This window comes from Copidosoma floridanum, unplaced genomic scaffold, assembly GCF_036245765.1.
Source record: "Copidosoma floridanum isolate Cflo_tuat_1 unplaced genomic scaffold, Cflo_Japanese_pri ptg000006l, whole genome shotgun sequence".
Taxonomy (NCBI): Eukaryota; Metazoa; Arthropoda; class Insecta; order Hymenoptera; family Encyrtidae; genus Copidosoma; species Copidosoma floridanum.
Genome location: NW_028321883.1, coordinates 13221985 through 13510342, shown reverse-complemented (window position 1 = coordinate 13510342; position 288358 = coordinate 13221985). Strand labels below are relative to the sequence as shown.

At 40.1% G+C, this 288358-nt stretch overlaps 2 protein-coding genes across 5 annotated transcripts; both read right to left on the bottom strand.

The window, feature by feature from the left end:
* Positions 1–31102: 31102 nt before the first annotated feature.
* LOC106640519 (uncharacterized) lies at positions 31103–33574 on the bottom strand. The gene is made up of 6 exons (XM_014354590.2): positions 32787–33574; positions 32499–32555; positions 32271–32420; positions 31914–32179; positions 31488–31656; positions 31103–31421 (listed from the first exon to the last, which is right to left on the bottom strand). Exons 1-6 carry the CDS (start codon positions 33379–33381, stop codon positions 31258–31260), a joined length of 1401 nt encoding a protein of 466 aa, XP_014210076.2. The 5' UTR covers positions 33382–33574; the 3' UTR covers positions 31103–31257.
* Positions 33575–49561: 15987 nt separating this feature from the next.
* On the bottom strand, positions 49562–285916 carry ftz-f1 (ftz transcription factor 1). 4 transcript variants are annotated; one of them, XM_089598374.1, is made up of 7 exons: positions 284398–285916; positions 106155–106718; positions 58265–58548; positions 56090–56695; positions 50800–51058; positions 50566–50666; positions 49562–50008 (listed from the first exon to the last, which is right to left on the bottom strand). In XM_089598374.1, exons 1-7 carry the CDS (start codon positions 284624–284626, stop codon positions 49862–49864), a joined length of 2190 nt encoding a protein of 729 aa, XP_089454500.1. In that variant the 5' UTR covers positions 284627–285916; the 3' UTR covers positions 49562–49861. The 4 variants fall into 4 exon arrangements, with proteins under 4 accessions (XP_089454500.1, XP_089454498.1, XP_089454499.1 ...); XM_089598372.1 differs by lacking the exon at positions 284398–285916 and having other exon boundaries at positions 56090–56362; positions 56402–56683; positions 58247–58548; positions 106155–107770; XM_089598373.1 differs by lacking the exon at positions 284398–285916 and having other exon boundaries at positions 56090–56683; positions 58247–58548; positions 106155–106473; positions 106519–107770.
* Positions 285917–288358: the final 2442 nt, after the last annotated feature.

The window sequence follows — 288358 nt, the reverse complement described above, 5'->3', positions numbered from 1 at the left end:
CGCGTTTAATGAATACGAGTCCCTCAACGACGAGCTCGCGACGATTGATGCTGATCATGCTGAATTAGGGCATATGGCGGGCTTAGAGGATAGTTACATGGAACTCGCGGTCCTTATTAGAAGTACGCCTGCGCCCGGGGGTAGTCACAACACAAGCCTCGGCAATCCACTCGGGCATTCAACCATCGTCGAAAAACAACGCTCTCTCAAGCTACCGGTCGCAAATCTCCCGCGATTTAATGGTGATCACGATAGATGGCTTTCGTTTAAAAACACCTTTTTGGCAATGATAGATTCGCGTACCGATATCGACGATTTAAACAAATTCTTGTACTTGAGAGACTGCTTAGAGGGCCCGGCGTTTAACAAACTCTCGCTGTACGACGCTAGCCATGAGAGTTATAAAACGGCGTGGGAAATGCTCGTTAGTGAGTACGAAAAGCCGCGTATACTCATGGGCAAACATTTCGACGGGATCATCGATATTCCAGCGCTCACGCACGCGACCTCCGAGGGCTTGATGAAAATCGTGGACGACGCCCGTCAACATCTTAACATGTTAAAATCGCTGAAGGTGACCTTAGAAAATGGCCTCGTGGTCCGATTACTCGAGAGAAAGCTGCCGGTTGATGTACGGTCTAAATGGGAGGAATCACTCGATTTTAGTACGTACCCGTCATTTGAAAAATTTTGTAAGTTCGTGAGTGACGCCGCGTTTAGATTGAGTACCCTGTCGAATGATGCGTCGCGTCAAGGAGGTGGGTTTAATAAGCGTCCGGCAGACAGAACCTCGGCAGCCTCGAAGGCTCGCAAAACCGAAACCGGCGCGCGCTCTCTTGTCACGGCAACGACAGCTGCTTGCTCCTATTGCAAGGCAAACCATCCGATTTTCAAGTGCGACGACTTTTTGAAATTGACCGTTTCACAGCGGTGGAACGCAGTCAAGGACAAAGGGTTGTGCCGAAACTGCCTTCGCCCGCACACTGGCAATTGTACGCTTTCCCATTGCAAAGAGTGCAAGCGGTATCACAACACGCTTTTGCACTCTAACCCCACCCGTAACACGAATCCCAAGCAAGCTCCTAAGACCGAATCGTCCAACACAAAGTCCGCATGACTACAGAATATGGAGTGCTTTAGTTTAGTTTCCCACGCGCCCCGAGCTCAGCTGATGATGAGCGCAATGATTCTAATGAGAAATTCCGATGGGAAATTTATTCAAGCACGCGCGCTTCTTGACACTTGCGCAACCGCGAATTTCATAACATCTGATTTCGCGCGTCATTTAAATTTGCCAACGCGTCCATGCAACGTACCTGTAGGCGCCATCAATGAGCTGCGCACCGTGTCAAAGGGTCGAGTCGAAATTTATTTTTGCGCAATAGATAAGACTTTCAGTAAAATTTCGAACTTTTTAGTCATACCAAAAATCGCCGAACTGGTTCCAGACGAAGTTTTTCCTCGCGACTTAATTAAAATTCCCGCCAACGTACGCTTAGCCGATCCGCTATTCCATCTGCCGCGATCCGTAGATGTTCTTTTCGGAGCTGGGATGACTTTATCGCTTTTTAGTGTGGGTCAATTAAATTTATCTCGTGGTAACGGCGATTTGATTTTGCAAAAGACACAGCTCGGATGGATAGTTGGAGGTGGTATTGGAGAAATAAGCGGGGACTCAGCGGTTTCTTGTAATTTAATCGAACTCACGCGTCAAATGGAAAAATTTTGGGTTATCGAGGACATTGGATCAAAATCATCGAAATCAATCGAAGAGACACGGTGCGAGGCTCATTACGTCGAACACACTACGCGCGATAACGACGGCCGTTACATTGTCAAATTACCATTCAAACGACAAAATGAGGATTTCGGCGATTCAAGGCCTCAAGCTCTCCGACGCCTCAACGCGTTACAAACTCGTCTTAATTCTACTCCCGAACTTAAAGTAGCTTACGAAAGGGTAATGAACGAATATATTGAGTTAGGTCACATGTCCTTGGTGCGTGACGAGTCTCCGAGCGGCTATTACATGCCTCATCATCCAGTAATTAAAGAGTCAAGCAGCACCACGAAGGTGCGCATCGTCTTCGATGCATCCGCTAAGGCCAGTAAGGGCTTCTCGCTAAATGAAGTTTTAATGGTCGGTCCCACAATCCAGTCTAAACTGTTTGATCATCTTTAACGTTTCCGTACCTATCGATATGTAATCACAGCCGACATCGCGCAGATGTATCGGCAAATACTTATTCACCCCGATCACCGACGGTTTCAACGTATTTTGTGGTATCACCAAGACGAAGTGAGAGCTTTCGAGCTCAATACGGTTACCTTCGGCGTCTCTTCTGCTCCTCATCTCGCTATACGCACGGTTCAGCAACTCGCTGATGACGATGGCGCACACTTTCCGCGGGCTGCCCAAGTACTCAAAAACGATTTGTACGTTGATGACCTTTTGACTGGTGCTGATACGATTGAACAAGTACTCGAAATTCGCGACGAGGTAATTTCTCTTTTACGAAGGGGAGGGTTTGATATCCGTCGTTGGGCTTCAAATCATCACAACGCGTTGAAAAATCTTGAGGAGCAAATAATCAATTTAGATTGCGTGATCGAGACAAATACGGTTCTAAAAACGTTAGGAATCGCTTGGAACTCGCATGATGATAAAATTTTATATTCAGTCCATCTCGGTGATTCGGTCGAAAAACACACAAAGCGCTCAATTTTATCGAAAATCGCTGCTATATTTGATCCGTTGGGGCTTCTTGGGCCCATAATTTTGTATGCTAAAACGATGATTCAGGAATGTTGGAAATTAAAGTTAAATTGGGATGAGTCTTTACCGCAAGAGTTAAATTCACGATGGGGAGTTTTCGCGGAACAGCTTTCTTCAATTTCTAGTTTATGCATACCACGTCGACTTATTATTGACAATCCAACGCGCATGGAAATTCATGGGTTTTGCGACGCCAGTAAAACGGGGTACGGTGCTTGCATCTACATTCGCACGAGCGACAGCCGCGGGCGCGTACTCATTCATCTAGCATGTGCCAAATCTCGAGTTGCTCCTATCAAGGAAGCCACGATTCCTCGGCTTGAGCTGTGCGGGGCGCGAGTCCTTGCCCGTTTGTATAAGGAGATGAGTCCCTCGATAAATCCACCAGTCGACAGAATTGTATTTTGGTCCGATTCTACTATCGTGCTTCATTGGCTTAAAAAATCACCCCAACTTCTCAAACCATTTGAAGGCAATCGCGTCGCTGAAATACAAGCGCTCGGAGATAGGATAGAATGGCGCCACGTTAGAACAGCTGACAATCCAGCCGATGCTTTGTCGCGTGGTCAGCTTCCAGGCGAATTTCTGCGAAACGATCTGTGGTTTGAAGGGCCCCTTTGGCTTCGTTCATCAGAAAATTCATGGCCAACGAACATGGTCCCCGCTGTCTCGCAATTACCCGGCTTAAGAGAATTGACGTGTCTTGTATTAAATCACTCAACTGTAAACGTTTTTTCGCGATTTTCGTCATATTCGACTTTAATTAATTCCATTTCATATTGTTTACGGCTACTAAAATCAAACACTCATACCGGTAAAAATATTAGTCCGATAGAAAGAATCGCGACGGAAAAAATAGTTCTTCGACTCATTCAATCCGAACAATATAAATCCGAAATCAATCTTCTAACAAGCGCTAAGGGAGCCAAGAAAACTCGACTATCGGAGCTCAATCCCTTTGTTGACGGAGACGGATTACTTCGCGTCGGGGGTCGATTAAGTAAAGCGCCAATAGATTCCGACCGCAAATTTCCAATACTTTTACCTTCTCGCCATCACGTGACCAATCTTATAATTCGTGAAATGCATATAAACGCGTACCACGCCGGAGTTCAAAGCACGCTTTCTGCCATTCGGCAACGATATTGGCTGGTAGACGGAAAAAACCAAGTTCGAAAAATCATTCGGCGCTGCATTCCATGCATACGATACAAACCAACCCCTCTTCAAATGAAAATGGGAGATTTACCTAAATCGCGTGTCACCGAAGCTTTTCCATTCGAGCATGTCGGGGTTGATTTTTTCGGTCCATTATTCATCAAAGAGAAGAAACACAGAAATCGCGCGCGAGTCAAAGCATATGGGTGTGTTTTTATTTGTATGGTTACAAAGGCGGTGCATATAGAAATCGTAAGCGATCTGACCACCGACGGGTTTTTGGGTGCTCTGCGACGATTAATCGGTCGACGAGCCCGGCCATCTAATATTTATTCCGACAATGGGTCAAATTTTATCGGCGCAAGCAACCAACTTCGCGAATTATATGCGCTTTTGCAATCCGAACAGTTTCAAGACAGCGTGGAACACTTCGCTTCACATAAGGGCATAACCTGGCACTTCAACCCCCCTCTCGCTCCCCATTTTGGTGGTATTTGGGAAGCAGCCGTAAAATCATTTAAACACCACTTCAAGCGCGTTATCGGGGATCAATTGCTTACATTCGAAGAATTAAACACCTTTACCATTGAAATCGAGGCTCTTCTAAATTCGAGACCCTTATGCGCTCTTTCCACCGATCCAAACGATCCGAGCGCACTGACACCAGCGCATTTTCTAGTCGGTCGCCCTATGACGATGCTGCCGGAATGTAATTTGCTTTCTGTTCCAGACAATCGCCTTTCCATCTGGCGATTTATTTCGAAGGCCCGACAACATTTCTGGAAGAGATGGCAAGTCGAGTATCTCACGGAACTCCAAAAACGGCAAAAATGGCACACGGGAGATGATGAACTCAAACCGGGCACAATCGTCCTCGTCATCGACAAAAACATCCCTTGTGCTCAATGGAAGCTGGGAAAAGTACTCGAGGTGCATCCAGGCGACGACAAGGTCACTCGAGTCGCTACAGTCAAGGCTGGAACCTCCACGGTTCGACGCAGTGTAACACTGTTATGCCCATTGCCGACAGAAGAGAATCTGCTAAAACCCTCATGAAGATTCTTACACACACAACACACATCAATTTTGCTCGGTTACTCGCAACGCGGGGAGAATGTTCCGTCGGTTCGGTATGGAATATACCTCTATAATAGCCGCGTCGGTCCATAATTCAAGGAAGAAAGACTTTGCTTCCGTGCAATCGTGCACACACATTCGCACTTGTACATGTACAGCAAGAAAAGAGGAGGGAAAGAGAAAGAGACAGTTTCACACCAATTAGTCGAGACAGGATCGAGTCTCCTCCTGCCTGAGTGGAGAGAGGGAGGGGGGAGAGTCTTGACCAGCGCCGACGCATCAGAACTAATAACCTTTTGTTTTAAGTAATGAGGTCACTCTACGTCTGGCTCTCTTGAGATACTTACGTCGGCTCTCTTGGGACTCACCGTAGTAATTCTTGCTTATAGTTTTTCTGTGACCTCGTGTTTTTCTCACGTAGATTACGTTTAACGAACGCCGTGCTTTCTTGTGTGCTCTTTCTCAATCCCGCCTTCTGATCGATACGCCGCGGTATATTCACGTGTTCGCGATCGCGACGCACCAGCGTCCTCGTGGACACACCGAAGTGATCCGTGCCGCACGCGATCAGTGGCCCAGCCACCCACGACATCGTCGCTCTCGCATCAGCGCGAACGACCAGGCGCCGACCACCAGGTTAGCGACGCGCCGTCAACGAGCAGCTCTGAGTTGCATTCACACACACACACACACATACACACACGTTGGCTCACATCTTTGTATTGTATTTTATTCTTAGTTTATTCAGTGTATCATTTAACGTTCGTAATATTCAGTTTAATTCAGTTGCATTTAATCCGGATTGTATTTGTTTTTTATTTCATTAATAAATTGGGTTTTTTTATGCCTCCCGGCTTTTTTCCCAAAGTGCAGTATTTTTTCTTTCTTTATCCTCTCCCTATAAACATAACTACGAAGCCTAGTCAAACCGACAAGGTTTCGAGCGTACAAGGACAACTGAAGCATCAAAAATTGACCAATCAAAACATACAGTTTCTTAAAAGTCTTGGCTTAAAAATAAAAGGTGTAAACTAACGTTCAAATTGTTACCTTAAAGATGGATGACATTTTAAGCATTCAGTCCCCCGTTGCGTTTGATGAGTCTATCGCACACTATGAAATTCATGCTCATCAACCATATGCATCATCAACATATAATAATAGTGATGAAATTCGTATATCAATTCAACATCAAGACCTATGCCTGCTACCATCCCGCAGTTCCTTACATATTCATGGAAGGGTAGTCAAAGCAGATGGTACTACGACAGCTGCAAATACTAAATTAGTAAACAATGCTATCCTTCATCTATTTGAAGAAATAAGATATGAGATTAACGCTATAGAGATAGATAAGTGTAAAAATGTAGGTTCGACAACTCTCATTAAAAACTGGCTAACGCTCAATCCTGATCAAGACGTATTAACTGAAAATGCTGGTTGGCTTGGTACTTCAAATGAACTTAATCTAACAAATAATAATGGCTACTTTGATTTTTTGATTCCTCTCAGTATGACTTTTGGTTTTGCTGAAGACTATCGTAAAATAGTTGTTAATGTAGAGCATGAACTTATACTCACAAGATCTAGAAATGATTTGAATGCAGTTTTACAAAGTGAAATTCCTGCTGCAGAACCTAATGGAGTGGCAACTTGGGAAGACTTCAAGATTTTAATATTAAAACTAGAATGGCTTATGCCTTACGTTGTAATGTCGGATGCACATAAAATTCGTCTACTTAATTATTTGCAAAAAGATAAATTTGTATCTATGAGCTATCGAACTTGGGAACTTTATGAATATCCACTTTTACCTACTACATCGAAACATATATGGACGGTCAAGACGTCCAATCAGTTGGAAAAGCCACGCTATGTTATACTAGCCTTTCAGACAAATCGTAAAAATCAGAGAGGTATTAATGCTAGCCAGTTTGATCATTGTAATATAAGAAATGTAAAACTGTATTTAAATTCACAATATTATCCTTATGGGCATCTCAATATCAATATAACAAACAATCATTTTGCATTGTTATATGATATGTATGCAAACTTTCAAAATTCATATTATGGTAAAGATCGTGCACCTTTGTTAAGCAAATATCAATTTCAACATGCTGTACCTTTGATTGTCCTTGACTGTTCTAAACAAAATGAGTCGTTAAAGAATGCTCCCGTAGATGTGCGATTAGAATTCGAATCTCACGACAATTTTCCTAATAATACATCAGCTTACTGCTTAATTTTACATGATCGTATCGTTCAGTACAGTCCCATGAGTGGGGATGTCAAAAAACTTATGTGAGGCTATAAAACCCGATGCATGACACTACAAACTTCATTAATCTGTTAACCGTCATGGAAAAAGGTCAGAGCAGTTGGACTAGAGAAAAAGAAGAGAATAGGCGAAGGCAAGAAGAGTGGAAAAAATTTGAGAAAAGACACGCTGAGGAATGGAAAGAAAAAGAAACTAGGCAAAAATCAAAAGATCTTAAATGTTGTAAAATCCTTTAAAAATAAAAAAATCAACTTGCTCAAAAAGATATTTATTGATCAACATGTCTCATAAGCCAACCATTAGCAAATTCACTACTGATGTCAAATATCAAAAACTTTCAACCAAGGATGATTATGATGACGGAAATAAAAAATCTTGGCTGAAAAATTTAACAGAAAAGTTCTCAACTAATAAATCATCATTTCCTAAACGTGAAAATTATGAACGATTCAAACAATAATTTAAGGTTTTTATGTAGAAAAAAGGATAAAATGGAATACATCGTAGACATGCAAGGCTTTAAGAAGCCTGGCAATGATTACGTGCTTAAAGAATTAGCTATTCTACCGCTCCATCCAAACGATGCTGAAGTACAACTGTATCTTTTCAAAGCACCCTTTGCTTGGCGTAAATTATCACAGAAATATAAAGATCAAAATTCATATCTTAAACATAACTATCATGGACTAGCCTGGAATTTAGGCAATATAAAGTACACTGAGATTGGGAATATTCTACGAGAGAATCTTAAAGATGCCACCAAAATTTTTGTGAATGCAGAACTAAAACAAAAGTGGCTTGAAAGATTTGGATTTAAAGTCACTGATATGACAGATTATCCTTTGTTTGAGCTCCCAAAACAGGTTACCAGTTGCCCTCATCATAATGGAGCTTACAAAACCATGTGTGCTCTTCACAATGTCAAACGCATGAAAAAGTTCTACTTATATACAGAATGGGAAGATGAAAGTGATGATAATAAAGAGCTGTATACTTAAATATTTAAGAATTATGTAATTCGTACTTTGTAAATTGTAATTCAAAATAAATTTTCTAAAAAATAAGAATAAATGTTTTAAGATTTACTACTATTTTCCTAAAAAATAAAAATCCACTCCTTGTCCTACCCACTCTCATTATACATTTTAAATTAAAAATCTTTATAAAAATATATACATACACGCATCGTACGTAAGTATTTATCTATGTATGTAGATAAACATGTATATGTGTACACGTATTACCTTGGAAAGGTAACACTTATTTGTCACACCTCACACCTCACAGATATAAGCGTGTGGTTGGGGCTCTCATCCATATACATACAAAACAACACGCTCTCCTACAGGCAAACCAGAGAGAAGGAAGCTGTGCACAACCCCTAGCGCTTCGTGCAGAGTCGTAGCTGTCCGCGCACAGTCGTGCACGTGGGCAGGGAGGGGGACGTGTGCTGGATTCGGCGTGTGCTCGTATCGGCCTAGTTTATCTACTAACCGCGCTACCCCCATGCGCCGTCCTGGCGGCCCCAGCTTGGCCAGCAACAACCGCGCCTTCGCCGCCCGTGAGCCCGCCCGCGCTGGCCGGACCCAGCTTGTGCACGGACGCACGGCCCTAGGCTCGTTTCCCATACAGCAATTTGAAAGAGCGTCACCTGCAGGGGAAAAGATATCGATACTAACTATCAAGAATACACAGCCTCTTATGGACAATGATCTAACATAAGTGTTGATTTCAACAACAATTATCTCTAACAACTAAAATATATTTTTTCTATGATTTCATGAAAAAAAAGTAAAGGGCATCTTCAGTTTTGGGGGGTAAAATGCCCTCAATTTTTTTTTTTTTTTTTTTTTTATATAGCATAAAAGTATGTCTTGGGGCTTATTAAAATGGAGGGTCACATCGAAAAAAAAATTTTTTATTTTAAAACGCTATTTTTGCCAGATTTCATCATACCTGCACGAAATTTTATTCTCTTATCTTGAAGAGCGTCAAATAATAAGTCGAAAACGTATTTTTTGAGATTTCTTTCAGTGGTGCGACATGTTCAAAAATGCAAAAAACCGTTATTTTTACTCCAAGGGGCCTTAAACATAACACTTTTTCACGTCTTATTTTTTTTCTCGCGTTATAATTATAAAATAAATCTAAAAAAGTTTATGAGTATACAGTTTTACATTACTTTTAAATGAGTTCTACTAGTAGAATAAAAATATGAATAAATTTATGATTCAGGAAGTTCCGTATAAGTTCGTTTTACCCCTTTCACAATACCGTTAGTATCGTGTATTTTATTTAACATCTAATATTTTGCAGGTTCTTAAAACACAATAAATAGATCACGTAGAAAAAAATATTTATTGTCAGATTTTGTGTTCTATTGACTAAATTGTAATTTAATTAAATTTGTACTTCCAAAAAAAAAAGACCAAGTAGAATAAATTAATAAATTTTGCACACTTACATTTATTAATATAAATTACATCGTTGGTTCCGTATTGATTCCACGTTGAATTAATGCTGATTCAGCATTAGACAAACATTAATTTATTATCAACTGGACAACATTGAATCCTAAGCTTTAAAACAATTTATTTAATAATTTATGTGCAACTGCAATACTAACATTAAAAAGCATAATTTTTAAGTTAATTTGCACTGTTATTTTCAATCAACAATGATTAAACGGTGAATCACCATTTATTTAACATGGAATCAACGCAGAATCAACGATGTAATTTAAAATTCATTTTGGTATTGATATTTTTGATAGTATGTGTAAAGATTGTTCAATTTTCGATGTAAAAAATTGTTAACACGGACTTGAGGCGCTAATAAAATCCAGGAACGAGACTGCAATGTCACAAATGATAACGGCCATTCACCAATTGCCAGATGTATATTTTGAATTGAAATTGATTGTTGCTGACGAAAAACTGGATTAAAAAATCTTTAAATAAATAAAAGAAACGTTTTCGAACTAATTATAATTCAACTGTCTCAATCTATAAGTATACCTTCTATTGTCCTATTATTTCAAATTTTTATAAAACGTCGTCTTTATGTTTAATATAAAACTTTAAAGAAAATAAAATTTTTGATAGTATACTCAGAAGTACGAACACAGCTGCCTAATGGTGCAACGTAAATTAACGCACTAGAACAAAGAGAACATTACATGTTCGGGAGATCATAGTTACAAGGTGGTGAGCAGAGTTACAAAATGTAAAGGGTAAAAGCTGACCTATTTATCACACACCTAATAAAAGAACAATAAAGAAACATTTTTAAAGAACTATAAAATCGCATTCATTGAAGATACACCGAGAATAAAATATGATTTCTTGATTCATAATCGTAACAATATAACTTTGATAATGGCTACAAATTGTTGGCAAATTACGGTATAAGCTGTTTTTGTTATGAACTAAATACTTGAGATAATTACATTCTTTGTTCACGGTATAATTGCTTAACATTGTGGATAGTCCCTTATTGTAACTAGTAAAAAAGTAATCAGAAAAGTGACAACAATTTTTTTTAATCATTTGTTAATCTTTTAATAAACTTAATAAATAATAGGACATTACATCTCTAGGGCGCTAATTAAAAACTTGAAAGCCTAAAAAGCGCAGTTATAGGTTTGTACTCAAGTCGTGTACATTGTTTTTCTTTCTTGGACCAAAATACAATTTCACACTCGTGAGCATCCGTTTCGCCTTAGGGTAGGAAAATACTTTAGGCCCGAAGGGCCGAAATAGTATTTTTTTTACCTGCGAAGCAGGGCCCAAGGAACGTAAGGTAGCCAAGGAGCGATGACACTTATGTGGCGAAACTTATTTTTCCTACCAAGGGCACACCAGCCTTTCAAAAACGCCCGAGGTAGGAATAGTAGTTTTCCTACGAGTTTGAAAAGTCTTTGTTTGCGAACCGAGAGGTTTGCAGCCCGAGCCGAAGGCGAGGTTCGTAACGAGGTTCGTAAAGAAGACTTTTCGAACGAGTATCGGAAATGGTAGTTTTCCTACAAGTTTGAAAAGTCTCTGTTTGCGAACCGAGAGGTTTGCGGCCCGAGCCGAAGGCGAGGGACGTAACGAGGTTCGTAAAGGAGACTTTTCGAACGAGTTCCGGAAAACTGCTTTTTCGCCCGAGGAATTACTAGCCTCCCAAAACTACCCGAGGGCGGAAAACTGCTTTTAACTTGAAAATATTTTTCCGCCCTCGGGTGGTTTTGGGAGGCTAGTATTTCCTCGGGCGAAAAAGCAGTTTTCCTACGAGTTTGAAAAGTCTCTGTTTGCGAACCGAGAGGTTTGCGGCCCGAGCCGAAGGCGAGGGACGTAACGAGGTTCGTAAAGGAGACTTTTCGAACGAGTTCCGGAAAATTTTATTTCTCCCTGTGGGCATTAAGTGATTGCAAGGGCTTAAAGTGTGTCTTAAGGGCGAAAGCGGTAATTTCGCTTTACGCCCTAGGTACCAAAACATTTTTTAACATCACGGTACTTTTATGAATTATTTCTTAGAAACCTACTTACTTCTTATTTATACCCTTACACTTGTAATAATATAAGTACAGAATCGCGCATGAATGTAAAGTTTGATATTTTCCTACAGGTAACGATAAGAGTATTTGTTATGAGGCTATTTTACGGTATTAAACGATCTAAAGTACTGCAGAGTGATGCGTAAAGATACTAAATTCACTGTAGAAGATCCGAGGTTTTTTTTTCACTTATTAATTATATCTTTGAAATACCGAAAACCAGCATGTCATCAAAAGCTAGAAACATCTTAATGGTTGCTGCAAACGTCAATTAAAACGTACCCTTCTCCTTTTACGTTACAATTCCTAATTTTGCCCCATAGAGTGATCATTCAAAATCTATATATGGAGCAAAAGTCTGCGTAGCATCTCTGAGTATCATTTAACTCAGTGACCATCATTTCAGCTGCCTGAAACGCACGAGATTTTCTATGGCTATTAATCCTTTAATATCTGACAAACCATATGTTATTAGTTTGTACTTACTTATAGCACGTCTGCAATAAAAAGCTCAATTTATGCAAGCCCTCGTGACAAAAGAACGTTGTAATGTATGTGTCGCATCAGAGTATTATCCTTCTTAAAATACTGATGCATCTCGTGATAAAAAACTGTTTATTCAAGATTTGATTGGTCTAGACTAATCCCATGGTATGTTCCTGGCAGAAAAATTCAAAAATATGAGAGTGAGTAAAGATAAAAAAATTTGAATTTTGATAAAATAAAAACTAAAGTTATTTGTTTTAAAATAACTAAAATAACTAACTATCCAGATCACAGTTAAAAAAATATGAGAAAATATAATTTTGGTGAAACTTCAAGGGTCGGTCAGGAAGCGTGCAGGAGGCAAAGCCCTTAAGTATCTCAAAATATAAATAAGTTAACCATTTTAAAAATCAATTTTAAAACTATTATCCAAAATATCTATTTACCTATAACCAAATGTTTGATGTTTTGATGGAGAAGCTTGGTAAATAAGTCGACGAAATTATGTTAATCATCCTGGCATAATTTATTGACTGATAGCTTGACTCTTTCAAACATAGCTTAGACCACAATTGTCTGAGATAAAGATCATTAGATAATCTGAAAAGTAAATAATAAAGTGAAATAAATTTTAAAACTGTTAATGTAATCTATTAAACATAATATATTTGAATCGTAGAAAGAGTAACTTTGTTGCTAACATATAATTTAATTACAAAAATGAAAAAAAAGTTATTCAACGTTTTTATGCTTTTTGAAAAAAATTGGCTTCTTACAAATATTTTTTTAACGTATGCAACTCGTTGATCATACATAATATCTGTCAGTATACTTATTTCTACTCGTAAGATCGATTTCTTCTTATGGGTCTAATAATACAAGAACAATTTGTACTGTTTATATTAATCACAGCTAATGGCAGAAAGGATATTAAGTTTGAAAAACCAGTGGACAGTGGGTACTTGGATACCCAAGTATGAAGTTTTACTTCTGTAAAATTATATGGCAGATAATATAATTATAAATATAAATGTACATTCCATGAAACGATATTGTGTACAAAGGTGGTGCAATTATCGTTGGAATGAGTATACCTACGTTAGTTGGATGTGGTTTCAATAAATATTCTAATGTTTAATAACTGAAACATTATAAACAATATATCATGGCACAATACAATACAAGCAATGTCCCTTCAGGAAGTTTATCACACATAGGTTTTTTTGACAGATATTACTCAAGCATCAAAAGTATACTAAAAATACCATAAGAAATACCCCCAAAAAAATTGCAGATTATTCAACTGTACCCTCTTTCACATGTTTAATTTTAAAAATTTGCAAACCTTATAGAAAAATCACTTAAAATTACATTTATAAGATGTGTATAAACCCCCAATTTTTGTTGTATGAAAGATTACTTTTAGATAAACCTGTTTCATTGTCAAATAGATCTGTATTTTTTTTTTTTTTTTTTTAATAATACAAGAAAGAAGGGGTCAAGTATGCGTGAAAGCAAGTATGTAAGCTGTTCCATATAAGAAAAATAATTTCCAACGTTGTTGCATATATTTGCGCTCCTTCCACCTCTCTAAATTTTGTTCTCAATCACAAAGGAAATTTTGTGAAAAAAGAAAACGCAATAAAAATCAAATATTGTATTTATACAGTACCGAAATTTTTTTTTTTTTTTTCAAATATGAAAATTATGAAAAAATGTGAAAAATTGTATAAACAATTATTTACTTATTTTAAAAGAAACAAATTAATGATAAGTGAATAAATGTTTATTAATAAATATGAAAGCTGCTATGCTAATATATACTGATTTCGAAATTTTCGGGTACCAAAATATATATTTTATTAAATAAATTATTTATTTATTTAATGTATAATTGAACCAAAAGTAAATAAAAATGTGTATTAGAAATATGTTACGAACTGTACCACAAAGTGAAGCAATCGGTTTTCATTGTCGGGCCTGCTCGTAGCAGAGTGGGTAAAGGGCTTGCCCAGCGTGAAAGAGGATGGGAGTTCGAATCTCTTTCAAAACTAATTTTTTTTTTTAGAAATTGGTTAAAAGAAAAAATAAGAAAAATTCAAAATGTGTGGTCTGGTATGGTGGGATAATGTTGTGTGGTGTGGTGCTATAACGTTGTGTGGTGTAGTACTGCAGGGGACCAGAAGTACGTCAAAATCGTTGATTTACACCGTAGGGCAGAACACGCCTATAGAACTATAACTTAAAAAATAGTTATGATTTGAACAATGTTTTAAAGAAGTTAGGGTAAATATGCAGAAACGGTGCTCCACCCCAATTTGGGTCTTAAAATTTTTTTATGGTTTCGAGACATTTTCTATGATTATATCTAATAATCGTAAGGTGGGGGAAGACGTTTTTTACTTTTTTTGCCATTTTTTACTATTTTTACCATTAAAAAAAAAAAAAAATTTTCGATTTCTACTATTTTAATACTTTAATTATGGCATTAAAATGTAAGGTAGGAGACAATATAGGTGGAGCAGCACTTCTGCATAATTACCGAAGTTAGTTTTTCCAAAAGTTTTTGTACACAAAACCCGACTGTAATAGTAAAAACATGACGTTGTAAAATCGATTTCATAACTTTGCAAGCCAGGAGTTGTATCTTATAAATCTGTTTCCGATTTTTCTTGTGTCATATTAATAACTTATACGAAAAGCTGTCGTAGGAGATATAAAAAAGGCATCGTGATGATGTATCCGAATCGTGTAAATGATTTGCAGTTTAATAATTAATGTGAATGTTATATTACGATACGTGTTAACACATAAGTGTGCGTCATACAAGTTATTAAGACGTATTTTCCTAGCATTTATGTATCCCATATCTTTCTTGTGAGTTAATAAATGTGTTGTTTACTTATACTTACTTATTATTACTTATTATTCAGAATAGTCTGAACTTTGATTTCTCTAATTTTTATCAAGTTTTATTACTATTTTTAATAACTAAGCAACGTTTTCGGATTACACACGCGACATATATCTCATTATTTGTATTTTTGATCATTTAGGGAATGATTTTACTCTGAGAGAGTCATATCCACCACCTCCCTCTTCTGAGGCATCGTTGCGTCTTCCTATAAATTGCATATCTGCATGCCACGGTGAAATGCTATATACCAGTAGCCTATCTATATGATATCCTACTGATTAGTTCATATTAAAAACACCACCTAGTTACCCGGGAGGAAGTGACGGAACGGAGTCTCAAAACCGAGCTCTCCAGGCGGGAAGCAAGCGCTCTACCATCTTAGCCACTGAGAACTCCAAACACCACATGCTATCATCTACTGTGAATTTGTGAAATTAGGAAGTACTTGTAGCTAATATCACACTGTTGGCAGCTCTGCTTGATTTTAAGAATACGCCTATTCCAACTATACACAGGAAAAATTTGGCTTGCAGCTAACTTAACGATAAGACCATTTCTCGGACACTGAGCCTGAAAAAAATCTTGTTTTGACCATTCCGAGATACACATGTCTCGCTTTCGTTGTTCTAACGACTTTTTGACCTTCATTGTTTGGTAAAGTTGTGGACTAGGATTAAAGAGACTTAATTAAACCAAAATACATCAGGCATACCGGCAAAAATACTTATTTTTCAGTATTTGAAAATTCGAGTATGCAAATCTGAAGTAAATAGTAGCGCGATCGCTGAAGCTTCGTCTGCTTTCTCAAACTTACCTCGTCGCGTTCCCGCGCGACTTGATAATGAAACCCGTAAATCACGATAAAAATTGTGACATATGTAAAAATTGTGACAAACTCAATTAAAATAGCTTTTCAAGACTATTTGAGAGTAAATATAAATATATCAGCAAGTAGAGCGACAAATTCCTTATTAATATAGTCTTTCACGTTTGTCCCATTACAGATTTGGAGATAAAAAATATTTAATGTTCTTTTCTCCAATACCATGAGAGTCACCCTACTAAAATTTCATGCTTCGATTTTTTCACGTTATCAACATACTTAATCAATTTTCGACAACTTTTGAAAAATTTGGACTTAAGGTTTTTTTTTTTTTTTGAAATTTCCAAAAAAAATTTAAGTCCGAAATTGAACAAATTTTTTAAGTCCAAATTTGTCAAAAGTTGTCGGAAATTGATTAAGTATGTTGATAACGTGAAAAAATCGAAGCATGAAATTTTATTTCTCAGGTGAGATTTTGAGATGAGAAATCACCTGATAAATTTTAGTAGGGCAGTGAAACGGACACTGCGTGGACAAGCAGCAGTGTGCTCCACCAACTATATCATAGTTTGCTGCCGAATGTGTGAGTATGATTTGTGTGATATTGTATGCGGCACAGGTACATATTGTCCATGCGACACCTGTCTCATATCAATCATTTTTATGGCATTGCATAAAATTGAATATTAAATAGTATATTACGTCACGAGGCAGGGACGTAATACATTCCCTACAACAACAAGAGAATTTGCTCAGGAAAATTTAAAAATCTTTAAAAATAAAGTTTGGCAAAATTTAAAGTAAAAAATTTAATTCATTTTGTATTCAATCGCCAAATTTAACTCATGTCAAAGTGATTTACATCCTTAGAAATAAAATAGAAACTTTTTGGTTGTTAATTTAAAAATTGCGCTAATTATTAAAATCAATATAAGTGAAAAGCCTAGTGATTGAAAATATAATTTCTTTATTAAAATTAAAGTGAATAAATTTAAGAAAGAGAATAATTAATTGTACTTATTTATTTAAACCTATCCCTCCATAGGTGATTGCAAGTCCTAATATTACTTAAAGTTTATTTGGGAATTTAATTATAAGTGATTTTGTTATTTAGTTTATAATTGAATTAATTGGAAATTTTCATTGTCTTATCTATTGCTGAGTTAACGAGTACATAAGAAATTGAGTTACATAAAATAAAAGTAAGTTTAAACGTATAAGAATTTTGTCTTTGCCTTAAGAGATATAAATAAATTTACTTAGAATAAGAAATAATTATTAAAAGAAAAATCGAATGAATCAATAATCAAAAATAATCGCTGTATATATTGTAGGGATATATAGATTATCTTATTTATATAGATATAGATAATTTATACACTGGGCAACGAACCCGCCCTCCAACATGTAATTACTGATATTGATTGTGTATTGGTTCCTAATCTTAGAGTTTCCTCAGCACATATGTAATTCTCAGCCGTCTTTTTACCACTACCAACTAGTTGGGGTTGTACTCAAAGAAAGGGAGGACGTAATATACATGCTAGAATGTTAGATGAACTAGCTAATTGGAGATGTGACAATCCTGCCTAGATTCCCAATCCGTTTTTATGACATTGTGACTCTTACCATTCTTAATCTTAATTTTAATTTATAACTTTGCATTCGACTTATCATTGTTTTGCGTTATATATTTTATTGGGTTTTTATTACATATTTTACTTTAGATTTATACATCTATTCATTTATTTATTTAATTATTTTATGTATAAGCACTCCAACTGGAGCTTAGTTTTTGCTGTTGATTAATTGCGTTGTTTTTATTATATCTGTCCAAATTGCGTGAACAACGTTTACTATTATTATTACATGATTTTTATTTTAAAACTGTTACTATCCGGGGCATTATTTTATTAATTATTGTACATTAAAATAATCATTTTTCTTAAATTAGATCGTTTCTACATAAATTTGAATTTTGAAATTTCGCGCGCAGCCCCGACTTCCAACTTAGTACTTGATAGTACTACCTATCGCTCGCCAGGTGGCGACCACTAGTCTTTAGCGAAAATCGCAAGTAAGAAAGCGACGTAAAGTATATAAGACGGACTGTCTGACACTGATTGGGATCGATCCGATATATGCAAATAAGTGAAATGCATACTTCTTAAGCCACTCAATTGACTTAAAATAGTGGTAGTTAAGTACATATTCAATAAATATCACTGTACTAATACAAGACTCTTGTCTATACCTTATTTTCCTAAGTCCTATCTTTGGATCTGGGTGCTCATGACCTCGCCCCCTTTAACTCAAGAGTGGAGACGGTTGACCCCAGACCAACAGATAGACGATTGTATCACCCAAAGATATGCGGTAGTCACCTCCATAGAATTCCAACCAAGGAAGGCTACTCGGGACGTGGCTATCCAATTCCCTGAAGATTTTTTTCGAAGGTATAACGCATAACCCAACCCTCCACTGGTCACACTAGAAGTGATCCTACTCAGAGGGTACGGACCATCCCTTTAAAACCAAGTACCTTTGTTCCCCGACGGCCGCCTCCACCTATTACACCCTCTCCTGCTACGAGCCCAGAGGTGTTGGAGGCTCCCAACCCGCTCATCCGGAGTGTAGTCCAGGTTTTACCCCCACTTCAAGATCCCGAGGCCTCTCGACATAGAGAAGATCACCGAGGCGAGTCCAAGAGACCTCGGTGAGGGTAGAAGAGATGGTGTCTTGTAATATTGTACTAATATAAAAAAAAAAAAAAAAAAAACTAGACACACACTAGTCAACCTGGTGACCAACTCGTCGAGGCCTCTACGAATTACCGCTCAATCGCCGCACCTCTCCGATGAGTTGGATTCCGATGAATCAAACGGAGCCACAACGCCAACAACATCCAGCTGCCACCATCGTTGTTCGACTTAAAGGGACTGCTCGAGTCACTCGAGAGTGACTCTGATCTTTTCCAACCGTACTTCCCCACTCAAAGTCGCCCAACCCCAACAGCTACTTTTAACAAAACTTTTAACTACCGTCTGCGTCATACTTACTTACTTATTCATTTATTTTTTATATTATTATAATTGTATTACTTACTTAATGTATTTCTGTCTACTACGTTAAGCTAGGGTATATATATTGATCATCTTTCTACTCGTTATGTTTTGTGTTTTTATATTATTTGAGTCAATGGAGTTTGTCAAATGCTACATTGTTATTTTTATTTTTATTATTATCGTTTTATATGTATTCATCTTGGAGAGCCAGACGTGGTTTACCACAAGGCTTAAATAAAGTTAATTCTAATTCTAATTCTTATTCTAGAGAAAATGGTCCGACCTAACGATCAAAAAAAAAAAAACGTATGTATACGTAGTGGTCAGCAATCTTTCTACTTATCACTGTTAACGACCATCTTGTTAAGTCACGAAGATACGTCTGTCATTTTTACTACAATTTTTTCGGTCACAGAATTTTAAATGCACGCTTTGACTAAAAAGTTACATCTTGGACATTTATGATCTGACTTTGACAACTTTCCTTTCTAATCTCAGAGTTTCCCCGGCATAGATAAAATTCTTAGCCGTTTCTTAACCATCGCCAACGGTGCCAACAAGTCGGGGTTACACTGAAAGAAAGGGAGGTCGTGGTATGGATATACACGTACATATAGATTTGGCTTAGAAAAGGAGCCAACTCAGGTTGGGGTTGAAGAAGTGGCCAACTCGGGAGTAATTTTTTTTCAAGTTTTGTCGTGGTAGCATTGACATTCACAATATAGGTAAACCTATATGAACGAAACAGATTTTTCAATAATCCAATGTTTCAAAAAAATTATATGTTATTGCAACAGAACGTACTATACTTATTAAATTATGTGCTTAACAAGTCTGCTGCGATCACACGTAATTCTACGATCAGACTGTGGACGTAATTCATTTTAAATGTTATTTAAAAATTTTTAACTAATTTTTTTTGTTTTGAAACATGGTCTTGAAAAACCAACTTATTTCAACTACAAATGATATTTTTTTTTAAAGTTTAGTATAAATAGTTGTTATATTTTTTTAAATTACTAAATACATTAATTCTATATCAACGCGGCGTACTATTTTATACTATTTTTATCAAGACTGTGATATTCTTGTACAAACGTGATAAGGTATCATGCACAATTCCGTATTTTTGAAAGTATATTTTTGTAGATGTGCGTTCGCATACAACAGTATAGTCATATTTATTTAACGTTTTCTCTCCCTCCCATAATCACAGCAGAATAGTAGAGCACACAATTAAATAAAAATATAGTACGCTCCGTTATAACATAAATTATTTTTCTGAAAAATCTTTGTTCGTTTTATAGGTATGCCTTTATTGTGAATGCCAGTGCTGCCACGACAAAACTTGATGAAAAAAATGGCTGCTTCTTTAACCCGAACCTGGGTTGACTCCTTTTTCAAGCAAAATCTGAGTTGACTGCTTTTTCAACCCAAAGTATGAGTTGGCTCCCTTTCCCCAACTATCTGAGTTGGCTCTGTCTTTTACCAAACCATCGAAATGCATTAGATTGCGATTTCACGTTTACCACTCTCGGCATCACCTCGGGCGTTTATTCACGTAAAATCTAAGACATTCTTAACCTCGCTCTTTAGGTGCGTAATATACAACTCCTCACCTCAAGACTTGTAGGTTGTAAGGAATGCTGATACAATCTCTCTCCCTCTCTTCCTACAACCCTTTTTTTAGTGAAAAATCGTGTGGCCCGATAGTAAACTATAATCCTTATGATATTACAAACAAGTTTTAACTAGAAAAAATTTGTGAAAGTTATTATTACTTACAAATTTATTTTTATCCTCATCATGATTTATAAGAAAAAAAACTGACAATTATGACTTCATGAAATTTATTATGAGCGTCAAATCGGGACTTTAATAATTCTTACTATTAGCTATTATTAATTATTCAATAAAATTATTTCCGCGTGGCTTACTTTTCTTTAAGTACTAAAATTGGAAGTTCTTTGAGAGATACTGAATTGAAACAATACTTTCTAAACAAATATAGGATTTTTGTAAATTTGTAAGAAGTTATTGTCAGTTAAAGGAATATATATTTTTAAGCAAACTATTCAAGTGCTATGGAGTTACGCCTAATATATTTCACAGAAATGTATGGTGTACACATTTATTTTTAGTTGGGTTGCAATTCACTTAACGATGAAAATGTTTTTAAAAAAATATATGTTGTTAAGAAACATTGCGTGGATGTAGTCACCAAATTTGAACACAATCGCGTCTACATACTTCAAGGAACAAATTCATGAAGTTTCTATTTTTCGTCGTTTTTAACATGGGCTCAAATGTAAGTTACCAAAAAAGTTGTAAGAAAATACCTATTACACTTGACACAGCGATGAGAATCTTTTGAAAAACTGATACGTTATTTATAACAACTTCATTCGTATACGTGCAAAGTTTCAACAAAATCGCGTCTACAGTTATGGAGATATTTGCACAAACGTAAACAAATTGGTTTCCAGCTTGTATGTTACATTCATGTGACAGACAAAGAAGCACTGAGTACACTGTCTGCTGTCAGCTTGACTTTTTACGTGGCACGATGTCTTTTCACAAAATCACTTCTAGAAGCCGTTCTACTTAAAATTATGATCTCAAACTTGGTATAGACCTTGATGAGACCTTATACTTTAATGCTAGACCATTAAAATCTCTAATTTCAAAAATGTATAGCATACTTTTATCAAAAGAAGATCAGATTGACTATACCGTTTTCTCCTTATATGTTACCTTCCATACAAAAAGAATTTATGCTGTTTGATTTATACTATAAGAAACTTGGTACTTTGAAGAAAATTCAGAAATTTTTTTGAAGCACATTATTCATACATTATCGAGTCCTAGCGAGTTTAATACTAATGCATTTTCCGTAATCGAGAAAGCGGACATTTTTAGGCTAGGTTAGTCTAGCAGACTTTATCACGGTGTCTTATGCACATACACGTGCTCCCCTTCACATCCCGCGGGAGCAACCCAAGTCCTTTAAGGAGCCTCAATACTCAAATGAAGTTACCGCTTTTTTCCAAAAAATTTGACTTGACGTTAAATTATAATTTTATTAATCCAACTGCAAAGTTTCAAGTACGGTTGCCAGTAAAAATGTTGATAAAAAGCTGTTGAAAGTTTAATTTTTTTGTAGGTTATGACCAGTCTCATACGAAAGGTACTGAACTTTTCATCGGAAATTACAATATTTAGGCTATAAAACACCGTTTTCCTGCACAAAAAAATAATTGAAGATAGATTTAACTCTACCCTATCGATTGCTCACGAAAACAGTACAGGTTGCCTATTATTTTAAAAAGATTTTAATATTTGAAGTTTAAGGGTGAGATTACATGGAGTCTGGCAGTCTGCAGACTGGCAGAATCGCGCTAAGTTTAAATTATGTTTAAATTATAACATCTCAGAATAATTTAGTAAAATAAAGAAAAAATTGTAATTATTGTCATAACAGAATAAAGACTTAGTTACAATCAATTTCATTTACAATAAAACGTGTCAAATATTATTTTATAACTTTTTTTATAAATTTATGTTAACATCGCACAGTCGGTCAGTAGAGTCACTGATGTAACCTGGTATGTATAACAATATGTAACTGTGACAAAACGTTTTTCGTCGCCTTTTTTTTCATAAATATTAGTTAATACAGAAATGCAAATGTATTACGATAATTATTTCTTTGCTTACGTAACAGGTCTTAAATATTAATATAAAGGGGGCTCCAGCGGGAGGAGTTAGGAGGTCACAGGTAGCTTAATTGATAGATAAAAACACGCTGATTCCAACGGTGTCCTGATTTACCCCTCTAACCCTGGAAAATTTTGAGATATTTGCTCTCAAAGTTCGTACATTATACATAGCCTCTCATAGAGCAACGTGAAAACATCGGTATTTTCTAACAATAATTGAGAAGTTACATGTCAGGACTGTAACTGTTTTATAGAAAAACATCTCAGCTTTCAGATGGTACCTTCAAAAATATAGGTAACCCTGGAAATATTTGAGATATTTTGTAAAGTATTGATCAAGTCATTGAATTAGCAGGGTCATGACGGGATGCCATCTTGTTGTTTGTAAGGCGCGCGCTTTTGAATATTTCAGAATTACACTGCAAGTACTTACATAAGTTTCATGTCATTTGTAACTCTTTTTTAATCGTGTTCTCCTATGGATTACTTACACATTTTTTTTTTTAAATAAAATAGAATATTGAAAAATTTTAACTGCAATTATTTTTTATTTTATCAAAAATTGCGTCAATAATTTTTTTATTTGAAATAACTCTTACTTTATTATTTACACTCATAGATAATAATGAGGTGATGCCATTTGTAGGATCTTTTTTATATGCATCTACTAATACTTCTATTGATATCGATTCTTTGGCCATTTTATAAATTATCTTATCATTAATAATACATTTTAATACAATTAATTTTTGTTTGTTATCATCAATTACTTTTTTATTTCTTTTTTGCTGTTGCAGAATCATTTCAGCATCCTGAAAGTCTTGATGACTCTTACAGTGATGTGTGATTTCTTTCATTTTTTATAACACAAAAAAACTAATTCTAAATAAAACGCTCTGTACGTGACAGAAGCTGCTGTTTGTTTACCATAGGTACGGACACATCATATATATAGATGATGGTTCTCGCTTATATATACACGTATATATAGATATATACTCACAGAAGTGATACCAACTAACCGAATAGTTTTCGGGTTGGTACCAGTGCTCGCTGGAGCCCCCTTAAAACATATTTTAAACTTAGCGCGATTCTGTCAGTCTGCAGACTGCCAGACTCCATGTAATCTCACCCTAACGTTATTCATTGCACTGGCTCTGTTCGGAAATGATACGTTGGTTAAGTATTAAGTTGGTACCTACCCCCACCCTGGCTTAACTAACTGACCGTGCGTTCGCACATGTAAACAAGAGGACTTGAAAGCGCTTAAAGTGCGCCAAAATGTGATCAGCTGATTAACTATTGTTTACATGTGCGAACGCACGGTCAGTTAGTTAAGCCAGGGTGGGGGTAGGTACCAACCAAAAACTTAACCAACGTATCATTTCCGAACAGAGCCACTATCAGTATGTAAAAACGCGCCACATTTAAAATGGATTACGAAATCTGCGTAAAATAGTGACATTTTTAATTAAATACTAATAAGACAGAATTACATATATTTTAGTACATTTTTTCAAGAAGAACAATACATATTTAGGTAAAAGTGTAGTTGACGACTCCCTCTGAGAAGTTAGCCGCGATTGTAACAGTGCTGCCAACTAAGCGTAGCGCGCTAAATTTAAAAAGTAAGTGGCGGGATATTTGAATTTGTAGAACCTGTAGTATTACGTTTGAATTATTTGATTAGTCCTGAAAAGGACTGATTGAAAAAACTCGCACACTAGGCGTAAAAGGACTCAGGAATGAGTGGAGTAGATCGTAGCAACATCATTTAAAAAGGCATCAAAGATACACGAAGCCTCCGCTCGCAATCGAAGGTACATGAACACTGCCAAGTACGAATCAAAATGATTTTTACTTCTATTTGCCGCTGGAAAAGTACGTTTAACAGCAGTCCACATACCCTCGATGGTGTTCGTGCAAGCTTCAGTTTCGGGATCTTTGAATGTTACAGAGTGATTTACAGTCAAGTGTTTGTAGCCCTCTTCGTCCAAACAATCGTAAGCTTTCCAGCAATCGCTTATAATTGTTGTACCAGGCTTGACAAACTTTTTAATAAGAGGCACGAGAGTAGCTGACGATCTATCGTCCACGGAAAATAAAAAACACCTGTTACTATCACGTTCTACTCCACCAAAAACCCATTGCCCTTCCACTCGTTTTCCGCGATTATACTTTCGCTTGCCAAACTTAGACTCGTCAATTTCGACAATTTTACCAGCACCTCCGGTTTGTTGATCAGCCGTGAGAGAAGCAACAATTTCTATACAGATTTCTCTGCAGAAATTGCACCAATTCACACATGTTTTGTTGGAAATCTCTAATTCCCTCATTATATGCTGTTGAGAGAACTGATAAGACCACATGTACGTCAACTGAAGTATTTTATGCATAGATAAGTGTGAACCATCAAACCAGGACCCTTTACGGACTGATCTCAAGGTCTTACACTTTCTGCACCTCCATGTATACTTGTCTGTCAGTCAGATCAGTTTTCTCACCCAAGTGCATTTCAACTTGACACTTGGAACAAATCGCAGTTTCTCTAAGTAATCCGCGACTCTGAAAATCTGTTATAGTTTGCAGAGGTGACATCGAACCCTCAAGTGCAAACAAATCACGTAATCTCACCATTTTATTTAAAAAAACAAGAATTTTGGCACACGAAGTAGTCTCGACACAAACGTTAGCACAACGAACAAACAACGAATGACAAGTTGAAACTTGAAAGCTCAACAGCGGTGAATAGCAAATAGAACACATGATCGCGACAGTATTTCGCGGGATATTCAAAATTAAAAAAAAAAAAGAACTTGAAATTTTCCACAGTAATGGCTCGCTCGCTCCCTCGCGCTGAAAATAATAACCATCCCTATACAGTACCCACAGTATAATTACTGACCGCATAAGTGTAAAATTTAAAAGTAAATAATAAATAAAATTATCCACAGTAATGGCTCGCTCGCTCGCTCGCTCCCTCACGCTGAAAAAAATAACCATCCCTATACAGTACCCACAGTATAATTACTGACCACATATGTATCGGAAACATTGAACAAAATTTATAATTTTGAATTACCCGCCATCCATACATAGTATGATTGTAAATATTTTTTCTAAATGTAAGGTTGGTACTATAGTTATAGTGGTTCACTCGGAGCCAACTTCTCGGAGGGAGTCGTAAACTACACATCCGCCCATATTTAAATTTATTCGATACTTTAAAATAGTATGTTGGCACTTGCAAGTAATGTAAATGAGATAATCGAGACAACGTAAAGGAAATATGTTTTGTTTTTGTAGTGAGTTTGTAGTTTTTACTTGTATTGTTTTTAAATTCAATCATAACATTATTTATTAATATTAACTAAACAAGCATTAGGTGCTTTTTTTCAATTTCTGTAGTTTACATTTTCAATTTAAATCATAGTAAATATAATTTAAAGTACATGGAATTAAAGAAAGTGGTGAGCGTTGTAAATTTACGATGGTATTTTTTACAGTGTATGATAAACAAACCGAGAACAGGGTCATGAGTACGTCTGTTGAAATAGAGATCTTTCAAAAAGAAATGTGCACAGTGCATATAACCAGTTAGACTAAAATGGCGGTTACTGTTACATCTTTTTCTTGAAGATCTATGGTATTGAGCCTCCTTAATGCGACTCTCATTGATGAAGCCATCTTTGAAATCGGTTGATTTTACTTAACCTATAGAAACAAAATTCATACCTTTTTCCAAACTTTTAATTGTGTTGCTATCAATAACTGTTGTCTCACAATAACTTTTCTATGGTTAAATGATATACATAATTAGTTTTTAAACAATCAACTTAATAAATTTAATGTAATTTAACTGCCATTCGAATTTAAGCAATGGCAAGGCACAGTGGAACACAACCACTATTTTAACAAACTAACGCGTGAGATTATAATATATTTCACTTAAAACTTCAAATATTAAATGAATAATAAAAATTTCTTCAAATTTAAAACTGCATGTTAGGCGCGCAAGGCATTAACGCAATAACATTATAACACAAAAACAGGTTCAGACAATAGACATATATGAAATAGACTGCTCGTTCTGATGCACAGCGCTGAAGCACGAGTAGAAAGAGACACAACATCGAACGTGTAAATCTGTTTCTACTTGTGCTTCAGCGCCGCACATAAGAACAAGCAGTTTATTTTTTATATATCTATGCTACTTACTAATTCAAGCGTTTTAGTAATGCGACACAGTTCACAGTTGCGAACTTGCGACCGTTAACGCACATAGAGATATAAGCATAGAGTGAACAAGAGGATGTCACGATAGAGCCAACAAGAGAGATTGCTGCCCGATAGTTTCCTCTGTCTCTTTCTAGCCGACCACTGACCAGTTGACCACTATTAAATTAAGAGAGCTGTGCAGTGCTCACAAAACCGGTACCCAACCCAGCACGAAAATTCAAGTCTTTTAAGCTTACAACACAAACGCCAATAACCCAATAATAACAAAGGGTGTAAAATTTATAACAAAGGGTGCTAACTCGCCACTCTATTGAAAAATAAATTTTCAATTAATAACACAAGCACCTATCACCCAATGACCCGGGGCGCTTACTGGCCACTTTATTAAGTAATAAAATGTTGAACAATAACACAAATGCTTGTCACCAGACGAACCAAGGTTTAATTTTATTAAGTGGCCAGTAAGCGCCTCGATTTGCCTAGTGATTAGCACTTGTGTTATTATTCAATGCTTCACTAATTAATAAAGCAAATATAGTAAATGCCCTAGGTTGTTTGGTGATAGGCGCTTGTGTTATTGTTTACCATTTGATTAATTAATGTAGAGACCAGGAAGTGCCCTGGATTCTCTAATGATTCGCAGTTGTGTTATTGTTTAATATTTTATTAATTATTATAGTGGCCAGTAAGTACCCTGGGTCATCTGGTGTTAGGCGCTTGTGTTATTTATTAATGATTCATTATTTAATATAGTGGCCAGTCAGAACCCTGGGTTATTGGATGATAGGCGCTTGTGTTATAAACTGAAAAGTTTTGAATTTTCACACTGGGCTGGGTCTCTGTTTTGGGAGCACTGGAGCAGTGTAAGCTTGCCCTTGCCAAGCATCGGCTACTTAAGTGTCGTAAATACACTTGTATCGGAAATTGAGGTTTGTCGTAGTGTATTTTATTACAATTTTAGACGCGTCGTAAATTAAACTTATGACGCGTAATAAATGACACATCCATCCCTGGCTGCAATTAATCTTCTTTTTGTTTATTCTTATTGATTCGTTTCTTTATCTATACATTAAACGAATTAGGACTGAGAAAGTTGAAAGGAATATTCTAAGAGTGAGCAAATTTTGATAAAAAAATTAAGCTTGATATAGTACGGCTACTACGATTTCAAGTATACCAAATAAGCCAACAGTAGACTGATTTTCAAGCGCAACTTTGGTTTAATGCATAAATTATTATAAATAAAAAATTTTAAAAAACGTCTACCAAAGTTGCGTCAGTAATTTTTTTTTGCAGTAGGGGATGGATTTTTAGCGGGTCATTTTTGAGTAGTAAAGAAGTTCCTATCCTGCTGCAATCAGCACGTAGAGTCGACAACTCTTTATTTATTATCCATTGAACTAGGTTGCGGCTGGTACATATTATGGACTAAATTGTACTTTTGATATTCCAATATAACTCTTGATCAAAAAAAAAAAATCATAGAATTACTTCGGATCTCCACGAATCGTCGACGTTGGTCAACTTTCATTAATGTTACGGCAGGTATTTTTTTTTTTTTTTTCAGGCACCGGACTCAGCTCTTACTGCTCTTAGCTTATGCTGTGTCTATTCGCACCTTATATATATCTATATCCACGTACACGCATGTGCCTCGCTCGCTTCGCTGCTTCGCATATATATATGTATATATATCTTCGCAGAGTTACCCACTGCGCATGCGTATCCACTATATCCATTATCCAATTATCCACGTAATTACACAATATACGGTGCGTTTTGGTGCGAATAGACACTACGCTTAGTTTATTGGGTACCAATTTTTTGTAGTCGGTCGGTCAGTCGGTCCCATATTGTAAGAAAGTACATTTTTATTCACTCTGTGTATATATATAAATATAGTATAGTCGGGGTACTCAGATTTTTTTCTGATGGTTCTTGCCGGGTTGCCGGGTATCGAATTAATGAAACCGACTTAGGATTAAGATTTAGTTTTCAAGATGAAAAGAAAAATAATAAAGCGATTGAAAAATAATTAAATGTGACGAGCTCTCGATAACCGGTCCTGCGTGACCGGGGAGATAAAAAAGATATATGCGAATAATAAAGAACGAAAATGTAATTACAAGCGAAAGTAAGAGAAATGTATAATGATACGATGAAAAAACGACATGTTAAAAGACAATGTAAAAATGTTAAATAAATAAAGAAAGTATACATACCCATAGTAATCAGTACACTATAATATAAAAAGAATAAATATATATATATACATATATATAGGGGAGTCAGACGGTCTGACTCAGACCGACCAGCCGACCAACTGATCACAAAAAAAAATACCCAACCCAAAACGACGTCTAATTTTCGTCCTGTTCTGAGCACATCCCAAATGATGCCATAGTGTAATCAATATAGATATACAAGACAGGGTATATCATATATACATGTTTACTTTTGGAATAGCATAAAATACCTTGATATGCTTTTTGTGTTTTGTTAAAAGAACAAGAACATACACTTCTAAACGTAGAATATAAAGAAACCTCATGGAGTCTTATTCAAAAAGAATTGCTGCTAGGTCAGCACAAAATTTAAAATTATATACTTACATGATTTAATAATTGATAATGTGGTTTTTAGTATCCTCAACAAAATCCATTTTGAAAATTTTATCTAGCCATACTGCGATATTAAAACAGCCAAATGAATTTTAAAATTAGTAATCGTTTTGTGATGTCATATTTAATGTAAGATAAAAATGGTGGAACGTGGTTAAAGTTTCCGTAACTTATCAAATTCTAAATTTTGAGAAATTTTTATTTAAAAAATGTAAGTCACTTATGTTGCAAAATTGAAAATTTAAATGGCAAGTTTTTCACTTTTTTGCCATATATCTTCGTGGAAAATAGATTTCAGATAACTTAGCCAGCTCTTATCTATAGATTTTTTTTTTCTTTCATTCATCATCGCCCGTAGGCTCAGACATGGCATTTTTTTACACAAGCATAGTGTTAATTAGCCACCGGTGCACCTGAGTTATGACCAGATGTTTATATACATGTACATACATAAACATCTGGACCAACTCAGTCACACCTATGATCACGTAGACACGAAGCGTCAGAGAAACAGTTAATCGACCCTCGAGAATCAAGAGCACAGGCGAAACGGCGAGACCCGAATGGTGACCAAGCGGTCACCCATCCTAGTACTAACCGCGCCGAATGCAGCTTAACCTCTGAGATCGACGGAACTGCAAAACTCTACCGTAGCGGTAGCGCCACCGCGACCAACCTTTATCTATAGATAATTAAATAACGAAAAAATTATCTACAGCTATTTTTGCAATACGATGCCCCAAAAAAAGTTATAAGCGAAATTCGAAGGAAAAAGTTGATTTTTACAATTTTTTTAATAACTAAAAAAGGCTAGTAGTATGGTAAAATTAGCTAAAAATCATATCGATATCCTGAAAATTTAGACTAGCTTAAAAAAAATAGAGTAGTAGTTTTAATGCATGGTAACAAATTGACACAGAATTTAACAAGTAGAAACGTCAGTAACATTCCCCAAGAATGGCCCAAACACGTTTTTCGCATCTAGAAGAAATCGTTGTTATTCTAACATAACATACAAAATTCTCCTGTCAAAATTTGCAATAAACCTTTTCAGTTTTTCTGTTTGGATATATTTTCAAATGTAACAATATATTTCCTACATTATTCCACCTATTATTATATTATTTTACTATTATCGTATGTAATTAAAAAATATTTCAAGTATCACAAAAATTGACAAGAATAAGATGCTAGGCTTTAGTATTTATTTAATTGATTTATAAATACGTAACTTTTTTCCACTCCTAGTCAAATAATAAAATTTTCCTTACACAAGACTACAATGCAGAGCATGATAAAAACTAACTAGTCATTACTGAAAGGATGCAATAATAAGCTTCGTTTAAAATCACTTAATTAACTTAATAATATTGTAACTGATAATACAAATTATAAAAGTCAACGAATTTTGTTTATTTACTTTGTACTCAAAATATGATTGTGTGTATAAAATGCTTAGATATAAAAATAATATAATCATGACGCTATTTTTCTTGTTAAAAGTTTAAGAATGATGTAATAAATAATCTGTTAGTATTGAACTTTACCGAAACGAAATTTACTGTTTCTCATCTTTTGTATCTTCTTTCTTAAATCTAGCTGCTCGTCCTCCTTGCCAATCTTTGGCATTGTTGAATACAACACCAAGTGCACTTAGTATTAATTTTTCATCAATTCTTTTGTCTTTGGGCAAATTTGTGTTGTAAATTTCAAGAAGTGAATCTACAAAAAATTGTAAATTTAATGCTCAGTCGCATGGAAATGATTATTGATAACACAACACTTTACCTTCAAGTACAGAGTATAATTTAGTTTCCTTGAAAACCAATTTTCCAGGCTTAAGTCTTTGTGGAGTGTAGTCTTTAAGAATATCTTTTGAAATTAATTTTTTTACAACTTTAGTTAAATTTTCGCTTAACTCGATACTAAAATTAATTGTTGAATAAAGACATTTTTTCTAAAATGGAAATATCGTGGTAAATATATTAATTATCATAGTACATTACGCACCAAGTAAGCGAGGTTTAAAATGTCCCGAATTTTACATGAATAAATGGTCAATGTGAAATGTAGAGCATTTCTTAACCTCCGAACGTGGTGCGTCTACAATTTTACGTCTCCCAGTACTCGGTTAGAAAAAAATTCCGCTTTCACTCATGGAGCACCAGTCACGTAAAATTATAAATAACTTTATCATGAAAAAATTCTGCTTACTAAATCCACTTTTAACGTGCTGCTATCACTGCCAACTTCTGTCAAGAATAGATCAAACTCTTCTCTAGTCCTTATAGGAAACTCATAATGGTTATACTTATTAATAAAGTGATTTAATGTTACAAGATTTTCTATTGTACAAAATGGATTTTTTTCAGTCGTCAATAATTTTACTTCTCCCACTTTGTTTTCCATCAATTCAATTTCTGATGTCATTTTATCATTTACGCATCGTTTTATTTCTGAAAAATATTTTTTCAAGGCATCTGAAACGTTAGTAACACAAATCAAACATAAATCAATCATTGAAGCATTTTAAAAAAATTTAGTTTTATTATGCGGTTAATTAATTCTTACTTTCTAAATCATTTTTTGTCAAAGGAGCAGTAGATGGCTTGATGTCTGTAAAATCAGTCTGCGTAGAAGTATTTCTGGAAATTTCATGTTTCCTTTGATTAATTTCATCATCATCCGGTTGAATTTCAGACTGAGAATCAAACTGCATTCCTAAAATTAAACAGATAACAATTTTTTAATTTGATGACAAGCTTTCTTATTTTTAAAAAATGTTAATGTATAGAATACCGAATATAGAACGAGAATTTGCTGCGTCATTACTTGTATCTTCGTTCATTTGAGAATCTGAAAACAGAAACAATCATAAGAGTAAATAATTAAGTACACAGCACACTACTACTCTTTAGTACGTTACAACTATATTAAGGCATTTAAATAAAGAATAATTTAAACAATTTTAGCAAAAAAAATAACAGGCTGAGATGCCAAGCTTATATAAGTATTTGTGAAAAATTTTAAAAGTTCAAAATAGTTGTAATTTAATAATAAAAAAAAAAATAAAAAAAAAAAACAGACCATCCACTTGAGATTGCAAGTATATAACATTTTCAGGATGCAAATTTAATTTAACAACTTTTTGTGACTGTGACCCAAGTCCAACATAAACACACTCCGATGGGTTGTGTTCATCCTCTGAATTTGACTTTTTTGTTATGATTTTCACATCATATCTTCTATTTAATAAATTTTTTGTTGATTCTGGCAGCTCTGGATGAAACTTTTTTAAACGCTTCAGCAGCAGATCAACTTTGGAGTGCTGAATCTTACATTCTACAACCCACTGCCTCAGTTCTTCTGCTACAGGAGGTGAAACAATATTTTCCTCTTCATCATGAGCATTGTACTCACAAAAATGTTCATTCCTAATATCACGCACATTACGCTGATCAATGATTGATTCCGTTTGTTCATCCAAAGTGTTGTGCACTTCTACAGAAACTTCTCCAGGGGAAATTTCATACATACAATCGATGTGTTGTGTACAATTTTCTTCCGATTCCGACAAAACTATTTCTCCGTCCGCATCAAGTCTCGCGCGTTTCACTACTCGATACTTTCTGCCTCTTTGTCTGTTTAGTAACAAAGATCGATTTGCTTTATCACACATCATTAAAACAGCCAACAAAATAACATCTAACGCAACTCAAACTCTGCAGATGTTACGATATTTCATCCAACGGTGCACTACACATGGTTAAGCTGCCGTCACACGACACGATACACGAAGCACGATAGAGCTCGCACCACAATTCTACGGGGCAGTTCAAGATAGGCGCTACAGTTTTACACAGTCCTATATTTAAGGGTGCGTTCCGTAAGCTTCAGCAGTTAGTCTTCAAGTATCACGGTATCCTAGATGACGTTTAAGTGCAGCACAAGGGGAAAAGTATGACATGTTATCTCTCTCACACTAATAAGTTATCTACAAATTATTTAAATACTTAGATTAAACAGCAAGTGCTTACGGAACGCATCCTAAAACTTATAATGGGTGTAATCCGCAATCGCCGCCAGCAGTTACATATGTACGACGTGACAACGTTGCGTGGTTGGGGGCGCTACTGTCGATTTACTGGTGATGTGATCCAGCGTTGGGTTAGGCGGATTCAATATCGGAACTTTATCCCTAGATCGTATATATAGCTATTCGATCTAGGGAGAATGTTCCGTCGAGCAGACAACTCAGCAGTGAAGGGGCATTGCCAAAGACACGCGAAAATTCAAAATTGTAATATTAATAACAGAAGTGCCTATCACCCAATGACCCAGGGTGCTAACTAGCAACTCAGTTTAATAAATAATTATTAATAAATAAGACAAGCGCCTATCACCCAATGACCCAGGGCACTTACTGGCCACACTGTTAAATAAATACTTATTAATAACATAAGCACCTATCACCGTATAACCTGGGGCGCTAATTGCAAATCTAGTAAATAAATAGTTATTAATAAATATGTCAAGCGCCTTTTTCCTGATGATCCAGGACACTTATTTGCAACACTATTAAAAAATAAAAAGTTAATCGATAACATATGTAAACATATCACAATTTTGATTGCCTATCTAGTACGACAAAGATCTTTTTAAATGGCGCTCTTGTAATTCCTTGATAATTTATTATTTAATAGTAGCCAGTAAGCGCCCCGGGTCATGAGGTAATAGACGCTTGTGCTATTTTAATAATTATTTATTCAGCAGAGTGGCCAGTAAGCGCCCTGAGTCATTAGGTGATAGGCGCTTGTGTTATATTAATAATTATTTATTTAAAAGAGTAGCCAGTAAGCGCCCCGGGTCATGAGGTGATATGCGCTTGTGATATTTATTAATAATTATTTATTTAAAAGAGTGGCCAGTAAGCGCCCCGGGTTATTAGGTGACAGGCGCTTGTATTATTTATTAATAATTATTCATTTATTGAGTTGCTAGTTAGCGCCCCGGGTCATTGGGTGATAGGCGCTTGTGTTATTAATAATTATTTATTTAACAGTGTGGCCAGTTAGCACCCCGGGTCATGAGGTGATAGGCGCTTGTCTTATTTATTAATAATTATTCATTTAACTGAGTTGCTAGTTAGCACCCTGGGTCATTGGGTGATAGGCGCTTGTGTTATATTAATAATTATTTATTTAAAAGAGTAGCCAGTAAGCGCCCCGGGTCATGAGGTGATATGCGCTTGTGATATTTATTAATAATTATTTATTTAAAAGAGTGGCCAGTAAGCGCCCCGGGTTATTAGGTGTTAGGTGCTTATGTTATTAATAAGTATTTATTTAACAGTGTGGCCAGTAAGTGCCCTGGGTCATTGGGTGATAGGCGCTTGTCTTATTTATTAATAATTATTTATTAAACTGAGTTGCTAGTTAGCACCCTGGGTCATTGGGTGATAGGCGCTTGTGTTATATTAATAATTATTTATTTAAAAGAGTAGCCAGTAAGCGCCCCGGGTCATGAGGTGATATGCGCTTGTGATATTTATTAATAATTATTTATTTAAAAGAGTGGCCAGTAAGCGCCCCGGGTTATTAGGTGTTAGGTGCTTATGTTATTAATAAGTATTTATTTAACAGTGTGGCCAGTAAGTGCCCTGGGTCATTGGGTGATAGGCGCTTATGTTATTAATAATTATTTATTTAGAAGAGTGGCCAGTAAGTGCCCCGGGTCATGAGGTGACAGGCGCTTGTATTATTTATTAATAATTCATTTATTGAGTTGCTAGTTAGCGCCCCGGGTCATTGGGTGATAGGCGCTTGTGTTATATTAATAATTATTTATTTAAAAGAGTAGCCAGTAAGCGCCCCGGGTCATGAGGTGATATGCGCTTGTGATATTTATTAATAATTATTTATTTAAAAGAGTGGCCAGTAAGCGCCCCGGGTTATTAGGTGTTAGGTGCTTATGTTATTAATAAGTATTTATTTAACAGTGTGGCCAGTAAGTGCCCTGGGTCATTAGGTGATAGGCGCTTATGTTATTAATAATTATTTATTTAGAAGAGTGGCCAGTAAGTGCCCCGGGTCATGAGGTGACAGGCGCTTGTATTATTTATTAATAATTATTCATTTATTGAGTTGCTAGTTAGCGCCCCGGGTCATTGGGTGATAGGCGCTTGGGTTATTAATAATTATTTATTTAACAGAGTAGCCAGTTAGCGCCCCAGGTCATTGGGTGATCGGCGCTTGTGTTATTTTAATAATTAATTATTTAAAAGAGTGGCCAGTAAGCGCCTCGGGTTATTAGGTGATAGGCGCTTGTGTTATTTTAATAATTATTTATTTAAAAGAGTCATCAGTAAGCGCCCTGGGTCATTAGGTGATAGGCGCTTGTGATATTAATAATTATTTATTTAACAGTGTGGCCAGTTAGCGCCCCGGGTCATGAGGTGATAGGCGCTTGTCTTATTTATCAATAATTATTCATTTAACTGAGTTGCTAGTTAGCACCCTGGGTCATTGGGTGATAGGCACTTCTGTTATTAATATTACAATTTCTAATTTCCGCGTGTCTTTGGCAATGCCTCTTTACTGCTGTGCTGTCAGCTCGACGGAACATTCTCCCTAGATCGTATAGCTATATATACGATCTAGGGAAAAAGTTCCGATATTGAATCCGCCTAACCCAACGCTGATGTGATCCGCAATCTCACCAGCAGTAAAGCAGACGACGTCGGTCTACTTGCTCTTTTTCGTGACATTTTCCGACATTCTATCGTCTGCTTTGCTTTGTTTACAATCAGAAAATGTCACGAAAAAGAGCTAGTAGACCGACGTCGTCTGCTTTACTGCTGGTGAGATTGCGGATCACATCACCAGTAAATCGACAGTAGCGCCCCCAACCACGCAACGTTGTCACGTCGTACATATGTAACTGCTGGCGGCGATTGCGGATTACACCCAATGGTAATGTGTCGTCGGATCCATAGAAAAAAAAAAAAAAACAAATAAAGACACGGTAGACGGTACACGGCACACGGTTAGTGGCCCCTATACACTGCCATAAGAAATGCAAAGACTGCTCGTTCCTGTGTACGCCGATAAAGCACAAGTAGAAAGAGACACAACATTGAGAGTAAGTATCTGTCTTTCTCGCACATTAAGGACGATCTCTGGGACCAGCGGTTCTCAATCAAAATTGATATAAGTTGAGAATCTCTTTTCCGTTGCATGAGCAGACGATGCGCAGACGCAGACACATAAAAAACTTGGCGACACTGCAACATTCCAATTAAAACTAGTCTCCTGGGTCCGTACCATATAACTATTTTTCTGTATACTGGCCTATGTTATAACATAGGCCCGTGAAGCAAAAAAAAATTAATGGTACGGCCCCCGGCACGTATATCAGGCCCATGTACGCTGCCTTAAGCTGCATGTACAGACCCCTAAGGCACCATGTACGGGCAGTATAATAACTGTTACCAGGTGCGTGTACTGACCTTAGAGAATATATTCATGGAGGAAGCATTGTATGCTCCGACCGCGAGACGAGAATGACAAGATGAGAGAGACAAAGACCTTAGAGAATACACACACACACACACACACACACACACACACATATATATATATATATATATTTAACGAAACATAAATAAAAGAAATGAAGACAAAATAATAATTAAAAAAAAAAAAAAAAAAAAAAAAAAAAAAAAAAAAAAAAAAAAAAAAAAAAAAGAAAAATATCTACCATGAAGTGGATTTGAACCCTTAAGTACAAAACAATATATTTTGAAGGGGCATAAGCCTTGACCATCTTAGCTATCGGGACGTACCTTTTTTGAAGTCACATATTTTCATGGATATCCTCCGGAGCTTTTCCTACAGTTTACAACAATTAGGATGTGTAAAATTAATAAATTAATGGTTAAAGCTGTACTAAAAACCTTAAAAAATAGTTGAAGCTACGTATTTTTTCAAAACATAAATGGATTTAGGAATGTTAAGAGTACGGGAGAGTTGAAAAATTTTGACAAGAAATAGAAGTCTGTCTGTGAATGCGGACGCATATACATGTTATCAAGTTTTAAGATTAACTTAAGTAGTTATGATCTAAATAGGCCGCAATTTTGTTGTTAGATTTGGGCTGAATGTCTGAGTTGAGGGTTTACAATCAGACAAGTTTGACCAAAGCGTAAAATTTTGAGAGCATTTTTAGTGCGGTGCTCATGGACAAAAAAAAACCCAGTTTTCCCGCAATACGTTTTTTTACATACATTTTATGACATGTATACACCATGAGACATACTCAGACTACCCTTTTATTATATTAAAAATTTTTTAAACAAAATATAGACGATCAATAAGTGGTCACAATTATGGCTCTGAAAAAATTATAAGGTACTACAAATTTAATTTTTTTGGTAAATGCCGTATGGATTTAAAAACAATTTTTTGATCTGAATCATCAAAATTAGTCTTAGAACTTGTACAACATAAGTTATATCTATATAATAGGCAAAATTTAGTTCTAAAATAGGAAAAAAAATTTTAAGTCCTCAATATTTAATACCTTGCCTTTTATTTTACTAATGTTTTCATGGTTTCCTTTATGTTAAGCGATGCCATACTTTGCTCTCCAGTTAACTGAGCGTTTTATCAATAAACTCGTGTTTAACTTGGAATAGCAATGAAAAATCATTCGATAAAAAGTGTTTTCAAAAATTTTCCTGGTTTCTAATAGTTTAATTAATTGTTTGAATAAATTTTACACAATTATAAATTAGGTTGTAAAAGGTGTGATCCTCATCGAAGTGAGATCATAACTATTTTGTTAGAATAGTGTAAAATAACTTAGTACTATTGTTCCGTCAAGGGACGGAATTGGAGCGGAATCGCATGCTATTTAGAGTCGTACACACTCTAATTTCCCCTGGAGCCTTGCGCGCGCCTGCACCCGCCGCTGATTGGCTCGTGTCCCGTCAGTACGGTGGTGGTAGGGGCGGGGCTTCAGGATTTGACAGTTTTACTTTTTCCGTTGCACGCTCTCTCTTGTCTGACACGCCGAATTGGAAGCATCGTTAATAGGTACCTCGCTTAGTGCTTGTTTTACCGCTTACAGTTTGTACCGTCTGAAGGAGATTTCGCCGCTGTCATCGAGCCCCAGGACTCAGGACATTGTCATTGAAACTTAAGTCTATCTTATTTTTTTTTTCCTTCTATCTTCATCTTCACTCATAGAATCGACATTCTCTTACACCTCTCTTCACCTAATTAGTCCATCACTCCATCACCCACGCTTTATCAGCTTCCGCATTCGCCACTAACTGCATTTGCGTACTCGTGCTACATCTCAACATCCTCTGCAACAAACCGTCAATTCATTCGCTCATCCGTCAATCTCTTATTCATACTCACATACATCATAACCCTTTCATCTCTTATTCATGCTGTCTCCCTTTTCTTAAAATCAATCCTTCCTTCCTCGAAACCGCTTTTGTCATCATCATACTAGCTCGTCAGTTGTTCCTTCCCTGTACGCCCCCCCCCCTGTCACCTCGACACCGTTCGCTTGCTCTACATTATCTCTCTCTCTCCCCATCGTCCAACCTTCCATCAACCTCAACTTCATTGACCACCACCCACCGTCACGATCTTTCTCGAGCACGCCACTAACCATCTTATCAGTCATCCCATCTGTTATACGAGTCATCATCGTTGGTCTCGCATCTCTGTATGCACGTGGCATCATCTTAACCTCGTCTTCGCTCCATCCATCCGCATTTAACCTTGTCACTACATATCGTACATATCATACATCTATTACACCTTATTCAGTGCACCTTGTCATCCCGTCATCATCACTCCGTATCTCGTCCGCTTCATTCCGATTCTCGTTCTGGAATCAGGGTCCCCACCTGAACACACCACTCATAACAACCGTCATCGCAAACTACCGCAAGTGCCACTGAGAAATGTTTGGAGGGGACTCGCCTTTGGGAGTAAGAGAGTCGCCCCACCATAGCCCTAGTACAGCAAACTTGCTACTTTAGCGCAGCGGCTGCTCAAGAAAACCAAAGAAGATCTCTCCTAGTTGACTGGAGGGAAATAGCCCCCAGTAGTGGAAGCCTCGCGCCTCGATTCTGTAGTCCAAATGATAGGTAAACAAACCAACTGAACTGTACGTAAAAGTGTACGTATTACTATAGTATGGTTTGTCCATATGTGAACGGACTATATATTTGTGCAATATTATATCACCACGTAACTTACTTATAGTTAATAGCATCTTCATTCATGTAGTGCATAAGTACTACATCTTTCAATCGTGATCTATCTAATATTTTAGTATTTTTATATTTGTCTAATACAAGTGATCCACTATTCTTATCGTTCTTTAGTATAAAATACAACTCATTTTCAACAAACATGAAATCTGCAATTTTTTATAACAATGAAACTAACGAAAATTAATCAAAATATTTTGAGTTTTGCTTGAAACTTATAAAAATAATGAAAAAAAATATGATCAGTATAGATGCACAACTGCATGTTTTTCATCAGAATAGTAAATAAACCTGCACTTTCTTCTCCAATGACTTCATTAATTTCACTTATTTCACTTATTTCCATGCTGGATTCTAACAATGGAGTGGAATTATTGACTGTTATTTGCAATGGAATTGCATCATGTGGAATTGATTGAAGGTGGGCATAAAAGGGATTTTCTGGATTCTCATTCATACTCTTGTATTGTTAGAAAACTTTTCATAAAAAATCGATTTTTTTCATGAACTCAAATTTTGAGAGAAACTCAAACAGATGGTTACTATTAAATGAAAGAGTTTTTATCAACTTCAGATCCTAATTAAAAAATATTAATTGATAAAAACATGAAATACTAAGTTCTCCAATAATGTCAACAAACATACCTAACCTGTACTAAGTGTGAATGGGAAAAGGATATCACGCGCATGCATACACAAGTGGAATGTTCAAAAGCATGTTACTTTTACTTTTTATACCAAGGCGATGTCATTAATGAGTGGCTTAGTCAGATGACAAATGCATCAGCCAATAATGTAATCAACATTTATACATAAACGTTTTTTTCTTTTTCAAACGATACCCTTTTTTCATACACATGCATACTCAAAACCATAAATTATTACCTTTTAGCTGTGAACAATAACTTTGATAAGTAATCAGTACGCAGTTAAGTAGAAAAACTGATCCGACAATCTTTCTTCAAACAATAAACTATCATGCACGATGAAATAGCAACTAAAAGTGGCAGAGTGGCCCTCCCAGTCCTCTGGAGATTCCTTTCTTTGGAAGCAGTAGCTCAGCGCTCCTGACTGGAGGAAAATAGCTTCCAGTCCGGCAGAGAAGCAGTCCTGCTACACAGACAGTAGTGCCACCTGTAACAGTGGCATGGCATCTCCAGACAGTAGAGAGGCTCCCCCAAACATTTCTGGTAGTCAACTTCGACTTCCGGGCGTCGGCCCGCTTTCATCAGCTTCGCGCTGACTCGTGCGACCGTGCAGGGCCCGCCGGTTCGCAGAGGAGATCACTCCTCACTCACTCGTCTCGCATTCGCACACTGGGAGTCGTTACCACCAGGTCCTCCCGCACACACTTAAACATTCACGCATCAACACCATAGAGGTATAAGAATATTCTTATACCTCTATGATCAACACAACACACGCTTACCACCGTTCCAGTTGTCAGTGTTATTATTAGTTTAATCTGTTCTTCAATTGTATACACTCCAAGTTGTTTTAATAAATCTGGGTTTTTCATGCCACCGGCTTTTTCCCATTAATTAGTTGTTATTAATTGTGTCAATCCCTTCCCCCTTTTATTTGTTCATTTCAGACATTTCATTATAGTAAATTTTAGCATTATAATTTATCAATTTTCTTTATTTAATTAGGCCATTTTTTATTATTTTTTTCTTTATTCATTGGGAACCTTTGTCGTTAATTTGATTCAATCCCTTCCACTCTATTTAGTGTACTTATTTTTGTTGGGCTTATTTTTTTTATTTTTTTATTTCATTTGGACTAACACTCTTTTACAGTAGTAAGCCCCTATATTTCTATTGATCGTACTTTGAATTTGGACCAGGCAATCCATGTTGGATCGACTGTGTCTCCACGCAACAACTATTAAATTACTTTTGGAAGATTTTTAACTTCATCAATAATAGTTTTATAGCCATCTCAAAAAGGATGAAATGGTAATTAGCATTCTCCCCACTATTGATATTACATTTTTATTAAAAAATTTAAATATCTAACAAAATCACCCAACTTTACAAGGAATCAATTTACCAAGCGTAGTCGTTACGCAACTACATAAAAATTAAATACTATTATCGAAAAAAAGTTTTGTACTACTATCAAAAAAAAAAAAAAAAAAAAAAAAAAGAAATCGTAAAAAAAAAAAAAATCCTGCTGCGGGCGAGATTTGAACCCCAGAATGCTTAAAGCAAAAGTATACGATGTAGTATTTAGCTACCTCGACTACCAACACACTGATTCCCTAAGCACTTAAAGTGACACATATTTATAGTGAAGCTCCAGGGTTTAAGTTTAAGTATTAGTTTATTTTTTCTTTATATTGATAATTGTGTGAAAGTTTGACCTACAAGTAGAATTATTATTTTTCTAAATATTTTCACAATTACTTATTCTTATTAGAAAATTTACATGTGTTGAAGAATGACATTTGAATTACAGAAAGTCATTCTCTATTGAATAAACTTAAAAATCAAAGTGAAGCGTGTGTATATTATTCTGATATTTGTAATGTGCTAAATTTTTATAAATCTATAAAAACATAAATTATTCAAGTTGTAAAAATGATTATTTTATAGAGATCAAGTTTCAAGAAGTTACATTAATTATTACTCAACTTTTCATTTTATACGAGGAAAACTCAGTATTTAGCTGTATAAGTATTTAATACACATTTAATGAGTAATATATATGACCGGACATATAATAACTGTCCAACATTCAAAACCGCTTTTGAGGGAACATCACATCAGGAATAGATATAGGTATACGCATGCATGCGAGAGCCAAAGCCGAGAGCCGAGGCAGCTAGAATACAAAACATATATAGCCATACCCGTGTATTGGGATTATGCCTCTACCACGTGACCTCAGTATATATATGACTAATATAGATGCGAAATAACACAGGTCTTATGGGAGGAATCTTGTTTTTATTTTTTTTCGCACTTAAAAAGATATTGAGCTTAAAAAGGTTGTTAATTCCATGTTACTGACATAATGAGAGTTACGTAGTTATTTTTTTCCTTTGGTGAATTCGTTCATGAAGGTTGAAACAGCGTTTTGAACGTATACGGAGTGCCGTTTAACCCTACTTTGAGCTGTTTGTTTATCTCTGAGCATCAGCGCAGCAGTAGCGCAGCAGCAGCAACAGCTGAAACAAACAGCTCAAAGTAGGGTTAAACGGCACTCCGTATACGTTCAAAACGCTGTTTCAACCTTCATGAACGAATTCACCAAAGGAAAAAAATAACTACGTAACTCTCATTTTGTCAGTAACATGGAATTAACAACCTTTTTAAGCTCAATATCTTTTTAAGTGCGAAAAAAAATAAAAACAAGATTCCTCCCATAAGACCTGTGTTATTTCGCATCTATATTAGTCATATATATACTGAGGTCACGTGGTAGAGGCAAAATCCCAATACGCACATATTCCTTCCCCCTCTACTAGGTACCTATCGTACGCACAATTTGGTCTTCTCCGCTGCTGAAACGTGCGTATAGTTTGGCTGATTTGCCGCGACGGGGCGCTCAAAACAGTGGAAAAAAAGCGGCACACTCTCTACCATAGGCGCTGGCAATCTCCCTTCTCCCTTCTAATCTCTGCTCTCGAGTCTATCCTCTCCGTATAGGCACATATTCAGGATACCCCTTCCACGCGTCTCCAAAGTATGTGCAAGATCGTCCTTAACAACGGTGGGGCCGGTGGGGCTTAGTAAACTAAGTCCGGTAGTCCGGGTAATGCCCACCATTTGCGAAGTGCGAGAGAGACAGACAGCCACGTTCGACGTTATGTCTCTTTCTACTTGTGCTATAGTGCCATGAATAAAACGAGCAGTCTATAATTCTGATATGTCTATGGTTGCGTCTATGCCCGAGTAGAAATTAAAACTATTAAAAGTAGGCGACAACTGGGCCCAAGCTTGGCTGCCATGCCGGCCCACCTTGGCCACAGCTTGGCACCTGACTTGGCCTCCTGTGAGGCTCTTTTACCGTCAAGCTTGAATCAGATGGCGCCAGGGCACGTCGCGGCTGTCATGGCCGTCTCACTCACACAACATTACTTTTCAGTATTGTATGTACATAGGAAATTAAAGTGTAGTGGTGAAGCGCAATATTTGAAATTTTGAAATGAATAAGGAAGACAAGAAAAAATATTATGGGAGCTTAAAAGTTTCAGAATTGAAAGAGCTTTTAAAAGGGAAAGGAGCAAGAGTCAGTGAAAGAAAAGCAGAACTCGTGGACAGGTAAGCCATGACTTGGGAGCGGCAAAAATGTTGGTCTCCCAATTGCTTCGAGCCACTTTTTTTATCACACAATCAGAAGAAAATTTAAATTTCACTTTCTTATCGCAGAATATTACACTGCACTTCATTTTTCCTACTATCTTTAAACGTAAATGCAAACAAAAATTGTCTGCAAACAACAGCAATCATTTACAAAGGTTATGTCTTCTGCTTTGCTCATCACACAGATAGGCTCACGGACACAATACACAACTGTAAATTTGACGGTGTGTAAGTATGACAGCCGCGACGTGCCCTGGCGCCATCTGATTCAAGCTTGACGGTAAAAGAGCCTCGTAGGCTTGTAATACGGCGCTGACTTGGGAGCAGTTTGGCCTGACTTGGTGTGATTTTCGCTTAATAATAGCCTTAGAGAATGTATATATATATATATATATATATATATATATATATATATATATATATATGCACATATTTGCGACAAAATATTATAATTCGATCCATCTAATATATCCTTGACATAATTGTTTTTATTTCCGTTTTGCTCTTTTTCACAATTCTGACATCGCTTATTTAATGACATATATAGTCGCGGACTCGTGCACTCATTGCACTGCTAAAAAGTGTAGAATCAACACGGCCACATTGAAATTATTGAAAGCAACGTCGACGTTTATTAATAAGATTCGAAACCCCGTAATCTCTTTTTTGTAATTAATTAATGTTGCGCAATAAATCGTTACCAATTTTTCAAATACAACCAATGATTTTTCTTTTGGTTTGTTACTTTAATTATATTTGATTTTTATTCACTTGGACATTTAAATAAAAGTCGAACGGAACATAACACTGCCCTGAGAACAGTGAATTTTTTTTTTTTTTTTTTTTTACACACGTATGCATTAAAGTATTAAATTAAAAAATGTGCTAGTCGGAGCTTTCACTGAATTATTGCAGCTTTCGTATTTTCATACCGTTGTCGTTGCCAAGTTTCTGCCCTCTCCCTCTTGCTTACAATGCAGAATTTTTTTTGTTCTTCACCACGAGAGTTCACAAACATCTCGTTCGATAATAAACATCTCGTGAAAAAAATTGCTTGACCAAAGGTAAAAACATCAGAGACACCTAGACTTGTCATTAAAATACGTGTGATCATCGATAAGGCGCGACCTGACATCGCGCAATAAAACACATGGCGACGTCAAATTTGAAAAGGAACGATATTTATGTTAATAATAAAGATATATTTACATTCATTAAGTTTCTCTTTCTACATAATTTACAGTTGCCAGCGTCTGAATGGCAGTGTCAACAACGACAACGCTTGAGTTTCCTCAGCGTTGTGCTTCTCTCTCATCGTTCACTTGGATTATTCTCAAAATCCCTCTCTTACTCTTTTGCATCACTTTTTGTTTCATCGCGCGCAATCACCAGAGCTTTTTTTGCCTTTCTTCTTGAACAACGAATCATCACTATCATCATCGTCATCATTATTCTTATTATTCTGGTTGTGTAAAAATTAAGGTGACTATATAATTATTATATTTGTATCTTTTTTTTTTTTTTTTTTTAAATGAAATTATTAGCCAATTATAATTGGTAACTGTACATTAATATTCAACACAATGTTCATAACGTCGTAATTATATTACTTACTAATTACAATTATTGTTAACAAACACATGATATTTATTAACGTAATTCATTGGGCGATTAAATAGGATGAACATATACAAAGACAATGAATTTTTTTTTTTTAATTTTCATTTAAGGCTAGACATCGAAGCGATAAAAATACTTAATATACTTTTTAAATCTTTCGTTTTCGTTCTTCTTTTTTTGCTTTTTTTTTCTTTGTTTACAAACGATGGCGTTTCGCAGATAAGTGTGTGTACAAATACTGTTTCCAAATATTCAAATCGACAAGTATAATTGATGAGAATTGACGAGCAGCGGTGAGTTGCGACAAATAAAAAAATACCACAATAAATAACACTATCCGATTCGTTCCTCGATGCACGAAACACAAATTTAATCAGAGAATGAAAAGTGAGAGTATACGCAGTTAGACGGTAGCTGCAAAGTAGAAAACAGATCCATTGCAGTTACGAAGTAATTATAATAATTAGAGAAACTAATCACGGTAAGGGTAACATTATTGGCGGTGTGTATGTACATTTACAATTAACAACAGAAATATGATGGGATATCGTCTACGCTCTCGCAGGAACAAAGAACTCCCAGTGTTTTCTCGCTTTTCTTTATTCTCAATAAAAATATAAAACTGCTTTCATCTGGGGACTTCCTTATCCAGAGCTGTGCGATTACTAAAATTGTAAAAATACGAAAAATAAACTTATACATTCATAACGAGGTAATCATACGTTTCCATGTATAATTAAAATGGTAAAAATGTACTTATGGTATCGTGTGTATATAGTGAAGCTAATGAGAATATTTCCATGTTAACAAAATGAAATAAAGTAAAACGTAAGAAATTCTGCTTCGTGGCAGTAAAGTTGTGTGATCTGGATGTAAAAAATTTGAAACTTTTACGTAACATGCTTGTTAAAATATTTTCTCACAAAAGTTATGCCATCATTAACTGTACATTAAAAAAATTAACAAGAAAACCCTCACTCGCTAATTGTAACAACATTCGTTAAAAATCTAGTTTGATCTATTTATTTACTATTATTAAACTTTTACTTCTTTGATACACTCACAAACATTACATTAGGTACATTATTTGTAAAATGTGCTGGTAAAGTGATAGTATTAAAATAGTGTTTTCTTTATTTTTTTTATACATAATGTATATGTATGTATTTATTTATATATGTATGTATATATTTAAATTACAGTTCAGGTACTTTCACTTAGTAAGTGGAAACAAATTGGTACGCGCATTAAAGATTAAAATCTGTACATGTATATTTAGCATAACGAGTGAAGGCTTCTTTTTTTTACACATTTCAATATTTTTGTGTCACTTGTTCTGATTTTAAATTTGATTAGTTTTTTAGTACACGCATCTCTTTGTCACGTTTGATCCTCAAAATCTAGAGTTTGTGTGTAATAAAAACCGATGGCTTAGTATTAGGTACCACAGGTACATCGTGAAACGACGACCTTCACAGCACTGAAAAGTTTCCTGACTATTGCCTGAATAATAATATAATCTATAACTGAAAATAATTACGATCGATGCAATAATAATAATAATAATAATAATAATAACCACCCCTTAACGCTTAGTAAATATTTTTCATTCATGTTTAACAACTATAAGACAATATCGTTCTTATTCGTATATTTTAATATTCATGTTTATATAGATCTTTCATAATTATAATTATCTTTTAAACACTAGGTAATATATAGGACCACATAAACCTTGCTCCAATTATTCGATTCTTATTATTTTGTAAACAAAATCTTCGTTTTTCAGGTAGTAAACTCGGTAATAAAATAACGTATTCTCTGGGTTGTTTCGCACATTTCTTATCTTTCCGTCACCTAAGTTTGAGAAGAAAAAAAAAAAAAAAATACACGTAGTGAGAAACGTGAATTACAAAAAAAAAAATAAAAAAAAAATTATACCAAAAATTAGTAAAGAGCATAAGAAATTAGTCAAAGACACATGTTAAGTAGCTAATTGATTTCATCCACTTTAGTGTTTAAGCAACAGAAATATATTTTATTTTTCTCAAGTAAAACTATACACAAAAATATTTGTAATTACATATTTAACATAGTTTTATACTATACAACATAAAATTGGAATGTGTTAACTAATATTTACAAATGTATATAATAAAAATATAACCATACTTATAATAATTATAATAATAATTATAATAATAATATAGCCCTGCTAAGTGCAAGCGTGACAAAAAATGCAGATTACTTGTCTATTTTGCAATTGTTAATTATCTTTTAGAAAAAAAATTTTGAAACCATGTCCAGGTGGTCACTACCGACATGTTTAACAATAGTGAATGCACACGTATACATTTTGCTTGACATGCTAATCGTTTATTTATCTATTTATTTATTTATTCCTTAATAAGCAATATGTGTACACATCTATATCACATGAATTTTTTTTGTTGATTCTGTCACTCTCAAGTATGCCCATTGAATCCCTTGCAGAAGCACGATTGGCCGCGGTGTGTATAAGTGTATCGATTTTTTGTGTGTATGTAAATGTAGATTATTATCATCATCATCATCATCATCATCATCATCATCATCATCATCATCATCTCTATCATCATCATCATCATCACGTGAGCGAATCAAAAGCTTTGTTTTAAAAATTCTATCTATTTAATTGGATGATTACATGTCATCTCTTAAACATGCAGTAGGATAGTAGTTCATTTAAGTGAGAGCAAGGCTTCAGTGGTATCACGCTTAAAATTAAATCATCGTTTTTTACTAAGTTATTAGAAAAATAGCTTTACTTGTATGTTTTAGACAAAAAAGATTTTTCCTGTCCATAAACCAATAGTTTATTTCTTTTTGTTTGTTTTTCGCCACCCTTTGTACTGTTTTCAAGGCATCTTGCTTACTATTTTTTTTTCGTACGCTTTTGAAGGTATTTTTGTCACAATCGAGTCGCAATCTCGCAAAACACACATCGTAATCGTACTTTTTTGTTTTTAGCTAGTTGATTTTTTATTTCTTTTTTTTCTCGTTTGCTTAATATTTTCAAAAAACACAGACAGTTTTATTTTTGTATTACTTCTTTTCTCCAAACTTTCCTAATCTTTTACTCGTCAACATCACCATCGTTACAGTTTTTGTCTCATTTCCACTGATACATATCTAAAACTTCAACATCAAATATAGAAAATATATGTCGTTATGCTTTCACATATTTAGATACACTTTACAATACATATACACTATTTATACACGTAAATGATATTTGATTTTGCATTTTTCGTTATCATGTATATTTATAATTTTTAAAAATTTACTTTACTTTAGATTATTTTTTTTCGCTTCAGCGTTAGATTCGTTCAACGAACGCCATGCAGACCAGACTAGCTGGTTCGACAACTCCATTCTTCCCCAAGCAAATGAAAACCCAGCTCTCCCTGTACCTCTTTAACGCGACGGTGACGGGGCACACATTTCACATAAATATATATATATATATATATATATATATTTTTTGCATATATATATATATATATATATATATATATATATATATATATATATATATATATATATATATATATATATATATATATATATATATATATATGTATATAGGTAGACGTCATCGGCTCCCTCGAGTTTAACATAAGCTTCTTTCGACTTTTACAACCTTAATTAATACCCTCCCGATTGGGCGAAGCTCGACGACGCGAGCTCCCATCACATCGAAGGATTATCATCCAAAGGCGTTGTCGAGGGCGGACGGACGTAGGCTCGGCTCGACGCGAGGCTTATCCAGCAGCCGCGACGGCGACGGCGACGGCGGTACGGTCGTCTCGTCCGCCGATAAAAGAAACATCACCAGCGCCACAAGCTGCAACAACAGAGTCATCATCGTCGTGGTGCTGTCTGGGTGGTCGCAATCTTCATTTTCGCTTGGCGTGCAGCATCTCCATCAGGAGGGTCTGCGTGGGGGCGCTTCCGCTGCAGTGTTTCGCGTAAAGGTGCTCCTCACCCTTTGACGCCACCAGGTGGATCTCCCTGAATACGTCGAGCAACCTGCTGAATTTGTTCTACACAGGGAAACAAAAAATAACGATTTTTTTATAAATTCCTTGCAATTTTACGTTCGAGTATGTATCGTTGTTTTTTTTCATCAATAATTATATCCCTGTTGCCCTTTTTTCGTACTCAGTTTTGCAATCATTTTAAACACGTTCGTTTATTGCACGCAGACAGTAGTCAGCCGTTCATAAAAAAGTCACGAAATAATTTTAACACTATTTACAACAGATTACAATAAAAAAAAGTACAGGCCTTGTGACCGTTGTTCTTGAAACTAATTCTTTAAAAAAAACAACTAAACGTTCAAACGCAGCTTTAAAATTATATCTTCACAGATTACTAATCGGTGTAAAATATTTTTCACCCACTCGTTCAACAAGTATAACTCAATTCTCAATATTTTGGTATCAATCATTGTAATCTTTTGCACTGTCAAGTGACGCGGTAGCGCCACGCCGACAAGTACAGGAGCACTACGACAGCGTGGAGCCCACAACAATTCATGAAGTATACAATTACAAGGCATGATGTGCGTGATTCATCAAGAGTCTCTTGTAGAACTCACCGGTATGTGCGGATAGCACGTTAGCGTGTAGTCCAGAAGCGTTTGCTTGACTTGCTCGTGACCCTCTTGTACATGTTTTCGATTCACCAAGCCGCGAACATCTGTAAACAATAAGATGCATCGAATCATCACCAACAGTTCCTTGATTATCGCGGTACCGTGTAGGTTTTAAAAATGTGTTATAGTGAGTTTGAAGTATACATGCAAGGGTTGTAATTGACAAATGGAACGAACCGTGATTGAGCAGCAGCAAAAACTTCATGCAGATGTAGTCGCCGAGGTCGAACTTGAGGTGGGACAGGTTGACGCAGATGTTGCGTATGACGTCCCGGGTGGAGGGTACCCCGAGGAGACCCAGACAGAGGAGATCGAACTTTTGGCCGTTGGGCAGGGCCATCTCGTCGGGCAGCCGGTTGTGCACCCTCTGGTGCACGTGGTCCAGCACCAGCATGTCCGACCACGAGTGCTGCAGCAGCTTCATTTGATCGTCCACCTGTGACGGGTTATAGTCATCAGTTAATTACATTTTTATCGGCTACAAGTTGAGATTAGACTTAACATTTCATCACGCAATTGTACATGATTGTTCATCACTCTTTTCCATACTTTTTGTAAGTTAAATGTCGCGGGAGAATCAAATGCGAGGAATCAAGTCCAGGTGATTCGTTTTGTTGAATTTCTTAGTCCAACTTTCATTGGGCCCTCTTCGGTTCGCTCGATATCGAGAATAGGTTTCCACAATAAGTATAGGCATAGGTACAAAGACAAAACAACGCCTGTAGCCGTGTATAGGTGTGTATACTGGTAATGAATGAAAAGGGTAGATACGAGGGGGAAGGGGAACGACAAAGGAGCTAGTAGGTAGAGCTATTAAATTATCACGCAACGAGCGCCCGTTACAATTATATATAGGCACTACAGCATCGCGCAATAACTTAATTAAAGCCGTCCGAGTCGAATAACGTTGTACGAACTATACGTGTATGTAATTATGGCATATAAACAAAGGCAAGCCAAATAGAAGAACTGGGCTGGGTTGGTTGGCTATGTGATGGGGTGCGGGTAGGGGGGGAGGAGAGGGTTGATATAACTATACTGTTGCTATTCACGTATGTCATTCCAATAAAAAATCAAAACGGTGCACGAGAGAAGGGTGGAAAAAAGTGGAAAAAGGAGGGGTCATCCAAATGGAAGGAAAACCATTGTACCTACTCCTCCCGCTCCTCCGTGTGTGTCTGCTGGAGAAGTAGGAGGTGGATGGTGGGGGGGATAGAAACTTTGGGGTAACTGCCGTAACCTAGAAACGTAAGTATCTCGTTATGACCTAGATATGAGGCGATGCTTGAAATCATTCAGCGATTGTGCAATGCCGCCGCTGCCACGCGCGCGCTTACCTCACATCTCTCTCCCCTCTCCGAGCCTCCTCTCTCTCTCTCTCTCTCTCTCTCTCTCTCTCGCTCCATCTGCAGCCGCAGCTACCGAGCGTTTTATACTGTACAAGTATTATTCTCTGCCGTTTACCGCTCGCTCATTATTCTACTCGCGCGCCTGCACGTACATGTATTATGTTATACACGTATATATATATATATATATATATATATACTACATACACCTAAATAAGTAGTTACGCTCTTGCACCGTACATATATATATATATATACTTGCAAAATAAGTAATGCGCGCAAGCACATGGAAGGTTCCACGTCAATGGAGTGTACAAAAAAAAACTTTTTTTATTTTTGTATTTCACGTCGGTGTACAGAAATGATTTCAAATTCCTATACATACCAGTTTGGTGGCGTTTACAAAATATAGGTTGCACTATTGGATCGATTTTGGGTTTAACTAGTTTTTTTTTTTTTTTTTTTTTTTTTTTTTTTTTTTTTTTTTTTTTTTTTTTTTTTTTTTTCATTCAAGACGATTCAAATTTTGTTTTCGAGGTTTGAAAACTTCAATAAAAAAACTTTTAGGCAAATTATACGTTGATCTTGTATAAATTAGCTCATTTTTCATCGAGTGATTTTTTTTCCATTACTTTATTTGTCAAAAACCTTCATGATTATATGGATCATTCTACAAAAACTGCAACATTTTCACGCCCCAATTGAGATTTTTTTAATTGAATGTTTAGAATTTTTTAATCATTTTTTCCAAGTTTTATAAGGACCAAACTAGTTGGAAACTTTTGGGCACGACTCTAAGATTATTTATTAAAAACCTGTGTTAATTTAAATGCATTTTTTAAAGAAATTCAAAAAGAGCGTGACACCTGTCATTACCGTAATGGTACTTTTTTGTGACTGTGAAGCCTCAAGGTGAAATTTTTCGACGAAATTCCGTTTGTCACATCTGCATTTTATACACTTTTGTACGCTACAGGCATCTAATCGATGATGTAAATACCCTCGGAGATTAGGGGCATTACCGTGTAATAATCGCTTATTTTACCGGGAAAAACGATATATGTATTTGCGACGATACTACAATTAGCCAAATGAAAATTTGGCGCTGCAAAAAAATTGACAGTGTTCTTGTACACTCCGAAATACAAAACGATTAACTCCAAATGCCTGAAAATTAATCACTTGGCCCAATTAAATCATTTGTGGTGCGCAATTCAAAGGTGTCAAAAGTAGGCTTCACAAACAAAACATCCCTAACTTGCAAACAAAACTGATACATATTATTTATGTGTGGTACATAGATAGGTAGGATGATGACTTGTTCTTGACAATGAAGTATTGTACGCCAAAAGTACTCAGTTTAAACAAAAACGGGGTCCCCGAGAGAGAACCCGCACATAGGCCAAAAATTGGTACACTTTTTTACGACTCACTGAAGCTAAATATCACAAAAGCTCGTTCCTCTGCATTATATGTATAAACTCTGTAACGGCAGCTCCAATGTATATATACATGTTCTTATAATTACGTACTGGGTGTTGCCTACATTATAGATACGCAATCTCGTTTTTGTTTCCTTGTAGTACCTATACACGTACAGTTGTCTTTTTTTTTTCCCCCTCTAGCTCGGTTTACTTATTCTGCTTTTGTTTCCGACATCTCTGCACTTACTGTACTTACATTTCTTCCCTTCCACTTCGGCCAAAGTGGGTCGTTTTCGTAAACTCCTTTTCTTTTATTCAACGATGCGCGCAGTATACCTACCCAAATATTAAACCCCGACTTTATATACTTTTCAGTGTGTACACGTAAACCGGGGATGACCAGGCAGAGCGAGACAGAGAGACGTTAGCCCCGCAAGTACCACCTACATGGCCAACTACCCTAGTGAAATATATCTGATCTCCTTACTTAGGGACACCGACGACAACAAAAATGATCCGAGGAGCGCGGTGAATTGCCGTTCAGGCAGAACTCGCTTAACAATCGGCAGCACTGTTTACCAGCTGATGCACTGGAAGACAAGTATAATAAAAATTACTGTGTTTGAATGGTAATCTGGTGTCATTCCGGCGTCTAGGGACTTTTTACTTTGGCCAACCTCATTTTTATCATATTCTGGACAGTAAATTCTATTGTACAAACAGTAAAAATCACTACACTCACAACAAAAATTACTGTTCTAAGCACTAAAAATTATTGTTCCAGTAGTAAAAAGTCTCTATACGACCGAACAGTACCAGATTACCATTCCAGCACAGTAATTTTTATTGTATTTTTCTCTCAGTGTGCTACACTTGATAAATTTCATAACTACATCATCCCAAACTCTCGCACGTACTTACAAGGCAATTATAATTACGTACACATGATATTACATGTAAGAACGTGGTCTCTATATACTTTTTCGCGCCGTTTGACGCAGACTTTGGAAATCCTCGCCAAAACTTCTCCGCGCTTCTTCTGTTCGCGCGCGCGTTTCTCACTCTCTCGGGTTGCTCTAAACTATATATTTATATTCTCTCTACGCATGTTACATACACATACGCACCATTGGTTTTGTAACAATTGCAACACGTGGTATTGCGTACCTTGGAAATTTACGACCAAAGTGTATTATATTATATACCTGTACCCGATGCTCGCGATCTCCAAACGCGCGAACACTTTTCATGTATACATATATATATATATATATATTTATCACGTATATAGGCATAAGTGGAGCGCGCCCGTGTATTATTAACAATGAAAGGCGCACGTGTAATTATTAGTTTATGATGGGAGTGATTTCATTAATTTTTTTTCCTCTCACTCCTTGTACTTTCGTCGTTGGATCGTTAGGGAAGTAAGTATACGATCGGGAACTCGTGGCAAATTCAGTGTATGGGCGCAATCGATACCGAATGATAAAATATTCTTCCCCAGACCAAAATTTCCTGCACACGCCGACCAGACGAAATGTAGAAAAAAAAAAAAAAAAAAAAAAAAAAAAAAAAAAAAAAGAAAAAAAAAAAAAGTCGAAACGAGTCGACTTGTAAGAGTATACGGTATACAGTTTTCGCGAGCGAGAAATAACACGCAAGTGGGTATAGGTATATATAAATGTAACAAGAGCAAAGCAGCGGCTCCGCACTCGAATCGACGTTTATACTCCACCCCAGCCCACCTCTCTGACGCATGTATATAGGCGCTGGAGCGACAGTAGGTCAGTTGTGCGGTCGAAGCTCGCATTATTGCCTCCGCCTCGATTCCGAGTACAATCGAGCCTCTGTGTGTGTGCGCACGTTGGACGCCACCCACCCCGCCACGAGCGCGCGGGGATCGAGCTTTTACGCGTCGGTACAATTACCGCCTTGTGTACGAGGAGTACCTATATACGCGTTGTGTGTGCCTCGTATACGTAAATGTTTGATGGAGAATTTCGCGGAACGACTCATTGGCCGTGGATGGCGCGCGTGCTTTCTTTTCCCTCGGACTCTTTTGGATATTTCCAAACGCGAACTTTCGTTGCCTTTTATCACCCGAGTGTCATCAAAAATATGTCGAGTTGATTCAACAAACGTTATGTTTTTTTTATTTTATTTTTATGATAATTGTGAGGTGTACATTGTTAGATAAGGTGCAATACGTCATTATAGAGCACTCGTAGGGCTTAAAGTACAAAAATAAGTGCCCGAGTCGCGTATGTTGTTTTTTTTACCCAATGGACAAAAGCTCCCTTGTAATCACTTTGGGCCCTATAGGACAAAAAAGTCTTTGGTACCATCCGGACTCAAAGTACTTATCGGCTCTAGGGTCCAAAGTGATTTACTGGGCGCAAAATTGCACTCTGCGCCCTCGGGAAGAAAAAAACAATGTACGAGACTCGGGCACTCGTGTTTGTGCTTTGTGCCCTAGTGACGTAATGTACCAAAAGTCGTATTGTCCATTCGGGTTCCTTCCAGGGGGTAAATAACATCGCAACCGGGGGTATAGGTACACCCAACCGAACCACACTCAAGACCAGGGATGTTTGAAACTCAAAAGATCATGTTGTGTTGGCGAACCAATAAAAAAGTTTTGGTGGTCGTAGATGTATGGTTTTGTCGGTTGTATAGAAATGATGAGGCGCGTACCTTGAGATCCTTGAAGAAGACGGAATTCCGTGCCCAGTCGACCTGCGAGAAGAGATTCTGGTCGAGGACCTTACACATGAGCTCGAAGAGGTCGACCTCGCACTGGTTGTACGTCTGGCTCTGCAGGAGGTTGTACAGCGAGGCCTGCCACTCGCGGTCGTCTATCGTCTGGACAAAGTCCTGGATAATCGGACTAGCTTTCGAGTGGACCTGGAGGAGCGACTGGTCGTCGCGCTGGCCATCGGCGGCCCCGCCACCCGCTGCCCCCGCGTCCTGGCCGTGGTGGCCCGAGGAGAGCTCGGCCGGGTGCGCGTGGGCGCCGTTCCCAGGTCCAGAGCCGTTACCACCGCTGCCAGGACCCCCGTGGTGGTGGTGGTGGTGGTGATGGTCGGTGTGGCCAAAGCCACCCGAGGAGGCCCCGAAGCCGGTCTTGGGACTCGGCGTCGTCGAGTTGGCCGGCCAGAGCTTGCCCGCCCCGTCCAAGGGGTTCGAGCAGTTGCCACCGGCACCCGCGCTCCCCAGCCCTCCGTGCAGGTGGTTGCCGTTGTTGCTCGTCGCCGAGGACAGCGAGACTTGCGTCGACGGCGCTATCAGCTGGTGCGCGCTCTGGAAATGTTTTTTCTTCGTTATATTCCGCTGTATTTTATGTTATTCAAGGGCTCGGAGAGTTTGAGTGCTTGGTTTTGGTGGGTCAATGGCTCGAGGGAGAAAATAAAGAATTACGATTTCTTCCGCTCGTGTATGAAAAGCTAAACAGTTCGTCCCACGTGATTTTTACGTCGTACAAACAATAGAGATGACTATGGGTTCGATTTAAGTAATCTAACACTTGTCTAACTACTTAGTGGCTGAATAACTTTACGAAAAAGTTTAAGCTGCTCTCATATTGGATTGAAAAAATTAAACTCAAACTGTCTTTTGGAACTAGTATTTGTACATTCAAGTATGGCCGAAAGCGCTACGAGGCAAGTTTGGGAACAAAAATTTGGAATTTACCAAGCAAGTTTACCTTCATCGCGAATAAAATAGTTTCCACTTGTAATTAACTTTTTCTACATCCCATTTTTTCCATAATTTTCATCAAACATACAACTGTGTACTTACCTCAGCATAATCATCAGCCAAAATAAATTTCGTGGTTCTAATATTTCATTGTGTCTCAAACTATTTTGTAAAAAAAATGTGTATCATCACGGGCAGAGTGAGTAATTAAAATATGAAAGTCATGCATCTTCACCTATATGAGATTTATTATGAACTAGATACTACGTATGAATTTTTTTTTTTTTTTAACCAATTGTGTAGTTTAAATTTACGTTTTGCTGAATATTTTTCACGTGATTTCAGCCGCGTACACGGAAGGAAAAAGTTACAGGAATTTTTACTGTAAAGACAACGGTAACTTGAGGACCAAAGATTTTCAACTATAATTTTAACAGAGCTTCGCGGTAATTTATTAGGTATACATCAAAGTTGTTACCACAGGGAAAAGTATGGGTGGATTTTGCCCTAAAATTTTTCTTCAGTGTGATTTCGGGTTATCCTTTGCGCCCAGATATTACAAACTTGAATGGAATTGCATAAACGTATCAGGTAAGGTGGTAACTTTAGTAAAATTAAGTAGGAACTATTAGGGTAAGAAAAACGTTTAAACCAGTCCCGAAGATGTTCGTACGATGCGCTTTGAAGGGCGTCAAAGTATGGGTTTAAAGATCTTAATAAAGGATGCACACTTACCAGTGGAAATGTTACGTAAGGGGACAGTAGCAATAATGTAGGATCATATTTTCTTAATCAGGGAAAAATCAGCGTAACTTGAAGGTACAAAGGAGGGTTAGGCAAAAATCTTTTGGTCCCAACTTTACTGGGACTATTAAAGTAAAAATTCCTGTCACTTGTTTCTTCGGTGCCGTTCGATTATCCAAACCAGTAGAGGCGGACAATATTGGCACATGAAGCGATTACACAGAAATGAAGAAAAAAAAAGTACGATAAAGGGGGCAAACTGGTTATAAGCTGTACAATTAAAGCATTTAAAGCTTGAAAACGAAGAAATTGTGAAAACGGGTTTCCCAGCCAGGGGACCCGTTGCTGTTGGTGTTCTCAAAGGAAAAAGAGCACCTGATGTACTCGGGTGAGGTGAAAAGTATAAAAGACTTGACGTTTTGTACTCACAGACACGCTGCCGGCTTGGGTGGTGACGAGGCCAGCGGCCACGGCCGCGGGCGAGGGCGACGAGTCCGGCGAGGAGGTGAGCGACGATACCTGGGGTATCTGGATCTCCTGTTTGATGAAGGGCGCCACAATGGCCGGGTAGCTGGACGGGTCGGCGAGACTGCCGCGCAAGCTTTGCAGGGCTATTTGGCGCTGCCTCATCATTTGCAGCTTCCGCGCCCGGTCTCGCTTGTACATCGGGCCGAACTTGTTCCTGCCGCCCCGCATCCTGTCCGCTCGTACCGCTGCAACACCACAAAACCAAACGATTATTCGCCGTTCTTGATTCCTTCTTTCTCCTTATACGCTATTTCAACATTGTTATTATTTTTTCTTTTTAATCTTACTTATAAAATAGAATCAATTGAATTTCGGAGGGATGGAGTACGTGGATGACGGTGCATTGGCTACATTTTTAATTATGTCTCTTTTATTCTAATCAGTACTTTTTTACGTATAATACTGTGCGTAATAGATACGACGTTGTAAGAAAATTTATATACTCATTATCCTTTTTCCCCTCATCTGTTTGGAGTACATTTGGATGCATGTCAACCGTCTCTTAAACCCTTACACGAGTACACAGCGTATCGAAAGTGAAAATAAAATCGTACACCCGGACAACAAGTCACGTCGCAAGTTAGATGCCGGAACTTGAAACTACAGGTATCCGTGTGAGAAAAACAATCGTTTTGCATCAAATCACGGTTGTTGAGTGCCCGAAGCAACACATTACAGAGGCATCATAAATATAGGTACAGGTATACCTATACCTACAATGAACTGCACGCGCACAGTGCACATTAAATAAAAAGTATATTGCATACAACACCTGTGTGACATTGTTTAACATGCTAAACGCCGGTGAGTCTATGATCTAAAAAAGCCTCGGCGATGACGACGCAACCTAGTGTATATTTTCAAAACTATAACCGCCATGAATATTCCGAGCAGCCGTGATTCCGTGACTCATCGGGACTATTGAGCGATCCTTCGGAGCGCAACGACATACGTATATACATGGGATTAGACAGCACGGCTGGAATATCGGGGCCTCGATACATTCTACATTCGCATATAGAGGAAGGGAAACAGTCCACGAGAGGCGCGCCCGCGGGCTCTCGCCGCAACAGTTTCTGCGTGTGCGCACAATACTTACGTGGCTCTATCGGCAGCCTTGGCTCCCAGCGAGGTCGAGGCGCGATGTATATCGTTAAGCCATGCCGAGGATAGCGTATTGCATGAAAAATCGCTCGCGTCTGGTTATATTGCAATGTACAGCTGTACGTATAGGGACGTGGAAATCGGAGCACCCGCGGCCACGGACGCTCACGCTAATGGAGTCGGGTGTACATCCCCACGGAAATAAACATCGCTTGTACCCGAGTATCTATACATGCATCACCAGAAAAAGACGCGAACGACTTGCCGGTAGTGTAGCTATCATTTCCCCCTCGATCTTCAAAAGACTTGCCCAACGCAGATTTAGAGCTACACCCCGCAATGTATACGGAAACTACAATGCAATTTTTATCTGCGGGGCCCGTTCCGATAAGCCACTGCTGTCGGGGTTGCGAAAAACTTGTAGAATGTTACGATACATAAACGCGTGTGCCCGCGCGGATTTTCGGATTTAATTATCGATACATGCGTTCCGGAGTTGGCGGGCGATCGAAATCGGTGGTGGTGGGTTGTTTTTTTTTTTTTTTTTTTTTTTTTTTTTTTCATAAAAGTATAGTAAATTCCAATCCACCACTGCAATATATACCCATAGAGTCGCGGTGTTCATTGTTCACCGCAGTTTCGAGTCGAAATTCCTGTGCACGGATGGGGGGGGGGGGAAAAGAGGAAAAGGTCCCCCCCCCACAACGTAATTGAGAGCGAGCATTGTCGTCGCAAAAAACTTGCCCGAATGGCGATAAGTGTTTCAGATGAGGACAAATCACGGGGTAAAGAAAAAAGAAAACAAACAGCGTAATCGACGGGCCGCGTTATCTCGCTCTCCACCTCTCCCTCGTCGTGCATATGGTTATGCAATAATGAGATAACGCGAGTTATTTCTGGAAAGCCAATACTCCGAACGGAAAAAGCCCGCGAATGACAAAAAAAAAAAAAAAAAAAAAAAAAAAACTCTTGCCACGTTGATGCCCACCGCGCCATGTCACCGAGGGTGGTGGGCTTCGATGGTACTATTGTGCTCGTATATCGCGCGATCCGCGGAAAAAAAAAACCCTCTATCGTTCTTGGCGTGCACCCGACGCGTACTGTGCACGGGATACCTGATACCTGTTGTACTACAGGTACAGCAGTAGAAACAATGACAATAGGTACACTTTCCGCGATCACTGCAGGAGCCGTTGCATTATAATTAGGCAGGCCATTCATCGGCACCCGGCGACCTCATGGACCACGTATTATATTGTACGTGCGTTATACGTATTCAGTACCGGCGCGGCTATATACCTATACATGTATGATGATACACAGTAGGTACACTCGGGGTGAATCGAAATCGGCAAACAAAGCGGGTACAGCTGCTACTGTTGCGCAAGGCTCGGCTGAGTTCCGGCAGTATATGTGAAAAATCACGACAGTGTCGTGCACAATAGTTATGTACATATTATATTCATGCACACGTGTTTAATATAAACGAGTTCGGTCCGCTTTTTTTGTACTTAAATTTTATACGCTCGAACTGTACACCTTATGCCTGTTATGCCTGAAGTCAATTTTTCATCAACTTGTGCTCTCGTGGACGTATAGGTGTACAAGGTATAAGTTTTCGAGCGCAGTGCATAACATAATGTAGCGTTTAATTTCTTGTCACTTATTTTTTAAGGGCAGCACGGATAATATAATATTTTCTCTCTGCTTTTTGCGCATCGTAATCGACGATAAAGACGACCATACATATATTATTGTACCCACCAATCGAGATATATACTATTCGACTACCTACTTATAACGAGCATACAATTATACAGTATGTGCGATCACCACGGACATTATATTTATATTATACAAGTAAAATCCGAGTTGTTCTGCTGGTGGTAGGAGTATCCGATGCCTGTATTACTTCGTTACCGTAGAGTCGCGCGTTTTTGTCTGCAATGGGGAAGGGGAGAGACAATAATTGTGCGCTCGGAGTGGCTCATAAGTATACAACAACCCAATAGTGCGGGAGGGGGAGGGGCAAATAATGGCACGCCGAGGAGTGTACAAGGGAGATCGATAATTACAATACAGCTGCCCTCACAAACACCCCGATGGAGAAGAAAAAATAGCTTCCTTCATACGTTCACAAGTCTTTGACTCTACTGGCAAATGTTGCTCCTGTGCCTACGTCAAGTACTTGTGTAGCTTCTATATACTATATAAATATAATACACATGTTTATATTCTTATGTCGCAGGTACACCATTCAAATATAATATGATACTCGGTTATATAAATCAGCTACGTGTGGCGAGTAAGACTGTAACCGCAGTGAGACTTTTTTTTTTGCGGGTACAGTATACAAGTAATGGCCGATGATTTTCACATACTCCTGTATCCCTCGTTGGCACTATATGGGCTAAGTTATAAGAATTAGTTTTCAATTAGTCTGTACTACTACAGATTCATGAACATCATTTTCAAGGAGTACAGTGTGTGCACAGAGTATACAATAATTATACCATCGAACGAATCGATGCAAATCAGACTGGTTGATTTTACAGAGAGATACTCTTGTCGACTCTGCTACATGGTCACACCAAGAAAAGGACATACGAACGAAATAGCATTGCATTGATAAGTGATACAGAAAGTCGGTGCACAAGTTCTCCCACACGTGCCTTTCTGGGCGATGGTGTTGGCAGACAGGATGTAATGGCAAAACAAGGGTAAAACACGTATCCAACGGGGCGCGTGCGCGTGCTTTCTTATATAAGTATCCATGTGTGTGTGTGTGTGTGTGTGTGTTAATGTGTGTCCTTTTGCAATTTGCAAATCCATCGTACATACGTGCGTACACGCGTTCGCGGGCAAGTGGAGATCTCAGAAAAAAATCAACGTGCGACAGAAGAATTACATAAACGTATTCACGATCCCGAGTATTTTGTCATGGTACAACGTGCGCCCTCTTGTTATTACTTTTATTTGGAAAAGAGTGCTGAGACAAAGTATAATCAAGTATAACGATTGGTGTTGTGCCAACGCACTGTTAACTGGTGAGGTTTAAGGACTTGTTGTTATTGTTGATTTTCATTGTATATGATATATTATGCGGTAGAAATTGTTGTTCGGAAAAATAATGGAAACTATAGATTGTCGAACGTCACTTTACGGACGGCAGAATGTCGCCAAGGTCACCGTAGGTGCTGGCACTGTTATTCGCGTGATTTGTTTTCAGAGAGGGGTCGGGGATATTGTATTATAACTATTGTGTATACCAGGTACGTCTAATGAGGAACTGTAGCTCGACTCTTTTGGTCGTGATTCGGCTCCGGAAAATGTTAGAGCTGCGCCTGAAAAACCATGAGAGAATTTCGAGTCGATCAATTTGCCCCCCACCCCCTTCCTTCTTCACAAAAATTTTTTTTTTTTTTCTCAAACTTTGGTGGTACCGATGTTTCATTTGTGAGCGCAGTAGGAGGAACCAGATATCTTTGTTGCTCGAACGATTACATGAAATTGCCACTGCAAAATTTAAGGAGAAATATTAAAATTTCTCAAATCAGCTGGGTCTTCGACCTAAACAAGAATTTTTTTTTTTTTTTTTTCATCGAGTCAACCAATAGTGAAAAGAGCATCTTAACAAAAAAAAAAAAAAAAACCTACGAACGGGTTTGCCATTTCGTGATTTTTCGGAGACTCCGACGCGTACAGTTGAAATATACACATATTATATGTGCACACAGTCGCAAAGAGGACACGAGCGCAAAGGAGAGGGATGGAGCTGCATGTACGTACGTATATACACACAATACGCGCAGAGCCACATTGCGGCAGTGCAAGCTCGTGTCGATCGTTGGTTGAAAGTGAAAGGAGGTTGGCTCGCTCGCAATGCAACGCGCGAGCTCGCGAGTTGTTTTCTGCCGGGTGCACGTGTACAATACATTATACACCTATAGTCCTCCACTGGCGCGCTCGACTTGGGCAAATGGACCTCCTCCCCTGTCCTTATTACTCACAGGTACCTACGAATAATGACACTGTCGCGTATAAAATATGCCATAGTTTTTTAATCCATCCAATGTTAAAGATCAATTGTAAAGTGGTGCATATTCTATAGGTATACCAAACAACAACCTGCAATGTACTTATCACGCATTACCGCGCGATGGACGTACCCCAGTGAGGTATCTGTTTTTATTTCTTCTTTCGCACACACGGGCGCACAATATTATATACTCGATACTTTGCGCGGCAAGCAATCAATCAGTGAAACGATAATCTGCATTCTCGGCTTTCTATCCTCGTGAGTATTAATTTTAATGCACGAGCTCTCGGACAACGTGTGCACGGCATTAAATGTACTTATAAACTCGCGCTTATCTCGTTTTTCATCCAACGTTAGCCTACTTCGGGAGCGCTCAATCGATTTGTTTCATTTGTATTTTTTACCGTTTACATTAATGTCCCTCTGTGCATGATTTTTCTTTTTTTTCTTTTTTTTTTCTTTTTTTTTTTTTTTTTTTTTTCCACACCTTGGTATTCACGCAATGTTCGAGGTATGTTAATGACCCACTTGTACGTGTTTTCCAAGATAAATCAAGGGAGCTGTGCTGTTTACGTGAAAATCCAATCGGAGTAGCATAATGCTCCGTTTGACGTCCAAAAGAAACAACGATAACGATGGCATGGATTATAATATACCAGAGGAGGATGAGTATACCAACCTGTGCACGTGATATTCGGAAGGATTGCGGCACTTTTACGCGCACGCCACCCACCCTAAAGCCTGCAGAGTGTTGTTATGTATGCCAAAACTAAATAGTAGGTATACAAGTGATGTAGGTGTTTACAGTCATCAGCGTCCCTTTCTCCACCACCAGTTGTGTCGTTATGTTGTACAGCGCCGGTTCCCAATGAGTATGGAAGTGTGCACCTTTCGTACGGTAAGTATACCTATCATGTTTTGTGCGAGTAGGTTTTATGATTGTATAGTTGAAGTGTGCATAACCTTTGGGTCAGTACACTCTAATATAAAAAAAAAAAAAAAGATTGTATAGTTGCATGTGCACGGCAGGCGCAGGGCCCGACACGTGCAGCGCGTCGTGATTGTGGCCGGTCGTATATTATATCTTTTGGTATTTTTTATATACATATATATGAATGGCTTATACCCACGGTTTAATTTTAATCCACGCTTATCGCGATCCAATACACATTTATATAAACGGGCGAACCGGTGACGTGAGCTCTTCTTTCCTCTACAACCCCCCATCACCCCCCACCCTCCTAATCCTTTTATTGCGTTGATCTCGCGGATGAGACAGCTATAATTTTACTTGCATACTGTGTACACAGGTATCGTTTAAACATCCAACTTCAACGTCTTGCCGATAAACGCGATTTGAATCGTCAAGTAGGTATAATATACCTATTGCAATCAATGCGATGAACAACAGTCATGCAAAACATGATAACGAATGGCCATGAGTCAAACTGCATCGCAACATCATGACTCTCGAAAGCGACACCCCCGAGCGTGTATTCACATTCAACGCAAAAGTATAACGGGGAGATACACCGCGAGGTCATAGTACCTACACACCATGTACCTATACAATAATCACGGGCAGCACTGCTTCGGGATGAAGTCGGGTGGGGGGGGGGGAAATTTCGAGAGTAATTTTTCGCGCCGGTCTCGCTCGTCGATCAGTCGAGTAAAAACACACTCGCAAGCACAAAATAAAGCCATGGACGTAATTATGTACCCGCACTGGCTGCAAAAAGCATCACTGCAACGACGATCGAGACGAATAATGGAAAGGATGGGGGGGGGAGGTTATAGAGTACTTCGTAATCGACCAAAAGAGATATAGTAGTCGAACTGCTGTTATAACTACACTACTTGTATAGGTACATTATGGGCTCCTATGGATGCAGGAAAATGCTGTATATTTTTTTTGTTTTGTTTTTTTTTTCATTCATTATCACCCGTAGGCTCAGACATGGCATTCTTTTACACAAGCATAGCGTTAATTAGCCATCGGTGCACCTGAGTTATGACCAGATGTTTATATATGTATATAAACACCCTGACCAACTTAGACACACCTATATGATCACGTAGACGAAGCGTCAGAGAAACAGTTAATCGACCCTCGAGAATCAAGAGCACAGGCGAAACGGCGAGACCCGAATGGTGACCAAGCGGTCACCCATCCAAGTACTGACCGCGCCATATGCAGCTTGACCTCGGAGATCGACGGAACTGCAACTCTACCGTTGCGCCACCGCGACCATCCATGTATATTTGTGCAGGGTACAAGCAAACCGAAGGTAACAAAAAAGACGAGAGGGAGAGCGTAGTTGTCGATCCATGTGTACAATACCCGTTGGCCCAACGCGTAGGGTGAGTTTTACAATTTGTATCAAGTCAATCGACAAAGGGTCGAGCAAAGGGTCGTGCATTGCCTTGACCATCTTCGGCAATTCGCAGTGCAAAAGTGTCTCGAAGCTCGTCGGAAAAAAGAAAGATCAACGATTAAAACATCAAACGCTTTTTTTCGCGGGCGACTGGCGCGCTAAATATGTAGACAGGTGCAGGTGGGACAACACGACGCATATACACTCGAGATTCCGATTTTTCTTCGCTCCTGTTTTTTTATTATTATTAATTATTATTGTGATTATTTTTCTCCGTACAACGTGTAACCGATCCAATGAATAAAAATGCCACGTGTTTCACGCATGATTTATACATTTAGTTGCGGGCGAGCCAGCGGTAGGTTGCTAAGTGTGTATACATTACGTAGGTATACTAATTTCTTGCTTCATCGAGAGATTCCAGTGGTCTTGGAGCAACGCTATTTCATACGCACTCAGATATGTATATATATATTCATACCCCGTGCCAATATCATTTGTACGTATTTATTATTATGTGTTACTTTTATACGTATAAATGTACGTCTGCTCGAGCTAAGCACGTGTTTTTGTTTAAAAATTTCGAAAACCACGCAAACGACGATGCTGACCAATTAAGTTTGTCACACTGCCTTTGTACCTGGAAATAAAAAGGGGGGGGGGGTACGCAGGAAGTGGATTGCCTCGTCTCGTACGTCCTCCGGGTCCCTCGTCTTCTTGGATTCTGCTCCTGAAAAGGGGAGTTTGTACGGGATTTCTCCTCTCGTTCTACCGAGAGGAAATAATTTTGGGAAATGCTACCGTGTCAAGTAAGGAAATTGTTTATTGCACTCTCCACACGACTCTACACAACTCCTCGACGGCGCTACAGCGGTTCCGCCTCGCCGCGCGAACTGCGAGCGCACGTTCGGGGTCCTGAGACCAGGAGGGGCCGCTGCCCTAACGCTCCTAGCCACGTCACGCACGCCTACACACGCGCACCCTCACACGTAACCTATCGTCCCTGTCCTTTTTCCCGCCCGCTACACACCTGCTCTCTACTATCGCGCCCGTTTCTTCTCGTCCCTTGGCAACCTTTCTCACCCTGTCTTTCCCTCTCTCTCTCACACTATCACTGTCCCTCGTTAACCTGCTTCTTATCCCCCTCAGTCACTAGTCCCGGTCCTCTCTCTCTCTCTCTCTCTCTCTCGTTCTTTCTGCACACCTAGAGCGGAAAACGCGCGAACACCCCCAAGATTCGGCACTCCCGAGCATGCACCCGCGACTTCCCGTAACCTGGCTCTCTCTCTCTCTCTCTCTCTCTCTCTCTCTCTCTCTCTCTCTGTCCTCTGTATACTCCGAGACTTAGTCCCGGAGGTCTACCGGCGCTCGCGAGCCCTAGCACGACGCACAAAAGGAATGCAGGAAACACACGCTACCTCTCGGCTCTCTGACTCGCGACAACGGCGTATGGCGTCCGGCTGGGCCTCGGGCTGCCGGTGAGTCTGTGAAGCTGATGGTGGCGGTCCTACTCCCTCTATCTCGTCCGGTAGCCGCTCTGCTTCTCGTCTTCTCTCTCTCTCTCTCGTCCTGCAGTCGCTCTGCTTCTTGTCCTGGGTCTTCTCCTCGCGGTGATGATCTCCGACGACGGGGACACAGCAGCTTCCTCTTCTCTCTCTCTCTATCCCTTGATCTGCCACAACTTTCTCTCGCACTCTCTCTCTCTCTCGCTCTCTCTCTCTCTCTCTCTCTCTCTCACAATCTGGCTAATCCGCGCGCGAAGGCTCTCGACTCGAGACTAACTCTCCGTTCCCTTGCAACTACCGCCCGTACCTCTCGACTCTTACTTTCCTTCTTTCTCTCTCTCATACCCGAGGGCCGCCGCCGCGACCCGAACAGTCGTGCGCGCGCTCACGTGTACTCTTCTCGCCGCTGTTGCTACTGTGTCCCGTCGTCGCATCGTCCTCTTCTTCTTCTTTTCCGGGAGCCAAAACAAAAGAAGAATTCCGGGAAGGTAAGTCTTTGCCGGTGATGTCATACGCGTTGCGGCAGCGAGAGCGACATGAGCCGGGAGGCTCAATTTGCCTCGTTACAAACCCTCCCCCCCTAGGCTAGAGCACTCCTAGCTGCTCGAAAGCCGATCTGATTCGCTCTGTCTCTCTCTCTGACGCAGTACTATAAAAATGGAAAGAAGATGGAAAAATACTTACGTTGGCCTCGCGGCCCAGAGTCCAGATGCTCCGTAGCGGTGGCCTCTCCCTGGGTGGTCCCTCTCTGGTCCATAATGTCCTCTCCCCCCCCGCTGGATGATCTTCAATGGTAGTTGTCCGCTAGTCCTTGGTCCTTGAGTGAGTCCCGGGGGGGTTTAACCCCAATTCGCGTCCGGTGGTCCTACTCCTATCCTACCATCTACTCCCTTAGTCCTTTGTCCTCTCCCCCCCTGGTCCAGGTCTTGGGGACACTCCTCTAGGGGGAATGTATCGCTTCAACTCAGAGACATGAGCCTTGTTAACTTTTCTAGTGGATCCTTGATCATCGCCTAATATGTACACCGTCGGAGACTTGATCTCGACAATGGTATATGGTCCCTCATACTTGGGCGCGAGTTTTGCGGAGAACCTTTTAGCCGCATCCGAAAGGGGATGGGTGCGTCGCAGAACTAGCGTTCCTAAAGGAAAATGTATGTCCTTTTTGTCCTTATTGTACTGTCTCTCCTGTTTTTCCCGGGCCCGATCGATATGTCTCGACACCAAGTCGCGCAACGCGTCAAGTCGTTTCATGCGGTCCTCCCAGTCCTTTGGATCGGCCCTTTTCACCAGCCTCGGTCCCTCGGCCTGGTTGCGCAGACTGTTTACAGGCTTAGGGTGTCGTCCGTAGTTCAGAAAGGCCGGCGAAACCTTGGTGGTTGCTTGCACGGCTGTGTTCATGGCGTGTCTGAATTCGGGTAAGTGGGTGTCCCAATTACGATGGTCCTTGCCGACAAAAGCGGAGATAATCGATTTGAACGTCCGGATGCTTCGTTCGGCGGGGTCTGCTTGGGGATGATACGGGGGGGTGGTAACATGTTTTACCCCATAGTCCGCCAGAGTCTTATTTAGCAAGTCATTTTCAAATTCACGTCCATTGTCCGTTAATAGATAGTCCGGGGTTTCCCAGCGAAAGAGGACTAGCTCTTCGAACGCACGGGCGATTGACTTCCCATCAATCTTCCGCAGGGGTTTGACCTCTATCCACCTAGTGAAGAGGTCGTGAAACAGCACTACGTACTTGAATCCCTGCTTGCTTGGAGGGAACTCCATGCAGTCGGCTGCCACTACAGCCCATGGACGCTCCACTATACGGGTTCCCATTAGTCCCTGGGGTCCGGATTGCAGCACCTTATTTCGCTGGCACGTATCACAACGGCGTACAAAGGTGTGCACGTCGTGATACATCCCCTTCCAGTAGTACTCGCGGGCGACTCGATCGTAAGTCTTTTCAATCCCGAGATGTCCGGTGGAGGGCGTGCAATGGGATTCTTCCATCACTTGCTCCTGATAGTCCTTCGGCACGACTAGTCGCCAACTTTCTTCCCGGAAGATTATTGGGTCCAGTAAGGGGTCCTTCCGGAACCGGTAGAGCCGTCCGTCCTCAACTCGCCAGTCCGGGAACTTCTCCGGGGTTTGGGCCACATCCCCCAACATCCGAGTATACCACGGATCCTCGAGAGTGGTGAAGCTTATGGCTCCCACCACCTCTTCTGGGTCCTCATATAGTCTGGAAAGGGCGTCCGGCACGTGGTTCAGCGCTCCCTTCCGATGGATCACCCTGAATGTCCATTGTTGTAGCTCCATCACCCAGCGAGCCACTCGTCCTGAGGGCTCAGCCAAGCTGAATAGCCATCTTAACGAGCTATGGTCCGTTATAACGGTGAACTCATAACCTTCCAGGTAGGGCCTTAGTTTCTTAATGGCCCATACCACTGCCAGACACTCCTTCTCCGTGGTGGAGTAATTCTTCTCTGGCGGAGTCAGGGCGCGACTCGCGTACACCACGGGATGTTCGCCGTCTTCCCCTTCCTGGGTTAAGACGGCTCCGAGAGCATAGTCACTAGCGTCCGTTTGTAGAGTGAAGGGTTTGTTAAAGTCCGGGCGAGCCAACACGGGCGCTGTGGTCAAGGCCACTCTCAGTCCCTCAAAGGCCTCTTGCTGTTCGTCCCCCCATGTCCATTCTTGTCCTTTGCGCAGTAGGCGAGATAGCGGGACCTTCAAGTCCGAGTCCTTATCTATGAATCTCGAGTACCAGCCCACCATTCCTAAGAATCGCCGTAACTGTTTCACGTTGACAGGCGGAGGGTACTCGAGAATGGGCGCTACCTTGTCCGGGTCTGGCCTTAGTCCGTTTTTGTCCAGTAAAAACCCCAAATAGGTTATTTCCGACACACAGAATTCACACTTGCTAGGTTTTACCTCTAGTCCGGCCTGTCGTAATTTAGTAAGCACTAGCTCCAAGTAATGGAGATGCTCGTCAAAGGAGTCAGTACCAATAATAATATCGTCCAGGTACCCAAAAATGTGGGGTTGCAACTCTGGGCCAAAGAGTGCATCAATAAGACGTTGAAACGTCATCGGGGCATTTGTAAGTCCGAAGGGCATCCTAGTAAAGTGCCAGAGTCCCGAACCAGGCATGGCAAAGGCCGTATACCGTTGGCTCGACTTAGCCACGGGAACCTGGTAGTAAGCTTGCTTCAGATCGATCTTCGACAAGTATTTGGCCTTCCGCAGCCTGTCCAGTATTGAGTCCATGCTTGGGAGTGGATAGGCGTCCCGTTTAGTCACCTCATTCAGGTCCCGGTAGTCTATGCAGAATCTGTACGTGCCGTCCGGTTTCCTTATCATCACCGGGGCACTAGAGTAATCGCTTGAGGATCTCTCGATTATTCCTTCCCGGGCCAAGCGATCAACCTCGAGAGTCGCTATCTCCAGCATTTTTGGGGACATGCGGCGAAGTCGGTGTCTTATGGGTGTTGGATCCTCTACGTCTATGACGTGCTCCGTCAAGGAAGTCCGTCCCACCTCGTCCGGGAATTTTGCCAATGTGTGCGAGACAAGCTGGTCTACCCTTTCTCGTTCCTCGAGATTCAGCTCGTGGATGCCAGCACATTCAGCTACGACTTCGGGTAGCCTTGTCCGTGATTCTCCCTCAAATTCATACCATACCCCGTCCATTAGTCTCCAATGTCCTTGGGCCAGTCGAGTTTCAAGTTCAAACGCCCGTATAAAGTCCATTCCTAGGATCATGTCCTCTTTGATGTTGTCCACTACACGCAGGATAAGGGGTTTGGACACCCCGGCTAACTCCACGTTGAGTTCTAGCAGTCCGCATATGGGGGTAATACCACCATTCACATTTTCGGTCGCCAAATTAGTTGCAACTAACCGTGACTGGAATAACTTCGCTAGGCGGCTTCCGCCAATAGAAGATTGCGCGCCACTGTCAAACAGCGCTCGAAATGTTTGTCCTCCGAGCACGACGATCATATAGTTCCTGGCCTCGGCTCTTATGTCCTCTACGCGGATTACACGTACCGCCTCTTCCCGGTATTCGTCCGATAAGCCCTCCAGCTCGCTGCCTGATGAAGAGCCGGAGCTCTCGGCATCGGATGTATCTCCAGACTGAGTTAGCCCTCCGATGTGCTGGATATAGTGGTCCTTGTCCTCGTCCGTCCCGATCAAGTCCCCTAACAACTTCTTCAACAGTACTGCGGGGGACGTGGATGCGTCTATCGAATCGAGTCCCCCGCCTTCCCGTTTCCCAATTTCTTCCTGGCCTCCTCGCAATTCGGGCACGTCTTGAACGTGTACCCGGGGGTGTCGCAGTTCTGACAGCTGTCCGAGGTCCCGATAATCCTTGTTGGGCATTGGCGGGCCAAATGACCCTTCTCGCCGCATATAAAACACTGCACCAGAGGGCACTGGGCAGAGCGGTGTCCTACTCCACGACATAAGAAGCATGCTCCAAGAAATGAGCTATCGGATTCCTTGGCGCCGGATTGCGCGGCCGTTCCCGTCGCGGGGCTTGTCGCTGGCCTCCACGCAGGCTTGTTACTCCCATCCGGCTTGGTCGTTCTAGGGAATAGTCCTGGGGATTGTCGTTGGCGGTTGGCATGGGCTTGGGCCCTTAGAGCAGCCAATTGTGCATAGGCGTCTTCCTCAACCGGGTTGAGTAATACGGTGGCCAAAAGCGCGTCCTGTTCTGAAATCAGGGGAATACTCCCCTGATAGTCCTCGTTCTCAATGTTACCGCTAGGTGGAGTTCGATTCAACCCCTCCAGTCGTTCAGTCACTTCAGTTATTTCCGATATCCTGGTCCGTGGCGTTGGGTTCAGATAAGCCGCCCCCTGGACGTGCATGGTTTCCATGCCCGGGGGTGGGCGGTATCGTCCATCCAAGTCCTTCTGACTTTCCCAACGCCGTCCGTAGTTTTCTATGTCCTCCAGGTGGCAGATCACTTTGTCTGCCATGGCTCTTCGGTACTCCGGTAAGAGGTTCCGATAGGCCCTGTCGGCCAGAGTCCGTTCCGACAGGGGGATTTTTAGCTTGGAGGCAATGTATCGGAAATTGGTCAAGAATACAGAGATCCTCTCCGTCTTTCCTTGGGTCCGGGCGTACAAATCCTGGAGTAAATCCTCCTCCTGGTATTCTCCACCAAACTGCCTCTTAAACGACTCGCAGAATACCTCCCAGGTCGCAAAGTCTCGTCGGTTCGTCCTGAACCAGCGCGCTGCTCGCTTAAGCAGAACGCACGGTAGCGCTCCTAAGAGAGCGCGGTCGCTTATTCCCACACTTGCCCGACAGTCCTCTAAACGGTCCAGAAATTCCTCGGGGTCCTCCGCGCGTTCTTCGCCCGTATAACGCAGTCCCCAATTCTGCAGGGCTTTGACGGCCTTGGCTTGGGTGGCTTCCTCTCTGCAGTCACCATGCCGCATTTGGTCCTCACGATTACCAGCCTGGGGTAAGGGTCTTTCCGGATCCATGCCTAGGTCAGCTGGATGTTTCGGAAAGATACTGGCGTACCTTGGTCCTTGATTTTGCTGTTGTCGCGGAGGGGATCGGCTCCGGCGTTCCCCACCCGGAGTGGGCCAAAGGGGTTCGGGGTACCGTTCCTCCCTTGCTACTTCGGGACCCCTGCGGTTGTCGTGGTAACTGAGATTAGGGTTCCGCCCCATATGGCTACCCCGCAAGCGATCCACTGGGGGTAGACTTATTCGGCTGGAAGTGTCGCTCTCCTCACCATAATTTTCCTCCTTGGGGTTACGTGGGTCCGCTGGTAGACTGTCCTCCATAGCCCGCGTCCTTTCGGCCTGGAAGTCCTGCCAGGTCACCTTGGACTTCGTGGGTGGCCTCGGGTCCTCTCTAGATCGTGAGTCCCGGTTAAACTTACTCCAGTTCCTAGCTGTCCGGAAGTCCTCTTGTTCTGACTCCTCCCCAGACAAATCCCTGGGATGTTGCTCCCTGAGTTTGGGGCGCGAGTCCCTCAGTCCGGTGTCCATCTTCCGGCGTGGCATAGGAGTAGGTCTATTTGGTTCGTCCTTAGAGATCCGCGCACTTGTCCCTCCCACGGGTACGTCCGGAACTCCTTTTGGCGGGGCACGCGGATCCAACAGAAAGGCCGCGCTTCCAGCATATACCGATGTCTGGGCCTTGAACTGGGAGCCCACCAATCCCGGGATCCCAGTGTTCTGCATCACGGTGTTTAGGTGCTGCATTGAATAATATTCCATCCGGGGAGGGACCAGGAACTGGTCTCCGATCACCCGAGGTTTGGGGTACGGTGTAGAGTGAGTGTCCGGGGGTTTGAGAAGGTCTCCAAACGAGCCTATCTGCTGTCCTCCTTGAGACGGAGTTGTGACTGGCCTGGTCATAGTGTATGTCGTCGTCGTGGCGGTAGACGTCGCGCACGAGGTTATGGTCCCTGTCGGGGGGTACTCCCCTCGGACGTGGTGTTGGCCCTGCAGCTCCCTCACGCTTGTTTCTTCGCGTAGGCCCTGTTCCCGGGGGGGCTCTTCCCATCTCGGTAAGCCTAGGCTTGGTGGAAGGCGTCTTGTCCTGGATCCTGAGGGATCCCTTAAACTTCTAGGGGTGCCTCCACCCAGAGGTACATTCCCCCTTTCGTCCTCCGAACCTATGTCCTCGATCCCTGGGGGAGAGTGTCCGGTATGCTGACTTCTGTTCCTCCGAACCGGACTTTGTAGGCTGGTGTGGCTGGAGTCTTCCTCACGAGATAGGGACTCATGTTCCTCCTCGGTGTTGCCATCTAGCTGTTGCGACATCATGAGGTCCCCGAAGTAGATCGGGATTTCCTCGCTGTGTGGGTACAACTCGAATAGCCGGTGCCTCAGTAGGCGATCTCGCACGGCGTCCTCGTCCCCACGGCCCGTGAGTCTTCGTGCACGCAGTTCGCGTTGAACCTCCAGAATAGACATATTCTGGATCGTGCGCCTTATAAACCGGCCCTCCCTAGATCTTCTCACAAATTCGTCCATGCCTTGACCTTGTGTCGCCATCTAGCGTCCTTCCGTCTAATAATTACCGGCCTTACGGAGACTCGGTGGACCAGCTGCGATAGCACAGTCGCACGGCTCACGTAAGTCCGTGTACGGAGAACTCGGGGATCCGCGATTCCTCCGCGAGATCAACCCGGCTCACGTACGTCCTGTTCCCTTCTCACTAGTCCGGGGATGTCACAACACTAAGGATAGTTTGGGTGTCCGCAATAGTGTCCACTATCAGCTTCTCACTTGGGAGCTACAAGGTCGTTCGCGACTCTATCGCGTTATCGACCGAACTCACCGTCCCGATTGTGCAGCTGCCCACACTAATGCGCAACTACGCGATTATTACTACTAGTCCGTATATTATTATTATTATATATATGTATAAATATAAATATAGTTACTACTTACTAGGGTCGCACTGTCGCTTAATTATTTTTATTGAAAATTGTAGGGCTCGCTCACCGTCGCCTGTGACACCTAGTCCACTAGCACACTTTCCTATCTACGTCCTGCACTACGCTCCCACTATATCACTCACTCGCGCCACCTGCCGCACGCTTGGGGGAAGCACTTCCTATAGGGAAAAATCACCAAGTCCCGCACCGGTTCCCACACTGGGATGCCATTTTGTCACACTGCCTTTGTACCTGGAAATAAAAAGGGGGGGGGGGTACGCAGGAAGTGGATTGCCTCGTCTCGTACGTCCTCCGGGTCCCTCGTCTTCTTGGATTCTGCTCCTGAAAAGGGGAGTTTGTACGGGATTTCTCCTCTCGTTCTACCGAGAGGAAATAATTTTGGGAAATGCTACCGTGTCAAGTAAGGAAATTGTTTATTGCACTCTCCACACGACTCTACACAACTCCTCGACGGCGCTACAGCGGTTCCGCCTCGCCGCGCGAACTGCGAGCGCACGTTCGGGGTCCTGAGACCAGGAGGGGCCGCTGCCCTAACGCTCCTAGCCACGTCACGCACGCCTACACACGCGCACCCTCACACGTAACCTATCGTCCCTGTCCTTTTTCCCGCCCGCTACACACCTGCTCTCTACTATCGCGCCCGTTTCTTCTCGTCCCTTGGCAACCTTTCTCACCCTGTCTTTCCCTCTCTCTCTCACACTATCACTGTCCCTCGTTAACCTGCTTCTTATCCCCCTCAGTCACTAGTCCCGGTCCTCTCTCTCTCTCTCTCTCTCTCTCGTTCTTTCTGCACACCTAGAGCGGAAAACGCGCGAACACCCCCAAGATTCGGCACTCCCGAGCATGCACCCGCGACTTCCCGTAACCTGGCTCTCTCTCTCTCTCTCTCTCTCTCTCTCTCTCTCTCTCTCTCTGTCCTCTGTATACTCCGAGACTTAGTCCCGGAGGTCTACCGGCGCTCGCGAGCCCTAGCACGACGCACAAAAGGAATGCAGGAAACACACGCTACCTCTCGGCTCTCTGACTCGCGACAACGGCGTATGGCGTCCGGCTGGGCCTCGGGCTGCCGGTGAGTCTGTGAAGCTGATGGTGGCGGTCCTACTCCCTCTATCTCGTCCGGTAGCCGCTCTGCTTCTCGTCTTCTCTCTCTCTCTCTCGTCCTGCAGTCGCTCTGCTTCTTGTCCTGGGTCTTCTCCTCGCGGTGATGATCTCCGACGACGGGGACACAGCAGCTTCCTCTTCTCTCTCTCTCTATCCCTTGATCTGCCACAACTTTCTCTCGCACTCTCTCTCTCTCTCGCTCTCTCTCTCTCTCTCTCTCTCTCTCACAATCTGGCTAATCCGCGCGCGAAGGCTCTCGACTCGAGACTAACTCTCCGTTCCCTTGCAACTACCGCCCGTACCTCTCGACTCTTACTTTCCTTCTTTCTCTCTCTCATACCCGAGGGCCGCCGCCGCGACCCGAACAGTCGTGCGCGCGCTCACGTGTACTCTTCTCGCCGCTGTTGCTACTGTGTCCCGTCGTCGCATCGTCCTCTTCTTCTTCTTTTCCGGGAGCCAAAACAAAAGAAGAATTCCGGGAAGGTAAGTCTTTGCCGGTGATGTCATACGCGTTGCGGCAGCGAGAGCGACATGAGCCGGGAGGCTCAATTTGCCTCGTTACAAGTTTATGTTATCCATTAATATGCATATTATAGAGACGCGTTTAAAATGGACGTCCGTGTGGTTGACTGCGTTAACCAGGACAAAGTGGTGCTATGCCCCCGAATGAAAAGCACCGAGATAAGTAGGCACGGGAAAATAATATCTCGAGCGCCGAGGCAAGAGCGAACGACGAAACTACAGACAGAAGCTGCTCTGTATAATGATGTAACAATAATAGAAATAACAAACATGCTGATGCTCGAGCTCCGAAAAATAAGTTGGCGACAAAAGTGATACCATGTCGCAATTTGGGTGCTCGAGATAAATCATGTTACATGTTATACGTATGGGTATATAATAATATAGAGCACGAATTCGTATACATCGGTGTAGGTTTACCGATAAGAGCGGCCTTAATTGCGACAGGGGACTGGATTTACTTGTGCAAGTGTATGCGACTGCTGACATCGGATAGAGACTAAGGCTTGATTTGCAAAGGAAAAAAAAAAAAAATTCCCCGGATAATGAAAAGGCAGCAAAGAGTGCAATAACATCAGCACAGGTGTTTCAATCATAAAATCAAATAGTTAATTTGAAGGAGTAAATAGGGCCAAGTAAGTGTACGGGAAATCTTTTTGCTTTATTTCAACAATGCCAGATCTGATGTGATAGTACTTTGTAGCACCACTTCGCTACGTCGTCTGACTTGATTGGCGCTGTGGGCCGTTCACGCCTATATACGTGTCATAACATAATGTGTATAAACTACAACTTCAAGTGGTATACTAATCATTTTTTAACACTTTTTTTTCCATCATAGATTTCAATTCCCTTGCATTATTTCATTATCGCCCCTTAAGGGCTGAGACATGGTTATTTTGACACTATAAAGTGTATTTAGCCATACGTTGGTTAATTAACGGTAGGGAAATCGGTAGGTTTCAATGAAGCTCAAATTCCCTCCAGAAAAAAATCTCAATTATTAATGAGAATTTTTGTCCAAAGTGGGATTTGAACCCCGGCCATCAAGATATGTAGGCAGACACGCTACCAACAGAGCTATATCATGTGGCATTTCTTTTGACAAAAACGTCTCGGTTGCTACTAAACCTCTTCCAATTTGCTGCAAAAAAACGCGCCACTTTAAATTTGTTACGGAAGTATATCTTCTGTTACTTGCCGTAAAAGTATAGCGCTAATTTCAAAAACGGCATCCACGTCCACGACGAAATTGTCGTGATCATCGAAACAAAATACCAAACAACTCGAAAAGTCATATACATATGTGTCAAAGTTGCCGGTGTCTATATGTATCTGCAGACCGATACCATCAGTTTGCTCAGAGATGATCTTGACTTCCGTTCGATGTCACGCTCGTGACACAATTACCGATACATGTTAGATCATTTATATGTATGGTAGGGTCCCCGCAACCAAACGACACTCGTCAGGTAAGTACTCCCGTGGGAAAATTTATTTTTGAAGCGAAAAAACTTCCAATCCCTGGCCAAGGTCTCACCGGAGGTCGGATTAACTAATGTAACGTATATGGCATATACATGATACACTTTTCGCTCCAATTGAATTATGACAATTAAGGCACTTCTACGAAACAGTCGCACATATACGCATATACATGTGATGTGTAAAAACACAGCAACAACCAGATAGAATCAGCAGCGTCGGTGTAGAAGTCATTAGCATTTATTATTACTCGCAGATGTATAAATAAGATAGACCGAATGGATAGCGATACCACACCTTTTATCTGCATCGCGAGATGCATAATGTACGACGCCCTTATCTCTCTCGGAGCACTCGATATTTTTTTCCACCGGTAAATTTAGCAACTCACTCGGATCATTTATACCCATAAAAAACATGGGGACGAAAAATCGATCAATGGCCATCGCGTATACAAAAAAAAATAAACATTGTTTGATAATAACGAGAGTTACTGTGACATAACGAGAGCGCGGATAAATATAAAGCGTATACTACTCGAGGCTAGACCTATACTTGTTAGCTACCGTATTATTTCACTTGTATGATGGAGAGCGTATCGTATAAATATATACCTAGTTTCGAAGGACCTCGAGTGGCGGAAAGTAAGCAAGTAAGTATATATAGACGTAATATATACATATCATCGCAGGTACCTGGATAATGTACATATAAGTGTGTACACCTACATGATGTATATATATACACACACGTGTATTGTATAAACATGAGCGTCCACGTAATAAATATTGTGTTGTGTGTGGCGGTGGTGTTGTATATTAGGGGCATGGTTGGACCTGTTGCACAGCAACGCCCGCGCCTCGAGGCACGTAACGAACTTGTAACGTGACAGTGACGACGTTACGCGCTGCCTCGCGCTATTGCTCCCATATTTTTGCGTTACATTCCAACGCGATGTGTATCTAAGTGGGTCAGGGCTCTTCTGGGGCGGGAAAATAATTTTTTTTTTTTTTTTTAGGAAAAACTCCGACTTGGCTCCTTTTTCAACCTACTTTTTTTCTGTTTTGTTCGAGTTTATGCACCACATGAAACGAGGCGAGCGGGGATCGGTTCAATGAAAATGAACGATGACTGCAGATCTGCTTGGATTATTATTCTCAGTGACGGCAGGGAATTCATTGCTCATGAATTTTCAAATACATTGCCTACTCCTCGCCCGAACACACGCGAAACGACACTGTTTTTTATCGCATCTCGAAACAAAAAAACAAAAAAAATGTACTTGGTCATAGTCGATGAAACCATCAGGTTGTGGTTTTGTAAAAACTAAGCCATGCCCGCACCCAATTTAGGTGTACAGCCTTTTGGAGATGATGGTATATATATTATACTTTCGTGGTTTTTAGTGTACACACGCATATAGGTAAAATTGATTTTTCAGCCCAAATGAGCAGACGATTTGAGTGATGCTATAGCTTTTACTTTTCACTCTTGTAACCGTGAAAGGGCTGTCATGCTCAAGCACTAGTTGGATGACAAAAAAAAAAAGAATCGATAAGCACATTCATTGGTAAAGTAAAAAAACAAAACTCACGTAAGTGGGACATGCGCCCCATCCGCTGGTTAATCATCGCGTACCAGTGTATATAGTTGTATGAGCGCAAAAAGAGAGAGAGAGTATAAGTTATCTCACAAGCGTATATAGGTGTATGCGTGCGTAGTCGTCGTTTTCACGAACTCGAGATAAGGCGAGAGAGATAGAGGCCACGAGTTCACGGAAGCAGGAAGAAGAACAAGACTCACACGCGGGCGTATATGATTTCGTTACTATATATATTTTATTGTGTGTAATGGTGCCGTCGTATTCGGTAATCGGATGCGTGTGTATAGGTATGTAATGTTACACGCATGTCATGTACAAACGTGAAAAAACAATAAATAAAATAAAATAAAATAATGCATTGGGTAAGCCAAAGTGGGGCAGTACAGTTCCGTCAGGGACTTTCATCGCCATGCACACCTGCAGAGCGCGTTATTGTCCGTGACAAAAGATACTTCCCGTTCCGTAACCTCGAGGTAATTTTTTGTTGTAGCATTTGTTGAAAAACGTTTTTTCTTCATTCATTATAAACATGTAAAATGCGGCATAAGCCCAAGTAATTGATTGATCTGATTGTTCATCGACAGTCGCAAACTATTAGTACCGATTGTCCCGGTTTTCAGTCAGGGTGGATGGGATAATCACTCTCAAATGAACACACAAGTATCATCGTTCACGATAAAAATATTTATAAGCCGTCCAATAAGAGGTATACTATATAGGTATACGTGTTTTAGCGACAAACGTGAGTATATTATACCTACAGCGTGTGCGCGCTTTAGCTATATGGTATATGGGTAACAATGAGAGGGGCGCGCTTCGGAGCAGAATCGACAATGAAGCTCATTGTGCGCAATAAGTACACAAGTTCGCTGTCCCAAAATTGATTTCGCAATGGCGCACGCAACCATCGGCTGCCAGCTTATAGCTGCTCATGGGCGTTTAGATGTAATATTTTCACGCGGCTCCACTAACGAACCTGATGCTGCGGAATGGGTAGACATGCACACGTGCGCGCGTATGTATACAACCCTGCAGTCTAATGTAGGTGTACACCTATACACATACATTCAACTGAGCTTGCGCTCCAAGTAGGTAAAGGTTGACGGACTTTTGCTGTCGCGTATACCTACACCAAGCTCGAGTGTTCAAAGAGCTATATATAATACGTAGTGGCGCCGCGGATCTATCTGATGCACAACAAAATACAACCCTCTGTTTGAGGGTACGTTGCACAAAGAGCAAGGAGAACATTATTATTTGGTTCTACTCGAGCTTGAGTCAAGTATATATACGTGAGCGCGAGTCCGCCGACCCTGCACCATTGGCACGCGCAGGACGGGATGATAATCGATTTGCCGGTGTTTGTATATTTGATGAATGTATGCTCGATAGGAAAAACAGCAGACAAGTGCCACCCACCCGGGGCTACTCTACGGTGCCGAAATCTTCACGAAAAACCACTGCCAAGTGATAGCTGTTTTAAACGGTTTTAAATGCACCTGATGCGCGTAATTTACTTTAACATCAAGTTATTTCAAATGCTTATTTATATTTCACGATCGTGTTATTATACACGTTATATCCATATACGCATATATTTTCGGGATAACGTTTTCATTGTGATATATATATATATATATATATATATATATATATATATATATATATAGTGAGAATGCGCAAGTACATACACATTTGTATGTGTGATGTGTCGTGTTATCGCGACATCCGACACTTCGTGTTCATTACAAAATGCTTTCTTTGCGTGGGAAAGCAAAACTATAAAACGATAACGAGCTTGTAAGTTAATGATTAAAAAAATTGTAGCGATGAGTCACTTAAGGGATAATTACTATACATTGGCATCGAGCGTTTGCATCATTGATTGGATTATAGAGCAAGTGCGGATGATTTTTTTGTTCATACCTTGTACCAAATTATTGTTTTCAAGTTTGACCAATTGGTGTTACGAATCTGTCAAGTACCCCAGTAACCTACGTTTGATCGCGCGGCTTGTTTGCTTTTGATAATCGATGAAATAAACTAAGTGATGTGTCTCTTTGTAGATAAAAAAAAAAAAAAAAAAGAAATAAATGAAATCAAATAAAAACATACGCCGAAAGTAGTCGATTATTTGTCAAGTTAATTAAGCAAGAAGGACCAGATCGTTGCACTGAAGGTTTAAATACAGTTAACTATCAATATCCCATAAACGTGTGAACAACACTGTGGTTGGTGATAAATATATTGGTAAAATGCAAAACGAAAAATAGACGAAACTAATCTAAAAGAAATAACAGAAGGGAGGGTATAATATAGAGAGGTACGGGCAGTGAAGCTCCTCATCGTGTATATACAAACGCATCGCGTGTATGAATGAGCAAACCACGTGGACCCGCATATCCAATGGGTTGTATAGACGAACTGTGCGAGCATCAGAACGGAAGAGGAAAAAAAATATAGGCGCTACAGAAGAGGAGGAGAGGGCCGAAAACAGCGAGAGATAGAACGTTTGCTCGCGTTTGTAGGTATAAGTATAGGCCTATGAGCTTCGAAGAAACAGACGAGGAGAGAAAAGGGCAAAATGTGTGTGTGTGTGTGTGTGTGTGTGTGCAGTTTACACGTCTGCACCATGTGCTCTCGGTGCGTGATTGTGTGGGCGTGAGAGATACAAGATGATTAAAAAAAAAAAAAAAAACGCGCGATTCGTGTACATTGACGGTGGCGTGTACCCATGCACTATACTATCATCTTCCCACGCGAGGGTTCTCTCGTGTAGTGCAAAGCACATATCCCACATGTTTCAGTCGTCATGTACTTTCGGGACTCGAAAACACGCGGGTACGAATATATAAATATACATATGATACATGGGTTATTATTTTATGTTTGACTTTGTGCCCACGCGCATGGGAGCCTGTACACCTGTGTATATGTATCTCTTCGCTGCAGTGGCCCCGTAAAATCACACAGCCTCGGTTGATAAAATTAATTTTTATTAGATTATTAGCACAAAACACCATGTGGGACACGAACGATTTTAATTACGGGTTCACGCGTCGGGTTAAGTGTGTGCGTACGTGTATATAACGTGTTACAAGTACCAAGTGTCGTATCTTGGGTTAATATGTATGTATGTAAAAAAGTAAAAATGACACCTTTTCTTTTGAAACGTTTTTGAAGATTAAAAAAAAAGCCTTTTATCGTAAGAAAGTCACATTTTTCTTAGTCCAACACAAAGGCTAGGGAGAAGTTGAACTTTTATAATCAGGATTTACAACTACTTTTGCTGTTACATGTAATAGTAAATTTAAAAAACAACACGTGAAAAACCGATGAACGCCAAATCAACTGCTGAGGTGCATGTTGACGTTGGCGCACACTGTGCAACATGTATGCACCTCGTCGTAGATACACGCAAGTTTTTATTGGGGGAAAAAAAGGGGGGATCAGCCTTAAAAACGGCGCTCAACAGGATCAGAGCCATTTGTTGCGCAACGGCGCACAATGGCCCTCGGGACGCATCATGTGTTTTCCAAAAATCAATTGCAATTCCAGAAAACCATCTCAGATTCCCATCGCGACCTCGAACAATACTTCATTACGGGAGTGTCGAAACGAGGGACCGTAGACAAAGCAAAGCGAGCGCGATTCTCGTCGAAGGCATTGCTAGGACTTTTCCGAGCCACGCAGAACCACAGGGAAGGAGGAGTTGGAAAAAAAAAAAAAAGAAGAAGAAGCCATTAAAAATACATGTATACTCTTTAGCCTTTCCGTCCAATGATTTCATGCGTTATCTTGACCCGTCATCTTCCAGCGTGCAGGTGTATGTGTATATATATATGACACACATGGGTTTACGCTCCGCGGCACGAGTAGGGTTTCGTCATGTAATTTTTCGAGTGAAAAAAGAAAAGGGAAAAAAAAATCATAAACATCCTTTTCACTTTCGGTTTTCCAATCTCCCGCGGCGGGGCAGCGCTTGCGCAACTATACGGGCTTTCATTATCGCTACAATGTACAAGGTATGTATACCCACTCGCGTGAGCTCTCCCGTCGTCCAAGACAAACGTCTGTTTGCTGATTGAACACTGCACGCTTCGATTGTCCTTATACATACACCACATGTGGGGCGCTACTGTTCTCTGCCATTGTTGCATGCGCTCCGTCGCGATTCGATTTGTCCGGATCGATCATCATCGATCTAATTCAATTTCACTCGAGGGATACGTCGAGCGGTTCAGTCGTTTGATGTTACGCTCAAGCCGAGTACACGATCCGACTTGAGATGGCTTTCATTGGATATCTCCGTAGGTACTTGCGCTTTTTTTTTTTTTTTTTTTTTTTTTTTTTTCAAAACTACGACTGTTGTGAATAATATCGGCGTCGAAACGATTGTTCGATAATGATCGACTGCAATTGACGGACATCGATAGCGTCATGCGTCGATAGCTACGCAAGGGAAGTAATAGAAGGAAATTAATAAAAACAACTAGAAGCCTGACGCGCACACATCAATGCAGTTACGTGATGCGCAAATTGGGAGTGATGACGAAATCGAGGCCCCCTTTCGCAAGCGATATCTCGATGTTTCGATTACTTTGGGACGAAAGAACGCAATTTGCACTTTTGCGCACGAAATTTAATTAAATGAGCCCGGAGCTTTACTTTTTTCGATCAATTAAACCAATTAGGCGAGCGAGATTGAAAAAAATAAAATAAAATAAAAAAACAAGCTACCTCATGAAAATTCATGCGAGAGCCCGCATAATAATAATATATGCAATAAACAATCGATTTTAAGACTTTCACGTTGTTCGTAAAGAAATGGGCATTACATAAACGTACATGTTAAAGACACACGCGTGTGTCCGCGGGCCCGATTTCGTTAGACGAATTTCTCTTGGACGCAGTTTACGCAAGCCCATCCGGCGGCGCTTTGGGTCCCGAGCGGGCACGCTGTGTATCTCCGACTTCCCGGGACGGGAGAAAGGAAGAAGGGAGCGACGGTAATTCCATCACTATATCACAAACATGTGCTCGATCGACGCGGGTCGCCTCTCGGCGTTGCAGCGCCGTTCGCACGATGTGTTGATAAATAACACGCGCGGGCCCGTGGGTGACTCGGTCCCGGACCCGAAAAGTGAAAACGTCGAAACTCTTACGAAACTACCCTCTCGATGGCGCGTGAGAAATCACTTGGTTGGACGTGTCGATTATATACGTATACGTCCACTCCGGTGTTGCTGTTACATATATTATTACATGTCCTTCGGGATAAACGATCGGTCCGTTTCAGTGTTGCGCCCAGCACGCAAGTATTATGTTGCTTTTCTTTCGTCACCAACGACGAGTGTACCCCTTCTCTTCTCCAGCGGAGCCAAAAGTTGGACAGGATTATCAACGACCCCACGAAAAGATGTTGGGAACCCGCTCATCCCTGCGTATATGGCTCCCCAAAACCTTACAGCGTGGGTTTTATGCTCAAAACTTGAAATGGGAAAAACATGCCATGGTTTGAAGTACAAGCATTTACTTCGCATTTACTTGGTAAAGGGCCCCATTGATTGAAATTTGAAGTATCCGCGGCGAGGAAGTGTCGCGATGGGGGGTACGGGTAGCGGAGCGGGGGATGAATCCGCGACGGGGGGAGCTTGGAAAAAGAAAAAAAGGGGACGGCTTCGCACGACACACGTATGACATACAATAACACAAGGTGTACGTAATTATACGACTGTGGCGTGGCACCCATATGTAAGCGGAGCGGTAAACGTCGGGAGTTGATGAAACAGCGCCAGTTTTGTTTGCGGATGAGAAAGTCCGGGCGCTGAAACGAAGTGAAATCAAAAATATGGAGAAAATAAAAAAAAGTAAAAGAGACAGGCCGGTACGTAATGGTGCAGGTGATGTGCGCGCGATGAGGATGACGGGGGGAAAGGGCGAGTTGTGCGCGGGCATTCATGCAGAGGAGTTGAAAAACCCGCGGCGCGCGATGGTGCAATCCCACCGCGCTCTCTCGGTGATGGCGCGGGGACACGTGGGTCGCTAATTCGCCAGCGAAACAATTGTATACGTACGAGAGTTTCTCTCCTTCTCTATATCTTTCAGCTTACCGTTTCGCGAAGTATGTGGGTAACCACTTTTCTGAAGAACAAGCCAACTAAAGAAATTTACTCGGCACCGCACCCCATTGGTGGTAATAGGATACACCAAGTTGATAAAACGACACAGTAGCCGTGAAGGCGATGGCACTTTTGTGCCAAACACTGTTTTTTCTGCGAAGGGCGCACCTGACCCTCAAAAAGGCCCAATGTATGGGAAATAGACATTTTTCTCGTTCAGTCACATGACGATAAATTTTTTGTATAAAACGACTGTTGCACCGGTGGAGACGTTAATTCTGTTACTTGGCGGATGGTAGGCGAGTGGTAAGTAAAGAAGTACATGGGGCCGAGGATCGAAAGACACCGTTACCGAAAACCGACTTTCTTGGACCGCTACAATTTTTCCTCTCCCTTTTTTGACGTTGCGCAAGTGCGTAACGCAACGAAAAAATGGTTTTTTTTTTTTTTTTTTTTCTCATAAATGTAATTAACCCCGGTTAATTATCCCGCTATAAGTGGGGTGCAATAAATATATAGCCAGCGGTAACGCAGCGGTGACGATAAAAAAGAAGACAGCTGTTAATTTTGACGTTCGAGCAAGCTTTTGCCATCGGTAATTGCGCGCCCAATTAAGATCAATTTCCCCGAAAATAAAGTAATCATACCATATACACATACACACCTACCTACCCATACATATGTCCTTACGAACGCCTATACGGACGCATTAGCTGTATTAATTACGCGTCTCGTGTAATACACACGCGTGCACGTATAAATTCGTGGCGTGGATGAGGCGAGCGAGCACTTTTAATCACAAAAAAAGCCTTACATAACTGGTGGCTCTCGAACGAATGCGTGTGTAGGTGTACTCGTATACAAGAAGAGAGAGAGAGAGAAAAAGTAGGCGAGCGCACAAATACCTGCACGTGTAATGCATGTGTGCCGCTATGCGGTGACCCAATTTTTCGGAGGACAAGGAGGGGGGGGGGGGCATAGACACGAGAGGGCGATCGGTGCGCGATACATAATACAACTCTGAGCAATTTACCCTTGATACTACATGCAAGTACTTAGGTAGGGGTACATGATCCAACTACTGCGCACTCGACGGCAACTGAAAATAAGAAAAACAGACTGAAAAATTTGGGTGCTTGGATATTGTAACACGTACGGACATTAATAACGTTCAATCCAGAATCATACTTTACATCATGACATTTATAATTGTTTAACTGAGTGACTCTAAACGAATCTAACCTACAAAACTTTGTAGTCGTGCGTAGTGATTGGTGCGCAGCAATTGGGTCTAGGGCTTCAGCATGAAAACCTTATGGGAGATAGCCGCGCAGTAATTGGGGCCGCAGCGACTGGTGCTAATTTTATAACCGTGCGCATTAATACAAGTAAGTGATGTCAGCACTAAAACAATTATTTAAAAAAAAAAAAAAAGTTACTTAACAGAAAAATGTTTGTCGTTTTAATCGCACGATATGCTGCAGATAAAGATTAAGTAAAACTGATTCAATTAACATCGAAAAACATTGAGAAATGAGAAATTTAGTACAATCAAAAATTTCAGTGGTCATTTACCCCTATACCTACACTGTGCCTTGGCACTTCAAACGAACATAAAACACGACGTTCGTATGTGCCATCTCCCTCTGTGTGTAGATGCTTGCTGCAATGTATAGTAGAGTGAGTCAATACACGTTGTGTATATGGTTGTCAATGATGATAAAATAATATGTGAGGTAGGCCTTTACAGCCACGCATTGGGTACAGGGTGGGTGTGCAGTGCGTTTGAAAACCCATCAAATGCTCCATAATTTTTTTTTTTTTTTTTCCCCATTGAAGAATCAGGTAGCCTGGAAAATGGTTAGTTGATGGCGGTATCTCTGAAAGAGCTTACCCACGATCTAGGTGAAAAAAATTATATATTCATAGACGTGAAAAAAAAAAAGAGTAATTGCACGGTTTTAGGGGAAAACATCCATTTTTGATGCTCTGAAAGACAAGAAAAAAGGAAAAAAAATGAGGTAGACAATAAGGAAATACAACGAAAACAGGAGTGAATGAAACTCTTACATCGACTACGAAGAATCGGCACGTCACGCGAAAATTACTTATTTAGCCATTGCGTTTGACGCGTTTAGTCGTGGTGCCTTGTAAGCGACAAAAGGAAAAAAAAAACAAAAACAAAAAAAAAAACGTGGTCATTCACGTCAATTCCATCGCGTTAGGCGCGTATAATCATGCCGGTGAGGGGAAAAACAAAAATTTGTTATGATAATTTATTCGCCCATCCACAGACAGAGAGTATCCATGGAGACGAGCCTGACGCCGTGCCTATACTTCTCGTCGTCCTGTTTATATATACACCCATATCGAAACGCTTTTTTTTTTTTTTTTTTTTTTTTTCTTTCGACCGCGGCACCGAGACGGAGAGCTATACAAACTCGAAACGAAGCAGACGCACGGAATGTATATAAGTATATAGCAAAGATGTACAAAGTAGAGAGATGAGGAGCGAGCGAGATGGGGAAAACGAGGTATTACACAATATTCCCCGCCTCTGCCTAACCTTTCTCCCTCCCCTCGCGCTCCCACCGCCTCCTCCTCCTCCTGGTCTGCGGGCGGCCTCTCTCTGTTAGTGTGTCATGCCATACATGTGTTTATATACCTATAACGTATACGTGTAACCGTGCCACGAGCTGCGAGTGCTATATAGGTACGACGAACACTATCGGATACTGTGTACTCCCATGAGCAGGACACCTCCATGTATATAAACGTGGGTCTCTCGGCGCAGAGAGTCGTATACTTACGCGGGTACATTGTAAAAAACGAGAAAAAAAAGGAGGGAAGCGCGGAGCCAAAAGAGGCGAACAGAGCTGGCTGGCCCAGATGTACAATGCATAGGTACTCGTATATTATATAGGTACAGACGGGACAGAGAGAGAGAGAGACGCGAGCCAAGGGGGACGGGGGCTGTTGCGACATGATACAATAATTATGAAATTCGTGGGTTTCCAAGCGGGCACGCCAAGATGGATCCTGCCCGACTGCCAACAGCTTGTAAACTCGATTTCTAAGTCCCTGTTATCTTACCGGGAGGGCTGTATCCGGCACACGTTTTTTTTCTTTTTGATCGAATTTTTTTTTTATCCCTCCGGGCCATTGTTGCGTGCTCGCGGGATCACGAAAGTTCATACTCCAACGCGACACCCGAGATATTTCATGGAAATTACGTGTGTCTGCCTCAAAAGTTAATCACGAGATGGGATGCGACCGCATCCTCCTCAACGAGTCAATCGAGTAGAAGGAAAAAAGTCGCCCGCCAAATCTTCCCTGCTTCGCTTGAACAGCTGTTTGTCGTTTTTTTATGTTTTTGTCCTTTTCTTGCCATATTCATTATTATCTTCGAAGGTGAGGAAACTCGTGCACTCTTACTTGCAATACAGTTTAAAGTTGTTCTGTTTCTCAAAGGTACTCTCGGAATTAAGCACGAAAATGCCTTTTTCGTATCGATCATCACAGAAAATTCATGATAAATGACAAATGTGTTTGATAATGAGTCGAACGGCACAGGTAAAACTTGAGATCGATTCTCGCGATCGGAGCTAATGGTTGTTGTTTTTAATACTCTTTTCAAATGCGGTCAAGGTTACGACGACCGCATTTTGTGAGCTCATAACAATGTGTACACGGCGCGTCAGGTCTTGGAAATTCCTTTCGTATAAATCATTTGTCCAAGTAATAGTATTTACCTCCTGTTTCTCTACACTATTTCGCAAACATTACGTAACGATTTGGAGAACGCATATCATTGAAAGAAGAAGAAAAAAAAAAAAACAAGCGCGTGTTGGAACTCGTACGAAAAATCTTTCATAATTTCGAGTGGATGACGAGTTTTGCTAGCCATGGCTGCTAGACTGAAACATAATTGCGAGTGACAGTAGGTAAATCAGGCGAGACTCAAAATAATGGTTTGATCGGGTGGAGGAGAAAAAAAAATTAAAAGTTAGGGAATCGACGGAAGCACCATACTTTGGACTTGATGATTAGCTAGAGGCTCTTTTGTGCGTTTTCCGAGTGTTTCCATTATCAGCGGATATGCGAATTAGCAATTCGCTTATCGTTTGCACAAGTTTCGACTAACCGGTTACAGTGACGTGCAGGCGATAAGGAAGACTAAAATATACTTATGCGCTCCTTACTCGTTTCCCGATCGGTTTCAACTGTGTACCTATAACGCACACTGTCACGGTAATTTTCATTTCATAAATATTTCATCCAAGAGTGTACCGTTTTTCCCACAAGAGCTATAGAATAAGCCATGCATATGGTCCTATAACAAAAAAAAAAAAAAAAATGATTGTCCAAATGACTGAAATTTTTTCACTCGTTGCGTCCTTGGTTAAGACCTGTGACGTTAGTCTGGCGATCATGAATTTCAAAAAAGTAATATTTTAAATGAAATATATCGAATACTACTGTTCCACTTGTTTTTCCATTTAAAAGAAACTGGTAAACAAAAAAGTAATTTTCAAATCATTGTTTATTTCTATACCCTTACGTAACGTCGTTTTAATTTAACATTGTATTACGAAAGATAATTGATATAATTGACGTCAATGGATTAGCTGTAATTTGTATCTAACGTGACATAGCTCGATGACCAGTGGGATGAAAAAAAAACACCGATGCCATATTTTTCTTAATTCATTGCATCACATAGGTTCATTCATTTGCAGTTTCTAAATTTTTGTCGGAGGGCATAGATGAGCTTTGAGATTCTGAAGATACAAATGGCTTCGTTCGTTACGACATTGTTGGTAAGTCAAAATTATTTAGAAATCACGAGCACATGTAGAAAACTACTTAAAAACACGTGGAACTTTGATTTATCAGCACAGCTCTTTTTTTTTTCATCGAAAAATAAAATGAAATAAAACGTAAAAAAGAATATACTTCAGAGAAACGCAAAAGAAATACAAATGAAGATAATGTTTTACTACGATGATAAATGGGTGAGATGGAGTGTTTGTTGCTTAACGCAAACATTCGGAGTTTGATTTAAATGGGAAAAATATATAAGCAGACTCCAAGACACGCTCGGCCAATTCGAGGCAGCAAATAACTGATTTTCATTTTTACGGTGCATTATGAAACGAAACTATCAGGTCAGACAGACAGCAGCAGCAGCAGCAGACGGTCCAATATGCATGTATTTCTCGGGAGAGAAAAAAGATTTATTACTCGAGGGGGAATCTCTCATTAAATAAACACCCCAGCGCGGATCCATAAACATTTATCCAACTTGAACGACCCTCATAAATCACACCTGTGCGGCCCTAAGTGCACGACCTACGCCTCCCGGTTGGGATGATTTCGATTCGTCGTTGAGCAGTCCCCCAGCCCGTCCCGCGTACGGTAAGAGGGCGAGAGGAGGAGGCAGATGGGAGAAGAGACTGATGCGCCAGGCAAGCAAATTTCACCGCTGAAGTTTCTCGATGTGAGTGCACAAACGTCGCGTGTTCGGCAACGGCATGTCAGTCGGCACTACAATACTGAAAACACTCACTCAAACGTGCTTTATGAGAAATACTAGTTGTTTTTGTTTTGGGTAGCAACAGTTTTTGAACTTCGAGATATTGGTTTCAAAAAATGTTTCCTCAGCCTTTTGAGAACTTGTAACAAAACTGGAAACATCGAAAACAAATGCCAACCAGGTTTTACACCTACATGGACTACAAAACAATCTTATCGCGTGTACTATTGTGGGTGCAAACGTTTTCCAAGGGGTTTAGTCAATCTGGACGTGCACTTTTACTGTGGAGGAGCATTACCTTTGCAAGTTCAAGAACTGCCCAAAGTAGGTCCTTCGACCGAGGAACTCGATATGCCTTGTTGTAGATCAGCTTTAATCCTCCCAGTAACAAACTATGCGCCATTTAATTGCATCGGGTGATAATTGAACAATCCAAGTTCTACTAGGTTTGTTCGATTAAAGTGTTCCCCAGAACCATCGAGGCATACATCACAGTCTTGGCTATGCATACAGATATACATCTCAACGACTCTTGGGTCGCTCGGAGTGCTCCAAACACCACAAAGATCCCTATGGCCCCTACGTACCATTTCCAGGATAACACGATGTAACCAAGTAAATAAACTCCATCTGTCCAATCATTGTTCTTATCATCAGCTCACCATCAACATTCATACTCCTTCCCCGAGTGTTTAGTAGTCATCGATGCTCATATAGAATATCTGGAGCCAATCGAGATGCCAAAAACACATGTGTTACGTACACTTATGAACATCTCGCGTTAGGAGAGTGCCGACCACATCGTTCGATGGTTTGGTGGCACGCGATTACAAAACTGGCATTTTTAAATAACGTGTCTGTGGTAGAGCCTCCTCGCGACTAGTTTTGCATCACAGGCCAACTCAGGGGTAGGCCCCTTGGGTGCTCTAAGTAGATGTGGAGTCGACGTTAAAAAGGAGGGGTCGTTATGGTCTTATTATTTTAAGAAACGATAAAATACAAACACGTAAAAGGAACGAGCAGGATATGAAAAAATAAACCTGAAGAACTAGCTGGGTGGCTCTGCCCACATGGTGACAACCGGCAGTCAAGTGTATAATACCCACCGAGGGATAATCTCTATCCGTATGTACACACGCAAACGGACGCTACGAAACTCGATCGATGAATTATCGCGTCTCCTTTTGATTGCGCTATGCATAAGTTAAAAGGAAGCGAGTCGCGCGTGTGCGTATGCCAATATAGCCCCACCAATCCACCCCAACTTTATGGTTCGCCTTTCCGGACATCACTGTATTATACACTGTACGCGTACGTGTAACAACTATAGGTACACCTCTTTGATATTCATCAAATCCCTGATACGATATGCTCGCACCGGAGGTGCCGAATCTACGTGCAACCTATACCACTACAGGCACTACATATGGGTTTATTTATTTAACAATTTCCATGTTTCTCTACTCATTTATAGCAAAGTTATACATAACGCGAGGTTATTTACAAGATTGTTTCGTTATTACAATCATCATACAAACTTTCAAATTTAATTTAAATATTACTTATTAAACAAAAGCTCTCAAAGGTGGTTGTGAGTGAAACACAATGTTTTTTTCGTCCAAGTACAGAGAGACGATGCTAATCTTCTTACGAAGCAACGACATTATGCCCCAATAAAATATATTACAAGTCGCTCCTTTGTTATATCACTGAAACGTATGGTTCGCGCGAAGAGGGGAGCCATAGGTACAATATTGCGCAAGTAGCGTTTTGCGTTAAAACGTGACGAAATTGTATGTGCATCGCACCGCGAGTGTGTGTGTGTGTAGGTTACTTGGTGGTGCATAATATACACCTATTTGCGTTTCAACAGGTTTGAGCAACGACGACGCGGCGTTAATTGTACGTACACAGGGAAAGCACACACATCTCCCGCTCATTCTTGTTGCAACGATGTTAAAAGTATAAATTGACGCTAACTTCATTCGCGTCGTTATACCCGAAATTAGCCGGCACGCGAGCGCGCGCGTGCTCTTATCTGCACCTACTTGTGCGCGTTTAATATTGAAAATAAGAAAAAATAAAAAATTCAAAGATAAAAGACTATCGTCCGTGACACCGATTTTAACAATCCAATCGACACTTCAAGGCCTCTCGCATTGATGCACGACTAGCGTGGAAACCCTAATTTTGAAATCACACCCGGCCTCGAATGAAAAACCATCAGAGGGTGGTGCAGGGGGCACAACCAAATTGAAAAAGAGCAAGACAAAGGCTTATGCACGCGGAGAAACTTATGTGCGAAATGAGCGTTAAGCCGTGCAGCCCGTGAAAATTCATGTAAACGCTCTAAAAAAGAGTACCCATGTAGAAAAAGCCAGAAAAGGAAAGAGAAAAACGTCACACACTCGACGTCGTCGTGGTCGGTTGTGCAAGATCGGGGGCCATACACACTATGCAGTGGCGAGTATTGTATACACGCGAGGTTCGCCTTCCCGCGCGAGCTCACACGTATTTAGGTGCACACGAAGAGGCACGAGAACGGCAGCCAGTGGCGGCGATTGCAAAAGGGGCCGTTTCGAGATTCGCTTAATCGACGGGCCTTGGGGGCCTAGACCCACTTACTAACTCGGATTGCAGCGCCGGACGAGCCTATACACATATACATTGTATACATGTGTGTGTGTGTATGTGTGTGTACTATATACGTTGTGGGTACAAAGTCGACAAAGTATAGGTGTAAACGCAAGTGTGGGGTACGTGTGTACGAGAATCGCCGCTTGTCGTTCTCCTTCTCGCTTCGTCTTCGCGGGTTAACCCTTCTCCTGGCCGCAGTTTCAATGGTGTTACATGTGCTTTGCCTCGAGCTAGCGCTATACCATCCGGTGAGACTCTCCGACGATGGTTTTATGCTTTTCGCGACTCTGCGTGTTGCTAGGTATATGCTTCATTTGGCGGAGCCTCGATTATCGATAGCTTTTACGAATCCGTGGCCTTGGACGAGTGCTACGCGTTGAAACATTTTTATCTACGAGTCATAAGCGTTACGTCGATAAGGTATCTCAAGGTTGTTATTTTAGAAATTGAAAAATTTATTTCGAAATTTCGGGTGTACATATTTATATCTGTTATGCCCACCTTCGCTGCCGTTAACTCAAGTTTTGTTAAGATTCGACCTTGGATTTGGCTTATCGCTAATAGGGGATACTTAACTACTCATTTGCGCGGTGAAAAACATTATTTGGTTTTATTCCAGTGGATGACGTCATAAAATCTATTTTCTTCACGTTGGTGAGTCAAAAAGTTTATAATCGTCGCTTCAACATAATTATACTTGGAACTTGGACATGTGTAATCAGTACGAAGCAACATTAGAAATGTATATCAAAAAGTTATTTAACATATAAATCGTTTCGGAGCTTTTCATGGAAATCCTTGATTTTTACATTCAAGTACTAAAATCGTGATGTAAACATTAACTTTTCTTTCCTAAGGCAAAAGTAGTACCGTGACGCGACCTTGAACTCACATTGTAAACGTCGGAATGTTTTTCTATCAGTAACTACTTAAACTCAAACAATCATTATCTCTGGACTGGAGACATTACCGGTACACTTGGATATTTTTCTTTTTTTTTAATTGTATTTTTAAATCGTTTCGGGCGAGTAAAGTTTTTTTTTAACCATTACCCAATCAACCAGCGCTTTCAGCAAGTTTAAAACGTTAATTATACCACAGGTAGTTTTGTTACACTTGTCATGACAAGAAACCTCTTGTATCGTCTCACCTCCTATCAATGGTAATCGGGTTATTCACCTCGACGATATCAACAAAAAAATATTTCGGGCTTCTCGAGTCATTATGTCAACTACAAGGACGTTCATTAGCGTTTTTCTTTGTAAGTCTTTTAAAAAATTTAGTAAAGAATATTAGTTTGTTTACAATTACTTTTTTACGTAATATCAACTCAACTTGCAGTGACGAGACATGAGGTAACTGAAAATACAAGCGTAAAAACTTCCCAACTATCAAATCGCTCGTGGAATGACATAAAAAAAAACGATTTCAAATTAAAACAGAATCATAGTTTATTGCGGGACTGGAAAATAGTTTGAGAATCACTAATTAATTGATAACCCTGAAAGCAATTCGATAGTTGAGTTGAAGTCATCTCGCAAACAAAATAGCAGTGTACTGCCACACGACGGAGTTCAAGAAAATCAACTTTTCCCAAATCAACCGTTTTTCCCACCCAACTTTCACACTTAGCTCCGTTTTCCACTGTAATTTTGAGTTCCCGCATCGAGCCTCGGTATTAAAATTTTATTTCATTAGCATTAAAAAGTATCCGTTCTTCTGTTGCGATACGGCGACAATAACTATCCGAACTGTGTAATGTGGGTCAAAGAACCGCTCGAATTTTTCGGAATCCCCCGAATTGACCGCCTATATCTCGCGCATTTGTGCTTAGTAATTTACGCGCCTCAACACACGTTCATACATCTGGATGCTCGCCGGTAATCGATGTCGACCTTGTTTTAATGGACATTACCCATGATTTACTTAAAAAATTATGAAAAATGTGATGTTTGCTTAGTTATGCGTTATCTACTGGTACCATCCATCATTTGTTTCAACACTTGAATGGCACAAGGATTTGAAAGTTAATTGACGAAATTAATGATGCACAACAATGAAATACAAAATGAAAGATCGAAACTACGATGAATAGTAGTAGTTTAGTAGTTTAGTAGTAGTAGAATAGTAGTAGTAGTAGTAGTTTGACGCACTAAGTGTGTCAAAAGTTTTTCGTAAGGTTATCATATCGTATAGCTTTTACGTTGCCAACACAGATACCTATGCTCGCGGCCGTTTTTCGAGTGAGCTCACACATACCGCAAGAAATGATAATCCGAAAATCGTTTTTCGCCTTCGTACGTACGTGTCAAATACCGCATATAGCACGCAATTAGATTAAGCTGCGAAGACGTCGATACATCATAATGTACACGAAGGTCATCGAAGCACTAAGCTGTAATGATAATAATGCGCTTTATCAGCGTGTACGAGTATATCGCGGAGTATCATTTCGGAACTCCCTGATGACTTGTTAATCCGAGAACTATAATGCACATACATACTTATGGGTATGTGCCTCTGTCAAACAATGACTGGCTTACTTACCTTTGACATCGTTCCTATGTATGTATGTATTTATGGATGTATGTATACACCGGGGTTGTGCATCAGCCGCTATCACAGAGAGCGCGACTTGCCCCGAATGCAAATATATCATCGAGTCATCGATTGAAAATAATTGACCTCGTTTCCAAACGGCATTAAAACACATGCGGATAAACTCCGTGCGCGCCGGCATTATGCGATTCAATTTGGCTTTCGAGACATAAGTATATTACGAGAAAGAAAAAGAAAAAAAAAAAACAAAAAAAAAAAACAAAAAAAAAAAAAAAAACGGAAAAGCCGGAATATTGCCTGTACGAAAGAAGAGGTGGCTTGTACGGCTGGGTATCTGTTCGACGCGACGACCGCAGACGCTAAATATAGCAAAAATCGATGAATGTCCGTTAAAGCGCCATCGTGGCCGATCGAATATGTCTGATTCCTTGCTTAGACGCGATTCTCGAACAATCGCGCGAGAAGCATCCACCCCAGGAGCGATAGAGAGAGAGAGAGAGTAACAGTGGTTTGGCGCGAGATTCGGGGAAGAGAGGGTTGGGGGTTCCCCCTCGCGCATGCGCAGACTCGAAACCAATTTTGCGAGCGGCAGAATTTTCTATTTTCGCAGGGCCTAGTTTTCTTTTGGCGCCGCGCAGCTAGCCTCTCTTTTGAACCGTCTATCCTCGTGGGAACCGTCACCTAACGTGTATCGCTACGACGCTTTTCTCAGAAATTGGCGCAAGCGACACGTCGGTGACACGCGTTCGGGGGGTTGCTCTCGTTCGAGCTTGCAGAGCGGGCCAGAGAATTTTATGATTATCTATGCAGTATATAGGTACGTCGAATGTAGGAGCTTGGAGCCGATGATAATATAGATACCTCTACTAAAACAAAATCGAGCGATAACGGACGTTGTATTCAATGTATTCAATGTACGTTAAAATAACACGTTTGAAATGTCCGATCGAAATTTATTTATATTTTCTATCATACCATGTACAACAGCACGCAACAGCATGTGCATGAGGCAGAGTAATCGATAGTTTATCGTATATCTTTATGGAGCTGACTCTTTCCTACAACAATTTAAAACGGGAGACTGTGAAAGGTACAAAAACATATTTCGTTTCTTGCACTTCACTTGTTCCATAATCGTTATCTCTAAATTTGAAGAGGGGGGGAAGACTACCGATTCAAAGTTGCATGCAGAAACAAAAAAAGTATTGATTAAAAGTCATGCAGAGAAACATTTTTTATGGTTTCTTAACTCTTGTTTATAACACAAGGTGAAATTATAATCAATTTTGTTATGTATCTATTTTCTACATCATGGAGGACTTGGACACAACTATTTCGTAGAATTTTAAACACCTTTTTTTCAAATAAAGTACGTTTGCTTTTGATGACAGAATTTTTTATTAGTCATCGCTATGGACTATGCAATTATTGCTACGATGCGTTTCGTAGACGCGCTTAAGTTTGGATAAGCGGTTACTTTTGGATCGACTTTCGCGATTCGAGAGAAAACATTTTTTCCTCGGTTTTTTCCTCTCAATCTCGGACTGATCCTGATCGGGGTGTTATTTAAAATATCGAAGGAAAAAAAACCCCGAGAGTCACTCGGGGCCCTCATTGGCTTGTGCATCGCTGCATTTCAAATTATATCTTGGTGGCTTATCGTCACACTCGTTTTAGCATTATTCAAGCTCGCCGTTATCCGTCGTCCACGAGAATAAACAACGCGTTTGGCGAGGCGTTTGGCTGTTACGTATACATAATGCATCAATCCTGTACAGACAGACACCGAACCCAACGCTCTTTTCAATGCATTTGTCGAGGCATTTTTTGCTCCTTTTTTTTTTCCTTCAGACAATAAAAAATGATAATTGAATTCATGCTCGTTGCACACGCCGTTGCAGTAGTCGGTAAAATTTCCGCCAGACGACGAAAACTTGAATCAACCCATTAGACGCGCGTTAAATATTACAGACAAGTGCGTCGCGCGCTCCCCTCCTCCGCGAGACGAAAAGCTGTTTTTTTTTCTTCGCAGCGTGAGTCACCGCTCAACCCAATTACCGGAAATTAAAACACTTGCTGGCTCGTTTGTGCGTGCCGAAAATTTGCGCGGCTCGACTCTGCCAACGGATTCCGTGAACTCGGAAAACTACTCGTCGTTTTAAAGCACATGTGACGAACACAAACAACGGAAAGTGCTGTTGTTTAGGGGGAGGACTAGGAGTTATTGCGAAAAAGTATATGGTTGTCGAACGTTTTCAAGAAAATCGCGAGTGGACCTTGACATTGGAGTGGCTGATGCTGAATATAATAAAATGACGAGTTTTTGCGAAACAAAAAGATTACTCGTGATTGCAAAACTAGTACGTTCACGACTGGGTGGGAGAAAATTGATGTATCGTGCGTTTCTACGCACACGCAAGCAATTTGAAATTTAAACTACATGATAATCGTACACAATGTGCCCCTTGATGAAAAAAAAATTAATTACTTTTTAAAAAAAGAGGTGCTGGTTGCAGCCGACAGAACTGGAGTGGCCGCGTATAGTGCCGATGTGACCCGAAAACAGCTGGGTTCGATCGACCGAGCGAAAAGCGCATCGGCGCCGAGCAAAAAAGGGAGCAGGCCAGCGGCGAATAAACACACCGCTGCGGCGTGCCGGCGGGGACTGTTTAACTTGGTCGTGCACGAGTGCGCGCGCGAGGGGGAGCCTCCGTTTCACCCTTTCGCCGGCCCATTCAAGCCACTCTCGTACAATGGCCGACTCTGGACAGGGTCTTTTTTTTTCCGTCTCCTCTTTTTCTTTTACGCTTCTTTTTTACTCGGTGTTTTTTTTTTTTTTTCCTCTTCCCCGAGCTTTTTTCAAACTCGAACGGACGCGCTGCTTTTTCTCGGCGCTTCCGAGTCCGCGGGGTTTATTTTTACGCTCGCGGCGCCGGGAGTGGGTCAGCCCGAAGGAGGTCAGTTTTTGATGAATTTTTTTTTTTTTTCGGGCGATGAGCAGCAGAGGGGAGCGGCTTGCACGTGACGCGCCCGAAAGTGAACGCGCACAGGCCGGGAGCGATTTGAATACCTACACGCTGAGGAGGAGGAGAGCGGCGTTTGTGTGCTCTTTATCCGCGTCGTGTTGTAATGCCCCGCTGCTGGTGTATTAATTTTTCTTTTTTGCGCAAAAGTGGGTCACAGCGCCAAGTTACGATAAGATTCGAGAATTATTGTCGCGGCACGATACGCCATTAATCAAAATTGTATAACTGCTCGACAGCCGTATCGCGCGATAAGTCAATAGCAATGAAATTCAACGTTTATGTCGATTTTTTTTTTTTTTTTTTTTTGCCTTTACTGTTTATAATGTTGCATTCAATCGAAGACAATAATTTCGCTTGACACCTTGCGTGAGGCCAAGTCCGTGTGTGTTATCATCCTCGTCGATGTTTTATCAATTTATTGTTTGCCGACCCTATATATATACACACCTACTCAATATTATTTTAATATTACGTATGTGTATCTCGGCTGTTGAACATCAGCAAGTGACGTAACCGCAAGATAATGTATTATACATATGTGCATATCTATCACATGCATGTATATATACAAGAGTATGTCCGTGAAAAAGTTTCAAAATCAAGGATGCAGGCCATCGAGTGCTCTCGTACTTGCACGTACACGGACGTACTCGCCCGTAGTTTTTCCCGAAACGAGCGAGCGATCGATTTCAATAGCGTGTCTAATCTAATAACTCGACTTTTGTTATCATTATACCGCTGCGGCGTTTTCAGAGAGGGAGAGCCAAGAGCCGCGCAAAGAAAAATTAGATCAACAGCACGCATCTTCAGTATACGTAGCGTATAGATAATATTTATACATCCAATTTAGAACGAAAGATAACGCTCGGGTGCTCAACTATGTTAATGCTTATTAATTTCTCGGCACGATATATATGTATAAATACCAGTTTTGGTGCTTAAAGAAAAAAAAAAAAAGAAAAAGTCGTTATAATAACTTTTATTTGTAATATCAATCAAGAGGATGATAGCACGAGTACGAAAAAATTATCATCTCGTGTGGTGATATTGAAATGCATATACTTTATCTCGCTTTATGTTATAATCAGGTATAAATTCGAGCGTAAAAGATGATGATACGCGAGAGAGAGAGAGAGAGAGAGAGAGGGGGTGGGGTAAACGAGGCAAAATCCGCGTGGGTGTGCATACATAATAAGTATTGTATATTGTACCGTAAGGTGTAAAGATTACGAGGGTTAAAAATATATATATTTTCAAGTTCACCTGCCGCGATCATAAAAATAAATCAAGAGTTTTTCGATCGTCGGTGAGACGCGATTTTCACGCGAGATAAGACCACGCGAAGAAAAAAACAAAAAAAAAAAAAGCATATAATTACATCAGACCGAGCCTCTATTGTAAGAGTTACGTTTGGTTTTTCCTTTGGAAGAACGACCCCTCGGCGCGGTTTATGGGCCAACCGCTCGTGAATCCCCGCACGAGATGTTTGAAGGCCGATCGGCACCTGCAATAAGTACCCGCGGGGCGTCGCTGCTCCATTTGATTGTTCCAAGCCTCTTGCACGAGAGCCCGGCTGGACGTCCCATAAGGGTATATTCTAGCACGCGACGACGATGGCGCGACACTCGCCAACGCACATTCGTTTCCAATGACACCTATATTTTTCTACAGGAGTCGAGAGCCCTCCCGCTCGCGACCACGTGCATACAGGTGTGCCACCACATTTTCGAGTCCCTCGATACACATATTATATGTGTATGTAAGTACGCGTATGCACAACACACCCGGAGGGGGCAGATGCAGAAATAATAGTATGCCGTGTATGATATACATGTATATCACAGTATCACAATCAATTGGCTCTCGGCCGCGGGTTGCGTAATCTCGCGCGCGGGCACACATTGCACGCAGAGAGCGAACCGCATCGGTTACGTTAATCGGCACGAAAACAGCACACACCGGCGCTGGATTGCATTCTCTCTCGCTGAATCGCGCTTTCGCTCTCGGTGTGTTATATATACGTATATATATTTGTGCCGCGTGTTCTGCGCACAGGAGAATGAAGCGAGGAGCGAAAGTGCACCGTCGCCTCCTCCTCTCGGGCTTCGGGCGCGGTCTCCGCTCGGCTCGAATGTCTTGTACTATATACTTGTGCTTAAGGTGAGAGCGCAAATTATTTTGAGGTCCCTCTTTCCTTTTGTCCGTCGCTTTGGTGCACGCAGCTCTATTTTTTTTTTTTTTTTTTTTTGCTTCGCAATAGATGTACCGTGCATACACTCTCTGTAAGGAGGAACAATAATTGTTTATAGATGCGTACTGTTTGGTGTTAAAATGCGCCTGCATCAACAGCTTGCTTGTTGCAAGCACAGCGATGAAGCTGACTTTCCCGATGCGGTCTGAAGTGGCAAACATTTGGCAATGGTTTTCCGTGTGTGTTAATTTTTATAGGAAAAGCGCCGTTCTCTCCATCGAAGGCAATAATTTTTGTAAAATTACCCGTAGCGCGATCAGATACCATGAGATCCGGAAAAAGGTAAATACATACAATATACACTTTTAGACCTGATGATGAACCTTTTTGCCGGTCGACATACATACATACATACATAAGACGGCCAAGAACAGCAAAAGATACACTGCAGTGAGGCAAGGGGGATATGGTTTAACTATCAAAAAAAGTCACGCAGCAGGGATACGAGTGATAATGTATTGAGTTGTTCCAATTCGTTTGCACACACCCACGTAGCTGTGGTGGCCCATATTACGTGGATACAGTTTTTCTATACCCATGAGATACGCGTATATCTTTACCAAGTATGAGATGTGTATCATAACGTTAGAGGCCGCGATTATATCTCAGTCGGCCGAGCCGCTCGACAACTTGCACGCGCGTCATTTCTATAATATATACACATACAATACATGGTTACATCTAATGCTAAATGTCTTCGCGTTTGTCTGCCTCTCTTTCATTAGCAAATGTGTGTTTTCGCTCTTGACCTCCATTGATATTGTAATATGGCATATGTACGACGACTATATAATATATATACGTGGCCTGGAAATGACGAAACCGGAAACAATAGCGCAACCATAGGAGTAGGTTACAAGTAATGGGTAATTATGTAGGCCGATTGTGCGTATCTGCGAGGCCACTCGTGGTCGGCTGATGTGATTTTTTCTTTGGCCCTTACGGGCGATGGGTACTCGATGGACGATTGTTTGTTAATCTACCGGAAATAACAACTGGAAAAACCCGACAAAGTGCAGTGCCCAAGTACACGTGATCCCTGGGGCGGTGGAGCAAACACTCCGAGAGCGGAACAAATTAATGCATTGTCTGCAAAAAACCGGAGAAAACGAGAGTGAAACCCGTCAATGGAAAAACGAAACGCGAGAGAGGTGCACGCAGGAGCCGACGATGGATCGTGATATTTTCTCCTGCAAAAGCCAGCCCACGTCGTCCTTGGGTATAATGTACCGCCACCTGTACATTGTAGGTATGTATGTATATACGCGTCTCTCTCTCTCTTTCGCGCGCGCGCTCTCGCGATTTACTTTTCACGACCTTGAGACGGCGCGTCCTTGACACAAATAATTCATGTGTACACACACGCAAGAGCACCTACATACACGTTCCCCCCCACCCCCTTTCTCTCTCGAGATAATAAAAGTGCAAGGAATCGCGGCTTTTGAATTTCCGATGCGCTGCTCGACTCCCACGCGCTCGTTGGTACAATTGCAGATGGGGTATACATTTGCAGGCCTATAAATCTACTTTGCGGCTTTTAGCTCTAGATTCTGCCGCGTATAGAGGCTGTCTTGGCGCTTGCTCGCTTCCTCCCTCGCTCGCGTTGATATTAACGGATTAACGGCGCCTCGAATAACGTCTCGTTTCTTGAAAAACATACTCGATTTTTCCGATTTTTCGACGCTTACGCACCGCGTATAATGTACATCAGCTGATGAGTACAAGTGTTGTGGCGCCCCCATTTTCCGGGACTAACTTGCGTGTTAAATCTTATGGATTAAAAGTATACCTCATCTATCGACTTGCACCCTTCAGCGCACGCGAGCCAGCCCTTCCGTTTGCGAATCCAAGACTTCTCTCGAACGCAATTACACGGTTTTTTACAGCAACTGTTCTGGTGTATACAAGCACGTGGCGAAAACCGTGAAATTTCGATGAAAAACAAAAAAAGAGAGATAATTGATCGGCGGCAATGAATCATCGGGACGTATCGATGAAACTGTCAAGTGGAGCAGCTAGCAGCCGAGAATAATAAATTCACGCGAGCCACCACTTACGGCACGAAGAGGTGATTGTACGGTGCCGGGGGAGGTGGTCGCGAGCCGAAAACTTGAGCTGTCGTATCGACGGTTCGATCGTGCAAGTGTAGGTATATACCTACCACGTGTCATTCCCGAGCGAGCGAGGCCCAATTTTCGCCACCGACACATTTAACACACACACATATATATATATATATATATAGAGTGTACAGCGTATAACCCCGTGTGTGCTCGGCCAAACGGGAGCGAGAGAGGGAGGGATTGTCGCAACAGTTGGGCCACATGGTTTTCGTATAATTTACGGACCGCGGCGGTCTACTCGTATATATACATGTACATACAAGTGTTGCCCAACGCGAGAGAGCGCGAGAGCTTTTTAAAGGAGGTTGTGGGTAATACACGAAAGCAGCGACAGCCGAAAAAACCTCTCGCAACACGAAAAAAAAGATACGTCGTGTGTACTTTGTTGTGCGTGGAGCGCGGCCTCTCGTAGTCGTTGGGTGGTTTCTTTTTATTTTCTCCTCTATGCTCCCCCCCGCGACCGCGTCCCATGCATTAGCAAATTTTTTTTCAACTCGACTGCCGGTTCGTTCGCCTCATCGTTGCATGTCAAGTGTGTCTTTTCGTTTTTTACACGTACGGACACGCGTATGTACGAGAAGAGGAAGAAAACTAGGGCGCGAGCCAAGTCTCGATCGAAATACGTTTGACCGCTGCTGAAACAAATACACTTTTAGCCCCTTTTTTACGTTCGCGACAAAAAACAAAAAACAAAAAAATGTAATATTATCGTCCACCGGCTTCTTTCTTATCTACACTATATATCGCGTTGGCCATACGCAACCGCGATACTTATAGTAAATATATTATACCCGTTTCAACTGTAAGTACATTTCACGCCGCTTGTGTGTGGTGTTTTTTCGTTGTTCTATGTTATCCCTACAATTTTGTTCGTCCCCGACAGGTACGATCGCGATAAGGGGTTCGGCGACGAGGGAGAGTGCGATTTTCGTAAATTAAAATTGTCACCAGTATACACCCCTCTGTGAGCCGTCTGAATTGTCTGTACAATAGTTTTTACGGTTCGCACCTGTGCCGGAATACCGCTCGAGTTGCTGATTGTGTTATACTTACACGCATACTTGTACGAATATTAACTAGAGCAGCGCTTGCTATTAAGTGTACACACATGTCACGCCACTGTAATAAACACTACACTCGCGGCGGAATATAACTCTACATCTATACTCTCGACCGACGATGTGTTATAGTACTCGGAGTTCTTGTCCATCCCGCGGTAAGGCCGATTTACCGCGGTGTTAGATTAAAATAACGCAAAAAAATGTGATTCTTTCTTCTAAATGAACAAGGGCAATTTCTCTCACGGAAAAAATAAAATAAAGAGAGAGAGAGAGAGAGAGAGAGAGTTGGGCAAAAAACAACCCCATATCAGGGAAAAACCGTGAAACCATACCCGACCTTATGGCTTCCATTTCCCAATGTTTATACTCTCGCATGTGTTCGTACCTATATACATGGGTATATATTACGTATACATAACATATCGAGAGCGCGAAATTCGTCAATAAGGCACTCTCGCTTTCGGCAATATCCGTAAGTATGCTACGCCAAGTGTGTCAACCGAAGTGGAATTGAATATGTTGTATGGTCGATCCGAATATGGGCGATTGCTCAATGTATACACAACTAGCTGAATACATGCCAACACACACACACACACGCGAGCACATAAGCACATACCGCGAAACGGAGATAAGAAGCAACTTGGTTTTTTGTTTTTTGTTTTTCACCCGGCATCAACGACGCGCTTATTTTAGCGCGTCCCGTATATGAAAACGCGCCCTATCGATTAACCATACAAAAGTGGCGCGTAGAGGGGGGCGTTCTCCCTCGCTCTTTCGTGTAAAAAAGCATCGCGACACACATAAGTATTTATTTTTTTTTTGTTGCCATCGGCGCGAGAAATGAAAAGCCGGCCCGCGAATAAGGAGGTTAGAAACGCGCGCGCGCGCTCTCGCGAGCCTATACATATATAATACTGTGCTATTACGACACGTCGCGGTGTATTAAGAGGTATATACGAGAGCGCAGAGGTGGAGCGGAGCGTGGAACCGGTTTCCTTGCGTCATACGTAAGTATATATACAAGAGAGTATAGGTATACATTATACCTGGGTACACGCACAACGTCCAGCGACTACACCACCACGCACTACCTGTAATATTATACTCGGAATCACGCGAGAGCTCGTTGCTCTCTATAGTGAGCTAAGCTAGGGACAATTACTTGTGCACTCAAGTGTATGGGTATCGGTAAAAATAGAGATCGGTCGATGCAACGAGGTGTGTACCGATACTGCGCGTGAGAAAACGAGCGAAAGGTTTAAAAGAAAAACAAAAAAAAAGAAGAAGAAGAAATTAGGGTACTAGGTACTCACCTTCGAGCTTCATGCCGACCTCGAGGCACTTTTGGAACCTGCAGAACGGACAGCGCTTCCTCTGGGTTTTGTCGATGTGGCACTGGCGCTCGGCCACGCACGTGTACACCTTCTTGTTTTGCACAGTCCGCTTGAAAAAGCCCTTGCAGGACTCGCACGTTAGCAGACCGTAGTGGTAACCGGACACCTTGTCCCCGCACACCGGGCACAATTCCTCTATCACGTCCTTCGTGTCGGGAAAGTCCGAGGGCCCGGGGATCGAGCCCGTAACCACGCCCACGCCAACCTGGCCGGCCAAGTGGCTCCCCTGTTGCTGCTGCTGCTGCTGCTGTTGTTGTTGTTGTTGCTGCTGCTGTTGTTGCACCTGATGGCACATACCCGTGCTGTTGTTGGGCTGCTGGCTGTTGGCGCTGTAGCTCGCGGACTCGAGGCCCGTACTTTGTTGTTGCTGGACCGTGGGCCCGTTCGAGCTGTTGTTGTTGTTGTTGTTGTTGTTGTTGTTGTTACTGCTGCTGGGGCCCGTGGCGTTATTGCCAGCGCCGCCGCCGCCACCGCCTCCTCCACCTGTTGGCGAGAACAGACTCGTGTAGACCTTCTTGCTGACGGAGCAGCTGGGCGAGCTGTTGCTGGGCCTAAACAGGTGGTGTTTGCAGTTATCGCAGTTCAGGAGGCCGTATTGGTGATAACCGGGCGATTTGTCGCCGCACATGGGACAGCGCTCGTCTAGGCTCGTAGCCTCGTAAAAGGCGTTCTCGAAGCTAGCCATGCCACCACCGCTACTTGGCTGCTGCTGCTGCTGCTGCTGCTGGTTTTTTTGGGCCTGAGAGGCCTGCTGCTGCTGTGGGTGGCAAAGCGGGTTCGAGGCGGGACTCTGCTGAGCGCAGTTGGCGTAGGGCGAGGGGCTGTACTGGTGGTGGGACTGGTTGGATTGCTGCTGCTGGTTCGACTGCTGCTGCTGCTGCTGCTGCTGGGACTGCTGAGGCGCACCACCAGCACTCTGAGGGCTGTTCTGGGGGCTGAGGTGGAACGGCGACATGTTCAGGGATATCAGGCCCGAATGCTGCTCCATCTCCAATAACATATCAGTAGCCGCCTGTCGGGGGTGCCTGGGACAGCGCTCGGGCCAACATGCGATCGGGGCCTAATTGAACTCGTGACCTCGAACGATGCTGCATCAGCTGGATTTACTCTTTGTTGAGGATACTTTAACTCTCTTGTTTCTATCTGTTGTAAAACTGATCTTCATTCAAGTTACGTAGAATAGAAACAAAATATCGGAGCAACAACACCAAAAAATTAATTATAATGTATCACGTCACACTCGCGCTGCACAGCAGACGACAAAAATAACACTTGTGTATCGTAACAACAATAACAACAACAAACTAGTGCGTCCGAAACATATTTAACTGATTAGGTGGACTACAGCCGGAACTCCCCTTTACTGCTCACTGTCGACGCAACCGCTGCGCCTCGTTGATAACAGACTATCGAATACCATTGACCAATGTGTGTGTACGTGTATGTATGTGGTGTGTGTGTGTGTGTATATATATGAGTGCACCGAGTCGTACGAATTATATGTTTTAGGCACAATTTAATTTTAATGCTTGTAGAACTAGGGGGGGGGGCTTGGGGGGGTGCTCAGGTTTTATGTCAAGAGTATAAGCTGGGGAGAAACGAACACTGGGACACAATAACCGAACAAAAAAACAAGCACAGAACCACTCCGAGTCACTGGTGATTCACTGTTACTGCATCAGGTAGTATATACTCGTAATATTTTAGTATGTACCCCAAGTATTAAAACCAAGTACTCCCGAACGGAAAAACGACTATCGTTACGGCAACACTTTTAATAATCAGTACTTAATGTATCATTAATTGTTGGAGCAGAGTGTCAGATTATAGCACAATAACGACGAGGCAGAAGAACTACCTCAAGAGATGTTACTCGCCGTACGAGTACAAGGTATACGATTGTACCAAAAGAGCGATGTTACGCTGACACGGGGGTGGGGGGCCCGAGAGGCACAACTCGACGGCACGGCGCTCGGCGTGCCACTGATCCTCGTTTTCCCGAAGGGCCACCGCTCGCTCGCTCTGGCCTCCTCCTCTCCGTGTCGTTGTGTATACGCCGACACACGCTATACACACCGACTGATCGAGGAGCGCCGCCGCTCCCCCTCCCTTCCTTCCTTCCGTCCTTATCTCCCTCTTCCTCCTCCCCCAATAACTGACTCCGCTGGGTAGCCGCCACCACTACCACCACCACTACAACCAAACGCCGAATCTACAGGAGGAGGAGATTGGTATTACTTCAGACAGCTGCTTCTACTGGCGAGTTCCGTCACTCTCGCTTTTTCAAGTTGTACTAGGCGTTCGCTAGGCTCTATCAGCCATTGCACGGGAATTCTCAATGTTTCCATACGCAGCCCTTTGACACACCAACGACTCGCCCTTTCCGATGTCGTGTGTACAGCACTTTGGAGTCAACGGGGGTGGCACAAGACGCACGAACGGACAACAAAAAAAAAAAACACACCGTGGCGCGGAGTTGAGTCGTGAGATATACAAGTGAAGTAAGACACTCGATCGCCGAGGAGAGGCAGTGGAGTCGCATGCAGCACAAAACTACTCGGCGGCGCGTCGCGCGCGCGGCATAAGTGAAAGTGTTTGAGCGGGCGCGCATGCCACCAGGTGCCTGCGTCGGCTTTGCCGCCGTTGTTGCCCGCCAGCGGAGCCGAGAGCCGGGTGGGTTGGCGAGGGAGAGAGAGCGACGGCTACGCGGAGGAGCGGGGCTGCGCGGGGGCGAGCGAGAAGGAGGGTCCAGGAGGAGGCAAAGGGGGGGGGGGTGCCGTCGGAGCAGGGAGTCGCCGGCGGGGGAGGGAGCAGCGCGCGCCGCGGTGGGGTTGACCTACTTACGGAACCAGGTCTATGTCGGCCGTAGAAGTATTGTCCGCGCGAGCGAGCCCCCCTCTCCTCTCCTTGTGTACACGACCCCTATACTATACATACCTACCTATCGGTGTCTCTTGTGTATGCTCATGCGTCTCTGTGTGCGTGCCTGTGTATATAATATATTACTATTGACGCTGCTCGCTATATAATAATTAAATATACAATACTTATTACAATTCTGCATATTTACATTGGTGGTATTATTATTATTATTATTTTCATCATAATTATTATTACTACGGTATTATTATTAATATCATAACTATTACTTTTACTACGGGACTCGCGTGAGCTCACGGTATTAAGTTATCTAATGTGCGTGCATGAGTAGGTATATTTATATACATGAAGCGCGATGAGGGTGCAGCGCTATGGTAATGGGTTATGAGAGCGATGTACTTATATTATGGTCTTAATGTGCCAAAGGTGCGAGTATACTGTTTACTTACATGCTTGGCATAGAATTTTATTCAAGTTGAGAAAAAAAATTTTTTTTTTTTAATTGTTTGTTTCAGTTACATTTACAATGTAAAGGTGATGATGAAGAGAAATTGATGTTATAACAGACTTTCTCCTTAATTCATGAATTATCACGATATTGTGCTATTGGAGGAAAAGAATTTTCGTGCTACGAGCACTCAAATTAAATACTGCAAAGGAATTTTCGTGACGATTGAGACCGTTCAGCTGTTTAGAAGGTGGCGCAAAATTTTCGTGAACTTATCTTCATTTAAATTTTTGTTCCTCGGCTTCGAATACATAAATATTTACGATTTATTAAGTTTTCTACAGATTAAAATTTGATGATTTGATTTCCCTGATTACGACATTGTAACTCTTGGATTTTTAATTATTTCTTTTCATCGTAATGTATGATGTCAGTGCAAAGAAATTCCTTTTAATAAGTGAAAGTACAGGTTGCTCGGTATTATTCTTTGTAAGTAGGTATAGTCAACAACAACTACCAATGATATAATTTGGATTTTCTAACTTGTGGAATTAATCTTTTGGTTGATATTATTCGTAAGTTTAAACAAAGTTTATTCTGATTTGGGTGTTTTTTTGCCTTTGGATGTTTCTCAGTAGAAAAAATAAGGTTCGCAGCCTAGTCGTTGCAAGCCCACTCTAACTGCACCAAAAATTATATGCAATTCTCCCACTGTTTCTTTTAAATAGTCGTTAACTTGAACAAATTTAAAAATTTCAATAACAAGCTTTTTGTGGTAGTAGAAGAAAAAGCAAAAAGTCAAAACAACACACAGTATTTTAAAGTCTTAAGTAATAGGGGATAACGAAAGTGCTCAGGGAGTGATGTCATTCTGTGACCAAAAGTGAAAGTGATAACTTTGTCATTTAGTCAGAAAGGGAATCATTAATTAAAATTATAATTTGGTAGACTCTGAGAAGGTTATATAAAGTCAAAGTTTATGAAAATCTTATTCTGTTTTTTCAGTTTTTTTAGCCCTTAGTTAAGTGTCAAATTTTTTAAGCTTACAGGGAAAGTGATAAGTATTCAAAAATTCAGAACAAAAGACGATAACGAATGGATGAATCTTTGTTACGAAAGTTTTTCAACTTTTTTCGAACTTGTTGAATAGAATCAAGTCATTGCAATATAAAATGTACTTTTTTTTTTTAGTACGACCAAACTCAGCTTGCAGCTCGAGTAAATTTGGCAAGAGTTTAAGCAAATGAATAATACCTAGTAATGATAAAATATCAAGCTTCGACTTAATTTTTAAAGTGTTACAGTTGGTCTATAAAGACAAAAAAATTAGGTCATCATTCCTTTCGTTGATATGATAAACACAAGTAAATGATTAATGTTTTTAACTCGAGTTCACATCTCGTCACTAATGGTTATTTAAATGATTTTAACGGAATTCACTAAAATATCGTTTAAATTATATTTTTAATGCCTTTTAAAATAGTATTTTATATAAGAAACAAAAAAATTATGTCAAACATTGATTTAGTTCAAGCTCTTGTAATAATACCACGTAGTAAATGAAAAAATGTTCTTGGCTATAAACAGTGAAAAGAAAAAACTGAAATATAAATTCATGATATTGAGCATTGCTACAAAGGGTTATAAACAATATGTATGTGTAAAAATTGCAGATTTTAAAAATTAATCCAAACCACGCTTATATCGTACAGTGTGCAAACGATCCATCCGAACAAGATAACAATATCCGTGCCCCGTTTCTTGATCCACTATCAGCTGAAGCGTATCATACGCATTTTCGCAACTTAAAAACGTGAGCCAGTTTCAAACCAAAAATTAATGCAAGAGATACAAAAATCAGTTAAGTAAATGTTTTTTTTACTTTACAGCCTATTGGTAGTGAATATTTGATTGAAAAATAATTGATCAATTTAGTAGACGTGGAAGAATAGTTTATAAATTATCAATAAAGTTAATTGTATGGAAATGATTTATACCACTATAGCAATATTTTCAAAATTATTATGTAAACACAATTTGATTTAGAGTGCTACTGCGGATTCAGATACGGTATGTACTTTAATCATCGCGCGCCCTTATACTTTGTTCCCCCCCTCGGTGATTGATGCCTTGAGGAGGGTTACATTTATTCTAGGGTATCCCATATTTCCTAAAATTAATTTAATCCAGCTTCTATCCCCTACATCGTCCCCTTGAGGCTTAAAATTAAGATTTTCACTACAGGAGTCGTAAATAGTTCAAATGTACCTCCATCGCAAGTTCCACTAAATCCAAACCCAATCCTCTTCAATAAAACGTTTGGACTCGAAATCTCGGAAAATATACACACACGGTCGTCGTGATTGCCTTATACTGCTGGTCAAAACGTCCTAGATTTTTTAGAGCAGAAACAGAAACAACTTTAGCTTATTTTTTCAGAAAAAATTTATTAGTTTGATGGAACTGTTGAGACAATGAGATACCCTCAGTCTTTGTAGTTTTGTATTCCAACCATACATGGTTTAAACGTGTTTTTTTCTCATAACTATGATTTCATGCATTTTGAAACACTTCAAAAGAAAATAATTTTTCTTAAAAAAAAAACATTCTTTTTGATGAAAAGTAAAATATTTAATTACTTTTTCCATTCCTTTGACTTTTTTCGTCTAAATTTACTTTCATTCAAAAGAAACGTCACATCATTCATTTTTCAAATCTCTTGATCAAGGAAAACCCCAAGCAGTGGTATTCTAATTCTAGCTGATTCTGATAACCGCAGAAAAATAATAAACAAGTGATTTAATCGTTCAGTACGATTCTCTAAGAAAAAGAAACGGCAGCTATATGATATTTTAATTGAATCGGTCGCTAATAATATTGTGCCTTACACTAAAATCGAAGAATATCATCACGTATTTGTAAATTTTTTCAAGTTTTTTACCAAAAATTGATTAATTAATTAAAAAGAAGCTTGAATTCATTGTTGTTCTTCAGAGCTTGTATTAAATGCTGAAATTTTATTGGTACAAAAATTTTAGTTGAAAAAGATTGAAAAAATTCAGACAGTTACCTGCCATTCCGAATACCTAATCATTGTTTTCTCAACATTTTGGGGAAATCATTGACTCTCCTTAAGGTTACACTTTGCGACGTAATGTACTATTATCTGGTTGATACTTTGAAAAGTGTAGAGTAGCCATTTCTCAAAAGATATTTACCGAAGCGCAAACATGCTCTTGTCACACTTGAGTAGCCTATAATTTATGTCGGTTGAGACGGTCAAGAAACGCCACAACTTGTCCACCCAATGTTCTTTGTTTAACGTCGCATAGATATATTGAAAACACAGATATGTGGAGCCACCTCGATTTTTTATCAGCAGGTAATTGTCTCAACAGATACGAGATAGTTTAAGAAGATGTTCTAGTTAATATATCTATAATGGCTCAATTTATTTCGAAATTAATGTGCCTTAACATGATTACACCCTTCTGAAATTCGTACCATTACCGAGTAGGATGTTTTGCGATTTATTATAAAAAAAAAAAAAAAAAAAAAAAGGTACTAGTGCAAACTACCAATTGGTAAAATCCCAAAAACTGCTTTTTCCTCACTTGAGATTATTTTCTCATTTTTGTATTGTTCTAATGGATTTGTTTCGGAATGCACCCGCCTTCGATAACACAACACTAACGAGAATCAAGCGACTATCAAACACGAATATAATACATTCTCGCTATAAGTCCATTATACCCGATGGAAGTTGGTTGGCCGTTGTAATTTTTGTCATCGGCACATCACCGCACGCCAACCATATCATCGCATCGTATTTAACCGCTTCTTTCTATAAGAGAAACATGATGTTTGCGGGAAAACAAAACGACCCATCCGAAGATGGTTGACGGGACTCGAGGGCACATGAGCATAATCGCGTCAACCAAGTGAGCTAATTGCCGCGCACTAATCGCACTCAATGTGGGGCAGAGGTAGGCACTATACTTTATAACACGAATCGAGGGTGCGGGCCACCTATTAGATGCACATATTATTTTTTAACCGTAATATCAACCTCTTGCCAATAGTGAAATTAAGAAGAAAAAATGCAATTAAAGTTTCAGAGGCAGCTGTGTGTACCCAAGACGTAAACAAAAGCTCGATCGCCACGAGCAGCTGCAGGGAGAGCGAAGCGTAAAGTCGAGGCCGCGGCGGCTGCGACTTTGAAAGTTGTCAAAAAACTTTGTCGCCTCGTGTGCAGGGAGCGCGAAAAAAAAATCCAAAGAACAGCTAGAGAGACGAACATGATATTGTATAGACAGGTCCGAGGTGTAGGGCAAAGTACCAATAAGCGGCCGATGGAAGGCGGAGAAAAAAAAAGAGCGCAAAAGTACACGTTTATGTACCCACACATACGCAGAAGCATCAGCGGTGGCTAGAGTATAGCTATTAAAAGTTGTACCTATAGCCTATAGCCGCTTGGCGGCGCACACACACACACGCGCGCGAGAAAAGCAATCTCGAGACCTTCGATAAGTAGGTCGAAGCATGCGCGCGCACCACCAAGAGCGAGAGAGAACGATGAAAAATGTATCCCTTGCGGAACCCCCGCGCACACGCATGCACACGTTAATCTGCACGTGTGTGTGTGTGTGCAATATCGTACACATGCGAGCATATAACTCGTAATGCGACCTGCGCGATGTATAAAAAATGGCACGCAATGAATCTCACGTATATTTGCGGCATGCTTGTAGTGTGTGCGCTTAATAAGTTTACTCGGTAAAGTCACCAAGTTTCGAGTGAATCCGCGGTGGCGTCCAATGTGCTGGGGTGGGGGAATAATCGGGCTTTTGGTCAGAAAATGTTACGGTCTCGCCCGCACGCGCTTCTCGCGGCCTTGCGTCCGTTTTCGCGGTCTCTTTCTCTCCGCGGGTGGACGTATCTTGCTGATTTTCCCCCTCCCTCCCGTGCCCTCGACCCATTGTTCTTCCAATGTGAGATTATCAAGGATCGGTCGCGCGTGCGGCGAGAGAGCGCGTGCCCGTGGAAAATCGGTGCTACGTTGGAAGGTAAAAATTTACGGGCTTTTTGACGCTCATCCCCAAATTACCGATTGCGGGGCTGAGTGAGATTTTTCCACTTTCGGTGGTGTCTATTCGAGTAATTTTTTTTTTCTTTTTCTTTTTTTTTTTTTTTTTTTTCGTACCGTAAACCTTGGGTTGTCTAGGAGTCAGATTTTTAACTTCCATATGCGCGACCGAGATCGAGTTTGACCACCATTGAATGTCCAAAGGTAATCCATGTGTTGTATTTTTGTAGGCGCGGTAGATGCTGTTGCGCTCGATCTCAGTTTAATAAACAAGTTAAACAAATAAGCAGGTACTCCATGCAAAAAATGCAGATGTAAAAAAACATCAATTTTTGATACGGTGAGTTTTTTTCTTCGATGATGTATTCACACGCTTTGAACAAATATAATGTTTCAAATAATTAAAAAATAAGTTTGGAGTAGTGAAATTCTTCAGCCCGTACTTTTAGACGAAGCGTCGATCAGCAAGCTTGCGAATAGAAATAAAACGTATACGTTGTAAAAAACATTTTCGTTCCGGTGAATCACTTACCGATTTTCGAATGTAAGTTTTTGCCGAGATGATGATGTATCGGTTCTGTCTTTTTTTTTTTTTTTCAACTCAGCCACTCGTTTGATTTCCAAAATTCCCTTGTACTTTAATTGATCAAGTATTGAAATTCCACTATACACTTGCTACAAAAAAAATTCTACCATACAGAAATCGTACACGTATTGTACGTAGTTCAAATCGAATGTACGAATTGCTCACAAATCTTTAGCACAGCAGATATACGAAACAGGGGTTCACAATACAATGGTCACGTATTCTGCGGAATGAGAATGGAAAACAAAAAAAAATCCACACCAAATCATGTTTTTTTTTTTTTTTAAACGCTCATACAACAGATGTATACATCAAGATCACTGAAAATACTTCCAAAGCAATAACGTGAGATCTCCGATCGGTAACTTATCATGTACATTTTGGAAGGCACGATCGAACGGATCCTTTGCCCAAAGCTCCTTTGTCCTTTGGAGTGGGTAACAATTCACAGTGGAACGAGCCGCGTAAAAGTGAACGAAAAATCCTCGCCGCGTTAAAAATACTCGAGAAATGAGCGACGAGCTTACGTTCATTCAAAGTAGATCATCGCTATAGGCTGCGGTCTCCGTTCGAAACGTACCTCCAAAAGCTCGATAATCCCAATGGGAGGGCGGATAAAAATAAAGGAAACATCAATATGGGGAGGCGAAAGCTCCGCGGCCACTCCATGGAAGTGACTGCAGGGCCACCCCACATATATATATACGCGTCCGAGGCAGTGGAGCGCTCTCTCGCATCTGCAGCCATGAAACCACGAAATGTCACGGCCGGGGATTTATAGCGTTTGCTGTACACAGCGCCGAAGGAAGGGTGCGGAGCTCCACGTGCTCGCTCTCTCTGTACCTACGTGCATACACGCATGTATGTACCTAATACCTATGCACCGCGAACACGTGTGGCTGATATTTGAAAGCTTTCACAACAACGTGACCTACTTACTTCGATTATAAAGATACTTTTCTCATTACGATAGTGGTACAATGGCGGCGCCGTCGTCTATTGGCCGGTCGTAAATGAACAAATGAAAAAAAAAAAAAAAAATGGCCAATGGCTTTGCAAAGAAGTGCTGACGGGACCGCGCGTTGGCTCACTCGTCGTAAAGTTCATCGCCTCCTCGATAATGACATTATTTTTTTCGGTCAACTGATATCATCGCGCCGTGTGAATGTTTGCAAACAACAAAGTGAAGTTCGATTTTTCACCAATAAAGTGGCAAAACAAAGTTCGGAGTATTGGGAGGTACTTCGTCGAAAATTGAGGAGACGTAAAAAATGTAGCGGCAATTGAGGGAAGAATGTATGTTACAGGATGTACATTGGGTGGTTGGAAATCATTTTTTTTTTTTTTTTTTTTTTTTTCTTATTGATTTTAAAATTAAAAAGAGGTTCATTAAACCGCTCACTAGGAAAGTATTTTGCCTACGCGGATATTGTCCCCCGAGCCAAAGGTCATATCAGAGAGTCAAACATACGGAGGACTGGGGTATGGAATGGAGAAAAAAAGTCCACCCATCACAATTGTATATTTTGAGAATGTGTTAATGTCGAAAACACGTGAGCCGTGGGCAATCCTTACTCTGACTCGTTGCGCGCAAACGATTTCGCGGCCTCGGAAGTGATCGGAATTCCCATCCATGTAAAAATACGTCCCTGAGAGCATCGAGTGAGATTTTTGAGCCGCGAGAAAATGCGCTCCTGAAATCGGGGGAGAGAAACGTAGTAGCTTCACTATACCTCGCGCACTTTGTGGGGTGCGGTATCATTGAAAAAGAAAAAAAAAACTCGCGCGTCCCCACGGGAAGCACTGATCAAAGCCCGGAGCGAAGCTCGAGCGAGACGTACAAACTGACGATATACGGATACGCAGAGGAAAAAAAAAGGAGCTCGGAAGAGGGATGTAAATTTTCGCGTATGCATATGATATTACAGGTGGCCAGCGCACAGGGGACGCAAAATAACTTTTTCGAGATTATCTCCTTCTCGGGGGAACGCACTTGGTGGCGATGAAATATTAGAAACTCCGGACACCGTAAGCCCGTTTGTGATGAGAAAGGCACGTCGAGGTAGGCAGTGAAAGAAAAAAAATCGTAAATTTAATTTAAAAAAAAACAGGTGGGCGAACGCAAATCATCAAAGTTGTAAGCGCGCAACCTCAATGAAGCGCACTTTTTGTACACGCAAACGTAATTCAATGAAAAAGTCTTTTACGCACTCGTAACCCGCACTGCCTGGGTGTACCCTCAGACAGGCAATTCCAAATGCACATGCATACACGCGCGTGCTAGTATACCCGATTGCACTACTCAGATTATACAGGTACACAATACGGCAACACACTGCAGCAGCTCAGCTCGTGTACTTATCGTTCGGTAGCGCCGACAGACACAGCCGTGTACATACATGTTACACGCGTATTGATACACCTATAACCCTCCCTCGGTTCCACATGCCGTAAATCACTCGATTTTTAATTAACTTATTATCCCACCGCTGAAAGATGAAGAAAAAGAAAAATGCGAGGGCGAGAGGAGAAAAACGTCGATTCTTCGTTTCGCAACTTGCTTTTGTTTCTCAGCTGTTTACGCGGTCTTATCGAGCTATCTCTAGATCGCAGCTTGCGCCCTACAATATAAACATGAGTGTACTTACTCCGTCGTCGGGTTTTACTGAGTCTTACACGTTTGCCCCGACGCAAGCTCGTTTCGATAAATATGCAAGCACACACCTAATGAAGCTTGAGCTCCGGCGAGGAGGGTGTGCAATCGTCGCGTCTCTCGCCCGTCGCAACATAATATTGTTAGTTGCTGGATATATATTATATATCTGCTGATGCTAGATTGAGACATGCGATGCAAGTGCACATATGCATACAGTGGTACAATGAAGTATGAGCTTAAGTGGGGATTAATCGTGATAAGCCATCACCCGACCGCATTGATTAGACGTACGCGCTCATCATGAAGGCTTTGTGGGAGCATTGGCTTGGCTGATCGACTATTGCGTTTAGTATTTTTCGAGGTATTTTTTCCTCGAGCTTTCATGACGAGTGCGATCGGTTGGTCGTTGGAGCGCTACTCGTCGTACTTTTCTCGGTATTGTAAATTGACGATTTTTCCTTCAACAGTATACAACTTATAGATGCACCACCTGCATACATGTTGCTACTTTGTTGAGAAATTTTTTTGTATTTTCTTGTATAGTGTATATTACCTGCGATCGTGCTATTTAGTACATACGTTTAATCGAATTTTATCACCAAGTTACTAATTGTAGCCCAAGAGTTCATAATATTTTTGATCCAAGAGGACGGATCGCACATTGTAGCGTTTAAATCTCTCTTCTCTTAAAATTTCGAGCGTCTCTTTATTTGAAAATAGAAAATATATCATGTTTATAGTGGATTTTCTTAAAAAACCACGTTTGATATATTTTTTTTTTTTTTTTTTTGAGCTAACTAATCAATCAATACAATACCTCTTTATAAAAAATTTCTTCTAAAAATAACAGTAACAGTACATTGAAGTAAACAACTTCACTTACATATCCTCTTTTATGATATACGTGAAACGCGCTCGTATACGTCCCTTATAGTCAACAAATATCACACTACCTAAAGAATACGACGATTATGCTAAGGATTTTTTCTGATTTTTACAACCGAATTAAGTACATGCATTTTATTTCCTTTTTTTTCATACATTTACTAATAACAATTATAAAAAAATTTTTTTTTAAACAACTGCGTGTAGGTACACATAGTACACAAGGACATAATACAATTTAATTCCATATTACTTTAGATTAAAAAAAAAATACAGTTTTATGCCCAGTTGTTTGTTGTGTGAAAGGGTAAGCAAGTAAAATCCAATACTGTCTCCATGTACCATTTTGACATTATGTTGCATCAATTAAATGCATTTGACTTTTTGAAAACTCCGCCGAACAAAAAAAAAGGCTCCAGTCACGTGATAATAAATAAATATTTTTTTACAGTAGGGAAATAGGTTCGGTAGACGTGACAGTATAGGAGCAAAAATGGAAATTACGGGGGGAAAAAAAAAATCGAAACGCTCAATAAAACAATTATCTAACCATCGTCACGAGCTATATATCTCGCGTATTACCGTAATACTCGGCGAAAAAAAAAAAGAAAGGTTACGCGTACTCACGCACGAGAGAAGAAGCATAGCGGCGGAGGAGAAAGTGTAATGTACGTGTATATACGAGTTCTCTTTCGTTGACACACATAAAAGATTACACATTATATGTACAACATATTATGTGAATGCATCCACCAGCATGAGTATACATATATACATACCTGGGAAAAAGAAAGAGGTGGTTGTATGTACATGCATGTGTACCTATAATACCCCCATCCGAACGAAAGAGAAAGGAGACAGCGACGGAATGTATCCGCGCACGCGGGACACTGCCGAGGCATCGGAGTATGACAGCCGTATATGCACTCATTGAGGAGAGAAAGAGACGATGAGCTGACTACGCGCCAGCCACTCCCTCTCGTGCGCCACGAATATATATGTTTTTTACTCCGTCTTTCTTTTCCGCCCTCGCCCTCGCCATTAACTTCAGGATTTTGACTATTTTTTTTTTTTTTTTTATCCTTTCGTCCCGCCAGAATAACAAGATCACGCTTTGTTTTAAATCTGTTGGTTTAGTTCTGACGGAGGACAGGGGTATGCATTTTTTTTTCTTCCTTCTCCTTTGGCAATCTGAGGGTAAGATTTTCGTGCTTCCGTGGTGGGCGCGGACCTACGTGGAATTTCAAGTTGCCACAATATCACTGCAATATTACGCAATCGTGGCAAGATTGCTGGGATTTATAGGAAACAGTGTAGATTTCGAATGTTATAATTAAGCAATATGTCGAAAGTTAAAGGTTAACATATATTTAAGAGAACATCGAGCAAACTGTATTTGCGCAATGTTGCCAAAAGGAATACCTTGCCAATATCTGCGTGCAATGGGTGGGCTACAATATTTTTACATTTAGGAAATATTCCTACTTTGGGCATTTATTCTTTATCTTGGAACGTTTATACCGATCCCTGAGTAGAAAAAATAGAGTTGGCACCTGATGTGTATCCAACCAGGGCAAGCCCCTAGGAGTCCCTCGGGCCTCGTGCTTGCCCCGGAGACATGCGCCACTAGGTACGAAAACTAAGTACCATTACGGGTTTCTTCAATCTTTTGTGAGCAAGAATTCCGTACAAATATTTGTAAATCGAGTAAAATCGAGTGGAGAACTTCAAACGAGTGTCCAATATGAATATAAAATGGAATAAGAGTGGTTTTACTCTTCGGCTATGAGAATACATTTTTTCTACCTCGAAGCGTTTTTTGTGGCACTTGGACATTTACTGCACCCCCGGCGGGAAAAATATCGTTCGCCACGTAAGCGCCATATCAAATCGGAAACATGGCGCACAAGTGTGCATAAGAAGTAAAACAGCATAATTATTTTTCGTCATTCGTAAATTCGAGTATGAGATACGGGAGTATGGGAGCAAAGAAACATGTTGGAGAAAATCAAGTTGGAATATTTTTCATATGGATTTCAAACCTCAAGTTTTGTACATCGAGATGCATCGTCCGTAAGAAGGTTTGGAAAAATAATGCATCGCATGGCGCACTCGAGCGGCAAAATATGAAAAAGGTATGAAAAAAACAAATGTATTCGAGGAGAGGTTGAGTTTTTGTAATTAATTGAGGCGGGGTTATTTATTCATGCAATGAATTGTATAGGTGCAGGCAAATACGTTATTGGTAAGACCATAAGCTTAGTGTGAGTGATGTCGAGGCGGAGGAAGTGGACTGGCACATTACAAACCTAAGATATAATCCGCGTTTCATTCCCATTATTTCAATTTTTAACTAGAGAATTAGGCGTGCTTGTGTGCGAGTGGAGTAACTATACTGTTGATATAAATTGTAAAATATATTAAATGCGTCGAGTGAGTGGAGGATAAGAGTTTGCATGTGCTCGAAGAATGAGTATTAATAATTTGTAAACCAAGTCTTGTGTCTTAAGTAGTAAATAGGCTGGAAATAAACTAATGGGTACATGTACATTTTATGACAACTTTCCAAAAATTTGTTACGCCTGTGTAGGCACCATCACCCCATATTCTACTCTGGGATGTGTAATGCAGATGTTTGACGATGGAAAAGCTTAGGTATACTATGGAAAAAAGTTCACAGTCTATACAACAAAATGTTAAATGAAAAATTTACATGGATCTCAAAAGAATATACTTTTTTATGTTTCTTCATCGTTATCTTTTATGTTAATCAAACAATCGTTGTACAACAGCTATCAACTTCAGCTTATATTACAAAAAAAAAACCTTAACTTTTAAGCACAAAAAATGAAGCAAAACATATAATATATGTTCCACACTAACACCATCAGCTTGGATAATACATGTATAAATCCTCGTATAAATCGTACCCCGTACCACATAGTGTGGAGTTTTTTCGCTCGAATTGAACCACTTGTTAATCATACCAATAAATTGAATACTTGAAAAGCTTTCTTATAATGTTTCCCTCGATGTTTTGATTTTCCATGCCTTTTTTAACGTTTGATATTTTTTTACAAAGCCCCCTGGCAATCGGAAGAAAAATCCCAAGTGTAGGAATAGGTAGGAATATCGATTTCCATATCCTCGGATGCTCGTGATGGTGAAATATTTCTATAAAATACACAGCATGACATACCGGCGGAGAGCGAGAGTGAAAGAGAGAGTGTGTGCCAGTGAAGTGCCGCATAATAACGTGTATATTATACATGCATATATAATGTTATATATAGTATATATGTTTTACAGAAACATCAAAGAGCGAGTGATGCATAATATATGTATATATATATGTATATATATACATACGCTATCAGCACAGAGACGGCTCAAACATTAACAAAGGTATATATATGTGGATACCGGCGAGCAAGAGGAGGCGATGCCGGCGAGCGTATGTAAGTATAAGTATAAGTAGATATCACGCGTGAATGTGCGATGGATAAAACATACGTGTGCGCATTACGATATTATATTTATATAGCCTCTCTCGCCATTCGCTCGCTCGCCTCCACCTCCTCACGTGTATATATATATATATATATATATATGTGTGTGTGTGTATACCTACCTATTGTGTATACACACGTACATCGCCCACACTCCGAGTCTCGGTATGTTGTATATACGTGTAAGTTACGAGTGCTGCCGGCACCCCCCGCGCACCGTCTAAAAAAATCTCCGATGGTGGGGAGACCCACTGACCCACTTTGGCTTGAGAACATGACGCGGCCGAGCGGCTCTCGCTCTCCCTCTCATTACCCACATATATTTATACGTACTCACCTACACCACGATGCATACCTACCTTTTATACTTAACAATACGTACACGTATACTTGCTTACTCGCATACAATTACCGATGTACCGATTCACCGAGCCAACACACGAGCGTATAGGTATACACCACATACGTAATACCCACGAATATGTACGTACATGTGTATACGCGTATTACAGATTACAGGTAATAACATCGTGCACACGCACGCACACTCTCTCAGTTCACATCCTTTTTCAACTCGTTATTCGGGGTCTTTGTGTGGCTCGTATATACGTATAAATTATATCCGTGCAGGGGACCACTGGGAGTATAGGTACTGGGACGAGGACAAAGAGAAGATATTATGTGTGAGTGTGTAAAGACACGCGGTTTTCCCTCTCCAAGTGCTAACATTAACATCCACCGATGGATGGTAGGTATAGGTATCTACTTTTTTTTCTTACACTTGTAAAGACGAAATGCGTATTATATGTATATCGTTCACTTTCTCGTTCCCTATATACATTTTAATACATGTCCTTTGTGCCCATCGATTCATCACAATCATGTCCTCGTGTCGGCCCGTCGAGAGCTTGCAAAAGCTTCGCCACAACTATAATACAATGTACTTCCGCACTTGTTCACTCAACCACCTGTTCTATCATCTGCTTTTCCCTCATGTATACTTATAGGTGCTCAACCGGAGTTTTTGTAAGTATATTCACTTGGCGTGAATTAGATGTAAAAGTTGCTGCAACATTGAAGCTTGTGGCTAAGCGCGAGGTCATTGCCAGTAGCCGTGAATCGAATACCGGGTAAGGACACATGGATCACCTTCGTTTTGCCGTAGATTCGTGTCGTTTTATCATCCGTATTATTTCAAACGCCTCGATCGCTCCATGTGGTGAAAATTCGATGAATGAGTTGGAAGTTGCATACCAAGAGAAAGGGATATCGCTTGAGTCCTTTCGCCAATTGTCAAGAGGATCATCGCGATAATGCAATCGAATAAAAAAAATGTATTTTCAGGTTGATACTACAATCTTCATGCGAGTATCTCACGTCTTGTACAAAAATATTATCAGACGTGAAAACTGAAAAAAAAAAAAAAAAAAAAAAAAAAAACTATTACTCATCGATGCCTCGGTGAAAAAACGTATCGTTTCGAAAATGACGATCGACGTTCAAGCGAAAATGATTGTAAATTGATATCTAGCTATTAACTACAAAGGTATAGGGGATTCGTAAAATTTCATAATGTCAAGTATTACGATAATCCAATAAAGCAAATGAACCGTCCATCAACTCCCCATTAGAGTTGGTACTTTTTCATAGACAGGTCCAAGTGCAGTACACTATTCACTTGGTAATTTTAGTATTCCCTTGCACCAAAAAAGTCTCGAAGGTGTTCCCAAAATGTTCAATCAAGTTCCAGCTCCGTTATCATACACAGCGTCGCGTCGGACGGAAGAAGATGGACTTCCCACGACCGGGTGTACACAGCAGCTTTATAGCAAGAGTCAACGAGGATTGCGCAAAGCTGTCCATTCGGACCGCGAGAACAATGGACGAGTCTGTAACTGTGCGAGGGACCGGACAATGAGTGATTTTTACCAATAACCCAATAGAAACAGCCAGCTCCTGTCGTCCGGTCGCTTGCGCAAGGGCCATCCCCTGCGTGCCACTCGGCGGAGGGCCGATGTGTTACGTCTCTCGGCGGGGCCCAATTTTCACTTTCGCGTGCGCGTAATGCGCATTACATGTGGGTTGTTACGCGTGCAATACAAAAATAATATGCATCCGAGTGCGCACGGGTATATTATGATACGCGCCGCAGCGTGATTGTTGTAATTTATGCCGGGGCGTCCGGCGAAAACGCGTCGAGGATCGCTCGCGAGTATACTTTTCGTGTACGTGGCGCAGGAAACGGAGGTGAAAGAAAGAAGAACAAAAAATGAGGGGGAGGAGGATGATGTATCGCTGCGCAAAGGGCCCGGCGATGGCCATTGTTCTTCTCACTACGTATATAGTATACGGAATACTTGCACTAGCGTGTGCGGTCGCGTGTTTTTGGGCCCTCTTCCGTGGGTGTTTACTCACACGTACTTTGTATACCACACGCGAGCCGATAAAAATAATGTTTACTCGGTCCTCTCGGCAGAGTACCCTGTAATGATAATAACACGGTTCCCTTTTTTTTTTCCCCCCCCCCCTCTCACGGTTACCGCGGCGGGTGAAAGTTTTCCCGATGACTTTTTGTTCTTACCGCTGTACCGTTAACTCGAAAAATACCGTACGGTTCGTTTCGTCATTTATTGGATTATTGGGTCGGTAATTCGTGATCTATCATCGGCGCACGTGTGATAAATGCACGGGGTAGAAAATGGTTAGTAATTTTCCAAGTGAAAAAAGGCGCGTCACCTCATTTTTCATCGAAAACATGTGAGGAAATTTCTAACCGTAACCTTCAGCTTTCGGAAGAGACCAAGTTCAAGCGCAAAAGTAGCTCAACCTGCTCGATCGTATGTACTTTTTTTGCACAACTGTACGTGTAGTCGAAACGATAGTATAACTTTCAAATCACTTTTAACGGTATTGGCCAGGTGCATTTCTTACGCTCTGGTATGCAACAGTTGTTGATGTGAGGTGTCTTTTCTTCATGCTTTTCAAATGTCGAAAATATCAACACCAATGGACTGCGAACAAAAGTATTGTAATTAAATATATATAAAAAAAAAAAAAAAAAAAAAAAAAAAATGTTCTTTAGAATATTCTTTTTTGTAAGAGAGACCTTCAATGTCGAAAACTATAATATTTTCACCCTGACACCGTGGACTTTTTCTACTCGGACTTTGGAATGTCTACCGCGACTCGCTGCAAACAATACATTCTATAACGATCGACGGGATTTTCCATAAAAAACCTTGTTAAAGAGTAAAAAAAACTCAAGAAAATCAAGACTGTATTTACCAGAAAATATTACACGTGCCTACAACGGTAACACTGAGAGACCGGATTGTTTATAGTTAAGATATTATATGCTAACTATCTGTTAACATATACATTTTTAATTTAAACATGTGTATGTTAATAGTTAACACATATTTTAACTATAAACAATCCGGTCTCTCAGTGAACATCGAAAAACATCACAAACGGAGGGGTGAGGAGCTAGAAATAGGGGGGGTGAGGAGCAAACGACGAGGATGGAGCTAGAGAGAGAAGAAGAAGAAGAAGAGAATCGAATTAAGAGCGCGACCCTGGCATCGAAAAGCCATGCACGCGCGCTCCGGCCAAGGGGTAAGGTCTCTGTTGCGCAACAGCCTAATACACCCAGCGTCCATCCTTTCCTTTCTCCGTCCTCTTGGCCGCGCGAAGAAATTCAAGTCCCTGGTACACGGGCCCAACAGGTGCAAACCACCGGTCGGCGTGTCGAAATTCGGGGAGCTACGCACAGCGCTCGAGACTCACTCGCCGTAAATAGGTCGTAGGAGCCGCGTACACGCTCGGTTCGAACGGAGCTTTCCCGGTGCAATTACGCGCGTACCTCCAATTAGATTTTCACTCGCAGGTACAAAACCGTAATCTCGATGGGCCGCCGTCATTACCGTGGAGCTCGAAGCGGAACCATCACCGGTCCCCCCTTACCCCCCATTATTGTGTTCCTTTGATGATGGCTCCTCAATTTTCCCTCTCTGGTTTTTGTTTTACTCGGTGCCACCGGCGAGTGAAATTGAAAAATCCGGCTCTCACGTTATGTACGTGCAAGCGTACATCCACCACGAACTACTTACCCGATACGGTTACGAAACGCTCGAGGGGGGCCGAGGGGGGCGGTGAGGAAAAAAAAAAAAAAAAAAAAAAAAAAGAAAGGGACAGCAACTACAGGTATACATGCTCGGGTTAAAGCCGGCAACGCCGAAGCGGTGAAAGCGCGCCCTATCGTGCAGGGCGTTGGGCTGTATAAGGTAAATTGAGGTGTATCGGGACACTTTTGACGGTGTGAAATTATCATCCTCGGTTTTTCAAAAACTATATCACAATAGTACGTAAAATCGTTTTCAACCGTTACCCACATTTTTTTTCTATCAATTAAAAAAAAATTTATTGACTTGTTCCTTTATAAGTGTTTAAAAATCAAATTTTTAAACTTTTGTCTGATTCAGCTGTAACGGGACACATTTAATTTGTATTAAGGTAATTCGGGACATCGGTTAAGCTAATTCTGGACAAACGCCCAATTTCCAATTTAATTACATGTAATTCAGTCCATATTGCTATTACGGTGATTATTCCTAGATAAATTAACTATTTATAGATAAAACAATAAGAACTGGAGCTTATTTTGGCCTACATACTGATAAAAGTTGTTTGAAATGGAGAGAGTATATCCTCACTTACGTCATGTATTGTCACGTTCTGAATCGAAATTTTAGTTATAAGTAGTCGAAAAATGTGAGATTCAATTTTTGAAATAGTTTTTTACCTTAATATAGAAATAATTTACCTTACCTATAGTATATGCGGAAAACGAGAGCGACAGATACAGCAGGAGGGATACGCTTTTGCGGCGGAAGAGCATGTTATACATGTACATGATTCTAAGAAGCCCTTCGTCTCTTAATCCACGCGGATTGGTGGATGTGGATGAATACGTGTGGGTGTACATTTGCATGCACCGATAATTCTCGGGCAAATCAAGGGAGCGCGACGCATTTGCATCGTGTACCTGTATACACGCTCGCTTGTACCTATGTTATATGCGCAGGTAGGTATATAAATATCGTGGGAATAATCACGGCGTTGTTTCCGCTTGGATCGCGGGCAGGGGTGCGAGGCAAAAGAGGAAGTGGCTCATTGTGATAATATTTATGTGTGCACCTGTACACGCGCAGGTAAGCCTCCCGAGGTTCAATCCGGGACGGGTGCATTGTGCGCCGGAGTTTATTGGAGCCGATGGAACTGAGCGGTGAAAGCACCGAGGAGCCGCGCGTTGGGTTCGATCCACCTGATGATTGTACGCCCCTCGCATTATAGACAAGCGAAAGGGGGCTGGGATCCCCATCCGGAGAGAGTTTTCGAGACGGATGCTGATGTCCCTTTTGGCAGGGAGAGCTTGGAAACCCTCATGTGTAGTTTTTACAATGAGAATCACAGATATTGTTTCCCCAAGCCCCTGGTGCGTAACGTACCCGCGTGTATGTCAAGTTATGCATCGAAGCAACAAAAAGGATAAGCGACTTTTTTTCGAAATTTCATTCTTTTTTTTTACTTGATTTTGATAAAAGTTAACTCGAGTCGGTAAAATACGCATACATACAATGTGCATAAAAGCTTGTTCTGCGAATCTTCATCGTGTCGTACAAAGGCGAAACTCACCACGGGTGTACACGTTTACAATGAAAAACATGTTAGAAATATTTGAGGGGTGCCAAGTGTACGTGCACCCCGCGACTCAAGTCGACAAAAAACCAAACTACGCGACAAGTTCTACAAAACAAAGGAGTTCGCACAAGAATCTGAAAAAAAAAAAAAAAAAGAAAAAGAAAAAGAAAAAACCACGTTCAGTGTGCCAATGCGACAGCGACGCAACCTTGTGCCATTTGAATCGACTTACACACGTTACTTGTTACGTACCGTCTCCTCGTATACGTAAAATAATGTATACCTACATAAAACACACAGCTCAACTCTGCACTTATGAATGCTAATGACGATAATGCGCTGCTTAGAGCATCGAGCGATGAACGTCATCTCCTGTTCCATCGGTGCTCCATTCCGTTCCTCCCACGAGCAGCCGAAGCTAAGGGGCACACACACATATACATATTCCGCATTATCGTGGAACCCTTTCGTTTTTCTTCCTCCATATAATATATACCTACGCAGGTGTACCAACCAACAGAGCACGGGCTCTTCTCCTGCTCTCTCTCTCTTTTACAATCTTCTCCTCCTCCCTCCACGGCTCTGTTTGACATACATATATGTTTTCAGCACAGGTTACTCACAGGACCGTGGGCTCCGCAGCCTATTCTCCGACGCCGCTTTCACCGCTCTCGCGTTGCCATTAACCCTTCGAAAGAAGGGAACAACACGAGCTTTGGGAGAACAAGGGAGAGGAGGTGTGTCCTCCGCATCACGGGATCTCGCATCCATATATATATATACACGTACACGGGAGGGGGTGGGGGAGGAAGAATGATGAGGTCGATCCGACAGGTGTATATATATATATACACAGGTAAGGCTCGCGACTGATGCGATTGCGTGAAATCCGATCCCTATTTTGCTTCCCTCCTACTTCTGGGCTCCACATTGTATAATTATAATCTCGTTCGAAGCGTATTCCGCGAATCGCAGGGAGCATTAAGTGCTCTAATTTCGTGGAGCGTAACTTTTGCCCTTTTTTCTCTCTCTCTCTCTCTTCTTTTCTTCATTTTTCTCGCAGCGTCGGCGCCCTCGGTTTACCCAGAAGTGGCCTGCACATAACACGTATACATCACTTGCGGCGTTTCATTTAATTTGGTGTTTCGTGCAACGTGGGTTATCGGGGGAGACCAAAATACACTTTTCGGTAAACGATTGTTGTTATTTAGTCAAAACAAAACGAAAAAAGGACTTCCCCGGCTGCGAATCCTCCCGTGGCGATGACCCGGAAATGACTGATCGAATAGATAATATTAGTCGTATTTAACAAGTTGGTACTCATCGCGACACAAAACAAATTGTTTGCCACTGTGTAGCAGCTACAGGCACTCTTTTGTTAAAACTTTTGTGCGGAGCTAAGCGTGTTAATTATCGTCAGCGAGTGGCCCGCAGAGGGGGGGGGCGGAGTTAACCAGTGCAAAGTTGAAAATACATGTATATGATTGCACTGTTTGTGGGAAAATTTATAGATGACGTGTATATGGTATGATGAACGCGTTATGGCCGATGAACTTGCAGGGGACTCCGGGGTGCGGTCCTAAGCCCGTACACGCCCGCCGAGGAGAAAAAAAAACTCGTTTGGGGTATTATATATAAGTATACATCTCGCTTCGTCTTGGCACGTTCGAAATTCCATCTCGTCTCGACAAACCTCGTTATCTATCTCTTGAAAAAAAAAAATTTCCGGGAGAGAACTAGAATTTCTCGAATAAATAGTCGAAAGGATCCCGGGTACGAGCAACCTATGTCGCTGCTCCGAGTGAAAAATTTGACCACTGCTGGAACTTTCCATTGGCCTAAAATAAAAAACGTTTAGCCATCACTGTTTGAATGTAATTAAAAAAAAAAAATCCAAGATTTCATTTTATACACAGTGAAATGTTAAGTATTTGAAAATACAACTTTTTTTTTTTTCTTCACACCAAATAACCACACAAAGGTGTACCATTTCACGGGAGAAACGCGTAAAACCTATACTTGCACCCAATCGCGTAACCCTTGCCGTGATGAATTATATACTGAAATGGTAGACAAAAAATGCTACCCATCTCTTGTGCCGACTATACCAGGGCGAAATTCAAGCTCCATAAATTTAAAGTACATATAACTAGTATTTTCGAATCACCTTGAATTGCACCCAACTTTGCGAATTACACAGCATACCCATGTAGGCGTGTGCGCATGGAACTCTATGAAAACAAGAAAATCGCCGGGATGCAACCCATAAAGTGTATTTGTATACGTGAGAGGTGGGCGAGTTCGGGAAAAAAGAAAAGGCAAATGATGCACATACACCCACCAAAGTTACACGCCATGGCCCGTATACGCTTAAAATGGCTTTTCTTTGTCCTCGTGTAAAAACGCACGCACGCACATGAACGTAGATTCCTAACGAAAAAAAAAAAAAAAAAAAAAAAAAAAAAAAAAAAAAAAAGAGGAGCGGAAAATTAACATCTCCCAGAGCGCGGTGATCTCTCCTGTTCTCGTTTTCATTTATTTTCTTGTCTTTCGTTTTTCCCATACACTCTGTCGTTCTTATCGGACCAACAGTCGAGACCCTCCGCGAGAAGAGCTCCCTCAAAAACTCTCTTCGATTAATCGGCATGACGTTACAAGGTATCCGTGCTGCCCGTACCTGTTTGCATGTGTACGGAACGAGAAAGGGAAAGAGAGCGACGAACGAAATCGAAAAAAGAGGGTCAATCGAAAGCGAAACTCCAAGAGCGAGCGTATATAGGTATACACACATTTCTCTTGCTCCGCCGATGGTTTTATACTGTGGGTGCGCACGTATGTGTATATATATGTGCATGGGTATACAGAGGTGTGACGGCGAGAGCTGGAAGGGCGGGGGGGGATACTTGGGCGACGCGAGAGCAGCTTCGGCGTCGGGGAGGAGAGAGGCGGGGACGCGCTTGTATTTCATGAAAGTGAAAGCTCTCCTGACCCACTCTCCGAGCGGCCGATGATGGCGATGGTGTGCGCAACGGAGAGCCCCGAAAAGTCGAGCGCGAGTCTTTTGGACGGAAGAAAATACGTGGACAAAAAATGCTCGGAGGTGTAGGTATATTATATCGTGGTGGTTGCCGTCGCGTTCCCCTTCCTCGAGGACACACGATACGAACGAAGGTGAGAAGAAAATCTGGAGGGCACATCAAAGGGAATGATGCGGTGGATGGGTATTTTCTTGCGCTTATGCCTCGTTTCGGTTGCGAATTCGTTGTTGAAAGTGTTGTAACGCTCGAGTTGCGCAAAGACAAGGGAATCTTTGATGCTTGAAAGTTATACATGTGTATACATAAATATTTGAGAGGGAAGACAATATTTTTTTCTCGAAAAACCAATTAGTCAATCGCTTGTTTTTTATTTATTACTTTTGCTATTTTAATGCATCGTACTTTTTTTTTTTTTTTTTTTTTTTTCGGGCGCATTCCGAGGGAGGGCGATGATGTAACACAAACGAGCATACGGTTGAAAACATTTTGGACACAGTGTTGATGGAATTTGTAGAAACATATTGTCAAATTTCTTAGGCATCTATACTATAATTGTAAAAATTTAAAAATACATTTTTACATGTTATAGATACGCTAATATCAGTCTTATTTAGTTGGGCTAAGTGCGTACACAAAAAATATATGAAAATAAAAACATCTAATTTGAATGTTTTCAATTGAATTGATGGTGAATGTAAAACATAGATGGGATGTATGCTTATTCTGCGACCGCTACAGAGAGCTTAAATGGAGTTCTCAGTTTTGTTTACTCAAAGTAATACTCCTAATCTCAAATTTCCCAGTCTTCTGAATATTAAATCTTACACATTAGTCGGATCCATCGGGAAGTTTATTTTTGTTATTCCAATATCTTAAAAATAAAAATACAAAATACAAAAAAAAACTCGGTCAAATTGTTACAATATGACGATGCGACACGACTTTACGAGCAGATAAGAAATACGTGGGGTGTATAATGAGTTTACAAAAAACAATTTCTACTCGCCACGACTATATCTACTTTTATTTTATACTGACGCGTTTTAAAAATTAAAATTTTTCACTTTTCAGGGTACCCAAAAGTACCAAATTTAAATTTTAAGCTACACCTCTTTATCAATTTTTTTTTTATTGGTGGTAACCTAAATAGTGGAAAAAATTTCAAAAACATGCAATTCAGGTCTTTACACATTTTTTCAGCATTAAATGTAAAATAATATCAATTGTCGTTAAAACAATGGACGTATTTTTATCTTTCGGACTAATAAACGTGAAAATGTCCTTACAAAAAATAGGCAAAACATCTTTCCCACCATTTCCGAGGTCGCTCTTTTCAATGGTGCAGTTTATATTTTGCTAATTTCCCGTTCGTTACCATATTTTTGCAAAATAAAATTAAGAAACACTAGTTTATCTATTTTTTTCCAAATTTTCAGCATTTCTCGAATACTTCATAATATTTCCCTATAGTTTTAAAGTGCGTAAATAGGATCTGGGGTAATAAAAACTTACTTCTTAGACCCTATTTACGCACTTTAAAACTGTAGGGAAATATTATGAAGTATTTGAGAAATGCTGAAAATCTGGAAAAAAAATAGACAAACTAGTGTTTCTTAATTTTATTTTGCAAAAATATGGTAACGAACGGGAAATTAGCAAAATATAAACTGCACCATTGAAAAGAGCGACCTCGGAAATGGTGGGAAAGATGTTTTGCCTATTTTTTGTAGGGACATTTTCATGTTTATTCGTCCGAAAGATAAAAATACGTCCATTGTTTTAACGAAAATTGATATTATTTTACATTTAATGCTGAAAAAATGTGCAAAGACCTGAGTTGCATGTTTTTGGAATTTTTTCCACTATTTAGGTTACCACAAATAAAAAAAAAATTAATAAAGAGGTGTAGCTTAAAATTTACATTTGGTACTTTTGGGTACCCTGAAAAGTGAAAAATGAAAGAAGAATACCTCCTTTCTTACCACTCGCCGAATTCGTCCCCGGATAATTTGCAAAAAATACCGAATTCATCTCGGTAAATAGCAGCCCGTTGTTAAAAGAAGGTATTGAATATTGATACTCAACACATACATAACAGTGAGCACACACATAACACACAACAGTGAAGTCTATAGTCCGCTTATATTTGCGAACGTATATATTTATTTGTTGTTATAACTACTCTCAAGATAATGTAAGACTTAGTAGTACACTGGTGTTAGTTTCGTGCTCGCCGAGCCGTTGAATGGTTGTCTACAGTTGTAATTTAAAGTTGCGAATATGGAATTTGGTGTAACCGAAAAAGGCAGAACTTTGCTGATTCTATATGGGTATTCGTACACATTCCAGAAAGGCTTGGCCAACGGATTTCAGCGCTGGATGTGTAAAAATCGCAAGTGCCATAGTTATGCCAAATTGGATTCCACCAACGCAGTTAGTGAACACAACAGTATACACAATCATGGACCAGCCGCAGAAAATAGACATTTAAGTAATTCATTAAAACGCAAAGCAATCGATGATATATCTATTCGTCCATCTAAATTAGTGTCTGAATTTCATGACGCGCTAAGCAAAATGCAAGTACTGACAAATATCGGCGAAAACTTCGTACGAGTGAATGACAAAGAAAACGAAATTATTATGTTTTCTACTGAAAAAAATTTACGGTTTTTATGTACTGTGACTATATTTTGAAGAACTATATATACCGTAAGAAAGATTCGCCGTATACCTACCAAATAATATGTGGGCAAAATATTCGTCGTCACTGTGCAGAACAACAAATAGTTGTAAGTCATTTCACTCTTATATAAACAGTATGATTAACGCTCCTAATCCAAGTTTGTTTACTTTTGTGCAAATAATAACTGGCATACAAACTGAATTGTATATTAAAATGAGAAGTGTTGGTAAACAATCAGAAAAGATTCTCCAGAAAGAGAAATTTTTAAGAGATGAAATGTAAAAAAGAAGAAATCGATCGTTTTCAGTTTATAAAAAGTGTATCGCTAAAATTTTTACCAGCGGACTAAATAATTTTTTAAATAATTTATTAATCAATTTTTAAGACATATTTTTTTAAACATGCCAATTTTTTAAAATAAACTGCTAGTCCAAAGCTTGGGAATCAGTGTAAATCTTCGGACTTACAATAATAAGTGCGATGGAAAAAATATGATTATAACGGGACGAATTCGGTAAGAGGGACAAGAGAATGCTTTAATGGCCCGGGGACAAATTCGGTGAGTGTTAAGAAAACACTAATGACTCGGGGACGAATTCGACCATTTTTATGATTTTGGGGACGAATTCGGCAATCCCGTATCTATATCTTGGTGAATATCATTCCCAATCTAGTTTTCCAAGAATTTTTTTTTAATTTTCCGTCACGAAATTACAGTTAGTAGCTTAGACCCAAAATTATGGAGAAAATGCTCCTGTGACGCAGCCCTGCCTAAAGAGAGGGCAGCCAAACACAGAACCTCAGAACGAGGTCCAAAAGTGTCGCGAAGCAACTAGGCAAAATTTCATGTTTCGGCACTCATGTTCGAACCATGCAAAGGTTACTGTTGTATGTCCAAGATAGCGATACTTGTCATCAGGATTGATTTTAGCTGTTTTTTTTTGTTCACACGATAATTGTAAACAATACTTTCGTAATAGCTTTTGTACACAATTAGAAACTTAATAGTCATACACAAATGTGACAGTCTTTTTTTTGAACACAAATTAAATAGTAGTTACACTTAATGAGCCTTGTTCAATATTTTATTTTATTTTTATATAAAAACATGAAACTGTCATATTTGTGTATAATATAATGGACGACTATAATGTTTATTATTTGCGGACAGTAAATCTGTGTATAATAATTGTTTCAAAAAAATATTTTGTAAACCAATGTAAATTAATTTCGTATGAAATCCATCACTAAAATTTTGCATACAAGTTTTGTGTGTCTAATTCAAACCTAGTCATATTAATAGTCGTTCCAAATTTTTCACTTTAGGAAACTTGAACTGAAGGTGTTTTTCTTCACTTGTGCTAACCATGAGTCTTCAAACTGCTCGTTTTTTTAATGTTCGTCCGAGAAAATTTAAAAAGTATTCAGCTTTTTTTTTACAGACTGTCTTTTCTCCATAGGTAAAGTCCAACAAAAATTTAGTTGTCTTTTTCATTGGAATGCCAAGTTCAGTAATTTTGTTTCTTAGTATTATCATACTCGTGGCATCACCAAATCCACTTAGTTTAGAATATACTTAGTTTTTCTGTACTCAAATTATCTTTGAGTTCTTCAGTGGTCGCATTAATCTTCTTGCAAACTGTTAATAACTTGTCCAATAATCTCAATGGTCGGCTTATTATTGTAGTTTTTGCCTTTTGTATTTTAAGCTCATCCAGGACAACAGCGCCTCGCACACTTTTTCCCGTAAGCGATTATTCGCTTAAGGATGCATACACCTAGAATAAAGTTTTCAGTTTCTGATGGTTTGCTTTTTGACAAGTTTACTGTAGACATCAGCACCCATCGTCAAGTTAAAGAGCTTAGGTTCACGTCACGTCAAATCGATCTTTCGATAAATCGCGATGGCCCCTGCAATTTTCTCTCACAAACCACGCCCTTGTGCGCATGGCGAGATCGTTTCCCATATTTTGATCATCGCAGCCACTTCTACTCATTCACCCCGATAATAAAGTCAAACGGTGAACAAACTTGCAAGTGCATAATTATACATACGTGTGCTCTGTATGTCGCGCGCGTCTTTGGGCTGAAAATCAAGTTCAGCAACTCGCGCGGCCGAAGAGACACTTGTCGACACTCGGAGGACTGTGCGACCGATCTCCGACACATCCGGGCGAGATCGGCAAAACACCTTCGACCCAGCTGGTGATGCAACTCTCGCGTGGTTGTTTTTAAACAAGGAGCTGCTAATATTGGGATGGAGAAGTGCATGCGTGCCACACGACGCGAAGAAAAGGCAAAAAAACATGGGGAGGTACAATACGACTGTATCGGCGAAGATGGACACACCTGAGCAAACAACACAAACACGTGTATGGCACTGGTGGCGGGGGGGGGGGGAAGCGAGGGGTCGTTATTTTTGTCATTCTCAATACGGGAGGGGAGCCTACATGCATATTTCGAAACGATCGCGCACGAACGCTCGATTGAAAAAAATGCAAATGGTGCATTGTCTTAAGCGGTGTGTGCTGCGGCAATGCGATGATTGAAAAAAAAAAAAAAAAAAAAAAAAAAAACCAAGAGGATTCAAAAAGAGTGTATACTGTAGCTGCTTCTGTATAGCAGAAAATGTGTACACAATATTATGTACACTTACACCAACGTGCAACATGATGTGCATGGGTACACGTGTTTTGTCGAGCTACAAAGGCATGGCTCGCGATAGTAGCGCATCTCTCGTAAGCTGCAAACGCAGTGATTTTTTCATATCTGGGTTATTGGTCAGTTTTTTATATTATGCTCGCAGTCGCGCCAAGGTTGATTAAGGTGACTTGCGCGATTTTTATCGGCTTGATCAAAACCTCTGAAATTCTGGAATTATGTAATTAAAGTATGCCAAATTCATTTGCGATAATAAAACACTGGGGTCAACAACTTAATTTTTTCGCAAATTGCTACTAAAAATTTACCAATTCAACACCTACTCGTAGTACGGACAGTGGTCAGAAAATCGACTATATTTTTTTTCGCAATTATAATTTCACGTTACTTTTCTGACAATTTCTTGATATTGTACATTGTACATTGGTTTTATCGAAATGCCCATATTTATTGAAAAATTTACCGTTGAAAAGCTTTGATTTTTTAGTGGCCATTATGGCACCCTACCCTATAGGTACTGTACCAACCACCCAAGCCACCTTAAAATATAAATGTAGCGGAAAAATGCCTGTAGTGGAGCAATTTTCTGGAAGACGCGCGACAATGGTCTGCACTTCCTACGTGTATTCTGGGTCGCTGAATTCAAAATGGTTTTCATGTAGTTTAGTTTGGTTCTTGTGACTTGTCGCCAAAGGTATATTTATATGAGCTTTGCTATACAAACTGCCACATCAGGAAATTTTTTTTCACTGTTTTGTTCATGATGAATAGAGTAGAAAACACAAGAAAGCGTTTTTGCAATCTGGTCAGAATGGACTTGAAATTTCCTACAAATTTTAACTGAAGTGTAAAAAATAAAACCTTGAATGAAAAAATAGTAATAAAATGAGATGAAAACAATCAGAGTACCATGCGGTCATACCTATACAGCGACTACTAGTAGACATAGGTGTTTAGGTGTACACGTACATTCAACAATCGCGGCAAAGATCTATATATGGTTTCTCGTATAGATGCACGAGCAGAGAAATAATCTCAATGCACTCGATGTTCCATCGCGCCTCGCTCAATGTACGCATCTGCATGCATGCATATACCTGAGATAAATTACACACGAGCCGGGCGATAGGAATATCGCTGCGTGCATTAGGAATATATATATATATATATATATGTGTGTGTGTATAATATATAACCTGTAGCAGTTTGATCGGGCAATATCGCTAGTAGTGGTGTAGTCGTCATTATATATATATGCGCTATACGGGAGATGACGCGTGTTGCTTGTGTACACTATACATAACAATACATCCTTCGATAGACGAATGCTGCACACCGTCCTCGATGCTGTTTTTTTCCATTAATTTCATCGAGATGGTTTCTTCTCCCCCACCCCTCCTTTTTCCGTTGAATGGAACATTCGAACCGTTGGCAATCCCCCGTTCCTGATGATGTACAATACGTAAAATAACGATTTGCACAATTCAAAAATTACTTTGGCAGTGGCGTGCTTCGAGTGGGTGTACCAAAAACATTGTTTGTAAAAGTGATGGTGCCTACTCCCTACATTTTTATCGGGTGAAGGTTTTACTATCTTGAAGAAAAATATATTTCAATTTTTACTCTTTTCGCAAGGGAGCGAAATAGTAAGGAAATTCACTTTACTACAGATACAGGGATATCGTTTTAATTTTCATACAAAGCAAAATAAAAAGCAGTGACTGGTATGTAGTTGCCCAGCATTTTGAAGTGAATATTGCATAGGTACTTTGGAATCATGTTTAAACTTTAGACTGTAAATCATTATCAGATCAGCCTCTAAGTATTGCCTACACGTTGTGTACAGTTTTTTGTGCCAAAAAAATGTTTTTCTTTCAGCAGTTTCTACTGTTGCTTTAGAATCCCTCTCCTTGCCAACAGTCAAGCTTTTCATACGTGAATCTTAGTTGAATTTTTCAAGATCCTGTGTTGAAGGCTTTTCATCTTCGTGAAATTCGCCACTTCTTGAAAATCTTAAAAACCCCTCACTGAAAATTTCTTTTGCAGCATTACTTATCACAATAAGTAAACGACTTTTAACTTATAATTAGTAAATATTGACTAATTCGACTGATCTAACTTTAGAGGGTATCACGCAGTCATGACATATACGTGAAATACAACAGAAGAGATAACGATAGAGGCAAGTCACTACATCATAGCATCATAGTACGCAAAGTAAAGCACGTGTGCCTGCGCATATTAATTTATCTACGCCTATAGCTACATTTTCACCAAAAATCTAACCGAAAAGCCATTTATGCTCAAAGTATTCACATAATGATTACATTGGCGTATGGAAGAGGCACTTCAGGTAATAATACGTACACAGGAGGAGAGAGAGAGAGAGAAAGAGCGCGCGCAGCGCAATACTACACACACATACATCCACGTGTATAGGTGCTCGCTCGCGAGCGCAGAGAGCCGATGTCTTTCTTTCTCTCGCAGCGCGGCGTGTCTCGCCGATCGCGAAGTGTGCCAAGGCCTTTTTCTCCCCCCTACCTTGGCGATCCCCATTTTCGAAACTAAAAGTAAAATCCGACTCTTTGTGTCTCTCCGAGCGCTCTCTATCTTAATACTTTTGCATTGCGCGCTTACGTGTATTAAATACACGTATCTTAATGCCTTCGCGTATAATATTCACCGAGGGAGGGGAAATACTGCGGCGACGCGAGAAAATCAGCCTCTCCTTCAATTTTTCTTCCCATCGTATATCACGTTACTTTGTTTGTGTTAATTTTCGACAAAGATCCACTAGACCCTTCTGCGGGTGATTTTTTTTGTTTTCCACCAAAGCAGCTCGTTGTGGTTGTTCTGTGAGTAAATTACACGCTTTGCAAGATTATGCACATTATGGATTCTTCAATGAAGACGACGAATTTTCACAAAGTGGTACTTTAACTAGGTATAATTTCGCGTTTGGCTTATCAAGTCACGCTTTCATTTAGAAGTTTGTTTGTGCAACCATTTATGTGTACATGTGTGATTCGGAGATAATAAAAGAAAAAAAACGAGAAAAAATCACGTAGTTCTTGCGTAATGATCGTCTTTCCAGCAGAGATAATTCGTTGTAAAAGAAATTTCAAGATCCGAGATTACCCGAGAAAAAAAACATTGTATCCGTTGGTTTTCAGAAAATACTTGCAAAGTGTCGATGTGAGTTGTGCGAATCGTTGGTTTGAGCGTCCAACTAGAAGGTATGAAAAAAAAAAAAAAAAAAAAAAAAAAAGCGAGAGCAATAACTTGACATTATCTAATAAATCTGTTTAAATTAAGAGTACGTTTTATAATAGGTAACAAAGTTATAAAAAAAAAAAAAAAAAAAAAAAAAAAAAAAGGTCCCAAGGTGGAACTCAGCCAATGATAAACCGAGACCGTTCAAACCACATCCCTGCACAGCTCATATAGGTATGGGGAAACGTGAAATAAAAAAAAATATAGTAGAGTATACACACGCAAGTAGCGTCAAAGTAAAAAAAAAAAAAAAGGGGGAATCTTAACAGTCGGTACAGGTAAAACATGTACGAGCACACCGTGAAAGTACAGGTATGTCGTTTGCTCGAAATATTTAGCGCTGCCGTGTGAGGCTGTTATAAGTATGGTAAGGCTATCGCAAGCGCCGTACCCATAAGTGAGTACCAGCTATTGCGATGCTGAAGCGCGTGCAAATAGCTCGCACTTCGTGATGCAATGGTACCTATATATACATGTATAATCTGTACTCAGGTATCGTGTATACCTACATATCAACAATCAAGAGCTAGTCGAGCACTCCAGCACGCGTATCGACCATACTTCTCATGGGCAGGTATGTATAAATATTTATATGGGAGGGCCGAGTCACACCAGACATGCTCAAGCGCACGTAGTCCTGACCAAGTGACCAACAAGCTGTGCAAGTCGTGCAAAAAAAATGCGCACGCTCGTGTAGTGTGTCCGATTTGACTGTTACTACCGAGGTTACTACTCACATGCACGCGAGCAAAAATGGCACAAGCGAGATGCAGTGGGACGCTTTGACGGGATCAGAACGAGAAACCCACGGTTAAGGTAACTAAACGGGGGTTTCGCTTGAACTTGGGTGCCTTTTTTTATTTCGACTCCGTCGCGGGATCACGATGGATTATATAGGAAGGAAGAAAAGCGCCAAGGTGTGGTCTTATATCTCTATACATTACAGGCACAACACTATACTACCGACCGATGAAGTGCTGATGTCGTGCAAAAAAGTTTCTCTTACCGTAGTATCGAAATATATATATATATATATATATATATACATACAATAATTGCGAAACATCTCGAAAAGTCGCACGATTGTTCTCGACGAAGGACACCCCAGGTAAAGTACCTATACTTACACTTTTATTGTCAACTCTCATTCTTAATGCCATTTGCGTCTTTCTCACGCGATTTTGTGTAAATGAAAATTCGTCACTAAAATCAAACAGCCAATAGTTTTGAAGCAAAATAATCCGATGAAATCATTTTGAATCTACGGAAAAAATAATTAAATACTTGCGTGTGTGACGAGTACAATCAAGTCGATGCTTCGAATAATAACTAACAAACAATGTAAGCATATTGTAGGTATATTAACATCCGGTTTTGGGTGATATTCTACATTGTATACGAATGAAAAACTTTGGGCACCGAAAAGCTTCTCGTTTGGCTCATTTTTCGAAAAAATGAAAAATAAAATTCTCGAATATTTCAAAAAAAAGGAGAAAAAAAAAAAGAAAGTCTACGTATTGCCGGCCACCAAGTCCGACGCTCGCTCTTATATTATACCTCCATCGCCATGTAAAGTATATGGGTACAGGTAAGTAAGTGTATACAAGAGCAGCAGAGCCCAAATAAAAGAGAAATCGAGCTGCTGCCGCTAGCTCTCTCTCATCCCTCATTTTCGGCAGCCAGCGGTACCCATATATATTACACGCGCTCGCTCGCTCCTCGAGTTGTCGCAACCTTCGCGCTCGTGCGACCAGGGCTTTCCTTGTACACTGTAATTTGTACCCAAATTATTTTCATCAGGTTTATTTATGGCGATCGCTTTGTTTCAATCATACTTGCCTACGTGTGCCGAAAAAAATATTTCAAATGTTTGCTTATAGATTTTTCAAATGATCGATAAAACGTAAAATGCTCACAATGTTTATCCGTCAACTGTAAATCTTGTTATATTATCCCCCTCTCTCTGACTAAAACCCAAAAGCGGTAAGTTCACCGTAAACGCTATGTTTTTGAAGCTACACCCGTGCGTGTGATGCTCAATTCACAAGTACCGATCGTCGTTGCTTTTCACCTCCGCAGCGGCATAATACTATTGACGATTTTTTTTTTTTTTTTTTTTTTTGCTACATTTCTATGGTATACTCCGTCGGTGGATGCATCAGCCCATTTTGTGATATTTCTGCATGCAATATGATAAATACACGATACGTGACCAGCACGCAGAGGCAGCATCAGTATAGTATAAGAGAGCTCCTCCTGCACCATCGCCGTTGTCGTTTCGCAGCCCAGTTCGCACGTCCTTGACACACTTGCCCAGATGAGACGGTGGCGGCACAGCGCGAGAAAGAGAAAGAATGAAAAAAAAGGAAAAAAAAAAAAAAAAACGAGGAGGAGAACGGAGCGATTGCCTCAGAGAGCGAGTAGTATATGTTGTGCGTATATACGAGTATAATATGAGGTACGGTATACGAGCCTTTGAAGACTGACCGCGACTACTCGATCCCCTCCCTTTACTCGTTGTTACTCTCCTCTCTCTCTCTCTCCCTCGCAAATGAGCACAGAGTTGTTGCTCTTACATCAACTCGCTAATGATCGCGCGCGCACCTCTTGCTGGCAGCGAGGACTACATATATACAACATGAGCCCAACAGGTACATTTGTACGTACACGTGTGCCTATACATAAATATGCTCCTCTTTCTCACTGGGATGGTAAGTATACACATACAATTGTAGGCACGCATCGGCGAGAAAACAAATTTTCTTTCTTTATTTTTTTTCCTCCGTGTCTCCGCTTCGGTGATGGTAAGCTTTGGAGGAAGGCGCGCGTTTTCCTCTCCTCCATCAAGAGTCTCTTTGCGCAACTCCAGCGCGTGGCTTTCCCCGCACCGTTGCTGCGTGGCGTTCATTTGCTCTCGAAAAGGGCAGAGGCTTGGCTCACTTTTGGAGCAAGAAAACGACCGGCACACGCGGATGGAGATCGATCGATCGAGCCACGATGACGCTGCGAATGTCTTCGGAGAAAGCGGATGGGTTGCTCGTTATGGACTTTGATTTGGATTTTCATTGCGCGTGTTGCGTACCCTCCGAGATGAGATCGGTACTCTTACTCACGCTAAACAGGGTACGTGAAACTTGTGCTCTCGAGCATTGCTTATTGTCCCTTTTTTTTTTTTTTTCATTATCCAAGCTTCCTATATAGTTCTACCTCCGCACTCGTTTTTCAAGTGTTAATCAAGTATAACGTTTCTTTGATTATGTACACCGCAAAATATTATTGCGTTTCATTAATATTTATAATTTTTTTAGATGGGAATCGATGGCAGTCGAAGAAATACTTACGAGATTTATTCAAAAATAATTTTTTTTACATGATTCGAGTCACTTTAGTTATAGAATTTTCAAGTTCGAGTTACACTGAAAACGTTTTTTACTTCTTCAATTTTTTAGACAATGAATGATTGTCGCTAATACTTAATAAGCTATTGTAATGAATAATTTTCGTCACAAGAGTATGCCGTCGCCGCCGGAGCTATTTTGCACAAGGATAGCTCAGGTTGGTCGGCACTTGTGTGGCAAACACTATTTTTCCTGCGAGGGTCACGAAAAACACCCCGAGGTAATACAAAATTATCGTTTATTATTTATGTATTTATCATTTTTTTTTTTTTTGTAACCTTAGAACGTTCACTGCGCCTTCAGTAGAAAAAATAGAGTTCGTACCACTTGGTGCGCATCCAACTGCAGCAAGCCCAAGGAGCTTGGTGCTTGCCTTGGAGACATGCGCCTTCAGGTATATGTATAAATGTCCAATCGTTGAATCAAAAAAATCTTGGAAGCATTTTCAATCCATAAAGTCATCGAAAAAATATATTGAAAATATACGGCTACTTGAGAGCTAACTTTTTTCTAAGGCGTGCAACTTTCTCCTCCTTACTTTACATTTTTCTCTCATCCTTCCAATGTATTCTTTAAAACATTAGTCTTTCAACTATATATATATACTCTCGCCCTTGCCTAACTGTGCACATATACCCACAAACACACACACTGGACACATAGTGGCGCGGAGGTGCATTCATCATTGAGAAGGACTTTAATTGTAACGCGATGGAGGAGATCTGACCTTCGAAGGGTATGTATAGTAATACCACCAACTGAGCGACACGGCCGCTATTTCATGGTGTCGACGCATCGATCTGTACTTTCCCTACATCACAAGGCCGGCATGTACGTGTGTCCCGTACGGAGTGAAAAGACGCCGATACTTACGCGGCTTGGACGGAATTGATTTTTTTCTTTTTTTCTTTCTCCAAACGCCTTTCTTTTCTGCTTCTTTGGTGCTTGTGTATTCAGATCGAAAATTATGTTTTTCACAAGTTAACGAAAAAGAAGGAGCATATCGGCACAATGGACATGTTTGTACGATCTGTGTACTATACTGATGGCGTGTCACGAGACGAAATCAAAGATACATCTAGAGATGGCTGGCTACGAAGAAATGCATTTAAACATTTTCAGTTCAAGGACAGAAAAGTGAGTGTTTTTTTTTTTTTTTTTTTTTTTTTAGCGTATTTTCTATGTGAATTACTCCTAGCGACCTTTGGTGGTTCCAAACAGTGTGAGCTCTCGGAAAAATCATATAGTTCTAAAGTACGTAAAGTAGGCAAGAACCGCATAAATTATTTCACTAAAATCTTAAAGTCAAAGCATACTTTTGACTAACAGTATCGGTAAAAGTTGTAGACAAGTAAAAAAAGAGTTTACACGGTCATATTTGACGAGGATGTATTCGGTAATTATAATGTCATACATGATGATACATGTAACCACGAAAGTGCCCGCAGGAATTTAAACCGACTTATGTCTTAATCTACAACTTTTGCGCGTGTAACAGGTTAAAATATCGTCAAGTTTTAAGATCCAGGAGAAAAAAGGAAAATCCAGGAGAGCTAAAAATATTTCCATGGGCACTATGACCACTTTTCTTATCCTCTCCAAAGCAATTCACACAGCGAATAAAGAGACTCACTCGATACACAAATTACGGCTGCTTTGAATTAACTATACTTTGTCCCCATCTTCGCTCGAGACACCATGGAACCACGATTGCTACAAATATATGTATTGGCGAAAAATTGTTTGCGACCTTCGATCATCGTTTCGTAGAAATTTTATGTACGAGCAAATGAACCTACAGAGAGTAGACTCTCGTGAATTTACTTGTAACTCAATTTAGCAAAGATTCGATCATCTTATCCATCAACACCTGTGTCGAATGAAGTCATCGGGTATGGATGTATAGACTTTTTTTCCTTTGTAACCTGCTCGTAACAACAAAAAACTTAGCCAATCTCCACCGAATAAGGAAAGTAAACTAGTCTGCTCTTGTCCCCCTTGAATCGAGGTCCATCCATTTCCCACCCAATTGAAGGAGCACCTTTTTTTTAAAAATAGTCACCAGTTGAAAAAGACCCGCACGTAACGAGCAATTACAAGCTGCTCTAGCGGTGAAAGTTCCCGTGATTAAAAAAAAGAAAAAAATTTTCTCCGCTCATCCGCGACACGTGGGTCGTCGGGGCTAATGTACACGGACGCGAGGTACAACCAAGGCACACTCGGCGGGCCGGAGAATAAGAAATCGCGCGTGGGATCGTCGCGTAAGCATATATACATACACACGCGACATTTCGGGCTCTCGAGTTCCCGAGACACCATGCCCGTAAAGGTGTACTCTGCTATATTCGTGTATACGCTAATAGGGTGGAGAGAGAGAAAAAAAAGGGGGCCACACGCGTTACATTACGCGCTCCACAAGCGGGAGTGTCGCAAGAACCGGACCCGCGCCGTGCGGCCCGTTCCACGCGTATCTATAGGTATATATATGTTGTATGCCTGCCTGATGCTGATGGCTTACGGTCTTTACCAACAACGGCGAAGAAGACGATGATGGTAATGATGATGATGGCGATTACGGAGGCGCGCTGTGGAAAAACTTTCTAAGCTCGGCGAATCGGCTTTTCGTCCGCGGACTTGAGCCACTTTCCGAGCCGGAGACACGTGTGGGCCGTGAGTATAACCGCCCGGTCGAGCGTTGTGTCCATACGCATTATTTTCATACGCGCACCGTATACCATATATATATTCCGCTCGATTTTATATCGAATCTAGTGTGTGTATACATGTACACTGAATTATTCATCCGAGCGCGGACGATTATCGTTCGGTTTTAATCCCTACGGTGTACAGTGGGACTACAAAACTATACGCGCAAATAAATAGGTGTTATTTTGGACTTGCGACTATAATTTAGGCTTGGGAGAATAAAACAGGAAAAAAAAACCTAGATCATTGCTCTTGCGGATGATGAATTTGTGGGGGATTGGCCGGATTTATTTTAATCGTTGCTGGAGGGGACGTGGGTGGTTATCGCCTACGTACTGTCGCGTCGTGTACGCGAAAAAGGGTGCCCGAGCTTGGTCCGAGGGACAGAAAAACTGTCTGATTCTGCGGATCAAGGGGTAACCCCTTGTTGTGCACAAAAGAAAACGTGAGCGATTTTTCGGGGAAAATCGCCGACAACGTAGACGTGGAATTGAATAATTGAATCCAAGTTATTTGGTACACCGTTTAGAGGTTGTTCAAGCGATGAGCATTTCGATTACTGACCAGGTACCACTGGACGGGTGAATGTTTTTACAAAAATTTTCAGATATTTTTTTAAAAGCTCAAAGCGTCCAAAAACATTATGTCCAATGGACTTTTGTTACGCAATGTTTCGAATAAAGTTGTATTAGTATACACTTGGTTCTAATATTTTTTAGAATCAAAGTTAATTTTCCGTGGAATATCTCATGTAGGTGCGGTAGCCGCGCACAGAAGCTTATTATAGACTAATAATTTATGTTTGAGACTCAAAGACGTATAACGTAACGCATACGTGAGTAGTAGAACTTTTAACGCACGAGTGAGCACATGCATATGCGTATATAAATGGGTCGCCATTACATATATGTGTCTGTTTCAATGATTTTTTTTTTTTTTTTTTTTTAAACAAGGCATATCTTATTTAGTGTATTTATGAGAAATCATAGTTTACAATATCGGCGAAATATTTGCGCATTACATTGACAAGATCGAAATCAAACATGAGGATACGACTATTCCTAAATTAGTATGGTTAAGCAAAAAGTGTTACAGCAAGGTGTGTATATTAATTATTTACAATACAATGACGGCTTTTGTATATTTAATGCTTTGTTCTGAAACGTTAAATAAAATATTCGTCTTTTAGAAAAGGATTTTTTTGTCGATTTAAATGGTTTTCGCCATTTGAAACATTTTTTTTTTTATGTGGGTACCGTAAGAAAACCAGTTTGAAATTCACAATCTTTGTACTGGCCATTTTATCTGTACAAAGTAGTAAAACTTGAAAACTCAGCTCTAATTTTTTTTCTTCCTTGCGATTTACATCGTCTCGGTGAATTAATGTTATTTAGGTAAGTTTTTGCACTTTGAAAAAAAAAAAAAGAAAAAGAATTAACTTGTAATTTTGACGAAAACTTTGAAATTCATCTAAAATCAGTTGTTTTTTTTTTGCGTGGCTGTGCATTTACATCAGGAGTTGGTATTACTCGAAAAAACGTTTACACAAAAAATCCTCCAGCGCCCGATGGACGAACGAAAAATCCAATGCTCAATATTTTCGGATGGAAAACGCGCGTTAACAAAAAAAAAAAAAAAAAAAAAAAAAAAAAAAAAAAAAAAAAAAAAACAAATGGAAGAAAAAAAAGAATCAAGTCAGTAAAACAGGCTTGACACGAAGAGTATGCAAAAGAATGGTAGAGCCAACTAATCAGATCTTCCGTTACAAGAGCACACGAAAAGTGTGCCAACACCGACACGAGTGCGTTTGCGACAAATGCATAATTGATCTGAAATTCACGTTTGGTGGCCGTTTAAGTCCATACATCTCCCAATTTTTTCAAAAGGACAACTTATAATCGTACAAAATTGAAGACGGCATTTACATGCTGCGTTGAAGCGAAACTTGAACAAGTCGGCATTTCGGGCACCAATGCCGTAGTGCCCGCCTTCTGAAAGTTTGCACTGATAAACCAACTATTCCTACAACCAATGACCCCAGCGAGTCCAGCCTATCTTGTTTACATAAAGAAGAGCTTGATGGGGTGATGAGTTTCTCGACGCAACAACGAAACAAGCATATATATATATACCCAGCACCGCGCCTATATTACGATCCATCAATCTTTCCGCGCGACGCGTCCTCGATGCCATTGGTATACCGTGCGGTACAACTATTGGGTTAAATAGCGTCTATAGGTGAGAAAAAAAAAAATGGTCATCCGCGGCCAAGTGACCCCGTTGAGGAGCCAAGCCCCGGCAGTGCTGCTCCGCGGAGCGCAAATCGGCTAAACAGCAAAGTCGACCGCTGTTTCCGAAACGCGTATATATGAGTATACCCTTACGCGCCAGCCGTATGGTATCACTTGATCAAAATTGTTCGCGACTCGCTTCGGTGCGAGACCCCCTTTTTTAAGCGTGTGCGACTCGCCCCGATCCACCGGCCATCCCCGCAGCGACGGGGGGTAAGTGAAGCACCCAACACCTGTCGTCGTCTCGTCGACGAGAAGGAAAAGAAAAAGAAGATTCAAAGAACCTCGGCACTCAACGTAGCACCGAAAAAAGAGCTACAAAACGTGATGCGTACTGCAGCGTTGACAGCTGTACCGGAAGAAAAAGGGAAACAAGAGGGGGGAGGGGAGTCGACCGACGCAGCGGAGGGTATACACGCGCGCGCGCCCCAGTGGGCCACGTCTCCTCGTAAATTAGGGGCTGTTGTTGCTGCAGGCGCGTGGTCCAAATATTTTCGGGCGAGGGGTGCCCATTGTACTTTGCGCGTGTCCGAGAAGAAGGTGAGCGTTTTCGACTCGGAGGGTGGGAAGCGTTTTGGCCATTATACCCGTCTCCGTATACCGCCGATGGCCCGCAGTCGGGTTGTATATAATAGCGGAGGCTCCAAGTGGGGCGTCGCGTGAGGAAAAAAATGACCCGGAATCCTCTGCCAACGCTATACATGTGTATATGCCGCTGCAGTGGATTTGGCCGATATGCTACCGTTGCTACTGTCGGTGCTTCTTTTTCCTCTTCTCCGGCTTTGCGCTGCATTGTTTCGCGCATAGAAGAGGCGCGTGCCCTTTTGTTCCCTGACGTGACTCTACGTTATATATACACTTGTCGGCCCGTTGTTGTGGGGCACTACCATGGTTTTATCGCTCCCTGGTCTCTGTTGGATCATCGCGTCATGGAGGTGTGAGATCTATGGAGCTTCGGGTCCGTCTGTTGGCTGAGGCGAGGGTCGAGTTTTTTCTCGGAGGAGTCGATCGATCCGGAAAACTCCATTCTGTATCCGAGAAATGAAAGAGAAACAACACTTTTTTTGCATTGTCCGCTGTTGTGGCGTATTCATTTCTTTATAGAGTTTTCGGCTGTACAAGTGGGGCGAGATGTGGCGATATGAATATTAGGCGAAAAATAAATTGCCAAATCTTTTTTTTTTCAATTTCAATATAAATGTCGATACTTCAGGGTGCACAAAAAGGATGAAAATTTTCACTTTTTGCTACAACCGGGATGAAGGTGTGATCAAATAGAGAGTGTTGGTACGCAAACAGTGGCCGCCTCGGTGGTTGAGAGAGACAAAATCGAATCCAAAATACGAAAACAAGCTTTTTTTCTGTAAATGCATGTACTTTCTTGAATTATTAAATTGACTTTGTAGTAAATTCAATAATAATTATTGATAAATTTGCCGCTTGCAACGTGAATTTTTATTCTAGTAGAAAAATATGTTAGAAAAACTTTGACGGTTTCTTCCGAATGGAATATGACTCTGGATTTTCTGTGGCCACTTGACAAATTAGTGGTGGATGTTAAAATAACTTGTGGAGGTGGGCACGAACAGATTTTCAAAACACTAGGAAATAAAATTGTTTTGAACTGAACTTTTACTTTGAAATATAAAAAAAGGCATCGAAACATTAGTTTCGGACGCTGCGATACCTTTCCCTCCAAATTTAAATCATAACAAAAAGTTTTGTCAAGCACGTATTTGTGCGTGAGTTAAAAAAAAAAAAAAACTTCTGACTCACGTAACGCTTCGTACGTATTAATGGAAAAAAAATAATTTATCGCAAAGTAAGTAATCACTTGGGAGGAGTAAGTAGGTACTTCCGAGAACAAGCCATCGTAAAATGACCGTTTTCATGGAAAAGACAAAAAAGACGTTTTTTTGCAATCGTAAATTTCTAAACCCAACTTTGTAAGATCCAAAACTAAAAACCAAGAAAAGAAAAAAAAAGAGAGCGCAGGGAGGGGCGCCCAAAAAAGTAGGTAATCGCTGGATAAAAAAGCCGACGAAAGAGAGAGGGAGGGAGGGGTAAAAGAGAAAGAGGAAGCAGAAGATAGCCGGAGCGCAATAAAGGCAGGGGGAAAGAGGCCGTCCAGTCAGCGGGGACTTTCTTCTCCTGCTTCATCCGGGGGCACTCCGACTTCGATTCGTCCCCTTTCTCCCTTTGCCTCCGCCAGCTCGCAATATTCATCTGCGAGCACGTCGGGGTAAAAATCGCGGACGAAGCGCAGCGAGGGGAAAAAGAAGAAGAGGTTTATACGGTCGTAAAAGACTTGTTTCTCTTTTTTTCCGGAGACGACGAGGCTGGGGCGTCCCGGGCGCGCTAGACTTTCCTCCCGGAAGGAAAAACCGTTCGAGCGCCTATTGCCCTCGTGACGGCATTTATGGAAGAATGCGACGCCACCTACGCACGCGCGCACATGGCTGAGCGCTTTTCTCGAAACTCGCTTGGCTTTTACGATTCGGGCGCGGTGCCCGTGCATACACTGATTTACGGGGGCGTACGGGTGTCATCGCAACACGACTGCGATACGAGCGCGAGGGGTTAATTAGAGCCGCGCGGGAAGTACCTATACATGATCCCCCTCCCCCTCCGCGCCCGGCTACACTCGCCCCGTTGGAGCTGGACCGGATTTTTCCAACAGCCCACAATAAAAGCGAATATTGCGGGTCGAGGTGGGGAAACATCGTAGCCGCGTGGAGCCGAGCCGGGGGGTCGAATTTCTCTTTACGATACGCCAGTAGGTTATTGTACCTGTGCTCCGGGGCGGTAGTCAAAAGTTGTAAAGTACAGCGAAAACGTGTTACAGGCTGGAGGGAGTCTCGATCGTCGATCTCCGCTTTCCATCGCCATAGACCCCAAGTTACAACCTATTAATCGCGAACACTTTTCCGAAGCGGGACTTAAAAGTCACTCGTACACGCGAGACGTATAAGCTTCACGCGGAGAAATTCATAGATGAGTATATCGTGTAGGCGACTACTGTTGCATCCTACATTATTGTACGTACTGCACCCTTTGGTGTTGGTTGTTGAAAACAAAAGAAACAAACAGTGCTCGGTCCAGCAGATCTGGTAAATTGTTCTAAAAACTGGTAAGGCATTTTGCAAAAAATACAGATTCAAACGTGCACGTATATCCGCCCTTGAAACTTGTTTGGTCGGGCGCGCGAGTTCATCTTGATGTTCGCAATAATGTAAATATTCAAACGGGCGGAAGATGAAGGAAAATTTTTCGGCCCGTGCGAGTAGATGAACCGAAAACGAAAAGGCATGGGAATGATGATAAATCCGGCGCGTGCCCACGCGCGAATCGTAAGCTCGAAGAGTGCGAGGAGGAAAGGGAGAAAAGAAAAGCAGCGCGGGGTGCCGTTTATGGCACCACGTATACGGACATGTAATATACACTATATGTGAATAGTATGTGTGTGTGTGTGTGGTGTGTGTCCCTATGCCTATAAAATAATGTACCTATATACAGGAAAAGGAAAAAGGGGCTCCCGCGACGGAGGAGAAATCGTCAGCAAGTGCGTTCGTCTTCGTTTGCGCTCGACTGAGATTTATATTCCTGCTGCGTGGGAGCAAGTACTTACATGGGATACTTATATACCCCGTGGGTTATACACACGCTTGCGAGCATCCTCTCGCACGTGCGCGTTTTGTTCGAGCCCCGAAAATCCTCTGCTCGTGTACTTATTTTTCGCGCCACCGAGTACATCTCTATTCTCTCTTTTCCGACAGTCAGTTTTTAGTTACATCTGTTCCACAAGATACGTATGTTCACACCACGGAGGATGCAAATTGTACCCAACTCTACAAGAATTGTCCATTCGGAGTGTAAACCTCTCCATATGAGGTACGTATAATAGTTTGATTATATCCTATTGTTTGTTTTTTAATTTTTAATATTTTCGACACATTCTACGACAAAGTGTTGATTGCAAATTTCATGTAGGGATGAATCTTTAAAGAATACCTTTATGTATTTTGTGTGTCTAGTATCTCTACTATTACTCTACAATGTTACATTTGGGCTCCAAACGACAAAAGCGTTTAAGAGGGGCTGGTATTTAAACTCAGTTGACCATTTAAGGAGAAAATGGTATGAAGACAGACCTCAACATGTATGTTTTTATGTAATAGTTTTATAACATGTACGTGTTGCGTCGGAGTCTTTTTCAAAATGGGTCAGTGGTTGATTTCTTCAAAACTGTACAACTTAGTAGTATCTTCAATTACGAGTATGTATGGCAAATAACTTTGAAAAGTCATCAAATATTGCCAAAACGAAAATTTGACTTCCTTACTATTATCAGCACATGAGGCGACAGGTTTTTTTTCACTCAATTTTCATGAAATCTCAGTCGTCAACCGTATAAAATTATCACGTTCCTTAGTCCTTACAAGGATATAACAAAAAAAAAAAAAAAAAAAAAAAAAAGGAATTAGTTAAAAAATGAAATTTAAATCAAGCCCAATTATAAACATATGATTGTTTGTATCAAAACAGTTTTTTTTTTTTCCACCAAAGTCATAAACGCAAATGGGTATACTTATAGTTCCCAAGCAGAACAAAGGAAGCGGCAAGTCTTACGCAACGAAGCACGCAAGAGATTACTGCACACGGGCTGCACAAGTGTACCGATTCACGGCGAAGAGAGGGAGAGCGAGAAGAAAGGCTTTCTCGTGCTCCTAACCTAGACAGGTATATCCGGTATATCTACCAAAGTGTTCGTATATATAGGAAGAGAGAGAGACTCTGCTGTTACCTGATGTGCCTATATATACTATTGCCACGGCCATAAAACGAGAGTAAAAAAGAAAACCCGTCCGTCCGCTTTTACTTTCTATCGGAAGGCGCGCGCGTCTCTCTTCCCTTTCTCCGTGCTATTGGCAATGATACGTTGTTACGTTGCTTACGTGTTCCGCTCGCGGGCGCCACAGGGTTACGCCAGTCTGACCGACTCCGGGAGTGAGAGGATACGTGCATATATAGGTATGTCGATCCTTGTGTATACATGTATATGGTAACGCGCGCTCTCTTCTCCAGATAGCAGAGCCCCACTTTTTCGGACTTTCGCTCTCGACGACAAAGAAAGTTACAATTATTATAAGCATACGGGCGACGATTCCATCGCGGCAAACTCATCTTCCTCTCCTGTCGCGCTGTACGAGGGCCTCTGCGGATCCTGTTTTAATTTTTGACGCAAACTAGGTCCCTACGGTCCGCAAACTCAGCATAGATGGCGTACTGTGGTTAAGAGAAAAATGGCGTCACTGACACACGGTTACTATAAGTGACGACAATATACGGTAATGTGGACTTACTTGTGTGACAACATAATATATCCGTCTCGCTGACACGTCAGCAGATCACTCACGGGTATTACACATCTTTGTCAATGTGGCGCCATTTTTCTCTTAGCTACAGTACGTCATCTATGCTGAGTTTGCTAATCGTGGGGACGAAAGTATATCAAGCTCATGTAACTCAAAATAACGCGGTCCTCGCATACTTATGCGTAATTATGACCGATTGCAGGGCAAGGTTGGGCAAACCTTAAGGATGCATTGTTTCATCGCGCGTTACATGCTGCTTGGGGGTGGTATACGCGGGTCATCGTGTTCAAAGTAAATTTTAGGGCCATGTGCAGCACTCGTATTGATTGACGCGCCATAGCTCCGAAAAATAGACGACACAGATGCCCCGGAATCGAGTCAAAAAATTTCCAAACGAGACAGGTACGTAATTATTATTTATTTTTTTTTTTTTTTTCTACTTTGGGGCGTTTTTCTGATCATCGAACGTTTACCGCAGTCTAAGTAGGAAATGGTTGCTTTTGTCACGGCAGCGTGACAGCCGAGCGTGTAATTTTCCTACCCGAGAGCGAAGAAAGCGTCCAAATGTCACGGAAAACACCCCAAGGTAGGAAAAGTCATAAGTAGTATTTTTTACCTGGGGCGTAAAGTGCAACCATCGCTTTCGGCCCTCGGTTGGAAAAACAATGTACACGCAACTCGGGCATAAACGTACAACAGCATCCTTCGGGCGCTCAAGTTTGTGCTTTGCGCCCTGGGGACGCAATGGACTATTTTCTTCGCACTGTATAAATGTTGACTCGTGCGAGATACTTGGGCGGTGATTTTTCGTGGGTTTTATCGGGTGGTCGAAAGTTGCGGGCTCTAAAGTTCGGTCCGACGAAAGGAGTACCCTTGCGCAATTTTCTCCTCCGTTACGGTAGTGATCGCAACACTTTTTGATTGAGATGAACACGTATTACGTATTAGGTACACTTTTATCTTCGACAGCAATCTGTTGCGTAACACCCATACGCCTATATATATCTTTTGCCCATCGAATATAGGTGTCAAATGACCCTCATTCCAATATCTCTTCGAGAAGCTTCGACGCTGGAAGAGATTTTGTACATCACTCAACAAGAATGGGTACGTACTTATACAAATTTTGTTTCAATGAAATGATGCAAGCGGCGGATACCGGTTACCTTATATATACCTACAATGCCTCGGAGGAGGCCAAACCACCGGTCAACACGCACGAAAAAAAAATGTGCATGATGCGTTCCTGCGGATTAATTTCTCAATGGAGTTGATTGATGGTATTGTTTAATAGTCGATAAAAAAGGTACGAAAACGAATAAAATGACAATAATATCGGCGTAGGTTTCAAAAAGAGGGAGATCCAAAAATATGCATATGTACACCAAGCAATCAGTGAGTGCATGCGTACATACAACTATACTATCACAGCATCAGAAATGTATCATCACTTGAGACGTGGATCTTTAGTTTCGTAGCGAGTACGTCGAAAAATGGCTCTTGAAGCAAAAAGGGAAAATTTTCGTTCTAGCAGTTATTCCCAAGTATCTATGTACACATGTGCTCACCCAGGCCAACGCGAGATCTAACTAGCTGGATTTGAAGCTGTACGAGCAAATAAAACGGTGGGACGGGAAATAAATTAAAAAACCGGCAACAGGTGCAATGTTACACCAACTGGATGCTGCTGGTGACGTCGTGTAATGTACTCGCGAAACAGGGGAAGTTTAATTTATCGGACGAGATATAGAGTTTCGAGCTTATTATCGTCGTGTTTCGTTATTGTACCGTCGCTCCTCGTGGTCTCTGTGTGGTTCTCGCGTTATGTAAGCTCACCTAGCAGTTGAGGGGAATTAAAAAAATTATATGAAATTTAGTGCGTTTAATTATGAGTGGATCACAGTACGTATAAATTATCTTGGAAATTGCTGTGAAAATTGTGCTTAGTAAATTTACTGGGCGTCCTGAAAAATTGATATTTTGTTACGATTTCGAGAGGAAGATTTTTTTACTCGCTGATGTAAAGTGTCGATGCACTCCAAGTGGAAGTTAATATCTGAGACATCGCGAATACGTTCATAAAATTGGCAGAATTTTGCAAGTGTCAAATAAGAAGAGTCTTTGTACCTATCGATGAAATATCGTAACTAATAATTTGCATTCAAAGATCTCCCGCATCATTTACCCCATGGGTTCAAACAAAAAGCGAAATTTTTGCAAACGCGTGCGCATACATTTGAAATCCAACTTTTGTACAAGTACGCGTCGTATACAAGAGTATAGGAAGCGACGACGGCCCGCGCTTGATATTTAAATCGCGAGCGAAATCCATAAATTTGTAAGTACAATGAAATTACAGCAGCAGCGACAACTGACCCCGTTTCTATACGCCGCCACCCGCGGACTCTCGACGCTGCTTTGCGCTGTACATTATAAATACGTATACTTGTGGGTACCAAGCGAGTACAGTCGAAAAAGCGTCGCGCGGATCGACCGGAAAAATGACGGAGCCCCTGCTCGCTCGGCAAATGTCGAAATGACAGCAATTTTTGACCACCAGCTGCATATGACGGATGCAAGTAAAAAATGCCGAGGATCCACGACATTTATACGCTTTCGAGGGAAAAAAAAAAGGAAGTATAGGTACACGTTGCGCGAAAAGCAGAGAAACACAAGTGGAAAAGAATAAATGGAGGGAGGAAACGGGCGAACCGGTGTAACATGGGCGGAGGAACCGGAAGAGGCATATACGCAGGAAACGTGCATATGGTAAACACAAAACACAAGGTAACTCAGCGTACCTATAAGCGTATAATATATAGACACCGAGCAAACATAACAAGAGAGAGAAAGATGGAAAAGTGCTCGAAGGATAAGAATCGCGCGACCGGCGCGACGATCATCATCCGCACGCGAAACGCGCGCGAGCCATCGGAGAAGCGGGTCAAGTTGAAGCGAGACTCTATATGCACGCACGCGGAGGGAGGGTGTATACATCAGCGCTCGTGCGTCTGCACCAATATACCCTCCCTCCTACGTATACGTACATTCAGTGATATAGGGTTTGAGGTCGGCTGCACTCGTGCCATACGCGCGTATACTAGCTCTATTTTTAGCGGAGGCGCATCATCATCATCACCACTCTTCTCTATATTATATGAGTATACAATATATGCGATGTACACAGTCGAGCAGTGCTTTTTGGTTTGTCATCGTTTTTGCTTTTCAGTCGAGGGGCCCGTGAATTTAATTCGCACTTGTAAACCAAAGTCCATCGTATACTTGAAACGTAGGGTGATCGGCGAAAGCGAAATGATTTGATAAAGTTCGAAGGAGAAGGAACTGTATCCACACGGATGCGTGAATAGCGATATCATTTTTTTTTTTTTTTTTTTTTTTTTTTTTTCAATACCCGCGAGCTGCGGATGCATACAGACAATGATATTGTTATCCACGTGCTCCGCTAACCTCTTTACCGATCGAGATGCAAGGGGCAAGCGTTTTTATCGTAACATTATCATTATCTTTGGGGGTTTATCAATGAATAATTTTATATTGAAAACTTATATGATCGAGATGTCAACAATCATGAAGCAGAAGCGTAATGTGTACGGTATAATATACCAGTGATGAAGCTTTACTTTGTCTAATTTTTAATCTCATATAACACACTTTTGAAAAGGATCCGTGTGATCGCTACAATTAAAAATACGTACTCAATACAGTTGAAGAAGAAAAAAAAAAAAAAAAAAACCACCCGAGGTAATGTAGCCCCCCCATTTACACCTGTAGATGTACGATACATAAAAAATAATGGTTCAACTCGGTGCTCCCCGAGAAATCGTCTCCACGTCTGTCTCCCGCGAGCGAGTTATATTTAGAGCAGGAGGAGAAGATGATCGCGATGCAGCGGCAGCGAATACGTCTCACCGGCTAATAGAGGCTCTATCGGGCGCGATAATACGCGCGATAACGCGTGCGCGCGCGCCAATGTAGGTCAGTTTGATACCGACTGACCTGATTACCCCTCCTCTTTTGCTCTCTCAGCTCCCCCACTCGCTGTGCAAGTGCGCGCGTGTGTGCATCATGTGTATAGGACACACTCGCGCATGCTGCACGTATACCCTATTAATTTGAAATAGTGAAATAATGAAAAGTTTGGATCGTTTATTCGCGCCCAGACGATATTAATTTTCATTCCAAATATGTATCTGGTATAATCCAATGAACGATCTTCATCCGAATGAAGTTGTTTCAACCGATACCAACTATACAAGTTTACCAACTAATTGAAGTAGCGAATTGTCAACTCGTTAATATTTACTAGTTCAAGTAAATTATGAGTATACACGACTTTGAAATAGTGAAATCACCTGTTTCCATATTTAAATAACGTATATTCACTATACTTAACAGTGTGTGCTGATATACTCGCGTGTTGAAATTTCCACCAAAAGGTCCCTATAGTTTTACGACACATATTATGTAGCGATTATGAGACCTGCTAACGCCTCGCGGATCGTGAGCGCCGATGTCCGAGGTCTCGCGCAACCGACCGGTTCGTTCTTTATACTTCGCGTGAGCTATTCATATTGGTGTTCCAGCGATCGTTATTATGAAGGGATGCTGTCTCGAGGAACTTCGTACCTTACACGTTTTTTCCCACATGGTTATTGTTTGACACCTTTTACGCCCCTTTTTCAGCAGATGAATCTAACGCCAAACTAGAAAAAAAATTTAACATGCATCATTGAAAATATTTGATAAAACATCAGAAACCAGAGTATTTGTAGAGCAGATTACTTTTTTGTTCACTAAATGCCCTGTGGCTTGTAAAATATACACTTACGGACGCCAAACGTCTGTACCTGCATATACACCGAAGAAAAAGAGAGATTCAAAAAGGGAGCAGCGATTCTGTGTCATTTTCCACGCAAGCGCGCGTATCATAACACCTAATGCCCACCTGATGGCGTGTGAAAAACTATTTTTAGCGCTTGGGACGCGCCCGGCTTTGATGCGACATTTTTAGCGATACGTGTACACCACTTCACCGGCCATCCAGTAGAGCACACTGGCGCGGGATGAATGTGCTTTGACAAAATCGGCTGTACCCATACAGATTTTTTTTTTTTTTCAATTTACGGTGAGTATTACATTTTTCTCACATAAAAAAATTGGCAAATTGTTTTTTCCATTCGATCGTTTTGATTCCAACAACCCAATGTACCAGATGTAGATTGTAAAAAAATACCCAACGATCGTAAAGCAGCGACCGTTTATCACAATACTTAATTTTTTTTGTTCTGAAAACTAGAGATAAATATAACAAATTATTATTATTATTTTTTTTTTTTTTTGAGCGATTTCGAAAAAAAAAATCGCTGGGGTATCGATCGAACGTGCCCTACTTTTTGTTTATAATAGTTCAAAGCTGGCGGGAATAAACCAAGAGCGTGTACCGTTAGTCGGTCGCCAGAGTGAAGTGGATTTAAGGAAAAAAATTGCAAATCGTCAAGGACACGAAATTTGTTTGTATAACATGTAACTCCATTTGTACAAACTGTACAGCTTTCAATAAAAATCACAATAGACGACAAGCACTTGTGGAGCTTTCGTGAAAATTACTTGTTTTCACTGTGCTTCAAAACTGTCGAGGAAAGTAAGTCGATCGTCTCAAAAATGAGGGTATACCAATTAAACAAAAAGTCACCGCGCAAAAACAGCCACATGGAGGTATGCAGGTATGAAGTAACCGATGCGTCGGCAAAGTTGTACACGTGTATTGAATCGAAATTGTAGGTTTATAGGTAGACACAGGAAGGAAGGAAAGCATGGCAGGTGGATCGACTGCTACCCGGAAGTCGACACCCATGCAGGAGAGTAATATTCGGCGCCTCCCACTTCCTCCCTTCGTAATCAATAGAGACGCGATATGCGTATAGTGTATAGTTCCATCCCACGCGTCTTCGGATATTTCGACAGCCTCTCTGCTGTATAAATGTATACACCCCGAGGCAAATCGTGCGCATGTACGGGCCTATGGGAATCATCGGACGCACGAAAAACCGTACCCGGCACTGTTGGACAAGGAGGACGAGCCCGTGCATACAAAGTATTACGAAATCAAATTACATCGATCTCCGATGATGATATAATGGGACGGGCTTTGCCGGTCTATCATGCCTTTTTCGGTACCTCATATCTACAAATACTCGGAGGGATAAAACAATTGTTGGGTATGCATGCCGCACAACATCCGCTATACTTTGGTATTTATCATACATATACCCTTTTGCCTCTACACATCGTAGATCTGCTTCAAGTTTCATCTCCTCAATGATGATCGAATAAAATAAAATGTACTCCGCCGTTGGTTATATGTTTATGATCTTTTGACATTGTGTGCTCTAGTATACGGGGGCTATATTTTACATATAACCAAAATACGCATGTGTCTCATTTTGATTTGTAGCTGCAATTATTTCAAAACACGACGTCCCCGTTGTATATACATGTATGTGTACTTGTACACCGAGTGCCTGAATCGCTATATGCATAACTTAATTTGGGTTATTGCGCTGTACATAAGAATTATCGAGGATAAATTTGTTTGCACTATATGTCGTATACATATGGATACTCAACGAGTAATGTTATGTATAATATGCATGAAACACGCGCTAACTTGTTAATTGCACTATAAATTGTCGTGGATGTCAACGTATATATATAATCAAAAGTCGATACTTCCGACCTGATACCGAGTGCGTAATTCTTGCGAGTCTGGACTATATTAATTTTTAAAAAAAGTTGAAAGTGTACAGCTTTTTCAAAATAGCGTGTGCACACTGTAAAGTAGTGAATATACGTTATTTAAATATGGAAACAGGTGATTTCACTATTTCAAAGTTGTATATACTGATAATTTTTTTGAACTAGTGAATGTTTACCAAGAAATTGTGGATTTTACTGCAAAACATTGAATAATATTCACTATTTGTACCAAGTTGACAATTCGCTACTTCAACCAGCTGGTCAACTCATTGTTGGCACTACTCGAAATAATGTGCATGGGTTGTAAAATTCTCTTCATTGGATTATTATACCGATAAATAATTAGAATGAAAATTTATCTCGACTGGGCGCGAATAAAGGATCCAAATTTTGTATTATTTCGCTCGTGAAAATTTTTATCACTTGCAAAAGTGTTGAAATTTTCACTATTTCAAATTTAGAGAGAGATAAAGCAAGGAAGAGTCAATAAACCGAGCAACCCCGCGTACGCCGCTATTACGGTGGTGCGAGTGACCTGCTGCTGATGCGACAACGCGAGGACAGACTCACACACAAGTGGGCGCGATTAAAAAAAAAAAAAAAAAAAAAAAAAAAGAGGAAAAGAGGCTATGCATCGCGAGCAGTGAAAGAGTAAAATGGAGCGAGTCCGCGTGTTTTCTTAGCTCCGGTGCAGTGCGCTGGTTCACTCCGAGCGACCGGCTTGTAGAACGAGTTGAGGTCGGGTCGATGGGTTCGGGGGAGGCCCCCCCGCGAACGCGACACTTTTCCACCGGCACGTGCTACTCCACGCGTGTGTGTGTGTGTGTGAGTGTGTTGTAGTCGGCGCGCAAGTGACATGCAGACGCGTGTGTATGGGTACATGCGCGAATGTGGATCAGCAGAGCAGCTGGAGGGATGAATAATAAATATAAAGAGGCGCAGGGCAAGGGAGGCGAGCTTGCTGAGCTTTTCGTGCTGCCACTGCGAAGATTTTTCGTTGTCCTCTTTGGCGATTTACGCGATACGAGCGGATTCCCTTTAAGGAAAAGTCATCTAGTTTTTTTTTTTTCCATCTCCAACTTGATCAAAGTGCAGGCGCTACAAATTTTGGTTTTACCAATATTCAATTAACTGGTTACAATTAGTACTTATACGATGTGCTCGATGATTTCGTGGAAATCGCGCGTAAGATTACAATCAATGGTCACACGCGATGATGTGCGATTGCTCAAGAAAAAGTAAAGCTCGGTCCCACTTAACTTACCGGTGCTTTTCGGTCGAAGAAAAAGACAAATCTTATCTACCCTCGTATATTTCTACGTACCGGCTGCTCGGTAAATTTTCGTCGAAGGAGTAATTTTTTTCCTTCAAATTTATACTAGCGTCGTAATTTTTTTGACATTTCGTTTGCGAACGCAACGAAAAACAAACATTTCTCGATCTCCGAATCGCATTGAGTTACCGCTACAAAATTTGAGACGAAAAAAAAAAAAAAACAACAACCTTTGTTTACACACTGTCCTCTAGCAAAAACGATGTTTTCGTTCCTTCTACGCGTTGCATTAACTCGGATTGGACAAACGAACGTACAACTATGCGAGAGAGAAAAACGTAAAGTCCCATCAAGGATACGGAGGAAGAGAATTAAATCAGGACCGCGCAATAAAACATGTTTATACCCTTAACCCGAAGTTATATGCAGAGCGCAATGTTACCCCGATGGGCCACACATTTTCACTTGGAAAGAACAGAGAGGGTGGCCCGTTATTGTCCCTCGTGCCAAGGGAAGGGGGGAAGATAGTGGCGAAGAACAACAAAAAGGGGGTGGGTGTGGGGTAAAAGTGGCAAGGCTGGGATATGTACCTATGTATATAAATTAGATATAGAGACACACGTATATCTAGAGAACAGTCTAGATGATGCACAAGAGTTGTGTAGGTTGGCATATACGCAATCGGGCGCGCGGCGCGCGTGCCGTACGTATAGCCGTGCCGACACACACACACACACACACACACACACAGAGAGAGAGAGAGAGAGAGAGAGAAAGAGAGCTCTATTGGGATTCCAAAAGGTCACGTGACTCTCGCGATATATATAGTCACTTGGGGGAAAAATAACACAGGCCTTGTAGGTGCAATTATATTTTTATTTTTTTTACACATTCAACGATTGTAGTACGATAAAAGCCGTTCAATGACATATTTTTGAGGAGATGATAATACCTTAGCTATTTTTTTCCAACTCAATTAGTCTTTTGCAGCTTAAGACTTTCCTTTGAAAGTGCAAAAACGCACATTTAACCTGCCCAAAAGTCATGTTTATACACCTATGTACAAGCAGCGGTGGGAGGAATTTGTACAGGTTAAATGTGCGTTTTCGCACTTTCAAAGGAAAGTCTTAAGCTGCAAAAGACTAATTGAGTAGGGAAAAAATAGCTAAGGTATTGTCATCTCCTGTAAAATATGTTATTGAAAGACTTTTATCGTAGTACAATCGTTCAACGTGTAAAAAAAATAAAAATATAGTTGCACCTTTACGGCCTGTCTTATTTTTCCCCCAAGTGATTATATATATTGCGAAAGTCACGTGACCTTTTGGAATCCCAATAAGCACTCTAACCTAAGCATCAGCCAGCAGCAGCAGCAGATTGGCACTAGTACAGCGATATATAGGTACTATAGCATCGGTGTTAGCGTATAAGGACGCCGCTGGCGCGCGTCGCCGAGCGAGTTCGCTTGACCCATTTACCCGGTGCACTTGTGGCGCGGGGCCACCACGTGGATCTCTCGCACCAACTCACACATATCGTACTGTAACGGTGCCCCACCGTTAGGCCACATTAGTAGGCTAGGGCAGGTAGGGAAGCTGGGAAAGGGGGAAAGAGTGTTAAAGGGCCTAAGTGGGAAAGCGGTTAGGGAAAGTAGGGGAACGGGAGAAAGGGCCGAGAGAGCGGTAGATTAGCTTGATGGGCCAGCGAACGCGCGTGAAGCGAGTTTTTGTTGGGGGTTGCGAGAAGCAATTTCCCCAAGGCGATTTCCCCGCGAGAAACGAATTCTGTTTTGGAGGACGTGAGACGCGTCCTCTGAAGTGTTCCCGTTCCTGCGATTGTTGTGGTGGCTGTGCTTGAGCTGTCCCCGGTACAGTGCTTGGTGCTGAGTGTCCGGATCCTGCTGGGATAGCAGGCGACGCCGGACTCAGGGTCACCAAGGTCGATACCGTCGATCTCGGCCTTCGAACGCTGCCAGTAGGGACGCCTACTGACCTCAGCGTAGCCGCTCCACTGCTCCCGTGTAGACTTGGCCTGCGAGAGGCATCGTCGAGGAGCGACCCCACATCGCCGTAAGTACCTGCCAACAGGCAGTGGATTGTAAAGGGCAGTGGCCCTCGAATAGCCCGCGTTGTCTGCCCGGTTCGCAAGTTTGCGCCGCGTGCTCGTCGAGTATTCGCACTCGACGAGCGTACACACACACACAGACACACAAACACCTACACCCGCGAGTAATATTTTGTATTTCATTTTATATTATTTAGTTGAATATATTTCTTATCTTAAACTTACTCGCGAGTGCTTCCTTTCTGTGTGTGCCCGATCCCCTTTGTGCCGTCTTAAAGTCGTCGCGAGAGACGACGACGTTCAAGGTCGCCGCGATATTTGGCCCCTGCGGTGTCTCGGAGAGCGGGACCCGCGTATAAAGTTTATTAGAGGTGTCGCCGAGGGTACCCGGGCAACACGGGCCCGGTCGAGGTTGCAAATTCCGCTTCGCTATTCCGCATCGGCAGCACCCCGTAACAGTACGTAGATAGATTACCTTTTATATACACCCACACCGGCTTCCCCTATTTTCTTGTGTATAGTAATAATAATAATAATAATAATAATAATAATAATAATAATGATAATAATAATAATGATGATAACAATACTGCTGTTATTACACCCCTGCTGGTTTGCGCCGGCTAGGTGTGCAAGTGTTTCTTACGCGCATGTGTACGTGTATAAAAGAGATACCATTATACATCCATACATAGATACTATGCACTGCTGTATGAGTACAGCTTGTGAGAGACACGTGCGAGATTTAGCCGCTAGTTCGAGGACGCGCTCTTAGTTTGCATTTTTCTGTAATAGATAAAATATACAGATGGATGATCCGATACCCCAATATCTCCCTGTCTGCAGCAGGCATTTAAACATTGTACTTTTTAAAAATTTTTTTTTGATTTCCGAGATGCACCACATCCATTACCCTATGTATACTTGCATGATGAAAACGTGTAATAGTATGTTTAAATGGCACATGCACACTCAGTGGGTCAAGGCTGCCCCTGCCACCACTCGGGAAAAAAAAACAATGTTGTTTATTCGCATTCCTCGCAAGGACAAAGATGATGACAATGATGATTTACATTATTTTCGATAATTTCGTTGTACACTCGTACGTCTGCTGCGTGCTGAGACGTCTGATTTTTCGAGTCGTTTGGTTACGCGGTGTGTAAGAAGCTGCACCGATATCGTGATTTACTATAACGTAAACCTTGTTGTTACCGAGAAACATTCAAGGCTCGCGCCTTTATCGAGTCATCGATCTTTAATCATGTCATTTTCACAGAGTTGAATGGAAAAGTAACACATTTTAAACAAAACGGCACAAAATTTAATTTCAGGCTAATGAATTTTTTCCGTCCCCGTGTACTTTGTGATTCAACGAGATTCAAAGTGCAAAATAACCCGATTCTCCTACACAACGAGCGAATGGATTTCCGGGGAAGTACATCGGAAGTAGTAAAAGCACGTATAGCTTTCGCAACTGTGGGTTGTCCACGTATAAATATTGTCGAAATAAATGGAACTTTGGTATTGTAAGGATCACTTTTCGTATGATATACGATGTTTTGCGTGCAACCGAAATCTACGGGTGAAAAAGCCCACCGCACACACGGGGTGAACGAAACGTTCTAAGCCATGGCCCCAAGCATCCCCGAACATCGGATAAGCTTCACGTACAGCTATACCATTTGCTAACTGAAAGCAAGTAGTATGTAAAAATGAAAGAGCCACGCGGGCAGTAGCAGCCGTTAATTCAAGTCTCGCTCCTCGTCACATTCTATATTTATTTCTAGCGCGGTGTAATTACCCACCAGAGGCCAGGAGTGGGGGGGGGGGAGAAGCGTCACCGAGAGCTAATCCTTGTAAAATGATTCGGGTCAAGTCTGTCGTTCGAATTCCACGCTGCTGCATGTACTTATATCGTGCTCTGCACAGAGAGAGAGAGAGAGAGAGAGAGAGCTTCTTTTCTCGCGTGTGGACTGTGCAGCATTTGTTCGCGACAAGTTATCTGTTGTACAACGAAGTGCTGATTTGCACCCTCGAATGAAGGCCTGTATGGTTGTTACCGAGACAGGTGCTCTACTCTCGCTATCGATGAAAATCAAGTGTTGGATATATGTACACATCTGACTGTATCCATGACCAGTGAGGCCTGTCGATGCTTTGGAAACCTAATGATTGTAGGTACCGTTGAATTTCCCCGTGTAAAAATACGATTCATACGCGTACACAACCGCAGAATGGAGTCATGGGAGTGAAGGTGAGAAAAAAAAAAAACCTAAAATTATCGACTTTAAATAGTTACTGGTATATATGTACCAATCATATTTAAAAGTGACGTATCAATCAAGAGGGGACCCGGAATTGCAATTGGTTGTTGCATGAGTCGCAAAAACAGACAGTAGGTATCGATCACCGGTTATACGTACACGCACAATACAATTTATGCATGGTCGAATCATCTAGCAGTCCGTAGGAAAAACCAAAAAGGTCAGCCCTTCCAGTGCATGTGTTACATAATACACGATACGTATAGAGAGCTTTTAGCGGTAAAGCTGCACTTTTGCGGCAAGTGTATATGTATTCACAATACGGCTGATATGATGATAATGACAAATAAGAGTAGTAATAATCGAGTATCTTTAGAGAGGAGGAGGAGGAGGAGGAGGTGTTTATCCGCGCGCTGCACTGACCACGTGTACATGTATAGATTTGTATGATATCGGACGAGGCAGCACAGCGCTAGCACTAGAATAGCCACGAAAGAGGAGGGAGAGAGCCAAGCGCAAGAGGGGAAAGGGGGGCTCCGGGGCTCTCGTCGGCGTGTCGTCTACAACAAATATAACGGCTGCAGAGTGCAGGCTCTCATTGACCCAGTTACCCAGTACACTTGACCGAGCTCCCCGCGCGCGTGCCGCGCCACCGCCATCATCAGCCGGCACGTTCAATTGCTCCCCCTCTCTCTCTTCGTCTCCTCTCCCATATACATATATATTTCTGTTCCATGCACCCCTCGTTGCACGCGCGCTCTGCACCATCGCCGGTGGGTGTGCCGTATAGGTGTATATATTATATCATGCACTTGGACTCGACACGCGCGCCCGCGATTCCTGAGGACACCCTGCCCGACCCGACCGACTGGACACATCCCTCGCTCTCTCTTTCTCTCTCTCTCTCTCTCTCTCTCTCTCTGTCTATCCCAGCGCACCTCGTCCTCGAGGCTTCTGCGCGTGCTGCACCTGAGCTTGTTATATTCGAGGCTACGTGTGACGCCGCCGACTGACGTACACAATCTTTCTTTTTTATACTCCCTTGTGTGCACGCGTGTACGTGCATACGTTTCGTCCCCGTACAGGTGATGTAACGGAATGTCGTTCAGCGGTGGCGATGATCATTGTCCTCTATACTTTTGGTGTGTACATGAACTAGTCGAGTTGCGTCCTAAAAAGAGAAAAAAGGTGGAGTTGCGTTCCAAGCCCCAATGACACGTGGTGGAGTGGCGTCCCGGTTGTTATATGTCAATTAGTCATCGATATGTCAAACCTTACCTGTACCGTGGGAGGTGAAGGGGCGTAATACAATCAACAATCGCAGATTTGGACAAAACTGTAGTCAACAGTAAATTAGTATGTACCTAATAATCGTGTAAAACAATCACGTCGCTTAGGTGAATGTAAAAAAAAAAGTTATTCAAGTGTTAATACATCGAATTATTAAATTACGGGACATGCGCACGCATTTATCACCTGAAAAAGGCACAAAGTATAGGACCTCTTTCTCTCGCACTCCCCTCCAAAGGTAGTCAACCACCTTAAGTCGTTTCCACACGTACAAGTCAAATCAAAGTCAACATCGTGTTATTAACCTGCTAGTCTAAAGACGTAAGTAAACAATAATTCGACCATATGTTCCGAAGCACCAAGACGCAATTACACCATACTTTAGAACACAATTCCCTCGACAATTCCACGATAGTTTACCAATGACCAAGACGCAATTCCACCATAGCCAACTTCTTCAGGAGGTAATGATTGCGCGACAAGTTAACCCATGCATTGTCGATCATCTACTTTTGGCATAAATAGTAATATCAACATGTATTTTTTAATATGGAGTACTTTTTTGTGATTTCATGCGGATTAAATTTACAAACGAATCATCACGTCATTACCATACAATACCACTGCCCTCATTTTACGATTATAGTTGATAAAAAACAGTGCTACGTAAATAACTATTTGTCGAAGGATGACAAGTACAGTATCGATTAGCATTTAGCGTGTTATTACATCGTATTTCACGTTTGCCATCGGATCGAGGAATTTATTGTACGCATGAAAACAAAAGCGATTGTAAGTAATACAATAACCATAGGATATGTATAAAAACGTGAATGGATGCAAAATATATTTGGTTTACAACTATACATTATATCGTTGATCAATGATGACCATAAATTACATATTGTCCATGAATGATGCCAAACTGTAGCGATCGATTCGCATAACGAACAAAAAAATGGCCTTGTGATATTCTAGACCAATAACGTAAGAAATACCACTAAGATTAGGTACAACATAAAGTACAGCTGTTTTTTGGCACTGGAGCGCGGACCTGAAAGAAGCTTTGCTCCAAAATGACGTTAGCCCTACGATTGGTTTTGTTACAGTAAATTTGTGACCCTAGCGATACCGAGAGGGAAAAAAGCCCTCGCATGGCACCTCCACTCGCGCGACAACGACCCGCAGCCCTCGGTTTGAAAAACCAGTTGGCTCATGGTTGAACCAATTCCCAGAAATGTCGCGTGTGCTCAGCCATAACCTTCCGCAGGTGCTTCTCTTCAAATTTACGATATTGAATAATTTTTTTTTTACGTCAAGATCAGCCAATATAGGTATATTATGACCGGTGCGTATCATATGGTAAAAAGGTTTTACGAGGCGACTTTTCACATAAATCATCCAAAGGGTGTTTGACACTCGTCTATGCCGTATACCTCCGAGATATACAACCAGCGCATAATATATAACTCACAAGTTGCAGGTCCCCTGCAGCCAAGAGAGAGAGAGAGAGAGAGAGAGATGGAGGGAGGGAGACAGTTTTCGTTGGAAAGTATATACGTATACAGAAGAAGAGTGTAAAAAAAAAGTGGAGCAAAGGCGGTGGAAAAACTAAAATAAAAGCAAGAGTCCCCGTTTCGCAGCAGCAGCCCTTGCACCGTTACCTACTTTTGCGCGTAACACAATGCAGAAAGAGAACGCGGACGCAAACTCCCCCGAGAAAATAAGACGAGCTCTGCAGGGAGGGGGGAGGGCAATCGCGCAGTGCTCTCACGGCAATAAAAGAGTCGACGACTGGGGAAACTCGGTTTTAAAACGTGTGCTGGTGCTATTAGCCGAAGCGACGACCTGCCCACACCAACGACTTGTCCTGTGCATACATATATATATATGTGTATGTATAAAATTGTCCCACACGTATATGTATATACTTTTCTTTGTCAATGTACACCATCCGTATACTCCCTGTATCTCTCTCTCTCTCCTTTTTTTTCACAAATGAGCTTCGTGTGTTGTGCATCGCTCGCGAAATTGCATACGGCTGTCGATAAGTCAACGTGTTCGTAGTAAATAAAACTTGCAAATGTATAAATATTAGACGGCGGGAGGTATATTTCACTTACACCACGTGCACCTTCGCGAATTTCAATCCAACGTGCAATGTCTGTACGGGCATTGTTTTCTTCTTTTAGAGCCGAGTAATCGTTGATGTATTGCATATTCCATTGGCAAAGTAAATTCCTCGCCGAGCGCGCGAAAATTCAAATGATTCAAGAGGAGCGAATTCCACGAGTAGGACACCTTGGATATTCGAGTCTCGTAAATCAAGATTTCGCGCTGCAATATGGGTATACCCATACACTTGCACCCGATGCTCGCGAACGAGCTCCGTCGTTTCCACGCAATTGTCGCTCATGTACGCACTCGCGACCCACGTGTACGGTTTTCATCCCCGGAGCACACGTTAAGTACTGCTGCATAGCGTTAAAAAAAAAAAAAAAAAAAAAAAAAACGGAAGCAGCGCAGCTTGACAGTCGAGAGATGATTCAAAGCAAATTTACGTCCCAAATACATATAGGTAATCAAAAGCGAGATTATTACCGTGTATACACGCTATCCACTTTCCGAGCACCATCGCAAGCATTTAATACCAACTACGGTTGCAATAACATAAATTACCTTTCGAACTGCACCGCCATCAGTATATGCACTTTGTAGTGCCCTGATTTTAAATACATGCATATTATAATTGTGCCTCGAATTGTGCTTGTATGCCTATATATAACACTCTCTTGATATATATTATCTTGATGCTGCTGATCCGAGATTTTTCCCCATACCGCGAAAATACGGAATATCATCCAGTTGCATGTATATCTCACATCCGGCACCTCGACGTGAACATACATCGTTTTATGCATCAGTTGCAATCACGTCAGCGCTATGGAGAACGATTTAGCGCCGCTCGTGTGTGTTTATTTATACACGTGAGCTCGCGCAGCTTGGCCAATTTTTTCCCTCCCCGCCGAGATATCGGATCGACAAGTCGAGCGTTCAATCGTAGGTGTGCGCGTGTATCAAATATGAACTCGACGCTCGCTTTTCTCGAATAAATCGCGGCGCCGCGCACGTGTGTGCAGTTGTTGAGCGCGCGAGATGTGTAACGATATCGCCTCGACGCCCCACCGAGCCAAAGGTGCCAATAATCATCGATCGATTCGTCGGGCGTGTAACATATATTCCGCACCTTTGGAGATTTGCATTTTTTTTTTTTTTATTATTTTTTTTTTTTTCAACGCCACCCTGTAGTTATTATCACCGTTGCTTTCCTCCCCCACTTTTTTTCCATTGTTCCACGTACCCCACGCGCGAGATAAGTATCCCTGGAAACTTGATTTCGCGCCGAGCCGTATACGCGCTTGGTTCAGTTCCGCGAACGCCGAGAAAATTTCGAAGCTAAAAGCTCGATTGCACCGGTCGTCCTCGTCTCCGAGAGCGCCGATTGCGCAACGCGGGAGAAAGGGTCAAAATAATGCAATTCGATCGCACGGGGCAGTCGAAGGGAGCACCTGTTGCGCGACGCTGCCACCTTTTGTTGTTTCGCGTATAAATTGTACATACCCATATGCACTTGGGTGCTCGCGGAAGACTCGTAATTGTCGTTTCGGTGCTCAAAGGTACACGTGTAGACGCGTGTGCGCGGTTTCGGATGCAGATCGTACCCGTCGATACGGAGGGCCAATTACGATCGAGAAAATTTCACCCGAGTCATTAAACAGGCAACGGGCGCTTTTTATTCGCTTCGCGTGCCAGTGTGCATTCGTACAGAAGTACCGCGATGCTTCTTTTCTTTTATTTCTTTCATTAAAAAGCCACTCGAGCGCCACGGTGTACGTCAATCCGTCAGCCTGTAAAATGACTGTGGGTATAATATATAGTTACATGGTTTACGCAACCGGTAAACCATGCGTAACAGTGTCGAGCGGGTTTCAATTGAATTTTGGGTGGTGGATTTTTTTTTGTAGAAAATATTGGCAACTTACACGCATTCGGCTCGACAGAGATTAACAAAAAGGCGCTTCGGATGTAATTACGGGATGCAGTGTTGTAGGTACCATCGCAGTTGAAAATAATATTTGTATCTTCATACTTGAAATGATATTAATAAATGTACACAATTGTTGCATGATAATAGTTAGCATAGGGCTGATATACACAAGACATTTGTGTTAAACGTAATCTACTCTAACCGTGTGTAGCCAGATCAATTCTGTTTAGTTATTGAACGGATTTTGAACAGTGATGTATTAGGGGGACTAAGTGTCGAAATTATTCATTCCGAAGAAAATATTTCTTGTCAAACAGAAAAATCGAAGCTTTTTATTTTCTTTTGCAGCTATTCAACTACTTCCACAACTATACTTGTTGGTTCAACATGACGTGCAATGATTGAGTCGTATGTTTACAAATGATTTGTATAATAATCACGGGTTAAATAATGCGTGGAGAGTTTATTTTTATGAGATAATTTTCACCCCCAAAAAACACACACTAAGTCAGTGTTATTTTATGTTCAAATACAAAAATGTTGTATAAAAGTCATCAGTTAGTAATTTTCTAGTAAGTCCAAAGTAACATTGCACTATATAATAAATATAAGAAACTAAAATTGAATGTTCAAATTGCGTGAAGTTATGTTGAAAGTGTTTTGGAAAAAAGCAACTTCCAAGCAGATATTTTGACTCATCAATGAGATAATTAAAAAAATATAGTCAAAACGTCACTTCCGTACCCTGTCCCAAAATCTCAATTTCACACCTAAAAGCTCCTACTTGGGAAAAAGTAAGCTTTTCAGCCATATCCTCGTACAGTAGGTTACATTTATCCCTTAATAACATTAATTTTTAGTATATTAGCAAAAGTGTTTTAACCAAATATCAAACGTCCCACGATTTGAATTGAAATGCTGGTTATAGCGGAAATCACTTTAAAAACCGCTCTGTTGTAGTAGTTCGTAACATCTTTCAGTGGTCACTTTTTCAGTCTCACATTATGGCAAAATAAATGCACAAGCCAAAGCCGTCCAAAATTCCAATCTCTATAATTTACACAGATTTTAATTTTCAATGTCTGTGTGTACCAAAACTTTGGTCACCGGTTATGTTAAGTCTACGGGCCGCAATAGTACTCCAAAGCTCGAAATGATACTTCCGTACTCGTCACTTCCGTACCCTTCAATGGTTAAAGTATCTCTTTTTCTAACTTTCGTGCATCGGAATTTTACGAAACTTTTTTCCAGCATTGTTGGGCTGAAACATGAGACACGTCTTTTGGCGTTTGGTCTAATTGGCCTTCTTTTGCGAGATACATCGATGAATATCAATTCCACTTCCGACACTAGTAGCGAAAGAGTACACTATTGTCGTCCACAACGGGGTCAAATGACTGCTGTATTAATTAAAAAAAAATTTGTTGAATTTGGTGCCACCAGTCGAAATTTTTTTTCGAAAATTAACATATATACAAAGCACCGTATATCTTTTGACCCAAAAACTTTGTAGTAGAATCGCTTTAGATATTTGATGTGAAAGGCATTTGAGGTACAATTACTACAAAAAATAATTTTTTTAACCAACTTTTTTTTTAAACGATGTAAAACCTGTATGTATAACTTACAACGCGCATGGCAATGGCTAATACACCAAAAAATAAGCAAGCAAACAAGCAAGGCGTCGACCGCGCGTATAAAGCTATATCTTGTATACACACCCCGTACAGCGAGCATTGCACATAATATATAGTGCCTACTAAAGCATATTCGTTTTTTTTTTTTTTAGCTTAAAAAGTAGAGCCCGCGCGAAAGAGTAAAAGTAATGGGCATCGTTCGTAACATTATATTTAACGCAAATACGTGGTGGCAGTGGTGCAAAAGTGGCAAAAACTCGAATGACATTATTACTACGTTTATGTATACGTATACGTGCTTAATGTTACGATCCCGAGCGGAGCGTATACATAATGATATACGCTGGCTCGAGTCGCGCTTTACGTAACGGCTGATCGAGAGAAGGTAGGAGCCAAGTTTATGGCCTCGTTCATTAAAATATGCGTAATTAGCTTTTGTTGCTGCTGCTGCTGCTCTCGCGTAAACGGGATTATTTCGTAATCTGTATAATTATGTATAGATACATATTATCTGGGAACTTGGATAGAGATACACACAAGTGCGACTGCTGCGAGACGCCGATGTGAACAAATAAGTAGGTAAGTAGGTAGGTGTATTCGAACATCATCGAAAGATTATCGGCATTGTACGCGACGTAGGGATATCTGGCTTTGAGGGAGAGGAAAAAAATGCACGAGAGAAACCGTGTACAACCACACCGATGTAGATAGGTATGTATATGTATCACGGTATAGTGTGAGGGTGGCGCCCTTCGGAACTAGACCTACCCTAATATGGTGCTGTATCGTGCACAGGAAGAGGAAGAGAGAAAAAAAAAATTTTAAAACCCGGAGTAAGTGTAGCACGCGCGCATGCGGCAGGCGCGACTCCCTTTCTTCCTTCGATCCTTTCTCTGCGCACCCACAACCCGCCTTTGCTCTCGAACCCATGCACGACCCTCTCTCTCGTGCGTTAGAGTGGAGCACGCAAGGAATGCCGTGCGGGGATAAAAATAAACGCCATCGCGTATATTTTTTTTTTTCTTTTCCTACACAACCGCGCTTTGCATGTGTACCTATAGGTGATGCAAGAGCGGAGTAGTAGTGTAAGCGACCCTTGGACGAGCCGATACGGAGGCTGTTGTTGTCGAGGGGAGGAAATACGCGAGGGACAAAGTTTCTCTTGTAACAATATTTGAGGAGGAGGGAGGTATAACGAGAAAATCGTAACGAGAACATCCTAGCTTCGAACATACAAATCTACGGAAGAGGAGGAGGAGTAGAGGCCTCCGTCCATCGTTTTCATTGCGATTGATTTTTTACTTCCCTTTTTCGTTCACCAAACAATCCGGTTTATCTTACGAACGGGACTGTATACATATACACATCTATACACATGTATATGTACTTACTATAATTTCGAGTAAACTGTCGATGCGGAGATCGTGTACAGTTTGGGGGCGATGATGATGACTCGACGTGAGTACCGATGCCATGCAAAGATTAAAAGTACAATATGTACATTTAAGGAATGCGTAGCTTATTTTTTGAAGCTCCAGCGCGTGATGTGGATTCGTGAAAAAGCTCAACACAGTTATGACACTTTACAGACACGATATTGTTATACATGAATTCAGATGATTGCAAAACATGTTTTAATTGATTCGTGAGTAAAATAGACGCAAAGCCACATTCAACAACCACGTGCCATTTTATGTACACGGACATCATTAGAGTGGTGATAGTTGATATATGTACATTATAGAGCAGGCCATATACATGTAAGTACGTCTCGTCCGTCCGACACATTGTTCGCGGGAGGAGCAGTGCCATACCCGCCTCTGCTATGATGGCACCCTTTGTTACGAGAAAAAGTCTTCAGGGAAATTGACAGCTTCATAATAATACACGCATTTTACCCAAGCATGATGCTAACCATTTATATGGACTCAAAAATTAATCAAACAAAGTTAATCTGCATATAACTCGTGGTACATCGTTTATCGTTTGCGCGTTATCACCTCGTACTCGCGATGTATGAAAATTATCAATCAGACAGTAGTTATTGTACCGGCACATTTCCAACTGAGGCAAAAAAAAAACACTAGTGTAATACAATCCAAACTCCACATCAATTGCCTAGATTGAATGTTTAAGCAAATATAACAAACGCAATGTATATCGATGTATATAGTATGAAGCTCTTTCTTTATACCACAAGTATACTAAAACGTATCGATTTTACGACTCGGAGCGCATATAAAATCCCCACATAAAAGTGGAAGATCGATGTGTATCTTTTATAAACGCCTAATGATAGTGATTACGTATAATGTATTATATATGTATCGTGACCTGAATTCCCGTCATTTTCCCTCCCTCTCTCTCTCTCGATATATATCCAGTGTGTAACTATACATACCACATGTATACATATATGTGTACACACACCTACGTACTGCTAATGCAATAAAAAATATCATTTAGATTTCGACGTCAGAAGCCGATTTTGCAAGCCTCATGGCGTTATTGAATTAAATTGCTTCGATTACTTTGCTTTGCAAACTACAAATTCAACCTCTGTACCGTCCATATATAATTTTGTACAGTATAGTCTCTTTGACTTGATTTTTGTATTTATCGTGTGAAAGAAAAAGAAAATATTGGTCACGGGATCATGGAATTGCCAAGAGTATTGCTGATGGAAGAAGGGGTGGGGCGGTAAGCCCCTCGAGTGGTGCAGAGACCTCATTTAAGGACAAACAAACGAGTCAACGCAGGTAACATCGAGCCGTTTGGAGACAATAGCAAACCTATGTATCGATTAAAAAAACAGGACGCAGGAAAGGAGTAGGAAGCCCACGAGTGGAGGCGCGCACTCTGTGTTTCTCGGCTCAACGCGAGCGCGCCGCTGCAGTGACGTTACGCCGAAGGAATGCGCTCGAGAGACTCGCTTCTCTCCCCATCGGGTATATATATTCTATGTCGTGGTACAGCCCATACACGAACCCCATGAGGAGAAACCGTTTCTTCTTTTCCTGCGCGTCACGAGCCGAGGTTTTTACATTCGCGCCGATTCCTTCTCCCCCCCCCCTCCTCCTGGCTCCTCCACATCTGGTTTTTCTCATTCGGCTCGATTCCGCCGCCCCTCGCTCGACCCTGCCTGCACAAAGGAGACGGAAATATACTTGCAGCGCGGTGCACCCGCAACAAACCAGTCACGTCCGTTTTGACGCTTCGCCTCGTTTGGCCACGCAATTTTCCCTCCCTTTGATGCCCCTGGCTCTTTTGTGGATATTTTCGGTAGATTTTTTCTCGCGTACCCTAATATACTTACATACACATACGTTGCGAGCTATCATTAGCCCTGGTCAATTTTTTTTTTTTTTTTTTTCATTGCTCAGGGCCCGGGGGTTTTGAGTAAATTTTGCATCCTCTTCGTTCAGCTGATCATTGTTACGGTGGATCGACAGTTTCATTCGATCACATTGGCCGACCGCCAAGGCCATAGTGGTTGTGTGAATGTAAATTTTTTAGAACATCGGTTCTTGAAAAATTTTTTTGTTTTTTTTTTTGTTATTATTCACAGCATATACATTACGCAAAGGAGAAAAAAAAAATTTCCAAACCGAACAACAATCATAACAGTATTGAGCCTATTCGAGTCAAACGATTCGAGGCGACAACTTTAGCGCGTATGCGCGAAAAACGTACACATAACGGCGAGAGTGGAGCGCGATACGCTTGGCTTCTCGTTTGTTCATGGAGCGAAGAAAAAAAAAAAAACCGACGACAACAGCTGCACAACAGCACCGCTAATTAGAGCAATATGAAAAAAAAAAAAAAAAAAAAATGAAAAAAAATTGAAAAAAAAGGTGCGAATCGTGTGTACCGTGCAATCATTACCCCCGTCCTTGTCGCTTTGTTTTTATGCATCATCACGATAGGAGTGCACGTGATGTTATATTTGCGTCCACTTGCCAGTCACTTGGAAGAAACAGCGGCAAAAAAACAAATCCCGTTCGAAATTACGTGCAGGATAAATCGGTGCAGGTCGATCGAAATTTAGATGATGCAGGTGCATGATAGTTGGGTACAACACAAGCAGGTATATTAGGTAATAAGAAACTTTAGGCTATTTTTCGTTATCTTTCATACGTACCCAAGTGTTGTCTTTTCAAGCTAAGCTGAGAAAACAAAAAATAGTTGCGAAATGAATTTCTTCGTAGCTCCTGGGGTCTGATTCTCTAAGCGCGTTTATCACCATCGATTGACTGAAACAGTCGATTCTGATTCGTCGAAGAGGGTCACACACAGGTGACTATACTTAGATGTACTTATTGTTGCTATTTTTTTATAATATAAGGCCATAATGTTCGCGCTACCGTGAGTACTTGCTTAATATGTATACGCGGAGCGTTAAAATCTGCGAAAGAAAAAAAAAAAAGTGAGAGTAACGATGAAAGAGGAACAGACGCGGAGAGAGGCGTATATGTTTGTATCTGCGCGATACATCGAGCCCTTTGGAGACCGCGGTCTCGCTCCTGCACCATCGCGGGCGTATCACACCCACGTGACGCGAAAGCGAGAAAAAAAGAATCGACGTACTTATACCTTGGATGATAATGTTATGCTCTTTTGCCGCTGCCATCGGTATGACTACGTATATATAAAAGTAACAAGCAACGCGGTGGCAAGTGTTGGTTGCACCGTTGCAGCCTTGAGCCTATTCCACGCACGAAAGAGCCCGCAGAGGCAACGACGCGTTATGCCTGTACTTACCTATACACGCTTTACGTTCTGTACCTACATGCTTACAGTATAATATGTATATAAGACGGAGTGCCTGTCGGTATAGTTGTACACACGTACAATGACTGATGTATAGTTTGCTAATATGTATATATACACGTACGTGTGTGACTGCTTCCCTGCTGGCTGTCTGTCTTTTATCCGCGGGAAACAGAGAGCCTTATCTTGTACTTGTATACCATAGACAGCAACACGGGATGAAAAAAGAAATTACTCACCTAGACGAGTAGGTGTACGTAGAAAAAAAAAAAAAAAAAAAAAAAAAAAAAAAGAGTACCGGAAGCTTGGTATAGAGATGTTGATGTGGTAATTTATTAATGCCAAGGACATGATTGTTCAAATGGCAACTTCATGTTGCAAAACCAAGGGAGAATGAACTAGGGTCCGAATGGGCAGATCCATGTTTGATAGGCTACGGAATCCGATGTTCTTAATGTTCTCTCGTTCATTTTGTATCCTCTAGGTATACCTACCGACTGTAGTGTCCAGACTTGGGATACGAATTTGTCTCGTTCTTAGTCAAACCAAACCTTTTCTATTTGCGAGGAGAAATAGAGGCGCCTTAATAATTTCAATGAAAAAAACACAGATGCTACCGCCTTTAAATTAAATTCCCCGACAATAGAGTAGTTTCATCAAAGTAGAATGGAAATTATTCTTCGATCACTCCAGACTTTAACTGCAAAAAGATGAAAAAAAAGGTATATATAACAAGTTATCTTTCACTTGTCGAGATACAGGCGCGTGCCTTTTTCAGCAAACACCTTTTCCTTCTTACACGTCCACGCCGTAACCGAAAGGCCCTCGAATGCACGCGTCGCGAGACCATCATTTGCAGGAGAGCACCGGGACAGCTGGCCAAATGGCAAAGGTGACAAGTCGTACCGGCATCATCGACCGGTCCGTAATACATTACATCATTGGCCGATAGTTCCGTCCACCGATTATTACAAGCACAAGAGAATAGCCTAATGAAAGAGTCGTACGTATAGTCCCGCTAGTCGAAGCTGTACGGAGCCGAGCGTCCAATACCGATCTCTTTGAGACACCGGTATGTTGTTGAGTCGGGCGATGGGAACTGGGAAGCGATATCAACGAATCGGTGGTCTTCCGCGCGGAAAACAGCCGACGTGTGGGTAGCAATCAACCGGGGATATACGACACTTGATTTTTTTTTTTTTTTTTTTTTTTTTTTTTTTTTTTTTCCGTACAAGTGCAACAACGCGTTTGCCACTGCAAAGGTAAAAAGTTGGTGTACCGCGGCTCATTGTGTCCCGGGCCTTGAGTTTTTAATGGCTGCAGGTGCCGTTAGCTCATCATCGGGCCACGCCCCGTCCTGACCGCAATTACGCGCGTACACCTCTAATGGGAAAAAAAATCGTTGTTATTCGCCGCGTGGAGACGAGAGTTGTCATCCATCACTGTTACACCGTAGGGTGTCATTATACTTACACGGGCGCACGTGTACTTTTGTTTCAGAGTCAACTTTTACATTATTTTGTCTAGACTCCGATGGAAACTCGAGACCGTTGGAAAAATCAAGAAAACAAATGAAAAAAAGATTGTCGAATGGGACGGTTATTATATATATTTATGTTTCACTCAGGGGAAAAAAAAAAACAAAACGTGTACCTGTCACATATGCAGGTGACGAATCTTCAGGGGATACGTGAAACGGTAAACTTTGACGGATCCATCACCGGCTCGCTCGGGATCTTTGTATTCCACACGCGTAAACAGATATCACCACGTGGGAACTCCTCTGCTCGTCGATCACTCAAATTAGGGCAAAGAAAGGAGAAGCAGACAACACGAGAGAATCACCACCCCCCTTCCTTCTACTATACTCCGAGAGGGAAACAGCATCGATCTCTGTAGGAAAGGAAAAAAGTGGAGATGACGCACCTGGAGCTTCACGTATGCTATTCTTCGGCACTATCCGAGACGTGCGTATATATCATCTCAACTGTTTGTCATTGCCATGAATTTTCGGCATTGATTTCCAGTGGGGGGTGTACTCTCTGATATTGGTAAATGTGAAAGCACAATAAAAACGGGCGTTACCAACACACAACGTAAGGCCAACGTCGATACTTTGATCTTTGATTTTAGCTTAATTTCGAGACGGTACAACAAAACCTGATCAAAAAAGACAAGATTAATGTAACAAGTCAATGTAATGGGTGTGTACCTATTGGATCCCACACAGAGAGGCGTTCGCGCTCCGAGAGCTCTGCTCCAAGTTTATAGAGCGGATCAAGTCAAGTCATCCGCGTTGTGCACTCGTGATATAACGGTCTTTCGTTCCGCGCGATTTCCTACTAACCACGCGTTTTTTTACAAATCACTCTTCCTTTTTTTTTTTTTTTTTTCTCCTTCCCATCATCACACCACCCGATGTGTAGGTATCGCTCGTCCAACAGTGCTTGGGAGAAAAAACGAAGGCGACAACGTAAAGGTGTCGGCCATAACATGATAAGTACACACCACGATAAATACTGCACACGCGTTTGTGGTGGAAAAATCAGGCCGTGCAGGCATATAGGTGCTTTTCAGCTGAAACGGGGCCGAGGAGCTCGTGCGGTAAGTATATACACCATTTGTATATACTTTACGTGTACGTACTTTGAGTTTTATTATGTAAATTGCGCAAGAGCCGTGAGAAAAATTCCTGTATCGTGTGCATCTCGTAGGAGTCGTGTGTCGGCCACGCACGCACCGCTGCTGCCGCTACGGATATCGCGCGCGTAATTGATTCAGCGATAAGTAACACTGCCTTTTACTAAGCATATACATATGTGTGTTAGATGTATACCCCTCGGAGGTATACTTTTTTTTTTTGCCTAGAAAAAGTTAGTGCGATTTCAACTTTTTTTTTCACATCGTCATTGTTTTTGGAGGAATGTATGCGATACATAATTTGTTTCACGCTGCGCTACGAGAAGTTGCAAATCAGAGGAAATCCGGATGTATATGCTTAAACTCGGTCCGTGGTGTAATGTATGTGATAGAATCGGGTTGATTTTCGAAGGAAACTGCTGTTCAAATGAGTACTTGAGGACGAGGATTCTGCAACGAATACAGTCAAGTTTTAACCAATTTCTAAAATAAAAAAAAAAAAAAGTCCCACTGCACCTCCTGAAAATTGAACTCGTTAGCAATTACCGAAATTGGATTTTTCCAACAATTTGTCGAGCAACTTGAATTTCGCAATAAACAGCGTGCAATTGAGCAACTTGTGGGATGTGTATGTACTCATGATGGGGCCCGCAAACAAAAAAAAGGGTACTCCAACGCGAGTGCTGTTGGGGCCATGCAGTTTTGACATTTTCGAGATCCCGCAGTCCGCACCTGAGCGCTATAAATTACCCTTCCGAAAAAGGCCCGAGAAAAACCCGGCGAAACGGAGGATGGCTATTTAAAGGCGCCAGCCAGACAACGTTCGCAGAAATCTCGGCCCATATTTCTACCCCCCACCCCACCCCCACTCCCGGGAGCAACTACTTTTCGAGCCGAGACCTGATGAACAAAGAGCCCCGAAAAAAGGGTTACACGGGAAGGAGGGGCGCTTCCGAGAAGGTGCAAAAAATCATCGCGAAAAGAGGAAGTAGCGGAGAGGGAGGGGGGAGGGTCCGGAAAGCACGTGACCCAGTTGTCAGCGTCAGAGAGGGGAAAGGAGGAAGGGGGCGCAAAAAGGGCTTGACTCTAAATGCGGAGCGCGCGAGTTTACACGTCGCATTCGGTGGCCGCCGGGGGGGGGCCGACTTCCTCCCTTTGTGCGCTATAATTGAGATTCCGACATCTGTAACTAATTTCAGCGCCGGGGAGGACCGAGCGTTCGCGCCTCTGTTAATTTTTCTCCTCTCCCTCCCGCTCCGCGAGCGTTTACGGGGCGCGGTGCGAGTTTCTTTTTTCTCCTCTGTTTATACCGCTTGGTTGCAACGCGGGGTTTTCTTTGTTCGGAACAGGCGAGGAGGATGAGACGCGGCTTCCAATGGGCTTTTCGTCCATCTGTGGCTTGGATTTTTTCGCGGGGTTCAATTGGTCCGATGGCCAATTTTCATCATCGACTGTTCGAATAGTACGAGGTTCGTATGGCAGTATTTTCACGAAGAGCCGCGAACTCTTCCATGGATGGGGTAGCTCTGGGGGCTATCTCTTTGTCACACGCGCATCAAAATGAATGTTACGTTTGCAAATGTGAATAGATACATAAATCATTATGATGCACGTGTGTATTAATACACACACACATATATATATATATATATATATATATATATATATATATATATATATATATATATATATATATTGTAAACTTGTAACAGTTGATCGATGATTTTTCAATTGCGGGAAAATTCTCCCAAATCTTTCCTACTCGTCACAACAAATTGATTTTTTTTTTTAATCATCACACTCCCGTACATAGCCGATGAGACGTCTCGATCGCCCGAATGCGCGGATGAAAAAAAGAGCATCAAAAAGCAACACAGAACGAGCAAGCGCGTCTCTACGATCTACCAGAGCCTCGCTCGGGATGTGGAGCATCTTTTTTTTCTTCCAGACAACATAGTACATCTACCTCTCTCTCTCTCTCTCTCTCGGATACTCTCTCTGGCCAAAAAAGTGCAAAGCACGCCCGATACGGAACTCGCGAGCTGACTTTTGCGCCCTGACTTACTGCAGAGTACATGGGCACTGATGGTGTTTCGATGGCAAATAATGGAGAGACTCGTAGGAATGTATCTCTACGAGCACCACTAATACGAGTATCACTGCAAATCATCGATTCGACGATTGCCTCGTGGAGAATAACCAGGTGACACAAGCGAATAGCTTCAAGCGCAACCTGCGGGAGACGGGAGGATTTTCTTTGTAAAATTAATAATTCCATGGGCTGCCGGCAGTTGGTGAATGAAGCGATGGTTACCCAACAAAGGCTCGATCAACAATCGACAATGAAACAGCTCCGGCAGCCCTGGACCCCCGTCACCCCAGGTGGGGAGAACAATTGAATTCGCGGGCAATCGGTCCATCTCCAGTCGCCGAAAACAATGCGCCGGGCATCTTGCGGTTACGCGATAATTGTGCTGTCAAACGTATGAATGGGAAAAGGGGGGGGGGGCAAACGCACGGTGCACGAGGCGCGCACATCCGGCGAAACAGAGACCTCGAGGGCGTGCGATGAAAATGCACGTTGTGGATGGAAAGCGAGTTTTGCGCATCAAACCCACTCGGGGCACTGCTGGATCGTCTCCGTTAACTCGTTTGTTCATTCATCCAATTGCGCTTCGAATTTACGTAAGTATATGGAGGATCATAAGTCTTTTCTCGTCTTCGGGCTACATTAATGACCGAGTGGGTGGGGGTGCGGAGATTTCAAAAATCATACCCACCTGTAGAGAGCGTGTTTGAACGTATCGGTATCGAGGCTCGGATATTATTTTCCCGTCACGTCGTTACATTTCACGTTCCGATGTTATTTCAAGGGACTCGCACTTGGATGTCGCATATCGGCTGCGAAATCTCTTTCTCACGATTAATTAGAATAATGAGGCACTTTTGGAAGTAAATTATTACCAACCTTTTTTTTTTTTTTTTTTTTTACCAGTTTGTTTTTTGTATTACGATCACAAGTAATATTACGTGTAGTCCAAAGTGATTGGCTGACACAAGTTTTTTTCGGTATTTTCTAATGGTTCGTGATCCAAACGGAGCTTTTAGGAATAATAGCTAAAATTGCCCTAATTAGATAAAAAAAAAAAAAAAAAACAGGCGTGTTCAATCAATAACACGCACCTATACGTGTCTCTCGTGTACATATGGTGCACGTAAGTAGATATCACCTGCGGAAAAGACATCTGCCAGATCATTAACATACTTTACTATCGTCTAATCTGAGCTGCCACACCAACCACCAGCATCGTCATTCTTGGTGGAAAAATTTTTTTACGATCATAAGTTGTGATAACAAATAATTTTTTACACCAGAATGCCGTTTTTGAGCTGTTGTTGAAGAATTACTCTAGCCCAAAACCATAGGTAAGTAGTATAGTTAGGTATTGATAGTTGTAAATTTTACATTTAAAACCAACCTAAATACAATGGAGAAATATTTTGACAACCTATACCTAGTTGGAATACATACGTGTGACAAAAGGATAATTTTGTGTTCACAGCAGCGTCCAAGAGGTGATCGCAATATGAAAAATCTGTGCCTTGAAATCGAGTGTTGGAAGTGAGAGTTAAAAACATTGCACTCGACGCAAACTTCATCGCCAAACTCGTTTCTTTTTTGACATCGTTCAATCGAACAAAAGTGAAAATTGACGTATCCACGAGATATCGCCATACGTAAAAAATAGTATACATGCCACAACAACGATAATTTGAAGAAAATTCAAACTCCGTAATTTGATATGACTAGAAATGTCAGGGGGAAAAGAAACGCGGCCTATCGTGGATCCATCATTTTTACAAGATTCCTTATTAGATAATTGTATCCTGTGCCGCGCCGCGAGCCAAGTTTCATTCAAAGCCACTGCCACGATTAACATCTTACTCGCGTGTAGGTATATCCGTGCTCGTGCAACAAGCACTCGTATTCAGGATGATTTGTATTTTTTTCTTTTTTGTTATCCTTTGCGTTTTCTCACAAAATTCAAACTTGACCTACTTCAAACGTATAGGCATGAAATCGATGACGATAAAACGAAATGAAAACATTATCGTATAAAACCCTTCGACCGCAAAAATAGCTGTATGAACAAGAGCAGGAAAACAACACTAGTACGTCAAGTTTGTTACGTGTTGCACCGATAAAAATCCTTATTTCCAGCTGATTCGACACGGTCTCACATAAAAATTAATAATAATGACCAGCAAGCTCTCGTACACTTGGCAAAAGTGCGTTTTCACAGCGTCGACACTGTGAAAATCAAATCCCTGCGTTTCTCACCGTTGCATAAGTGATCGGCACTTGATGTTGACTCACGCGAAAAACGCATTATACCGTGCAATTGATCGTGCCAAGCAGCAAAACCAAAGTGGTTGTCCCCAGATCCAAACACCTGGAAATTCGATGGACGATTTCGCGAACTTGGAAGAAAAAAAACAGCCGGTGGGACAACAATCGGCAAAACGTTTAGCCTAGCCCGGACGCCGATCTCGCAGAGATAATCATCCCCGTAAATTGGGCGGCGAAGGAGATACTTGTACAACGTAGAGTACATTTATACATTAACGCACGAGAAAATTGGATCGTGAGAATTGTGCCCCGATCGTGCGGGTCGCGGGATAGAGAAACGATGCGCGCACGTGCCGATCTCACTTTCCTTCGATCGCGACGAATCGCGTCCCACGGCTGATGCGCTCACCCTTTTCTTTTAAAAAACCAGGTGCAAGAGCCGAATCTCGTGGGTGCAATTCTTTCGTACGGGTGGACGTCGACACTAGTGCAATTTCGGATCGAATCGGCGGCGGGGCGTATTCATAGCTCGGCCGGTGTTTCTTTGACAATCGAGCGGCCGAAAAACAAGAAAATTCGTCCCGGCGACCGACGCACCGACAAGCGCCAAAAGACTCTTAACCCAATAACCCAAAAAGCTCGCGGCACATCACGTATATATATGTGCACCACGACGGCTGCGGACCGCGAGGAAAAAGAGGACAGGCCGGATTTTTGGATCGGTAGGGTAGAAAAAAAAAAGTAAAACACCTCCCCCCCTCCCACATCTTCGATGATATTTTATTGTTGTAAGGGCGCGTACCAGCTGCTTCGATACTCCGAGTGGGACACGTGTCATACACTGGTGGTGACATGTACAGCTATCTAGGTTTCGCGCAATCGCGCACACACGTGTACGTGTGTATAAACGCACACATGCACTCAAAGTATAACGTACGTAACGTAACGTGTGTAATATACACACGTACAGGTACGTTTACAAGTGGGTACAAACGCGGGAATCTAGGCCGATATAAATAGGCAGGTTGTCGCTGCTGCTGCCACGGAATAACAGGTATACCCGTAAAAGCCGGACAGGCGTTGATTCTCCCCTCAGCCCCTTCGCGTCCACTGCCACCGCAACTCGCTCTTGTGTTTGAATAGCACATCCACGTGTATATATAGCTATAGGCGTCGCTAGAGTTGCCGTAAAGTGGTGTACGGCGGACATAATATAGGCCCATTATACAAGTATATATAAGTGTGCTGCTCATTCCGAGGCGCTCTTACGTTTGATTGAGCAGAGGTACTCGTGTGTACTTACTTACCTATACCTACTCGTAGTTTAGATATGGTGGGTATAAGTATATATAGTCATGGGCGGGAGGGCATTTCTCGTGATGGCTTCTGTTGTTACATTCGCTCGACAATATTACAGCTGCAAGTGTTTAACAATGTCTCGTCAATAAGAATCGATCGCTAGTGGTTGGGATCAATTGTTCGTGAATAAGATGCCTTACGGCTCCAACACCCATACCTGTTACTATACGCTATATGCTTATTAAATAATTCGTGTTGTCAACCGCACTGTTTCTTCGTCTACAGGCCCCTTTACATGTACTTTAATATGTAATGTTTAGAAATCGGTATATAGTTACGCTTTGATTATTCGTGAAATCACGTGATGTGCTGTTGTCGAGTCGTATAAGCCGCCGGGATATTGGAAATTTTTCCATTCCTATGTTATCTCGTGTCTTGCTGCTATTGACGATGTGCGTTTCTGCTTAAACAAATTTGCTTCTCTCTCGTTTAAGAGCTTTTTTTAATGAGTCCTTCGATTCCGATGTGATGTGCGCAGATTACGTTTTTTACATATGTAACGCGGTCAAGAAAGAACGAACGAAAAAACAAGACAGAAGTCCTTTCATGGGTCGGGCACCAATGCCCGATTACTCCCCCACCGTGTGGCATCTTTAGTTTTCAATCGGCAATTACAAATCAAACAAAGATAATTAATGGCAACAGATAGTAGGTCCCGCTGTTTTCGTGAACTTACATAATCGACGCAACGCGTTATTGCAACAACTTTCAACGTTTGACGTCCTAATTTCGCGCAGAAGATCAGTGGGTTAATTATTTACATCTCGCATACTCCGTTTGTTGGTATTATATGCAAAACGTATTGATGAATAGCTCGACGAATGTGCAACTGATAAATAACGGAAGATTATGAGAAAACAAATAACAAAAGACACCAAGCGATTAACTGTAAAGATTTTCTATACAATTATTATGCACGAAAACAAGACATAAAACTTGAGGGTAAGAAAATTAGTCAAAAAGAGGAGTAGATTTGGGTGAACGGGCTTGAGTAATTTAATTTTATTGATTAGCTACCTGCTGCGAGCTCAATTGTTATGTGTAATGAAGCAGAGTGGTAAATTAAAAGATGAAACTTAAAGCTAAGGAAAGAGTTATAGTATTTTAAGAGATTGAGACGAGATATCTGCGATGATAAAAAAAAAAGTGGTTTAGTGGATTGTACGACTTTTAGCTGAAGAAACAATTGGGAGAACATCGGAAAATTTCCAATAATCGTGATTGCAAACATTTTCATACAATGGAGTGTAGACCGACAGGAAAAATTCCCGAGTTTTCAGTCATAATTAACTTTCAACTTAGAAGGGGTAAGAATATTTTAGCTCAAAACACATTTACTATCAATTAAGGAGGTTCGTCCCCAAAACAAAAGTTACACTTACAAACTATTGGAATCCATTTAACGAGTTGTGGCGAAAGACACATTAAAATTCTGGAGCAATCATCAATACAACTTTTGAGTCAACTACAGCCAAAGTTACGTTTTTTTAACATAATGGGCTCTTACGAAACAACCGAAATTGGTTTTTTAAGTAAACGTTATATAACTTTAGTTGTGGTAATTATAAATTCAAGGAACATATTACTAAACAAAGCTCAGACGATCACGTAACTACAAACATTAAAAAAGAAAAAAAAAGTTACCAGTTTGGTTTTGAAGATATTTACATAAATGTAAATGTAAACAAAGCAGCCCTTACTAATGCTAAGGACCGATTTGTTAATTAAGCCCATTATTAATGGGCCTAAAATCTACCATGTATGTAAGACAATTTAGCTTCACCCTATACGTCTATGGACGTGGCACAATGAGTTTTCATAAAGTCCCTTCCAGAAACATTTCCATATGACTTTATTATACATACTATATATTATACTCATAATTGTAATCTGAAACTTTGCGAGATATTGTACTATGATGTATATGCCCATGATGAGACTTTATATTTGCATGTTATCATGAAAAAAAAAAAAAAAAATTAGATTGACTGCATACGTTTGATATTTTTTATCTTGAAAACATTAAGTATACTAATCGAAGTATTATTTAGCTTTGTCTGTAAATATACCTACATCTATGCATTAAATGCATATTGTTGTATCAAGAATATGGAAATATAAATACGAATACAAATTTTTCGTAATCGACTGGGTGGACGTATTCAGACTAGACCTGCACCTTGTCAACCCTTTTGGAGAGCAGATGATAAATCTCCTAAATGACTGACATGATGAGAAAAACAGAGGTCGACAATTGATGATATAAAATCTTGCATGTACATCATGGGATGTTCAGTACTTTTAGTACTTTTTTGATCTCATGAAGATTATTCCATTGCTACACCGGGAGCGACAGACGTTTCAAGAAGAAATAGATAAAAGAGAGAGAGAGAGAGAGGAGTAACGATTTACGTACGCCTATGCGCGATAAAACAAAACGCATTATCTACCCATACGGCAGGGACGAAGCTCGCCAAACAAAGCCCGCCATAATAGCTATCGGCGAATGAAACGCTACACCTCTGCATAATATAAAATGTTATATACGTATATATGGGTAAGGCTATACGCGCATATCCTATTGTTGATTACCGATACCGGCGGTGGGACTTTGCAGTAGAAGAACCCTCGTACGCATGCGAGGAGGAAGGAATAGATAGATATTTATGGCTTTCGTGTAACTTGATGCTTGACCCGAGAAATGGGGGTGTCACGGGTTGGAGTCCGCGCTATGTCCATATTGACCATGAATATCCCCGTATGAATAATTTTAAATAATTATTAATAATTATATCATCACTAATATTGTAACGTCGTCAACGAGGTAAGAAAAAGACCTTCCGTCGATCAGACTCAATATCATCTCACGCGGCCAAACACACCCCGGCTGTTACATACATACACGAGAGATAGTTGTCGAGAGATAGGTGTAGATAGTAGCCAGCTATGGCCGTTGTTACACTACGTTATCGCCGCCGCGAAGGATACAACGCTCCGGCATCGGGTCACTAGATAGTGAGTAACTACTCCCCCCCCCTTTATTTCCATTTTCACCAGAAGAAAGAGAAAGAAAGAGAGACCCCTCGACCCCCTCCCACAGCTCTTTCTTTTTTCGATCCGCCCACGCGTGCGCTATTAAAATCTGGAGTGCGGGAAACGGGCTACTTATACAGCTCGGGGCTGCTGCCGGATATATCGCGAGCACGTGTCATAATATTGAACGTGCGCACTTACAGGCTGGAGATAAATTGTTGAAACAAAAAGTGTACAACACTGCCAATGAGACGGAGGTACCTTTTTCAAGTGGACAACTCATGGGGCTCTGCATATAGTACTGCAATTTTGGCAGTACACCGTACGGAGCTTCCTTCCACATCTGTTTTGCATCCGTGTATTCGTGCGGTTATGTCAGTTTTTTCCGATTACCTCGGGTGAGTCCATGGCGTTGAAATATCGTTGCACTGTTGACGAAGCATCGAGTCCGAGGGGTTGCGTATTGAAACTAGTAGTTTTTTTATTGGACATGTCATGGGACTACTTCATGGTCCAGTTCGTCGCGTATTTATTCGCAAGATTGCCGAAGCTATAGAGTAGATGAGACCTTCTTTTCGAAGCAATCAATCATAGCTATGATCGAGGCTATGATCACATGAACTGCTCGAGATGAATTGTAGCGCATACCACCAAACATGTAGACCGACCCTTACCTTCCCTTGCATCTTTTTCTCCTCCTGTTTTTATTGACAAATCAATCAAATAAATAAAGGCCATTTGGTCGTATGAACGAACCAATCGAGAGTTTGCGTATGCTATAGTACCCCGATGGCCATGCAGGTTCTCGGTGTCGCAAAACCCGTGGGTCACGCGGGACACACGTCGAGGAGGCGCGGATATGCTCCCTCCTCCCTCCTTTATCTGGTGAAGTATTATTTATAAACGTTGACTAAACACGCGTTTTTGGGGTCATTGGATTCCGACAAGCCATCGTCCCACGTAAGTGTACTATTATGTACTAATTGGTGGTGCAACATGTTTTTATTGATAAGTTGCTCAAGTATTATCGGTGTATGCTCAATTAATCCCATTGCTTGGTCTATTCAACATTTCTGCCGTCCGCACTGTAACGCGATCCTGCATTATGGACGCACCTTTGGGTAAGTAAACTACGGTTCCAGGTAAGTAAATTCGATGTTGGTCTCTCTCTCTCTCTCTCCCTCCGGTGGTACGAATTTGCGTAACGATAGCAAATCAAATGAAAATCAATCAAGACAAGCGACGCGTAAATAAAGCATATAAGTAATACGGACAAACAGTGACCATTACAGAGCACACCCACGCGCAATAAGACTCAAAGACTCCGGTGACAAAGAGAGGAAAGAAGTCCCAAAACGCGCACCTTCTTCCAGCTCCCAGTAGTTGTAGCTATATAGATAATACGAGGGCACTATTTACCGCAATGCCTTGTGTATATATAATAGGTACACGCCGTCCAAGATGTGTAGATAGGTATGTTATATATAAGTACGTGGGGGCAAACGAGACAAAGGAAAAATTAAAAAAGAACCGGCAAAGAAAGGGAGAGTCAAAAGGGGGGGAGGGTGAAGAAGGAGAAACAATCAGCCGTAGTTCTGTTGCTTGCAATTACGCCTTGTTTTATTTTGTGCACACGTATAAGTACAATACGCAAAGAAGAAGAAGAGGAATGGGGAAAAAAGAAGTCGAGTCGCGCTCGGCTGGCTCTCTCTCTCTCCCCTTCCGTGTACGTACCGTGGCTCCCTTTTCTCACGGCGTCTTATGCGCGAGATGTAAAAAGGACGTAAGAAAACAAGCCACGCGGGGTCCACCCGAGTGGCACTGCTGCTCGGTGCTTATGTGTGCGTATACTTGCCATACCTTCCAGGAGGCCTGGCTTGTTTGGGCTTGATGTAGAGCGCGTGGCCGGCTGTACAGGGATCTTTTGGTATGGCAGTATCGAACGAAAGGGTCGAGTGAATCCGTGAACAACGAAAATAATTATGATTTTTTTTTTTACGACAGGAATTTTTGCAGATCGATAACTAAACCCTGACGATGATGTTGAATGACTAATCGTTGGACATCAAATTTTCTTGGGGCTGTGAAAGTTAAGCACAGATGTATACCATTATCAGTGCAGCGGATCATTGTAGGTGCAACGATTGTCAATTAGAAACGTGTATACGCTCTCATCGGAGTATAAGTAACTGCTGCTCGATTGTACTTATCGTGCCACTTGGGGTAAAGTTTCCCGCGTTTCCCTTAGCGCTTGTCTTGTCAAAAAATCAGACGCAGAAATCTATTAATCGTACACTGCAAAAACCACAGCGCCTATACCTATTCTCAGTCCAACGCGTACATAATATAGGATCGAAAATTTAAGATCTCTCTTTGACATTAGATTTGAACACACAACCAACTTATGCAATCCGCTGTTGTGTAAATGTCTTGTAAATACAAATGAGAAAGGCTCACTGATACCTGAAACGAGAGAAAAAAAAAAAAAAACAAAAAACAACTGGACGTGCACCCAATGCCGAGAGAAACAAAGCAGACAGCAGGCCTTGGTGCAAAATTAATTTTATCGAGGAAGAAAGTGAGGCAATTGCAGCGCCAACGATGAGATAAACGAGTGAAAGGAAACAACATATGCAATGTAATGTGCGGTCTAATTATTCGGTCGTCTTTTCCTGCTGCGCAGTCGTTATTACTACCAACTAGCTCCACTCAAGACTGCAGGGCGATAGTGTCATAACAACACATACAGGTGCAAGTGCACACATAAGCTTAGTCGTACCAAAATGTATATCCATTACAGAGTAGGTGTATAGGCAATCCACCAGCAGGTGCACCCGTATAAATATACCAGAGTACCCATATACATGCAGTTTCTCGACTTTCGCGCCCACTGTGCCTCATGATACCCGTGCACCGAGTGGTCTGTCCATAAATAAAAGGTATGGCGATTATACATACCTACGTATTACGCTCGACGTCGCCTCCCATACATATGCCATGCACGGGGCCGTACAGGTGTATAAACGCTATCATGCATCTTAATGCGATCAAAGAAAAAAAAAGTAAGTTATAATAAAAATGAACTGCTACGACAGCAACAGCTCTGATACGATAACGACGCTGATCCGCATATGCTTATGACAAACTCGCAGGTATTTAATTGAGATTTTATTTTTATTACCATCCGATAGGTGGGATAAAAGTGACGTGTTATCCATAGAAATACTACACGGGCAGGAGCGATTTGTTGCTGCTCAAAAGTCGCGATTGTATAGAGGTATAGGGTGTGATTTCCACCAGAAATGCAATGATGGTCGAAGACTCGCGGAGAACTGTGTTATACCATTATAGTACACTGTCCGTGATACAATGGGCATTTAAAATATTAAATAAAACTTGAAGTAATAATAATAATAATAATAATAATAATAATAATATTAACTTTATTTTATGCATAAGCTGTACTTTTTTCAACTGCAATTCCCACAGCAATATTGTTAGTTGTCATAAAATTTTTTAGTATCCTATCTTAAAAAATGATGGGTCACGTGATGAAGCCTGTTTATTCGTTGTGTGATTGGCTGAGACTGGTCAAGCGCGGGTAAATTTGAAAATAAGATTTTGAAAAATCAGTGAAAAGTCATTTGTATTTAGAAAATAAATGTGATTAAATTTCGGGGGTTGGCGCGCGTAGCGCGCAGGGGAGCAGCCCCCTAGTATATACTAAAAAAGGCAAAACGATCCCATTTTAGCAGTTTTGTATGGCATGTATCCTCTTCCAAGTCGTTTAAACCGCCGCTATGGACTCTTCCGGCAAACGCTGCATGGGGTCTTTTCTTTTTGTTTGTAGTCGCGAACTATTTATTGCAAAATGGTAAAAGTATCCCCGAATTATTTAGTACAAACTACTAGGGACCATTTTGTCCCAAACGGCAATTTTACATTCTGAAATTTCGGGCCGACAGAGTCCTAAAATTAGATTCAATTGATAAACTTTACTTTTCCTTCAATATTAAGGGCATTCAGTATATCGTCTAAAATTTCTACCTTACTGACTTACCTGTAATAAGAGATTATTGTTGATAACTAATTATATAAATATTTAAACCCAAAATGATGAAAAGAGCCCCTAAGCTGGTACTTTAAAGAAACAATCAAGCCTAAATTCAATACAATTTGTTGCGAATTGAGAAAAAAAGTTACATTTCAAATTGTGCACACTGACCCACTCTTTTATGATCACGAAATGTAACTTTTCTCTCTTAGTTTGCAACAAATTGTATTGAATTTAGGCTTGATTGTTTCTTTAAAGTACCAGCTTAGGGGCTCTTCTCATCATTTTGGGTTTAAATAGTTATATAATTAGTTATCAACAATAATCTCTTGTTATTAAAAGTCGGTTAAGTAGAAATTTTAGATGATATACGGAATGCCCTTAACTCTCTGAGAACGAAAATTGTTACTGTCAGCTCTGTACTCGAGTTGTTCATGCTTATTGTCACACGCACTTTTCACTATTCAACGCGGCTGGTAGAACCGAAGTAGAGTTGCTGATACCAGAGGGACCATTTTGCCCCTAGAGGATCATATCGCTCTATACTTTTTTCTTCTTCAGAGATACAGAGACGTACAGAAATACACCAAAGCACTATATGGTATATCATAGAAAGAGAAAACGCTGTTGTGTGCAATAGAAAAAAAAAAAATTGTCAATTTCTCGCAAATATCGCTGGAAAAAAAATCTTCAGCATCTCTACATCTATTTTACGTGTTCGCGATCTTATGCATACGCGTATACTTAATAAATCAACTCGCCTTGGCTTACATTTCCTCTAAGAGCACTTGGCGGTCGCTAACGCGTCCGGTACCCACTTCTTGCTGCGTGGGGCATCGCAGTGTTTTTATGCACTCGGACGCTCCTTCTTTGGACGACAGAAGATTTTCGTGCACTTCCTTTTCCATCGAATCGAATCGCATCGTGCGCTCGTCGTGGATCATCGTTCGTTACGCGACACTCGCAATGTAGAGTGTGGGTGCCAAAGCTCTCCTTACGTGAACACAACGGTAATACACGTATTTAATAATCCCCATGAATCCGTCATATATATATATATACACCTGTTGATGAGATCGTGATGCTTTTAATAGAACTGCTCTTCGTACCGCAAGGCTTCAGCCAAGGCCTGACTTTTAATACGTTGTAAAGATGGAAAAAAAAAAAAAAAAAAAAAAAAAAAAACGATGGACCAACTAATAAATAATAACAATTGGATCGATGACGGCGTGTATGCATAACACACAGTGGTGTCCGCCCGCGAGTGTGCGATTTTCGCGCCGATCGAGCCAGTTTTCATACCGATCGACTCGATTATCATTATTCATGTGGCACGTAATCATAATATATAGGTACACCAGAAGAATTAACATTGCCGTGTCCATAAGCGAGGCGGTGATATTGTGGGTCCCAAGCTCCAAGTATTGTAATTACCTTTTCTCTCTCGACCGGTGGTTTGTTTTCAAACGTGCACTGCACCTCCAGTTGAATTAATTCAAATGTGGATAATTTTTTGTTGCTCGCTCTCTTTTTTTTTTTTTTTCTACAACTGAACGATCGCTTACCGTGAGAACTCTCAAATGGGCACCCATGGATGCGTATTTTTATGCGAAATCCAATAGCTTGTCTACGTGCACCACGTGCTAACCCACGCTAGAGGGAAATAAGTACCAAACGGGTTATCTTTGGGATCGATTTCGATCTCTCGCGCCAGATACGCGATCGGACTGTATAAATAGCTGGCCATATATGTGTAGTTTTAGTTGCACACATACTTACATATGGTTTAAATCGGAAATCTCTGAAAACAGGGCGACTGGATATTATTTATTTGATGATAAACACTGACGATCTGTGTAATAGGTATATGAGATGAAGTTTCGATGACACCACCTGATAAAAAAAAAGAACCCGCTTCTTTTGTTTAACGCAGAGTAGATCATAATAAGTTTATGATTTTTTTCAATTTTTTAAGACAACCACATCTTTCCTACGTGATTCGTCATGCTTTCTATTCGCTAAAAGTGTTTATTGAAAAATTGGAAGTATTCGTTCCGACTCCATCAACTTCTTAGAACGTCAATAAATGCTTTTGACTTGGTCACATTTACAATGCTCTGAAACATGGTTTATTCTATCAGAATTTTTCACCACGCGAGTCTATTACATATTTGTGCAACCAATGCATATTATGATCCGTTATCTTGATAACAACCTCATTTTTAAGCATATTAATCTCCTTTCGCTTCTTCGCTCTCAATGCTTTTATATTTTTCTTTTTTTACAACTCTCAAGCAAATTAATTACCGCAACTGTTTACGCTTTTCTTTATCAACACTCATCACGCAATTTTCTGGATAACTTGACTCATTTTTCCAAGCGTCTGTAACTATCATTATTTTTTAACCATCCATTATTTTTGTTACCGCATCTATAACTCACCGTATGATGTGCTACAATGTAATGTTATTCTCCCTCACTGGGAATCCAAACGTGTTGAAACATGTAACACGATCCAGGTTTAAACCAGATAGATGGTTTATACATTTTTCGATCACTTTTACAGCGAAAAACTATTTAATTTTTTTTATTTTATTCGTACCAAAAGGGCGTAGAGGCCCAGCTGTTCTATGCGTCTTGTATATTCTCTGTATATTAACGTATCTTGCGATTTAGAGAAAGCAGTGCAAAATCAGAATGAGCTTGGAAAAATCCCCCGACGAGACTATAATATATGTTGATGTTGAATCTCAGTCTACTACTACATATACAGCTTGAGTCATCTGTCAGTCCAAGGCTCTGGAGCTTAGCTGCAAAGTCACCATGTCCCGTCAAAAACTGAGACGTGTTATACTCTGGTCTCAGCCATTTAATTTCTACCTTTTTTCTGACGTCTGGCAAGAAGCTTCTTGTAACAGCACCTTTTGTCGTTGAGGCCCACCGTCTCTGCCAGTCAGACATGCTTATCTCATAAAGCCTTGACAATGCGCCAGATGACTCTATGGGCTCGCTACACTCCAAATCACCAGTCACAAATAGCCGTTTCTTCCTCACACTGTATTTATAGAACCGCTCATTTTCCCCAATATCTAGCGGTTTCTGCCCAGCAAGCATTTGGAATGCAGGGGTTGAGGTCGTTCTATACTGCACTAGTAACCGGTAGCAAGGCATACACTTGGCATGCCTTTGTATACGTTGTGCTTTTTCGGCAACTATACTGTTTTCCAGAATATCAACCCACGCACCTACCGCATACGTCATAATTGGCAGGAATACGGTGGTGTACAGTTTAGTCAAGGTAATGTTTCTAAGACCCCAGTAGTGTCTAGTTACTCTTCTTAACTTGCAGAATACCTTTTTCGCTTTTGCTCCAACTTTATCGAGGTGCTTATTTAATTTTAGTCTTGACTCGATCGTGACTTCCAAACCTCGTCTTTTGATAGATGCACCCCCAAGTTTGATCATCACACAGGTCCCCAACAGGCTTTGTAACGTGCGCTACCACACAGTGGGCAGTGACACTAGAAAGTGCTGTTGCAGTAAGATTTTTATTTAGGACAACTATGCAGGCCCATGGCACTTCATCTGGCCTGCAATGGCAACGTTTTCATACTTGACGAAGCCTGCAGCTTGCCTGTCTGTGCGTATATTTGTTGGAGCGATAGGATGTCCACGCCCTCTTGGTATGCTACTTCTAAGCATTCATCAGTGGCATTTCGGCTTCTCTCGAGGTTAACCTGCATGAACTTTATACTGTCATTCTACGTCATAGTCAGTTTGTGACGTCTTTCGTGGTAATGCTGCCTGATACAACGGTCAATTTTTATTGGTGGTGTACTCGCTGAGCTCTTTTGCTGCTTGTATAGTGCACGTCATGTTGCCGGCTTCTTCTTGTCGGGGCAGTCCGTGAGAGTATGTCTTTCAGTGGCATGCACAGTAGCCACATACTGTGACATTGGAGTTACAATATTTGGCAATTCGTCCCAAGCCTTAGCACTTGTAATACCACGTGACACTGTCAAAATCACTTACACGACATTTCTACCATTCTATAGACAGGACCTTTCGAGTCATTATCCTATTCCGTAGTTCAGGTGTCACCTTGGCTACCCAGTCAACGTTATCCTTATCTCTCCTGCCTGTCTTAAATTTAGCCTTAAAGTGCTTTTCAAATTGCAGTTTCTCATCTAGGGCATCGGAGTTCTGAACAGCGATGGTGCTGGTTATAGCTCTTCTGCTGTGAGGTCCTTTGGCACATCATAGATTATCAAACGTGGCATTCGCTTCCTTAGCTGAGTGATTTCTAGACCTTGTGTCTTAAGCTCTTTACTATATTCATTAGCTTCTGAAGCTCCATTTCAGAGCTTGACTCAATGACGACGTTCCCTGCCCGAGTTTTCCGTAAGTTATTAATTCGCAGTTTATGTTGTCTATACACTTGGATTTATCCAATACGATCTCAAAGTACAGTGATGGAAGAATTTCTATAACGTTTATGAAAGATTTGTTGGAAATTCCTAGACCCGCCATTACTTATTCATGACTCATGATCCGCAAAGTCTACGGAGTTATAAATTAGTTGACATAGTTCGAGACGCACTCGTTACGTAAAACCCATTGGACGAGGTGCCAATGAAGGGAAATAGACCCCAGGAGGAGTTAATAGTGCGCGCATATCTCATCCGGCCAACTCTGACCCAAAAATAATCTCCACACGTTTTTTCGTTGTTTTTTCTTCTCCACTCTTGCGCAAATCGAGGTTGCTTTTTTGCCAACGTTCACGGTAGAGACGTAAAGTAAAAGGTACAAGCTTACATCGCGCAAGGAAAGAGTTCTGTGCGCCTGAAAAGGGTGCGGTAGACGCAACGCGAAAGGAATATAAGGAGAGGAGAGGGGCCTTTCGAAAATCACTTAATACCAACGCCTGCTAAATTTTTTTTTTTTTTCTTGCGTCAGGAGAAACAAAGGGGAAAAAAGTTTGAAAAAATTTTAAAAAACGAAACAACCATGCTCCACGATGGACGTATCAAAGTGGCCGTTGATCGTGTCGGGTTACGCGTGAATTGCCCGCGCAAAGGAGGCGGATGTACAGAGTACGTATAATGACGAGCGACCGGTGGACCAAACTCCCGCTCAACTCCGCGTTATTCGGTTAACACTCGTGTACCCATGCGCATATTATATAATACGTATGCACACTTCCAAAAAACCAGGAGAGCGGGAAATAACGACGACCAGAGGGGTGTCGATCGCAACATGGGATTCCGAGAGACGTTTCACGCGACCATCGGCTAAAAGGCTCCGGTGTACTAATTAACTCGCGAAAATACGTCGCATGTCAGCATAAGTGCCGGATGCGTGATGTGTACCCGACGTTGCACACACCGAGTGTCCAAGTCGTCGTATATCAATTCGTGTCGTGGGACATTTCGCGGTACCCCACCCATCCCAGTGTCACCCTTTTTCTGGCGTAGCTTGCACCCCCCGTATACTTTCGATCCCGCACGAAGTCGATTACCGAACCTATACAATCGATGCGATGGATAATAATAAAATAAACGAGCTGCCCTACAGTCCCCGTTGATCGAACCGACGGAGCTCGAGAATCAGCTGCAGCTTATTTGTTTTGCTCCCGAGATGAAAAGCCAAGGCGGCGGGTGTGTGCCCACATTGTGCACGAGCGCTTGGTAACAGCAGTGGCCGATGAATAAATCGGCGTGTCTCGTTTTTCGTTCGCCTACATTAAACCGCCCCTTCGCGAGCCTGCAGCGTGTGTGTTTTGCAATAGTCGTGGACAATGTCGGCGCCGGCATTCGAGATGTATATACACGTACCTACGTATGCAACTCCGTGAGCCCTGCTTACAGAATAATGTGGTCATTAAGCCGTTGCATGTACCTATGTATATATATAGATATATGTTTATGTATACGCGAGCTCGCGCTTCCAGGAACGGCTCTTGATCACAATAGGTGCTGGTGCCGGACTTTCTTTATCCTCGACCCCGAAAAAGAAAGATCGGCGGACACACGGGTCGACATCGCTTCCTCCCCCCCCCCTACCATCTTGATCTTCTGGGCTGCGCTACGCGCGAGATCGGTATCGGTTACGCTTGGCCGATACGAGGGGTAGCACCGTCATGGAATAGATGTACCCAAGATATTACATTCGGGCGGTCGTTTCTCATGCGACTGGTGCACCGGCCTCGTTAACATTCGGCCACCTCGGTTGAGCTTGATGCACGCAAAAAGCGTCGCGTATCCGCGCACACCTCGTGCGAACTCCCCTCGTCACGGTCCCCCTCGCGAGGTGGGACCGTTTGTCCCGAATTCCGGGGGAGGGGAGGTGCCGGGCGCGAAAAACAGCACACACGCCGATCTGATTTTCGTTTGCGCAAAGTGCAGCGCACCGAGTCAAACGGCGCACTGCACCAACATACACAGGAGGGGGGTGGGGGGGATATCCGCCTCGACAGCGGACCCCGTGGCCCGCTAGCGTATGTAGGTGTGTACGAGCACGGGCGTGCACTTATGCACAAAGTCCGCGTCGGGCGTAATAAATTTCGCGGCCCCGAGCCAATTAGGACTCGCTCTCTCCCTTTTCCTTTCGCGTCCGTCTTGTCTGCCGTATAACGCGGGACTTTTTATACATACGGTATATATATACATACATATATATACGTACGCCCTTCGATCGCTCCGTTTTGATTATGTACCTCTACTTGCATTTGCGTATTTCATTTAGACTCCCAACCACCGTGTGTGCGGTTGTTTGTTCGACGATTGCCGTTGCTCTTTGCCAGCGTTTTTGTTGTTGTTTAATGGCAATACGAATATCCCAAGCGGCGGTGTGTGTCCACGTACGCGCGACTCTGACGGTGGTGTAAGGTATACGTTATGTAAATCAGACGTAGGTATATACATGATGATAAAAGTTTGTGTCGAAAGGAGAAAAAAATAATAATGGCCAAGTTTCCATTAAAATGACTCCTGCAGCTTTTCGGTCGCGATTTCTCACCGATGGTTCACCTCGTTTTAAAGACCATTGCGGCCATTGCGAAACCTGACTTACTCATTATCATACTCGCTCGATTGTTACGGGAAGGGGTGGGGGTGGAGGGCTTTTTACGATGCAGGTGCATGGTGCACGCAACAATGCCGCCCAGACGAGAGCAACGCGACGCATCTCTCTCGCGTATGGAGAAAAATTTCAAAGAATCGGCAGGAGATCGGTATCACGTTGGGCGCCGATCGTTATCCGGGCCCTACTTTTTTTCAATGTTACGATTTCGTCTCGCGGAGGCGAGAGCAGAGATCAGGCGCGATAGCGCGGAAAGATAATTAGAGTGTGGCATAGCTCGAGTGGATGGGCGTTGGCTGTCGGTGGCTGTGGGGAATTAATTTCACATCCATTGGGCCGAGATCGAGAGAAAAGTGTATATCTACTGTTGGAATCTGGGCTGTTTGATTCCCCGAGCGAAGAATATTGTGTACGAGGGATCGTTAAGAGATCGGTATCGATGTTGCTAAAGAACGATTCGAGGGCCGATGTAACTTCAGCACGTGTGAGAGAAAATTTGCGGGTCACTATAGTTGTTGCCTGGACATATTTATTCGTAGTCTAGATTGATGAATTTGAATTTTCACATAACCACACGTGGCGCAGGGAAATCGTTTAACGCGACGTTATTGTACCTGTTCAGATTACCAAATTATTATGCGTAATTTTCACTGAACACCGTCTTCATGATATTTCAAAGGCGCAGTTACGTCTTTCGTTCAATTAACTGTTTGGCTCGTGTTCTTTTTGGTTCTCGCGCCAATTACGATTATTGATTCGGTAATCGGTAAGAGCCACTTAAATGGAATCAACTCGAATCAGCTGTGGGTCGAAATATTCAATTAATTGGATTCTAGCGAGCAGTAATTATACACCTTGTACAAACACCACGTACTGTCGAACGCAACCAATTCCTTGAATGACATAGTGCATCTATGACGCTAAACTCGTGGAAAAAAAAAAATCGTCGCTCGCGCATGACCGATCTTGAATAGTTAGGTTTGATTTCGAGGTGAAAACAAAGATTTTGCCATCGTACCCAAGTGGTCTACGTACTTGATCCGAGCTGTCGTGGACACCATGTCATCGTTGTTACGCTCATCATCAGTCGATCCGTTGTATTTTTCAAGACTGATAGTTGTGCATCAAATGATTACAATGTGGGCCAAATTTCGCTTACGTGGGACCTTATGTAGTGTGTTTCCAGGCAAGATCGCGTATACCTGCTTATTTCGATTTTGCATGAGATTGCGTTCACTTGTACCGCATAAGCATGTGTACTTGATCTGATTGCACGTTGCCCGACTTGGCTCTGACAGTAGCCAGATATCTGTACACGAATACGTGTATACATACAGAGGAGGGGAGAGAGAGAGAATAAAGTTCGAAAGTCGCGTGCCGATACACTGTTTTATGGGAAATCGGCAAAACGATTTCGCGTTGCGTAACGACGCACTTAATTTTTTCTTCTCTCTTGAGCATACGTTATCTTTTTAATTAAACCGTAGAGTTGTGAAATTACCAAAGTGTACACGTAAACGTGATTGTGATCCCGTGTACTTATAAAAAGAGGATTTGATGCCATAAAATCGTAACTGAGTAATCTGCGATGGATATACGATATGGAGCCAAGGAAGGTAAAAAAACTTGAGTTGATTTTCGTTTCCGAGAGCGTTGATTTTGCCTGTTTTTGTCGATATGGAAGCCTATCAAGCGCCATTGTAGAAATCGGCTTTTGAAGAATACGAAGAAGACTAACACACATCCGATGATGGATAAAAATGGTACGCAAAATTTTAGCGAAACGATAAATCGACAATTCATACAAAAAAAAACCCACATCGTGTAAACACATAAATGTAGAAGTATACAAGCAACGAGTTCAGTCTATACTAGCAATAAGGTTGCCAACTTCGAGTTGAACCGAAAAAAAGGGGGGGGGGGGAGAAGCAATTCACTGAGACAAGTCGGAGATAAAAATGACAGACGTAACGGGCGATAAAAGCCGCGGGGAAAAGCAAACTAATTGCGAGGTGAATTTTCGACGGTTCGTACGACTCGCGCCGAGAGGAGGGCTGTCGTAACGTGCAGTGCAATCTCGCTAGCCGCGAGAATCGATAAGCCGCGTGTACCCTGAGTACCACACGTCAGACACGCGTATATACATACGTAACAGCACTCGGCGATCGGCTGTCTCTCCACGGAGGCTTACTTTGCTCACTGTAGGATAAATTTGGCCTTTTTTGAATACTTTTCCTCCATCTGAATCAAAAATTAAAAATGCTTCCATCCTCTGTTGGAAAGAGAAGCATTGTAACGTTAAAGATCCACTGACATATTTGGAGGCACCGATCAATTTCATTTTAGGAAGCTCTCGCGCATGGAACAAAAAAACAAACCGAAACAAACATCGACTCCATTCGTACATCGTATCCAAGGCAGGCTTTGTCAAAAGTTGTGTCCATGAATTAATGCTCTCGCGAAGCTTGCCCCTTACGTAACCTTGCGCGCCAAACGCGGCCCCCGGAGTCGCTCGTAAGTTCTGAAAACCGATCGATTCAATTTTCGTTGCGCCGACAGCTTAAAAATCGGTTTGGAGAAACTTGGAGGGTATTACACACGTACCCAAGCGACGCAACACACGAGACCCAAGCGCCCGAAGCTCGCGCGATAATCGGCTTATTATTTTCCCTCTCGAACTCCAGTAATACCCCGGTTATGGCCCTTGCACGGGACCCCCGCGAAAAGGCACTTGTCAAAGTTTGACGAGTCCCCCCCCCCTCCCTTGGAGAGCTGGCGCAACGGTTTTTCTTTCTCGCGCGCAAAAAGTGCTCTCGAAAATTCAAATCGATCGGCAGCAGCCCCCCTCTCTTGCGCCAGACAATGTCACGTGGGATTTCACATCGTTCCTTTTTTGCACCTCGTTATTGCAGCACCGACTTCTTATTGCGCACGTTGCATGGTCGCCATCGTTTCCTTTGACTAACGAAGCAGATCGAGTTGTGCGAGCGGGCGCAGGTGCGAGCCGATACTTTTTCGTCCAACCGATCGGGACGCTTGCGTGTAAATATATAAACTGCCACAGGCATGTATGCGCGAGAACATTGTTATGGATGCAGATTTGTGATTTGGACTTGACGGCAGGGAGGGGTAACAACTGTTTCTTTTTTTCTCGGCTGGAACGCGTGCGGTTGGTATAGGAGTTGTTATAAATTATGAAAGGTCGAAATTTCGAACAGTTTATACGTGCACTGATTTTGCGTAACCTATTATCGATACGTGCCATTTCGGAATTGTGACATTTTGTACAAGATAAATCATTCGAGACTAATCGTGCTTGGAATAAAACAATTTTTTTCCTACAAAGTTCTTAACTGAAGACTTATCAATTGTGTTCAATAGGACTACATTCTTTTTGTACAAAGTAGCAAAATTAGGGTATTGTCATTGGTCGCACGATGTAAACGTTGTTTGTATTAAAAATATTTCACGCACGTTAGTTTTGTCACAAAAAATCCGGAATAAACAATCATTTGAGTAAAAACGAGTAAAGGTAGCTTCTATAGGAAACTCTTTGTGAGACTAAAATTTTATAGAAGATGTAAAAAAAAAAAAAAAAAAAAAAAGAGTTCAAATTAAAAGGAACAAATAATGTCAATAGCGGGTTGAAAGTGGAGTAGGGGTAAGTGTACCTATCTCCGTGGCACGCACTGAAAATTCCAACTTAAATGCACCATAAAAAATGGTATACTAAAATTTTTTGGAATATTTTTTTTTTTAATCTTACATAATCTCTCACGGAATATTAAAATAAATTTTATGAAGCTAAAACTGCAGTAGAATATTTTTAAAACGAATAAAAACGGTATGCTGGTATTACCGTGGTTGTGTACCTATTACCGTGTACGTATTACCGCGGATGTCCCAATCACCGTGTCCGTATTACCGTGGGTGAAGAAAGTTGTATTTGCGGAATATAAAAAAAAATGAAAATTTCACCTACATTTTCTACATGACTTATTTATTGTTTTAAAAAAGTTTTACTTTTTTTTGTACTTGCTTATTTATTTAGAAGGAATCTTATACATTTTTGAGCACTCAGCAATAGATTTTTCAGAATAGATACTTTTCAAAGCTAATTTTAATGTCTCTGGAGAGTAACACTTTTTGTTTTTCTTTATTTCGATCGATTTCTTGTCTTTCTTGCCTTTCTTGCCTTTCTTGCCTTTTTTAGTTTTCTTCATCTTGGTTACGTTAGATCGACGTGCTCACCTACTAATTGTTTACGCGTTAACTGTCGTGCGTTCTGTAAGTATAGGGTTATGTTTACGTACGCTCACCGCGGAAATACGTACACAATCAGTTAATGAGCGCGTTGTACCGAATACCGTGGAAAATAATTATTTACTCAAAATATACACAAATATTTCTGTTTGAATTGCATCTACATTAACGTCATTTAAGATTATTAAAATTGAAAAATTATTTTATATGAAACATTTCTTATTTTGAGCAAGTAATCATCAGTTTTTCAAAATCCACGGTAATAGGGCAGAGCACGGAGATACGTACACTTACCCCTAGTTTACGCGCATCTAACTCCCCACGTGCTACTGATACGCAATCTTTGTTAAAGGGACAACTTGATACGAACGCACAGTTAACTTTGTCAGAATTTACTTTTCCCCGGCAGAGAAAACACGCAAGGTATTTCAACGTAACTTTCAAAAATGTATTAGAAAGTTGACGAAAATGATTTCTATCGACAGAAGGAACCCTCGTAAAGCTAGGCGAAGGAGAAATACTTCGTTTACCATACGGATTCCCCTCGATGTGCGCCGTGGGCACCACTGGAAGTTCGGGTTACGTATAATCGAGGTTTCTCCTCTCGGGAGATGAGTGACCTCTGGGAGCAATGTGCGCGATACGAATACGTACGAAAGTTCAGCTGCTCGAGTGGACGTGAGTTTGAGTCCCAATCGCGGATACTTTACTCAGTCTTGCGGTTGCCCGCTGAAACTTGTTGGCCGGGGACACACCTATACCTCAAAAACTTTGGTGCAACTGTGTAAACTTTGACTAATTTTTCTCGCACCCGCAAATCGATTAGACGCTGACGAAATTACGCCACCCGAGAAAAGCGACTCACGTGGACATTTTACCTGAATCTCGACTGGAAAGTCTCATCATGAAAAGCGTATGCATGTATTATATTAACACGCGCTAATTGGTTTACGCGGAACCGGTCTTTGGCGAAACGAGAGCCTTCTCTTTTTCCGGAGCCGTATAGACTATAGACCCCTCTTTTGGGGCCCGAGTTCCCTTTCCCAGCGAGTCTTGCGCAAAATATGATTAGAGACCCCCCGCGAGCGCTCGCATGCAGGGGAGGGTGGAAAACGAGAGCCCCGGGGTCGGGGGAGATAATGGCTCGTTTTCCATCTCCACGCGGTCGCTGGAAGATGGATGGAACGACGGCGCCTGGCTGGCTTTGCGCCTCTCCGGGGACATGTAACCGCGTATAGGTACCAACGCAGATTGGGCAATCATGTGTGTGCAGGGCTACGCGTCCTACATACCTCCTACGCGAGCCAATAAAAAAGACGGACCGCCGATGGCCTACTTGCCGAGAGGAGACTTTGGGCTCGTTCGTATGAGTGGGTATACCACGTTTGGTATATTCGGTACTTGGCTTGGAGTATAAGTCACGAGGTGCTCTGATTTTACGATACAGAGCTTTGCTGGGCAAGAGAGAGACCCCTCGCGCTTTTATTTTACTGTTACTGGTAAAAACAATTGACACGGAAACCCTGTAAGCAATGTTCTTCATTTTTCCATGTACCGTATCGCAACAAGTGCATCCGCTGTCTCCGGAAAAAAATTTGGGTGGTTAGAAGAGTTTACTCCAAGTCCAAGTGTGTGTAATTACACGTTTAAAGTGTGCTGTTTTCTGTAAAATACATCGTGGTGTCACGGATAAAAATTTTAAGGGCAACCAAATCTATGGTGCACCAAGTGTTACCCAGTTCCACTAAATTGGATACTTTTGAATGTAAATTTGTATGCATGTGTGACAACCTTTGTATGTAAATTGTTGGAGAAAAAAAAAGCGAAATAGTTTACTGAGCATCAATTTGGTTTTTGTGTTACACTGTAATGTATTTTATAAAATACAAGTTTCAACCACATGCTTCAAACGTGTAATTCAAACACATTTGGATTCACAAAAACTAGCACAAAAGAACCCTTCAAATTCGTTTTTTACGATAAAAACGTGGTCCTACGTCTTGAGTTGTGAAAATCTATCTTAAATTGGAGTTGAAACATCCGCTTGGAAAGCAATAGAAAGTATGACCAAAGCAAGCTCTTTGGCCAGGAAAAAAAAAAAAATTGGTCAGGTCGAGAGTAACGAGTAAGTTTAGCTTTCGGTTCAACCAATATTTTCAACTTCACTACAGGAAAAAAAAGACATGATGAAAACAGTGACTGCCCAGAGATAGCGAATTTTTTACGGATCAAGAGGAGTAAGAGGAACCAAAGGAAGAAAACTGTTTGCGGACATTTCAGAACTCTTTGGTCATTCTGGCCTTAAAAAACTTTTGTCCATCAGATCCAAAATCCAACCGCCAATGATAAAATAATTTCTCACGCCAGTGTGCATGTATACTTACACACTAGATTTTAAAAACAAAAAGAACAGAGCCGGCTGGCGCGCTTGCGCTGAAGAAAGAGCTCGTGAGGAGGAGGAGGAGGAGCGTGGTTTTATTCACTCACACGCTTACGGCGCAAGACAACGCGATCAACGCCGATGGCGGACAGGCCCTACGCTCTGTTGCCGCTTCGCTGGCTGGCGCTGCCAGTACAATGTGCCCTTGACACACTTTGGCGAGCTGCCGTAAGTACAGCCGCACGCGCGCCTCGAGCGTACCTATATATAAGAAAAAGAGAGAGCGAACGGAGCGGCGACGCTCCCACCGCCCTCTCCACTCCGATCCGTCTGCTCGTGCTCGTACCTACACTACTGAGGCTATAGAATGGGCGAGACTGCGTGGGTTTTTTTTTTTTTTTTTTTTTTTTTTTTTTTTTTTTTTTTTTTTTAAGTGGCTAGCCACAAAATTTTATTGTTTACAATGCAACGACACAAACAATAACTAAACTGTTCATTCAAGCGTGTTGAAGCCAACGTTGATAGTGTGTGGTTGAGATTTTTCTTCTCATAAAATTAATCACAATAGCCAGTATTGATAAAAAAAAAAGGCTGTAGAAAGAAAAACGTTTTTAGCCTTTCCGTAACAATCTTTAAGCAGAGGGTGGTTTAATTTACAAGAGCTAATGAAATATTTGGCGGAGCATCGATTTATTTGATTTTAAGAAATCAGTTTTTCTATTTGCCTCAAATATCTGCTTTGACACACTTGAATTTTTAAAAACAAATGAAAAAAAGCTAGTGAAATTTGATATCCTGTTACAAGTGTACGTGTAAAAATGTAGTGTGGTAAATATAGTTTTCACTCTACAGTCCCTCTATACGTAATTACTTCAATGGTGAAAATTTTGGTGATCCATTCCTTTGTTCTTAATCTCATGAAAACTGCAACTATTGCGTTGAGGTTTAAAAAATAAAAAAATCCCCCTATACTTAGTGCATGATAATTTTCATCATAATTTTTTTTTTCAACTCAAGTTGTTATATGCAGCAAAAAACAAAAAAAAAACAAAGGGCCAACACCGCGAGTTGCATTCACTGGTGGTGCTGCTGCCAGTACAATCACGTGTGGTGGGTTGAATAAAAGGAGAACGAGGGAGAGAGAACATGACACACGGGATGTATGCAGCTCGTACACAGAGAGAGAAAGAGAGAGCCCCTGACTTCGGTGGCACAGTCCGGATATAAATAAACTCGCGTCCTTTCTCGCGTGCACATGTGTGTGTACAGCAGCATGTACGCGTCTGGGAGTGCAGACCCTCCCTCTTGCCTCCTCCCGTCTCTCGCGCGTCTGCGAAGGTTAACGCATACGTAGCTGCGGCACTGCACTTGGCGTTTTTTTTTTTTTTTTTTTTCTTTCGTCGATGCGCTTTTTCCCCGGCCCCGTGCCCGCGTATTTTGGATTATCTACATCGTGGTGGTGAAATGTTACTTTGTACCGTGCGTTGCGTGCTCTTGAAATTTTATCGAGTGGACGCGAATTCCAAACATAATATTTTTCCTTTCTTAAGCGCGGTGAAAGGTTTTCAGCACTTACCTATGAGTCATTTACGAAAGTTCATGCATGTACCGTAAAATGTAGTTTTACGCTTAAAAAAAAGAAAATTTAAACCACCTTGAAAGAAAATAACTAGTTGCAAGGCTATAAAAAAAAAAAAATGTGATTGGTAAGGGCATCTCGATGCATTTACGAGATGTCCAGTGCATACGTGTCTTTGTACGTTGTAAAATTTTCACGCTACAACTCGAGTGATTATCATCCCATTGAGCTTAAATTTGGTTCGCAGTCGGAGAAGTTTCATTCAAACAAATAAAGTTTTCAAGAATTTTATTGCTGAGCTAGAATATCTTCTATTGCTCCAAAGAATTTGTGTCTATATCTTATAGAAGAGTATGCATCTCTTGTTTTCTCAAGAGTCTTGGGGAAATAGGGGATGGTAATTATGGGGAAAAAAAAAACGAAAAGGTAGAGATTAAGAGGATACGTAAAAACCCTGCATTGGGTATACGTTGAAATCTTAATAATATTAATGATACTATGAACATGATTCTGCAACTCGTGCGGGTTTTACTGCGTGGCCTAAAACTTTGAATTTAAAAAATTTCAAGTCCAGCGCAGCGTGACGTAAAAACGGTGAAAGTAAAGTTTTTCAAAGTTTTACCGAATTTTTACGCACTGGTTTTCCAACAAAATACGCGATACAGATCAGACGAAAGCTCAATCATCCTCCATTGGAAAACGTCAAAGATCCTTTCGTGGTCTTGGCATCGATCTCAAAACAAAATAACGACACATCTCGCGCGCGTGCACGAGATCGAAAACGTTGTCCAGTGAAAGCGAGCACAATAAATTTCCCAACGAGCTAATAAAAGCGTTTTAGATTGCAGTTGAAGCCTGTATATACGAGGTTCGGTGTGATGTAAGCATCGCTCCGGCGTATGGTACAACAAAAAGCCAGAGTGGCCTTTAGAAAGTAAATTACGTGTGCTCCCGGCTGTGCACGTATACGTAAGAGCGCCTCGTGCGCGGATGAAAAATCAAGGCCACGGGTATCTCACCCGGCAGGGACTCCGAAGCGATGAAAAAAAAAAAAAAAAAAAAAAGGCCACAGGAGAGAAATTTTTATCGGGAGAGGGGACAAAGAAACCTCGCGTGGCGATCCGGAACGAAACAAAAGGGCCAGCCAGGAGATAAGGGAGAGAAAGAGAACATCACGAGATCCCGAAGAAATTGGGCGTTCGCGCGTTACCCAATCCGCATAATTATGGCCTGTTTTTGCATTGTCGAACACGGGAGGATCGAGGAACAGTCGAAGAAAAAAAAAAAAAAACAAGAGGAGCCTGAGATATTTTCTACATTGGCGGGGTCTCTCGAAATAAAGTAAGAAAGGGAAAGTTCATCGGTGTTTTTTTTTTTTTTTTGTTATCACATATCGCTTGTTCGTTCCTGGATTTTTTTTGTCAACTCCCTTATTTTGTGAGAGCCTCTGGTTATGAAGTTGTTAACAATCACCTTAAAATTTATATTAGTGGGGAACAAAAAAAAAAAAAAAAAAAAATTAGAGATAAAATGTTGAAGCTCTGCAACTGTTTGAAGCGGCGTAGGCCAACTTGATGGTTATTTTTGAAAAAAATCTGTATACACGAAGATATCGAAGACTCGCTCGTTCAGTTGAAAAATGAAAATAAATATACCGGCAAGGCATCGAAGACCAATGCCATCACTATTAGATTACAATTTTGATCAAAATCCTTAAAAAAAAAAAAAAAAAAAAATCCATATCATTCAAGACACCCGTGTATCCCTGATTTTTCATAAATTGGCTCATATTGACTATGATTTATTAATTTACTTTTCTTATTCACACATTGCCGTTTAATTCTTTGTGATGCACGTTCAGGCTCCTCCGACAACGTCACGGGATCATCTTGTTTGGCTTAGCAATGTAACTAAAACTTTTGGGGTTAATCCGAGCACATACACGCGTAGCACTTAGTCAGCTGGGCGAGCCAACTGCGCCACTTTAATCATCGCAATGAAGCCAAAAGCGCGCGGTAAAAGTATTGTCGCCGCCAGCACTCGCCTCGTCGTGCGGCAATAAAACGAGGCTGCCACGGTTGTATACGTTACGTTGTGTGTTGTTGCTTGATGCGAATTGATTTACATCATAACACTACTGGAACTTCATTATTCTAATGTCAGCCGTGTTTTTTTTTTTTCTCCTCCTCCTCCTCCTCCTCCTCCTCTAGTGACCTACTTTCTAAAAATACCCACGAGAGTGGGATAACCGCGTGCAACCGAGCTATTTGAGAACCGAGCATTTTTGTCGCCAAAGAAAAAAGAGAGCCGCACCAGCAAAAACGCGCGATAGTGCCTGCACTGCTGAACGACGCGTTTCATCACGGCTCCGCGCCAATGTGACAATGTCGTTCGCAACAGCCACAACATGTATACGCGTATGTGCCATTTATTATTATTTTTTTCTCAACTCCACACCGTGTGCTTGATGGTTTTCGACTCGGTAGTACGAACGAACGCTGCTGCTGTACCGGGACCCAAGGAAATGCTGGGTAGCGCTGGCGGCGAATCATTTTTTTTCCTACCAAGGGCCAAACGTGCAATGTGGAAAAAGAAAGAAAGAAAGAAAAAAAAATTGGCGAAAATTGATTTTTTTTTCCACACGAATCATACAATGAATTAAAAGAGGGGTCTATATCTCAACCCCAGCCGATGATGTGTACGCGTTTTATTAGCTTTGGAAGCGAAAAAAAATTGGACCGGCTTTGTAAATTAAACACAACTCGACGCGAGGCGTGCGATCATGATAACAGGAGAGTCGGCCGTAATGTCGTGGTGATATTTCATACAGAGTCCATCTAGCGCGGATCCCGAGCACTACACGGCAGACCGCCGCAAGGTCAAAGGATATACGGGAGGGAGGAGAGCGAGCACTGCGTCTCGCCCCCACTGTAAGTATATAATACATTAGTATGTGCGCATAGTATCACCCAACAGGTCCTTTCCTTGCGGTAGGCAGATATATACATGTTGTACCTGTGCTGGCTGTGTTGGCTTTTAAGGTTAAGGTAGGCACGTTGGGGCGGGTGTGTAGAGTAGGGTCGGGAAAAATCGACGTCGATCGCTTGGGAAGAGTGGGGGGATGAGGGGTGGGAGTTGAGACAGTCATCCGTATGGTATACATATGCGGCGAGGAATGAGGTCGCGCACGCTAATCTGGGTCAGGTTTACTCGGTAAATGGGTCACCAGCGCGCAGCTATTGATTCGCGCGATGGCGCACCCCCCCCCTACTCCCCTTCAACCCCCCCTCTCTTATCTCTACTACAACCACTACTATTGCTATCGGGTCGTCATCTCCTCTCTACACTGCTCGGCATCCGTACAAGTGTTATGCTGTTTGTTGAGGTGGGGGAGGGGGTTGGAGGCACGTGGGTGCATAAGGGTGAGAGCGCGTGCACCTTTGGGGGGGGGTAGGGGTGGGACAACTGTTGCTGTAAGGCCACACGCGCGCCCTACTATATCGGGGTCAAAGAAATGCATTCCCTCTTGGATTCGCCAGATGCGTCATATAATAATGAGAGTACCTAGTTTGCTTGGAAATATATATGTATAAGTCTACTGATGGCAGTCGGTTACATGTACAAGCTTCGATGTGTTATTACTACCAGCTGCTCCTAATGGGTATACGTCTAAAAATTAAAAAGAAAAAAGAAAAACAGTGGCTCACTAAAACTGCATTTGTAAGCTTGTAAAGAAATGTATACACATTATCTCAAACAGTCTGACTAAACCGTGGTTTCACTACTATACTGCGCACCATCCACAAGTTTGCGATCGTAGTATTTTGCAAATGCGTTGAGTGTTGTTTTTCAAGGATAGTCGTGATGTATTCAAGTGTACGTCCAAGTATAAAAAATGGGTGTCATTGTACCCTAATAATTTGAATAGTTATCAATGAAAAATTATGAAAAAATTCATACCTAATCCTTATTGTATTTAGTTGCTCTGAGTATGACTCGAAGATCAAAAAAACACTTTTGTTTACCCGGAAAAAATTTTAATGCACAAATTATGTTTTTTAATTGAAAAAAAGTATGTGACAAAATTTTGAAAATTGAAGATTTTTGTACAGTGTTTAGTTTTACACAAAAAATAACTGTATAGAGTTTCAAGTCTTAATATTCAATAGGATAAGTGAAAGAAGCAATTTAGTGAAGAAGAGCCATACATTTTAGTCTGTTATTTTTCTTCTGTTACGTGAAGCACGTAATTGATATATTTGAGCGATTAAACTACTCCGTAAACATTTACTTATCTTTCCCCTCACCTTTTTTCATGTCATAACGGTAGTTTTAACTCAATCCATAATCACCCGTAAGTTTAATAAAAGTATCCACAATTTTTTTCATTTTTTTATTCGTACCTTAGCTTCACAAAACTTTAACCAAGTAATCCTCCCGTCAAAATTCAACCGCAAAGTTTTATCGACGTATCCGAACCATAATTAAGACACCGGCTGTACTACGCCTTTGGATATCAAGATGAAAAAAAAAAAAAGACTCGGGACATCATCATCATCACGATTCAGCAATAATTTATGGATGTAAAAATATTTACCCATTATAAAGAATGACATGGACACTCAGCTGTTTCAACCCTGACTCTCAAACATTGTATCGCTCCATTTACCGACTGACAACACTCTCAGCGTTTGTACAGATGGTGTACATGGTGTACATGCAGGTACACAAATATATGTATGTATCAGCGGTCGATTGACTACAGCCAAATACGGACGGATGAAAAGTCCATGACTCCCATGTTCGAGCGAAGCCGTCATTAATCTCATTCATCGTCACTCTCGAAGTTACGCAACGCGCACGCAAATTCCAGCTGAAAATAAGATTTACGACCCACGTAAAAAAAAAAAAAAAAACCACGTACCACTCGCTCTGCGCGCAGAAATGAAAAAAAAAAAGAGAGAGAGAGAACAAAAACGTATCTTCGGAAGGACAGTCAAAGTCGGCCAAGGTCGCTTTACCTTCAAGCGAGTGTGTGCACGAGCACGCCAACCGAGAATCGAGCGCGCCGGCGTAACGCCGATAGTCATTTTCCGAAAGAAAAACGTCGCGGAAATCGTGTAACCATGAGGGAGGGGCAAGTGTACCGTAAGCCAGTGCTCGCTCGGTCATCCGACGACGACAAAATCCAAATCATCCGATCGAGAAGAGAGTGCGGGGGGGGCGAATAAATAAGGGGTCAAGGCGCTGCCGCTGCTGATCCTCCGCTGCACGTGTAACAAACAACGACAACGTCTATGCCCCCAATCCTTGAAACCTATAAGCACACCCCCCTCCCCCCCACCAACTGTGCCTATGATTTTCCTCACATAGTCTTGAACTTCGCACCGTAATACGCGGGCTCTCCTTCGCGCGCGGGCCGTCGTCCTTGAGTATGTATGTACAACGCGCAGCGAGTTGTTTTCTTCGTTTGTCTTTCTTTTCGTTTTTGCGGTAGGTCGGTTATTGCAGGGTTGACTCCGAACGAGTGCTCGCTTCGCCGTTGTTACAATGCATATATTATATTTATGCCCATACGGCTGGTACCCGGACCGTATCCACATATTATGAGAAATACCGTAGAAACGAAAGCAATAGCCGGATAAACTGTACTACTGTTGTCGTTGCTGCTTGGTTCAGGTAAACCCGGCAAAAGACCATGACAAACGCGGGTAAGGTCGCCTCCGCGAGTTCGTCAATGTTACAGGACAACCCAATACCATCATAGGCACGACCGGTGCTGCCCTCATTTCGCCCCCAAAACCCATGTTAAATCTTATGGAAGAAAATAGTTCGAGTGGCCATCATTGGTGAATTCCCCCCACAGCCCATATAAGGCACAATGCCAAAGTGACCAGTGGCGCCAGCCCCACCCACCACGATATATATATACACTAGATATTACAAGGTGGAGGATCAGGAGGCACGTTTGAGCAGACTCCACATTGGGTATTGTATGGACGGGAAAAAAGGGGGGTCTTTGGTAAAAATTGATTTACACCGCAGCATATAGGGAGGGTAAGGATGCGACGAAGTGAATCGAAAGTGAAAGTAAATCGCCCGCGAGAGATGAGGGGAAAAGCCCCCCCCCCCGAACACTGTTTATCGGCAGTCGGACGCGGGGGGCTGTCGGCGCCGAGTTTCCGAAAGTAGGTCGGGGAGGCACTCGGAGCGGGAGAAAAGCAAGCTTCGTTCCTCGAAACGCATATACGCATAGGAGGGTGGGTACACCGGCCGGTCCGTCCGAACGAAACGCGTGACCGCGTCGCGCCTAAATCGGAACCCGCGTGACCGCGCGAAAAAGCCGAGGAGGAGCCGTACACCTACATGGGCGAGGAAAGAAGAAGGAAGGAAAAAAAAGCTTTCTTTTTCGAGCTCGCGCGCGAGCTGTTCTCGAGACTGGGACAAGGCGAGCCGGGCGTCTGCCTTGACCGCCACAGGGAAGACGCTCCGAGGGGGCAAGAGGAGCAGATATACACACTGTACGCGCGCAATAACAAAAACAAGAGGTACAAGGGGACCGCGAGAATTAAGAGCTGTTGATGTTACAAGGCACTCCAATGTACCTACACCGCACCAGAGGCGGCCGATGTTTACGATGATGCACGTGCGCGGCAAGGTTGAAAATAATGCCAGCCAATGCATTGCTGCGGGCTCTCGTGATTTACCCCCTTTTTCGTTAACCCAAGTGCACCTTACAGTGAGCGTGGACTGCGGACGACGGTATCGCGCTTCGCTGCTCCTCGAATATTGTATCGTTATTGCTTGTTGGCCCCTCTTCTTGAGCCTCCCTTCCCCCGTTGCGTCGAGTTGAACTCGATTTTCGCGCAATTATGGCAATTGGAGCTTTTCGTCATTTCGAGCGCCATCATCACAAGCGTCGTGCAAAAAGTTACGATAGCTCGAGCAGTGGATACGAAAGCAATTTTAATTTTTTTTCTTCATCCCACGAAAGATATTTTTACGATCGTCCATTTGTTTATGTGAAAAAATGAACACGCTTACGTCACACATTCGTACACTCTGGCGGAGAGAAGGAGGCAGGCGTTGTATATATATGTAGGTATATTGGGTGCTGCAGTTCGAGTATAGCACGATCGAAAAAGAAAGAGAGAGTGACCGAGCGAGCAAGGGGGAGCTGGGCACGAGGAGGCGCATATACAACAAGAGGGAAGGTAAAACACGTGTATGTACGTGTATATACGTGGCGCACCAAGGAAACCGCGAAGGGGAGGAGGAGAGCGCTCGGCTTTCGTTTTCACCGCGAGAGAGCCGGCCGGCCTACTTGTTAATCCGGTGAGTCAATAATTGTATAACGCGCGGCTTGTGGTGCCGCGGCGATGGTGGGACGACTGCGTTGCGTAAGCACCGCTTTACTGGCGGCTGCGGAGCAAAATCGTCGTTGCCGAGAAACTCTCTCTCTCTCTTTCCCTCTTGCGACCTGCTTGCCCACTAAACTAGACATACATTTGTCGTGTATACTATGACCTATATGTACATTTAACCGACACCGCTGTGTTTTATAACGTATCGTTTTCATACACATTTATGTGTGGCTGGTTCTAATAATATGTGTATGTAAGAAGCGCCGTACCAGAAGCTCATATTTATTACATATTTATATACTTGCGTACAGCGTATAGGGGCAAGGTGTGGATATGTCGAGGTTACCCGAGTACCTCCGAGTTTTTCGCTCAGTCCCAAACGAGAAGTAACACGGTGGTATGGCGTAATTACTACTCGCAATTTTCAAAAAATTAATAATTTGTTTAAAAAAAATTAGAGGTATGTAATTTGTGATCAGTCAAAAACGAATACACTTATCGTATCGTTGATAATTTTTTATCAATTTGAGTCCATTGAAGTTTAAATTAAGCTAAAAATATTGGCGTTTTGTTTTTAACTTTTTGAGGTAAGCATTACTTAAATAAAAAAGGTGTGCTCGGGCAAAACTGGTTGCTTAGCAGGTATCCGACGTGCACTGATATTATTTGTTACTGATTTTTTTGAATTTCGTTGCTCTCACTTTCGTTGGCCATGACTGTTAGACGCGATATCTGTACAGCATATAACCAACATGTGAATGTGTATGTACGCGAAGAGAGAAATCGATATCGAGAATCGATCGTAAGGGTGCACCCGAGCTCGCACCTTGAACTGGATCACCTCTCCCCTCCATCCCTCTCTCTCTGTCAGCCCATAGAGGATATAATACCTCGCGCGCGAGAGTAAGTATAACCACATGGCACGCGCTCCTTTTCGATCCATTTTTTTTCTTTTTTTTTTTTTTTTTGTTGCTACTCTTCCCACACTTGCTGATTTTTTTATCATGGCTCGGAAAATTGGCTCACCGCAAAACTGCCGATCAATATTTTTTTCACAAGCGTTTGGACTTTGATTCTTCTATTAAAAAGCTTTTCAAAGTTCTCGATCCTCTTGTGTTCACATGACAAATCGGTAGGTACAGTCTTTGCGTGATCGTGACGGGGTGTCTCTGGAGACTATTAAAAAAGATTCAGTTGGTATATTTTCATTATTATTATTATTATTATAATATTATTATTATATTATTATTATTATTATTATTATTATTATTATTATTATTATTTACAGTTTGCGCATACAGTTTTTTAAAAAAGAGCAAATGGGTTGGAACACGGAGTGGAGCTTTATTTTTATCTGTAAAAGTTTAGCTAGTCGAAAAAAGAAGCGCACGGTAACACGAGTGTCGCGCGGAAGGATCGACAATATAGTGTAAATTCTGATGGACGTGAAAATCGACGAGTTTCATAAAAAATTACAATTTCACAGCGACGAGTGTAACGCGGTGATGAAGAAGCCTTGCGTATAGCTGGCGAAAAAAGAGGGGGAAAGGGGAAAAAAAGAAGAAGAAGAAGAAGAAGAGATCGCCGAGAGAACCTTGAGCCCGATACTTCGATCCGTTTCGGTGATGTTGCGCATACCTCGTGCACACAACATCGCGTGTGCGTGCTCGAGCGGTGGTGGCTATCGGCGCTCCCCTCGCTTATTTTCTGCTCCCTGCTCGCTCGTGCGGCTCGAGAAGAAGCGGCAAAACCCGGCTTCTCCGGCGAGTTTGGAAAAAGCGCGAGCCCCAGCGGGAGGGGCCAAGGGGGGCAGCAGCAGAGCCGTTTGCGCAACGCCGAGGAGTATATGAAATCAAAGAGTGTCGTAAAAAGAGCTCTCTCGATTTCTTTGCTTTGGGTCTTTGGTCGCGCCTATGTCGATCCAACAAAGAAATTCGGAGCAACGCGGACCTAAAAGTTTGTAGAAAGTTCGGTGTTTTCTTTGAGCTCTACAATTTTTCTCGATCGTGGACCCGAGATGTTACAGCGTGAAAACTACCTCGGGAAAAATTAAAGAATATTTTTATTGATTCTGACTTTTTTTGGATGTTTAATGATTAGAAGTGTTCGTTTTTGTTTCAAGAGCCAAACAAAAACATGATATTTACGTCTCTTGTTTTCAAAAATATACTGTATTTACAATGTACTATTTGTTGGAAAGAGAAACTTTTATCGATTCATCTAAATACATTTTTTAGAGGCACTTGATTGTATTTTGATGCTGTTGGTAACAGTGATGCTTTAATTTCATTTTAGGTTGGTCGAACTTAAACAAAATTCTACGCTATACCAAGAGCCATAAGTGAAATTTCAACGTACGTTTCCAATGGGATTTTTAAAATGAAACAAATTTTATAGATGATAAACAAAAGGTTCGTTTTGAAAATAAAAACCAAGTGGAACAAAATCATAAACGAGTTTGTTTCGTTTTCATAAACAAAGTTGATGTTCATTAGTACGAGTTACGAGTTTGAAAAAAAAAGTTGAATTTCTCTGTTTCGTCGTTCGACAAGTGGCTAAATTCATGAAAAAAAAAAACTATATTGTCGGCTTAACGGAATAAAGCGACTTTACAGAATATACAAACAAAAAAGACTACCTTTAAAGCAAAAATGTTACTTTCGAATTTTTTTATTTTTTTTGTTTTAGTTGGCTAAGCTGATCATAATACATTCTATAAAAATAATTTTCAAATAACATGAGTATAACTATTTATTATTATTACTATTATTATTATTATTAATTATTGTTATTGTCATTATTATTGACTAAACTTTCGAATAAATAAAAAAATTTCCAATTCAGTAAAACTAGGTTTCATTCAAGTACAAGTATTAAGTACGTTTCTAGTCACGATGGCAAAGTAAAGACTGAATTTTTTCCAAATTTTAGTAACAATGAATCGAAACAGTGTTATGCAACCGAATCATCACTGAATAATAAAAACACGACTTGCAAAAAACAAATTCTTTCACTTTCGTTTCACTAATAAAAAAAAAAAAAAAAAAATTAACTTGACATTCAAGCCTAAAGGTACACGTACACGCAGTGCATGGTGCACCATGGGACTAGCATGAACTATACTTGCACTCTTATATACGTATATTTATTTGCTTAACACTAAAAATATATGGTTCATGGGGTGTTACATTTTACTCTGACGGAAATAGAAGACTATACGTATCGGAGCATCAATAATGGCCCGCCCCAAACACGGTAAAATTGAAAGGCAAAGTACAATGCTACGCTCAAGCTGTCGGGCAACGGAGAGCTAAAACACGCGTCCAATTAGCTCTCGAGCACCATAGCCAACAATCATGGCTGCACTTGCTCCAAAGTCAAAAGTACCGCAGCTGAGCCTGCAACGCGTGGTATGTGTATTGCTACCCGGTGCATACACACGGCGCATGCATCATCACACGTATTATATTGTGGCTGGCTGCCGATCGGCGATAAAGGCAGCCGACGAGCTGCGAAGTAACCCAATTCCACGCGGCCTCGATTGATAAACCTGACGTCACCGGCGTTAATTATTTTTTCCTTTTTCACTTCTCACGATCTATCTCATTTCGCGCGTGTAATCGCGCCACGCTCTGGCCGTGTGTTGTTTGCTCGCGCAGGGATGACTCGGGGCTCTCTTCTTCGACAATCGCACACGGGGACCGCTGCCGATCGCGCTTCTTTTAAACTCTGCCGGGCTTATTTCGCCAGAGTGGAGTGCGTTTGATGAAGAAATAAAACATAAGAGCTCCCCATTCCCCCCGAAGAGAAAAGACCGATGCGCTCATTTTTCCCCTCCGATGTATATATATATCAGTACGCGAGTGCACATGGACACTTCTTAACCTCGATTCTCGCCAGCTTCGAGTTTCAACAATCGTCTCTCTCCCCCTATCTCGTCATTATTCCACCAGAAGACAAACATCATAATTAAGCTTTATGATCGGCAACAATCTGTTTTCAATTGTCTTATAATTTTCAGTCCAGCACAAGTGAATCTGCAAATGCTTCGTTTGAAATGGACCACATGATCAATTACCGATCGTACGGCGAGTGAAAAAAATTCTCTTCCGAGAAGGAATCAAACAACTTTTCCATGCTCAGGAAAAGTGAATTTTATTACGTTAATGTACAACATTCATCGATACATTCCGCGTCCACCTGCACATTTTATAATATTCCACGTGTACGTTTTGCATTGGGTCACTCTACAGAAATTTGTTTCTTCGATAAGCTTCACTTGATAAAAAACGAGGATATTTGCATGGAAAGCACAGCAGAAACACTCAGGCCAAGAACGATCGCCAAAGAAGGAAGGGGGAGGGGGGGGACTCGAAAGAAAGTGAGAACGAGAGGAGAAGCGATCCGATCGAGAAAGAATCGGCTGCTTGGTCGTTCCACACCGGCTCGCGTTACGTGTATACGCCAGAAGCCACAAGCGCTGTCATTGAGATTAGGTTTATTTAGCAAACCGAGCCGGTATCATTATACACGCGCCGTGACACACTAACCAAGTGGTCGAGACCCACTTACGAGGAGTTGCATGGCTCTCTTGCGTTATACGCTATACGCGTATTCATATACACACACACACACACACACACACACACACACGTGTGTAATACGCGAGCACAGTTCGTACCCACACGCGTTGAATGGCCTTCGGGAACTCGGAGCGAATAGCGCAGCGTAACGTATTTCGAGCCGGTCTACTCTCGGCTCAACGAACAAACGCGTGCACTCCCGCTCGTGAATGGCGCATCACCCACGGAGCAGATAAACGTGCACCACCATGAAGAGCTCCTCAAGGCCGCGCCCCAACAAGCGATAATCCTTTTGGTTGTTTTATGCTCGGTTCATCCGATAATGTTAGGTACGGGTGATCAACCAAGTGGATTTTTTTTTTCAAATAACTAAGTAACAAATGAAGCACTATCTGTTGGTATACGTAACCTTGTCTTAATTTGCTGGTAAAAGTGTCGAAAGGTAGTCGAATGACGACTCTGGACATTTTTGAGGAGACAGCGACAACGTGGTTCTGCACAATCCATCGTTTCGCGATTCGTATGCTCGTACAGGAGCTTTGCGTTGAGTCAGTGAAAGCAGGCACAAACGAATCGAGGTGCAAATTTCAGTTTCGTTTGTGGTTTGGGCGTTGCGAAACGCGGATACCGTACAGAATGGATAACAGAGATATCCAGTTTGTAAATTCGTAAAGACACGTCCATATTTATTGCGCCTTGCGTGAGCTGCGAGTTAAAGTTGAATCATCGTTTTTATCGCGCTGTTACAATTATTACGCAACAAGTAAATGCTGTTTTTCTCGCTGATTCTACTATTTATATGATTAAGGTTGAATTGTTGTGTAATTTTCGAGGTAGAACCACCACTTTGACGACATTTGGTTATAGAATGATGAAAAAACAAGCGTTTTGGAAACCCCAAAATGTATCACGTAAGAAGGTTGAATAATATGTTTTTGACTAACAGTTGTCTGAGGTGGGGATCTGAGCTCTCCAATTAGTCAGATTAGGAGATGTTGACAACGACAAGTAAAAACAGAACTAACAAGACTTGGACATCACGAAGGTTGCTTGTACGGTTGGTGTCGAACAAACCGAAGGACCCTTTAAGATTCTATGGATTATGAAAAATATTCTTTGTTGGTTGTCATTATTATTGAATATCTAAATCACATATTCAAATTCCAGAGTTTCACTGGCCTAAAAATTTATAAACTATCGATTAAAATATAATGAAAACTCATCGTTTTAATCTGCGCACGCGCAGAAGACGATAAATCACTTTTTCTCTGTATTTTCTTAAGGGAGTTCTGTCGGTAAACGAATTAACAATGAGAGTTGGCTGAAATTTTTTTTACATATGAATAAAGTCATAAAAATTGCTCTGTGAAAATTTGAAGGCATGAGGATTCCTAGGAGCCAGTAATTAATATTTATATTTAGCTAATTTTTACACGTATAGGCTTATGGGCTGTCCTCTTTTTAAATGCTTCTAATGCATTTACCTCGCTTATTAACAATGAACTTTAGATGGAAATTTTATCAATGATAAAAAAATATATAATGATTGTATTTAATTTTATTGAACATCTCGAGGGTACTAGTGAAAGAAGAAATTAATGAATAACCGAGGTAAAAACTACAAAAGGTTATGTTGTCACCAGGAGAGCGAGAAAGACAGACGACATACCAAACTATAGATAGCATCGCATGGACCATAGCGAGGGATTGAACCTCCTTAAAATCTAAGGGTTTTACATGTAATTTTCAAAATCCTAAAAGATTACTTATAAAAAAAGGTACAAATACAGTTTTTATTTTTAGAGATTTATCATTTACTTTTAGAGTTGTAGTCTTTTTAGTAATAGACCCCATAAGAATGCGTGTTAAATTGGTAAGTTTTTAGTAGCGATTTTCTGAAAAATTAAGTAGTTATCCCTAGTATTTTTTTAACGCAATTAATTAGACACACTTTATTTACATGATTTTAAAATTTCAGAGATTATTATCATTCCAATAAAAATCGCCCATGACGTAGCAAAAAAAGCTGTTTTGCAAGTTGATAAACACAATGTCTTAAAAAAGCGCATCAGGGACCAAAAATTATATGAATAAGTAAATCTGACATACAGATCCCGGTAAGTTTTTAATTTTGTGTGTTGGTAACTTTTGAGCAGCACCTACCTGAGCAGGTCCTTATTGGCTTTGGATTATAACCATAGTCTTATCACGAATGATTGTTCAAGTGCAATAACTAGAATTTTTTTAAATTGGTTATTGCGAGTTTGTGTGCAATAAATGTACACCTGCACGCGTATTATGATTTTTGTGACGAGCAAGTTCAACAATTAGTCGAAATTCGTAATTTTGATTTACAGTCAAACCAAACAGTCCACAGACGTAGGGACGGAAGTAGATACAGACGAGTAAGGTAAGACAAGACGTCGACAGCTGCTACGAAATTGAAGTCATCTATACTCAAAACTCACGTTTGATTGAATTTTTATGCATAATAAACTTTTTTGTCATCAAATAGTAGATTTTTTTTATAAAGGGGAAGTAGAACTTATGCGATTATAGGCGTTCCGTTTTCTACCTTGTAAGACAATAATTTTAATGTTCCCTCTGCTGTAAGTGACGTTTTCCCTTGCTTTCAGGATCGAAAGTGCAACATAACCTCTTGGATAAAAATTAAATCCAATTTTTACCTGCGAGAGGATCTGGCAGTTGCGTCATTTGAAAACAAAGTAAAAGATTGGCCTAAGGTGAAAAACAAATTTTTAGCTAAGTTAAATGTAGTTAGAAAATTTATTTGGACACGGACAGACAATGCAAATTTAATAGAAGCGTATGGTGTACAAAAGAAGCAAACGCAAGATCACAGCTTCGTTTATACGCTCAACGCTGTCAATTAGTGTGCAATCAGGGCTTTCTACAGGGAGGACCGATACCTGCTAATCGTAATCGTAACATGAGACCCCTTACTCGCTCAAACTTTACAATGCACCTTTTCGCGGTTATTGGTACAACATTTGACATTGGGAAGTTCATCCATCGATGAAACTAGCCCCATATTGAGCGCCACCTATGAAAAACCCAAGCCAAAAAACGGAGGAGCTGTTGGCTGGAATCGTTTCCAAAAAAAGGAAGAAAAAACGCGCTCGCGGGGTTCGACGAAGAGAAAAAAAAAGGAAAAGACGGATAAAGAGAGACACGGGAGTATCTGATGTCTTTCAGCGACCAGGTGGGCCGACCTCATTAGCGCGTTTCGCAAGAACAGAGGAGGAGGAGGAGGAGGAAAAAAGTTTCTCGTCGCCCGCGCGCGGGACCGTTAGAGGTGATTTCACAAAGAGGCTCCTCGGCGTGACGCAACGGAGGCTCCGCTTCGGGGAAAAAAAAGGAGGGAGGGGGCAGCCGCTAATGTGACGCGGGACTCTCTCTTTCCGTCTCCCCGCGCGCAACCGCCCGGATGTTTAAGGGAGAAAGTTTCGGCTCGCTCGATCCGAGGAGATCACCGCGAGGTGTGTCGGGACGCGCAGTCCGAGGGGAAAAAAAATCACACGGAGAAACGGATTTTGGTAGAAGGAAAGAAAAAAATCTCTAGCTCGCTGGGGGAGGAGTGAAAATGGTAAAATGTGTGTAAAGACATACTTTTAATACAAGGTACACTTTTCTCGCGGACTATAATACTTGTTTGGAAATTCAGTTGTGCAGGGTATACTATACTAGAGGAGCGCAACAGCAACGATAAATTTCGCGCATTACGTATGAAAATATGAATGGCAAATCAACTGCTCCTTTGTTGGCCCAACAGAAGCAATATCACAAAGAAAAGTAAATCAGTATCTTTATCCCCCCCTCCCTTCAAGCGCGCTACTGCCACGAAATTTAATTGTTACCATAGGTGTACGTATATAAATATATATATATATTATACATTACGCAAACGCACGTGGTGAGCTTTGAGATCAATTTCACGCTTACTTGCGCAATAAGCTGACGATTATTCTCTCCGCGTTTGAGTGTATGGGTAACTTTCACAATGAATTTGAGGCAGGGTTTTCGCGAAACGCGATATCGTACACATTGAAAATATAGAGGCGTTGCTACACTTACGGCATTAATATATACGGGATTATTGCGTACGGCCAAAGTGGGACTTGCGTGATTGTGTTTGAGAGAACTTTTCGCGCCTAGCTTGAATTATTCAGAAGACGGAGGGCACGGGGAGGGGACCATATGACGCCTGTGAGTATTTCGGTGGCTAGACGAATCTTTGACTCATTGGCGATTCTGTTTCGAAAGTCATATTGGTGCCGGAAACAGTGTAAACTTTCCAACTGTCTGACTTTCGGCACGAGAAACCCTACGAGTTTTTAAAGCTTTTACGTGAAAGATTAAACCCTTGCAAAAGTAAATTATCGACATCTGTTGAATATTCTTTATGAGTTGGATTCATTTGAATCGATGAAATACATCGTTAAATTAAATAAAACAACTCTTTGGAATAAACTATATTTATTTTGGCTTGCAGGAAAAAGCAAATGTTCTGAAAACTACGAAAGTTTTGTATTTGATTAAAATTCGTATTTTGTATAAATAGTCTATGATTTTATGAAAAGTGAATATTTGTTACCATGAATTACTTGATATTTGACAACAAATGGGTTATGTCACGCCAAATTAGTGATTTTACACGTGGAAAAAAAGTTTTTCCTCAAATTTGCAATAATATATAGAAATATTGGTAAATGTCAATGATTATAATTAATATACTTATTTGCTTATGACTAAATTTCAATTTTTCATAGCTAACAAACTAGCTTAAATTCTAAATTTTTATTTGTTTTTATACCAACAGTTGTTGATCACTTTTTAATTAAGTAATATTTCAATAGTTGTCAATCAGTGATCTTGTAAGAAATTTAAGGAAAGTGTAGGCTTCGCACAAAATCTTAAAAAGCAAGTTGGTTGATACAAAAAATTTTTTCTTCAGTTTGAGACTCCGTATTTCTAGCCTGAATGACTAAATCATCATTTAAAAAAAAGGTTTTTTGATACTAAATATCATTTTTTGAGCACTGGCCACTGTAAAAAAAAAATAATTAGATTTGGGCAACGATACTTTTTCAATTTTTTTTTTTTTTTTTTTTTTTTTCAATAAATTTTGTGCTTTAATTTAAATGTACCGTAAGTATGTATAACTGCTACTTAGTGCTTGAAAAAATTCTTTTCAAAGAAAATACTTAATGCTTTACAATTGAAAAAAAAAAAAAAAAAAAAAAAAAAAATTAGAAAGAACAGACTTAAAGTATTTGAAGAAATGTTTTTCATGTTCTATTTTGCTTACTTTACTATAAACTTTCATGTATGAAATATATTGCACTTACATGCCAGAAAGTACTTTGCCATAAGAAAATTTTTCAATTTCTTACAGAGAGTAAAAAATCTTTGTCTCAAAGTTTGGTTGAAATATTTGTATTCTTGAGTCCTTACGACTTGAAAGTGGATATTACTTGTGTCATTTCCTTGTACACTCATGCACAAAATGGAATAACACGAGAGTACATCGAGCTTTCGTTTTTTCCACGACATGCAAGACGCGTGTGTGGCATTTGCATGTGCCGGTATGGACCATTCTATAAATGTATACATATAGTATTGGGGTATACTGTACATGTATTGTATGCTCAAGCTACTCGTGGTGAGAGCGCGTTTTTTCTCGTTTCTTTGTCGCGGGCTCGAAACGATTGCGAAAGCTCCAACGAAACCTCCGAGGAAGAGAGAAAGAGACTGTCCACGGGTCTCTTTGTGGCTGCGGTAATATCTCGCCTCGTTTATCGTCGAATTTATGCCATACAGCCGAGGAGCAAACGACGAAGACAACGGGCGAACGGATGGAGAAAGCCAGAGGAGACCATTTTTAATTGCGATCTGTTGTGTATTTACGTACCCCCGGACCTACCATAACGCCAGCTTGATCATCAATTGCGTCTTGAATTGCATGTCTACCATATAGGTATGTATATCATTCGTGTAGACTCGGTGCACTTATCTTACCGATGACATCAGTATTTTTTTTTGTATGTTGTTATGTAATAAAATATGGCCGACTCGATTGGCTGCGCACTCCGAAGTCTTTTGGAAATCTCTGAAGGCTTTGAAATACTTAGAACGACTTATGAAGTCTTTTGTGATGACTTGTAGTTGTTTTTAATGACTTTAAGCTATATGCACTCCCGGAAAAAAGTCTGAAGTCTTTTGGAGTCTTCTGAAATCTTTGGAAGACTTGGAATTATTTATGAAGTCTTTTTTAATGACTTTAAGCTATATGCACTCTTGAAGTCCCATGCAGTCCCTGCATACTCCAAAAACAGTTGTAAAAAACTGTATCGGTTATAAGTATTACATAAAAAATCAAGCTTTTTGTTTAACAATGACCACTTCACTCAAGGTTTTATTACGAACGTAACGATTAGGATTAGGTTGGCTATTGTTCAATAAATTCCTCTTAGTCGCGTGCTACAGCACCTTCATACATTTCGTCTGCAGCGCTAACTTATTGAGTCAGGAACCGCCCAAATAATTAATATCTCGAGCTCGGTAAAGTTTAAAAAATCCAAAAAGCATAAGTGCCGGTCACGCGCATTCGATAACCACACCAACGACCACCACGAAAACTGTTCTCGTTACAAGCAGCGAATTATGTGATGCGCGTAACCAACTCGAGGACAACGAGGGATATTAATTCATGCTGCTGTATTCTCATATTTACGTGCACGAACACGATATAGGGAGCGCAATCGCTCTGTCTGTAACGAGTTACGGAGCAAACTTGGTATGACAATGTAGTACTTTTAATTGTCGCATCTGATTTCATTGGCTTACGTACCTACTTTATTGGCACTATTGGTGCTCTAAGAAAGTTGGCATTTTATGAGATCCCGCAGTACAATGTTTACAATGTTTGTTAAACTCCGATGTGATCACAGCAACGTAAAATAACGTTGAGACGTTTGAATGAAATATGTTTTTTTACGCCATCCATACGCCCAAGTTCTGTTGTCGAAATTTATTAGTGGATTCATTAACATACCATCTCACCGCGTCTGTGGCCTTTCAAAAAGACAAATAATAATTTTTGTCCATGTAATAATAACTCATAAGTTTCGTCGTGATTTTATTACGTATTTGAGAAAACGGTTGACAACGAATGATCATTTTTGTATCACCAAATATATATATATATATATGTGATTGTCTTGGCCATCAACATAACGATTAAAAAAGCAAAATGCGATGATGAATGAAAAAAATAATAATAATAACAATAAGTAATGATAACACGGTAAAAATAATTGAGACCTCGAGGCCGAAGGTCCCGCAAGGCGCCGATCTTCACAGAGAGCGCCAAGAGTCTACTAAGCGTCTAGCGCGCACTAGTCGGATGTATGTATACGAACCGCATCTCTACAGTGCGTCCGTGCTCGTTTGTCTGATCAGATGGTGCGCTACGACATTGTAGGTCGTGAGTCAATTAATTTTTGTCCTTCACGCAAGATAAGATGAGACGTTCAAATGGTAATGTTTTTTAACACCTTTCTGTGGGATCATTGGCAGTATATATATATATATATTTCGAGAAACTTGAATAGTATTTAGTAATAAAGACATTTACTTTTTCATATAGTCAGAAAGAGTTCTGCTGCCCTTTTACGTGCATATACACATATTTCTGCAACAATTGGAATAAACGACACATAATCGTAGCTAGAAATGTACAAGCAGAGATGTAAAAAAAAAAAAAAATGGTGAGATAGAGGGTGAAATAATTTCCAAGGAGCAGCAAATGTCAATTTTTATTCGAGAGCAAACGTGGAATTTTCGCACTTGAAATTAGGAAGGAAAAGTTGTAGTTTCAGCAGGAGTATCGTACAAAAAAGATTGTATACACATGACGTGAACAAGCCTTAGCTCTCGTATTTGTCACACTCAGCTTTGACTCCGAAGTCAATGTACCGATATCCGAGACAATATTTACTTTCGCTCTTAGCTGTACAGTTGTCTCGTATACCTATACCATACTCTTTTCGTTGTAAAGAGCACCCACGGCGTACAGTGCCTCGATCATCTTACACTGAGGCCAATGACATACTATTTGATCTTATCATTGTCTTCAATAAAAAGCAGTAAGAAAAATCTTATGACTTTCGTTGCTACATGACAATATACAAAAGTACTAATTTTCATTATTTAATATCTTTAATGTTAGCAAATGTTTTCTACAATTTTCTTGAGCCATTGTTAAAAACTCCAACTTCCAACTACAACACCAATATAAAATCTTATGAAGAACTGTCGAAAGTAAATTTACGCTCGATTTCCTTTATTATTAAAACCTGACGTTACCTTCCGTAAACAATAAGCCACGTGGGAAATTCAAGGTTTCCTGTCATGTGACAAACAAGTGGGGTTTTCAGAGTACCCAGATAAGCGCAAATAGCCGATCGAACCATTGTGCGATATAAATTATACGTGTCACCCGTTGGTAAATATAAATAACTCCGATCGACAAAAAGTCCGGAATCTTTTTGAGACTTTTGCAGTCTATGGGAGTCTCCAGTTCATCAAAAGTCTTTCGCGAACTTTTAGACATTTTCAGCGACTTTCGTAGGTTCCACGTGAAGCGTAAACCTCGTAAATCGAAGTACATCAAATTTCACGCAAACCCAATGCCTTAGATGTATTAGATGTACTAATCCGGTTGAGCACGCGTGGATTTAAATACAAATCCCACGTGTTTTTTCACGCAGAGCCAAAAAGCACGTAAATATACACTGTCCAGCCCAACCATGACAACAGTGACTCCCCAACAACGAACACGATCGGGAGAGTTGCAATAAATCCACATTAACGTCGTGGTAACGTGCCCTCGGAAAGGATAAGGAGACAACACGCTCTCGCCGCGACTCCTCCTTACGTAAGAGCGAAACTTTAGCGGGACATTGTCCGCGCCCCGAAAACGTGTACTTGTATATATATATACGTTTGATCAACGGAGCATCATCCCTATCCTCGATCTCTCCTCGCGAGGCAACGTAAGAGACTCCAGCCTCTTTGCGTGTACGCGTCGTTACAAGTGGCATGTATGTTGCAGCCAGTGCAGGCCCGCCTCGATAGGCATCTCAAACGAAGGGGAGCGCGCCGGACTTGCAGTACAATATATTTATACACGGCACTTGCACGAGAGTACATTATACTTGCGTCCCTTGCTTCGGGAAAAGCAGCAGAAGCATCTTCGGTGGGCCCTGGGCATTTTTGCACGGAAGCCTGTACTAATTGATTGTGTCGAAACACGGCGGGAAAAAGAGGTGGTAGGAGGAGGAGGGGAAAAAAAGTCTGAACGGTTTTCGTTGCTTCGATCGGCTCTCGCTTTAAATCACTCGATCCTCTGGACTGCGCTGGTGTGTGCACCATTCGTGTACAAGCGCGGGTATATATAGGTACACTTTTATGCCGACAGTGCACGCTTCGGCTGGCACGTCGATTTATGCTTACAAGTGTTTGTTTCGTCTGCGCTGACGACGATTATTTATTTATGTAACTTATGAGGTCAAGTGATTCAATTGCGCAATTCACCGCGCGCAAAGAGAGTATGGATTTCTTTTTTTCTGTTTCCAGCTCGATTCGCGCTAAATACATAGGAGTCGAACGCGGTACTCGAGCTTGTGATTAATTAACCATCATCCAAGCTATTACGAAATCTCGACGGGTATCGCGAAACTTTGGTGGTGTGTACTGAATCACTCGTGTCCAAAGATTATTGATTATTTCGTTTGTTTGCACATGTTTTATTACGACATACGGAGCGAAAATTCACGTGGTAATTATAGTATAGTTATGAATTAAGAGACATCATTTCACTTAAATACCACGAAAATCGCGTAATTTAGCGTAAAATGGGCATAAACTACTCGTCGAAGTAGCCGAGTTCTACAAAACGATCAGCCCCAAATGAACAATATTTGTTTGCAGAGTGCACGATGAAGAGAAAAGAAAAAAGAAAAAAAAAAAGAAAAAAACAAAAGGGGAAAATCTGTTCGGCCTTTAGAAGCGAAGGTCCCCGATAAGCCGTAACAGCACACGTAACGTAACACACATACATTTCGAAAGGTGTAGAGTAGGAGAGGCTGCACACGCGCGCGCGGCCGCGAGGCCATTATTTCCATCCTCACTCGAGATGAGGTATACATTAACACATCGCGAGTCAGCATTACTGCACAAGAGCGGCTGCACCGGCGCTCACTTACGTATCATACAGATAATATTGTGTAGGTATACGCGAGAAAAAGAAGGAAGGGGGCACAGGGACGCGCTTAATAGTGGCAGCGTGGCAGTAGAAGTAGAAGTAGTAGGAGGCGGAGGAGGAGGAAGAGAGGCGAAGGAGTAGGCAGTGTTTACAGTGCCACCGCGTGCCATAGAAGGAGGAGGAGGAGGAGGAGGAGGAGGAAACGATGTCATTGTCAGTGGGTAATCGGGTCAGTAGGCCAGTGGGACGCACCGACGACCACTTTCGATTTCAGTTGCGCGCGCTCGCGCCTGCCAGACGCGACGGGGATATAATATATAGGACGGATAGATGATGATAAAGTCGTGCCGCGTGCACGCGGCCAACTCTTATACAGGGTGAGAGTGAAAACGAGCGCGAGATGCATACATATATATTATATAGGCGTTGCACAGGTGTAACAAAACGGTATATGTATACACCACTACTAAAACTCTCACTTTTTGGGGTGTATATTGTTGGGCTGTGTATGCTCGGCATGACGAGTGTAATTAGCGTACAGTCGAGGATGCATCGCGCACAAGTGCTGCGAGGAAAAAAACGAGGTGCAGGAGCGAGAGTCGACGAGACAAGAAAAATGTGCGCGCGACGGGGCGATCGACGTGTCTTGATTGATTTATTTTGTACGAGAGAACGAGCATGACGATTATTTCATTCCACGGAGCGTCTTGATCGTTCAAGTAATGCCACTTTGAAAAGACTGCGCTTGTCGTCCACCGAATGTTTGGTTTACTTTGTGCACCAGCAGAAGCTTGAGCGCGAAAGAAGATTTTCTGCTTCGTTTTTTTTTTTTTTTTTTTTTTTTTTTTCAATAAATGTTTTATGCTTGTCCGAGTTGAAAAGTAACCGATGGTTTGACTTACGTTTCATTTGTTACGTTGGACACGAGTGAAAACATTGTGGAAAATCGACAGTCATCGACGAGTGGACCAGTACGTTTAAAATAAACATGCACAGAATTGAAACAGTGACTGGATGTCGAAAGTTGAACGTATAACCCCATTTGTTCTTTTGAAAATCATGTTTTGTCCTTTCAGAATTTCAGTGTTTCAATATCTTCGTAATCATAAGTAATATAGAAATGGATGGTCCGACGAAAATTGAATATCGTATACTTTTCCATTTTAAGATAGCTCCCTTGCGAAAACCTGAGAAACAAAATATGTTTAATTTGGTAGATTAAAATCTGTTAAATCCAATGGTAACTCTGTTTGTACTCCAAACTGGATGAAATCTCGAGAAATTTCAGCTCAAAGTTGAACCGTTTAACACGAGCTCAAATGGAAGAGCATTAAAAAATCAGCTGTCCAAGCATTTCCTGACTGAAAATCAAAAACCTGAGCAGACATTTCAGATGTACTTGTAGAAAAAGTTCCGTTCTTTTTAAAATCTGTTTTAGAAACTGCTGGTAATCGGTCATTTTTAAAAGATATTTGCCGAGAGAGATGTGAAAATTAGTTTCATGGTTACGTGATAGACGATAGCAGAATACCAACACTTCTGTACGTACATATATACACACAAGAGTCAAATTGTCCTACTTGACTAGAGCAGTAGACAAGGGAGCTACCTTAAATGACAATATATCTAATGTATGTGTAAAAGTTACTGTGATACTTGAAATTTTACTGCGTCTCTTTAAAATGACAATTGAATTGACAGAGTGTAGAATTCCCAATAAAAAACTTTTATTTTTCCAATCAAAACATTTTTCTAGTACAGTAAACCGATTTCCAGTTATACCTCATAGAATTGCGTGAAAAGCTCATCCGACCCACAATATCTCTTTACCTGAATTTTTAATGCAATCTTATGATCGTATGGATGTGTAAAGCCAAGACTCGTCAAATGAAAACAATGCGCTTTCTTTCGATTCGACTACCCTGTATAATTTTAACAAACACCAGAACAACCATCTTATGACAATTTGTTCGTGAAATTGTAGTTTACTACATTTTTCCCGATCGTTATACCGACACAGCATGAAATTCAAGACAATTAACAAAGTACGTGATGCACATCGAGTTGGCACTGTAGCCGTGCAATTAAAATTATCGAAAATTACACAATAGCAAACATGGGATGAAAAACGGTGGAACAACTCGAAGGGAAAAAAGAAAGAATTCCGATAGCTTAAACGCCCGATAAAAGAGACGAGCAGAGAAAAGCGTAAGGTAAGGAGAGAGAAAAAAAAAAAAAAAAAAAAAAAAAAAAAAAAAAAAAAAAAAAAAAAAAAAGATGAGCGCAGAAAGAGCATTAATGCAGCCGAGCAAGTAAGTAGGTATACCTACAGCCGGCCACTCGCTCGCTCGCTCCGCGGAAAGTAGGACGCGTATTAAAAACCACAGGCAGGCCGTGGTAGTGGCGTGGCGTCACACGCCGCTCGTTCTCCATTCAGCGAGAGTAAAAGTGTGCTGTATTATATACGTGTATATACACTTACACACGGGAGAGGGACAAACCGAGTCGCAACGATTACCCAATCGAATTCATCATAACTGCGCTGCTGCCGCTGTGAAATCCCAAGTCGTTCGTTATTCATTCCACTTGCGCGTATGCACACACACACACATACACGCAATCGTTGTTTGCCCGTCGGTTGGATGGTCAAAAATTTTCTTGCACGCGCTATTTAACCACACGTTTTGATATGTTATATACATATCAAGCCGAGGGAGCGCGTTTATCCTCTTTGTTTGAACCCTGTAATTTGGTTAGCGCAACGCACCGCAGGCGTACAATTGTTAACGAAAACTAGATCTCGATTTTGTTCGTTGAATCAGCGTCTATGTACGGTCATTGTAAGGATACGAGTATATAAATACATGATGTAATATTTCGTCGATCTGGAGACTGGGCAACATACCTTGATTGGCTTATGCGTTACAATTTTGATCACAGGATTTCATTATGAGCACGTACTTTCTGATTGAATTTCGGATTGTCATTGGGTAATGTGTTTAAAAAATTATTCGCGTTTGTTTATTGCGATTGCACGATTGTGAATGAAAAAACAAATTTATGTTATATTATGGATAAGAAATTGGTTAACCACACGTAGTTGGACAATTTTTCTCCATAGAGATATAAACAATGTGTACTGAATCCCTAAAAATATTTAATAGTTCACTTTTTGAAATAAATTCATTATTCACCTTATTCGTTTGATTATTATAATTACACTGAAAGAAAAATATAATAAAAATTACTGTCCTAGAATGATAATTTGGTACTGTTCGGTCGTATAGAGACTTTTTACTACTGGAACAATAATTTTTAGTGTTTAGAACAGTAATTTTTTGTTGTAAGTACAGTGATTTTTACTGTTTGTACAATAGAAATTACTTTCCACAATGAGTAAAAATTAGGTTGGCCAAAGTAAAAAGTCTCTAAACAACCGAACAGTACCAGTTTACCATTCCAGCACAGTAATTTTTATTATATTTTTCTCTCAGTGTACAAAGCGAAAATGGATGTGATAATTTTGGTTGATGAAAAATACGTACACTCCATTTTTTCCTTTTAATTACAATAATTGGATGTACGTTGAAGCGAGGATGAATTCATTTGTTCATCTCCCAAACAACGTGTTTTGAAGTTTTTTGACTCGTCTGATCAGAAATTAGTAGTCTGTCAGTACACATGTATCGTAATTTTTTCGAGATACACAATTATCCTTGAATGTTCAAGTACAAGCAAATTCAACTCAACCGAATGTTCTGTAATAGTCCAAACGAGACGTTTAAAGGCGTGGTTAGTACAACTTGCTGTTTTCAACCCAGCTTCTTTGCTGTGGGCTTCTCTCTACCCCTCCGCCGCCGGTTAATGCTGCCAAACTCCCTTAAACATCAGTGATCTCGTTTGTACGCATTTCCGTCCAAAGTACTCAAACGAGAAATTCCTCTTCCTCCCCCTCCTGAAAAGCATGTAAGGCTGCTATACTCAAACAACGCGCGCTCGGTACCTACTGCGTGAGTAGTAACGGCGATGATAATTATCTCCGATCCGCTGGACAGCTCGGACGCATTCTTCCCTCACTTTCCCTCTCGGTGTGTATTACAATAAGATACACGCGCTATGCATGTTGACGCCACCACGAGTTTATCGAAGTGGGTCAAGCGATTCAATAACCATTGCCGCTGTCGTTGTCGCGGCTGCTGCTGCTGCTGCTGCTGTCGGCTCTGTCGTGCACTCATATGTGCACGATGTGAGACTTCGAGTATAGGTACATAATAATACGTATAGGTTATTTCATGTGTATATACATATAATAGCGCTATACGTCTGGCTCCTAATAAGGGCACTACTTTGGGCAATGAGCACTTGGGAGAGAGATGGGAGGTTGTACCCATTACATCTTTTCACGGGGATACATTGCGTGGTGAAAAAGCACATGTGAGAATTCACAGAGGTTCTTGCTCGATAAAGTTACACTTGGCCGGGAATCGAACCGCGTGCCGAACCCACGACCTAACCGACTGAGCTACCGCGTGCTCCGTTTATATATGCGAGGCTGTCCGATTTTTCGAGCATTCGTGCTGCGGAGGGCAAATGAGCGAGCGAAATGAGAGAGAAGGGTAAAAAAGCACTGACTATGTGTATATACGTAAGAAATACATTATTGTGCACGTGCACCTCAGATCGACGATTTTGTAGACTTTAATTTGCATAGCTCATTGGGCTCATTTATATTCAAGGTGTTGGGTACTTTTTAGAGGACCAAATTAACGTGCATGTTCAGGAGGTTCGGGAGTGTTTTTCCGAGGAGGAGGGGGAGAGACAAGAGGAAAATCTAAATGTAATATATGAGTGAATGTCAGGTGGTGCCAACTCACAAAACAAGCGGCTAAATTTATATATTTATTTTTAAGCGGCTAAAACACAGTTTTTGCATACAAGACACGACTGATATGAGGGAGTATACTACTGTTATTGCCACACTATGTCGAAAGTTGGTCCTTTTCGGTGCTGGGTAGGTAAAAAAAATTCATGCACCCTACGGGACAAAGAGAAGAAAGCCTCAGAACACAATGATCATCGCCCAATCGCCCTTAACTTTGCCTCGAGCGTCAATCGCATAATGTATCATGGACAAGCTATTATTTTATCATTTTTTGCGACTACGACACGTTTAAAATATTAAGTACAAAAAGTTGTATTTTTTTAAACTATGAGTTTTACGTTAACGTTGTAATCTAAAATGTAAAACGATTAAGTTGGATACGATAATTTTGCGATTTAGAATACCAATTTGATATCATAACAAAGTATGTTGAATACAAAAAAATTATATTTTGACAAGAACTACAACCCTTAAGTTCAACTTTTTATCTAAAATGCAAAACAAAAGAGTTGGATAGGCGAAAACGACTTCTTATTCACGAAAATGAGCACTTTTACATCTTTTACATCCTAGGTCAAAATGTTTTACACAAAAAAGTTGTATTTCAGTGAGTTCTACAACTTTTACATTGAATTTAATAATCCAAAATATAAAACAAATAAGTTAGATAGGGAAAAACTGAATTTCGGCGATTTTTGATCACTTATTGGCTCACAGAACGTTTGGGTTTCATCCTGGACAAAAACGTTAAATACGGCAAAACAACTCTGTCACAACAAACCGCGAAAATATCACGTAATAAAGTTACAGCCAGAAAACTGTTCTTTTTTTCACGAACGCACGCACAGAGGGAGGGAGGGAGAGAGAGAGAGGAAGGGAGGGAGAGAGCGGAAACGTCACACGATATCATATAATATTAAATTTTTTCTTTCCGGAAAAAATTCCTCTCGGCGAATTTTGTCCCCATAAATCTGACAATTAGCCATCTTTCATTTTCCAGTCGTCCATATCCATTGCCGTGAACATCGCCACTCATCACTTCCTCTGAGAAGAAAAGCGCCACTCTGTGGGAGTATCAAGGCCCACGACGCAGTCGGGCGCTTTCCAGCACATCTTGCCTACGTTTACTCGAGTGCACCCCTCGCGGACACGTCGTTTCCCTGCCATTTTTCATCCTCATTGTGCAACAACTGACACCGCTGTCCGAACTCTCGCTGCAGGGGAGCAGACAATAGAGAGGAATACAGAGAGCCAGACATGATGAAGAAACAGAAGAAAACGGAAGATAAAAGGATACCCGGCTGGAACATCGATATTTACGAGGGTCGTTTACGATATGTAGAACTCGCTCGCGCGCACGACCGTATTATCCTCTCCGAGAGAGTTTTCAGCTGGAACGCTTTTATGGCCATCGTAAGTGCACAGTGAGAGTCGGATGTACACGCGCCCTCGCACTTTTCGTCGTCCTTTGTCTTTGCTCCCCCTCTTTCGTTTTCTCCTCCTACTCCGAATTTTTTTTTTTCCCTTCCTTGGACTGCAAGTCGTCTTTGCATCACGCGAGAGCAGAGGAGGAGGGTCGAAAGGATAATTATACGAGTAGCTCGGATTTCTCAAAGTTTCCTTTATTTTTTCCGTTCGCTCGAGAAAATAATATTACGCGCGTTCCGAGGAAGGACGGAACATCGGCTATAAAGAGATCATAAGCCCCCAAATGGGGTAAATGGTTCGTTCGTCTTGTGGACGTCGGCGATCGTAACTTTTAGCTGTCGTTGTGCGGTTTTTGGCTCGTATATACCAACGCAGCGCAAAGAGAACGAGCCGGAAGTGAAATTCATCTCGGGGACCTTCGTCGCGTTTTGTCGTTGCGCTACAGTGTTGAACTCGATACCATTAAAAATCCGACCGCAGGTTATTACTTGAGACCTTGAGAAGACAAAAAAATCCGAGCACTTCTTGATTTAACTTCATCGAATGAATTTATTATTGTGCAAACATCTTTAAATAAACAAGATAAGCTTGATTTGAATCTAGGATCAAAAAAATGAATAAATTATTCAACAATGAATTCTTGAGAGAGGCACGATGGCATCGGCGACTGCTTCTATACAAAGTATGAAGATTTTAAAGAAAAGTGACGTCTAAAATATAATTTTATCAGTTCTTATTATTGCTCTTTACTCCAAAATTTGGTTACAACAAATAGGTTTAGAAAGTAGAAAAGATGGTAATTTGTGAATGGCCCTCAAATTTTGAGAATTTTTTTCTGTGATTATAAATGGTACAAGTGCAAGATTTTTTTGAAATGTGTTTATACAGCAAACAATGAACTGGTAAGCGACATTGCGTTTTGGACACTGGAGACGAAAACTATTTAAATCAAGCTATAAAATAGTTGTTCGACTTGAAAAATTCTTTTTAATCTCAACAAAGGCATTTTTTTTGTGATTTAAAAATATTTACAGGTAGATATCGATGTTTTATATTTAAAAATAAGATTAAGATATCGTTATGAGATGTCGGTTGCCGAGATCGTGTATAGGGGAAGGTAGCCTAAAGCGGGTTAATTAACGTGTAAAGCCCATAAAATTTACTATTTGTATGATGATAATGATCGATTTTTTTTTTACCGGCTACAGCAGGTTATCAGTCCAACATAGCGGATTTGGTAATTTTAGTCTAATTCAATCACCCTTCAACAGCTTAAGAGACTTACTTATGAAAATATAACTATACTTAGATCTAAATGACTATTGAATCGATAACTCAAAAACTGGGAAATAGTAAGCAATATTTTTAATATTTACGTACAGCAAATGTCTTCTTTAATTAAAAAACTAAAAACTAAACTAAAAAAATTCAAAAAAATAAGTAACAAATTATATAAGTGCCAATCGGATGTACCTGCTAAGTATACACTAGAACAAGCCAAAAACTAGACAATACTTAAGTTTTTGACACTTTTCAAGAACAATAAAAGATCTTTAAAAACATCGTATTTTCTCGCTATGTGACAACCCTAAATCGAATGTACGAAAGTTTTTTTGTACAACGAGAAACATGCATTTCCGATCTGAAATCTGATGCAAAACCTCAAACGAGTCAATTAACCGTGAAAAATGGTGAAAGAAAATAATAAAACGTTTTTTACGAAAACGAGCGTTGAATATCAATCGAGGTCAACATGGCGTCAAAAAAAGTGCGTAATTTTTCATTAAGTACGTATCAAAGGCAGCAAGGTGCGAACAGCAGTGACAGCAGTCTCGCAGACTACGCTGAACGAACAGAAGTCCGGAGCAAGTACCCTCTATATAACAGCTATAGCCGCGAGGATGCAAGAGAATCAGATGAACACACCTTGGTGCACTCACGTATCAACGAGTGATTGACGGGCCGATTAAGGCGTAACCTATTTTCCAACCTCTTCCCCTATACTCGGCTACTCTTGTAGGCAAACGTTTTATGCTACAGGGAGATGAGTACTTTACCAGTTGCGCGATCTCTGTTATAGATACGTTTTTTTATACAAGTAGCGTCAGTTATTGCGTAGTGCTATATATATATTTTTTATTCTTGCACGCTCGGTCAACATCGGCAACAACCCCATGTGTTTTATGCGACTTTAACACGATCGGTACAACTGGATTATCATGTATCTGATACAACTATTGAAAAGTATGATTTTTGCAAGGTTTCGATTTATTGAGATAATCATAAAAACTTTGATATGTATTTAGAATACAAACTTGACCACAGTCACGGCATATTCACTCCGATTTTTTTGTCATCTCTTTATATAAAGACAGTATAATGGCGGTATATGTATGGATCAAAAAATAACGTTTTTCGTGCCATGATTCAACGTTAATAACCAATCATCAGTGTACCGAAGTGAATAACGAGTGAAACAAGTCCATCAGTTACATAGTGCTGCATGGGGAAATAAAAGTGTTTTCCCGATCTGTATTGTCAGGATTGTCAGAGGGGTGAAATTAATTGTCCAAGAAATCCAAGGGAATCCCCGCTTGTTATTGCATCATTGATAGATGTCGTTATAAATGGGACCATGGAATGGAACTCTGTATGGTCACGTAAAAAAATTACTCATCGCTCGTTATATCGGCGGTGTATAGCAAGCAGTACTTCGTTGAAGGTGCTGTGGTGGCAAATGAATTTGGATGAAGCTTTGGGATGTATTTTCTTATGCCGAAACAAGAAAACTTTGTTGTTCCAGTTTTTAAGCATGACCAATGTGTGGGAGTGCCTTATAATTTTGTCAGAGCAAAAAATGTTACCACTTTTAAATAGTCTATTTTCAATATAAAAAAAAAATTTTAAGCCTAGTATGAGGTTGATCCAAGTTGATCACATGGTGTATTTATGTATGTATGTATATGTATATTTCATCAAGTTTTTCGACTAGCTCGAGTTATTGTAATCCAAATGGGCTCAAATACTGTATAGGTACTTTCGATGTCAAAGCTATACTGAATTGCATTTGGACAATTTTGCTCTTGATTGCTCTGTTGTGCAAAATAGATGTGAAAACAGCAAAAAAAAATTTTTTTTTTCACGCGAATTGAACAGATGTGAATTCTATATCAAAGTGTTGTATAAAAATTTAAATCTTATCATAATGAGACTTTCTCGTGTAGTAAGTTTTTCTCTATAGTGTAGTCTTAATGATATATAAATGGTAAAAATCGTTTCAAAACGGCCAAGAATCTGTTATGTACCTTTTTTACAGTACATTCGTAGGTACAATTTTAAAAAGTTGTAGATCTTATGAAAATACACTTTTTTGTATTGATAATTTTTGTTCATACTGTCGTCCTAACCATTTAAAACTGTCACCATACTGTTAGTACTGTCTGTTTTACTTTATGAGGAAAAAAAATTAAAAAGGCATATACTATTAGTCATCAAATCAATCGTAGGAATAAACAAAGGATTCGATTGTTAACTCCTTTGTTTATTCCAATAATTGATGTGATGACAAAAAGTATGTGCCTTTTTAATTTTTTTTCCCGCATAAATTAAAACAGATAGGTAAGTACGTACACTATAAAATTTTAGAAAAGTTTTCAGGTAAGAACATTTTTTTTCTAGCGCTTTTTTCAAGGTGATTTTAAGTAAAACACTTTCTTTAACCGAAGCGTCAATGTAGCTTTTATTTGAAATAAACTTTTTGAATTTTTGTCTCCTAACTAAAAATTTTTATATTAAATGAAATACAGCTTTAAACAAACTAGCCACTGAAGTGTGATTGTTGTTATAAATTGAACAATGCTCAGAAATGAAAGCTAAAGGCTCCTCTAAGGTATAGCTCCCTAGTCTCGTGAATACTTTAATTTTCTCTTAAGTTTATTATATTTTGTTACAAACTTTATCATATCTCGAAGCTGCAAAACCTTTTTAAGTGCTTAAAAAGAAAAGAAAAGAAAAGAAAAAAAAAAAAACGGGGAAAAAATTAAGAACAGCTACCCATCATAAATTGAAATGTGTTGTAAATTAAAAAAAAAAAAAAAAAAAAAAAAAATACGAGCTCCATGCCAAAGATGTAATATAAATTTTTAAAGGTACAATTACAGCACAGCTGATCGTCTGGCCCACTTTCCTAGAACTCACAACCCAATGGCATCCACGGAATATAATAGGTGGGCATGGCTCCCACGAGCGAAGGCACGCGCGCAAGAGGCGAGTGGACGGGGGAAGAAAAAAAAAAAAAAAGGAAAGTTCGCAGGGCTCAACGCCTCGAGTAAAATCTTCGGGTCGTACGCCAAAGCATCTTCTTCGCCCACCCCATCTGCCAACAGATTTGGTACACGCGTCTTACTGTTTTTACCAACTTCCCTCGCTCTATCTTTATTTTTGGTCAACTGGCATGCAGGAAACGACAACATTTACGAGGGCCGAGAGCAAAAAGGAAAACGACAAGGGGGGGTGGAGTCTATGTCTCTATTAGTCAACGAAGGCGCAACAAATAATGCCCCACACAAGCCAGAGAAAAACCAGGCCCCCTGGATGTTCTACTGTCTATAGATGACCCCCCCCCCACACACCAGTGTCCACAGCATGCCCAACAGGTAGGTGGTATAAATATATATTCTACTGGTACCTTTGGTCTAGCTATACTAGGACCGACAAGAACGGAGAGTTTCCCTCCTTAGCCTGCTATGTAGGTATGTACAGTGTGCACTTGGTGGCGTGTGCGAGTCGTGCGCGCACGCGACCAGCTCGAGGGCCACGAACTCACCTTGACCGCCTGTCGTGCGCTCCCGGGGCTCCCCTGTACATAGCTACGGTGAGGCCTGTTTTCGCGCGCCAGTCGTCCAGCGGTGTGACGTTTGTTGACGGAAAAAAGCATTCCGCCACGCGCCCTGCACGCGCCCCCGCTTGCTGTTGCGGCTCGTCTCCTCGGCATCGCTTCGGGGGGCCAATGGCTCTTCGCGTCAAATCCGTCCGTCCGTCGCGCACGTGGCCATGACGGTGCTTCCAGGAGACACCTACGACTCGAGGCTAGAGTGGACCCCTGCCTTTTGCAGGACGAAACTTTCTCTCCTGCATTGTGCACTGTAGGAGTACACGAGTAAGTTTTTTTTTCTTGACGTTTTCAATGGCGAGCATTGATTTATGCTGGGATATTTTTCAGCACCTATTGTACCAGTCGTTCTACGTTTGATTCACTTTTTGTTCCACTGTCGTCGCTAAATTTGACGTTTCAAAAGTGGAGAAATCTGTAGGACGATGATTAAATTTTAGGCCGAAACTACGCGTACATCATAATGAAGAATGACGAATGGGAACGACCAATCAGCGCTACTCGTATATTTCTTCGAGTATCCTATTATTTACACGGCGTGGAAACGAATTGATAAATAGATCAAATATTTGAATACACCATACTTAGAATCGCAATCGATAGTTTATAACTATTTTACACATCGGTGATGGGTTGAGGATGTTGGTATTATTGCTGACGAAGGGTGTATTTTTGTATGGTATATACTATTATATGCCAGGTGCAAGTTGACATCAGCGTCGTCCTCCGGCTAAATATTGAGTCATCGCTATAAAAGAGTAACAGAGCTTGAATTTTGTCGACTACTAGAAACAATTTTACGATTTTTAAGAATGATCCCTGTTGTAGGTTAGTAATTTTGTTGAAGAATTTTCGGCAGTGCTTCTTTTAGATGCCATTTTTTTTAAGTTCTCAAGAATGTCATGAGTTCTGAAAACGTTCACTGCTCAAGCACAAAAACCATTTTTCGTCAATTCACCAGTTATAGCACCAACGTGCAGCATAGGTGGAAAGAAATCTTTTTTTCATGACTACAGCATGCTTTTGACCGAAAAAAAATTTCATCTTAAAGTATCCTGAATAAGGATCGTTTAAAAAATTACTGACATACAATATACCAGTAGAATTTTTATATAAAAATAAAAAATATTCTTTGTTATTCTTTTATCGCGATAACTCTGTTTTTAGCCATTGGATGGTATGGATGTCAACTTACATCTAGCTTATTGCATATGGCTTCAATGCCAAATCAATGGGGTATCCACAATAAGGTCGTAACATTTTAAATAAGATTATGTGTGCAACACTTATTGTTAATGGGATACTTTGAGATGCAAAAACAAAGTGTTAAATGCTTTTGAGATTAAAATACTGATCTACTGTGTACTATGTCACTTATTTCTAATGATTTTGAGTATTTATTAAACTCATCATAAGAAGTAAAGTGTAAGCATTAATGACGAGTTTCGACCAATAACCAGAGCAACAGCAATTATATTTCACTTAAGAAATATCAGTCACGAGATAACGCGTGTAATACTACAACCTTTCTGTATTGGTAATGGTCCACATAACCTTCCTGATCGGTTCTCCAGGGTTTTTTAAAAATTACTTTAGGTATGTAGTTGTTGAATTATTACTACGTAACACCACCATGCTCATATAAATAATATACATGTAAGCTCGAGTGCTGACAATGCGTTTTTATTAAATTAGTCTATACTTTGTAGGTTACCAATGCATAAAAAGTTTTCTCATACAACGCGACAGCTTAAATTTTTGATACGTTAAACATACACGTGCCGCCGTGTGATTCTGTTACCAGGCATACGCGTATGCATAACAACTGGTAACCAGGCGTGAAATCGGTCGAGTATATATGAGTACTTACTTACAGACTCAACAGTAAGCCATACAAAGTTACATGTCACAACGAGCAGTTTACTCGGAAAATCAGTAATTTAATTTGTAATTGTGTGCCACGATGATTTTAAATAATGTAGATAGTGTTCTTAATGTAAATTAAAGTATGGATGAACTAGATTACAAGAATATTTATTAGGTACATCTCGGCAAAAAAAACATTTTTATACTCAAATTGAATAAAAATCTAATTATCTGTAGCTGACCAAAATCTGTGCTGAATTTATTATTTTACGGACTTTGGTAAATGCCTGCACGCAAGATAGTATACATGCTGAAATCCGATGTCGACAGTGGCGACATCGTGAAACAGGAAGTATAAACTACACACATCGAGAATACAGACGTACACGCTGTATACATCGAGAATCTCGGAGTATACACTGCATACATCGAGAATCGTGACATGAGCGCCACTGTACTTCTTGATTCTTGATGTACGAAAAATTTACATCCGAAATCCCGAAGTAAAATTTTTTGTACATGCGCGATTCGGATGCGCGGTCGAGAGTATATGTAATAATAGGTATTCCCTCATTTCACTAGTGTGTAAGGTAAAAGTACCAATTATGAAACAAATTTTCGCATTTTTTTTCTGTATTGTCTTAAAAAAAGCGGACATGCTTTAATGCTAGTGATTTTGGTTTTTTTTTAAATCGCTTCAATTTGAGTAATTTATTATAATTTTTTAATATTATTTTCATGAAAAATAGATTGTTTTTTTCTAATAAAATTAAAATATCTAATATGTCCCTATTATGAAAAAACACCAAAAGCCTTGTCCCAGTGTTTCATAATTCATGTCCCAATTATGGAACTTCCTTCATAAAGTAATTTGTGGGTACTAATTTTAAGTTATTTGGAGTACGTTGCTCAAATGACACGATTTTCTTTTGATGCAATTGCATTTCATGCCAATTAGTTAGTTGTAATGGAATTGAATTTCATTTTAAAAGTTCGTTTCATAATACGGATAACTAAATAAGTTAGGTTATGTTTGATTATGTCCCTATTATGAAACCACTATACAAAGAAACTTATTTTACTTTGAATTTAATGTCATAATCGAACCTTTTCAGTTCAAAAATATTAAAATTAACTATTAATTGCTTAAAAATAATTTTTTGGTGATATTAGTAGTAAAATAGCATGTATAGTTTCATGTTTCGGGAATTGGGACATGTTCCGTCAATTGGTACGTTTACCTTATGCATACATACAGATCGGTGGATAGTGTAGAATGTTGACTTGTTCTTTGATAAATATTGTTTGATAATTTGTATACATACAAAATAAGTAGCTGTTGAAGACATTTTTTTTCTCTTATAATAAGAATAACTGTACAGTACTACATTGCGTATGACAGTATTAAAACGTGTAAATACATTATTATTCCTAATTCAATATGTAAGAAAAATAAAATTTTGTAAAACAAGTATTTAACAATTGAAGTAAAAATTATATAATTTTTTTTCATTTAAGTCATCTGTAACAAAATCGTAGCTTAATTTTTATAGAGAACACGTCATGTGTTTCTTTTCAGTGAATATTACGATGGCTAAGTAATATTCAGTATATCTTGATTTTATACATATACACTCGACCGCGCATCCGAATCGCGCATGTACGAAAAATTTTACTTCGGGATGTAAATTTTTCGTACATCAAGAATCAAGAAATACAGTGGCGCTCATGTCACAATTCTCGATGTATACACGTGTACGTCTGTATTCTCGATGTATGTAGTTTATACTTCCTGTTTCACGATGTCACCACTGTTGACATCGGATTTCAGCATGTATACTATCTTGCGTGTGTAAATTGTGTAATACTATGTGCAAAATGCACATACAAATACACACAAAAGTAAAAGTCAACCTTCATGGTATAAAATATCTTTGAAACTTTACACTCTTGATTGTAATAATGACGAATAATGATTAGACTGACATGGAATGAGGTGTTTTTACTATCGCAGTAGTAATATAATTAATGTTTGTTTTACTATTAAGTTAAACATTTCTATCAAACAAGTTGTAACTCCACTTGTACCGAAAAATTATACCAGAACGTGTAAAAATGTATAACTTCTGTAGTCTTCTTACATAAATCTAACACTTTTTGTGAGCCATTCTCTTAGTCCCCTTTTACATAAGCTAAACTTTATTTTAAAGATTGAGACGAGACACAACCGTATGTTTGTACAGTGGCAGTGTCTTAACAAACTGCAAAGTTCAAATACTTGAAATGATTTATACCACGTTGTTAAAACACTAGGAAAAACTACAAGCGTAAAATAAAAATACAACAATAACAAATATCACATTAAAAATCACTGCACACCGTTATGACCTTTGTTGGGCAGTTACGGTGCTTATTTGTTATGAAACAATTAAAGAATTTAAACTTTGAAGTTGGAAAATTAAGATATGACGTGGCTTGGTACCGAAGCACAAGACGCGTAGAGCTTTTGGCATTTTAAAAGTATCTATAAACTCATTCGGTTTTTACGAATGTTAATGTTATTTTTCTAAAGACTGGAACAGTCCTAAGTTTTAAGCGTATCTATTGAAAAACAAAAAAAAAAATTACTGAAACTTCAACTGTAAAATTAACAGGAATTTTGGATTTTACGGCATTGGTATTATTTATTACAGTACGTAATACATTACGTAGTGTAATGGACAATTGTTATTTATTGTATGTTCATGATCATAATGTAATTTTTCTTACCATGGGCACAGAGTGCAACTGCGGCTTGCACCCTTGTAACTTTGGACCCAAAGTGATGTACTGGGCGCAAAGAGTGTGTGCCCCCTGGAGCATAGTTACACTTTGCGCCTTCAAGAAAAACAATATATGCAACTCGGGCACAAACATACATCAACCGTCATGCCCTTCGGGCGCTCATGTTTGTACTTTGTATCCAAGTGACGTTATGTACCATTAAGTATTAATAATTTTGGTCCAATTCAAGAAAAAAAAAATTTGTATTCGCCCCGCATGTGCGACAGAACAATCTTAATGAGCCTGTATCAACTTTTGTCGAAATTTACACGATACGCCGTAAAGATTAGGACAAGGGTGAATTTGCATCATATAAAGGACTAGGGTATTTATAATATATGTATGCAACTTTCTGTTTAGGATTTATCTAAAGCGGTTCAACAGTATTGTTTGTATCTAGTACGAATATTAAAAACAAAGTTTGTATGTGGAACTCTTATAATAGTGTACTTTGTTTTGATTGTGTAAAGGTCAAATGGATGACAATATAAACTGGTAACTTACCGTTTGTTGTTGTTACTGTTTTTCTACTTTTCATTTTTGATGAAAATGTTTGTTCTAATATAAATATTTTTAAAAATAATAACTATTCAAATTGTCAAAAAACTGAGTTTTTTCAATATTTTTCACGAAGAATTTTTTTATTAATGAAAAAGAAGCCTAAATTTATTGTCTTCTTTATAAGTAAGCTTGCATTAAGAGTTGAAATTTTATCAATAAATGAATTTGTGAGTGAAAATATTAAAAAACCTTACACAGTTTTCTGACACTTTGGGTAGGTATTGTTAAAAGTTTCAATGCTTTTTCTGAGGAGATCATTAAACTTCTTAAAATTAACTACAAACCACCTTCACAAAGTTGAATAAATAAATGATTGATTATTTCTCTGAAAATAATTATTTAAAAAAAAGTTGTATTGACAATCCCGGCTGAAATGATTAAAAGTAAGACAGTATTGTATATAATATGAGCAATACCTACGACTCTTAGACAGGAAGCAAAACTTTCAGGATAGCTAAAAAACGGGGCTAAAAAGGGGAGGCCAGCAACAACTCTTCTTTTCACTATTACTAGGTAAACAAATTATTATTTTTACGATTTTATTGTTAGAGACAAAACTTAAAATTATTTCATGCTGTAATATCACTTCATAGTAAATATATGTGTATTTAGTTGTTACTTAGATTTCTCATTGTATGACTACTACAAAGCTAGCAAAAAAAATTTAAGCGATAAAAAAAAAAAGTTAAGATAATTTGAAAAAGACATAAATAATACAGACGAAACCAAGTATTTACTGGGTGTAAATTATTGTAGATAATGGTTAAAATAACCTGTATATAGGCAACACTGGCTAGCATACTGAAAGAAAAATCAAGAAAAAGGTTTTTTGTTCTCTAATTTTCATCAGGGTTTGAAAACGGGACTTGCACATTTCTATGTTATTTAAACACCACTAATAGTCATGAAATGTTCTCAGCAAATAGGCTTCAAGGTAATTATGGTATACAGACCCATTATCTCAAATCATATTGAAGATAAGATATAATGTTCTGCTACTTCTAGCAAAAACTATTAGAAATGATAGATTTGTATAATATAATTACCGGCTCTAATTTATTAACGCATATTGTAAAAAAAATTTTTTTTTATTTGCACAATAAATTTGGGTTAGTAGACGACTTTCTTAATCTTTTTGCTAAGCTACAGCAGCTTTTCTCTTTGATGCACTTTAGAAACGGTTCATTTTATATCAAAGATAGTTGTATTCAATTGATTATCGCAAAGTAATTTTAATGAAATGATGATTCAAAAATTATTTTATTCAACTCATAAAATAAAGATAACCAATTTCAATGGAATGTTAGGATATCTAATTTCGTCATTCTACATTACTAAGTACGAGCAATCAGTGCTGCCAAAAAATATTTTTCACTTTGTTATATTAATGTATTCTTGCAGTATAATTTTTTTTTTTCAACTGACTTCTTATGACTTCAAAATCATAAGTGTTTCCAAAACTTTAATTTTAATCATTATTTTTTTATCAAAAATTTATTTAATCGTAGTGGATAAGTCTGTAAAAATATGTATGTAATTATATAATTATCACGTATTGAACGATGAAGTATTGAATCAGTAGAACTTTATAATAATTGTAATATTTACAATACTATTAATAACAATTATGGTAATAACATATCAAAATAACGCATGAACTTATCAAAAAGATTTTTTTGTTCCTTGTTAAGATGAATTACGTTTTCAAAACTTACTTTTGAGCTTCATCACGGTCAATACAACATATTTTTAGTCAATTTTGAAGATTCTCCTTTATTTCTCCCAGCCTTTCTATTCACACATCATACTCACATATTCAGTACATATTAGAACACAAAAGCTGTACTTCAGGAACGGCCATCCAACTATCCAATGGTTAAGCTTCTTTATAACAAAATAAAAGTTACAGTCATAACGTAAGTTCAAATTTTAAGGACTGTATTATTTAATTTTCTTTTTATCATCGAAAAAGAATTTCCTTTTTTTATTTTTGACGAGATTTATTAAGTTATTTAAATCACTGTTCTATATGACCAGTATTACACTGATTGGTGTTTTTCATATGTTACTCTTTTTTTAGTATTATAAGGTATGCCCAATCACGTATAAGATAAATATTTTGATTTACTATATTTTCAAGTTTTAATTAATTTATATATAATTAGTTAAGGCTTATCACGTGACTTCTTTGGTGAGATTTAAAAAAAATTCAAACTGTTCAAATTGTAATAACATAAAATAAACTAAGTTCACACAGTGATAATGATAAAACGATATTTCATTTGATCGTCCTGTTATAAGAGATAATTAGACGAAAAGTTGAATTTGCTTTGTGATTACGGAATGTAAAAGTATAAAAATGTCTGTACATAACTATAAAAGTAGTTACAATTTTTTGGATCGCACGAAGCGCGTCTAACACAACTAGTTTATATACACCGGGCAATTAAGTTAAACAATATCTTACCACATGTTTGATTCGGTTTGATTGGTAACATGCACTTTCATTTACAGTAGGATATTTGGAACAAGATTGCATAAAAAAATTCCATCCTCATAATTTGGCCCTGTAAATTTCTGATTATTACTGGACCATATTTTATCATTCCACCGTCTCTCTCCCGCATTTACTGAGTTGAAAGAAAGTTAATTACCGTGCTAACAGCTGCGAGTCGATGGTCGAGAGTGAGAATGATCAAGTTCGTCGACGAGGCAGCTGAAGAGGAATATATTTAAACAAAATAATTTTTAGAACGAACGTTTTATACATTACAGCATCAACAAGTATATTTTATAACCGACCGGGTAGCCAAGTAGCTAGTTGCAGCTTCGTCCCAGTAAACACATATTCTTGACATTTCTTTTAGATGTCTTTTTAATGTCTATCTGAAAGACATCTTTGGGGAATTTCGGAGGTAAAATTACCCAAAAATGTCTGCCAGATGGACATTAGAAGTTTACAAGACATCTAAAAGAAATCTCAAGAAAATGTGTTTACTGGGGTTGATCAACGAAGTTTAGTATATCATCGGTACTTGTATGGGTGACCGTTTAAAAACTTGCTGTTCAACCGTTGATTTTCGACCTTCACTGTTGATTGGAAAGATCAATTAGCTATTTCTCCTTTGTTTCACAGTGTCCACAAAATTAGGTTTGAACGCAGACCTAACACCGATTTGACTCTTACCCTATCCTATTTCCAAGAGGTAAGCGCGTACTTTCGGGACTGTAATGTAATTTAAAAAAGTATGCTTTAGATGAATAATATATACAAGTTAACTTCTGCAAGAGATAGAAGCCTAATTCACAATAAGTATTTGCCTACCAGCACACGCTACCTGCGGCTACTTGAAACTGTATGTGTAGGTAAGGATATTTTCTTTGGTTTTTTTCCAGGCAAAACTACTGGTGACAAGTTGGCGATTTTATACCCTAAACAGAGGGTGAAGATTGTGAATTAGGCTCCAGATATGTGGATTGCAAAATGAGCTTACAGAAATCACACTGAGTTAAAACTCGATTCGAAGATTTGTTGCGAATTGAAAGAGATAAATAAAAAATGAGTGTGTATCAAAATGGACCATATTTATACATGTAGGAAGCTCATTAACGGCTTTCAGAAAAATAGGGCAGACCGATTATTGCGTACTGCATTTGTAATCATATAAGTATTGGGATTCCAAAAGGTCACGTGACTCTCGCGATATATATAGTCACTGGGGGAAAAATAACACAGGCCTTGTAGGTGCAATTATATTTTTATTTTTTTTACACGTTCAACGATTGTAATACGATAAAAACCTTTCAATAACATATTTTACAGGAGATGACAATACCTTAGCTATTTTTTTTCAACTCAATTAGTCTTTTGCAACTTAAATATCAACGTAGCACATCCACTCGCGAACCCCATGATAAGAACTTATAGGGAATTTGTAGCTAATTTGTAGTAAATTTGTAGTGCGAGAATTGATTTTGTAGGGCCTAAATAACGCCCCATACGCTCGGATGTGCCAACTCGATATCAAGCTACCACATCTTACCGCGATGCGGGGCATTCAGGCGGATGGAAAAAACGATATATTTTGTAACTAATTTGTAGCTTTCAGATGCATATCACAGATCTAGTCTAGAAAGCACCCTTGCGATAATAGGGGGTGTCACTGAACTCTGAGATCGGCCAAATTTTGCCAGTGCAGTATCGAGCGATCTAGATCGGTAGCTGATTTTTAGTGAATTCGTTTAGCAAGAGTTAATTTAAATCAAGTTGGCTTGAAAATACTAGTTTTTTCATTTACATTCGTATACGTGTATCTTTACTAACGACTAGAACAAACAATAAATTTGCAGGTGAACAAATTGGACTATGCACATATTGTTTTAAAATGTGTACTTAAAAAAAAACAAATTAGTTGATTTACACAGAATAGAGCTCAAAGGTTACTACTTAAGACGTTTACTGCGTCCTGAGTAAGAAAAATAGAGTTCGCACCTGGTGCACATCAAATCGGGGAAACCACAAGGGGTGAGTGGTGTTTAATTCTATGGGAGCCAATTTAACACGCCATGCTTTTGTGTACCTATCTATATTTTATTTAGCATATTTAAGCTACTACTTTAGAGCCCTCCAAGAGTACTTCCTTGTTGTTAAGAAAGCTGATCAGGAGCGGCCAGTAGAAGTGCATTCTATCTCTCTCTAGCCAAGTCGTGATTGGTCTAGCTAACGGAACAGTAGTTTAATAAGAAAGCGATTTGTATACAGTTAGATTAGCACAGTAAATTTTTTTCTAATTATATAAATAAACAAATACTTAAATTTAAAATTCAGAACAAAATTGGATCTCTAATTAAAAACTTATGAATAAAGGACAAGGGTACTCTCCAAATATCATCCAGTGAAATTCCACCGAAATGGGGTAGTGAAAATCATTCCACTAGAGTTCAGTGAAATTTCACTGATTCAAGTAGTGAAATATTCACTATTTCAATTCAGTAGAACTTTCACCGATGACTTACTGAATGAACAGTGTAAATTTTCACTGAATCAACAGTGAGAAATCCATGAATCTTTTCCTAAAAATAATTTTGAAAATTCAATAGTAATTACACACAATATTTAAAAAAAATGTATTTCAGAATACTATATTCGAATATGAATGAATAATAATTTATATTGTATAACATATTGTTGAATAATTGAAACATAGTAATCAATACAAATTTACTTACAAATATGATTTATAATAGAAAAGTACTTCTAAAAAGTTTTGGCACACCAGGTAATTGAGCCCCCAACTTGCGGCACTCTAGTCCGATGTCTCACCACTTTGGCCATAAGACTAGGGTCTCAAAAATACAAAAAACGTATACTTACCGTGCCAGAACGAATTCAAATACAAGGTCTGATGAATCCAATCAATTAAGACAACATAACTTTTTAAAATGATTTTTGTGGTTAAATTCATCTACTGTTAATATACACATGTCTCCTGTAATACATGTTATCCTGCAAGCCTCGTGTAAATTTATAAGTTTAAACTCACTGCTTAAATCAGTAACGTTTCCACTAGTTTTTCAGTGGGATGAATAAGGCCTTAAAAGATCAGTGGATTTTTCACTAATTCTTCAGTGAAATTTTTTCAACTGGATCAAATAGTGAAATTTCCACTGGATGATATTTACAGAGTAAGCTAATGAATATATCTAACTATTTAACTTGTTTGATCGTTTACTTATCTATTAAGTGCAGTTTCTAATATTAGTAATTTTTGATTCAGCGATCCCCGGATCAGGCCAGCGTGTACATGGAATTTTTTTTTTTTCAATAATGAATTAGGATCATTTGCGGATTATTACAGGTATTTTAAATTGCAATTTAAATGCAACATTTATATTCGTAATGAAATTTTCGACTTTTTTAATAGTTCAATATTTTATACATACTTTATGATTATATTACTATACTTTAAAGTTTTATTTATTCACACGGCAATGAAACAGATGTGCTTTAATTGGCTGGAAATTTGTATAAGGAAGGGTGGTGAGGATGACCAAGAAAAACATAATGATACGAGACGATGTATCAAATAACGATCAGTAAATTAGCTTAAAAAATATTCAGTATCAGTTGCTGTATGTGAATATCTGAACAAGTATTACCGAATTACTTTATGACATAAAAGATTAACTATGATATATAGCAATAAAGAGGATCTAACCCAATAAAAAAAAAACTTATCTATATGTACGATGTACATAGATATACTTTTACGCGGATGTAGAGTCATGAAACAAAATTGATTTCGATCCATATGGATTTTTTTTATTGGGAACATTGCTTTTTATGCAAGATGATGTTAAAAACTACAGATTCATCGCGTCACAAATATTTTAATTGTTGGGCAGTTAAGAGATTTATTCGAGAACTTTGAATGAAGCGCTCACGGCATTTTAGTAGTATTTAAATGTATATATATATATATATATATATATATATATATATATATATGCCAGTAATTGTCCTGAGCAGCTTTAAGTTGTCTTCTTGAGTAAAACTAAAGGCAAAAACAAAGGCCTTAAAACAGAAAGGGAGAAAATAGCGCGACATGGCAGAAAAATTATGAACAATTTTTTTTTAATTTGCTCGAATACTTAGATTCGGATTGTACACTAAGTCCCTTTTTTGTTTTAAGGCCTTCAATTACAGTTTTCTTTATTCCAAAATTCGATTTATTTTTGACAGCGCACAAACCTCAATATCAGGAAATTTCTTTCTGGCAGGTTTCTTAACACGAAAGTAATGAGGAAAATAGTAGAAATCAAGGCTTTCCGTAAAAAAATTTTAAATAATAGTCGATTATACAATGTCGATGCTCCAAATGAAGACTATGCCGTTTCGTCGTCCCAGGCGAAGACTATGCTCTTTTTCGTAGTCTAGACGAAAACTATGCTCTTTTTGGACCCAGACGGACGAATACTATGCCTTTTTCTCGAGCCCTGACGGAAACTAAGCCCGTTTTTTTAGTTTATACGAAAACTATACCCTTTTTTTGGTCCTGGACGAAAACTATGCCTTTTTTTTCGAATCCAGGCGACAACTATGCCATTTTCTCGTGTTCTGACGAAATATGTGGTCTTTTTTTTAGCTTGGACGATAATTATATTTTTTTTTCTTGGTATGAATTATTTTTTCTGTTCCAAAACGATTACTCAAATATTTTGCGATAATTTAAAGTATTCTAATTACAAACCTAAATGCAAGGTGAGCTTAGCTACTAACAGCTATTTTATTATGGTAACTCTTCGTGAATCATGCTAGTATTCGTTCGAACTCCGAAAAGAAAGCGTAGTCTTCGTCCAAACTATAGAGTAAAAGGCATAGTTTTTGTCTGGGCCTAGTAAAAAGGCATCGTCTTCGTCCAAGCTTCGAAGCAGGACACAATCTTCGTCTGGGGCGTCGGTATCTTACTAATATATAAAGCAGAAGCGCTAAAACCGTTGTAATCGCTAACCGCGAAAACTACTAAACCGATTTTGTTGAAATTTTGCACACTGATTCATGATACTTCCTAGATGGTTTTAGTATAGTTTTTATCTTAACAAATTTAATAACATTAGCAATAAATGAGCTTAAAGTTTTGCAAAAATATGCCAGCTTTTCACTTTAGTTCAGTAAAATCTGCTAGGTGGCGTCGACATAAAATCGAAGCTACCTGCAACATAATTAAATAAGTGTGGTTATAATACGCTGGAGCGTCTCCATAGTGTTGTAGTCGAGCTTCGGCAACTCAACGAACTGTATTAAGAATGCTGATAATAGTCTTGCAGCTGGGTATCTCGGTTACGGACGACACTCTTCTCTAAGGGGGAAGGGACCTAAGTGTCCATTCACCCTGAATCTCGACGAGTGCGATAAAAAAAAAAAAATTAATTCCAACCGATGCCGTCTCTGCCACAATACCAGGTGATATATTTAGCCAGAGCACAATCTGCTCCAACTCATCAGAGTTGTGAGGGAGTTCCACCATCCCACTTGGTGCAGTTAGAGAATTTGTGGCTACAAATGTAAGCAAGGGAAGAAAACAGCTCTGAGCTCTGAGGGGCATGGGCAGCCACAACGGCTACCTTCTTGGTCGTCGCGTCCCCAATGCGCTTACCCACATGTTCCCGTCTAACAATGAGCGGTTGGTTATCCGGGGAACGACCCGAGACGAGATATTCTTTGGTCAGCAGCGTATCTCCCTCTATCACAGTCTCCGTATATCGAGACTCCTAGGGTAAGAATTAAGCAACCGTAGCCAGCTCTTCATCATCAGGAATAAGAATAGCCTGGAAGTTTCACCACTGGCGCTTTTTAGGGCCATTGTAAGTATTTACAATTATTCATCGGTTCTTTTTAGCATCCACCTGAGTGTAAACTACCTTGCCAACAAATACATTTTCATTGCCATTTCTGGAAGCGATTCGTCGACTAAAAGACTATATTAACTAAAGACGGGCACTATTAAACCAAGTCAGCCATTCACTAGCAGACGTCACCTACGGAGTTGTTCTTCGCAAGGCTGGAAAACCCGGTGACCGACAACCCTATATTACCCTCTCGACTCTAAGAATTCAACCAGGAATCACTGATCCTCTCCAAAGTCTGCGTTGGGCAAACTTATGACAGCTATGAAGGAAAAAAAAATTGAGCCAACGGGACAGCCTCCACTAGACAAGTATTATTAACCAATCTCCCCATCTAAGATCACCAAAACAACTGAATCTGCAAATAAAAAAGGTGCACAAGTATCACTAACCAATCTCCCCATCTAAGATCACCAAAAAACTGAATCTGCAAAATAAAAAAGGTGCTTTAGACACCAACGTTTTCGACGTTATACCGGGAGACGTTGGGAAAGAGCACTACAACTAGCCCCAAAGCATCGGACTTTGTAATTTTTCTCCCGATCAGTCTGGGTTTTCAACAGCAGGCCAGAGAAGATCACCCTGAGGTATCCAGGCAGTCACAATTGCTGTTAACTGCAGTCAAGAAAGAGTTAACTTAAGAAGCTCACTAGTCTTTTTTAGGGCCATCGGACGTCGAACTACCTTGCCAACAAATATATTAGAACTTATCAAAGTTGACAGAAAACAGCCTTAAGGGGTCACACAAATTTTAAGCATGCCAAAAGTCGCAAGAGGGTGAATCGGAAGAAAAACTTCAAGTGTATCTAATAAATACAATTTTACTTAGGCGTCAAGAAACTGACGCAGAAAATTTATCGAGATTGAAACAGTAGCGTCGAAATTAACAACTAAAGAGTCCATTACGTGAAAGATCAGCTTTTCATTGTACCCTCACAGCAATCTCTGAAATCTTTAAAGATCCTACTTCAGATTTTTAAATAAGAAGAAAATGTTTTTGTGTTTTTGTGGCAATAAAACTGTAGGGTTTAAGGTCCAGGACTTTGTTGCTCTGGTAATAAAGTTGTGAGACATGAGAAAAAAAATTTTTTTTTAATATAAATTTTTTGGGGATTTAAAATCTTAACAGCTTTAAAAAATAGCCGTTTTTGTGAATTACACGGGAGAAACTGTAAATCAACGGCTTCTTATGGCCACCGATTATTTTATGTCATAAAGAACTCACGGTACTTTTTAGCATAATAATTTTTTTGAATTTTTACACCTCATTATTTAACCAAATAAACTATATGGATTCCGAAAAAATACATTTTTAATAAGAAGATTTTTGTTCTCAGATGTATCAGGAATATGTGTAAAATTTCTAACTGAAAATGTTTCACATTACATGTCAACACACTACGGTGTTTTATTTAGTAAGTCTCGGGCGAAGCCGAGACGGGGGGCTGCTAGTATATTATATATAAGAGATAATATCCATATTGTATAGACAATAGATAATAATGGACTGTGATTCAGCAAAACTCATTTTATTTTCAAAGTTATACTTTTTTAAATTTTTTTTTCAATTTTTTTTTAGAGTATTATTAAAAAAAAAAAAACAAATAACGGTTTCTCGAATTTTTTTGGTTTTTCTTGTAATATCTTCTGACAAACTGACTCTAACGCCTCGGTCAAAGAAAGTGCTAATTCAAAATTACCTGGAAAGAAGCGCTCACTAAAAATTTACTCTAAAAAAGAGCTAACTTAAAATTGCCTGAAAGAAAATGCTAACTAAAAATAGGGTTAGGGAAGGCGCTCAGCGAGATTTATTCCGTAATAAAGATTGAAAAGGCACAGAGTTTGAATCATCTTATCAATTTTGCAGTTCTTGAAATGGCCCTTAAAAGCTATTATCTTTAGAATTTAGTGAGCTTTCACACGATCACTTATGACTATTATTTCTTACATGTTTTTTGTACAAAATATATATTGCTCTTCAACCCAAGAATAAAAAATAACTTTCTTTAAGTCAATTTTTTTGTTAACGCTTTCTTTATCCGATTTGATCCAAAACATGTATACCCGCTTCCTACTATTTTCTTATTATTACGTAAAGAAACATGGCAGGAAGAATTGTCTCAGGGGAACACTACACAACATATACTACACGGTGTAATTCATTGAAGATATTTACATTCAATGAAAATTAAAGTATTGAATTAATACAGAAATAATAACAGTAATTGACAAAACTAGTATTATTCATACAATACATGTTTGTTTAAGGAGACTTTATCGTCTTTGATGTATTCAACCAAGAAGAGGAGAACCATGCAGTTACACTAGACCAACTGTATAAATGTATAAAAAACCCCTTAAACGGAAAAGAAGAAATTTTTCTTGTTGGTGTTGTCGGTTTTAAAGGAATTGGAGGATTAAGACGCCGTAGTAATGATAACTGTACGACCAATCATTATGTGTCATACATTTACCGTCGTGGAAATACCTCTTGGATGGAGGTAGATGATTTAAAAAAATCGTCGAGTTTTCGAGCGTATAATTACAAAGTTGTGCCACGGCTGTTACTATATGTAAAAAAAAATATAGTTTTTCTATTTTCTTATTCATTTACTGTATTTTATTCAATTTACTTTTAACTGTCGTTAGTTATTATAACTCTTTCAGTTTACACTTACATCAGTAAATATATAATATCAAAGTATAAATTCTGTTACATGCACAGTGTATCCAAATTTTATGAGTACTTGCTTCGCATACAGATGTATCTATACACTAATACGTAAAAAATCTCGAAATTAAAGATCTTAAACACTCGACGTCTAGAAATAATATACAATAGAACACTGGCGACATTTGGCCGATCTCAAAGTTCAGTGACACCCCCTATTATCGCAAGGGTGCTTTCTAGACTAGATCTGTGATATACATCTGAAAGCTACAAATTAGCTACAAAATATATCGTTTTTTCCATCCCCCTGAATGCCCCGCATCGCGGTAAGATGTGGTAGCTTGATATCGAGTTGGCACATCCGAGCGTATGGGGCGTTATTTAGGCCCTACAAAATCAATTCTCGCACTACAAATTTACTACAAATTAGCTACTAATTATAGACCGATTTAGATCGCTCGATACTGCACTGGCAAAATTTGGCCGATCTCAGAGTTCAGTGACACCCCCTATTATCGCAAGGGTGCTTTCTAGACTAGATCTGTGATATGCATCTGAAAGCTACAAACTAGCTACAAAATATATCGTTTTTTCCATCCCCCTGAATGCCCCGCATCGCGGTAAGATGTGGTAGCTTGATATCGAGTTGGCACATCCGAGCGTATGGGGCGTTATTTAGGCCCTACAAAATCAATTCTCGCACTACAAATTTACTACAAATTAGCTACAAATTCCCTATAAGTTCTTATCATGGGGTTCGCGAGTGGATGTGCTACGTTGATATACGTTTTCAAAAAGCAAAATTCCAGAATTTAAAGCTGATGTACGCCCTGAAACAGTGTACATGCAGGATACGGTACACATCCTAACAAAGTTAAAAGCGAGGCTCCTAAAATCCTCAATAATATTGGCAATGGGTAACAACATTGCTAATATTTCTCATTTAAAAATGTTATGTAACGTTGCTACAAAAGATGAGCACGGTCTTACACTCGAAGATCTATACACGATGGATAAAATGAATTTTGACTCAGTCCTTAGAGTGAGTCATCCAAAAGTATCGCAGTGTATAAGTAAATACATCCCTAACAGTGACGGAACGCAGCAATACTTGAAAATTATGTACATGATTCTTAAGTCTATATGCTTGAGGTAGATCTTGCAGTTGAAAGTAGAGTATACTATATTTGGTATAGCGTCTTCTTTTTAAGACTATGGAGGGCATGGTTAATAGGGCACGACGAATACTCGACGGAAAATAATTTCGTTACTTTGAATAGTTACATTTGTATTGAGATCAACGCAGACGGACTGTTAAATATGATATTGCGTCATATTGATGATAATTCATTTGAAAGTTTTTTTCCGTATATGTACGGCTCGCAGCCATGCGAGAGTTTTTATAGACTTCTTCGGAGTATGAGTCCCACCTTTAGTACCATGGTAAACTGCGACTTGTTTGAATCTATGTGTAAAATCAAAAAAATAGAGCGGCTTTGCCAAACAATTAATAAAAGATACGACTTTGACACTCTAATCTTCCCACGCAAAGCACAATTTCGATCTTCATTCGGTCGTCTTGATAAAAAAAAATTTTCGCGGGATACCATTCACATTCCCGACAATTTACCGAATCTAGGCACGACTTTTGATACGCCTTTGAGTAAAACAACCGCTGAAGGAGTTTTAATAGATATACTTCTTCTAGCTAAGTCAAATGCTTATAATGATATTACGAAATTAGGGATGAATGTGCCAATAAGTGAAGCGAGTAACATTCAAGTAAAGGTCTCCAATGCTCCTCGTGATTCTTTGGTTTTGGAAGTTAATAAGGACAATTGTATTGAGTTAGATATAGATAATGTAAACGAAGATGATGAATACGATATAGTCGAAGACGTTTGTGAGCGTGAAGAAGACAACGAGGAGTTTATTTGTGTAAATGCAGAGGCTTCCGATGACAGTGAAAGTGATAGCGATGATTTCGAGGTCGATGTAGAAAGATACATCTGTGCTTGTGGGCACGTTACCGCAGGTGCAATGTCCGACCACAACATAGTTACAAATGCAGCAAACAAAATATTGGATTTAGATGGTTTGCAAAGTGATTTTGAGTCTTTAAGTGTTTCTTCGAATTTGATAAAAAAAAATCAAAGAATTTGCGAAAGTTGCCCTTACACTTACGTACGGAATAATGTAGGTAAGCGCATACTCGTTTGGAAGTCGAGCCTAGTCTGGCTACTTAGTAAAGGGGTGTCCCGAGTAAGTAGTGACCGGTTAGCAAGAGTGCAGCAATGTAAGGAGAGCAAAGACAAATATAAATTAAGAAGGCGTAATGAAATCGGTGAAGTTGTTCAGCTAAACACGCTTTTTGTGGGGGACTGGTGTATTTTTAAGGATCAAGATAAGGACAGTTCATTCATTGTTGGATTTGTATTACATTTCGCAAAGAATTTTGGAGGTGAATCAAAGAAAATCACGTGGAAGAGTATAGAGTATAAAGAAAACTATGTTAAGCTATATGAAAAGAGTAAAAACATTGGTGTTTTATGCCAATGGTACAAATTTGATTTTAAGAAACGGTGCTTAGATTATCTGCCGGTAATCACCCATGGATATACAGAAGTAGATAACTATATAGAACATATCCCACAGCCAATAATAGTAATAGTGAAAGACAAAAGCGGAGAAGTCAGAAAAGAATTACAAGTAGCTAAGGAAGTGTGTGGAAAAGTAAGAAGATTGCTAAAGCAATAAGTGTATACTTAATATTAAAGTTAATAGTAAAATACTTAATATTAAAATACAATAGCTCTCAATGGCAGCGAAGGAAAAAACTAATTATTATAATGTCAAACATGATGTCAAACCTAAGAACTTTTTTGTTTATTTGAACTCTGAATATGTGTTTGAAGTTTCAAACGTTGGAGCCCAACGAAAATCCAAAAAAAAAAATTTTTGTTTTTGTCGTAAATAACCCAATAAACCAACGGCAAGAGGTGTATAATACCGTAAGAAAAAAAAAATCAACATCTAACCATTTTAAACATAATTATTAACAATCAGAGTAACATACGTATAAAACGAACATTAAGCACTACACCTCTCAGTAATACATGGTGAAAATAATTCAAAATAAATATTTCTACATACCTCTAGTTGTAAAAAATAAATAAGGTACTTTGAAGGCATCAAAAACATAACCTCAAAGGGTAATAAACTCCTGAAATTAAAAAAAAGTCGGAAAACAGACGTTTTTACGCTACCTAAGTCCATTAAGGGCTGCGATAATTGTAAAACGTATAAATATCATTACAAGGTACTAAAACTAATTGCCCTGATTTTTTTCAGAATTAGAAAACCTAACCTCACCGTGCAAAATGTCAAGAAATTCAAGAAAACAGCCTTTTTTCTGCCATTTTCGGTCATAGTCAGCCATTAGGGGCCCGTAAAGGGTCTGAATGATTTTTATTACTGTCTTTAAATCACATTTGGTACTTATAGTCATTTTTAGCGCTCAAAAACATAACCTCGTTTGGTTATGTGATCTCAATGTTAAAAAAATTCGAAAAAAAGACGTTTTTACGCTACCTACGTCCATTAGGTGCTGCGATAATTGTAAAACGTATAAATATCATCACAAGGTACTGAAACTAGTTGCCCTGATTTTTTTCAGAATTAGGAAACCTAACTTCAGATGCCAAAAATGCCTTCTTCGACAAGCTGATTAAACATGTGCCCAATCTAAGTATATACTGGGTTTGGCTTGTCGAAGAGGGGATTTTCAACATCCAGTCCCTCAGTTGAAAAAGAGTTAGTGTTATCTATAAAACCATATTCTAAAAATGCCTTCTTCGACAAGGTGATTAAACATGTGCCCAATCTAAGTATATACTGGGTTTGGCTGTCCATGTTAATTAATTGGTTTTTTACAATCGTTTTTCAGTTCCAACAACGGTAGAAGAGGCTCTACAAATAATAGAACGACTGCAGGGCCAGGTTTCAACAGCTGATGAAACGGTGAGGCAGTTGAGGGATGATAAGATTGTCCTACAGAGTAAGTTTAGAATTTCGAAATATTGAATTATTTAAATATCATAAAAGTAGCTATAAAATCTTGAACAATAATACATCATGGAATATTACATTTTTTAAATTTTTTTTTAAAATTTTTCTAGATCTCAACGAGCAAATGGTTGCTGAAAACAACCAGCTAAATTCAGCATCCAGGGAGTATGTTACTCAGCTAACATCAAAGATGGAAATGATTAGAGTACTAGAAAACAAAGTCCAGTCGCTGGAATCTAGTCATAGAGGAGGCGGGAGGGGAAGGCAAACCGTGGGTACTTTAGACCACATCCCCCAAGGTTTCGTGGGGGTCGTGGAGGAAATACAAGATATCCCCAGGGACCAAGTGTCTCCCTGGCACTAGAAGGCGTGCGTGCGGTAAGTGAATTTAATTAATGTATAGTGTTAACTTTTATCTTAATTATATGATGGAATATAAATTTTGAAAAATTTCGTATTTTAGGAAGTGCAGCAGCTGTCTCAGCGCTTGAACTCCAGTGGGCAGGAAGCCCCTCCGACGCCAAATATCATGGTAGTGCCGACCTACCAGCCACCGGCGGTACATGCTGGTATGCAGCCGTACCGGCCGGTGACGCAACCGCACATCTCACTAATATATAAAGCAGAAGCGCTAAAACCGTTGTAATCGCTAACCGCGAAAACTACTGAACTGATTTTGCTGAAATTTTGCATACCGATTCTTGACACTTCCTAGATGGTTTTAGTATGGTTTTTATCTTAGAAAATTTAATAACAATAGCAATAAACAAGCTCCAAGTTTTGCAAAAATTTGCCTGCTTTTCACTGTAGTTCAGTAGGATCCGCTAGGTGGCGTCGAGGTAAAATTTAAGCCACCCGCAATCAATGATAGTGAAAAGTGGTTATAAGTTGCCCCGCCGAGTCGCCGATTTTCGTAGTCGTTTTTTGGCAGTCCTATAAGAACGAAGGTGTTTGTCGTGAAGCTGGGCATCCCGGCTACCGCTAACACTTTTCGTTCATGGACAAGCGAAATACATCGGCTGTTACCCCGAATCGCCAAAATAACCGAGTGCCACGGGAAAATAGGCGTTCGAAGCATCAACGTCTCAGGCGAAATACCAGGAGACGTCCGGCCAGAGCTCAACCTGCTTCACCAACACTACCAGGTTTGGAAGCCCTTCTTCCATCCAACCTGGTCCTAGAAGAGCAAGCCAAGCAGAACAACCATGAGGAGCGTGAGCAGACATTTCGGCTGGAAGGTTTACCAGCCTCCTCCTCAAAAGTTGATCGCGAGAGGAACTCTACGAAGAAGATATTCTTCAGGCCCACTACCCTGACTAACAGTCAGCAGATCGTAATCCGGGGAACGACCCGGAAACGAGATATTGTTCGGCCATCTACATACCTTCCTCTAGCGCGTTCACCTTTTGCAGAGACTTCAAGGGCAAGGACGAAGCAACCTCGGGTCTAGATACCCGAGCTCCGCGATCCCCGTCGACTGAGCAAAGTTAAGCAGCAAATATTTGCCGTTTATCGAACGCCCGATGAAGCGTGTCAATTAATTGACCCTCAACAGCTCTCCATCGTTAGTAAAAAAAAAAAATGAAGATAAAAATCGGCCCTTTTCAGGGCCATCAATAAATTTTACCGTAAAGTAACTTTCAATCTCATCGGTCTTTTTAAGAGCCATTAAACCTTGAACTACTTTTCCAAAAATAGATCTGCCCTTTGCGGGGAGACATCGAGAGCAGAGCTATTTGTCGTGAGTCTGGGAACCCCGGCCACCGACGACTTTCTGCACTCAAATTACATAGGCCAGAAATTACTTTTCCTCCAAGATTAGCATTAAGCTAACTTGGTCAATCACATTGGCCTTTTTCAGGGCCATTAAACGTTGAACCACTTTGCCAAAAATAATCTTACTTGTACTTTTGGACAAATGTCTTTAAACGAATTGCAACGATTCGTCCAACAGAAATCTATTTAAAGACAGCTTATTCCAAAACTAAGTCAGTCATTTACTGGCAGACATCGAGAGCAGAGCTGTTTGTCGTGAGTCTGGGAACCCCGGCCACCGACGACTTTCTGCACTCGAATTACATACGCCAGAAATTACTTTTACTCCAAGATTAGCATTAAGCTAACTTGGTCAATCTCATTGGCCCTTTTCAGGGCCATTAAACGTTGAACCACTTTGCCAAAAATAATCTTATTTGTACTTTTGGACAAATGTCTTTAAACGAATTGCAACGATTCGTCCAACAGGGATCTATTTAAAGACAGCTTATTCCAAAACTAAGTCAGTCATTTACTGGCAGACATCGAGAGCAGAGCTGTTTGTCGTGAGTCTGGGAACCCCGGTCACCGACGACTTTCTGCACTCGAATTACATACGCCAGAAATTACTTTTACTCCAAGATTAGCGTTCAGCTAACTTGGTCAATCTCATTGGCTTTTTTCAGGGCCATTAAACGTTGAACACCTGCCAAAGTATATATTGTAATTGACAAAGAATAACAAAAACAGCCTTTTTAGGGCGCGCAAAAATTGTTAACAATGCCTCGAATCGCAAGAGGGCGAATCGGGAGGAGAACTTCTAATGTTTTAAATGTTTACAACTTTAGGAGTCAAGAAACTGATGCAGAACATTCATGGAGAGTAGAACAGCAACGGCAAAATCGACGATTGAACAACCACTTAAGTGACAGATCCGCTTTCTGTTACAATCCTGATATTGATTACTTACATCTTCCATCAATTCAAATTGGCGGAATGGTTTCTATTTGCACTCATTGTGGCGCTAAAAAATGGATAGATGAAGCTCCAGGGCTCTGTTGTTCTGGTGGTAAAGTTTCCCTTGATCCACTAGAAAATCCTCCTGAATTGGTAAGATGTCTGTTAATGGACGAACACCCCCTATCAAAACATTTCCTTGATAACGTCAGACGTTACAATACGCAATTCCAAATGACGTCATTTGGAGGGAAAGAAATTAGAGAAGGAAACTTTATGCCAACTTTCAAAATCCAAGGTCAAGTATACCACTTAATAGGTAGCTTACTTCCTGAACAGAACAAGAGTCCGCAGTGCTTACAAATCTATTTCATGTCTGAAGCTGAACAAATTTCTATTCGGTCAGACAATGCCCTAAAAAAAACTTTGATTGAATCATTACAAAAGGTGATGCATGATTGCAATCCTCTTATAAGAACTTTTAAATCCAATTATGACTCTCGAACAGTAGATGAACTTGAAAACTTAAAATTGATTATTCATGCTGATCGAACTCCTATTGGGGAGCATCGAGGACGATACAATGCGCCTAGAGTGAATAAAGTTGCTGCATTAATAGTTAACGAGGAAAAAGGCCCTAGAGACATTATTTTACATGGTCGACATGGGCGGTTGGAGCGAGTTTCTGAGCTCCACCGATTCTATGACTCCTTGCAATATCCTCTTATGTTTGTTTTTATAGAAAATGGATATTCTATTGATGTAACACTTCACGGTGTTCCAAACAAAACTGTTTCTTGCATGCAGTTCTACTCTTATAGGTTTATGTTAAAAAATGATCATATAAATTACCTACTTTATAATAAGAACTTACTCAATCAATTTGTTGTTGATATGATGGCAAAAATGATCACAGAACGTTTACTTTACTTGCGAACACATCAAAAACAACTGCGTGCTGAAAGTTACATTCATCTACGAGATGCAATAAATAATGATCGTAACATTGAACCCTCCAGTATCGGACAGCCTGTAATATTATCATCCTCATTCACTGGCTCACCGCGATATATGCATGAAAAAACTCAAGATGCAATGGCTTACGTACGTGGGTTTGGGCGTCCATGTTTATTTATCACTTTCACGTGTAACCCTGAGTGGTCGGAAATAAAAAATGAATTGCACAAAAATCAAAAACCTTCAGACAGGCATGACATTGTTTCAAGGGTTTTTCACTTGAAATTAAGGAAACTTATAGATGTCCTCACTAAGAAAGCAATATACGGCGAAGTTGATGCTTGGATCTATAGTGTCGAATGGCAAAAACGAGAGCTACCTCATGTGCACATACTTTTATGGCTTAAAACAAAAATTCAGCCGGATGAAATAGATAAGGTCATTTCAGCTGAATTACCAGATCCTCAACAAGATCTCTTGCTATTCAGTATAATTTCGAAAAGTATGATTCATGGACCTTGCGGCGAATTCAACATGGCTTCACCATGTATGGATAATGGAAAGTGTACAAAAAAGTTTCCTCGAAATTTTGTTAAAGAAACCCTAACTGCAGATGATGGCTACCCAACCTATCGTAGAAGAGCCCCTGCAGATGGAGGTCATAGTTCTGTACTTACAATTCGTGGCAAAGAAGTACAGATTGATAACCGTTGGATTGTACCGTACTCATCCGTCTTATCACGATGTTTCAATGCACACATTAACGTTGAATTTTGTCATTCAGTGCAAGCAATTAAATATATTTGCAAATATATCAACAAAGGATCGGACCGTGCCACTTTTTCAGATGGAAACATTGACGAAATTGCAAACTATGCCAATGGACGCTATATTTGTATCTCTGAGGGATTTTGGCGTTTTTTTGACTTTGAGATTCACGCACGGTATCCTCCAGTCTTACATTTAGATGTTCACCTTGAAAATTATCAAAGAGATTACGTAAATCAGCAAAACATTCAACAGATTCTCGAAAATCTGAGAAAAACAACGTTGATGGCGTTTTTTGAACTTTGCGTAATAGATGATTTTGCTAAAACTCTTTTGTAATCCGAAGTAGCCGCCTATTATCGATGGGACAGTAATAAGTTTGTGAAAAGAAAACGGGGTAAAGATGTTCCAGGCTGGCCAGGAGTAAAAAAAGATTCAGCTATAGGTAGAGTTTATACGATTCATCCCACCCAGTCGGAATGCTTCCATCTTCGAATGTTACTTCAATATGTTCGAGGCCCAACTTTATTTGAGTACTTAAAAACCGTTGATGGTGTTACTTACCCAACTTTCAAAGCTGCCTGTTACGCACTTGGTTTATTGGAAAATGATGATCAATGGAAAAACACACTCGCAGATGCTGCTTTGTCTGATAATCCATCTAAATTATGTGACTTATTTGCTATTATTTTAGATTTTTGTGAGCCATCGCAACCTCAAATTTTGTGGGATATGTTTAAACAACAATTATGTGAAGATATTCTTCACTCTCGACGAATTCAACTCAACGATTTTGAAGTTGAATTTTCTGAAGAAGTGTTCAACAGAGGTTTAATTGAAGTAGAAGACAAGATCATCTCTCTTTCAGAAAAAAATTTGACTACATTTGGGCTAAACTCACCGGTTCGAGATAAACTCTGTACTAATGATCCTTTGGAACATTCCATCAGACATGGTTATGATCATAACTGTTTATATAACTACGTTGAGCAAAATCTTCCTAAGTTGGTTCCAGACCAACGAGAAGCTTTTGATCGTATAATTGATAGTGTCTTAAATAGTAGTGGAAAAGTCTTTTTCCTGGATGCTCCTGGAGGCACTGGAAAAACATTCCTAATTAATCTTATGTTGGCCCAAGCAAGATCGGCTGGAAAACTGTCCCTTGCTGTTGCATCTTCTGGCATTGCTGCCACTCTCTTGAGTGGAGGTAGAACAGCTCACTCCACTTTTAAAATTCCATTATGTGTTTTTTCCGGAGAAGATTACACGTGCCCGATTCGCAAAAATGGCCCACTTGCAAAAATTCTTCAAGATACAACATTTATTGTATGGGATGAGTGCACAATGAGTCATAGAGCTCACATTGAAGCAATTAATAGAACATTGCAAGATTTAAGACCAAACCAGAATTTAATGGGTGGCATTACATTTGTTTTTGCTGGTGATTTTAGGCAGACGTTATCAGTAATTCCGAGAGGAACTAGAGCTGATATTATTCATGCCTGTTTAAAATCATTATTTCTCTGGCATTATGTAGAGTCTTTTCATTTACGTACTAATATGAGAGCACATCTCTGCGGAAGAAACACGGAATTTCCAACACAGCTATTAAAAATTGGCGATGGCACGATGGAAAATGAAAACGGTTTTATCACCCTAGATCAATCCATTGGAAAACTGGTTACAACTGTCGATGATCTTATTTCTAAAGTTTACCCAGACATTGAAAATTTATCAAACAAATCATACCAATGGTTATATGAGAGAGCGATAATTTCACCGAGAAATTCTACAGCAGAGGAAATTAACAACATTATTCTTCAAAAGTTTGTAGCTGATTCTCGAGAGTACCTCTCTATTGATTCAGTCATCGCATCTGAAGATGTTGTTAATTATCCTCAGGAGTTTTTAAACTCCCTAACTACCCTACTACGTAATCTTCAACCCCCGAACCTGTGTAATGGAACCAGACTGCAAATTAAAACTCTGCGAAATAATGTTATAGAAGCTACTATTTTGACAGGTCCAGCATCAGGACAAATAGCTTTTATTCCAAGAATTCGGATGATACCAACTGATTTACCTTTTCAGTTCAAGCGATTACAGTTTCCTGTCAAAGTTTCTTTTTCGATGACAATTAACAAGTCGCAAGGACAAACTTATAATTTTGTGGGGGTAGATTTACGTTTAAACTGCTTTTCACATGGACAATTGTATGTCGGGCTTTCAAGAACTGGTGATCCACATCATCAGATTGTTTTAATTCCTTCTGGAAATAAAACTAAAAATGTCACGTATACTGAAATTTCGTGAATGAAAAAATAATTTTAAATTATATATTTGTATCTTTACAGCTTTAACAAATAACCCTTTGTTATATCATAACGTTAACATGTAAAAATCAACGGCCCTTTTCAGAGCCAATACCTATTTTATGACGTAAAGAATGCACGATACTTTTTACCATCATTTTTTTCCTTTTTTCGATATTTTCAATAAGAAGTTATTTGTTCCAAAAAGTGTTAAAAATAGATGTGAAGTTTTTTAACTGAAAATGTCCTATATTATTTGTCAACACACATGTGTTTCATTCAGCGAGTCTCGGGCGAAGCCGAGACGGGGGCTGCTAGTTACTTATATGTGAAAAAAAAAATTCAACAATAAATCTAGATTTTTCCAAAAATTTCGTCTAATTATATTCTTGACTTTCTTGACATTATGCACAGTGAGGTTAGGTTTCCTAAATCAGAAAAAAATCAGGGCAACTAGTTTTAGTACCTTGTAATGATATTTATACGTTTAACAATTATCGCAGCCCCTAATGGACGTAGGTATTGTAATAACGTCTTTTTTTTTTTAATTTTTTCTAAAATTAAGATCACATAACAAAACGAGAATATGTTTCCGAGAGCTAAAAATGATTATAAGTACCAAATGTGATACAAAGACAGTGATAAAAATCATTCAGACCCCTTACGAGCCCCTAATGGCTGACTATGACCGAAAATGGCAGAAAAAAGGCTATTTTCTTGAATTTCTTGACATTTTGCACGGTGAGGTTAGGTTTCCTAATTCTGAAAAAAATCAGGGCAATTAGTTTTAGTACCTTGTAATGATATTTATACGTTTTACAATTATCGCAGCCCCTAATGGACTTAGGTAGCGTAAAAACGTCTGTTTTCCGACTTTTTTTTAATTTCAGGAGTTTATTACCCTTTGAGGTTATGTTTCTGATGCCTATAAGGTACCTTATTTATTTTTTACAACTAGAGGTATGTAGAAATATTTATTTTGAATTTTTTTCACCATGTATTACTGAGAGGTGTAGTGCTTAATGTTTGTTTTATACGTATGTTACTCTGATTGTTAATAATTATGTTTAAAATGGTTAGATGTTGATTTTTTTTTTTCTTACGGTATTATACACCTCTTGCCGTTGTTTTATTGGGTTATTCACGACAAAAACAAAAATTTTTTTTTTGGATTTTTGTTGGGCTCCAACGTTTGAAACTTCAAACACATCTCTGAATCATGTTTATATTACTAATCTCGAGACTAATCTTTCGAATCATGTCTCTTTCTATCTATTCTAAAAATGAATATATGTTTAAAAAAATGATTACAAACATATCTTGATATGTCGCAATTAATTATCTTATCATATTCTGCTCTGCTCCGTAATAAAAGGATGTTTTTTTTGTAATGTGAGATTCAAGTCACGTAAAAATGTGTAATTTTGTGACAATTTTTTTATAAATATTTTGAATAAAAGGTATCGTTAATTTAATTTTTAAGTTCAGAATGTTTATTACGTTATGACATTTTGGTAAGCCACGTATGCTAAAATAAGTTATTAAAATAGAGATATACAATTTCAATGACAGCTACATCTCATATCTTTATATAAATCACGATTAAATCCTTAATATTTAATATTAAATGTATACTTTTTTTACATTGATTTCAAAGAAAAAAGTATTTTTAGCTAAAGTGTTTTAACAATCTGTTGTATATTAGCTTATAACACTTACCTTTACCGTGGTATTTGAAAAAATGATTTGTTTGTGATTTAAAAGTAAAATTACGAGTAAATCTTATATTTTGCCCATCACATAAAGTTTGTTTTTTACTTTCTTTTTTTCTAAACTGAATTCGTTAACGCAATACATTGTACAAGACTTTGTCAAGACTTACAAGAACGACCTTATCAGACACATATGGATGGACATAATTGTGGAATGTATATAATTCATTACACCCATTGCGTAGGAGGGAAATATCAGTTTGACAAAGATTTTAACGAAGCTAAATATCGCGAGATTGTAGCTAACAATTTATTGAGGCTCTCAGAAAATATTATTGATGAGTGCTTGCATTGTTGCTGGGACACAACAAGCGAATACGTAGAATGTAAATATTGTGAACGCAAGTGCCATTCAAAATGTATTTATTTGTCAGAAATAGAGACAGGTGATGAAGAAGATTATTTCACAAGTAATAATAAAAAAGAGGAAATAAGAAAAAAACTAGAAATGAAAAGAAGCCCCAGGAATTACAAAAACCATTTATTTGCAGATTATGCCAAAAAAAAGTTGAAAACATCAGAAAGTTGAAAGCAATTCAGAGTGAAGAAAAACAAAGTAACTAATACCAATTTTTTTTTAAACAAGATGGCTTCGAAAAATAGCTATAAATGTGCAATGGCGAAACGTAGCTTGATGGAGAAACAGCCTACGATACACAATGTCTTTAAAATTATTATGATCTCATTAATCGAATATTTTTTTATTACTAGTCCGTCAAAATTTGTTGTATGACAAGACTTATTTGAATTGATATCCGTTTAAAAAATATTAGTTATGTACATATTGTTAAAGGCAGTGTTATTGGCTATGGAGCTGAAACTAGCCCCACGCCGGAGCAGCCTCACCAGGGACGAATCAGACCTCAGGGGCCCCGGGGCTAAAAATTTTTTTTTTTTATCCTGATCCATTCGAAAAACGCTACATATAGTTGCGATTCTCCCATTCGCAATCCCTGCAACTTATTAAAGCCGTCAAAAGTCGTCAGGCTGGAAAAATGATGAGTTTTCCGCCGATACGCAAATACGCGTATACAAAAAAATCAGAAAAAAATTTATAACTTTTTTTTGGGCTTTTGTGCCACCTTGTAAACTGATCGAATATTTTTCTATCACTTTTATACACGATACCTACAAGTTTTCCAAGCCGTGAAAGGCTGCCAGGCTTGGAAAACAGTGAGTTTTCCGCCTATACGCAAATACGCGTATACAAAAAAATCAGAAAAAAATTTATAACTTTTTCTTGGGCTTTTGTGCCACCTTGAAAATTGATAGAATATATTTTTATCACTTCTATACACGATACCTACAAGTTTTCCAAACCGTGAAAGGCCGCCAGGCTTGGAAAACAGTGAGTTTTCCGCCTATACGCAAATACGCGTATACGAAAAAATCAGAAAAAAATTTATAACTTTTTTTTGGGCTCTTGTGCCGCCTTGAAAATTAATAGAATGTGTTTCTATTAGTTTTACACACGACACCTGCAAGTTTTCCAAGCCGTGAAAGGCCGCCAGGCTTGGAAAACAGTGAGTTTTCCGCCTATACGCAAATACGCGTATACAAAAAAATCAGAAAAAAATTTATAACTTTTTCTTGGGCTTTTGTGCCACCTTGTAAACTGATCGAATATTTTTCTATCACTTCTATACACGATACCTACAAGTTTTTCAAACCGTGAAAGGCCGCCAGGCTTGGAAAACAGTGAGTTTTCCGCCTATACGCAAATACGCGTATACGAAAAAATCAGAAAAAAATTTATAACTTTTTTTTGGGCTCTTGTGCCGCCTTGAAAATTAATAGAATGTGTTTCTATTAGTTTTATACACGATACCTGCAAGTTTTCCAAGCCGTGAAAGGCCGCCAGGCTTGGAAAACAGTGAGTTTTCCGCCTATACGCAAATACGCGTATACAAAAAAATCAGAAAAAAATTTATAACTTTTTCTTGGGCTTTTGTGCCACCTTGAAAATTGATAGAATATATTTCTATCACTTCTATACACGATACCTACAAGTTTTTCAAACCGTGAAAGGCCGCCAGGCTTGGAAAACAGTGAGTTTTCCGCCTATACGCAAATACGCGTATACGAAAAAATCAGAAAAAAATTTATAACTTTTTGTTGGGCTCTTGTGCCACCTTAGAAATTAATAGAATGTGTTTCTATTAGTTTTATACACGATACCTGCAAGTTTTCCAAGCCGTGACAGGCCGCCAGGCTTGGAAAATGATGAGTTTTCCGCCGATACGCAAATACGCGTATACGAAAAAATCAGAAAAAAATTTATAACTTTTTTTTGGGCTCTTGTGCCGCCTTGAAAATTAATAGAATGTATTTCTATTAGTTTTATACACGATACCTGCAAGTTTTCCAAGCCGTGAAAGGCCGCCAGGCTTGGAAAACAGTGAGTTTTCCGCCTATACGCAAATACGCGTATACGAAAAAATCAGAAAAAAATTTATAACTTTTTGTTGGGCTCTTGTGTCACCTTGGAAATTAATAGAATGTGTTTCTATTAGTTTTATACACGATACCTGCAAGTTTTCCAAGCCGTGACAGGCCGCCAGGCTTGGAAAACAGTGAGTTTTCCGCCTATACGCAAATACGCGTATACGAAAAAATCAGAAAAAAATTTATAACTTTTTCTTGGGCTTTTGTGCCACCTTGTAAACTGATCGAATATTTTTCTATCACTTCTATACACGATACCTACAAGTTTTTCAAACCGTGAAAGGCCGCCAGGCTTGGAAAACAGTGAGTTTTCCGCCTATACGCAAATACGCGTATACGAAAAAATCAGAAAAAAATTTATAACTTTTTTTTGGGCTCTTGTGCCGCCTTGAAAATTAATAGAATGTGTTTCTATTAGTTTTATACACGATACCTGAAAGTTTTCCAAGCCGTGAAAGGCCGCCAGGCTTGGAAAACAGTGAGTTTTCCGCCTATACGCAAATACGCGTATACAAAAAAATCAGAAAAAAATTTATAACTTTTTCTTGGGCTTTTGTGCCACCTTGAAAATTGATAGAATATATTTCTATCACTTCTATACACGATACCTACAAGTTTTTCAAACCGTGAAAGGCCGCCAGGCTTGGAAAACAGTGAGTTTTCCGCCTATACGCAAATACGCGTATACGAAAAAATCAGAAAAAAATTTATAACTTTTTGTTGGGCTCTTGTGCCACCTTGGAAATTAATAGAATGTGTTTCTATTAGTTTTATACACGATACCTGCAAGTTTTCCAAGCCGTGACAGGCCGCCAGGCTTGGAAAACAGTGAGTTTTCCGCCTATACGCAAATACGCGTATACGAAAAAATCAGAAAAAAATTTATAACTTTTTGTTGGGCTCTTGTGCCACCTTGGAAATTAATAGAATGTGTTTCTATTAGTTTTATACACGATACCTGCAAGTTTTCCAAGCCGTGACAGGCCGCCAGGCTTGGAAAATGATGAGTTTTCCGCCGATACGCAAATACGCGTATACAAAAAAATCAGAAAAAAATTTATAACTTTTTTTTGGGCTTTTGTGCCACCTTGTAAACTGATCGAATATTTTTCTATCACTTTTATACACGATACCTACAAGTTTTCCAAGCCGTGAAAGGCCGCCAGGCTTGGAAAACGGTGAGTTTTCTGCCGATACGCCAATACGCGTATACAAATAAATCAGAAAAAAATTTATAACTTTTTTTTGGGCTCTTGTGCCACCTTGGAAATTAATAGAATATGTTTTTTTTTTTTTATACACGATATTAACTTGTTTGCTGAGCCTTTACAGGTAGCCAAACATGAAAAATTAAGAGTTTTCCGCCAATACGCAAGTACACGTTTAGGGAAAAAATGGGGAAAAAATTAATTTCTTTTTGTAGAGCTATCTTTCCACGATAAAAATAAATAGAATACGTTTTAATTGCTCCGGTATACACTTTCTATGAGTTTCCAAAGCCACAGAAGGCTGCCAGTCATGAAAAGTTAAGAGTTTTCCGCTGATACGCGTATCTGCATATACAGAAAAAATAGGAAAAAAATCATAACTTTTGTTGGGGCTTTTGTGCCACCTTGAAAATGGATAGAATATATTTCTATTATATACACTTATTATTTCTTTAGATTTTTTTAGCTGTGCAAGACCGCTAAGCTTAGTAAATTATGAGTTTTTCGCGGATGCGCGTATCAGTGTATACGTAAAAAATTAAGGAAAAAATCAAATTTTTTTTGGCGCTCTTGTGCCACCATAGAAATGAATAAGATACATTCCAATCATACCTACTTCTTATCTCTATAGGTTTTTTAAGCCGTGAAGGGTCGCCCTGCCTTGAAAATTATAAGTTTCCTGCTGATACGCGCATTAGCGTATACGGAAAAATTCGTGAAAAAAATGATATTTTTTTTTTAGCTCTTGTGCTACGATAAAAATAAATGAAATACTTAGCTTTTATATCTACTTATAGTCTCTATGGGTTTTTTAAGCTGTGGAAGGCTGCCGGGCCTTGAAAATTAAGAGTTTTCCGCGGATACGCTTATCAGCGTATACATAAAAAATTTGAGAAAAAAATCACAACTTTTTTTGGGGCTATTGTGCCACGACAAAAATGAATAGTAGAACTGGTCTATTATATCCCATCGAAATCTTTATGGATTTTTTGGGCCGTGAAAGGCCGCTAGGCTTGGGAAATATAGAGTTTTTCATTTAACGCAAATAAGAATACGTCGGATAATCGATTTAAATTCCTTACACCTTTTTTCAACAGCGTTGTACCATTTAAAATTTGAGTGTTATTTATTTCAAATTTAATGGTAAACTAATTATATTAATTTCGAGATACACCTACGCCTTTCTGCTTTGGGAAACACAGATTATTTGGGCCATTCGCCACTACCACTAGGCGTACAGCGAAAAAATGACAAAATTATTATGGAAATTTTTACGTTTGGTCTACCGTGAGTTTCTGTCTAATTTATTTTTATGTTATTCAACTGAATTAAAAATTATTTTTTAATACATTTAGTTGTCGTTTTAAAGTTTGTGAATTATATCAATAGATGCTTTAAGTGAATAAATAATAAATCCTAAGTTGCTGGTTAAGAGACGATAAGTTATGGTATTTTTATTTTCAAATTAAGAACTGGTATAACTGGTAATGTTGTTATAGAGAATTAAAATTTTTAAAATAACCCGCCCTTTGATATACACACACACTTGTGTGTTTGTGCGTGTGTACATTGCAAACAAACTGTTGCGGAATACGAAGTGCAAGTCTATGCATGAAACGCCTCGCGTTTGCCTGCTGCTGCAACATTACTACTTCGCTGCAACGTTAAGGTAGGTCCAGCATTTTCTGCTTACTGTTATCTGCGAGCTTCGCGCGACATTATATTGTTAGACAATGCGAAGTTAGTAGTGTTTTTACGTTATTGTAAGTTGTGCGCTATTATTTTATAAGATGTGATATACTGAACGATAGGATATAAATACATCAGCTATTCTATAATAATCGGGATAAAAAATCGAATTGGCCTGGATACAGAGGTATTAAAAATCTCGCAAGTCTGTGTATGAAAGTACGTGTGTTTTGGTGAGGCTACCATAAAGATCAAGTGTCGAGTGTGTGATCAGTGTGTATAAAGTGTACAAGTGTACAAGTGCGCAAAAAAAACGAACACCTAAAAAGATAAGTGAGAGTGAATAGTATTATTTATAGTTTAATGGCATTGCCTATAAGCGCTTGCATCAAAAATTTTTGTCATGTGACCAGTACGTCTGAATGAGATGCCTGCCTTCTTTGAGATTATCACAACACAAGGTAATTTTTTATTTTTTGTTCAGAGTTTAAAGTATAAAAACTTTGTTTTTATGAACCTTTCTGTTATTTAGAATTTGAAAAGCGAGTTGGAAAGAGATTTCTTATACGCGAGACAATTGTGAGCGTCGAAGGAAGTAGAATATACGAAACGTCGCCTCCACACGTGCGTACATACACTGCTGCGATGGAGCGCATTAAATTCCGTGAATTTCCTAAAAGCATGAAGCCAAAAATTTTGTTGCCCAGGTACAGAGACGATAGCTACTTTGCACTTGTCATGATGTAAATCGTAACAACGACTTGAAGCAGAATGGTCTGAATCATTTTGTAGTTGTAAATATAATTGGTAAAATTATTTTATTGTTATAGTGTTTATTTTTTATATTTTTCAGGTCAAAAAAACTAATTGTAGTAAACGTCTGTGATTTTTTTTTTTTACAAGATAAGACAAAGAACGTAAATTGGGAAAACTCTATGCCATAAAAAGAAATATGATTACTTACTGGAATTTTAATTAATATACTTGATATTTTCTCACGCAAAGAGCTCGTTTACATACTTATTTTTTAAGTAAAGCTGATCATGAGTATTTATAGTAAGAACCAGAAAATATTTGCAATGAACAATTCAACGTCCGAATATCTCATGACAATCGCTGAAAACGTAATAACAAGCTCACCAAATTTAAACGTACTTGCTTATTGTAACGATTTAAACAGCGTAAGTTATAGAAACGTAAAATGGAAGCGTTTTGTGTCGGTTTTACATGGAACTCAAAGAGATAGAACTATTGATGCTCACAGCAAAAAGGACAAAGCTATTTTTAGCCGTCATTTTACGTGTATTCTTAATGTAGTCTCAGAAAAGCTTAAACAACGCGTTGACTTATTTAACAATCATAAATACTCTCTTAATGACAATAGTGACAACAACAATGGAATGATTGATAACTTAATGAGTACCGCCGAAACTAATTATAATAATATCAATTATCATTTTAATCATAATAATGATAACTACGTTAGTACTCAATGTGACAGCGAAAAAAACGAGAATCCCAATTTAACAGACAGTTTCGATTATAATTTTGAATTTAATTTAAATAATGAGTCACAAGTAAAAGAAAAAAACTTAGAAAAAGAAATTTATTACATAGAAAATAAAAGTTTTGTCGTGCCCAAAGAGTTTTGGCAGAAATTTTATGTATATTCTTCTTGTTTACTTCCCGGGTGGACGGATGTTTTTAACAATAATTTTTCATCAGAATATCCCTTCTGCGTGTCAAGCTTTAAGCGGCATCGTTGTGTTTCTCACGAGAAACTTAATAATCTAAGGGAAATTAAATTCACAGCTTATGCTCAGTGTAAAAATTCATCGTGTACATCGTACAAATTCAAAACTTTGTTCAGTATACCAATACAAAAGGACGTAGATGTTAAAGTATTTCAAACTTCTCAATATAATCATGATTCAAAAGATACATGTAGGAGATTTATAAAATGGGATCGACGAAAAATTATTGCAAATAACGTTGAACGAGACGGACCTACTGTAACAAAACTAAAAATGCTCCAAAGTGTTCCAGATGAGGTTTTGAAAGCTGGCAATTTAAATGATGCACCTGACTCTCAAACGTTAGAAAAAATAAGCAGTGAAAATAACACGCAATACGATCTTGATAAAGATTTCACGACATTCATGTGGAAAATGATTAAAAAACAAAAAGAAGATTGGAAGGGGGACACTTTTGATGGATACATTCAAATGTATTCTGAGCAACCCTTTTACATCTTGTTAATGGCAGAAGAAGTATTGCGATATATGTTATTACCAAAAAATCGACCTTTATTTCTGTACTTAGATGCCACAGGATCAATTGTAAAAAATCCACCAGAGATAAAAGAACCTGTATATAACTACGCATGCGTGATGCCGGGAAGTCGCGATTATTCTCCATTGGCGGTCGTTGAGTTCGTTTCATCGAGGCACAGAGTTGAAGATATATTAATTTTCCTATTTTTGTTCTCTCAACGAGTGAATAAAATTACGACACATCGGCCAGCAATTGATAAAGTAGAAACGGACTTTAGCCTTGCTTTATTACAAGCAGCCTCTCTTAGTTTTAATAACATGAAGTTGTCCATGTATTTACAACAAATTTACAAAGAAATTGTTGGTAAAACACCGGAAGCTTCACTCACAGTTCTACACATTTGTTCATCGCATATGATTAAGACTGTTCTCAAAAAAATTGAGGAAATTTTTCATGATAACGATGTTAAAGTGATAGCAGCATGTGCAATAACTAAAATAATACATTTTACAACATTAGATGAAATAAGTAAAATATTAAGACACGTTTTTACAATATTTTTGTCCAAAAAACGCCCTAAAAACATAAATGAATCACTAAAATTTTTCGAAAATGCTGATGAAAAAAGCAACGAAACTGAATTTGATGATAAAGAGGAAAAAATTTTGAATGTTTAATAAAGCAGGAAAGAATATACGACGAAATAGAGATTCATGAAGAGGCAAGAAAACTATCTCCTTTTTATAAATACTTTTCAAACTTACAAGAAGAAGTTTTAAGCACGAATAAATATTTTAAAAAACTAAACATTTTATATTGCGAAAATTTTATTCAATATTTACTGGAATACCTGATACCGTACGTTCCATTGTGGTCTGCAATTGTGATATCTCGATTTAATTTAACAAGGGAATCAAATGCTACAGTTGAAAATTACTGGAACATTGAAAAAAATGTTTTTTTAAAAGGCAAGAAAAGAATCGTTGCTACTCGTTTCATACAAAAAAAGGAATCGTTGTTGAAACAAAAAGTTAGAGAAAGAACCTTCGAGTTAAAAACCACTAGAGTGTTACAACATCGTCGAAAAAAAGAAATAGAAAAAGATGGTACGACTGAAACGAAAATAAGTAATGAAACTGAAGAGAGTATTAGCAGCAGCGAAGACGAAAAATTTCCGGAAGAGACGTGGAAAAAGTCCAACAAAAGAAGAAGCATTTATTTTAAGAGAAGTAAATTTTTATGTAAAAAACGGCAAATAAGTAAAAAAATGCAAAAAACAAAAAATACATCGCAAACTAATACAAAAAAACGAACAACAACAAAAAATAGTGTAAAAAGTAAAACGCAACTTAAGATGAAAAAACAAAAAAAAATTGACAAGACCTTTGAAATCACTGGCACAGAAAGTGATGACGACGTCAAAACTCTTACCGATTCTGTGGAGGAAGTGCATAAATTTGACTCTCATCCAGTAATACAAAAAAATTACGAAATTTTTCAAAAACAGAACACAGAAAAAGAGCTACCTCATTTAATAAATATTTTTCAAAGTCAAGAAGAGTATCTTCAAAATTTTTATTCCACCAAGATAACGGTTGATGGTATAAATATTTATGTTGAAGGGTTAAAATCACTGTTGCCAAATGAATGGTTGGATGACAGTATAATAAACGCGTTTATGAAAATAGTAAGTAAAAACTGTGTTCCCATGCTTAGTGTCTTAGCGTTTGATACTTTTTTCATTACATCATTGTTATCAAAAGAGGGAATCAGTAACATGTGGAAAGATTGGGCTTCAAAAATAGATCTGTGGAATTTTAATGTTTGGCTTATGCCAATTAACGATAGCAATATGCACTGGACATTATTAATAATTGTGCCATCGTTGAAAAAAATGATATACTTGGATTCTCTTCACGGAGTGCCTCCTAAAAATCTAATAGAGAATATTTGTTTGTTCATCGAAATGTTTAGTGGTCCAATGATTCGTAAAGGACGGTGTGTATCATGGTCACAATGGATGTTATTCATTCCAAAAGATGTCCCACTTCAAACAAATTCTTTTAATACGCACGGAAATTGTGGTACACACGTTTGTTCGTGGGCGTATATTGTATGTACGGGATCACAGTACGTATTTGAAGAAAAAGATATGCCAAATGTTCGAAAAAATTTAGTACTTTTATTAAAAAATTATAATGAAATAACATCACTACCAGCGAAAAAATCATTGAAAAATGAAAACATAACTAATGAATGCAAAGAGATCTCAAAAAAAATAAATATAAGTTCTATTACGATTAAAAGAGATTTGCCAATTCTAGGTTTCGAATCCACTATGGAATTTTTGTCAACGCTTTACTTGTTGATAACAGAATAACTTTTTAAAATAATGTTTGCAGTTAACATCCAAAGAACTAATAATAATACGCTTGTCCCATGTTACAAATTTTAGATGTGTTAAGAAAATTAAGATAAGCTGTTAAGAGACTAGTTTAATACAATAACTGTGATCGCCAAAGTATTTATCGATTAATGTTAATTGTTATATCCCAAAAAATGTAACCCAAATCTTTATATAATTAACATAAAAAATATTAAAAGAAGTGTGTATAAAAAGTATAACAATCGAATACTATACATTGTTAATATAAATTTATAAAGAAAGAAACGATTTAAAAATGTTTATAAGAAAACATGTAATAACAATTTTTTATTATAAATAATATTACAGTAAAAGTTTTTTGTTATTTCATTGCATACACCTAGATATAAGAAACTCGTACAAAAAAATAATATGAAAATAAATTAGATAGAAACTCACGGTAGACCAAACGTAAAAAATTCCATAATAATTTTATCATTTTTTCGCTGTACGCCTAGTGGTAGTGGCGAACGGCCCAAATAATCTGTGTTTCTCAAAGCAGAAAGGCGTAGGTGTATCTCGAAATTAATATAATTAGTTGACCATTAAATTTGAAATAAATAACACTCAAATTTTAAATGGTACAACGCTGTTGAAAAAAGGTGTAAGGAATTTTAATCGATTATCCGACGTATTCTTATTTGCGTTAAATGAAAAACTCTATATTTCCCAAGCCTAGCGGCCTTTCACGGCCCAAAAAATCCATAAAGATTTCGATGGGATATAATAGACCAGTTCTACTATTCATTTTTGTCGTGGCACAATAGCCCCAAAAAAAGTTGTGATTTTTTTCTCAAATTTTTTATGTATACGCTGATAAGCGTATCCGCGGAAAACTCTTAATTTTCAAGGCCCGGCAGCCTTCCACAGCTTAAAAAACCCATAGAGACTATAAGTAGATATAGAAGCTAAGTATTTCATTTATTTTGATCGTAGCACAAGAGCTAAAAAAAAAAATATCATTTTTTTCACGAATTTTTCCGTATACGCTAATGCGCGTATCAGCAGGAAACTTATAATTTTCAAGGCAGGGCGACCCTTCACGGCTTAAAAAACCTATAGAGATAAGAAGTAGGTATGATTGGAATGTATCTTATTCATTTCTATGGTGGCACAAGAGCGCCAAAAAAAATTTGATTTTTTCCTTAATTTTTTACGTATACACTGATACGCGCATCCGCGAAAAACTCATAATTTACTAAGCTTAGCGGTCTTGCACAGCTAAAAAAATCTAAAGAAATAATAAGTGTATATAATAGAAATATATTCTATCCATTTTCAAGGTGGCACAAAAGCCCCAACAAAAGTTATGATTTTTTTCCTATTTTTTCTGTATATGCAGATACGCGTATCAGCGGAAAACTCTTAACTTTTCATGACTGGCAGCCTTCTGTGGCTTTGGAAACTCATAGAAAGTGTATACCGGAGCAATTAAAACGTATTCTATTTATTTTTATCGTGGAAAGATAGCTCTACAAAAAGAAATTAATTTTTTCCCCATTTTTTCCCTAAACGTGTACTTGCGTATTGGCGGAAAACTCTTAATTTTTCATGTTTGGCTACCTGTAAAGGCTCAGCAAACAAGTTAATATCGTGTATAAAAAAAAAAAACATATTCTATCAATTTTCAAAGTGGCACAAGGGCCGAAAAATAAGTTATAAATTTTTTTCTCATTTTTTTGTATACGCGTATTTGAGTAGAGGCGGAAAACTCATCATTTTTCCAAGCCTGGCGGCCTGTCACGGCTTAAAAAACTAATTAGGATCGTATATAAAAGTGATAAAAACATATTCTATCAATTTCCAAGGTGGCACAAGAGCAAAAAAATAAGTTATAAATTTTTTTCTCATTTTTTCGTATACGCGTATTTGCGTATCGGCGGAAAACTCATCATTTTCCAAGCCTGGCGGCCTTTCACGGCTCAGAAAACTTGCAGGTATCGTGTATAAAACTAATAAAAACACATTCTATTAATTTCCAAGGTGGCACAAGAGCCCAACAAAAAGTTATAAATTTTTTTCTGATTTTTTCGTATACGCGTATTTGCGTATCGGCGGAAAACTCATCATTTTCCAAGCCTGGCGGCCTTTCACGGCTCAGAAAACTTGCAGGTATCGTGTATAAAACTAATAAAAACACATTCTATTAATTTCCAAGGTGGCACAAGAGCCCAACAAAAAGTTATAAATTTTTTTCTGATTTTTTTGTATACGCGTATTTGCGTATCGGCGGAAAACTCATCATTTTCCCAGCCTGACGACTTTTGACGGCTTTAATAAGTTGCAGGGATTGCGAATGGGAGAATCGCAACTATATGTAGCGTTTTTCGAATGGATCAGGACAAAAAAAAAAAATTTTTAGCCCCGGGGCCCCTGAGGTCTGATTCGTCCCTGGTGAGGCTGCTCCGGCGTGGGGCTAGTTTCAGCTCCATCTCAACTGTAAAAATTTTACAATAATTAATGTCAATTTGAAAAAATATAATCAAGCTTACGTCAAAAATTCACGTGGATATCTGGGCGCCAGACTTGGATATCATCGGAAAACTATCGAAATTCTTGATTTTTCGTCGTTTTATGCGTCTGAGAGGCTTTCCCGTAACTTTTAAAATTTTGAAAAAATTGTATGTTTATGTTCGAGTAAACATTTTTCTAATTAAACAAGAATTTTTTGGGTATCAGCTTTTTACCCAAGCTGCGGTCGGAAAACCTCCTTATTCGAACATCCCATTGGATAATTTATGCGTGTAAAAGAGCTTTCCGCAACTTGAAAAATTCTTAAATAATTCATGTCTATTAAAAAATTTATTATCAAGCTTTTGGCAAAAATTTACGTGGATGTTAGTTTTCCAGACTTGGATATCATCGGAAAACTGTCTAAATTCTAGATTTTTCGTTGTTTTCTGCGTCTGAGAGACTTTTCCGCAACTTGGAAAATTATGAAATAATTCATGTACATCATGCATTATGTAAATAAGCTGTTGACAAAAATTTGTGTGGGTATTGGCATGCTAGTCAGAGTTGTACCCGAAAAACTTGTAGTTATACCTTTTTATTTAAGCTTTTATAACGTGGAAAACGCTTTCCATAATACTTAAAACTCACTTTCATGTATTTTTATAGTATAATATGTTGTTTCCCTATCATTATTAACCGATTTATTCACCAAGTCTTAATTTTAAATTTCTGCGATTCGGACCGGTCCAAACTTCAGACACATGCTTGTGTTATTTTTTCCCCAAGTGACTACATATATCGCGAGAGTCACGTGACCTTTTGGAATCCCAATATACAGAGTCAACGCAGCAGTAGTGCACGCGGGCACTGGAGCAACAATACGCGTAGAGAGAGCATGGCATCTGAGACAAAGAGTAAGAAAGCCGCCTCTAGTACTTAGTATAGTAGTAGTAGTAGTAGTAGTAGTAGTAGTAGTAGTAGTAGTAACAGGCGAAGCTGAGAGAAAAGGAAAGACCGACTCCCTGTAGCAGCAGCCGAACAGACAAAGCTATAATCTGTTGGTCTGTCCATGCATGCACACATTGCCCACACGTAAGTGTGTACATAAGGCATGCAGACGTCAAGGCGTTGTGAATATAATATATAGGTACACGTGCTAAAGAGAGAAACTAACTCTATTTACGATAAACTATTGCTTCGCTCTCATGTTGCTGCTACGCGGGGTGGAAGTGGCATACAATGATGCAATGAGCGTTTTGCTGTTTTTAAGGTTACCTGAGCTAATGACATCCCCAGCGGTGCTCACTTCCGACTCCATGTCAGTGCTTGGCTGTTGCATAGGAGCGGCCAGCTGCCCTGTAGTTTTGCTGTTGATCTCAACATCCGCGATACTGCTTGTGCTGCTTGCCGGGCTTTCAGCGTCTAGGACTTCGTTTTCAGAGCCGGTGCTACTGCTTAGAGGTAGTCGATTTTCCGAGGGATTTTCCATTGTCGTCTCACGCATTGTTTTTCGTTTGCTTCAATTATACGTACAATATACTCTTTGTTTTTTTCTTGATGTGTACAAACATAAACGTATATATTTCTTCTTCAAAATATTCCAAATTAACAGATCTCTTCTTTCTATGCACTAAAATATGGCAAGTTGCTATTATCCACAACTATGTGGTAAAGCCAGTCAATATAAAAAATAGAGGAACAAGAGTTGATAGCACTTTTTGGTAAAGCCTATTAAAAAAGCACTTGAAAGAGTAAGTAATATAGAAAAGGAACGGAACATCTGATAGTCAATACACATTCCCCGTAAGCTGATCGCATCGTGTAAGAACGTTCAACAAATTGTTTTATGCATGAGCCCAACATCAGAATGTAAAATTCGAGCCTCCAACTGCGGTTTGATACTCATAATATTGTTGTTACTTTGATTGCGTTGTACCTATGTAGTCGTGAGCAAATTGAGTTGAGCACCGCCTTCGTTAAACACACAGCACGAACAACACATACACATATGTGTATATAATATAGTTAATCGCGGAAATGAAGGAATGAGCGTCGTCGCGCCTCTACCCCTCACATATACGTAGACGTTCGGGCTGGCTGCCGTGTCACTACGTTACTTGGTCACTTTCGTTTTCACTATACACATGTACTTGTACATACAGTTTGTGTCCGCATGTACGTGCATTTACGTCAGATGCTTGACTGTAGATGTAAGTAACTTCTCAACAAATGTCACTGCTGTCTTATCAGGCGAATGTCAAGCTCGATGTTCCGGTGTTTTGGTTATGAGATCGGCTACATGCTCACAAAGAAGAAGCACCAGCTATAGCGTAGTTACTTACTTTACTTGCTACTTTTTGCTGTCGTCAACTGCCAAGGCCCCGCGAACTCACGTATACGAGGTGCACGGCGCACACATGAGACGTCATTCACCAGTAGGCAGTAGGTAGTTGCTTTTTCTCGTCGAACGCGCACAAACTTGAAGCACCGGCTCGAGTTGTGTTGAACCGCGACACACTCGCACGCACAAGGGCGGGCGCCATGAATAGGAAACAAAAAAAAGCAGCAACAACAATAACCTTGTCCTCACTAGGTAAGTATTAAAGGCGTTTTCTCGATCACTTCTTGCCCGTTGTGGTTATCCACTGAGGAGAGAGCAAAGAGCCGGTATCTCGCGACAAAGAGAGAGAGTGATGACCCCTCTTGCACCCCCCTTTTCTGGCCTCGCCGGCGGTCGGGGGCGAGGTAGACCAGCGGAAAGCGAGTCGAGCGACGAGGAAAAAATCGAACGTTAGATGTAAATATAGGTCTGTAGGCCACTTCACTTGCACGCGCATGCTTGCGGTTCCACGGCATGGGCAGCGGCTCTTCGGCCTCTTCTCGTAATTCGTGATATCGTAATATTCGTAATAATCGTAATAGCGAACGCGCGTGCGCTTCTTAATTCTAATCTTCTGTCTTTCTCTCGTCTCACGCTTTATTCAACGCAATCGAGGAGCGCGAACACAAGCAAGCTAACGGTAAGGTATACCTGTATGTATTTATTAGGCGCCTTACACTATTCAGAGCCTGCGACGGAACGCTGGTGTTGTCCAAGCTTTGCGGCTCGCGGCGGGCAAGGAAAGGGGTGCCCTCGGCGTGCTCGTGCTCACCGAATTTGGAGAATATACAAATATCATCTCGATATTGAACTGCTCGCACGTCGCAGAAGAGTCCGCACCTAGACTAGAGAGCCTATATTTCTCAATCTTCAGCCGCTGCTTCGCGTACTTACTCGTCTCTACTGATTAAGCCTGGGGTGGTATTCCGTAACTTTTTTTCACTGTGTGAGCTTATGTTGTAGCATAGGCTGATGTACATAGCAAACTAGTTAAGTACGGAATACCACTCCTGAAACCTGTTGGCGAATATTGTGCATTTTATGATCCTGGTGTGGTCCGGTCTCGACCACTATACGTAAGGTTGTTGTATCTTGAATTAAAAGTAGTGCTGCAAGCATGAAAGTACATGAACAAACAATTAAGCTCTATTTGGATGAAATTGATCATGTGGTTTTTAAGACATTGTCGATCTAAAATTTCTTTTTTCAAAAGATTAACACCAAGCCTTATCGGAAAGACAGCGTAATTATGGCGTGTTTTTTTCCCGGTATAAAAAGTCACGATACAACATGTTGTATTATGGCCTGCTAAACACGATTTGCGATGGTGGGTCACTTTCCAACTGGCCAATTTTTTGTGCAGTCACCAAATTTTTTCAGCAAATTAAAAATATTGTTTTTTTGACTCACTAATTTTGTCCCGATTCTTTGGCTCATTTCGAAAAAAATATTTTATGTGAAGTATGTATATTCGTAAAATTTTTGCGTGACTAAATAAAAATTCTGTTTATTTACCAACGGAAATTAATTAAACAATTATATTCTAACACTGTATAATGTCAATAACTCAGAAGATTAGGGACACCAAGAAAAAAATTAGTCTTAAAAAATGTATAATGAAAATACCAGCTTTCTGTAATGAGACATCGAAAATCGTAAAAAATCCATTTTTCCATTTTGCGAGAATGGTATACATTTTACGATTTTACTATGTATAAAACTTTTTGTCCAAAATTAGCAACAGAATCAGAAAAAAGAATATTTTTTACTTGTTGAAACAATTTGTTGGTAAAAAATTGACTGGTTGAACAGTAATACACCATCAAAAGTCATGTTCAGCAGGCCAAAATATATTGAATGAACTTTGGTGGGTCCATCCGAACTGAATAAGTCGCAGGACTGTAGAGACTGAGAGACAAAAGTGTACAAACTCTGAGTGGACAATGATACATAGTAATAATTTAAAGACAAAGAAAACAATAAAAAAATTACGAAATAAAAATGTAGAAAGACAGAAATCAAGAGGAGATATTATATAACTCTTAAGTAGTTTTGCAGTTACTAGAAAATACAAGAATGAAAAAAACTAAAAGATGTAGACATGGAAAGTGGCAAATTTAAAGAAAGTAATACTAATTAAAAGATTGAAACAACATGTTACAAAAATAATCTAATCGCGGATTGTTGTCTATACACATACGTACATACACGTATGCATCGTAAAAATGTAGCTATTTCGTGAGGGTGACATACCTATCATCTTCATTCTTACATCTATAGATTGTTATAGTATGGGAATATATATATATATATATATATATATATATATATATATATAAATTTTTTTATAATAGTGTTATGACTTTACGTGATACATTTGCACTTACTTTATGATAGCTTTAAATATATTCATGTGAGTTGTATTTACAGCAATACGTAATACTCTGCTTATATTGGAACAATGTTAATGCATGCCAGGGAAAGTTATTACATTTATGAGGAATTCATGAAACTCGTGTCATACGCTAGGTATAAGTAATGCATTACGTTTTCTCGCGTTGCATCTTGAGTGATTACGTTAATTGTTCAAGTGTAATGTTAGAACGGTTACTTTTCGAATTAAAGTCAACGTTTTAATCAACTATTAGATAATAATTTGTAAAAGCAACTAAAAGTATCTGTAGTTGCTTTTTCATACCATAGAAAACGTCCTGGGATGAATGGAAGTAACTTTTAATTACTTATGTAGTTGCTTTTTAACGATGTCGCAACGTTTTAGAAATCTTCGAAATCAGCTCAAAGCATCGATTTTTACTAATTTCGCAACGTTTTAGAAGCAAACAAAAGCAATCTGGA

What these genes read in the sequence shown, in the direction of transcription:
- LOC106640519 (XM_014354590.2), bottom strand. Translation starts at nt 33,381, where the DNA reads ATGATGTGTGATAAAGCAAATCGATCTTTGTTACTAAACAGACAAAGA. An exon ending in GACAAAAAATGATTTAGAAA is followed by an intron (nt 32,180 to 32,270) that starts GTAAGAATTAAT and finishes CTAACGTTTCAG; the next exon opens with ATGCCTTGAAAAAATATTTT. An exon ending in GCACGTTAAAAGTGGATTTA is followed by an intron (nt 31,657 to 31,913) that starts GTAAGCAGAATT and finishes TTTCCATTTTAG; the next exon opens with AAAAAATGTCTTTATTCAAC.
- ftz-f1 (XM_089598370.1), bottom strand. Translation starts at nt 107,235, where the DNA reads ATGTTATTGGAGATGGAGCAGCATTCGGGCCTGATATCCCTGAACATG. An exon ending in GGTCGGCATGAAGCTCGAAG is followed by an intron (nt 58,549 to 106,154) that starts GTGAGTACCTAG and finishes GTGGTGTTGCAG; the next exon opens with CGGTACGAGCGGACAGGATG. An exon ending in CCCAAGCCGGCAGCGTGTCT is followed by an intron (nt 56,696 to 58,264) that starts GTGAGTACAAAA and finishes AAACATTTCCAG; the next exon opens with AGCGCGCACCAGCTGATAGC.